This window comes from Phocoena sinus, chromosome 7 (genome assembly GCF_008692025.1).
Source record: "Phocoena sinus isolate mPhoSin1 chromosome 7, mPhoSin1.pri, whole genome shotgun sequence".
Classification (NCBI taxonomy): Eukaryota; Metazoa; Chordata; class Mammalia; order Artiodactyla; family Phocoenidae; genus Phocoena; species Phocoena sinus.
In genome coordinates this window covers 46976743-47265100 of record NC_045769.1, presented here as the reverse complement: position 1 = coordinate 47265100, position 288358 = coordinate 46976743, and the positions used below count along the sequence as shown (strand labels likewise).

Genomic DNA, 288358 nt, shown 5'->3' with positions numbered 1-288358 from the left:
ACCACAAATACAAGATCTAGCCCCACTGATCAGAACACAGGCCCCAGTCCCCTCCACCAGGAAGCCTACACAAGTCACTGAACCAACCTTACCCACTGGGGGCAGAAACAAAAAACAATGGGAACTACGAACCTGCAGCCTACAAAAAGGAGACCACAAACACAGTAAGTTAAACAAAATGAGAAGACAGAGAAATATGCAGCAGATGAAGGAGCAAGGTAAAAACCCACCAGACCTAACAAATGAAGAGGAAATAGACAGTCTACCTGAAAAGAATTCAGAGTAATGATAGTAAAGATGATCCAAAATCTTGGCAATAGAAAGGAGAAAATATAAGAAAGGTTTAACAAGGACCTAGAAGATCTAAAGAGCAAACAAACAATGATGAGCAACACAATAAATGAAATTAACATTTCTCTAGAAAGAATCAATAGCAGAATAACTGAGGCAAAAGACTGGATAAGTGACTTGGAAGATAAAATAGTGGAGGTAACTACAGCAGAGCAGAATAAAGAAAAAAGAATGAAAAGAATTGAGTACAGTCTCAGAGACCTCTGGGACAACATTAAATGCACCAACATTTGAATTATAGGTGTCCCAGAAGAAGAGGAGAAAATGAAAGAGTCTGAGAAAGTATTTGAAGAGATTACCATCAAAAACTTCCCTAACATGGGAGAGGAAATAATAAATCAAATCCAGGAAGCACAGAGAGTCCCATACAGGATAAATCCAGGGAGAAACACTCCAAGACATATATTAATCAAGCTATCAGAAATTAAATACAAAGAAAAAATACTAAAAGCTGCAAGGGAAAAGCAACAAATAACATACAAGGGAATCCCCATAAGGTTAACATCTGATCTTTCAGCAGAAACTCTGCAAGCCAGAAGGCAGTGGCAGGACATATTTAAAGTGATGAAAGGGAAAAACCTACAACCAAGATTACTCTACTTACCAAGTATCTCATTCAGATTTGATGGAGAAATTAAAGCCTTTACAGACAAGCAAAAACTAAGAGAATTCAGCACCACAAACCAGCTTTACAACAAATGCTAAAGAAACTTCTCTAGGCAAGGAACACAAGAAAGGGAAAAGACCTACAAAAACAGACTCAAACCAATTCAGAAAATGGTAATAGGAACATACATATTGATAATAACCTTAAATGTAAATGGATTAAATGCTCCAATCAAAAGATATAGACTGGCTGAATGGATACAAAAACAAGACCTGTATATATGCTGTCTACAAGAGACCCACTTCAGACCTAGGGACACATACAGAGTGAAAGTGAAGGGACGGAAAATGATATTCCATGCAAACGGAAATCAAAAGAAAGCTGGAGTAGCAAATCTCATAAAAGACAAAATAGACTTTAAAACAAAGACTATTAAAAGAGACAAGGACACCACTTAATGATCAAGGGATCAATCCAAGAAGAAGATATAACAACTGTAAATATTTATGCACCCAGCATAAGAGCACCTCAATACATAAGGCAAAGGCTAACAACCATAAAGGGGGAAAGTGGCAGTAACACAATAATAGTGGGGGACTTTAACACCCCACCTTCACCAATGGACAGATCATCCAAAATGAAAATAAATAAGGAAACACAAGCTTTGAAAAACACATTAAACCAGATGTAGTTAATTGATATTTATCGGACATTCCATCCAAAAACAACAGAGTACCTTTCTTCTCAAGTACACATGGAACATTCTCCAGGATAGATCATATCTTGGGTCACAAGTCAAGCCTTGGTAAACTTAAGAAAACTGAAATCATATCAAGCATCTTTTCCAACCACAATGCTATGAGAGTAGTTATCAGTTACAGGAAAAAAACTGTAAAAAATACAAACACATGGAAGCTAAACAATACACTACTAAATAACAAGAGATCACTGAGGAAATCAAAAAATACCTAGAAACAAATGATGATGAAAACACGACAACCCAAAACCTATGGGATGCAGCAAAAGCAGTTCTAAAAGGGAAGTTTATAGCAATACAATCCTACCTCAAGGAACAAGAAAAATCTGAAATAAACAATCTAACTGTACACATAAAGCAATTAAAGAAAGAAGAACAAAAAACCCAAAGTTAGCAGAAGAAATCATAAAGATCAGATCAGAAATAAATGAAAAAGAAATGAAGCAAACAATAGCAAATATCAAACTAAAAGCTCGTTCTTCAAGAAGATAAGTAAAAGTGATATACCATTAGACAGACTCATCAAGAAAGAAAGGGAGAAGACTCAAATCAATAGAATTAGAAATGAAAAAGGAGAAGCAACAACTGACGCTGCAGAAATACAAAGAATCATGAGAGATTACTACAAGCAACTATATGTCAATAAAATGGACAACCTGGAAGAAATGAATAAATCCTTAGGAAAGCACAGCTTTCCGAGACTGAACCAGGAAGAAATAGAAAATATAAACAGACCCATCACAAGCACTGAAATTGAAACTGTGATTAAAAATCTTCCATAAACAAAAGCCCAGGACCAGATGGCTTCACAGGCGAATTCTGTCAAACATTTAGAGGAGAGCTAACACCTATTCTTCTCAAACTCTTCCAAAATATAGCAGAGGGAGGAATGCACCCAAACTCATTCTACAAGGCGACCATCACCCTGATACCAAAACCAGACAAAGATGTCACAAAGAAAGAGAACTACAGACCAATATCACTGATGAGCATAGGTGCAAGAATCCTGAAGAAAATACTAGCAAACAGTATCCAATAGCACATTAAAAGGATCATACACCATGTTCAAGTGGAGTTAATCCCAGGAATGCAAGAATTCTTCAATACACACCATTCAATGTGACACACCATATTAGCAAACTGAAGGATAAAATCCATATGATAATCTCGGTAGATGCAGAAAAATCTTTTAACAAAATTCAACACCAATTTATTGATAAAGAACTCTCCAGAAAGTAAGCATAGAAGGAAATTACCTCACCCTAATAAAGGCCATATATGACAAACCCACAGCCAACCTTGTTCTCAATGGTGAAAAACTGAAACAGTTTCCCCTAAAATCAGGAACAAGACAAGGTTGTCCACTTTCACCATTATTATTCAACATAGTTTTGGAAGTTTTAGCCACAGAAATCAGAGAAGAAAACCAAATAAAAGGAATCCAAACTAGAAAAGAAGTAAAGCTGTCACTGCAGATGACATGATCTTATACATAGAGAATCCTAAAGATGCTACCAGAAAACTACCAGAGCTAATCAATGAATTTGGTGAAGTAGCAGGATACAATATTAATGTACAGAAATCCCTTGCATTCCTATACACAAATGATGAAAAATCTGAAAGAGAAATTAAAGAAACACTTCCATTTACCATTACAATAAAAAGCATAAAATACCTAGGAATATACCTACCTAAGGAGACAAAAGACCTGTATGCAGAAAACTATAAAACACTGATGAAAGAAATTAAAGTTGATACAAACAGCTATAGAGATATACCATGTTCTTGGATTGGAAGAATCAACATTGTGAAAATGACTATACTACCCAAAGCAATCTACAGAGTCAATGCAATCCCTATCAAACTACCAATGGCATTTTTCACAGAACTAGAACAAAAAATTTTGCAATTTGCGTGGAAACCCAAAAGACCCCAAATAGCCAAAGCAATCTTGAGAAAGAAAAACGGAGCTGGAGGGATCAGGCTCCCTGATTTCTGAGTATACTAGAAAGCTACAGTAGTCAAGACAGTATGGTACTGACACAAAAACAGAAGTGTAGATCAATGGAACAGGATAGAAAGCCCAGAGATAAACCCGCAAACATATGGTCACCTTATCTTTGATAAAAGAGGCAAGACTATACAATGGATAAAAGATAGCCTCTTCAATAAGTGGTGCTGGGAAAACTGGACAGCTACATATAAAAGAATGAAATTAGAACACTCCTTAACACCATACATAAAAATAAACTCAAAATGGATTAAAGACCTAAACATAAGTCCAGACACTATAAAACTCTTAGAAGAAAACATAGGCAGAACACTCTATGACATAAATCACAGCAAGATCCTTTTTGACCCACCTCCTAGAGAAATGGAAATAAAAACAAAAATAAACAAATGGGACCTAATGAAACTTCAAATCTTTTGCGCAGCAAAGGAAACCATAAACAAAACGAAAGGACAACCCTCAGAATGGGAGAAAATATTTACAAATGAAGCAACCTACAAAGGATTTATCTCCAAAATATACAAGCAGCTCATGCAGCTCAATATCAAAAAAACCCAAACAACCCATTCCAGAAATGGGCAGAATACCTAAATGGACATTTCTCCAAAGAAGATATACAGATTGCCAACAAACACATGAAAGGATGCTCAACATCACTAATCATTAGAGAAATGCATATCAAAACCACAATGAGGTATCACCTCACACCAGTCAGAATGGCCATCATCAAAACATCTATAAACAGTAAACGCTGGAGAGAGTGTGGAGAAAAGGGAAGGTTGCACTGTTGGTGGGAAGGTAAATTGATACAGCCACTATGGAAAACAGTGTGGAGGTTCCTTAAAAAACTAAAAATAGAACTGTCATATGACCCAGCAATCCCACTACTGGTCATATACCCTGAGAAAACCATAATTCAAAAAGAGCCATGTACCACAGTGTTCATTGCAGCACTGTTACAATAGCCAGGACATAGAAGCAACCTAAGTGTCCATCGACAAGATGAATGGATAAAGAAGATGTGGCACATGTATACAATGGAATATTACTCAGTCATAAAGAGAAACAAAATTGAGTTTTTTGTTTGTTTGTATGTTTGTTTTTGCAGTACGCGGGCCTCTCACTGTTGTGGCCTCTCCCGTTGCGGAGCACAGGCTCCGGACGCACAGGCTTAGCGGCCATGGCTCACGGCCCCAGCCACTCCGCAGCATGTGGGATCTTCTCGGACCGGGGCACGAACCCGTGTCCCCTGCGTCGGCAGGCGGACTCTCAACCACTGTGCCACCAGGGAAGCCCCCAAGTGCTTTTAATGGCTATACTGACTTAAATTTTCATGCCACATTTTTTGATAAAGACACTAAAATCAGATTCTGGCAAACTATTTTTGTTGTTATTAAGGGCCAAAAAGTAAATATTTTAGGCTTTTGTGGCACATGCAATCTTTTTCTTAAAAAAAAAAACAACACTTAAAAAATATAAAAACATGCTTAGCTCACAGGCTCTATAAAAATAAATCATTTGCCAGATATATCATGAACAACTTTTTATTGGAGGGAATAGACAAACTACCATCTCTCTCTCCTTTCTCTCTCTCTCTGTATGTGTGTGTGTATATATATATATATATATACACACACACACACACATACAGTTGAAATTTTAGAAAAATTAATTCATCATAGGAAAACACAAATAACCAAATTTAACCCTGGAAGAGAGAAATTCTAAATAGAACAATTGTTACTGAAGAAAAAATCTTTACAGAGTTACATTCCTAAAAGTCAGCAGGCTCAAATATTTCATGAGTTAGCCCTGTCAAAACTTCTAAAACAGATAATCTGGTGCTATTTAAGCTACTTCAGGAATAAGAAAAATAGATATATTTATTTTTGCTGATATTAAGAATCACCAAGATAAATTAAGTGTATAATAAAGATGTGTGACAGTGTTTACAGTATGCTCCCACTTGAGTTTCCAGAAAGCCATATTTATATACACTTGTAAGTACAAAAAATTTCTGGATTTTTACAAAAAATAATCTGTTCCTAGTGGTTGCTTTTGGGGAATGAACTTCAGAAGGAGACTTGCTTTACACTTCATACCCTTTCATTTTCATACGAGGCAGTGTGCATTTTTTATCATGACATGTTTAACTTTTTCAGTAACCACAGTGTTTTAAAATAAATGTTAGAATTCTGAAAAAACACAATGACAAGAAGTCAGCTGTCTTGGGAAATGCAATTCAAAATAAAAGAAACCAAAATACATGAAATAGCCAAGTAGAAAAGTGAACAATTCAATTCATCATTCAGATGTTTTCATAATGCTACATCTAGACATTTTGAAACCCTTGACATTTGCATACTTTGATATCATGCAGTCTTAAAATCAGTAATGTTTTTAAACATTAAAAATGTATTATGATATATTTAATATCCTCAAAATGATGAAAGAATAATATCATAAGCACAAGCTTTTATCAACACATCACAAAGTTTGAGTAGACCATCACCAATGTAACTGAAGTATCCTCAAATTTATCCACTTATCCTACCACTCTCCTCATCAGATCTAGCCTCCATCCTGGAATTCCCCCTTCCTTTTCTCCTTTTCTTTGTGATATATGTGTATGTATATAACACATATTTTTAAATAAATTATTGATTACTTACTTTGAAATGTACTAGAAGGTATTTGTTTTTATGTTACTTCAGCATTATTAACATTCAGTATTACTAGCTTGTGAGAGTCATTCATGGGAGTTGTTCAAGAGATACAAGTAGCGTTAATTAATTTGCTTTCACTGTCCAATAGTCCCTATTATACTCCTTTCCAAAACTGAATCATCTTTCTCTTGAAAATGGATATTTGTGTTATTTAAAGAGCTATTGCTATTAAAACAGTTCTGTTGTAAACATTTTTCAATATGCCTCTTCATTTGTGCAAGAATTTCTCTAGCCAAAGCAATTTACAGTTGGGTTGCTGAGATGTTTTATCTTTATATAGTATTTCATGAAGTCCAAGGTGCCATCTGTTGTAAGATATTATTTTATATACTAATATAAAAGGAAAAACACCAACTACTGTGTTTTATAAGATATATCCTGATTACAGAGATGATAAAATATGAAGAAGTGTGCACCTTTAAATTAAATTAATGAAATGTAATCGATAATGCCAGAGTGCTATATAAAGAAATAATATTTATGTGCATATTTGCAAGAAGTTTCTAAGAATGTCTGTTGCTCTACATCCACACCAATATTTGGTATTATCAGATTTTATAATTTTTCCTGTCTTGTGAATATAAAATGGTATTCTGATTATAGCTTGCATTTCTTAATAAGAAACTTATTTTACAACTTATACAAATTATGTATAATTTCTAATTTATTCCTGATATTTTCTTTATTGACCATCCCAGAGAGTCTATTATTCTTTTCACAAAAGGATTAATTTAGGAGAATTAAAATTTTTAAAAATTTTATGAGTTTAAAATTATGTTATTTTGTTATTGCATTCTAACCATGCATGTGGGCAGAGAACAAATTCTGTGTAAAAGCAATTCTCTGAATTTTGTTGAATCTTGTTTTATAGCTTATGCTTGATCAAATTTATATTACAAGTTTGAGTCAGATGGGTATTTTCTAGATGTTAGTATTCTATACATGCCTGTTGATCAAGCATGTTGTGTTATTCTAATCTTCTATAGTTTGAGAAATGTGAAAATATTTTCATACAATAATTGAAGGTTAGTTATCCTTCTTCAAGGTTAATTTGGTCAAACCACAAAATATTTTTGTAAATACAAAGTTTTTTGTAAATTCTTGCACAAATGAAGGAGGGATTGTAAGATTGGCTTTTAAATTTTTTATTATACAAGGTATAGTTAGTGTTTCCAAGTTTCATTGCTGTTGATATATTTTTGGAAAAGTCAATAATTGCATTACATTTTCAAAATTTATAAAATTTCAAAATTTCAAAATTTATAAAATGGCAAGATTGATCCTTTTTGGTGAAAAATATAGTTCATAGTTTATTTTTTCATGCGTTAGCTGTTTTATATAACATTTGTATTTAGTTTTAAATACTGGAGATTTATTGTTGTTTTAAATTGCAGTTATACTACTAAGGTTTTATCATGAACTGTTTTAATCATAGATTGAATGGCTCTTCCTGAGAATTACCCACACAATCTCTTAATGAGGTGAATAGTCAATTCAAACTTGAAAGGAGTCAAATTTGAGATATCTGCAATTTTATGTCACTGTTCTGCCCAGAGCCCCAGAACATTTTACAAAGGACAAATATAGATCAGCAGAAGATTACATGTAAAATTCAATAGTTTAACAATCTAAGAATTTTGAAGGATATAACATATATCAACTAAACACAATACATGTCATTATAGAACCAAGAAAGCAGGCTGTATCATTGGTGCTAATTATATCTTTTAAAATCAGCTTTCAAAATAAATGGGTTAAATAGTGATAAATTCCTTCATCAGTTTGATATGTTCTTAATTTTGAAAAATGATATAAGAAAAATTGTTAAACTATAATATCAGGAAATTACCTCATCTGAAAACAGCATCTAATGATAAAAAATGAGTAATATCGTGGACAGCCTGTATTGTGGTTTAAATGTGTGTTGTTACATAAATTATTTGTCACATATTTCCACTTTCTTGAACTCTTGGCCAGTCTATCTTCATTATTACATTGCAATGCTAAACAATCTATGAAATAAGTGTTCTATAATATATTATAAATATATTTATAGTGTTGATTAACTTTCATAGACTCCTAATTATTCTCCATGCCTTAACTGTTTTTTCTACTAGATAAAATTTCCATTTTAAAGTACCCTATATAAGATGAATATTCCTTTCATCCCCATTGCTTAAACAATTAAATCCAAACACTATTCTAGGATTAAAGATATACTAGAAATAACATGATAATACTTTCTGGTATGCCTGAGACATTCTAGGTTTATACCTCTTGTCCTGGCATAATTATTATTAGTGTCCCTTTCACTCTTGAAAGTGTCCTGTTTCAGAATATATAGCATCCTATTCAAACCATATTCCAAACAACTTTCCCAGTGTTACCTTACATTAGAGTGTTCTGTCATCTCATTCTCAACCCAAAGTAAATTGCTTAATGCTCCCTATGTATTTTTACTTCTCTTTTCTCTTCTTGTGCCTCTGTTTATACAGTTTTTTTGTGCTCTCTGATCTTCATCCTCAATTGTTTTTGTCTCTCCAAAATTTATCTTAGATATCACCTCTTTCATAGAAGCTTTCCTGATTCCCACTTGGAGGCAGTCTTTTCTTTCTCTAATTTGTATTTTATGTATATTTAATTAATGGGATGATTTCCATTTTTACTTGAGGTTATTTAGTAAACATCTGATCTCCACTACTTGATTTGATGTTCCTTCAAGGCAGAATTAGTGCATTCTTTTTTTGTTGTTGTTGTACGCGGGCCTCTCACTATTGTGGCCTCTCCCATCGCGGAGCACAGGCTCCGGACGCGCAGGCTCAGCAGCCGTGGCTCACGGGCCCAGCCGCTCCACGGCATGTGGGATCTCCCCGGACCGGAGCATGAACCCGTGTCCCCTGCATCGGCAGGCAGACTCTCAACCACTGCGCCACCAGGGAAGCCCTCAGTGCATTCTTGTTTTATCATTCATAGTGCCTTACATCTAGCACTGTTGGTGGGAATGTAACTTGATACAACCACTATGGAAAACAGTATGGAGGTTCCTTAAAAAACTAAAACTAGAACTACCATATGACCCAGCAATCCCACTACTGGGCATATACCCTGAGAAAACCATAATTCAAAAAGAGTCATGTACCAAAATGTTCATTGCAGTGCTATTTATAATAGCCAGGACATGGAACCAACCTAAATGTCCATCGACAGATGAATGGATAAAGAAGATGTGATAAACCATATTAACAAATTGAAGGAGAAAAACCATATGATCATCTCAATAGATGCAGAGAAAGCTTTCAACAAAATTCAACACCCATTTATGATAAAAACCCTCCAGAAAGTAGGCATAGAGGGAACTTTCCTAAACATAATAAAAGCCATATATGACAAGCCCACAGCAAACATCATCCTCAATGGTGAAAAACTGAAAGCATTTCCACTAAGATCAGGAACAAGACAAGGTTGCCCACTCTCACCACTCTTATTCAACATAGTTTTGGAAGTTTTAGCCACAGCAATCAGAGAAGAAAAGGAAATAAAAGGAATCCAAATCGGAAAAGAAGAAGTAAAGCTGTCACTGTTTGCAGATGACATGATACTATACATAGAGAATCCTAAAGATGCTACCAGAAAACTACTAGAGCTAATCAATGAATTTGGTAAAGTAGCAGGATACAAAATTAATGCACAGAAATCTCTGGCATTCCTATATACTAATGATGAAAAATCTGAAAGTGAAATCAAGAAAACACTCCCATTTACCATTGCAACAAAAAGAATAAAATATCTAGGAATAAACCTACCTAAGGAGACGAAAGACCTGTATGCAGAAAATTATAAGACACTGATGAAAGAAATTAAAGATGATACAAATAGATGGAGAGATATACCATGTTCTTGGATTGGAAGAATCAACATTGTGAAAATGACTCTACTACCCAAAGCAATCTACAGATTCAATGCAATCCCTATCAAACTACCACTGGCATTTTTCACAGAACTAGAACAAAAAATTTCGCAATTTGTATGGAAACACAAAAGACCCCGAATAGCCAAAGCAATCTTGAGAACGAAAAAAGGAGCTGGAGGAATAAGGCTCCCTGACTTCAGACTATATTACAAAGCAACAGTAATCAAGACAGTATGGTACTGGCACAAAAACAGAAAGATAGATCAGTGGAACAGGATAGAAAGCCCAGAGATAAACCCACGCACATATGGACACCTTATCTTTGATAAAGGAGGCAGGAATGTACAGTGGAGAAAGGACAGCCTCTTCAATAAATGGTGCTGGGAAAACTGGACAGGTACATGTAAAAGTATGAGATTAGATCACTCCCTAACACCATACACAAAAATAAGCTCAAAATGGATTAAAGACCTAAATGTAAGGCCAGAAACTATCAAACTCTTAGAAGAAAACATAGGAAGAACACTCTATGACATAAATCACAGCAAGATCCTTTCTGACCTACCTCCTAGAGTAATGGAAATAAAAACAAAAATAAACAAACGGGACCTAATGAAACTTCAAAGCTTTTGCACAGCAAAGGAAACCATAACCAAGACCAAAAGACAACCCTCAGAATGGGAGAAAACATTTGCAAATGAAGCAACTGACAAAGGATTAATCTCCAAAATTTACAAGCAGCTCATGCAGCTCAATAACAAAAAAACAAACAACCCCATCCAAAAATGGGCAGAAGACCTAAATAGACATTTCTCCAAAGAAGATATACAGAATGCCAACAAACACATGAAAGAATGCTCAACATCATTAATCATTAGAGAAATGCAAATCAAAACTACAATGAGATATCATCTCACACCAGTCAGAATGGCCATCATCAAAAAATCTAGAAACAATAAATGCTGGAGAGGGTGTGGAGAAAAGGGGACACTCTTGCACTGCTGGTGGGAATGTGAATTGGTTCAGCCACTGTGGAGAACAGTATGGAGGTTCCTTAAAAAACTACAAATAGAATTACCATATGACCCAGCAATCCCACTACTTGGCATATACCCTGAGAAAACCAAAATTCAAAAAGAGTCATGTACCAAAATGTTCATTGCAGCTCTATTTACCATAGCCAGGACATGGAAACAACCTAAGCGCCCATCATCGGATGAATGGATAAAGAAGATGTGGCACATATACACAATGGAATATTACTCAGCCTTAAAAAGAAATGAAATTGAGCTATTTGTAATGAGATGGATAGACCTAGAGTCTGTCATACAGAGTGAAGTAAGTCAGAAAGAAAAAGACAAATACCGTATGCTAACACATATATATGGAATTTAAGGGAAAAAAATGTCATGAAGAACCTAGGGGTAAGATAGGAATAAAGACGCAGACCTACTGGAGAACGGACTTGAGGGTATGGGGAGGGGGAGGGGTGAGTTTTGACAGGGCGAGAGAGAGTCATGGACATATACACACTAACAAACGTAGTAAGGTAGATAGCTGGGGGGAAGCAGCCGCAAGGCACAGGGATATTAGCTCGGTGCTTTGTGACAGCCTGGAAGGGTGGGATGGGGAGAGTGGGAGGGAGGGAGACGCAAGAGGGAAGACATATGGGAACATATGTATATGTATAGCTGATTCACTTTGTTATAAAGCAGAAACTAACACACCATTGTAAAGCAATTATACCCCAATAAAGATGTTTAAAAAAAAATAAAATAAAATAAAATGTACATTTAACACACACAAAAAAAAAAAAAAAAAAAAAAAAACACAATGAGAAAAAAAAAAAAAAAGAAGAAGATGTGGCACATATATACAATGGAATATTACTCAGCCATAAAAAAAATGAAATTGAGTTATTTGTAGTTAGGTGGTTGGAACTAGAGTCTGTCATACAGAGTGGAGTAACTCAGAAAGAGAAAGACAAATACTGTATGCTATCACATATATGGAATTAAAAAAAAAAGGGTACTGATGAACCCAGTTGCAGAGCAAGAATAAAGAGGTAGACATAGAGAATGGACTTGAGGACATGGGGTGGGAAGGTGAAGCTGGGGCAAAATGAGAGTAGCAGCGACATATATACATTACCAAATGTAAAATAGTTGGATGGTGGGAAGCAGCAGAATAGCACAGAGATATTGGCTTGGAGCTTTGCAGTGACCTAGAGGGGTGGGATAGGGAGGATGGGAGAAAGGCTCAAGAGGGAGGGGATATGGGGACATATATATGCATGTAGCTGATTGGCTTTGTTTTGCAACAGAAACTAACACAGTATTGTGAAGCAATTATACTCCAGTAAAGATATATTTTTTTAAAAAAGTGCATCCCAGTAAAGAGAGGATTGTAGTGGACGATTTTACAATATTTCTAAGGTTATAATGTTATGCATATAATGTTAGAGAAGAATTTACTGTTTTTTAGGTAAATGGAGCAAACCTTGCAATGAATTGCATTGTTTTTAAACATTTTATAAAATGTTGAAGACAATAATTATCTTAATATTACTTTGTGTTGTCATTTTCTTATTTGCTACTCATAGGATACTATAAATAAAAATCTTTTAAAAGGTTATTGATTCATATCTCAAACACAAAGGTAGATATTCCAATTTCTAAAATTATTATATTTTACATATTACTAGCATTAGAAAATGCTTCCAGAGCTACTGAGAGGAGCTTCAGCCCTCACTTTGAAACCTACAGTCTGAGGGAATTCCAGCCAAACCCAGCCCTTGTAAGCTTTGCTTTTAAAGCCAGGTTTCTTCAAGCCTTGTGCTTTAAAAACTGCTCAAGATAGAGCCTCCACTATAGACCTGGGAATGTAGGAGTAAATTCACTGATTCTTAAAGTCAATGAATACTAGAAAAGTAAGAAATCAGATCTTCTGTATTCTAATTTGTTGTTTTTGTTGTAGTTTTTCTACTTCCAAAGTCTTTCTCACACTACAGAGTCTGAGGAAAGTTATATATAAAGTCAGAGAGAAATTAGTATTTTGTATTTAACCAAGCAAGCCCCCCAAATCAAGTGATTTGATAATTAAAATCCCTTGGCACTAGATTAATGAATCAGTAGCTACTAAAAAGATGCATTGTGATAAGATCCATAATGAGATTCAGAGTGAAAAAAGATGCAGTTTATTCAAATAGTTCAGCTGTCCCATCAGGGACAGTAGATAAAAAGGAATTACAAACCTTGGTTCTTGGACTGACTGTCATTTTGCCAAGCCAATTAGACCTCTTGATCTCTTTAAGATTGGCTTCTCTGTACTTTCAGCAGACATGGACACAGGGAGAATATTAATGTGAATATTATTGTAACTAAAATGTGACCAAGTGATGATGTAGAAATATGGTTACTTTACAAGAAACTTTTAACATAGCTGAATAATATAGATCTAAGTATTTTACAGGTTAAAAAATCAGGGCCAGGGCTTCCCTGGTGGTGCAGTGGTTGAGAGTCTGCCTGCCAATGCAGGGGACACGGGTTCGTGCCCCGGTCTGGGAAGATCCCACATGCCACGGTGTGGCTGGGTCTGTGCGCCATGGCCGCTGAGCCTGCGTGTCAGGAGCTTGTGCTCTGCAACTGGAGAGGCCACAACAGTGAGAGGCCCGCGTATCACACACACAAAAAATCAGGGCCAGAGGTTTAAAAAGTTTCCATTTATTTTACATTTCTTATGCAATGAACTGATACTTTCTAAATCCTTTACAAATCACATTCTACATATATACTTTTTTATATATTCTAAACTCTTCTTATAACATGAAATTTCAATCCTGCATGTCCGTATAGGATTAGTGAAACAAAAGCTCTTGTCCAAAGACTTTGAGAGAAAGTATTAAATTTAACCAGTATTGTTCTGTTTTTAAAAACTGATTTTTAAAAAAATATTTGTTTAGGGGCTTCCCTGGCAGCGCAGTGGTTGAGAGTCCGCCTGCCGATGCTGGGGACACGGGTTCGTGCCCCGGTCCGGGAAGATCCCAAGTGCCGCAGAGCGGCTGGGCCCGTGAACCATGGCCGCTGAGCCTGTGCGTCCGGAGCCTGTGCTCCACAATGGGAGAGGCCACAACAGTGAGAGGCCCGCATACTGCAAAAAAACAAAACAAAACATTTTTTTAAAATAACAAAAATTAATTATGGGCAGCTCTTAAACGGTGTTATTTATCATTTCAGATATGGTAATATATAGTCTGTTTATAGGTGTCTATAAAGATTCTTAGTATTCTTTTTGATTCGTTAGTTTCCTTTCTGCTTGAATGATACTATGTGTTCCTTACACGGGCTGTTGATCTTTCCACTGTAAGCCACAGTGATTTCTTTTACTCTGTTTTTTTCCAGCTTCCTGTATAGCCTTCCTCTTCTCATCTACTTCTTCTCCTCAGTCTTGTCTTTTTCTTTTTCTATACAAAACCATTCAGCTATTTGAAGTCCAGATCAATTTCTGTTTATGGAGTCTTCACTGATGATTCAAAGTTAATTTAATTCAACAGTATGTGTTGTGCATAATATGTAATTTATTTCTTAATTATATTCAAATTAGAATTCCATTTTATACCATCTTGCACTGTGCTATAATTCTTCCTTGTACATGTATGTCTTCTCTTTCAAATAAGATTATAAGTAATTAGAAGTTTGGAATTAAATTAACAGCAAACCACATATAGATAGATTTTTATATGCTTTTAATATTTAACAAATGTGCTTGACATATTACAGAGGATTTGTTTTATGCCAGAGGTGGTTCTTTAAGACTCCATTCTGTACTTTGGATAAGTTTCTGAAATATACTTTTGTATATTTACTTAGCAGGTAACATCAGCAAAATGGTGGAGTAGGAGAGACCACCAGTTGTTCTCCCACACACACACACAAATAATTAGATGGCTATCCAGTAAGAAAGTAGTTCTGGGAGGATAGTTGAAAATCATTAAATTTAGTGACAAGTATTCTGAGGTCATGTTCTTTGGTGGAATTGCGAATTTTCTTTTTCTCAATTGAGACTTGTTCACAAAGACTCCATCTAACAACGACTTGTATTTCCTGTTAGTGACTGTGTAAGGTTAAGTCCTACAAGTTTAAAAGTCACTTTGTTATTGCAGAGCATTTGCCCACAATATATGCCATCCTTGAAAACGTATATGGCTAGGGAATGATCTAAATACTTGAACACTGTGACAAGCAACTAATATCAGTGAAATCACAACTTTGATATACTGGTCATATTTTTGAATATACATTAAATAAACACATAAATTAGCATAATAATGTTCATCTTTTTATCACCTATAATTATTTTACTCTTATCTGCATTATAATAGCCATGTATGTTTGGTAATTTTATTTCTCTGATAGTTGAAGAAATATGATTTGCTCATTGTATTCATTCAGTGTTTCACAGTGAGACATTCAAGCACTGTCCCAGTGATATGTAGGTTCAAAAGTTAAGTGAGATACAGAATCAACAATAACAAGTAGGGCTTACAGGCACCTTAACTGAGACAGAAGAAAACAATTTTGTACTCTGTATCCTCTATTCCCTTAATGTCTTAGTTATTCAAGCTTGTGAAATGGCCTGCTGTGCACTGTGGTTTGAGGGCTTTGAGGACCTATAAATCCCTAAATATTTGTTTTCTAGATCCATATAATGCAGCTGTTCCAACCTGCATGGCCTGATAACTTCAGTGTTAGAAAGAGCAGATAATGAAATACAAGAAAGTGCTTTGTATTATGGGGTGGGAGTGAACATGGAAAGAGAGTTTGGAGAAGTAGAGGACATTTTTAAAGCATGTAAAATCATGGAGAAGGATTCGCCTTGAAATATAGAATAGCTCGGAAACAAGATGAATACACCATTTACCCAGGTGTGGGGTGAGGAGACGAGAAGGGGAATTGGAAGAGCAGCTCAGATAAACTTTTCCTCAGGCTGGTTGCAAATACTGTACTAAGGAAACATTTCTTTCAGACATCTAGGATACTTACGGTATCTGGCTTAGTACCTTTAGGCTTAATGTTTTAGAAGGATTGACCAAACTAACAGTGACTGATTGAGGGCAGAACATCCTAAGCAGCACTGATGCAGTAGCTGGGACAAAGCATTGTACTGGTTATTTCTAGAAGGTAAAAACTTTGTCTCTCTTCTCTCCTTGGGCAGGAATAGCTTATGTTCTACACTGTATATACCTTGCATTTCAGTCAGGAGAAAAAGGGGGCATTGGTACTCTACTACTACAGAGAGTTCTCATGGGAAAAGAAAAACATTGGCCCAATGAATAAGAACAGCTAAATAAAATGATTAAAATCTATTGTATCACTCTCTGAGTCCACCCAGTTATGTCATGGGACAGGAAATACATATGTATACAATGGAATTAGTATTCAATATAAGAAACATTTTTTTTCTTGACTGTTTTGAGTATATAAACAGTAGAGGTTCATTTGTGGGTTTTTTTTTTTTTTTGCTAGGCATATCTGAATATATACACAGAGATTACTGGAAAAAAGATATACTCTGATGTAAGCTATACTAGGTCAAAGTGTCATTAGAAAGTTTGTTCCTTCCAAAATTATGTATGCAAACTTTTAGAAATTATATTGGCTATATTGTACTGGTCTTTAATATATTAGTACTTTAAAGAAAGATTTTCATGGTGAACAATGGTATTCATAGTATTTTTCTTTCCTGGCTATGTCAAGAGCTTTTGTTCTTTTCTATTAGGTGGAAAGAGCAAACAGACTATTTCTATTTCAGCTTATTTAGTTGTACGTGCAGACTTTCACATCATTTAGAAGAATTACATAATGGGAGTCAATTTATTTTGCTGTCATCTTTTTCAGTTGAATTTAAAAAAAAATTATGCTGAAAGAATACTATATAGTGATAATGGCGACAGTTTTTGTACAATATGGTTTATTTCCTAAGCATATATATTTGTTTCTTAGAAAGTTAATGTTTTCCCTATATTTTTATTGGCCACTCTGTGTTCTGATGCTGAAAATTCATAGAAAGTCATTTTAATTAAGCTTTTAAATTTTATTTATTTTTCGTTTCAAGAAATTGTCTCAATTTAGCAGATTATAGGTTTATTGGAAAGACATATCCATAGAGAATCCAGAAAAATCTGGACACAAAGTAGTTTGTTAAAGTTGAGCTACACATAGATTTTTGAACTAGTGGCATTTTTTTATAATAATTGAGAGACAGCTACACAGTTCTGTATTCCTATCTCTACCATTTGGCTTCTTCTTCTTTGTATATTTCCTCTACCTCATTAGTTTTGCTTACTTATAATTTTGATAGCCTTATAACTTCAGTTTATTAAGCCCTTTACAACCCACCCCTCACTCTGCATTCTATTCCTTAATGGCTAATCCTGCCTTTCATTCCATCACAAATAACTGTTCAATCTGAAGATTACCTCCTTTGTTGTATGTTAGTTTGCCATGGGTGCATGGGTTTATTTCTGAGTTCTCAGTTTTGTTCCATTGTTCTATGTGTTTGTTTTGGTGCCAGTACCATGCTGTTTTTTTGTTTTTTGTGGTACGCGGGCCTCTCACTGTTGTGGCCTCTCCCATTGCGGAGCACAGGCTCTGGACATGCAGGCTCAGTGGCCATGGCTCACGGGCCTAGCCGTTCCATGGCACGTGGGATCTTCCCAGACCAGGGCACGAACCCGTGTCCCCTGCATTGGCAGGCGGACTCTCAACCACTGCACCACCAGGGAAGCCCTACCATGCTGTTTTAATTACTGCAGCATTGTGGTATAGTCTGATGTCTGGGAGAGTGATACCTTCAGGTTTTTTCTTTTTTCTCAAGATTCCTTTGGCAATTTAGGGTCTTTTGTGGGTCCATATGAATTTTAAGATTATTTGCTCTAGTTCTATGAAAATGCCATGGGTATTTTGGTAGAGATTGCATTAAATCTGTAGATTGCTTTTGGCAGTATAGCCATTTTAACAATATTAATTTTCCAATTTAAGAGCACTAGATGCCTTTCCATTTCTTTGTATCATCTTCAGTTTCCTTCATCAATGTTTTCTAGTTTTCAGAGTGTAGGTCTTTCACCTCCTTGTTTAAGTTTATTCCTATGAATTTTATTCTTTTTGATATGATTTTAAATAGGACTTAAAAAAAACTTTATCTTTCTGATAGTTCATTATTAATATATAGAAACACAACCGATTTCTGTATATTAATATTATATCCTGCAACTTTGCTGAATTCATTTATTCTAATAGTTTTGGGGTGGAGACTTTAAGGTTTTCTATATAAAGTATCATGTCATCTGCAGATAGTGACAGTTTTACCTCTTCCCTTCCAATTTGGATGCCTTCTATTTCTTATTCTTATCTGATTGCTGTGGATAGTGTTTCCAATGCTATGTTAAATAGAAGTTACAAGAGTAGGGGTAGGCATCCTTGTCTTCTTCCTGAGTTTAGAGAAAAGACTTTCAGCTTTTCACTGTTGAGTATGATGTTGGCTGTGGGTTTGTCATAAATCGCCTTTATTATGTTGAGATATGTTTCCTCTGTACCCATGGTGATGAGAGTTTTTATCATGAATGGATGTTGAATTCTGTCAAATGCTTTTTCTGCATCTGTTGAGATGATCATGTGATTTTTTATCCTTCCTTTTGTTAATGTGGTATATTGCATTGATTGATTTGCAAATGTTGAACCATCCCTGTGACCCTGGAGTAAATCTGACTTGATCATGGTATATGATCCTTTTAATATATTGTTGGATTTGGTTTGCTAATGTTTTGTTGAGGACTTTTTCCATCTATATTCATCAAAGATATTGGCCTATAAGGGAGGCAAGAATATACATTGGAGAAAAGACTGTCTCTTCAATAAGTGGTACTGTGAAAACTGGACAGCTATTACATGTTAAAGAATGAGATTAGGACATTACCTCACACCATATACAAAAATAAACTCAAAATGGTTTAAAGACCTGAAACCATAAAACTATAAGAGAATATAGGTGAAACACTTTTTGACATAAATCATAGCAATATTTTTTTGGATCTGTCTCCTAAGACAAAAGAAATAAAAGTAAAAATAAATGAACCTAATTAACCTTAAGAGCTTTTGCACAACAAAGGAAACCATTGACAAACTGAAAAGACAACCTATGGAATGGGAGAATATATTTGCAAATGATATGACTGATAAAAGGTTAATATTCAAAATGTATAAACAGCTCATGCACCTCAACATCAAAAAAACAAACAACTCAATTACAAAATGGGCAGAAAAAATGTATGTGTGTACATACAATAGAATATTACTCAGCCATAAAATGAATGAAATTCCACCATTTGCATCAATGTAGATGGACCTAGAGAATATTATGCTTAGCAAAATAAGCCAGAGAAAGACAAAAACTGTATGATATCACTTATGTGGAACCTTAAAAATAATAAAATGAATGTATATGCAAAACAGAAGCAGACTCACAACTATAGCAAACAAACTAGTGATTACCAAAGGGGAGAGGGAAGGGGGGCACAAATTAGGGGTATGGTATTAACAAACTACTATGTGTAAAATAGGTAAGCAACAAACATAGATTGTATATCACAGGAAATTGTAACCATTATCTTGTAATAACTTTCAATGGATCATAATCTATAAAAATACTGAATCACTATGCTGTACACTGGAAACTAGTATAATATTGTAAATCAACTATAATTAAAAATCTGAAGATTGGCTGCCCTTGGATCGTATATTGATTTGTGGTCCAATCTGTGACAGGGGCTGTGTCATGTGAGTTTAAATATGGGTTAACATTTTGTTGGTGGGAAAGCTAAGGGTTTTTCCTTTAGGAGAAACTGTAGGCTTGGAAGGAACAATAATTGGTACATCTGAAATACAAGCTTCTGTTTTATCTAACACAAAGGAATTGTGCTCTAATATTATGCATCATCTTTTATGTACATTTTCTTATATGGCAATTCAATTTGTACATGATATACACAAACTATTAATTTAGGGTAGAATATATTGGGTTTTATACCTCTTCCTTATCCAAGAATAAGGATATTTTATGTGCGTGGTTTATCAAAGTAAGTTATCAGTGAGACTGACTGATGATATGGTCCCTGAAAGCCAGGTCATATGACCTTATATTCTATATTTTATAAGATGATCCCCCCCCAATCCCATCTATAATCATCAGGAACTTTGCCTGCTGTTAGGCATGTATTTCTTTAAGGATCATACTCCTTCGTATTTTGCATCCTGGGTATATCAGGATGCAAAGATATATACCTCCCACTTCTCTAAGTGCCTTGGTACCGTGGGAATTATGATTCCTTCTAGTCCAGGTTTTTCTTGGTATGTTTGGAAGTGACAGTACAGTTGATGTTAGTATCCCATTTTCTCATCATTGTTTTCATTTCAATATGTTCTTTATACTATTGCTGCACTGAGGGTTTTTTTGTAATAAATGGATGACAGTTTTTAATTGATCTTATTTATTTTTCATTAAAAAGAGAATAAGTCCTCTATGCATCATGCACTCTGATTTTAAGATTTAATGCCAAAGCATTAATATAAACATTATTAATACTATGATAGATTTACATAGCTATTATTAGCAATTGTGTGTGGCATTCTAATCTTTGATTGTATAAATTAGAAATACTACACAGCAGTACATGTGCTTTAAAATTAATTAATGTACAGTTTTACATTAAAACTGTAAACATTTAATCACATAATTCCACATTACCAAATTTTAATCTGAATTTATAATTATAATCTCAATTTGTAATTCATTCATTCACTGATCCCATAAATATTCTTTGAGGCCCTATTGTTTTGGGCCCTTATACTAGGTGTTGGAGATACAGATATAAAAATGAGTATTCCAGAGTTTTTAGAGGGATTCATAATTTGTTTAGTGCTTGGCAAGACAATAGAATAAGTGCTGTGAAAAGAGTATGTATGTGTCATATGGAAGTTCATATATGGCCATTTAGCCCAGGGAGAAAGGAGTTACTGAAGAGTTTCCATATGGAATCATTTTTAGTCAATTTATTGAGGTATAATTTACGTACAATAAAATGGATTAACTCTACAGTTGTCTGAGAAACATATACATCTGTGTAAACTCTACCCCAATTAAGATATAGACCTTTCAGTATTCAAGAAAATTCTCTTGACCTTTTTCACTCTTTCCTTGCAGACACTTCCCCATCAGCCTTCCTAGCATGGGTAATTTTTTAAATGAGTTTTTAAGATGCCCGTGAGTAGTTAAGTAACTATGTCAGAAGAAGGAGAAGGAAAAGCAACCGACTGAAATTAGGGCTTCTATCAGAGAGTGTAGAAAGATGAGGCTAGAGAAGTTAGTAGAATTAGATTCTAGAGACCCTGAAAGCCATTTTAAAGTTCTCAATTTCATCCTTCTGGTAATGGAGAGTCTTCAAATGGATTTAAGCTTCAGTCATAATAATAGTTGTAAAATTAAAAGTTAATAATAATAGTAAGAAGAATTTTGAGTGATTACCAAGGGGTAAGCCCTTATATGCATGACTTAATTTAACTCTGTAAGGAGGATACTTTTCTTATCCGTTAAAGATGTGAGAAGGGAGAACCTCAGAAATATTAAATGAATTGCAGACTCACGATTAGTAATAACTCCTGGGAAGATTTTACACAAAAGCCCATGTCAGTTCATCTTCAGTATCAAGTTTTTTAAAACATTAAATGAACAGATAAATCAAAATCAGTAGGACTGGTAGCAGAGGTATAATACAAATGAAAAATAATGAGGCCTGTACAGGGGAGGGAAGGAAATGTCCAATTGCAGAGATAATTAGGAGATAGAATCTACAGGGCTTAATAATAAATCGTTGGGGAAAGGATTTAGTGGAGAGAGTACTGAGGGTCATTCCCACCTTAGGTGATTAGATGGTGTAATTACCTAAAATAATGAGACTAGAAAGAGAAACAGGTGTGCAAATGACCAGGTCAGTGTTGGCCTTGCTGATTTTAGGTACCTATGTGACTTCCAAGTCTTAAGTCTGGCAGGAATTTGGAAATACAGGTCTGAACTTCTGAAAAGATTTCTGGACTATTGAGAAAGATATAATATCGTTAGTTTATAGATCTTGGTTAAAGCCGGAGAGAAAGTAAGTAATTAGCAGAAGAAAGCTAAGAATAGAATTGGGAAACATGAGTCTTTAAGTAATGCTGGGGAAAACAAAGACTATATCTAGCAGCAAAACAGGAAGACATATAATAGAGAACATCTCAGAGATCAAGGGTTGGTGGGTTTCATAATAGTTCAGTGGTACGACAAATAGCATGGAGAAGTGAAAGGAGAGAAGGGATTAAATGTATTAATTGCGTTTTGAATCCAGGTGGTCACTGACAATTTGAGTGAAGGTAAGTCCTTTGATAGGGGAAGAAAGACTGAAATGCAGAGACATGAGTGGGGAAAAAATATAGACAATGCATGTGAAAAACTCAAGATGCTTGACTGTGAGGGAAGGGAACAGATGGGAATATGGTTATAGGAAATCATGAAACTGAGGGAGCTTTTTTTTTTCCAATGGGAAATGGGTGATGGATTTTATACAAAGAGAATAGAGAAAGTAAACAAAAGAAAAAAAAGCTGGTGAAAAAGAAAAGATACATAATAGAGCAAAGTTCCTGAGGATATAGGAAGATATAGTATTTGAGCACAGGTGGAGGGGTAAGGTAATGAGGGCACTGCAGCTCAGTCATTGAATAGGTTGAATGTGGGTTGGAGAGCAGGCATTTGTAGTTGAAGCAATTTCCCCAACTCTGTGTTTAGGGAATGTCAGAGTGTAACTATCCTTTCGTGGTGGCAGGGTGGGGAGCTGCAATGAAAACTGTGCACTCTGAGGTTCACTTAAGGCAAGTGTTGTGGGCAGCACTTTCTAATGAGGTGTAGATTTAGAGGCAATATTTTTGATGAAATTAGTATCACAGAGCAGTGAAAACTTTTTGAGAGGGAGGAGTCTTACTCATAATGGATAATTCTGTTTTAAGTTTTACTCCATGAAGCATCATTTCCAAGTTCAGAACCCTAGGTGGCCTCTAATTGTTATTAATCACCTCTCAAGAGCCAGGCCTGCTTCCTCCTATTAAGTGTGTGTTTTTGCTTGTGCTATTCTGTTGCTTAGACTGTTTTCTGTGGTTCTTCCTATTGCTTTCTCATTGAATTTTCTTATCTTTTCTCACATTTGTTTCCTTGTGATAGAGCAGGGCTCAGTCCTCCTGGTTTATTACTGTTTTTAGTTCCCCATCTATGAAGTGGCACACATTAAGTCTGCTCTGAGCTTCTGCTAAATTCTATGCTGTAAAAAAAAAAACTTGTTTGCATGGACATTTTTCCTTGTTTGTTTTAAATGATTACGAGTCTGCAGTGTGATGGGTAAGAGACATCAGTAAGGAATAGTAAAAAAAATAAAAAAGAATATGTAAACAAATTCTAGCTTAAAAATTAAACTACTGCAGGCTTCCCTGGTGGTGCAGTGGTTGAGAGTCCGCCTGCTGAGGCAGGGGACACAGGTTCGTGCCCCAGTCCGGGAAGATCCCACATGCCGCGGAGCGTCTGGGCCCGTGAGCCATGGCCGCTGAGCCTGCGTGTCTGGAGCCTGTGCTCCGCAACGGGAGAGGCCACAGCAGTGAGAGGCCCGCATACCGAAAAAAAAAAAAAAAAAAAAAAAGATTGAACTACTGCAATTGGCCTCCTATTATGACTTTTCTTATTTAAGTTGCTAAATTATCTAAATTCAGGCTTGTAGAAATCTTCATGAAAGAATCCTATTTTATTATGCCCCTACATTTGTATTAGCTACATTAGGTATCTCTGTCAAGAACACTTTTTAGTACAAATTATATCAGAATTAAAATAGTTAAAATAGGTGAAAATAGGTAAAAGAAAAAAGATGATTAAGGACCTATGTCCCATCAACTGTTACTGTATTTAAAAATAGAGGGCCATAATTCAGAGTATCCTGTTTTTCCTTTATGCTTTGATGTTTTTGCTGGTAGTTGCCTTCTTTAAAGTATATAAGAATACTCAGATAAACTAGAATGAAATTAATGAGCTTAACAAGTTTTAGGTAATTAGCCTAGCTGGATTTGTTTTTCTAGGAATAGTCTGTGAAGATACTTTCACAAATAGTCTTAAAGTTTTAGCAGTTCAGTAGGAAAAAACAAACTTTACCATATTAAATTAAAAATAGAACCATTTGTAAATTAATTTTCAGATGATTTTTACTGATTTTAATGATGCACATATTGTCCCTAGTAATATACTTGGATAAACTATATCTTACATAAGCAAAGCTCAACATAGATTTTTTTGTATCATAATTAAACATTTAAATACAGAAATGTTTGGTAATCAAATTAGACTAGAAAGTTTAATTCCAAGTAGCAATTTTTTTCTGAAAATGTCTGATGGCTTTTTAAATCATACTTTCCACACAACTCCTTAATTTTTATATATTTTATTGACCAAACAGTCAGTATCATGTAATAAGTAATACTGTTCAGGTAATCATATCCCCTTGAATGCTATAAACACTATAGTTATTTCTACTTCTACGAACTTTGAGATTATTAATTTCTGAGACTATCAATTAGCCAAAAAGCATAATAATCATTCACATTGATTTGTTCCCATAGTATAAGATCTTAAGAACCGTTTCATGTATATATATACGTGGCATATATACATATGCCACATATATATGTCGCATATATATATGACATATATACTATATATGCCATGTATATATGCGACATATATATATAATATATATAGATATGACATTATTAAGGCAATTAAGCTTGGTACTTTTGGAATTTATTTTGTTACCTTTCAAAAAAATTTTTGAAGAATAACAGGGGATCAAAGGAACCTAATCTGTTTCCTTTTCTCATGTAAGTAATACAACCAAACAGGGGTTTAGGGGTATGGTTAGGCGGTGGATGGGATAAGGCACTTGTACCATCCTCATACATGTTGCATCTCCAGAAAACACACCATCTATCTATGCTACTTACATGAGAATGTATTACTATTCTTTGTGAAAGTTTCACAGAACAGAGCACTATGTCTCTTCTGTCATCCCAGGAAAAAATAGCAAATACAGTAAACAATATTTGGTATCAACCCTCATGAAAATGAGACAGGAAATTTTGACAATAAAAATAATCTCCTGTGTTTGTACTTCCAAATTAGGTTTGGGATGACAATAGGTGTAAGGATAATATAAAAAGTGTAAAAACGTCCTCTTTGATTTCTTCAGTGATCAGTTCATTATTAAGTAGTGTATTGTTTAGCCTCCATGTGTTTGTATTTTTTACAGATCTTTTCCTGTAATTGATATCTAGTCTCATAGCATTGTGGTCAGAAAAGATACTTGATACAACTTCAGTTTTCTTAAATTTACCAAGGCTTGATTTGTGACCCAAGATATGATCTATCCTGGAGAATGTTCCATGAGCACTAGAGAAAAATGTGTATTCTGTTGTTTTAGGATGGAATGTCCTATAAATATCAATTAAGTCCATCTCGTTTAATGTATCATTTAAAGCTTGTGTTTCCTTATTTATTTTCATTTTGGATGATCTGTCCATTGGTGAAAATGGGATGTTAAAGTCCCCTACTATGAATGTGTTACTGTCGATTTCCCCTTTTATGGCTGTTAGTATTTAAAAAATACCTAGAAACAAATGACAATGGAGACACGATGACCCAAAACCTATGGGATGCAGCAAAAGCAGTTCTAAGAGGGAACTTTATAGCAATACAATCCTACCTTAAGAAACATGAAACATCTCGAATAAACAACCTAACCTTGCACCTAAAGCAATTAGAGGAAGAAGAACAAAAAAACCCCAAAGTTAGCAGAAGGAAAGAAATCATAAAAATCGGATCAGAAATAAATGAAAAAGAAACGAAGGAGACGATAGCAAAGATCAATACAACTAAAAGCTGGTTCTTTGAGAAGATAAACATAATTGATAAACCACTAGCCAGACTCATCAAGAAAAAAAGGGAGAAGACTCAAATCAATAGAATTAGAAATGAAAAAGGAGAAGTAACAACTGACACTGCAGAAATAAAAAAGATCATGAGAGATTACTACAAGCAACTCTGTGCCAATAAAATGGACAATCTGGAAGAAATGGACAAATTCTTAGAAATGCACAACCTGGCCAGACTGAATCAGGAAGAAATAGAAAATATGAACAGACCAATCACAAGCACTGAAATTGAAACTGTGATTAAAAATCTTCCAACAAACAAAAGCCTAGGACCAGATGGCTTCACAGGAGAATTCTATCAAACATTTAGAGAAAAGCTAACATCTATTCTTCTCAAACTCTTCCAAAATATATCAGAGGGAGGAACACTCTCAAACTCATTCTACGAGGCCACCATCACCCTGATACCAAAACCAGACAAGGGTGTCACAAAGAAAGAAAACTACAGGCCAATATCACTGATGAACATAGACACAAAAATCCTCAACAAAATACTAGCAAACAGAATCCAACAGCACATTAAATGGATCATACACCATGATCAAGTGGGGTTTATTCCAGGAATGCAAGGATTCTTCAATATAGGCAAATCAATCAATGTGATACACCATATTAACAAACTGAAGGAGAAAAACCATATGATCATCTCAATAGATGCAAAGAAAGCTTTCAACAAAATTCAACACCCATTTATGATAAAAACCCTACAGAAAGTAGGCATAGAGGGAACTTTCCTCAACATCATAAAGGCCATATATGACAAACCCACAGGCAACATCGTCCTCAATGGTGAAAAACTGAAATCATTTCCACTAAGATCAGGAACAAGACAAGGTTGCCCACTCTCACCACTCTTATTCAACATAGTTTTGGAAGTTTTAGTCACAGCAATCAGAGAAGGAAAGGAAATTAAAGGAATCCAAATCGGAAAAGAAGAAGTAAAGCTGTCACTGTTTGCAGATGACATGATACTATACATACAGAATCCTAAAGATGCTACCAGAAAACTGCTAGAGCTAATCAATGAATTTGGTAAAGTAGCAGGATACAAAATTAATGCACAGAAATCTCTGGCATACCTGTATATTAATGATGAAAAATCTGAAAGTGAAATCAAGAAAACACTCCCATTTACCATTGCAACAAAAAGAATAAAATATCCAGGAATAAACCTACATAAGGAGACAAAAGACCTGTATGCAGAAAATTATAAGACACTGATGAAAGAAATTAAAGATGATACAAATAGATGGAGAGATATACCATGTTCTTGGATTGGAAGAATCAACATTGTGAAAATGACTCTACTACCTAAAGCAATCTACAGATTCAATGCAATCCCTATCAAACTACCACTGGCATTTTTCACAGAACTAAAGCAAAAAATTTCACAATTTGTATGGAAACACAAAAGACCCTGAATAGCCAAAGCAATCTTGAGAAAGAAAAACGGGGCTCGAGGAATTAGGCTCCCTGACTTCGCACTATACTACAAAGCTACAGTAATCAAGACAGTATGGTACTGGCACAAAAACAGAAAGATAGATCAATGGAACAGGATAGAAAGCCCAGAGATAAACCCACGCACATATGGTCACCTTATCTTTGATAAAGGAGGCAGGAATATACAGTGGAGAAAGGGCAGCCTCTTCAGCAAGTGGTGCTGGGTAAACTGGACAGGTACATGTAAAAGTATGAAATTAGATCACTCCCTAACACCATACACAAAAATAAGCTCAAAATGTTTTAAGGACCTAAATGTAAGGCCAGAAAATATCAAACTCTTAGAGGAAAACATAGGCAGGACACCCTATGACATAAATCACAGCAAGATCCTTTTTGACCCACCTCCTAGAGAAATGGTAATAAAAACAAAAATAAACTAATGCCACCTAAAGAAACTTCAAAGCTTTTGCACAGCAAAGGAAACCATAAGCAAGACCAAAGGACAACCCTCAGAATGGGAGAAAATCTTTGCAAATGAATCAACTGACAAAGGATTATTCTCCAAAATTTATAAGCAGCTCATGCAGCTTAATAACAAAAAAACAAACAACCCAGTCCAAAAATGGGCAGAAGACCTAAATAGACATTTCTCCAAAGAAGATATACAGACTGCCAACAAACACATGAAAGAATGCTCAACATCATTAATCATTAGAGAAATGCAAATCAAAACTACAATGAGATATCATCTCACACCAGTCAGAATGGCCATCATCAAAAAATCTAGAAACAATAAATGCTGGAGAGGGTGTGGAGAAAAGGGAACCCTCTTGCACTGTTGGTGGGAATGTAAATTGATACAGCCACTATGGAGAACAGTATGGAGGTTCCTTAAAAAACTACAAATAGAACTACCATATGACCCAGCAATCCCACTACTGGGCATATACCCTGAGAAAGCCATAATTCATAAAGAGTCATGTACCAAAATGTTCATTGCAGCTCTATTTACAATAGCCCGGAGATGGAAACAACCTAAGTGTCCATCATCGGATGAATGGATAAAGAAGGTGTGGCACATATATACAATGGAATATTACTCGGTCATAAAAAGAAATGAAATTGAACTATTTGTAATGAGGTGGATAGACCTAGAGTCTGTCATATGGAGTGAAGTAAGTCAGAAAGAGAGAGGCAAATACCATTTGGTAACATATATATATGGAATTTAAGAAAAAAAAAATGACATGAAGAACCTAGGGGTAAAACAGGAATAAAGACACAGACCTACTAGAGAATGGACTTGAGGATATGGGGAGGTGGAAGTGTAAGCTGTGACAAAGCGGGAGAGAGGCATGGACATATATACACTACCAAAAGTAAGGTAGATAGCTAGTGGGAAGCAGCTGCATAGCACAGGGAGATCAGCTCGGTGCTTTGTGATCGCCTGGAGGGGTGGGATAGGGAGGGTGGGAGGGAGGGAGATGCAAGAGGGAAGAGATATGGGAACATATGTGTATATATATAACTAATTCATTTTGTTGTAAAGCAGAAACACACCATTGTAAAGCAATTATACTCCAATAAAAATGTTTTAAAAAGTATAAAAACTTTGCAAAATAATATGATATTTAAAATGTTCAAGCCTAAAATTGTTGGTCACATTGTGATGTGAGCACCAAGAAAGAATAGAGCTCTAATACAGATGTTACTCCTTAATCAACCCTGCAATTAGTGTTCACATTTCCTTAAAAAAATTTTTTTAAAAGAAGAGAAACAGAGTGCATCTCACATGGAAAATCTAGAAATTGTATTAAAATATTTTGTTTCAGATAGATATATTTGATAGTAGATAGATAGCCTAGTTATAAAATTTATTTCTACACTGGGTAGTAGTTTCATAGTTTAAAAAGTTAGAAAAACTTCACTTGAGAATTTGTTTCATTTTCATACATAACCGTCAATTCAAGTGGAAAAATGTCTTATGCACCTCGTTAATATGTTTTGTTTATGTGAATTTTCAGATTTGCGTAGAAAAGGAGGTGACTAGTTGTGGAGATCCATCTGTTTTGAATCCTAGTTTTATCCCTAAGCATGGAATGTTATACTGAGGGGAAAGGAAAAAGGGACTTGAGAAAACCATCTTCAATAGTATAGAAGGGGTCTTCCGTGGTGGCACAGTGGTTGAGAGTCCGCCTGCCGATGCAGGGGACGCGGGTGTGTGCCCAGTCTGGGAGGATCCCACATGCCGAGGAGTGGCTGGGCCCGTGAGCCATGGCCGCTGAGCCTGCGCGTCTTGAGCCTCTGCTCCGCAAAGGGAGAGCCCACGGCAGTGGGAGGCCCGCGTACCGCAAAAAAAAAAAAAAAAAAAAAAAAAAAAAAAATATATATATATATATATTATAATATAGAAGGTAAGTTGCTCATTTTTCTTATAAGGTAAAATTTCCCTAAAAATTTAATTTACATAACAGTGAAAAGGTAAAGTTTTATAATACAACAAAAGGTAACAAAAATGAAGTGTTTTATAGAAATTGTTATCAGTGTTACTGTTGATTGAATAATGCATGAACTTAAAACTTCAGATTATTAGGTGTGGCACAAAAGAAGTCCACATAGCAAAACACGTTCTGCAAAAATTTGGCACTCCAAAAGATTACAGAGTACATAACATTTTAAAAATTATTCTAGAGGAAAGAAAGTACACCCCTAAAAAATTAATATTTTGAGTCTAATATTAGTGATAAAAGATTTACTAAAGATAAAATGCAATTTTCTTGTGAAAAGGAAAACTGTTTAGCAAAAATTTCCACTTTTCTTAGTTGCTAATATTTTCCCCTTACTAGGGAAGTGCATCTCACAGAAAGGGCTCACCTCATTGGAACTGTTACCTTGCAGGGGTCTTTTTTTTTTTTTAAGTTTAGTGTTGTCACCTAAACTTGAAGCAATTAACATATATACTTATTTTTAGAGAAAAGTGTGGTATGAGAGTTATTCCGTAGTGAGGTATGTCTTATGATTTTAGACTTTCAAGGCTTCCACTTCAAATAGTTTTACTCCCAGGAAGTATAGTCTTTCATACATACAGTACTGCTGCACTTACATTTACAATGTTAGTGGTAATGATATTGTTTCTCATATTTTTAAGCTATGAATTGGAATATTTCTAAGTGCTTTATAAGAGTAAATGTCTCTAGCATCAGTTCCCAGTTGAGTAGAGAGTTTTGGCTAACGGATTCAAATATCAAGTGCTGTTCTGGGGACATAAGGAAAAAAAAAAACAGAAAGAGATATTCACTTTCTTAGTCATTGTCAGAACTAGAAATTGTATCATGTTAGTACATTTCCTAACATTTTATGAGTAATTTCTATTGTTCTTTTCTCAAGCCTATAATAAGAAAAATATTTATTTATTCTGTACTCAAAATAAAAGCAATAAATTCCTCCTAAATGTTAACACTGGGTACAATGAAATTCTTTTCTTTCAAGATAAAATCATGACAATTATGTATGAAATTAAAGAACAGTATTCTATCTTCAAAAAGAAAAAAATGTGTTGATAAATTTAGATAGCACTTTATGATTTAAAACCAAGTAAATAATTATAGCTAAAATTAAAAATGATGCGAGGCAGAACATTATCATGTAAGATTTTAATCAAACCAGGAGACTAATTGGACCTATCCCTCAAATTTTAGTCAAAAGCTTCTGACTTCTGAAAGAGCAAACACAATTTTTAATGTTCTCCGTTGGAGGAAGAGGTATCCTTATTTAGTTTTATTATCACCATGGAAATTGGATCAGAGGTTGAAATTAGAGTACAGGATCAACTATTTTTCCTTGTCATGTGGTTACAAACATATATTGGGGAAGAATTAATGCTAAGCTTGGAATCACAAAATTACGTTCAAGCTCCTGCTCACACTTTATGAGGGGCATAATCGTAACACAAGTCACTTTTAATCTTTGAGTTCCAGTTTCGTCATCTGCAAACTGATGAGAATGGTGCCTATCTCATAATAATGCAAACAAGTTTGAATCTTTTATAATTAATAATACTATACAGAAATAAATTCTTATTCCATAAGACTCTGAGTTATTGTAAATGCATATTTTGCATTAAATAAATTAGCTTTTTGTAAATCATAATGAAATCATATTGCTTATACATGATGTGTAAAGAAAATAAATGTTGCACAAAGCTGTTTCAAAGCACAGAAAATTTGAAAAACATGACTGTTGAGAATGATGCAGTGTCTTTGTTTATACGATGAGAAGCTTGATTCTACACTCTTACCATCTTTAATCAATTTGTTTCTGTTATAGCAGGGGTTACTGGGATTTATTTAATCTGAAGAATAATGTGAAAACCCTGGCTTAAGATATCTTTTCCCTCTTTAACCTTTCCTCTGTAGGTACAGTGTCCAAGCAGAAGCTGTATTATGAGTTAATGCTTTGCTTCTCAAAACTTATCAGATCAAACAAAAAACAAACAAAAAAACTTATCAGATCAATAGAGATGACCCAAACCTTTCCCATCCACAAATTTCCTCTAATAAGGACAGAATAGATATGATAATTTATGAAGGAGATTTGATTCATAATACTTGGTCATATCAATACATCTACAAGTTAAACCTCTCTTACGCACTAAGCATATAATTCCCTGCTGAAGGAACTGCCTATTCTCCCCTTAAACATTCCCCTGTGTCTTTTTCCTTCATTTCTTTATCTGACTTAAAAAAATTGCTAATCTTTTGATTTTGATTAATCTTTTGGTTAATTTCTCCAATCCTACTTTCTTTTGAATTCATTAGGCCCGCTTTCTTCTTATCAGGGTCTTCAACTTCTCACTCTTCAGCTCTTCTAAGATTAAACATGTTTTTAAGAGTTCTCATCCTATAAAAACATTTTTTGTTTGGTCTGTAGTTTTAAAAAGTACTATTCTATGTGTAAACTTCTATTCTTAACTAAACTTCTTGAGAGTCTACAGTCACTTGTCTCTGCTTTCTCACAAATCATAAGCATCTTGAATTTGGCTTTTACTACCACTTCTCCATTGAAACCTATTCATGAAGGTTTAACATGCTTTCAACTGTCATCCTCTTTGAATTCTTAACAGCATCCATTATTATTAGTTATTTGATATGTCGGTGGTTTGATGGGACTTGATAATATTTGACTAGATCCCTGACATGCTTGAATCCTGCTTTGCCAATCACCTCTCTCTTGATATTTTCTAAACGAGGGAAGTCTAATGAATAATAGTGAATGGGAAACAAATTATTACATTATTTTTAGCTAAACCAGTGACAATGGTTTCCATTTCTAAGCACTTGTAGAAATAGATTATTATATGTCCCAACCCAACAACCTATAATCACCTCTTTTTACCACTCCAAATTCAATAGAAAAAAATAGAAAAGAATCCCAAATATCACACAGAGATATTAAAGCTCTCAAAAAGAAACTTCTCTTCTTTGGATAAAGTTCCAAAGTAACTAAATTCACTGTCTCTCCTCCTTATTGTCTTATTTTGTTCATCTAGGCAGATTTTTCACTCAGATGTCTGGGTGGTCTGAATTCCTTCTATGCTATGTGCAACGAGGGCCATTTTCACTGGAATGGGTGTGGCCATTTCAGTGCATCCAAATTTGATTTATTTAATCCCATTTCTTATGTGTTCCACTTTTCCAAGATTTCAAGAATAGCCAGGTTCACAAAAATATCCCTACACTCAAATTTAGAATGCAAGAAAGACAGTATAGAAATGCATTATCTAAACTCCAATTCTATTATATCAATGAAAAATAATGTACCCAGGGCCCAATGACCATTACATGCCCTTCTTGCTTTATTCAGTCATAGACCACAGCTAAGGCTCAGAGTTATTTGGAATGAGCAGGATACACAGAGCACATGTAAGACAACAATAACAGCAATAATCCAAACAAACAAACACTAAAATCTTCTTGGTTTTTGCTTCTTTGGGATGCTGGTCAGTTCATTCCAGTTTTCCAAAAGCCATAACGTGTGGACTTAAAATGCACTGGGTGAAGTCTCCTTTCAAAAAGCTGATTATCTTGTTATAGAAGTTTCTGGCTTTCTCAGCTTCGTAGTGACTTCCATAGAGATATTCCAAACCTAGAGACTCAGAGGAAATTCCAATGAGAAGTAGCATTACCTCCCCCCCAAATCTGTTTATCAGTTTTAATTGCCTGGGTCCTTATTAATTTTCAATATGACCATCGTTTTCCATCATTTTTTTCTCTTTTCCTTCAGTTGTAGAACCTCGTGGTCTAGCAGAGAAAAATATCATTCCTTTAGTCCTATCTAAATACTGAAGGAAGAAAGAAACCATCTAAAGCAAACCAGTTTTGGAGCATCCATTCTCATGTTTCTTATCAATTCACGTCACTGTAGAGATGCTAGTTGAAACCTCATGAACTAGGCTTCGGCTAAAGATTACTTTAGTCAGTGTGGACAGCAGCCATTGTTGAGAATGCATCCATATACTAAAGACAGGTGTATTTTAAGGTGATCATTACTTTCCTTAGCAAGGTCTTTACTTTTCCACAAAGGGCCACAAAGTTCTAAAGAAATGGAGCTTCCATTATTACCAGAATCCCGAGTCAACTAGCCTCCATCTTTTGCCACAAATACTAACTGAACTCACACCTAATGCTAGTTTTAACCCAGAGCTACTAAACACTTTTGAGGTGGATGGTGTTTCTTCTCTCTTGCGTACATCATTATCCATTTATACTCTTTTCTTTATCACTGGGTATGGAAGACAGAAAACTAATTTAACACTACCTAGTTCCCTGTTATTAGGGTTAGGGTTACACTAGTAGGTGGCACTGAAAGAAGATTGGAAGGAGGCAAGAAGAGCCATTTCCTTTCATTTGTTTATAAAATGCAAAGATCTTATGTTTTTCTAAGAAAAGCAGAGGAAATAACAGCTCTTTAGCAACTCAGCCTCAGACTTGATAAGGTTTTCTCCCTTTTGCTTTTCCAGTAACATTTATACCATGTGGTCTTTCAGCTACCAAAAGCTTTGTAACCAATTTTATGACTTAAATCATCACTGTCTGCTGGATTTGCAATTATTATTTTTCCCTTGACTGAACATTGACCAATAGAGTTCTTGATATTAGAAATGGAATCAAGAAACATATCCACCCACAAAGATAGGCACTCAGGAATTGTGATTTGATCTAATTGGATCTAAATGCAGTGATGACCTCATTGCTAGTGGAAAATTGGAGGAAATTGCTAGTCAAAATTATGCAGTGGAAAAATAGTAATTGAAATAACTTTCTGTGATTTTCTTGCATGAAGCTCCTAATGAAGAAAAACTTTTGGGAGACAAAGAGTCTGCTGCATTTGATCATAATTGAGTAAAGGATGACTAAATGGAGGGTTAAGGCAACTGCCTTTGACTTAACTTGAGAGACTATGGAAATAAAATATCACGCTGAGTATTTTAACCAGCTCAAGTCATTGTCAGACAACCAGAGAGCTTCTAATGTTGCCCTAAAATTATTTATTTTCTCTAATAGCTGCAAGGCTGCTGAGATAGAAATAAGACTCAAAATTTGATTCTATGGATAAAAGATAACAAAGTAACTTGAATTCAGAGTATTGTCAGTTTTTATTTGAAAGTGTAACCTAGGAAGATGTAGCTTTTACACAGTATAATGGCACTAATTTCTGCAATCAAAAAATGTCCAATTTTTATTTTGGCAGGAACTTGGAGAATATGTACGAGAATTTTTTCTAAGGCTATTAGACCAAAAAGAGTAAAACATAACATTTGAGTCAAATTCATCAATATTAGTATACTTACCAGAGATTCTTGGATTAATATGTTATCTTGAGCAGCAGCTCTAATATTTTGTTCAGTTGATTAACTGAAGCTGTAACCCATCTTCAGTGATGTTGCTGCCGGAATATTCTTTCTATATACCTCTTTAGTTTTTTTTTTTTACATCTTTATTGGAGTATAATTGCTTTACAATATTGTGTTCATTTCTGCTGTACAACAAAGTGAATCAGCTATATATATATATGCATATATCCCCACATACCCTCCCTCTTGAGCCTCCCTCCCACCTTCCCTATCCCACCCCTCTAGGTCATCACAAAGCATCGAGTTGATCTCCCTGTGCTATGTAGTAGCTTCTCACTAGCCATCCATTTTACATTTGGTAGTGTATATATGTCCATGCCACATGCCACTCTCTCACTTCGTCCCAGCTTACCCTTTCCCCTCCCTGTGTCCTCAAGTCCATTCTCTACATCTGCATCTTTATTCCTGTCCTGCCCCTAGGTTCTTCAGAATCATGTTTGTTTGTTTGTTTTTTAGATTCCATATATATGTGTTAGAATATGGTGTTTGTTTTTCTCTTTCTGACTTACTTCACTCTGTATGACAGACTCTAGGTCCATCCACCTCACTACAAATAACTCAGTTTCATTCCTTTTTATGGCTGAGTAATATTCCATTGTATACATGTGCCATATCTTCTTTATCCATTCATCTGTTGATGGACACTTAGGTTGCTTCCATATCCTGGTTATTGTAAATAGTGCTGCAGTGAACATTGTGGTACATGTATCTTTTTGAATTATGGTTTTCTCAGGGTATATACCTTTTTAAAATAACAAAAAAGAGAGTCTCCAAAGGCTTATGGTCATAGGAACATTAGAGTGAATTTGTCACATTTGACTTTCACTCCGATCCACCAGCAGGTTCAGAGGACATTCCCTTTAGCAATACATTAAAAAATCTTGAAAATCTTTTCATTGTTTGCTCTCTGAAATTTAAGGGTGATGATGCAAGGTCAAGTCAAAAAATGTACTTTGTGATATCAGTGGAAATGGTAGAAATGGCAAAGACTAAGTGCTGGCACTTAACTGACAAGAGTCAAGGTGGACATGGTCACTACAAAGGACAGAAGGGCTTGGATGGCTATCAGAATGTAAGAATGATTTTTCCTTTAGCCCTGGCTAATTGTTCAGTTTCTAGGACTGAAATAGATGGGCAGCCTTCTAAAATATTGTTAATCAAAATTTTAAAAAAATACAACCAACTCTAGACCTTACTTACATCATCAAAATTGGCATAGAACTTAGCCATTTTACATACATTTGCCAGAACAAAGACCCAGAATCTCTTGAATGAAGGTGAGCCTAGTCACCTTGAAAATGGCTGTGAGATAGCACAAGTATGTACTGTTAATTTTTCTCTGTGCTTTTCCCAAAGGGTCCAATGGCCATTTTTCAGAATTATTTTGCATTGGAAAATTGGAAATACTCAGACCTTTATAGGATTACTAGAAGCTTTGAATTGGCTTTAATCACTAGAGTTCTGAACCATCATTATGGTCCACTGATCAGAGAGGGGAACTATTGATGACAGGTAATAAATGTTGATTGGAACTAATTCCGTCACATAGTGCATCCAGTGGGTCTGTGGAGACAACATGTGCCTATTTTCCCTATCTGTAATGAGGTGTTGGAAGACACATTTAGCAACTGGCACAATGCCCACATGGCTTCCCAGTCTGTGGAGTAAGAACTATTACAAAAAGAAAGATCATGTAAAAAGCTTTGAAATGACCCTTCCTACATGAGTAATAATAATGATGCCTGCAGCATGACTCTTTTCTACTCCTGTGCTGTATTGAAGTGATGGGGACTGGGCTGTGTTGCAAATATATTATTTGTTAAAAAAAAATGCAACCCAAAACAGATGTAACCAAAAACAATACTCTCACCCCAGTGGAATTGCAGAAATCAGTGCCATCCTTGAAAACAAAAGATGCATGTATGATTACAATCACATTTCAATTTTGTTCAGTTATTTAGCATGCAAAATAATTACCTGCAAAATAAATACATGCAAAAGGTAAGTCTTCAAACATTACATTTAATTATCACAAAATTAACCAAATTGAAGATGCTATTCTAAATATGATCTCTTTACTAGACAAATCAACACTGTCTTGTTTGTATGTGCTATTTTTTCTTATTCCCATGATTCTATCTCCTGCATTCTTGAACAGCACTAGTAGCAGGACCTCGCTTTGCTAAGACATGTCTCTGGGTAGTCTATCTGAAGCTATTTCTTTTATTTCCCTCTCTCTCTCTTTTTGAGCTTAATTATTATAATATTGATTTCCTTGCATTTGTAAAATAGTTCACAATTTACGAATTATTCTCTCATATATTTACTTTGTCTTTAAACAATTTTATAGTAGATATTTTCATTTTCTCAATGAGTGAACTAGTGTTACATATATAAAATCTCCTTCATAATTTTCTTATAAGTATTTAATAATTTTCCCAAGAGCAAAAGTATAGCTAACTCAGAAGAGGAAACTTCAATTCAGATTTTCTTAAGTGAATCCCAGACTGTGTGTATTCACTGAGGAAAGAGCAAAGGGCAGGTGAGGGGTTCATAGATGCCTGCACACTGCCTTCAATAGAAATACACCTCTCTACGGAATTACAAATTAGGAAGAACCAGAAAGACTTCAAGGATCCAACCCACTCATTTTACAAACAAAGAAACCATTGTAAACAGTTTGAAAAGCATTATAAATAAACACCAAGGGGACAAAAATTTCTTTTCCTAATCTAGTATCTAAAACTCTGTAAGAAAACAAATGGTTCAGTTTTCAGTGATTCTGGTATATGACTCTTAATTACAATGATAGTATATTTTTAATAATATATCATCTCTGAAATATTTCTTAATCTTTAGATATTATTATTATTATTTTGGCTATTTCTAACCCTGTACAAGTAAGAGAATACAAGTGGCATTGAAGAGATCAAAATAAGCCAAATCCAACTAATTTTTGTACTTCAACATGTCAGGATGTCCATGAGGAATTCAGACCCCTTACCCTCCTGAGATAGTTGCAAGAAGCTAAGACAAACAAATAACAATTAAATGTTGTATGGAGTCAAGACAGCTGGTATTTGTTAACAGTATTCATGGGTCATATTAAAGTCAGTGGGAAGAAGCAATGGGTGGGGAAATTTCTTTTTCCAGATGGCTTCTGTAGCTTAGCCTGTCATAATTAAAGCCTGATGATGGGATATGAGTGTGTACATTGGGGCTTAAGCTTACCAAAGCTTTGAGTGGACAGGAAGATATTCCTAAATACCCTGGGCCCATTCTTTATATACTTTGTCCATTTTGGAGAGAACACAGAAATTAGCATTAAAGTACTTAGGTTCCAATCCCGTCTGTGTGGTCTTGGGCATGTACTTTCTACTTTAGGATAAGCATCTTAATCCATAAAAGGAAGGAAAAAATAAAATTAATAGAAATATTATATGCCCAAGATTAGACAGTGGTTGTGAAATTGTGAACTATTACTTATTCCTTAAATTTTAATTTAATAAATATTACATATACATATGTACATAATGGATAGAAATCAAGGATGAGTCTTTTCTAATTATTTCAAATCTATGATAACAACTTCTACTTCTAAAAATAATTAAAAAGCTGGTTAAAGTGGCTGCCCACCATAAATAATTTAAAAATTAGTGTTAATATATTAAATAATTGTTTTCAGATTTTGAACAAAAAATTACAAAACTGTAATAGCCAAGATAAAGGAAATGAATGAGATAAACTCCCAGAATAGTTGGTTTTCTGCCTGGAGGCAATTTCTAGATGTCAGTACAGAGATGGTGAGTCCAAATAAGAGCATGGCAGCCATGCTGAGCAGAGGAAACAGAGACTGGTCATTTTACAACTATTAAAGTGGCTAGAATTGGTCAGATACCAGAGTAAAGAAAATTTTGCAGAGAAACAACAGGAGAACTGAGAATAGGAAATAGTCTACCATTGATTCTGTAACCTGCTCCAAGTATTTAAGTCAATTACTTGCCATAGGGAAAAAAAATCTATTTGAACAATTTTTTAGTTAGGGGTCATTGAAATATTTCAGAATATCCAATCTTCTGACTCTTCCTGGATTTGGAACATCTAAATCTCATATTCTTCACTCTTACATTGACTTTTGAGAAAATCTCATACCATTGTTCTAAAAAGAGATGCACAGGGTGAAAAAAATACCCTGAGGCTCTGGGTCCAAAGGATGGCTGAATCAATATGTTAAACAATCAGAATTCAAATATTTCTTATGAAAGTACTCAAAGTCCTAGTTTTCATGTCTCTTAAAGATGTGCTTCTGTGAAACAATACCTAATTTGTGTCATGAGAATGAGTGTCATTACAAATGTCTGTTACTAATCTTCTATTCACAAATTATAACACAAATGCCAAAGCTTCTACATAAATATTAAAAAATGAATTTTTTCAGCTTAACTAACATTTATATTCTGATATTTCTGTTTTCTTATTCATTAAAAAATATGAACTACTTCAAGCACACAGAGAAGTAAAAAAGAAAACAAAATAAAACTAGTTATGTAATGCAGTGATTAAGAACAAGGCCTCAAGAGACAAAATGCATGGGTTCAAACCCAGTTCAACCTTTTATGTACTGTGCAATTTTGAGGCAACTTATTTAATTTCCCTGCCTCAGTCGGGAAGAATGGAAAGAATGGAAAATGGAAAGAACGTGGTACTTTTCTTACACATTGTTATGATAATAGATATAAAACACTTAATGGTATTAGTGAGACTTCAATAGATAAGAGCTATTTTAATACATAATATTCAGTTTTGTCAAATCTTTATATTTGGCTATATTTGTTTTAGATATGTCTCATTTTTAAGAATTAAAATATGATATGTAGTTCAAAGTCCCTCAAATTTTTCCCCCTTTTTTCTCACCATAGGTGGCAAATGAGTTTGGCTTTTATCATTCCCATGACTATTAATTTTTATATACTTATGGAACTGTAATTAATATATATTGTTTTATATACTAAATTTAAAATTCCACACCTAGTGCCCAGTTTTAATAAATGAGGATCCCGATTTTTCAAAATACGTGTTGTTTAAATCACCTTTAAAAAAGACAGTAGTGCAATTATATCTTCTATTGAACAAAAGTTCAGCTTTTTATAGCTTGGTGTACCAGATAAAAGATCAGATAAATAAATAGCCTTATATTATTTATCACAGGATATCTTATATATTTCATCTGTTAAAATATGTAGCACAGTTATAAAGTGATTAAACACAGGCTATCATAAATAACATTTTAGTGACTTAAAACTGGAAAGCATTTGTTTGTAAATAATCTTGGACTAATATAATTGATTCCTATCAAGCTGAAAGATGGTTTTGAGTTTTGAGGTGCACGTGAGGAACTGATAAGAAATTGGATATTGCTAACTGGAAAAAAATCAATAAAATACTATAATACTCTTAAGTAATAGCTGAGAGAGAGATGGAGAGGAAGAGGGAAGGTGGAAGGGGAGAGAAAGAGAGAAGGAAAGGAGAAACAGCTTCAGCTAGACTATCCAGAGACGTGTCTTAGCAAAATGAGCTTCTGTTACTAGTGCTGTTCAAGAATGCAGGAGATAGATATCATGGGAATAAGGAAAACAGTGCCTGAATGGTGCATCAGTTTGACTTGATGGACCCCTAGGGCTTTCTTGTTCTTGTATGAGAATGTGCTTCTGTTTTCATTCATCAAAGGTGGTGTCATAGCATTTCATCATAACAAAAACATGGTATTTTAAAATTGAGCTCTCATAGAACCTGTTATAAATGTTCTCCTCATAAGACACACATGGTTTTATGTTTCTGTTTCCAAGCTGATTGTCTTATGTAACTCACCTTGAATTTCATTTACTCTACTTAGCCACAGTCACATAATAAATGGGATTTTACATACCAGAAAATAGTTGCCTAATGAGGTCTTATGAATCAAAACAATGAAAGCTTCCAGCAGACATTTATTTTCATAATTTTCCCCATCATATTAAATGATTGTTCAGGAGTATTTTAAAGTTAAACAGTATTTTTTTTCCTTCTATCTCTTCTTTTGTCTTTTTCTCACACTATGAATATTTTCTAAAAACCTTTGGACAAAGACCTGTGTTAGGAAATTCAAGTGGTTAAAAGAAAAGCAAGTTATACAAACCATGTATTCAAGTATATTTTACTCTAAGGATAGAGGGTTCAAACACAAAAAGAACTGTATATACAACGTAAAGATGTTAAGAATTTTACCAGAGAATAAACAAGCTAATATGAGAACACTGAGAAGTGGTAAAGCATATGCGCTGAGAACACTATAGGATTAAGAAAGAAGTAAAATTTAGATAGTTCAGAAAAATTGATAGAAATTCAGTAATTGGAGATGGAAGAGAAGTAGGAACATACATAGTGATTTTGGGCAGGGGGGATGAAATCCACTTTGGCTGATGTAAGCGATGTGAGAAGGAGTAGAAGAAAGTAAAATGAAAGCAGATCATAGGGAATCCTGAACACCCAAAGTCTGAATTTCAGTAGGCGATAGGGAATATGTTAAGAATTTGAGTAGCTGACTATTGGATAGCGTTAAAAAAGCTTCCATTTTGAAATTTTTCTTTGTGTCTTCAAAATTTAGGAAATTGTATGTTTATATGTGGATATGGAATGTTTCCAAGAAGTCTGTATTCTGTTCATTATTTTCTTATTGATTTCTAGTTTATTGCATTGTGCAATATGCAATTCTGGTCTCTTCCCTTGTTTTGCATTCTTGACTGTTTCATTAGGACTTAATGTACCTTCTAGATGTGTCTCAATTATTCCGCCTTTTGTACCCCTAGTCTAATTGCCACTGTCATATCATCCCCCACTTTAGACTGTCAGCCAAGCAGTAGTTAGAGACTCAATTCTAAAATGCTGTTTTGATCATGTTACTTCTCTACTAACAATCATTTAATGATTACTCCTTGTTTAGTTGCTTACTAGTTTAAAATAAGGTCTTTTACCAAGAATTCACGTACCTTCATGATCTGACTCATGGCTTTCTTTCCAGCCTTATTTCTCGTGCCTCACAATGTTTTTTCCTATGTAATGGTCATGAAGAAATAATTTCTTGGGACTTCCCTGGTAGCTCAGTGACTAAGAATCCGCCTGCCTATGCAGGGAACACGGGTTCAATCCCTGGCCTGGGAAGATCCCACATGCCGCAGAGCAACTAAGCCTGTGCACCACAACTGAACCTGTGCTCTAGAGCCCACGAGCCACAACCATTGAGCCTGCGTGCTGCAACTACCGAAGCCCGGGTGCCTAGTGCCCGTGCTCCACAACAAGAGAAGCCACTGCAATGAGAAGCCCGCGCACCACAACGAAGAGTAGCCCCCGCTCGCTGCAACAATACGAAGCCTGCACGCAGCAACAAAGACCCAATGCAGCCAAAAAAAAATAATTTCTTTCAACGATGTTCATTTATGAATTTGAATTTGCTATTGTCTCTACCCAGAATGTTTCTGTCCTCTTTGTCTGTTATTATATCTTTCATCCTTCCTTGGTAATGCACTACAAGTATCCAGGAAGGATTTTTTTTTTTGACTTTTGTAGGCACAATTACTTAACCCTCCTCTATAATTTGTTCACTTAACTCTCTTATCATTTTCGTTTTTGAAATGCAACTACTTGAGGACCTATGTATCTGCTTCACTAGGCTGTAAGTTCTTTGAGTCAGTGCCTTCCTTACTACAGGATAGTAGCAGACATATAGCAAACATAAATTTTTGTTGATTGGATGGATGAATAAATGATCCATTCTACAGGATGGTAGTGGGTAACATAATAAAAATAAATATCTGTTGAGTGGACGAATGAATATATCCATGGCATATTAAGATTTTTGTAACCCCCCCAAATAAGAAACTTATATGTGCTTGTTATAATTAGTATATGCCTATTTATACTTATCTTGAATCCTCATTTAATTATGGATCATTTCTGAAATTTGTCACAGTTGAAATGATCATGGAGATAGGATAGCATTTTTGCTACCATAAATTTAGACATTACAGTGCTTTATCCCAGCAGTCCCCAGACTTTTTGGCACCAGGCACCAGTTCATGGAAGACAATTTTTCCACAGACCGGGGCAGGGAGAAAGATTTTGGGATGCTTCAAGTACATTATACTTATTGTGCATTTTATTTCTATTACTATTACATTGTAATATAGAATGAAATAATTATACAACTCACCATAATGCAGAATCAGTGGGAACCCTGAGCTTGTTTCCCTGCAACTTGATGGTCCTATCTGGAGGTGATAGGGGACAGTGACACCCGAAAAGTGTTGCTTATGTCGTCTACTCCGTAATCTTGTTCTGGTTACTGCCACTGCAGAAAACCCTGCTTCACAAAGATAGGATGTTGGTAATGGAAGCAGGCTTTTCAGTGCTTTTGTGGCAATCTCAAGATATTCCACCTTGACCTTAATACAGAATGTATGGAGATTTGAAGTTGTCTCATACATACTTTTAAGGCCACCGTCATTTGTGATCGCAAGCAATTGATCCTCTTCTAGCATGGAGAAAGTCAATTCACCAGGCTTATTTACAAATGGGTCACAGATCCATTCCTTCCCAGTTCGGGGATCTTTTGTGGTTGGGAAGTGATGCTCAAACTCTTTTGAAAGCTGAGATAGGTGATCATGCACCAGCTGGGAGAAAGAAGGCCCTGGCTCAGTCTCTTTCAAAATCGCTGCTAATGTTTGAAACATGTTAAACATCCCAATGTTCACTCATCGCCCCCATAATTCCAGTTTGGTTTTGAATGCAGCCACTTTATCTGCCGACTTGAACACAGCTGTGGTTCTCCCCTCAAGTGACAGACTGAGTTCATTGAGCAGGTTGAATATGTCCCACAAGTAAGCAAGTTTTTTGACCCATTCTGTGTCACTGAAATGTGCTGCCAGTGGTGACTTTTTCTAAAAGAAATCTCTGCAGCAGCTCTCATAACTCAAAAGCTCTGGCCAGTGATCTACCTTGAGAAAGCCATCTCACTTCTGTGTATGAGAGAAGACACGTGTGCTGTGCGTCCATCTCCTCACAGAGTTGCGCGAACAGACGTGAGTTAAGGGCATGTACTTTAACGTGGTTGATAACTTTAATCACATCCTGCAAAACATTGTTAAGTTCAGGTGACATTTTTTGGCTAGCCAGCATTTCTCTATGGATGACACAGTGTGTAGACTCACATTCAGTAGCGACCTCTTCGACCGGAGTAGTGAAACCAGAAAGCCGTCAAGTCATGGCAGCCGCTCCGTCCGTGCATATACTGACACAAAATGACCAATTCAGTTTCCCTGATATGTAATCATTTAAAGACTTGAATAGTTCTGCAGCTGTGGTGTTGGTTGGCAGCAAAGATGCACATAACATACCCTCACGCCATCCTCCCGAAAAGTATATAGCACAAAAACAAGCATTGTTGCCTTGTCAACATTGGTAGACTCGTCAACCTGGATTGCATACCACGGTGACTCATTAATCCTCTCTAACAGTTGCACCTCAATATCCTCTGCTGTTTCATCAATTTGTCTAGTTATGGTGCTAACTGAAAGAGGAACACATGCCACCTTTTGAACTGCAGCCTCTCCTAAAAGTTCACAACAAACGTCCTTAGCAGCAGGCAGGATCAACCCTTCACCAATAGTAAAGGGTTTCTTAGCTTTAGCAATGCAGTAAGCCACTAAGAATGATGCTCTCAGTGCAGACACATTTGATAAAGTTGTGGCCTTCATTAATTGCTTCTGTTCTTCGTGTTCACATTTTTTACTTTTGAAAAACTCCAAAGGCTTGGGCTTCTCTGGTGGCGCAGTGGTTGAGAGTCCACCTGCCAATGCAGGGGACGCGTTCCGGGAAGATCCCACATGCCGTGGAGCGGCTGGGCCAGTGAGCCATGGCCGCTGGGCCTGTGCATCCGGAGCCTGTGCTCCGCAATGCAAGAGGCCACAACAGTGAGAGGCCCACGTACCGCAAAAAAAACCCAAAACAAAACAAAACAAAAAAACCTCCAAAGGCTTGTCTTGTAATGGAGGGTGCTTGGTCTCCATGTGGCCAAGCAGTTTTGAAGGTTTCATGACTTCATTGGATAGCCAGTTGCCACATATTATATAAAGCGGGCTTGGAGAATGTGAATCACCTGTTACAATGAACCCCTAATTTAAGTAGGACTCTTGGTATTTTCTTTTAAATGCAGCTTTCTTTAGTTGGCAGTCTTAGAGCCTTCTGCTGTCTCATCATTGGGTCTTTCCGCCTTTTCAAAGAAGTTCTCCAGTGACGTTTAGTTTTTGTTCATTTTGGCTAGGGTTAGCTTGTGGGCTTACCAAAACTATGACTGAGACAAGTGTGCAGTGTGGGAAAGAGGCGTGGATGAAAGTGGTAAATAAAATAATGGGTGGGCCATGCATGGACTAAAATAAGTGTCGGATTCTGACTTAAAGCCTGACTCCAGATGCAGCTGTACAATTGAAGTACATCACCTCACTTGCTACTATAAAGCCTGCCACCAGATGAGGCTTAATTGTCACTTGCCACTCACTGATAGGGTTTTGATGTGAGTCTGCAAGCAATTGATTTATTACGGTCTCTGTGCAATCAGACCTCTCTGCTAATGATAATCTGTATTTGCAGCCGCTCCCCAGTGCTAGCAACACCCCTCAGCTCCACCTCAGATCATCAGGCATTAGATTCTCATAAGGAGCACGCAACCTAGATCCCCTACATGCACAGTTCACAGTTGGGTTCGTGCTCCTATGAGAATCTAATGCTGCCTGATCTGACAGGAGGTGGAGCTCAGGCAATAATGCAAGCGATGGGGAGTGGCTGTAAATACAGATGGAGCTTCACTCACTTGCCTGCCGCTCACCTCCTGCTGTGCAGCCCGGTTCCTAACAGGCCACGGACGGATACCAGTCCGTGGCCTGGGGGTTGGGGACCCCTGCTTTATCCTATAACTGTATATATTCAGCATGCTTCAGTACAATAGGAATAGCAATTATTACTATAGGCAAGGACATAAAAGTTGGCAATAGTAGAACCTGAAAAGAGTTAATTCTAGAGAGAGCCTAAAAATTGATTCCTTTCTGCCAGATCAAAACCATGAGTGTAGATCAGAAGAGGGCAGCAAAGTGCAGCCCAGGTCAGAAATCTAGCCTTGAGAAAATGGCCTGATATGAGATGGAGAATATGCCTGGAAGAACCCTGGAGGGTGAGTGCAACATTTATCAATGGAGAAATGTAGGAGACCCAAGAAACTAACCTGCTGTCTTTGTATCAGGGACAGTAGCTAATATACTAGATAAAATAAAAAGAATATAACAACAAGATTGCTTGTACCCTCATTACCACTTTTTAATCTTTGAAAAATTCTCTGTGGTATAGATAACTAGAGGGAAATAACACCCAAAGAGGGAACCACTAGGAAAGAAAAGAGCCAGGACGTCTCTCAGATAACCCAACTAAGACGAACATGAGGAAGTCCGATTGACAGAGGCAGAGCCAGTAAGGTTGCAACCTAGAAAGCAAAGGCCAAGAACAGGGTCCAAGTAGAAGAAGCAAAAGGAGAGCAGCAGGAGGCCATAATTAGGATACAGATGGAGAATCTCAATGCAAGATAGCTCTTGAGAGGGATGGTGGGGATGGAGTCTGAAATCTTGGATAACATTCCTCCTGGTTAAAGATGCTTCGTTATGCCCAGAATCAGTGTGAGATCTTACATGAACGCCAGATTTGTCTTGGAACTCAAATCTTTTGACATCTCTTCAATGCCCAAAGTTGTAGCATGGCATTAAAGTTGAGTATGATTTATTAATAACTTAGCTATCTCTAGTCCCACTGCCTTCTTCCTGTTTGATGTACCTACAACATTTTACATATATTTTTCTTGTGTAATTTTAAAAATGTTTTAAATTTTGGTTGAAACATCTCCTGTTTCTTATCTCCTCATCCCCTAACAAGTTTGAACTGCTCAAGGATGGGATAGGATAGTATAATAGGCTCTCAAGCAATTTTTGCTAGATGCATACTCTATTCATACTCACCTAATATATCAATAGATGAATTTTATTAGTGCTGTCATAGAGGATAAAATTTTGCAGTTTAATTGTAGTTTACTCTCTACTGTTAACTGAGGTGATCAATATAGCCAAAATTAACACAGTTCTTTTCCTGTTGCAATGGCAGAAGTATTCTCTAAACTGGGGCCTTATTCTTAGAGGAAGTAGGTGTTGAGAGGCTTCATCTACCCCATAAGCCTGTCAGAAAATTGCCACTGTAGAGAATTTCAAAAATTTCTGCCATCATAGTTTCAGTTGTACAAGGGCACAATCAGAAGGCCACTCTGAAAAATACACATTATGAGTACTTTCCTCCCCATCTTTCCTCCCCCTCCCCCGTATCTTTCCCACTCTCTCTTTCTTTAATTTTTTGGGGCCCTTTAGGCAAAAGTGAAAATTTCTCTTACCAAATGAAGTTGTCATCATTTCCCTTTTACTCATAAACATTTTTTCCTTGGACTAAATACAACGTAAATGTTTACTTTCTTAATTATCTGAGTCACACTTTGTGCTTTCTAATTACTGTTATATTTGTTCACATTTTTCTATCTTAAATTTAATCAATATATATTATACCCAGTAAAACAGCATATCTAAATCCTACTGGGAGATTGAAAACAATGTTGCTCAATTAGAAGAATTAATTACTGGAGACAAGCTTTATCCAATCTTTGTTCATTTAACTGACCTAACAGCAGGTTCATATACCAATATCATGGTTGAAAGGTTTATATGAAAAATATTATTTTAACTATTTCAGTACCCAAAACTAAACTCTGTGGCCATTGTCTAATTTCATATCTTTATTTTTAAAACATATCATAGGATAGTATGGATTCACCAGTTTCTCTAAGGCAATTTTGTTTTATTTTTAGCTACTGTAACATAAAGTTCTGAAATTACTAAAAAGTAATCATTTTAGTATAAAACAAAATTTGTTTCTAATGTTTTTACTTTAGCCAAGTCTGTAGTTCTTTTAGTAATTATCTGGACAATGGTCATGTAATTAAGATTTTCAAATGACAAAGCCAAAATCTGCATGTTTTTCAAAAACAAGAATTTTCAAATTCAATAACAAAACATTTATTTATAAATGTGTTTTAAGTATGGAATATTCAAGTGTAGTATCCCTACAATTGAGCTGGCAAATTGAGGATATATATATATATTCCTGAAATATTATAATTTCTACTTCCCATATCTAAACATTGGAAAAAATGTTTCCAACTAGAGCTAAAATATTTTATGCTTGATTCTGAAATTTTCTATTGAGAATCATGTAGTAAAATCATATTTTCTATTAATTTCAGAAATATATATTAACATGGAAATATAACTTTAAAGTAAAAAATTGACCTGAGGAAAGAAAAATAATTCTCCTTAAGTTTCTTTCCATTCACATCTTTTGTAGTAATTTTTAGTTTTTTTCTGTTAGTAGGAAAAAATGGGTAAATATTACAGATGTCATGTTGATATAGAAACAGATATCCATTCACTACAATGTGTATTATTTTTAGATCTTCAATTTGGCAAGACTTCTTTGCAGTTTTTTAAAAAGCAAAAATTATTTAGAGTATGCATGTGGACAACAACACCTCCATTTAGAGAAAACACAAACAAGTGACCCTCAAAGAGTGCTTTTCTGTGTGTACTAGCTTTGCATGGCAGAAGTTCAAAAGCAAAAAGCAGCAGGACTCTCCCATCTGTTTGCAAGCTGCCCTGGACAATTTGATTCACAGAAATTCCATTTTCTTTTGGGGAAGGGCACACTTCTCTAAGATTTGAAGAGAAATTCCAGTGGTGCTCAGAAGGAGAAATAGGCACTCAATAGTAAAACTAATAATCCTTTATTTGGTAATAATAATAATTTTACTTTTAAACAAAATACAACCACTAATAGAGTAATTGATTGAAGAACTCAGAATAAGCAAAAGAAAAAAAGAATAATTTGGGATCATTTGAAACCATAGTATTCATGGATAAAATGGATTACAAAATATATAGAGGATTCAGACAATCATTTACAGCTTTTTGGAGAGATGTATGCACATGCACACACACTGATACACACACACATTTCCTTTACACAGTGGAAATATTGCCCTTGTATTTAGTACCCAGTTTTATCCCATTGTTTTTGAAGACCAGGATGTGATTCATTCTAAAAATAGCCCTCTTCAGTATAAAGTGTCTGAATAAAAATAGTTTGTTGTTGTAGTATTCAGGAAAGTCTAAAGACCTTGTGTGTGTGTGTGTGTGTGTGTGTGTGTGTGTTAACACTAAGCAGCCTCATAACACTGCTAAAGAATCACCAGGTAGTAAGGTATACTATACATAGAAGAATCGTTTAACGGTTTGAGATGTTAAGGACTTGAAAGAGTATATTGGTTTTTAGATATAATGGTAATCTGATTTAAGTATCAGTCTTTTCTATTAACAAATAAACATAGTTTACTTCATTTTATATAATACCTTTTAATAACCTGGTCATATTTAACATAAACTTTTAAAGTATTACATTTTCCCCTTTTATTGTATTTTATAGGTTTTAGGTGAATCAGTATCCCACTAGAGAATATTTCCACATTTAATGTTTCTCATTAGTATTGTATATTGTATGATTGTGTAATGATTCTGTACTTTTAACAACTTTTAAATATAAAAGGAAAAAGACTGTATGGCAAAAAAGGCAAAATGAGAAATTGCTTGTCTGTGAGTACTTCTTTTTGTGTTGTTTTACTTGTTTACTTTGTTTTAACTGAGATTGTACTTCATTTTACATTACAGCAAAAGAGGGTTTTTTGAACTTTCTTTTCTGAATTCAACAATACTGTTAACCAAAAGCCTAAATTATGTTAACTGAAATACCCATGTAGTGGAAATTTTAAAAAAGCTTTCCACCTCACACCAGGAATCATAATTTATCTGAAAAAGACTCTATTCACCAAAGCAAATAAGAATTTTAATGTCATTAAGAACAGGGTGTTAACAATGAAACACATCTTATTTTCAGTAATTAAGAGTATACTATTCTAGCAGTCTTTTCTACTGAAGTCCCATATGACCATTTCTTTAGTCTACTTCAGAATTCATTAAAGTGATTTTAAAATGAATACATACTAATATTAATGCAATAAATTATATTCATGAGTAACAGCACAATTCTAAAGCAAACGGAATATTATTTGAAGCTAAAATTTTGTGAGATTAAACTTCTCAAATGATTTTTATAATCACCATTTCATACCCCTCCAATCATTTTTCTTCCTCCCCTTTGCAGTGGAGTTTTCTTTCATTAATTCCCTACTAGTGTAATTCAGTGTTCAAACACAGAAAGCAATCATTAGGAGCTAGCCAAATTGTCCTATATTAAGCAAACTGAGAGTTTTCCTTGTCATTCTATCTTTGCAAATTGGCGATGAATATTCATTAAGCTATGGAAAGATTTGCCAGCTGCAAATCTTTGTAGGGTGCCCTAATGCTCCAAGCCAAAAGGAAGACTAACATGATAAAGAGTCTATTTATTTGTATAATAAAGGATGAAGAAAATAATCTAACAAAAGTATTCTCAGGGAGGAAAATGTTCTACTACATATTTTAGAGGAATATGTACATTTTTTGTGTGAAACTGTGATTTTCAGGTTTTTTTCCAAGATCACCTTAAAATGACAAAATGGGAAGGATATCTTATAATTATACTAATCCTTAATTTTATTTCCTTTCTGCTATACTATGGGGATCTATAAAGAAACTAAGGTTTTTGTGTTTTTCTTAACAAATTGTGAGACTTTTCAAAGTAGCCAACACCTTATATTATATTTAGTCATTATGAATGAGGATGGAGCACTTCTGCCTTATGGGAACCATATTTTTCTTATAAAAATCTGTGCTAAATTCTTGGATATTAAAATATTTGTGTTAATTTTGTATCTTCTTGTGTTGAAATTACCAGATTTAAACTGAAAAGAATTATGCTCATGTGTTTGAAAAACATTACATGTATTTACTGAATCATAGTGTACTTTCAGATTTTATATTTCTTTAGCTAAGAATGCTCCGCATTTTAATGTATCAGCCCAAAATGCAAAATTTTAAAGTTTTAGCTTCACTTTTCTCTGTACTTCAGAGTGAGAGTTAATAATTCTTTAAAATCTATGTTAATTTGTATTAAATAAGCATTCATTTGTTCACTTTAAGTCATAATTAAGAATAATAAAGCTGTTATTTTGCTCTCAAAATATTTATTTCTTAATTAAAATTATTAAAAAGCTTTCCTCTTGGGCAGAGAACCAAAAAGAAGAGTTTCCCATAAGCCAACAGTAGCTTACTGATGGCTTGGAGCCATTTAGTTATACCATCTCAGGCCCCGGTCTTTTTTGGCAATTTGCATTAAGGTTTGCAAATTGTAATGTAAGGTTTGCAAATTTATGTAATACATAAAATAGGCAGTGTCTATTTTCCTAAATCATTATTGTCCAACTGGTTATTCTTGCTAAACTTTCTCCATTTAAAAAATTATTGTGGGCTTCCCTGGTGGTGCAGTGGTTGAGAGTCGGCCTGCCGATGCAGGGGACACGGGTTCGTGCCCTGGTCTGGGAAGATCCCACATGCCACGGAGCGGCTGGGCCCGTGAGCCATGGCCGCTGAGCCTGCGCATCTAGAGCCTGTGTTCCGCAGAAGGAGGGGCCACAGCAGTGAGAGGCCTGCGTACCGCAAGGAGGAAAAAAAAAAAAAAATTATTGTGATATAATTTACATAGAACATTGTGCAAATTTAAGGTATACACTGGTTGATATATTTATATATTACAATATGATTATCACCATACCATTAGCTGACATCTCTATCATGTCACACAATCATCATTTCTTTTCTTTATGGTGGGAACAATTAAGATATAGTCTCTTGGCAACTTTGAAGTCATAGTACAGTGTTGCTTTCTATCATTTTTATGCTGTATATTAGATCTCCAGGACTTATCTATTGGTGCAAGTTTGTACCCTTAAATAACATCTCCCAAATTCCCCCACCCTGACCACTGCCCCTGGTAACCACCATTCTATTCTCTGTTTTCACAGCTTTTGGCTTGATAAACTACTCAGTCTTAAAGAGGATTCTCTGACTTTCTATAATTTTGTGAGAATTGCAAGTGTCAATATCCTCCCTTCATAAAAATGAAAAATAAATCCATTTCTGAAAAGAGTGGAGACTTCCTGTTTATAAGAGTATGCTGTATGTTCTAAGGCGATACCATTAGATGATCCTTTGGCTATAAAATCACCATAGTATAATTAGGTTGAAAGGGCTCTTAACTCATACTTACAAACATTTTCAGTTTTATAGAATATTTGGAAGACACTACTGATAAATTGTTTTTATTCTCTATAATGTACTTGTATCTATGCATAAACATTTAGAGAAAGCATTTCTAATGTAGTATAGTATATATAAATAGGATTTCATATTTAACTAAATTTCCAAATCTGGGTCACTGGATTTGGAATAATCTCCCTGCTGCCTCTCACCTGCTTGTTTGGTTGCCTTAGAGCTCACTCTAACTGTGACTTCCTTAGGGAGGCCTCTCCTAGACTAGGTGAATATCACCTGTATTTCCTCTTTCATAGCACCCAATACAATATTTATTATTTGGGTGGTAGTTATATTACACCCTTCCCACAAATAAATGGTAATGATGGTACATACTCCATGTATTTCTGTTTTTTTTTTTTTCTTTGTGTGGTACGCGGGCCTCTCACTGTTGTGGCCTCTCCCGTTGCGGAGCACAGGCTCCGGATGCGCAGGCTCAGCAGCCATGGCTCAAGGGCCCAGCTGCTCCGCGGCATGTGGGATCCTCCCGGACCGGGACACGAACCCGTGTCCCCTGCATCGGCAGGCGGGCTCTCAACCACTGCGCCACCAGAGAAGCCCCTACTCTATGTATTTCTATCCATCCTACCCATACTGTATCCCCAGCACCTAGCAAGTTAACTGACTTGAAATACTCAGTAAACATTTGTTGAGTCAATGAATAAATACATTAAGTTTTTAATCTTACCATTGGAATAACTCGATCTGTTATATTGACTTTTAGTTTCATGCTCATATGCATGTTACCTGATTGGCATATCTTTACAAGTTGCCTCCAATAATTGGTGAAACTGAAAATAATAGGTAGATAATTATGGCCACATCAGCAAATTAGAATAACATCAGATAACTAAACAAATAAGCATTCCATATCATTATCACCAATCATTATTACGTGTATTCATCCATACATCTGTTCAAGTAATGTTTTTTTTTTTTTTTAAACATCTTTATTGGGGTATAATTGCTTTACAATGGTGTGTTAGTTTCTGCTTTATAACAAAGTGAATCAGCTATACATATACATATGTTCCCATATGTCTTCCCTCTTGCGTCTCCCTCCCTCCCACTCTCCCATCCCACCCTTCCAGGCTGTCACAAAGCACCGAGCTAATATCCCTGTGCCTTGCGGCTGCTTCCCCCCAGCTATCTACCTTACTACGTTTGTTAGTGTGTATATGTCCATGACTCTCTCTCGCCCTGTCAAACTCACCCCCCCTCCCCATACCCTCAAGTCCGTTCTCCAGTAGGTCTGCGTCTTTATTCCTATCTTACCCCTAGGTTCTTCATGACATTTTTTTCCCTTAAATTCCATATATATGTGTTTAGCATACGGTATTTGTCTTTTCTTTCTGACTTACTTCACTCTGTATGACAGACTCTAGGTCTATCCATCTCATTACAAATAGCTCAATTTCATTTCTTTTTAAGGCTGAGTAATATTCCATTGTGTATATGTGCCACATCTTCTTTATCCATTCATCCGATGATGGGCGCTTAGGTTGTTTCCATGTCCTGGCTATGGTAAATAGAGCTGCAATGAACATTTTGGTACATGACTCTTTTTGAATTTTGGTTTTCTCAGGGTATATGCCAAGTAGTGGGATTGCTGGGTCATATGGTAATTCTATTTGTAGTTTTTTAAGGAACCTCCATACTGTTCTCCACAGTGGCTGAACCAATTCACATTCCCACCAGAAGTGCAAGAGTGTCCCCTTTTCTCCACACCCTCTCCAGCATTTATTGTTTCTAGATTTTTTGATGATGGCCATTCTGACTGGTGTGAGATGATATCTCATTGTAGTTTTGATTTGCATTTCTCTAATGATTAATGATGTTGAGCATTCTTTCATGTGTTTGTTGGCATTCTGTATATCTTCTTTGGAGAAATGTCTATTTAGGTCTTCTGCCCATTTTTGGATGGGGTTGTTTGTTTTTTTGTTATTGAGCTGCATGAGCTGCTTGTAAATTTTGGAGATTAATCCTTTGTCAGTTGCTTCATTTGCAAATGTTTTCTCCCATTCTGAGGGTTGTCTTTTGGTCTTGGTTATGGTTTCCTTTGCTGTGCAAAAGCTTTGAAGTTTCATTAGGTCCCGTTTGTTTATTTTTGTTTTTATTTCCATTACTCTAGGAGGTAGGTCAGAAAGGATCTTGCTGTGATTTATGTCATAGAGTGTTCTTCCTATGTTTTCTTCTAAGAGTTTGATAGTTTCTGGCCTTACATTTAGGTCTTTAATCCATTTTGAGCTTATTTTTGTGTATCGTGTTAGGGAGTGATCTAATCTCATACTTTTACATGTACCTGTCCAGTTTTCCCAGCACCATTTATTGAAGAGGCTGTCCTTTCTCCACTGTACATTCCTGCCTCCTTTATCAAAGAAAAGGTGTCCATATGTGCGTGGGTTTATCTCTGGGCTTTCTATCCTGTTCCACTGATCTATCTTTCTATTTTTGTGCCGGTACCATACTGTCTTGATTACTGTTGCTTTGTAATATAGTCTGAAGTCAGGGAGCCTTATTCCTCCAGCTCCTTTTTTCGTTCTCAAGATTGCTTTGGCTATTCGGGGTCTTTTGTGTTTCCATACAAATTGCGAAATTTTTTGTTCTAGTTCTGTGAAAAATGCCAGTGGTAGTTTGACAGGGATTGCATTGAATCTGTAGATTGCTTTGGGTAGTAGAGTCATTTTCACAATGTTGATTCTTCCCATCCAAGAACATGGTATATCTCTCCATCTATTTGTATCATCTTTAATTTCTTTCATCAGTGTCTTATAATTTTCTGCATACAGGTCTTTCGTATCCTTAGGTAGGTTTATTCCTAGATATTTTATTCTTTTTGTTGCAATGGTAAATGGGAGTGTTTTCTTGATTTCACTTTCAGATTTTTCATCTTTAGTATATAGGAATGCCAGAGATTTCTGTGCATTAATTTTGTATCCTGCTACTTTACCAAATTCATTGATTAGCTCTAGTAGTTTTCTGGTAGCATCTTTAGGATTCTCTATGTATAGTATCATGTCATCTGCAAACAGTGACAGCTTTACTTCTTCTTTTCCGATTTGGATTCCTTTTATTTCCTTTTCTTCTCTGATTGCTGTGGCTAAAACTTCCAAAACTATGTTGAATAAGAGTGGTGAGAGTGGGCAACCTTGTCTTGTTCCTGATCTTAGTGGAAATGCTTTCAGTTTTTCACCATTGAGGACTTGTCATATATGGCTTTTATTATGTTTAGGAAAGTTCCCCCTATGCCTACTTTCTGGAGGGTTTTTATCATAAATGGGTGTTGAATTTTGTCGAAAGCTTTCTCTGCATCTATTGAGATGATCATATGGTTTTTCTCCTTCAATTTGTTAATATGGTTTATCACATTGATAGATTTGCATATATTGAAGAATCCTTGCATTCCTGGAATAAACCCCACTTGATCATGGTGTATGATCCTTTTAATGTGCTGTTGGATTCTGTTTGCTAGTATTTTGTTGAGGATTTTTGCATCTATGTTCATCAGTGATATTGGCCTGTAGTTTTCTTTCTTTGTGACATCCTTGTCTGGTTTTGGTATCAAGGTGATGGTGGCTTCGTAGAAGGAATTTGGGAGTGTTCCTCCCTCTGCTATATTTTGGAAGAGTTTGAGAAGGATAGGTGTTAGTTCTTCTCTAAACGTTTGATAGAATTCACCTGTGAAGCCATCTGGTCCTGGGCTTTTGTTTGTTGGAAGGTTTTTAATCACAGTTTCAATTTCAGTGCTTGTGATTGGTCTGTTCATATTTTCTATTTCTTCCTGATTCAGTCTTGGCAGGTTGTGCATTTCTAAGAATTTGTCCATTTCTTCCAGATTGTCCATTTTATTGGCATAGAGTTGCTTGTAGTAATCTCTCATGATTTTTTTTATTTCTGCAGTGTCAGTTGTTACTTCTCCTTTTTCATTTCTAATTCTATTGATTTGAGTCTTCTCCCTTTTTTTCTTGATGAGTCTGGCTAGTGGTTTATCTATTTTGTTTATCTTCTCAAAGAACCAGCTTTTAGTTTTATTGATCTTTGCTATTGTTTCCTTCATTTCTTTTTCATTTATTTCTGATCTGATTTTTATGATTTCTTTCCTTCTGCTAGCTTTGGGGTTTTTTTGTTCTTCTTTCTCTAATTGCTTGAGGTGCAAGGTTAGGTTGTTTATTCGAGATGTTTCCTGCTTCTTAAGGTGGGCTTGTATTGCTATAAACTTCCCCCTTAGAACTGCTTTTGCTGCATCCCATAGGTTTTGGGTCGTTGTGTCTCCATTGTCATTTGTTTCTAGGTATTTTTTGATTTCCTCTTTGATTTCTTCAGTGATCACTTCATTATTAAGTAGTGTATTGTTTAGCCTCCATGTGTTTGTATTTTTTAAAGATCTTTTCCTGTAATTGATATCTAGTCTCATGGCGTTGTGGTCGGAAAAGATACTTGATACAATTTCAGTTTTCTTAAATTTACCAAGGCTTGATTTGTGACCCAAGATATGATCTATCCTGGAGAATGTTCCATGAGCACTTGAGAAAAATGTGTATTCTGTTGTTTTTGGATGGAGTGTCCTATAAATATCAATTAAGTCCATCTTGTTGAATGTATCATTTAAAGCTTGTGTTTCCTTATTTATTTTCATTTTGGATGATCTGTCCATGGGTGAAAGTGGGGTGTTAAAGTCCCCTACTATGAATGTGTTACTGTTGATCTCCCCTTTTATGGTTGTTAGTATTTGCCTTATGTATTGAGGTGCTCCTATGTTGGGTGCATAAATATTTACAATTGTTATATCTTCTTCTTGGATCGATCCCTTGATCATTATGTAGTGTTCTTCTTTGTCCCTTTTAATAGTCCTTATTTTAAAGTCTATTTTGTCTGATATGAGAATTGCTACTCCAGCTTTCTTTTGGTTTCCATTTGCATGGAATATCTTTTTCCATCCCCTTACTTTCAGTCTGTATGTGTCTCTAGTTCTGCAGTGGGTCTCTTGTAGACAGCATATATAAGGGTCTTGTTTTTGTATCCATTCAGCCAATCTGTGTCTTTTGGTGGGAGCATTTAGTCCATTTACATTTAAGGTAATTATCGATATGTATGTTCCTATTTCCATTTTATATATTGTTTTGGGTTCGCTACTATAGGTCTTTTCCTTCTCTTGTGTTTCGTGTCTAGAGAAGTTCCTTTAGCATTTGTTGTAAAGCTGGTTTGGTGGTGCTGAACTCTCTCAGCTTTTGCTTGTCTGTAAAGGTTTTAATTTCTCCATCAAATGTGAATGAGATCCTTGCTGAGTAGAGTAGTCTTGGTTGCAGGCTATTCTCCTTCATCACTTTCAGTATGTCCTGCCACTCCCTTCTGGCTTGTAGGGTTTCTGCTGAGAGATCAGCTGTTAACCTTATGGGGATTCCCTTGTGTGTTATTTGTTGTTTTCCCCTTGCTGCTTTTAATATGCTTTCTTTGTATTTAATTTTTGACAGTTTGATTAATATGTGTCTTGGCGTGTTTCTCCTTGTATTTATCCTGTATGGGACCCTCTGTGCTTCCTGGACTTGATTAACTATTTCCTTTCCCATATTAGGGAAGTTTTCAACTATAATCTCTTCAAATATTTTCTCAGTCCCTTTCTTTCTTTCTTCTTCTTCTGGAACCCCTATAATTCGAATGTTGGTGCGTTTCATGTTGTCCCAGAGGTCTCTGAGACTGTCCTCAGTTCTTTTCATTCTTTTTTTCTTTATTCTGCTCTGCAGTAGTTATTTCCACTACTTTATCTTCCAGGTCACTTATCCGTTCTTCTGCCTCAGTTATTCTGCTATTGATCCTATCTAGATTGATTTTAATTTCATTTATTGCATTGTTCATCATTGCTTGTTTCATCTTTAGTTCTTGTAGGTCCTTGTTAACTGTTTCTTGCATTTTGTCCATTCTACTTCCAAGATTTCGGATCATCCTTACTATCATTATTCTGAATTCTTTTTCAGGTAGATTGCCTATTTCCTCTTCATTTGTTAGGTCTGGTGGGTTTTTATCTTGCTCCTTCATCTGCTGTGTGTTTTTCTGTCTTCTCATTTTGCTTATCTTACTGTGTTTGGGGTCTCCTTTTTGCAGGCTGCACTTTCGTAGTTCCCGTTGTTTTTGATGTCTGTCTCCAGTGGCTAAGGTTGTTTCAGTGGGTTGTGTAGGCTTCCTGGTGGAGGGGACTAGTGCCTGTGTTGTGCTGGATGAGGCTGGATCTTGTCTCTCTAGTGGGCAGGTTCACGTCTGGTGGTGTGTTTTGGGGTGTCTGTGGCCTTATTATGATTTTAGGCAGCCTCTCTGCTAATGGGTGGGGTTGTGTTCCTGTTTTGCTAGTTGTTTGGCATAGGTTGTCCAGCACTGTGGCTTGCTGGTCGTTGAGTGAAGCTGGGTGCTGGTGTTAAGATGGAGGTCTCTGGGAGATTTCCACCGTTTAATATTATGTGGAGCTGGGAGGTCTCTTGTTGACCAGTGTCCTGAAGTTGGCTCTCCTACCTCAGAGGCAGAGCCCTGACTCCTGGCTGGAGCACCAAGAGCCTTTCATCCACACAGCTCAGAATAAAAGGGAGAAAAAGTAGGGAGAATTAGTAGAAGTATGAGTAAAGAAAGAAGGAAAGGAGGAAAGGAAGGAAGGAAGAAAGAAGCAAAGAAGGAAAGAAAGGAGGGAGGGAGGGAGGGAGGGAGGAAGGAAGGAAGGAGGGAAAGAAGGAAAAAAGACAGAAAGAAAGATGATACAGTAAAAATAAAATAAAGTATAATATAGTTATTGAATTAAAAAATATTTAGAAAAAAAAAAGAAAAAGGGACGGATAAAACCTTAGGACAAATGTTGGAAGCAAAGCTATACAGAGAAAATCTTACACAGAAGCATACACATACACCTTCACAAAAAGAGGTAAAGGGGGAAGAATCATAAATCCTGCTCCCTGAGACCACCTCCTCAATTTGGGGTGATTCATTGTCTAAAGGAGGGAAGGAAGGAAGGAAAGAAAGAAAGAATGACGGTAAAGTATAATAAAGTTATTACAATTAAACTTAATTATTAAGAAAAAGAATTTTTAAAAAAAAGTCATGGACGGATAGAGCCCTAGGACAAATGGTGGAAGCAAGAGTATACAGACAAGATCTCACACAGAAGCATACACGTACACATTCACAAAAAGAGGAAAAGGGGAAAAAATCATAGATCTCGCTCCTAAAGTCCACCTCTTCAATTTGGGATCATTCCTTGTCTATTCAGGTATTCCACAGATGCAGGTATATCAAGTTGATTGTGGAGCTTTAATCCGCTGCTTCTGTGGCTGCTGGGAGAGATTTCCCTTTCTCTTCTTTGTTCTCACAGCTCACAGGAGCTCAGCTTTGGATTTGGCCCTGCCTCTGCGTGTAGGTCGCTGGAGGGCGTCTGTTTTTTCGCTCAGACAGGACGGGGTTAAAGGAGCCGCTGATTCGGGGCCTCCGGCTCACTCAGGCCGGGGGTTGGGGGATGGGGGTAGGAGGGGCACTACGTGCGGGGCGGGCCTGCGGCTGCAGAGGCAGCGTGACGTTGCGGCAGAGGCCGGCGTGATGTTGCACCAGTCTGAGACCCGCCGTGCGTACTCCCGGGGAAGTTGTCCCTGGATCCCGGGAACCTGGCAGTGGCGGGCTGCACAGGCTCCGCGGAAGAGGGGTGTGGAGAGTGACCTGTGCTCGCACACAGGCCCCTTGGTGGCGGCAGCAGCAGCCTTAGCGTCTCCCGCCCGTCTCTGGGGTCCGCGGTTTTAGCCGCGGCTCGCGCCCGTCTCTGGGGTTTGCGCTTTCAGCCGCGGCTCGCGCCCGTCTCGGGGGCTCGCGCCCTCAGCCGCGGCTCGCGCCCGTCTCTGGGGTTCACGCTTTTAGCCGCGGCTCGCGCCCGTCTCTGGAGTTCCTTTAAGCAGCAATCTTAAACCCCTCTCCTCGCGCACCAGGAAACAAAGAGGGAAGAAAAAGTCTCTTGCCTCTTCGGCCGGTGCAGGCTTTTCCCCGAACTCCCTCCCGGCTAGTCGTGGTGCACTAACCCCTTCAGGCTATGTTCAAGCCGCCAACCCCAGTCCTCTCCCTGAGCTCCGTCCAAAACCAAAACCCGAGCCTCAGCTCGCAGCCCCGCCCGCCCCGGCGGGTGAGCAGACAAGCCACTCGGGCTGGTGAGTGCCGGTCAGCACCGATCGTCTGTGCAGGAATCTCCCCGCTTTGCCCTCCGCACCCGTCGCTGTGCACTACTCCGCGGTCCCGAAACTCCCCCCTCTGCCTCCCGCAGTCTCCGCTCGCGGAGGGGCTTCCTAGTGTGTGGAAACTTTTCCTCCTTCACAGCTCCCTCCCACTGGTGCAGGTGCCGTCCTTATTCTTTTGTCTCTGTTTTTTCTTTTGCCCTACCCAGTTACGTGGGGAGTTTCTTGCCTTTTGGGAGGTCTGAGGTCTTCTGCCAGCCTTCAGTAGGAGTTCTGTAGGAGTTGTTCCACGTGTGGATGTATTTCTGGTGTATCCGTGGGGAGGAAGGCGATCTCCGCGTCTTACTCTTCCGCCATCTTCAAGGTCCCCCTAATGTTTTTTTTGTTTCACCTTTTTCTTTTGCAAAAGTTTCAAGCTTTTAGGAAAACTGCAGAATTAGAACAATAAATTCTCATATACCCTTCACTAAGATTCCCCAACTGCTACTACTTTGTCATATTTGCTTTATCTCTCTCCATACATAACTATATATGTATATATTGTTATTTTATTGATGAATCATTTGAGAGCAAGTTGCAGACATCACAACCATCTACTCAAAAGATAGATGCGAAAGTATTTAGGAGTAGACGGTTGTTCAAGCAGTGTTTATTGAGCATGTATCTCAAAGCACAAGGGAGATAGCAGTCAGAAAGGTAGAAAATATCCCTGACCTTATGGAATCTACATTTTAATGGAAGCAAACAAACCATTAATAGGTAAGCAAATAAATGAAAAGATAAAAATAATTGAAGAAAAAATAAATCAAACAGGCTAATAGGATGAAGAGTAATTAGATGGGGAAGAGGAGTGGGAGGACACTTTGGGAGACTGCTCTGAGGAAGTGATATTTGTGCTCATTCATGAGGAGTCGGTCAATAAGTTGGTTATATCCAAAAATTCTACTTTTTTCTAAGATCGTTAATAAAATGATTGCATGAAACACACCCAAAGAGCATACTTTAATCATTCATTCATGTAGTACACAAATTATGGTTTTTCAAAATAGAAACTTGAGAGTAATAAATTAGAATTTAAAGACTATGAATTAATTTGTAAATTAAATTAGGTGAAAAAGAATTTCATTATTTTCAGGATCTTAGCAGAAAATATGAGAGATCTTCTTGGCATTAGTTTCAAAATTTGATACTGATACAATGTAAGACCTATAAAAACCATAGTAGATTTTAGGAGATTGAGATAAAGCTAAAGATACAATTAAAAGCTTCTTGATGGATTTTTTTTTTTTAGTATTTCCTCGACAGCCATGTTATCATCCATAGGAAAATGTTTTTCCTTAAATACAGACAGTTGAGAATAATGATGTTAGCATTTATGGAATTTGCTTTGTGTAGTGGTCATGTGCAAAGGATAGGAGATGGAAAGATTATCTGGTCCGTTTAGTTACTGCTAAAAGTGGGAAAACTTTAACACGGAGTTAATGGAGTTAATGACATCAAAGGAACTACTCACAATGTCTAAACCACAGAAGCACTGAATGGTAATGTGTAGTATTGCTTTGTCTGATATTTGTTAGACCCTAAGTGTTAATTATGAATAAAAATCCAAATGTTAGCTAGCACGTTTCACTTCTGTCAGTCTATAATTAACAAAAACAGTTTTTATAAGAACCATGTCACTTTTTAATATTCTTAGTTATACCTACATAAACTTGTGACTCAAAATTTTTATATCATTATTGCAACACAAGGAAGAAGTACCAACTGATAAAGAAATATAAAGTTAAACATAAAACCACATCCCTTTGCCTTCAGAATGTGAGAAAAAAATTTTGGGAATGGTTTTATATGGCTATTTTTAGCTAGTATTAATTTCATTGATATTTGTATTTTCAAGAGTTATAATTCTTCAGACTGTATCAGGGAACAAAAGGGCATCTTCTCTTCCTCCGTTTGTCTGCATATTTAGGTACATTCACCCTTTGAATGTCTAAAATTAGACATTCTCACAGTCTTTCTTGGCATTTCAATGCTAGATATGAAAATATCAACAGTAGTTATCTGTGTTCTTAGTTTAACTGCTCTTTGATTTGATAGTTGCAAAATATTTTTCACCATCTTCTTAAAAAATCATAAAATATGAATATAAACGTATATAAGTTGTCTCTGTGTTTTGTTTTGTTTTGTTGGTAGGGACTGGTTTGCAAACAAAAACGTCTGCTCGTTATCCTGTTTTGATTTTCTGTTTCTTTAAATGGTGAACATTTTCTTTACTCCAGACCTCTGCAGGCTTCTAGAACCATTACGGGGGCACCAAATTTCCTTTATTAAGTTGTACAAAATCAGTACAATGTATGTACTTGTAGCACAGGCTCCAGAGTCAGAGGACCTCCATTCTAATCCTGGATCTTTGACTCTATATCTCTGGAAATTTCTGGAAACTACCTACTCTGTACCTTTCTTTACTCATTGATATAATGAGGATCATACTATTGCATTCGCTTCATTAAGCCACTGTGAGGACTGACTGAACTAATGTATGTAAAGTGCTTGGAAATACCGTGGTATATAGAAGCACTACACTAAATGTTACCTGCTGCTCTTATTCTCACTTCCCTCCATCTGAAGGAAGGGACATACATAGAGCATGTTATCCCACTTCTGTTGGTGAGCCCCTGGGTAATGCAATGACACATGAAGGAATGAAATTGTTTTAATATCAGAGAAATTGTAAAGATTATGTTGTAAAGTACTTAGGAGAGTACTTGATATGTAGAACATGTTCCCCTAACTTTATCTTTTCCTTAGTGCATAGAATTTATAGACTGTTTTTTATTGAAGGATAATTGACATATACCATAATTTTAGTTTCACGTGTGCAACGTATGATTCAATATTTGCATATATTGCAAAATGATCATCACAGTAAGTCTAGTTAATATCTTTCACCATAGTTACAAATTTTTTATAACTATGTTTAGATTATTTTTGATTCATTTACTTTTTAACCAAAATAGTCCAGTGCTGAATGGCGAATAAGAAGCCAAGAAATTTGATTTTTGTTATTATTTGAAAAAGGTCCCTCAGTGTTTATTGGCCTAGGATTTTTTTTAATATATTAAATGTTCTGGCCAGTCATGTCTGGGATGAATGCTAGCTCTGCTGTTTCCTAGTTATGTGATCTTTGGCAAGTTACAAAAGCTCTGTGAATCTCAGTTTTCCATCTGCAAAATGGAGACATAAGTATCTGAAAAATTTATTGTGAAGATTAAAAAAAAATAGATTTAGAAAACTTAACATCATGTCAAGCATATAGAGTAGCACTAAACAAATGGTATTAGCTCTTCTCTAATTTTTTCCTAACAGTCTAAATGACAATTCACTGTCTGGTTTACCTCAGCTTTTCTTCTTGCTCTTACATGGCCATTCCTCTTCCCTATCAAGTCAAATGAGGCAACATGCTCGTGAAAACATTGATGACACAAAATGCACTGTACACATGTAATTTTAAAATTAGCATTAATAACCTCTACTATGGCTATTATCATGTTTGACCTTAGACCATCTGTTTTCCTTTAAATGTTCTCTCACTATTCCTTCTCTTGCATGACTTCAATGATCATCTTTCCAGGCCCTTGGGCATAAAATTTCAGTGTTCCCCATCTCTTCCTTCTCTCTCTTTTCATAATCAAAATCTTACAAAATATTTCTCTGTATTCCTCTGAGAAACTTTTTATTTTATTTGTCCCCTTTTATCTATCCTAGTAGGATAATCTCTGGTGAAAGTTTTAGTCACATCATACAGTTTTCTTTCCAATCAATGCTCTTTTATTCTTGATAAAAATCTTCCACCTAACCCATTGATTCTCCTATCCTTAGACTTTCAAGTTCATTGCTGAGTACCTAAAGGTCCTCTACTTCCTCCTTATCTATGACTTTTCTCTTTCTACTTCCACACACACACACACACACACACACACACACACACACACCTCCTTTTTTCAATTTTTGTTAGAGAACTGAGTAATTTTAAGACTCACTGGGATTAGTGACCATTTTCTGTAGTCACCAATGATATAAATATTTTAATTTGTATTACTGAATTAATAATATTGTTTTGAAAATTGAGAAATATAAAGATCAACACTTTTTTATTTGTTCAAATCTAGTAAATTCTAATTCAAGGCATAATCATTGTAACATCAGTTAAACATCTTTCAGAAACTGTCATCTATAATAAATGTACATAAATATATTTATAATGATGTAATAACCACAGTTTTTAAGCAAAACTAAAGGACATGATTTTAATACACGTGAAAAGCCACATATACAAAAGGAAAGATGTTTTCTGGCTACATATGTGTTTGTTTAACTCACTGGACAGACAGTGGCTGGGAAAGTACAATTCAATCTGTGATACCTTTAAAACTGGGAGTGATTCCAATTTGATGAAACAAGAAAGGGGAGTGGGGGGATAGGAAATGTTTGAAAAATGTTTTTTCAGTGGCATTTGTCTTCTTTGCTAATCTTAATTTTTGCTACAACAGATTCATAAACTTTTGACATTATGAGTTGGATTGAATTCAGCTGTTTAGAGGAAAGTAATTACGACTATTGTCCTCAAGCCAAAATAACAACACACCAATTGTGACTAGCCAAGAAGCCTGGAATTCACAACCGCCTTATATTTATTTATTTCTTCGTGTTGGCTGTTTATCAGGAAGTGACTTCAGTAAAGAAGAGCTGAAATTCATTTATTAAATAAACTTTCAAACTTTCACATATGCTATATTGAAAAACTAGTCCTTCCAAATATGTAGATGTTATTGCATTTAATTTGATGAACACTTTTTAATCATTTGGAAAAATAGGTCATAGTGACATGAGTGAATGTGACTTTTAATCTCTTTGTTTCTGAAACACCTTATTGATCTGTGTACAATACTTAATTTACAATAGTAAATATAATGATGATATAGAATACAAATTCCAATTTCAGGCATCTTTAAGAGCAAAATTCAAAGTAAAGTTTACATGAATAAACTGAAAGCAAGTCTCGACTGAGTTGACTTTGATAATTGTAGATGTAAAAATACTTTCGCAAAAGTTGTTTGTAGCAAATGCTAAAACATCTAAATGACAGGAAGTTTTTTCTCTGTTTCAATTACCCCTTTTTCTCTATTCCAAATAGTAAACAAAATAGCAACATTTTTGAGAGCTAATTATTTTTTAAAATATCCTGTTTTATTTTAGAATACTGTAAACTTTAAAAAAATTTTGGGCTCGCAAAAGTACTCTTAATTATTGCCTTGGAATTATTTTATCTCTGATCTATTGCCCTCTCTCTCTCTTTCTCTTACTCCCCAGCTTTTTGGGCTCTTAAACTTCTGGGTAATTATAGGTTCCTTGGAGAATCTGATGAATGCTATTGACTTTCTCCATTAAAAAATACTGCAAATTATTTCATGTCCTAAAGCCCATTCATGGGGCCCACATTAAGAAACCTTGTTTTTCTATCTCACTCTTCTTTCTCATTTGTATACCTAAAAGCATATTAGCAGACAAAATAATATCTAACAACCCTTCAGTCTAATCACCATAGGGCATTATGATCACGTTTATTAGAATTGCCTTGAAAACTATGCTTTATCTTAAGAGCTTTTGTATTACAGTTCTGGGCTGTGTTTTACATGTATATTCACACCATCACGGACAACATATTATTTGGGGGCAAAGAATAAGAAAATGAATGTCCTTTTCCTTTTCTATATTTCTAATATGAGTTTATTGAATTTGTGAAAGTTGCTCTTTCTTTAAGATAGATTAGTGGTATAATCGCATAAATAATATTTCCCCAATCGCCTCCTCTATACCCTTTAAAACTTTCACATCCCACTTATTTAATAGCGATTTTAACTACTGAATTTCCTAACCTCTTTCTCTTTCATCATACATAGCGTGCTGATTTCTCTTTTTATCTAAAATTTTTGTTAATTATAGGAATTTTTAATGATGCGTTTTTAGTAATACAATGCTTTGCAGATCTCTTGCCCAATAGACCTAATAATAGAAGACTGTAAATGCTGTGAGGACAGGCACACTGTCTGTCTTTGCTCACCATTGATTGCATCTCTTGCACAGTACCTTGCACAGTATAGAAACTGAATAAACTTCTTTTTTTTTTTTTGCGGTTCGTGGGCCTCTCTCTGTTGTGGCCCCTCCCGTTGCGGAGCCCAGGCTCCGGACGCGCAGGCTCAGCGGCCATGGCTCACGGGGCCAGCTGCTCCGCGGCATGTGGGATCTTCCCGGACCAGGGCACGAACCCGTGTCCCCTGCATCAGCAGGCAGACTCTCAACCACTGTGCCACCAGGGAAGACCTGAATAAACATTTTTTAAATAAATGAATGAAGTAAAAATAACGTAATTACAAATCAGGCAGGATATTGCAACTGCCACTGAATAGAAGTTGGTTACTGTAGTTCCTAGTAAACATCAGTATTCCTAAATATAACTCATTACCCTTGCAAGGAAGTAGAACAGATCATTGAAATACCCACAATATCTTTCATAAAATCCCATCAGTAAAGCCATAGATTTTATTCTCTAAGAGAGGCCAATAGATTCTTCCTTGAGGGGTATTTGTTCTTTATAACACAATTATAACTTTCTTATAATATAAAAGCCAAATGAAATTTTTAAAATTATACATGAATAGGCTGTAATTTGTAGACTTAGCAATAGTAAGAGAAACCATGACTAATAGCCTATCACAATAAGGCCAGCACAATAAGAAGCAGATTTATGGTAAGAGATGGATTTCATATTGATGAATCTATGCATGCCTGAAAGGTGGCATGCGGATTATATTAGTGATCATCATTTTTAAAAATATAAAATATTTAAATAAATAATTTATTTTAAATAATTAAAATTACATTAGGGTTTACCAAAATTTTGAACTAGCTAAATCATTATTACACTGACCACTATAATATTAAGCTGAAAGGACAAATGAAATAATTTAAAAAGAATATTTGAAAGAAATGTTGGCATGCAGATATTCATATATGCATGCATAAATTCAAATTACTCTACAATTATTATATTAGGGATGGAGGCACGGATGAATAAAGCAGTACAGTGGAGAAGACAGATATCAGAACCAATTACTACCATAGCATGTAACCGCTGATATAATCACTGTGTGAGCATGACTCCTTTGGGAGAGGAAAACGGAACAACTACTTGCCTGAGGGAGTGAGGAAAGGCCACGGATGAGATGCATTTGAACTGGCGCTGAGTGACGAGCAGGAGTTTGCCAAGAGGAGGAGATGGAGTGGGGTATTCCAGGCACAACATTCTGAAAGCATATTGTGTGTTCAGGGAACAAGGAGGTCAGTGTGCTTGGCACAAAACCATAGAGAAGAGAGGAAAAGGTGGGTAGAGAAATAAGTTGTAGCCAGCTTACAAAAAACCTCCCTCCCTCCATCTATCTCTCCTTTCCTTCTTCTCTTCCTCCCTTTCTTTCTTTCTTTTCTTTCTTTTTCTTTCTTTCCTTCTCTCTCTTTCTTTCTTTTCTTTCCCTCCTCTCTCTCTTTCTTTCTTTCTTTTCTTCCTTCCTTCCTTTTTTCCTTCCTTCCTCCCTCCCTCCTCTTTCACACCCTCCTCCTTGTCTTTCTGTTTCTTCAATATAAATGTAATAGTTGAAGCCATAGCACTGATTGGGGTCGCTCAGAGAGAGTGAATATGATTGAAGAAGGTAATTAAGGGTGACCAGTAAAAACTTGCACTGTGAGATGGTTAGAAGAGGAACAGTCAGTAAAGGTGACAGAGAAAAACTGATTGCAAAACTAGATACAGAAACAAAAATCTCAATAACATCATAGAAGTTAAAGAGAGTTTAAAGAAGTCAATTTTCAAACAGCAAATTCTGCAGAGGTGGAGGAGTAAGAGGATATTAGTGCCCTTGGTAAGAGCAGTAAGTGTGAAAGATTTTAATTAATCCATTCATTTATTTATTTAATAAGCATTTCCCAAAAATCTTCTATGTGCTTGGGCTTGACACACAAATATCTGCAGTATATGTCACAATGTACATTGTAGTGAAAAAAGGGAATTTCTGCAGTATCAATAATTTTGTCAGCGAAATAATCCATTATGGGTAGGCCATTATGCTCATGTTCAGGCTTTACACTGCAACCCTCTCCCAAAAATGACATTTCTATTAAAGATGCATTTCATTATATGGCATCTATCACCATCTGGTCCATAATCTCTTTTTAATGAATCAAAACATGAACTAAATGGGATTTAGTTCTATAAGAATGTTTACCAAATAGCTGGTAACTTGAAATGACAGTTCTATAGAAAATTCTCCCAATTATCTCCACCACTCACCAATTATCAACAGCCACACACCATTATCTAAAATTCCCATATAAAATGGGATTTGCATAAGTGAATTTTTTAATTCATCAATTAGAAACACAAATGTTCCCTGCATATTTTAACTTAATTTTTAAAAACAAATGACACATCCAGTTGTAAGCTGTATGAAAGTCTGGTCCCAGATATAATCCTTCACTTTCTCACTTATGGCCACATGACTTTTAGACAAATGACTTAATTTCTCCACAGTTCCACAGTAGGTAAACTAAGAATTACAATACCTGCCTTGCAAAGTTATGAATTAAGAAGAAATGAACTAATATTAAAGAAATAGCTAAGAAAGAGTTTGGCACAATTTTGGTATAGTAATTATTGTAGTAATTATGAATAGTAATTATAAATAAAACATGAAGTGTCTAGCAAAATTCATAATACAATAGTAGCTATTTACCAAGACTAATCCTAAAACTGTGTTTTTTGAAATATCCTCCAGTTCTTAGCACCCCACTAGACATTATAAATACCTTAACTAATTTATTTCATACAAAGTCCTAAAAGTTGCTATTTTTGCCTTCTCACTGAGGAGCCAGAGAAACAAAAGTACAATTCAAGTTACTCAAACTGGCTAAGGTAGAAAATGATAGAATTAGCACAGTGGCCTTTCTAATTTAGAATCCTGTGCAGCTGAACACTGCATGATCCAGCATGCTTCTCCTTTAAGACTCCTCCTCACCATTTCCTCCATCTTTTTTTTTGTTTGTTTTTTGCGGTACGCAGGCCTCTCACTGTTGTGGCCTCTCCCCGTTGCAGAGCACACGCTCCGGACGCGCAGGCTCAGCGGCCATGGCTCATGGGCCCAGCCGTTCCGCGGCATGTGGGATCTTCCCGGACCGGGGCACGAACCCGTGTCCCCTGCGTCGGCAGGCGGACTCTCAACCACTGCACCACCAGGGAAGCGCTCCTCCATCATTTGATCTAATTTCTCTTCTTATATTTTTCATTTCCCATCAATTGTTAACAGGTATCCAGAGAAGCAATTGATTTTCTGAAACTCCTTTAGTATGTGCTTGCTCCCAAGATCAGTAACTTGGGAAGCCTCAGCTTACAGTTTCACATAGGGGTACTCTACTGTAAAATCCCTCTAGGGGTTGCAATGATTTTTATAAGATTTTACATATCAAATAGTTCAAAATATTTTCGGCAAGATTGAGATTTTTCCCCCTTTCTGACAGACACACTAAATATCTCTTTACGTCACTGAAAGCAATCCCTTTAAAAAGTGGATCCCATGGACAAGAAAGTGGGAAAACATGAAATGATAATTAACCCCAGCCATTAGTGATGCAAGTTTCAGAGCTACCTTATCTTTTCCTTACTTTTCACAGAACGAGAACGATATCAAATTAATCAAGTGATGGGCTATTATCATTTACTACTTAATAAGTATTCATCCTCCTTTGAACACTTGAAAAAATTAGAGGTGATAATGATTCTACTAATACTTTTCCCATATGCTTATTCTCTGAACTAGAATAGGTCTTGAAATGTCTTTGAGATCTTGGATGCTAATGAAAACTTTCATTTATTTTGATTAAAAAGGAAACTAATGTCATTTTCCTTTATAGTTTAGCATCTGTATTTCAGTCATTTTCCTTGTTGCTTCTTTTGTCAGTAAAAAATAATGTTTCACAGTGAAACGAGCCAGGCCTTATCCTTTGAGAAATCTCAGTGGTTTTCTACTTGGGATTCTCAAATTCTAAATGCCTGTGGTCAAATTTGGCAGGAATTATTTAAATTTACTAAACCTATTTGATTGCTGATTTTCCCACATATTTATCGATGTATCTTCACTCTGAGCTTTGGCAGCTGCCCACCGTCCTAGGAATATTGTTTGAGTATATACATTTCCTTTAACAAACACACATTAACGCTAGTCCCCTGTACATTTTCTCACTCTAGCTCCCTCTATGCTCAGTCAAATATTACCTTTTCTTTCACTATGTAAGCTAAGTTTGAATAGAATGGTTGTATAGGCAAAGAACTTGTGTACACTGGGTCCAGGAGAATGGAATGATGTTAGAATTACATCAATTTCTAGAATTTCTAGTGTGTAGAGAATACCACGTGTATTGATTCACAGTCACACCATCTTTTTTCCTTTCAACTCATCTGTGCATCTATCTCTTCCTTCTGCTAGGAAGAGTTGCTAAATGTATAATCTTATCCATTAACACTCACACGTATAACTCAGGAGCTGATGTTAATTAAAAATCTACAGTCACAAGGAGAAGAGGCTGTAAAACAAGAGTTTATCACCACACAACTTTTTAAAATACCTTTGCCTGAGATGAAAATTGACATGCTCAAGACTCCAGAGGCAGCTAATCTAATTTGGAGCACCTAGCTGAATTATAAACACAAAATCAACCTTCAGAATTTACATGAATTATAGATGTAAAGATTCCTTCACTGTTCACCAGTTTATATTAAGATATGCAATTGGATTTAAAAATTTCCTGTCTTGGACAGGTTTTTGCAAAGTGACCTGGGTAGGAATAAAAGGAATAGAATGAGTTCTCTATCATTACAATGGATCATTCATCACTTAGAAGGGAGACTTCACATGCATTGGTACATTTAAAGACACTGAGTTTTGAAGGAGATACATTTGAAAATACATCTTAACTTGCAGATTTCTTTCCTTAATCAAGGTAAAAACGTGTTTTGTATTTGATAATGGTGTTGATGTTTTCTATTGATTTATATTGTTATTGTTAGGAGAGGAAACCAGCTGTTTAAGATATAAATCTTCATACAGTGGATTTGCTGTGCTCTGATAGTAAGAAAATCATTTGAGCATTTCTTTTTAATGTGTGTGACCTTCAAGGTTTTCTGAACTCTTCCTTGCCAACATCCCTGTAGTATTTTTAAACAATTTTAGGCTTTGATTTTAAGAGCTGCCCATTCTTTCTTCCAAGCAATGCTGTTGCATTCATTTAAAAAGTTTAGTCGTTGCACCAATTGAATCAGCATCACCTGGGAACTTCTTTGAAATGCAAGTTTTCAGGTCCCCCCAGACTGGCTGGCTGATGAGAAAATCTTGGGATGGGGCTCAGTAATTGGTGTTCTAACAAGCTCTCTGGGGATTCTGATACACACTCAATTTTGAGAACTACTGCTCTTCTAAACTATGGCTTGTCACTATTTTGTATATTTTTGACCCCTTTTGCAGTATGGTAAAGCCCATGGATCTTTTGTCAGAATAATATTTTTAAATATCTGAAAGCCTATGGATCTTTTGTAAGAATAATATTTTTAAATATCTGAAATAAAATACATAGAGTACTAAAGAAATAGATTACATTGAAATTTATTTATCCAAATATAAAAAACAAATGTGTGATACCATCATACATGTGCTTCCTTATTAATAAATTTAACTAACAAGATCCAAGAGCAAGTCTAATAACTATCATAGTTTTAAAATATTGGTGATCAGAAAAAAATCATTTCCAGATATCTGCAACAATCACTATGTGATATGACTATATCTGTGATTTATATCAGTGACAAAGCCACAGATATTACTAATGCTGTTGTGGTTTATGCCTACATTTGTAATTGAAGGAGATATTGAATTTCAGCCAGCAGTTAATAAAAATAAACACAGTTTTCTGTGCATCTAAATTCATGTATCCCCTGAATTCTATCCACAAACCCCAGGGGAATAGAAGCCTTGAAAGATGGGTGATTTTTAGCCCATCCAAAATATGCTTCTCTTGTAATCTGATAAATATAATAATTGGGTTGGCCAAAAAGTTTGTTCGGTTAGAGAATATGTTGTTCAATAAAGTTCTTGGTGAAAATGAAAAATGTGTCTTTTATTTTTACTTAAAACCGAATGAACTTTTTGGCCACTCCCAATACATTGTAAAATAACATGGGAGACAGGATGTGAACCAAATGTGTTCTGGAAGCCATAGAATAAATTGTTCTCCCCTGGGGCACCTTGTGACCTAACACCTGTGACAGTTAAAGCATAGCTGATTTAATAGTTTACTGGAAGTTACCAACAGTGCTACATATTTTCCTGCTTAATCATACAAGACCTTCGTATTCATTATAGTTTAAAATTTCTTGCCCTGTGCTTTGCAGATCTTTACCTGTCACTTTATGTCTTAATTGACACCTTGATTCTTTAGAACTTCTTAGAAACAGTGAGTTTTCAACTTTTTGTATTGCCACGGCTAGCTGCATTTGAGGAAATGGATATTCAAAGATCACATAAACAAGTCAAGGTCATGGAGCACAGTTTACGGTCATGACCCCCACTGGGTTCCACATTTCTGGTTCTGTGTTCTGACCTTGCTGGGCATGGCTGCAAAGAGTCAGGCAGCCAATGAGACCTGGCCTGGCCACCGTTTGAGATAGCTGAGTGACCATATCAACTGAATGAAAAGAACAACAAATGATTCTTTCTCTTTCAGCCACTGGTGACTGACTACTCAAACAGGAAATAATCGTAGTATAAAAGGATGAATCTACTTTCATCATGAGATAGAAGAGACAACAGACTCAGGAAAAAAAAAAATTGTTCCTATTTTGTAGATGGGATTGTGCAAAGGAATTTTTGCCTATTCCTTATTTTGGAAGCCGTTATTTTAAAACCATGTCTTTGCCTTTCAGCTCATTTTCTTTGACAGATTCTTCCCCCAAACCCTTATTATCACATGACAGTAAAAGCTCTTCTGAGGGGCTTTCTTGTAAAGTATTTTATTCTATACTGTCTCTTTTTGGTATGAACAGTTTGATACTGTTTCTAGTATCAAATACAGACATCGATTTCTAGTCTTAACTTTATATTTTGGAAACAGTATGGCATTGACATAAGTTTGCGAAGCCTCGATTTTATTAATCAGCTGAGGATTACATTTGCCTTACTGATTCAAATATATTTTTTAATAGATGAGGGAAGAGAAACCATATTTACTGAGTGCCTACTATGTGCCAAGCTCTTAAAATATAGAGGAAGCCGTGTAAGATAGGACATAAGGTAACACATCCTATTGGGCAGGTAGGGTAGAGGGAAAAGAAAGTCTCTGCAGTTGTTACAGCTACTCAGGGAGCCAGAGACAGTGAAGAGGCACAAAACAAAGAGACTACAGTGCAGAAACAACCCATGAGCATCCTAGTGGGGTGTACGTGTCTGCAAAGGATCAAGAGTAGCAGGCAACCAACAAAGGATTTTGGTCATGCAGAGTGCTGAGTTTTCTCCTTTAGCTTTAGACAGGGGTATAGAAATGTCTGCAGACACCTGCAAAAGGAAAGTTTAAGAAAGATAAAAGGCAGGGTAAATCTTTCTCACATGGAACAGAACTGAGTGCATTTTTACAGCAGAAAGAGAAGGGAAAGCAGTGTTTTCTGTTAGTTTCTATTTATCATACATAATATCTACATTTGGAGGTTGAAAAAAAACAGAGAAGAGGACAACTTGCACAGTTTCTGTGCAGGAGAGAGTGGGAGGATCCTTTGAGGAAGAGGCTTCTTTGTGAGAACCAGTGTCTCTAGAGAAAGAACAACTGCCCCCCAAACTCTGATGTTTAAGTCAATGTTTAGGAATGCAGTAGATATTTATTATTATGTTAATGCCAGGAAATAAAGAACTTTCAAATGATATTTAGAACAGCAGTGAATCTGGGTTTAAAATGTATCAGTAGAAGAAACATGACTTTTGGAGGAATCCTATTGCAATTCCACTTAGCAAGTCGAAGACAGGGATTATTAGTTACCTTCAGAGGTGGCCTATGCTTCACAGGACCACGCAGGTATGATATTTGATCAATAGAGTTATTAGAATAACATGAGTAAAACTAGCTGTTTTCATGGTTATTGTGAAGAATTATTAGGTTATGACTGAATGAAAATAATGGGAAAATGTACGCTTTAGTGTGCATAATAAAAGCATGAAACACATCTGTGGGTAAAAAAGAAAAGGAAAAAACAAGAAAGGTTTAACCATTTAATATGTACTTCTCAAATGGGGTTAGGGGAGGTTTAGAGTAGCAGTGAATAAGGGAACATATAATTCATTATCCAAACTAAGAAATGTTTATTCTAAGAAAATTGCTCAGGCTTTTCCCTAGTATCTGGAGCCTGAGGCAAGGGTACGAATTAAAGCCTGTGTATGTGACATATTCCAAGTATATAAAGGAAGCCACAACACTATTTGGTAACTTTCTGTACCTATTTTTACACATAAATATTCAAAACACCCAAGAAGATAAATTTCAAATTTACGTTTCTCAGAATTCTTAGGATCCTCGGAGTTTCGTACAGGAATATGCTGGTATGGGATAAACTGGTGCCTGTTCCCCAAAAGGGCCTTTTTTTGTCCATCCCCAGTTCCTCCTTGCACTGATGGGGCCTCTCATGTGGATGTAAGTGTTCATTTCAGCTTACGCATCTGAGTTCTGTTCACTTCTCAGTGTAAACACCCAACCCATGGCTACTTCTTGAGACTAGGAATGGGCACAGAAGAGGCAAGGTCCATCATACGAAAGGAGAATCCAGCCAAAAGACCTGTGCAGGTCCTGGATATGAGCATAAGCCACTGGAGCTGGAAACTCTGGGGTCCCAGAGTTCTCAGGATATGGTTAGAAGGGCTAAGCTTTAGGTGGACATGTTTCCTTGGATCAGATAACTCCTTGTCACATGGAAAAGGATCAAGCTAGAATAAAGCCAGAATTAGAGTCTCTGAAGTGCCGGGAGAAGAACATAGCTCCTTTCTCATGGATCTGAGGCCAGTACTGCAAATGCTAAGCTGTAATTGATGCCAGGACAATAAGCAACAAACCTAGACTCAAGCAAACAAATGTATATGGTTACCCTAAATTTATGGAGCACACACTGGGGTGTAAATTGCAGTCTAGAAAATTGTCCTGGGTGTGTAGACCTGGATCAAATAGGTTTCTTTTCATAGAAAGAGCTCTTTGTATATCCTCAGAGATGAAGAACATTCTTATACAGACTTTGTATGACTAAGTAACAGTGAAAAATGATACAGCTGGGCGAGCTTCCTGGACACAGAATCCAAAAGAGAAAAATGACTGGCTGCATTTGTTACATGAACACAAAGAAATAAAAGTTTAAAATAACCAAAATGAACCTTAAAGGAGAGAGAATTTTGAAGTTTGTGAGGAAACTAGTTGTCCTATGAAGAAGATCAAGAAGATAGCCATCAGCAACAGTCTGGAAATAGACTTAAGCAATGACATAATTTTTGCAGAACTCATTTCAGAAAAGGGGGCACTATCTGATTTACAGGAGGAATGCAAATTTTAGTTTTTCGTTATGTTTTGTTTGCTTTATTATGAGGTAATAGGTTGTACACAGAGAACTTGTAATGAAATAATGACGTGTTATGCATTGAATGTTTGCATCCCTCTCAAATTCATATGTTGAAGCCCTAACCCCCAGTGTGGCTGTATTTGGAGATGGAGCTTCTAAGGAAGTAATTAAGGTTAAATGAGATCATAAAGGTGGGGCCCTGAAAAAATAAGATTAGTGTACCTATAAGAAGAGACACCAAGTAGCTTACTCTCTCCACATGCCCAAAGAAGAGGTCATATGAGCACACAGCCAGATGGCAGCTGCCTACAAGTTAAAAGAAGAGGACTCAAAATTAAACTTTAATCTTGGCACCTTGAACTTGGGCTTTCTCTCCAGTACTGTGAGAAATAACTTTCTGTTGATTAAACCACCCAGTCTATGGTATTTTTGTTTTGGAAACTGACCAGACTAAGACATGCAACAAACAGTAAGAGGCTAGGGTTTAAATATATAAATGAGTTTACAGAAAATTTATGACAATAATGGTTGGAATATAATATATACCCTGAGGTAAGATAAAGAGAAAAAGGTCAAAGGAAAGTTAAAATGTAAAGGACAAATTGAAATAGCAAAATTATTTAAGAAATACTTTAAAACAAAATTGTATGGTGAAAATATTTGAGCTTTCAGAAGGCCTGAGAAATGCCTTCTAGCTGGAGTCTGAGAGGAGAGATTGTAGTTGGAATTTAGAAACAAAAGAATAACTATTCAACTTTGCTGAAAATGTAGGCCAAAGGGATTTACTTAAGGTTTAAGTACTCCTAGGTCATCCACAGATGTAGTTCGGCATCCATGAATCTATGAAATCACTGAAATTATATGCTTATAACTGTAACTTGAACAAACAAACAACTGGCATCTCCACTTTTTTCCCAGGCAAAAATTAATGAGGAGGATGGCTTTTTCTACAGACTTTTATACTTAATGGGTAATAGTTTCAATGAGTTTGGCATTTTAAAGCCAAGGGAGAAACCACTACCGGTTATGCCCATTTCTTACATCTGGTATTCCAGAGTTGGCACATTTTTAAAGAAGAGAAAGTGGGAAAGGGCAAGAATTAATGATTCTCTGAGTGATAATGTCATTCCACTCCCCATTCTGATTACTGTTTTCTGCTCCAAAGAGTGGTCTGTATACACATTTCCCCTCCTCCTGTTCTCTCTGTTCTAATCATGTACCGTTACCACTGTTTTAATTGTGTTTCATAACATCTGTTAGGGCTTATCTCCTAACCACTGTTATTTAGAATCTTCATGACTATTTATTTTTATTACCCTACAGTCCACCCTCTGTATCCAAGGGTTCTGTATCTGCAGATTCAACCAACCTCAGCTGAAAAAAAATTCTAGAAAGTTCCAAAAAGCAAAACTTGGATTTGCCACCCACCCAGCAACTATTTATGTAGCATTTACATTGTATTTACTATTTATATAGTATTTACATTGTATTAGATATTATAAGTAATCTAGACACGTATACAGGATGTGCATAGGTTATATATAAATACTATGCTTTTTTATATAAGGGACTTGAGCCTCTGCAGATTTTGGTATTGGCAGGGAGGAGGAGTGCCCTGGAACTAATCCCCCAAGAATACCAAAGGATGACTGTATATGAAATTTAGAATCAGCACATCTGATTTCAAAATAACTACCTACTATTATTTTTATTTAGATCATAAATACTTTATAATTTATTTAGGGGCCAAATTACATCTTTATGATGATCTTCCTATTTAAGAACATGGTGTCTTTCCACGTAGTGATGTCCTCTGTTGTGACCATAGTAGTGTTTAAAATGTATTTCATTCATTTCTTGCTTATTTTTTTCCTATATGTTTTATTTCTCTTGATGCCATTACAAATAGCATTTGCTCCTTTTTTTCCCACTGCATCTTCTACCTGGTTGGTATTGATTTTTACACATTTACTTTGTATGTTCCTAAATTTCTGAATTCTCTTACTGCTTAGATTAACATTCCTGGTGTGTTCGTATCTATCATCAGAAAATCTTGATAGTTTTCTTCTCCTTTCCATATTTTTTACCTCTATTTTGCTTAATTTTATTTTGTTTTGCATTGTCAAATTACATTGGCTGGTTCTTTTAGCTGGATACTAAATAATGGTGGTTATATGTAAGCATTTACATCTTGATCCTGACTGTAGGGACAAAGCTTCCAGTATTTTTCTATTAATATGGTGATGATTTGGGGGCTGATGTATCTTTTGTCATGTAAATGAAGTGTATGTATATAAATTCCTTCTTTATTTTTATTTTTAAAAATTAAGTATAAATTGAATTTTGTCAAATGCTTCTCCACGCTCATTGAAGATGATTATTTGATATTTTTCTCCTTACTGCTATTACTATGGTGTATTAAGTTAATAGATTTCTAAATATTGATTCATCCTTGCATTCTTGAAATATATCTTGCTTGGTTGTGAAAGATCTTTTAATATGCATTGAATTCTGTTTGCCAATATTTTACTTTAGTATTTTATCTACCAATATTCGTATGGTATTAATTGTACTACTTTGGTGCAATATCATATTTTGAATTCGATGATATTCTCACTTTATAAAAGTAGTTTGAAAGGTTTACTTTTCTAAATATGTTAATTATGTCTTCTGGGTTTTTTTTCTGATATTTTTGTCTACTTTATCATTGTTGAGAGAGATAAAGTCTGCTACTACTTTTGTGTTTTTGTCTAGTTCTCCTTATGTCTCCTGTAATTTCTTCTATATATTCATAACTTCACAGGTATTCATATGTGTTATGCTTTCTTTGGGACTTGTACTCTTTAGCATTATAGAGTACATTTATTTTCCCCAAATGATGCCTTATTAAAAAACTTAAATTCCTTCCTGACTGATATTAAGATCAGGACCATTGCTTTCTCGTTTGTTTGTTTGATTTCCCTGATATCCTACCCTTGCTGATCCTTGTATTTTCAAGGTTTTTAGGTTTGTCTTTTGTCTACCTCAAAGATATGGTTTTGCTTGTGATCCAAGTTGAAAATCTGTTAATATGTAAGTTAAGCCCTAGATGCATTGGATTTGATTCTGCCATATTATTTTTACATCATGTTTTCTATTTTTTATTTTGTTCAAAACAGTATTTTATGATAATCCATTTCTCTGGAACCCACTGTAATCAAGATTTTGTCTCAAAAACTCCACTGAAACTACCTTTGCCAATGTCACTAATAATGCTTATGTTGCCAAAAAATTAATGAAATTCTCAGCTTTATTTTGGTTAAGGCCAAAATGTCAGTGCACCACAAACTTTCAGACCATACCAAGTGGAGCGAACCAGGATTTTGAGAACTTTTTAAATTGCACAAGAGACATCTTAGTGACATTGCTAATGTGAGATCCACCAGACCAAGAATTAATTTCACAGAATTGAAAGAACTGATAAGGAAAAATATTTTTATTTTTATTTGTATGGAATATTTTTAACATTTTGTTTTAGCATTCTATTTTCTAGATATTACCAGTAAACCATTTGTCTTTCATTTTCAGATATCTAACCCAAAATAATATTATAAATTTTGTTTTTAAACTGAAATAAAACATTTAAAAATAATAGATTCTGATTCCCAAGAATTTTAGGAAAAAAACTTAAGTATTCTAACTTTTTATGATAATATAGTTATTTGAATAGGTTCAGTAAGAATGAATTCTCCTTCCTACCAGTATGTAATAGGACAAATAGATTGTGTACTAAAGTCCTAAACCAGAAGTGTCATTTTTGAGAATGATGGTCATTAAATTATGGTCATTTGGGGAAGAAAGTGTGACTGTTCTTATGGAGCCATCTATTAAACCTTCCTAGGAAAACTGGCTTTGTGCTTGACTTACAGGTCTCACCCAGGCTTATAGGCGGTAAGGATGGTCAATTCCTAGCATGCTAGGAACTATATCACATTTGGGGGACCTTGAGAAAAATGGAATTCACCCAAATTTATAGACACAGCAGGTGAAATCTGGCATAGAGACTTTTTTTTTTTTTTGGTGTGATTTATTAGTCCCAAGATGGCAAGAAAAACCACAGGTTTTTAAAAATCCAGTTCAAGATTCCTTATAAAATTTCCAGCCAAAAATCAGTTTGTGACCTTAGTGATTGTTCAATACTGTATGGTTAACAAATTAGACAAAGTAGATGAGATGGACACAGTCCTAGAAAAATATCAACTACCAAAACTGACTCAAGGAGAAATAGGCAATCTGAATAGGACAATACCAAGTGAAGAAATTGAATCAGTAATCAAAAAACTGCCCTTATCTGGTCCAAGTCCAGATGGCTCTACCACTGAATTTCACCAAACATTCAGAGAAGATTTAATACAAATGCTTCAAGGAATTCTTCTTCACAAACTCTTCTATAAACAGAAGAGGAGGGATCACAATCCAAATCATTCTATGAAGATGATACTATTGTGATACCAAAACCAGACAAAAACATCACAAAAAAGGAAAACTACAGACCAATATCTCTTATGAATATGGATGCAAAGTTCCTCAACAAAGTACTAGCAAACTGAATTTACCAACATATAAAAAGAATTAAACATTAAAATGACCAATAGAGGTGATCCCAGGGATGCAAGATTGTTTTAAAATCTGAAAATTAAATAATGTAATACATCATATCAATAAAATATAAAACAAAAATCACATGATCATCTCAATAGATGCAGAAAAAGCATTTAACAAAATCCAACACCTTCTCATGGTAAAATTAATTAACAAAGTAGGAATAGAAGGGAACTTCCTCAACTTTGTAAAGGGCATCTACAAAAAACACACAATTAACATACTTAAGGAGGAAAGACTGGGTGCTTTTCCCTAAGATCAAGAACAAGACAATGACGTGTGCTCTTGTTGCTTCCATTCAACATTTTACTGAATGTTCTAGCCATGACATTTAGACATGAAAGAAATAAAAGGCATTCATATTCAAAAGGAAGAAGTAAAACTGTCTCTATTTGCAGATGGCATGATCTTTTATGTAGAAAGTTATGAGGAATCCACTAAAATATGTTATAACTAATAAATGAGTTCAGCAAGGTTGAAGGATATACGATCAATACACAAAAGTTAATTTTATTTCTATACACTTGCAATAAGCAATCCAAACATAAAACAATTCCATTCATGATAGCATCAGAAAGAATAAAATGCTTAGGAATAAATTTAACAAATGAAATGCAAAACTTATACTCTGAAAACTAGGAAAATTATTGAAAGCAATTAAAGATTTAAGTAAATGTAAAGTCATCTGATGTTCATGAATCAGAAAGATTTAAACATTAAGATGGCAATACTCTCCCAATTATCGACAGATTCAATGTAATCCCTATCAGAATTCCAACAGGCTTCTTTGTACAAATTGACAAGCTCAGTCTAAAATGCATATGGAGGGACTTTCCTGGTGGTGCAGTGGTTAAGAATTGGCCTGCCAATACAGTGGGCACGGGTTTGAGCCCTGGTCCGGGAAGACCCCACAAGCCACGGAGCAACTAAGCCCATGCACCACAACTACTGAGCCTGCACCCTAGAGCCCGTGAGCCACAACTACTGAGCCCACATGCCACAACTACTGAAACCTGCGTGCCTAGAACCCATGCTCCACAACAAGAGAAGCCACTGCAATGAGTCGCCCATGCACCACAACGAAGAGTAGCCTCCGCTCGCCACAGCTAGAAAAAGCCCGTGTGCAGCAACAAAGACCCAACACGGCCAAAAATAAATAAATTAATTTAAAAAAATTAAAAATATAAAATGCATATGGAGTTCCAAGAGACCCAGTATGGCCCAAACAACTGTGAAAAATAAGAATAAAACAGAACAACGCACACTACCTGATTTCAAGACTTACTACAAAGGAAAGTAATCAAGATATGTGGTTTGGACACAAAGAGAGACCAATAGAATTGTTCAGAAATAAAACCATAAATCTAAGGTCAATTGATTTTGATCAGGATACCAAGACAAGGATATTCTTCAATGCAGAAAATATTTTTTTTCAACAAGTATTACTGGGACAAATGGAGAGCCACATGCAAAAGAATGGATTTGGCCCCTTATCTCACACCGTATACAAAAATTAACTCAAAATGGACCAAAGATCTAAATGTAAGAGCAAAAACTATAAATTCCTTAGAAGAAACTGTAGGAGTAGGTCTTCATGACCTTCAGTTTGGCAAAGGATTTTTAGATAAGACACCAAAAGCCTAAGAAACAAAAGAAAAACATAGGTAAATTGGTATTTCTTCAGGTTATAGACTGTTGTGCTATGAAGGACACCATCAAGAAAGTGACAAGACAACCCACAGAATGGAAGAAACTGTGTGCAAATTTTATATATGTTAAGGGACCTGTACCTGGAATACATGGAGAGCTCTTTCAACTCAATAATAAAATACAAGCAATCCAATTAAAAATGAACAAAGGATTTGAATAGACATTTCTCCAAAGATATACAAATGGCCGATAAAAACGTGAAAAGGTGCTCAACGTCACTAGCCACCAAAGAAATACAAATTAAAACCACAAGAAACCACTTCACACCCACTAGGATGGCTAAAGTACAAAAGACACATAATAACAAGTGTTGGGAAGCATGTGGAGAAATCAGAACCCTCAAACACTGCTAGTGGGAATGTGAAATGGTCCAGCTGTTTTGCAAAACAGTCTAGCAGTCCTCAGATGTATTTAACATATGATCCAACATTTCCACTTCTAGGTATATAACCAAGTGAAATTAAAATATATGTTAAAAAAATTACCTTGTACACAAATGTTCATAGCAGCATTATTCATAATAGCCAAAAGATGGAAACAACACAGATGTCCATCAACAGACAGATGGGTAAACAAAATGTGGTAAATCCATACAATGGAATAATTTAGTCATAAAAAGGAATGAAATTGGAACAGGTTATGAACTTGTGAAAACATTATAGGTAAAAGAAGTCAGTCAGAAAAGATCATATTCCATATGATTCCATTCATATGAAAGTCCAGAATAGGGATGTCTATTGAGACAGAAAGTAAGTTAGTGCTGCTTAGGGCTTGGGTGGGAGCAGGGATGGGAGGATAGAAGAGTGATAGCTAAGGATACATGGTTTCCTCCTGAGGTCATAAAAATGTAATAAAATTGACTGTGGAGATGGTTACACGTCTTTGAGTATATGTAAATATATGATACCAATATAATACACTAAAATCAACTTTAAATGAGAAAATTATATTTTTAAATAGTTCTTTTCCTTCTGTTTCTTTCTGCTATTCAACACAAAACTATACAGTAGAATATAATGGAGAAAGGAGACAAATCTTTGTGCATTTTCCTATTTCTGGGAATCTTTTTCTTTCATTCAGCCTAGGAAGGAATTTACGTACACTGTACTTTATTTGGAATGTTCTAGTTTACAAGATGAATTCATAATTTTAACAAACAGGTTTATGGAATGATTTACAGGTTTATGGAAGACCTCAAAGAGGGTAATGGTGATATAGTCATCGATTTTAAGTATTACACTGATTGCTGTAAAGAATTATATTTGTAATTTAGATTATTCAGTACTCCAGTAAACATGAGTGAAAATCAACTTTAGCTCATAACTTTAATATTTTCGTACAATCAAAATATAGAGATATACACTAAGTAAGCATAACATGAGTTATTTTAATTGATCAGAATATCTTGGGTATGTTTTAGAAATAAAAGAAATGGTTTTTATTAGCATATTAAAACCAGGAGAAAATTAGATAAGTTCACATTTTAAAAAAATTATCAAGCAATAAATACAGCACTATAGCTACCACTACTTCTATGTACATTGGATTACATTTGAACAAACACTAAATTCCAGAATGAATATTTTATGAATAAATGCACGAAATAACTTTAGAAATTTTAAAAAATGACAGACTAGAATTGTTTAAAAATTAAAATGACTTTCACAAATACTTTCAGAAAAGTAGCAGATTTGCATTTTAAAAGTTAGAAATTCCCCAAATAAGTTTTTGGATACCAAGGAAGTTTGCTTTTAAACAGTATTGATTTTACTTTTTTATATGAGTAAGATACAAAGGAGATCTTAATTATTAGTACTTCAATTTTAGAGAAGGCTAATATTTAAAAATATTACTTCTAAAAAAAAATGGGTTCAAAATTAACACTGATTAATCATGGACTGTCTTCACCTAAAGATGGTACAATAGATAAATCCTGGCCACAAAGGAAATCTGATCTAAACTTAATATGATAAAAGCACAATAAAAAGCCTTGAAAGTTACACTGTATTTTGAATATAATGCTCGTTGATAATTTGACATTTTCTACTGTCATTTATGGTTGAGACTTGATAGCTTGTCTGGAAGAATGCTGAAATATATGAACAGTGCCAGTGAAGGATTTGAATCTGTGTCTTTGAATAATAAATAGCTAAAATATGAGATTATTTAAAGGAATTATTGTATAATTTAGGCATTAGAAAGTTCAGAACAGTCTGAGTTCCTTTTTATAAAAACTTGTTTTGAAATCCTTAAATCTGAAACTAACAATACAGCTTTTACATGTGTATAGATAAATCATAAATCTACTGACCAGGCCTTTTAATAAGTGAATTCTTACTAATTTAGATAATTTACTTGGACAATTTCAGATGACTTCTGAACTTACCGTCTATTGACAGCTTAAGAAACAACCTATGATGACTAAGTCATTAGTTTAATCCATTTTAAGCAGATTGACACACCACAGAAACAACAAAAAAAACATATAGATGTAATGAATTCTCCTGCCAAAACTGACTTACTAATTGAAGGCATTTTGTTTTTCAGAAATCAGTGGAAAATGACATTAGGAAAAATGAATCCCATTTAAATGTCACTTTAATTCATTAGCGAGCATTTCTTCCATCTTAATTTAATTATTCCATAAATGTTCTGACAACAATTCTTCCTTACTGATACATTCAGGTCTTTTACTATATTGCATCATCATATATAGTATCTCTATTAAAATATAAAAACATTGTATATGATATATATTGTGTTCCTCTAATTTTAAAAAATAGCCTTGCAGCTTTTCCAAAGCTATATATCTTCATATAGTAAGTCAGAAAAGTAATGTTTTTAATGGGATAAAAACCATAAGAATAGCAGATTGGCATTTATTATAGGAGTCATTTAAATTTTCTGGATTAGAATGAAAGTTCATCATCAAAATAAAAAAGGAAATATGTCAAACATATCTATTATTAAGGTATGAATCACCAAAGCTAATATATTCAATAAAACAATGGCCTTGAGGATTTTTTAAATAAATATTTTATATCTTATCATAGATATTTCTCAAACTTAGTTCTCAAACTTCTGATGCTGGCATCTGGTTGTCTTTAAAATAGTTACCAAATAAAGAATTCCAGATTCTATTTTATTATAAAATCAGCCCAGACACAGTATCAGATATTAACATGCACACATTGTTACATTAAGTATTTGTTTTTTAAAAAATTACCTAGATTGTATATATTTGAGACTATAAAATAGAATAACAGAGTATTTACAAGCTTACTTTTCACAATTTTTTTACAAACTTTTAAGAAAATAAGAAATCCTTCATTGATTTCCTTCATGTAAAATAATTGCTAATTTGTCCACATAGTAGAAATGGAAGGGGCAAAGTTTCTATTTACAGGTATATGGACACGAATTCCTTCCCACTTGTGTAGTAAGATGGGAAAGTAGTCAACTACATGTTTTGTAGTATCAACCAAGATTTCTCCCTAATGTTACCAAAGTAGGATTGTGTATCATACAAACTATTCATCAGCCTCAAAAATGGATATGACAAGGGGTATAACTGTGATGAATCAGCAAATGAGTAGCCAACAGCAATTCTGCTCATTTATTTTTTGGGGGGAGAACAGGGTAAGCAAACAGGAATAATTAATTCTTTATCTGGTCCATTTGAAAAAATAAAAACAAAAAGGGCTAGAATACTTTCTGGGCAAAAAATCAACTTCACCAAGGAATATGGGATAAAGATTTTAAAAACAAATGAAAAGCTCATTTTCTTTCCAAGTCTATAGGCCTTAGCTAGGTCTCTTTAGGCAACAGGAGTGGAATTGTGCCCATTGTGTCTATGAACTTTTATGGTCTGTTTATTTGTGGATTCATGCAGTGGTGTGCTAGAGCTGGCTCACACCAACCTACAACTGACTGTGCTCATTTTTACCCAAGTCCACATTCACTGATGTCAAGTTGGTAACTTGAAGTCAGCCATGGTGGGAGTACTTACACCATAAAAACTGGCAAAAATTACAAATCAGGACTGTTTTCCCCCATGGAGCTAGTGTGAAACATTTATCAATACACTACTGAATTCATGTGAGGGTTTTCTTTGTCACCTTCAAATAATTCATTTAATACTGAAGTCTTCTGGTTGTAAAGTCATGGATCCAAGTCCTTGAGTTAGGAGTGGAACAAAATAGTTCAGCAATACACACTCTATTATCAGTCGTATAACTTTTCCGGTTTTATGACAATGTTTTCAATATCGTGGATGCTTTTTCCATTTAAGTGTTCAGTTGGACAGTCAGGACTGTAACCTGCACCATCACTGATTGTTGACACTGTGTAAGATGCACTACGGAGAGCATCTGAGTGGGAAAAGCTGTTTCCAAATTGGATTTTATATTGATTCCAGTTTCTTCTCAGAATTGCTTGAACCTATAAAACAAAAAGAAACAGAAAGGGTAAGAGCAATTCATAAATGAAATGAAGATAATGTATTTAATAATACAATAAAATAAGTTATGTACAAAAGCTTTTTTAAAAAAAGCGTTGATATTGAGTGAATAATATTACTTTATTTTCTTAATTAAAAAATGAAATTGAGTAAACTATCTTTATATTAGGAGATCTTTGCAATTACTCTATACTTTAGTACAGACTACAGAAAACTTCATATTTCTCTTTCTATGCCTTCTCTTTGAAGCTCTAAAAATGCACATGAATGTCTTGCTGTCAGATAGTTAATCTACACCCTCACAAGTTGGCATGTGCAACATTTAGTTTTGTATCAATATTTTTATTAAAAGAATGACATAATTAGTGAAATATAAAAGAAGAGAGAAAAAAGATTTTAAAACAGGGATACAGGGAATATAAATAATTATCACCATCATCATCAACAGCAGCATCAACAACATTTTACTGTGATTAGCATATGCCAGGTATTGAGCTACATTCTGGAAAAAAAAGATCAGGGTTTTTGTCCTCATGGAGCTTACCCCCAGAGGGAAGAAAGTGTTGAACAGATAATTACAGCACTGAACATATAATGGGATGAGTATTGTGGGGAAAAAAAGTTTAGGAATGTCACCACTCCACTTTTTTGTATTTAGATACCCCCCTGTCTGGACAAATTTGAAGTTTAATGACTCTTCTATCTTTTCTGCTTGGGGATAGAGATGAGAACTAGGTAGGTCATATACAATGATTTTGGTTTTAACTGAACATAAGACACAGATGATTTTCTTCATATTGAGTCAGTGAGCATAAATGAGAATATCAAATGCATCTCCAACTCGATCACCTGTACATTTCCTGTCTGCTTCTAGGTTAAGAATGTATTAGCCACATGCTGTGACCTGATCTGTGTCTTTGCAAAGCATGTATAGCTTTGAATTGTCTTCCCCAAATCTCTACTGCTCTTTGACCCTTTGATTGTTTCCCCAAAGGGAATCTGAGCATCCAAAAACAACTTTCTAGTAGTTCATGTCCTACAAACATACTAATACAATATTGTTTAACTTTCTACGAATTACATAAATTCCTCAACTTTTTACTCGTTACATTCATGTGTACATATCAATATTAAACTTTAAAATAGGGCTGCTTATTTAAGTCTTTTCATTTTCTTATCTCTTCTCCAAATTACAAACAATCTATAGCGAATAGGTATTCCCAGGATGTCTGCAGCTCTGTGGGATACTTTAAGGTCCTGTTAGTCTCCTCTAATCTGTCGCTTAAAATGAACACAAAGTTTTACTGTCTCATTTCATATTTTAACATGTAGAAAAACAAAACAAACAAATAAAAGGTCAATCAGTTTCTTTAGTAAGAATTCAGAATGAGTTATTAGAAATTCCAGGAGGGGCTTCCCTGGTGGCGCAGTGGTTGAGAGTCCGCCTGCCGATGCAGGGGACACGGATTCGTGCCCCGTTCCGGGAAGATCCCACATGCCACGGAGCGGCTAGGCCCGTTAGTCATGGCCGCTGAGCCTGCGCGTCCAGAGCCTGTGCTCCGCAGCGGGAGAGGCCACAGCAGGGAGAGGCCCGCGTACCGCAAAAAAAAAAAAGAAATTCCAGGAGGCGTCTCCCTACTCTATAATTCAAAAATTATGTAGTTAGGCATGTAATACATTGTTTTATTAATATGAAATTCAGAACTTCAGGAATTTCAAGCTTACTTCTTTACATATGGCAACTATATCTGAAGGAAATAATTTTTATTCATATAAATTTTCTTTGAAATAACAGCATTTATAGGAAAATGGATACATTTATCTTATAAAAATTATACTTTATTCCTCTCATGGTTTAGTGCTGTATTTCTAAGTTCTCCAAATAACATATTTAAATTAAGGTAATTAAAAAATACCATCTGCGTATGTAATATCTTCCAGAATATAAGCAAATGACAAATGGAATGGCTTTTAGAGTATGACTTTTAAATAAATATTCAGAGATTTAAAATAAAAATGACATTTGGCCAATTATCTAGGTATTTCTAATGGGAGTTGTTTTTGATCCTGATTTTTATGCTTAATTAACTTCTCACTTTGTTACTAAAAGCTGGACTGATTGAATCCATGTGCTATATAGTTTCTGTTTGAAAGGAGGTGGAATGTAGCTTTGTACAAAAGATTCTACGTAAATGTTGGGAAGAAGTTGACATGAAGAAATATTTTAGCTATGAGAGTAGTACTTATAGTCTTAACAAGGAAAGCTTAAATTCAATTCTAAAAGCCAAAATGGCTTTGAAATATATGACTGTTTGCTCTTGAAATATCTACTTTGATTAAGATCATCACCCTATTTCTTCCTTGCAGCTAAATCGTCAGAAAAACCATGGAAAGCCAATTTCCTGACTTATTTACTGAAGCTAAATATAAAGGTAATTAAAGACCCATAGGCCTTGTAGACATCTGTTTGTTTATGGTACTCTCTATAAGGATGTTATTTTTTTTCATCTGCTTTCTCTAACACAACATCACACCTGTTTAACAGAACATTAAAGTGGCCACTCTCAGTAAACTTACAATGAGAAGAATGTAATGGGGAAAGATAAAAAGGGAAATTGCCATTGGATGGCAAGAGAGCCTGCCTGATGTTATTAAAGATATGAAAATGTTTTCATTAATTTACGCATAAGTGTTATATAAATAGTAAGGCCAACTTTTTAGAATATAACATTGCAATATATAATTTTGTATAATATAAAGAATATGGGTTTATATGACCATTAGTACCTGATAAGAAACCAACTCTACACTGCTTAACCTAAATCAATTAAAAGGTGTTTAATAGAGCTGTATATAAAAATTCTACCTACTTCTCATTACAGGATGTGAGTTTAGTTATTCTCAACAAATCTTTTTGTTCACGTTGTAAAACTATCTACTCTCAGGTGTTGTTAAAGATACCCGTGAGACTAGGGAGGGCCCTTCTGATGTCTAGAGTCCCTAATGTTATGCTAACAGTGCACATTTTTTTGATTGAGAGGACTAGAGATGAAATGAAAGTGACCTGAGTACTTGTCAAGCCACGGTTATTTAACTAGTGAGAAATGCAACTAGGAATATTTTGGCTAAGAAATAAAAATAAAATGTGAGAATAAAAAATAAATAGAGATGTTAAGATAAAGGCAAGCTATTTGACCTGACGTGGAAAGCAAGAAGGAAACTAAGCCTGAGCAAATGATTTCAAGAAGTACATGACATAGTTGGAACCACACAAAATGGATTTGGCAGCTGTGTCTTCATGTTATGAGAGTGGGAAAAACTAGAGGCAAAGAGACAAAAAAAGGAAGCATTATAGTATTTCTTAAGATGAGAAATGAATCATACACAAACAGGGATTGTATCTAGAGATGAAGACAAGGGGACAGATATTGGAGATGTTGTGAGATGCTGAAGGATTTGGTAACAAGTTGGCTCAAAGATTTTTTATTGTAATTTTCCAGTGCCAAAGTTTTCTCAATTTTAGAACATGGCAAAAGATCAAGGCCTGTGTCTCTTTTGCTTACACAGGTAGAGTGCAATAAGAGTGTTAGGCATTCATTTAGATATTCCCTGGGCACTTTTTCTAAATATAAGTGCCAATTTGAGATTTGATTCCGATATGATTAATGTTCCCATTTGTACATATATTTTTGTAAGTGAGCGATTTGACAAATCTAAAAAGGAATCTATAATGTACTGAGTATCTACTGTGGGTGGGGCATGGTGCTAAAAACTTTATATTCCTAGTTTATGTTAATCCCTGTGAGATTTGTGTAAAGAACTTGCTTTTATTTCCCTTTAATAAAAGTACACCCTGAGACTTTTGGAAGTTCAGAATATTTCCCAAGATGTTACAGGCAGGAACAAAAAGGTATCTTTGGGTTTAAATGCATTACTGTGTCAGCGCCTTTATTCTACACTGCCTTCCATCACAAAATATTTTACTAGTGGTTATAATTTGTACATTTAAAAAATACCCTTTATAAAAATCAAATCTGTTTCTGCAGATGCAAACCTGTATCTTACTTATTTCATACATGCTTTATGGCATATTGTCTGTAGCTTTCTCATCTATATTTAACTGTAAAGTCCTATGTAGGCAGAAATTGGATTGTCTAATTCAGTTTATACAATAATTTATAGAGTTATATAATAAATGCTAATTGAATTTTATTATCAAAACAGATGATGTATCTATTCTTCCTAATTGCATTCTCTGTCCCTACTTCTCACTGACTTCAGAAAAAGTCAGTGACTCTTGTCCTCAATACAGCAGAAGAATCATGGAGACACCACTCAAAGATATGAAATATAGTCTACTATGTTTGATAGTTCTATATGCCATTATAAATAAATATATATATAAAATAAATATCTATATTTTAAAATTGATTAAGAAATCAAATATGAAATTTTATTGTATGCTAAGAGAAAGAATTAAAATATTACGTAAAAAGGGAAAACAATATTTTATAGTTTTTCATGACATGTACGTGATTTCCAACATTGATTAGTTGTATAGAAATGGTTCTTATAAAGTTATGACGACTGGTTCCATGTGTTGCCCATCTGAAGCTTTGTGATAAGCTTCACCATTACCAAATATATGTTTCATTAGTTGCTGTCTGAATTTCTAAACTTTATTGAATTTTGCCAAAATCCTCCAACAGGTTAAATTTTGTCAAGTAGATTAAAATCATATAAAGAACTAAATCAATATAGCTCAAACCACTGAGTTATAGCCCTATTGATATGCATAAGAAATATGGTACCAGTTTCTAAGATGCCTGAAACTTCCCAATTAGAAAAAAATATATTGGATAAAAATCTTGAAATATCCAAAAGCACATTTCCATGTTACAAATCAGAGGGCTCTTCTGTTTCCTAACCCACTGCAGCTCTTCCCAGGAGAAAAAAAAAAAACCAGAGAAAGGGGGAAAATAAAAATGACCCAATTTTATTTCCTGTTAGAGTGTATGTTCTATGAGGATAACGATTGCCTAACATTGTACCTAAGACAAAGTCCAGAATTAGTAGGATTAGTTCAAGAGGTAGGTCGAAAGACTAGATGAATAAAAGTCATTGATGGAATATTTTAAAGTGAGGCTGAATTTGCCCCAGCCTTGAACTCCAATATGACCTGAGCTTTTGGGAAGGAGAGTTACATCTAGTAAAAGAGATTCCATGGTTCTTTTTCCTGACAGAAATGGAATTTGAAATACTTGTTCTTAGGGAATTTATAATTCTGTCTCATTTTTTAAAGTAAAAAAGTATTGCAAATACAAAATGATAAGAGGAATAAAATCAATCACCATACCTCTCCATTAAAGAAGCAGAAAATTGTAGATACCAAAAGACCCTGTAAAAGAAAAATAGAATTATCTGATTCCAAATGGAAAAGATACATTATTTGTAACCAACTTGATGCACATATAGTTAAAAATAAAACCAAAGCTATATGTAAATTTAAAACCAAATCTCACAAGGCACCTTCCTGATGCAAGAACACCATACCTGATAGTGCATGAGGATGTGCATGATGTAATCATACACCTCCTCTGCAATCCTTCCTTCAGGTCGCCATGGAAACAGTACAAATTCAATGCCAAGTAATGGCACCAGGATAAGCGTAGCTCTCACAGCTTTCATGTAGAGATTGGATTCTGCTTGGTGAGTAACTTTTAACTTGGTGATAAGAACACGTACAATATTTAATAGGAAAAAAAGATTCACCTAAAAGAAAATAAAATGGCATATGGAAATTATTTCACATTTAATATTAAGAATCATTATTGAAGGATCTTTGATTTTATGAATCTTAGAATATTTTCAGTACACAAGAATATGTTCTATTGATGAGAATATTTGCCTAAATATTAATTTGTATTTCTGCTACTGAATTTTTTCATATTTTTCCCAGTTTTACTGAGATATAAGTGACACTATATAAGTTTAGGTTGCATAGCATGATTTAACTTACATATATTGTGAAATGATCATCACAATAAATTTAGCTAACATCGATCATCTCATAGAAATACCAAAGATTGTATATATATATTTTACCTTATGATGAGAACTCTTAGAATTTACTCTCAGCAACTTTCATGTATATCATAGAGCAGTGTTAACTATAATCATCATGTTGTACATCACATCCCTCACGCTCATTTATCTTAAACGTGGAAGTTTCTGTCTTTTAACCACCTTCCTACAATTCCTCCTCCTCCACGCCCTGCCTCTGGTAACCACAAATATGTTCTCTTCTTTCTATGAGTTTGTTTGTTTATTTGTTTAGATTCCACATATAAGTGAGATCATACAATATTTGTCTTTCCCTGTCTGACTTATTTCACTTAGCATAATGCCCATCCAAGTTGTCTCAAGTGGCAGGATTTCCTTATTTTTTATGGCTAAATAGTATTCCATTGTGTGGTGTGTGTGTGTGTGTGTGTGTGTGTGTGTGTGTGTGTGTGTGTATAAATACCATAACTTCTTAAGTTGTTTCCATGTCTTAGCTATTGTGGATAATGCTGCTATGAACATGGGGTGCAGATATCTCTTTAACATAGTGTTCTTGTTTCCTTTGGATATGGAATTGTGATTTGTTAATTTAAAAAGTACATCAATCTTAATAGGCTTAGATTTTAAAAAATAAATTTATGGTGGAATTATTGTGGACCACCTTCAGCTAAGTAATATCTGATTGTTTTGCTTAGTTCATTTTCTTATGCAAAATTTTAAAATTTTGCTATGATTAAAAAAAACCAAAGCTTCTGAACATTTTCAGCTCAAAGAAAGGAAATAATTGTTTGTAGCAAAGGCTAATTATTTTAAGTGTCTACTCTGTATTAGTGTTCATACTAGGTACTTACCAAATGTGTATTATACCATAATAACCATTTTCATCTTTTTGGTTTATCCTTCCTGCATTATTTGTATGTGTATGTGTGTAACAACAATCCTCACAACTCCCCATGATAGTAATATAATCCTCTTTATCCTTATGAGGAGGCCGAATCACATATTGGAACCAGTTGATATTTAACCTAGATCATCCTAGAGTTAAAAAAATTTGGCACCCAACAAGGCCTTCTGTCAATTACTTTCTGTAATTATAAACTTACTATGAGTTTACAACTTTCCCCAAAACAAAGCATTCTCTTTGAAAGGGAGACATGAAACTTTAAAAATATAGTGTTCAGGGATAGAAAGTCCAGAGATGAACCAATGCACATATGGTCACCTTATCTTTGACAAAGAAGGCAAGAATATACGGTGGAGTAAAGATAGCCTCTTCAATAAATGGTGCTGGGAAAACTGGACAGCTACATGTAAAAGAATGAAATTAGAACACTTCCTAACACCATACACAAAAATAAGCTCAAAATAGATTAAAGACCTAAATGTGGGCTTCCCTGGTGGTGCAGTGGTTGAGAGTCCGCCTGCCGATGCAGGGGACACGGGTTTGTGCCCCAGTCCGGGAAGATCCCACATGCCGTGGAGCGACTGGGCCGGTGAGCCATGGCCGCTGAGCCTGCGCGTCCAGAGCCTGTGCTCCGCAACGGGAGAGGCCACAACAGTGAGAGGCATGCGTACCGCAAAAAAACAAACAAACAAACAAACAAAAGACCTAAATGTAAGGCCAGACACTATCAAACTCTTAGAGGAAAACATAGGCAGAACACTCTATGACATAAATCACAGCACGATCCTTTTTGACCCACCTCCTAGAGAAATGGAAATAAAAACAAAAATAAACAAATGGGACCAAATGAAACTTAAAATCTTTTGCACAGCAGAGGAAACCATAAACAAGATGAAAAGATAACCCTCAGAATGGGAGAAAATATTTGCAAATGAAGCAACTGACAAAGCATTAATCTCCAAAATATACAAGCAGCTCATACAGCTCAATATCAAAAAAACAAACAACCCAATCCAAAAATGGGTGGAAGACCTAAATAAAGCTTTCACCAAAGAAGACATACAGATTGCCAACAAACACATGAAAAGATGCTCCACATCACTAATCATTAGAGAAATGCAAATCAAAACCACAATGAGGTATCCCCTCACACCGGTCAGAATGGCCATCATCAAAAAATCTAGAAACAGTAAATCCTGGAGAGGGTGTGGAGAAAAAGGAACACTCCTGCACTGTTTGCAGGAACGTAGATTGATACAGCCACTATGGAGAACAGTATGGAGCTTCCTTAATAAACTAAAAATAGAATTACCATATGACCCAGCAATCCCACTACTGGGCATATACCCTGAGAAAACCATAATTCAAAAAGACACATGTACCACAATGTCCGTTGCCGCACTATTTACAATAGCAGGACATGGAAGCAACCTAAATGTCTATGGATAGATGAATGGATAAAGAAGATGTGACACACATATGCAATGGAATATTACTCAGCCATAAAAAGAAATGCAATTGAGTTATTTGTAGTGAGGTAGATGGACTTAGAGTCTGTCATACAGAGTGAAGTAAGTCAGGAAGAGAAAAACAAATACCTTATGCTAATGCATATATATGGAATCTAAAAAAACAGCACTGGTGAACTTAGTGGCAGGGAGGGAATAAAGACGCAGATGTAGAGAATGGACTTGAGGACACAGGGGCAAGGGGAAACAGGGACGAAGTGAGAGAGTAGCATTGACATATATACACTACCAAATGTAAAATGGATGGCTAGTGAGAAGCTACTGCATAGCACAGGGAGATCAACTGGATGCTTTGTGACGACCTAGAGGGGTAGGATAGGGAGGGTGGGAGGGAGGCTCAAGAGGGAGGGGATGTGGGGATATATGTATATATATAGCTGATTCACTTTGTTGTACAGCAGAAACTAATACAGCATTGTAAAGCAATTATACTCCAATAAAGATGTGAAAATATATATATAGTGTTCAAGAAATGAACAGAGTTCTATTGAAATACATTTCTCTCTCTCTTCCTGAATACTACGTTCTCTCTTTCTTATCTTTATCCATGTCAGTATCTGTTACTTTTGTCTATATCCTCTATGCCTATTCCTTACGCCTTCCATAGAATTAGGGACAATAGCCCCAGAAAAGTCCCTTCGGGCTCTTATTCTCCTATGCTGTTCTCTTTCTCACCCTGACTTCTAGCATCTGCGTTTTGTTTAATAATGTAAAAAATTCAAACTGTGTACTATTATGCAATTTATATCCACATACTTTAATCAGAAAAATAATGGTAGCATCTCATTTAATGTAGAAAGCAATGAAAAAATAACATACATTTGCTGATTTAAGGCATGTGTTATGAAAATAACTGGGCATAAAAATATTCTATCCTTTTAGAGAATTCAATGGAACATATGCTTCAAAAATAAACAGCTAACTATAATCCTGATGGAAACACATCTATGAAAAGTAACATGGTTACAGACACAGGACTGTCTGCTAAAGACAAAAGCAGAATAAGCTATTGCAACAGGTGTAAGAATGAAACATGATGAATCAACACATCAGCTGTTATTCCACCCATCCTACTGTATTCCCTTCCCAAGCATTCATTACTGTTTTAAAAGTTTTGTCTAAGTGGAAATTACTACCAGCCCATTGAATAAAAAGTAATAATGCCATTTTATCTGCTTATAAATTTAGAATTTAGAATATTTTATAATCCTAATATGCAAAAATCATAAATTATAAAAATCACTCTAAATGTTGCAATTTAAATGCCCATTATATAAAAATTTCTAAATGCAAACTGCTTCTCCAAATGGCAAGTCTGATTTAAAATGTGAACCTAGAAACTAGAAAGTCATCCTACTTTATTTTCTGCAAATACTTCCATTTATTTTAAATACAAATAGAACAAGAATAGTGAATTTCAGATGAATTACATCTGAATCTCATCTATATTAGAGAAAAACTAGGTAAGGAAAAGAGGAGAAACTTGTTTTTACTCCAATACCCATAAAGTTCACATAGATGGTCGTAGGTACAACAGGACATTTTCACATCATGATACCACCTAGGGTCATGGCAGGAAGCCCTGTGAATCAACCCAGTGGCAGCAGGATTCCTGGAAGCCATTCCTCTACTAGATTAGCCAGCAATCACTTAACTACTCACTGAAGTGACCTAAACATCTCTCACTAAACACAACTTAACCGTATCCCCTCTCAACTTCTCCTTAGCAAGATCTCAAAAGTGCTGTAGACACTCCAATACCACCCTGCTCGAGGGAATATGGGACAGAGGAAGTCTGAGTGGAAAGAAACTGATTGTGGTTGAAATCTCTTCATTTATAAAAATTGTACAAAAATATGTGACCATATAAAAAATTGCTAGAGCCCCTCCCAAGACCTTGGAATTGGCCAGGACCAGTGAGGAGCCCTAGAGCTTAAACAAGGACAGATCATATTACCCTGTTAGAAAAATAGGCTCCTAATCTTTTGTTAGGCCAGAAAAATGGAAAAGCTTTCTGCAAATAATGTGGATTTTCACTTCCTTTCTTACTGAGCAGCTTGATGGGCTATATTCCTATGTGATATTTTATCCTAACTGCACCATCCACTCTTCCCTCCCAAAGTTGTTGTGGACAGGCTCTTCTAAGGATTGTGTTAATTGCTGTTATATTTTTCATTTGTTAGGTGCTTTTACTTATTTCCTGAACCTCTCTGATTTAGTACTCTGAATCACATACCCCTCTCTAGAGCCAGATCTCTTATAATAAAATTTTGCCTTGTATTTGTTCTGTAAGCTTCTGGATGGCCCAAAAATAGAATCTTAATTTCTTTGTATTTTCCTCAAAACAGAATCATGGTATCATGTAGAAATTACAAGTGAAGAATCTTTTAAAAGCATTTTTTTGAGAGTTTATTATATTCTAGGCACTGTGTTAATTGCTTAACAGGATACATCTCAATCCTTACAACACCCTATGAGGTATTTATTCTTATTACTGCATAGTCATAGATGAGAAAACAAAGGCATAGAGAGGCTCAAAACAAAACAAAACAGAACTTGCCCTGAGAAACTCAACCAACAATGGTAGAGCTAGGTTTCAATGCTGGTTCTTTCCAAGAATACAAAGCTAGGACTTCTCAGGATACAGCTTAAACAATGTGCTATACATGTTCCGAGTATGTGCAATTAGCAAGGGAAGGAAATGCTTCTGCCTCTGAAATTTTCATAGAGTCTGCACTAAGGTACATTAAAATTTCCATGAGATATAATAATAAATTCCATGTGTTGATTTTTTGAACTGGCTGTCTTGTGTAGCCAAGCACAAACCAGAAATTTGACACTTGTTCCATGATTTATACATGCCAGGCTAAGCACTCTTTATGTATTAACTCATTTAATTTCTTGTTAAAAAAAATTAAAAGTATCTGTAATTACATTCTCTGTTTTGCAAATAAGGGACTTGAGGCCCAGAGTGATTAGTTTAATTGCATAAGGTCACATAGCAAGTAAGAGGTAGAAGAATTCAAACCCAGGCAATCATCTTCTAAAATTTGCCTCTTAATTATGGCAAACTTTTGAAAATAACAGTGATACGCTTGAGAATGGCTTGAACAGTGTTCTAACATAACCACATACTAAATTGCAGCTAGAAAATGTAGTAAAATAATAGAATATTTCTCTAAAAAAAAAGGTTCTGAAAAGAAGGGTTAGGAAGCTTTGAATTTTGGCTGAGAAACGTGTCCCCTTCATCTTTTTATATATAATTAAATATCAGCTGTAATTACAGTCTTAAAGACTGTAATTGCAATCTGGTCTCTAATGCTCTATGAGAGAAAGCATGTTAATTTAGATTATTTCCCCATTGAAACAATGTAATAAAAGCACTGAATTTGACTTCTGTTTTCCTGCAACCACACTTAAAAATGTCCAATTCGTGCACTTGGATTAAGTGCTGATCATTATGATAAAACAACAGTTTAAGCAATACTTTCTTTTTCCAAATTAAAGTCTTTTCTTTATGGGGATATTAGTCTTATTACCATCACAGGTGTGTGGTTTTTCCTGTTTGCCATCCCCACTCACTAGATCCATCCTCTGCCCTTCTCTGCTCTGCGCCCCAGCAGGCTCTGAGGCAGGTCTGAGGACTGCATCATCACAAGGCTTTTTTACCCTTGGCATTTGCTGCATTTGGCCAATGGGAGGATCCAAGAGATCAGAGCATGGGAAAAGAGAGAAGTTTGAGTATTTCTTTCTCCTTTTTCCCTGTCAGGCTCTGGTTTTGACAGTAGCTGTGTTCCTGTACCCAAGGCCAGACCTCTTGTTGGGCTACCCCTACTAGCACTCACCCAACCCCCTCTTAAAGTCTATCCATGATAACAGCTTCCCACTGTTGGTGCCTGGTGCCTCACCATCCCTTATGAATTAGTTCCTTTCCTCTTCCTGCCAACACTTCAAATATAACACCTTCCTTTAACCCTCTTCAATCAAACACTGTGAGTATGCCGTCTATGTCAACTGAGATCCTGAAGGATACCATAGGCCAGATGTTTCAGGAAATAAAGTTGAACTATGAACAATGATGAAAAAAGGAGCATTTTAATTACGTACCAATAAAGCAGCACAAATTGGGCCATGGATAATGTAGAGGAGATGGGTATCAGAACTGATCCAGCAGCTAAGGGAAAAAGCAGGGAAATTATGTTGAAGATTTTCATTGTAATTATTTCCAGTTGAAATCAAAAAGAGAGATTATCTTACTTGTCATTGTAATATAAGCTTCTGGCAACAGCATGTATACAAGCAGGAATCAGTGGAAATCCTGTAAATATCAAACAAAAAGAAAATAAATAGGCATCTTTCTTTGTAGATGGAATTCCTAAAATATGTCATGAAATATGAAACTCAGAGATACTCTAGGAGCAAAAATAGCTGGTCACTGTATGCTTCTGACGTAAATATTATCTGTCTACTCATACAGTAAATGTGATGAAGTATTAGGTGTCTGTCTTCAGGCCTGTGTGTGTGTGTACAGTTTCTTCTAATCTGAGCCATTTTGTATCAGTGGACTCCAGACCTAAGTTCATAAATGTGCTGCCTGGGCTCAAAAGCTTAGAAGAAATTCAGCATCCACATATCTTCCGTAAGATGGAACTGGCCAATCAGATGTGGGAATAAGTTGAGACTGACTATGTGAAGAAGAAGAGAAGGAAGAGAGAGATGGCTTACATATCAGAATGTTTGCATGTTCTTAGCATTCTAAATCAGATCTTTCAAATGTAAAATGAAGGTATATTTTATAAAGGTAACCTGAGTGTACTAATAGCCTCAACACATACATACATATAATTGAGCAAAGATTGGACTCACTTGGCAAATATATATATGACACTTTTATTATCAATAATATCAAACAACCAATAGGAACAACATTTATTTCAGTAAAAAAATATATAGTGTGTGTATACATACCTCTATATATCTATTATCTGACTGGATTAATAGGTAGATAGATGGATAGATAGATAGATAAGTATCATTTCAGTTATGTTTCTGGAAACTAGTCCTTTTGAATTCATGTACAATGAATTCATTTTCAGCATTTTATGTTTTGCATTATTCCAGTTATTTTTTAAAAATATGCTAGAAGTGTATTATTTTTTGCTTTGTGAATAATATCATGTCAGGAGATTGTGTGGAAAAAGCAGATTTTTTTGGCTGTCTTTATTCAGTTACTGTTCCTTCTACTCTTAAAGTAAAATAACAATTTTTTTTAAACAATCATTTTTAGAATGGAACTTCAAAGCTGGTTAAGCCCAATGCCCTCATTTGGCACATGAGGAAAAAGGAGATTCAGAATAGCTCCCTAATTTATGATTCTAGTTCTATTGTTTTAGTCACTACATATTTGGCCAAAATATACACTGGAATATTAAATAGAAAAAAATTGTATTATTAATTGACCTGTGGTTACCGAAAACAGTGAGTCAGTGGTACTTTATTTTAATTTACAGCAATGAGCAAAGGTTAATCACTTGATATTGTTTAAAAAATGATTAGTAATAAGAATATTTTTATTACAAAGGAACTCTGCATCCTCCAAAAGCTTTCTTAAAAGATGAGTCAGTAGATATGCATGATGGCACTTACCCCAGCCAAGAAAATAATACCACATCAAGTGCTGCTTCTCCGCAAACACAGCCACCACAATAAGTGTGTGTAGGTAAATGCCTTCACAAAGCATCCAAAAGTAGTTACAGCCCATCAGGTAAAGATGTATGAATTGGAACACTTTACAGCTAACCTATGAGGAAAAAAGATATATAGATTAGATAGATATAGATATATAGATATATGTATGTATATATGTGTGTGTATATATATATATGTTTTGGCTGTGCCATGTGGCTTGGGGGATCTTAGGTCCCCGACCAGGGATTGAACCTGGGCCCTGGCAGTGGAAGCACGGAGTCCTAACCACTGGACCCCCAGGGAATTCCCAGAAAGCAATCAATATTTAGTTGTTTATAAATGTACGTGTAAAGCAATATTCTAGTTTAGCTTAGTTATACAGAAACACAGAATTTTCTCTCCTCTACACAAAATCTTTCCCACTAATGATTCAGATTTATAAAAGCCAGTCTTCATCCCCATCTAATGGTGCCTCTAAAGTATTTAGCCACTGACTTCAGAGATTTAAAATGATACACCTCCCAGGAAATGTGTGAATGCCAAATTTACTACATTTAGTGGATGTGTATTTTCTTAATATTGTTTTAGTTATTGTGTAATTACAAGTATCAAAGTTTTGCACATGAATGAATTTACATCTATTTTAACCATGTCATCATGAACTCCTCGATTGTTGCATTCTGCTGGAAAAATCTTAATAATTATCTTAATAATTTTAAAAGCAGTTCATGAAAAGTGCCAAATACTTAGGAAGTCTTGCATATCGTGTGCTACCAGCGCAGATACTTATTAAATAATAATCTAATGAGCCCATTCTTTGTTTTATTTAAATACGGGGTTTGAGGGTTTCACGTAGGTAAAAAGAAAAAAAAGTTATGGTTTTCCTTCCTCTTTTCCTGAGGTCTCACTTTCTCAAAGAGACAGGAAGAGAGAGGTTTAAATATTGGGTAAAGAAAATACAAAGGAGTAAAAGAGATATTTACCCCTTAACAAGGGGAATAAATTTAAAGCTCTCCAATTAACTCCCATCAGCTCCAGTTTCCAGACTGGAACTCAAATATTTACTGGCAATTATCACTGTTTTTGAAATAAATATCTTTTTCACTAAAAGGAAAACTGGAAATTAAATGCACTAGAAAATAAATATTGTATTATCATAGAATAGTAGTAATAACATTGGCATATAAGTTAGCTTAAAAATATTTTAATATGTATTGTTTTATGTAATCCCTGAGATAATTCTGTGAGGCATGATTTATCACTAGCCACATACTTTATAGATAAAAAAACTGAGTACTGGAGAAGTTAAATGATTTGCTAATTCATACAACATCAATCAAAGCTACATCCTGAACAAAATTTTGTTTTCTCGACCATACATAATGCCTTCTGACTGAGAATATTTATAAAACTATTCTTTTATTAAATACATCTGCAGAATGCATGATATTAAATTTTAAATATTGTACATTGATGTCAAACATTATATTAAAAAGTTCTCTCAAAAATAAAGCTGAGTTATTTAACTATGTTATATAGAAATGATAGGCTTCAGCTTCAAAATTTTATCTGTATAGTTTTTAGATACATATATCTAATTGGGCTTCCAACTCCTGATTTCATTAAAAATTTAATCTATAAATTATTATGATAAAAAGAACTTAAAGCATGCTTTAGAAAAATATTTTTATGATGGCATTGGCAATATAAACAGACAATAAATTTTCCAAGAATACATTAAAAGTAACTATACTACATTTTGCAATTTATGTGATAAACAGAATGCCCTAGTATATAGATGTAAGATTTAGAGTCTCTTTCTCTGAAGCTTCATGACAAAACTCCGACTTTCCTTGCTCTAGAGAAATGCACTCTAAAATGGCAGGATATTCGCCAATTTTTTATATTGCTAATTATATCCCAGTGTTTCCTCACCCAGTGACTTTAGAGTGGAACATATACAAGATTAAGCATCCGGATGCACATGTGCAAACAACGCAGGGAATTTTAGAATTTTGGAAATTACCCTAAAAACACACATAAAACACATATGAGAGTATCGTTTATTGAACAATTAAGTGAAAATTCCTTCCCTTCCCTGATTTCAGTAACCAGAACTTAATCTTTTATAATCTTAACCTTAATCTTTTATATAAATCTATTTTATATATCATATATACACACCCTTCCCAAATCTACATCCAAAACTGTAGTATAGATACTACAAATATAAAAGCAGGCAATTAAAAAGTCTCAAATATATGCTTGCTATTTATGCAGATATTTTAATTTAAATATAGCTTACATATGCAGATAACTTGCATAAAATATATAAAATTGTATTGTAAATGTCAGGTTATATTTTTAAAATATAGCTTTTGTATTGTGATAGTCTCTGTGCTTATTTTTGTGTATCTTTTTATATTTATCCTAAAACCTGTGCTTCCAAAGGGATTGTAAGGGAACAATTTACAAATGTTTGCTGAGACAGTTAGGATTTGGTAGAGCACTTGAAAAATTTTATGTTGATAAAGTTCAATATTATATAGGCATAATTCATTTTCCCTAGTTTTATTAACTCTTTAAAGTCAGCCTGATACCAAACATATAATTTAAATTAAGTTTTCCATTTTCATGTGCTGCCTTTCTCTAACTGCACAGTTAGTTGCTTTGCTTGATTTTTTAAAAATTTGATTGAGGAAATGTTATGTCCCACCAGCAGTAAGACTCTAACCATAAATGAGGTGAAGACATTTAACATATGTAGGTAACTGAAACAAAGAAATTATTCTTCCTTTTGTTATTCAATATTTATAACTTGGGGAATATTGAGATATATTTACCTTTCTAAATTGGAATATAGCTACATATACATACTCTTTATATGTCAGACATAAAATGTACATATATTAGTACTTAATTACACACATATACATGTATCTACCCCTGCCCCCCACCTCTCGTATTTCTTCCCCACTAACCCCTTGAACCTAAACTTCATTTTACTTACAGGATTTGTGGCCACTAAGGGCTGGTTGTTGGCCACTGCAGTGAGATGAATGATTATTACAATAGAGTTACAAACGAAAGAGAAGAACAAATTTTTGTGCAAGGTAATTCTTTGGCAACTTAGGCTCCTGAAAGGCAAGAGAAACCAAAGTGTGCTGACATCATAAAATGTTTCCACATTTTGTATTAATAATCATTCAAATAAGATACATTCACAATTCATAGCAGCTGCTCCAAATTTGGAAGAATTATTTTTTCTCCCCAAGATTCACTCATGATAAAATTTTAATTGGGGAAAATCTATAATTCCTTAAAGCATAGAGACACATGAGTTGCTTCCATACAGGTAAACATATATAAGGAAGGGAAATTTGTCTGTACAAGGCCTCTGCATAAATTTCTTCCCTTAATCTCTCATCATGATTAATATTCTAATTCATTCTGAAGATGTAGAAACTGAAATTCAGTGAAAATAGATAATTGATCAAAAAATCATGCAGCTAATTAATTTGAAAACTTTGGATTTGTCATCAGATTCTCACATAGATAATGATCTTTTCATTATACCACATAGGCTGTTCTATTTATATAGCCTGTTTATGGTTATTTATGGTTGTTCTATTTATATAGCTCCTATGTGGTAGTGGTAATTATGTAGGCCAATCATGAGAAAAATAACATTGTATTTAGAAGAAATAAGTTGATAAAAATATAGATTTAGCAACCAATGAGGTTTGCTCAGCTTCACTGAATTTTTTTCCAATTGGCCCAGCCATGCATAAGATATAAAAATATTACCTCCTTTTACTGAAGGTCCTCATGTGTAAAACAAAATTTTAAAACTGCTTAAATGGAGTTCATATAGAAATAGATTTCAGGAGCAGATGTCATTCGTGACAAGTAATGCTGGTCTTCAGATTGAATCCACATCTGCTCTACAAGACTGTATATGACTGCCTTACCCATGATCAAAGACCAACTCAAGTACTACCTCTTCTAGGAAGCATTAGTCAATGGCTTATTATGGGTAAAGTTTTAAAATAATATAAAGGAATCCATTTGAAACTGAATACTTAATATCAAAACAAAACATATATGTAGGAAGACATGAGGAATCATTTCATTACAAAGAATTAAAAGCTCATTTTGGGTTTTACACAGTTATACAATTAATATGGTCAACCTAGATAATCTGCCCTATATAACTCAAACCAATAACTTCTACTTTGGAAACTTTGAGATTTTAACCTAGTTTTATCACTATATCACCTTATTCTAAATAGACTATGTGCCCAGGATATTATAGTTAGGCTGGGATGCCAAGGTTTTCTATATTTAAAATGCAAAGTTTGGGCTATATTGTCTCTGAAATTTCTTGCAACTAAAGGTCTGTGATCCTGTATATGATCCTGTATTTTAAAGGATATGAAAGTGAATCCAATCCAAATCAAAATTTATGGAATTTCAATACATGCCTTTCACAGAAGTAGATGCTATCAGGGAAACTTCTTTGAAAGGCTTCATGAACAAGACAGCCCTCAGATCAATCATTGTGTGTGAGACAGTCATATACCAACAATTGTGAAGTCCAGATGGAGTCCATCAAAATAGAAACAGCTGAGAGTTGCTAGTATTTTCATATTAGAGAGTCTTTAACGTGATTTAACTTTGCAGTGCATGACAGTAGTGAGAAGCAGGCAGGGATCAAGGAACAGTATAAAAATGATACTCTATAGAGAAGAAAAATCTTTGAAAGTTTTTGAATTAAGGAGTATCATGAGTTCTGCTCTTCAACTGAAGTCAACATTGAGGCAAAGATGGCTCTATTTTTGATAAAATGCCACAGCAGTGACATGAGTGCTTGTGTTTACTGAGAGTGAAGAGAATTAATGAATATGAGAGGTCTAATAAAAAATACTCTTTTCAAATCACTTATACATATTATGTGTAGTTTATTTCTTGTAATTTATCACTCTTCTGTGTTGAAAATTATGAACACATAAAATTTGTCAACATGGTCTTATTTTAAAATGCCTGTCTTGGGCTTACCCTTGGGCCAACTATTGTTTAGGGAAAAACTGCTTATCCATGCAATTATAAAGCACCCATGCCCTTTTTTAGTAACAGAATTTAGATAACTCAGCTACTATCACGGGAAAAAAAAATAAAATGTTTTCCTTAACTGGGTTGTTTTGCCCTTTTCTGCTGAACACACTTATATCCAGGTCCATTGGTTAAGACATATATACATAAACAAAATTTCAATTTTTCAAATTATGACCAAAAGACTAGGAGGGTTTGCTTACAGAGCAAGTCAGAAATATTTGTAAATTGTAATGCAGGAAAACAAACATTGAAGAAGGCTTTCAAAAATAGCAATTCATTATAGAAGTAAGAGCTGAAAGATATGATCTGAGGAACATAAAACAAACAGCATTTATATAATAACCGTTGATATTTATAATATTCACATGTGAAAAGATTGAAAATACCTAAAATAAAATGCCAACTAGTTAGTTGAAAAACCAGTTTAATTTTCCTTGTGTTCATTTAAACTTCCTTCTCTTCTCTATGATAGTCTGTATTTCTGTTCCTCTGAGAATTCCCTCTTTTCTAATGACTGTGCTCCCACCTCAATCTGGCTTGAAAGTTAAAGACTTAAAAATGAGCTGCTGGATGTAGAGAATGGACTTGAGGACACGGGGAGGGGGAAGGGTAAGCTGGGACGAAGTGAGAGAGTAGCATTGACATATATACACTACCAAATGTAAAATAGATAGCATATATGTACACGTATAGCTGATTCACTTTATATAGCAGAAACTAACACACCATTGTAAAGCAATTATACTCCAATAAAGATGTTAAAAAAAGAAAATGAGCCGCTGGTATCTGTTCTCTTCTAAAGATGTAATTATTGTGACTACAGTCACCAAAACAATGGTTTCTTATTCTCTTACTATGTGATAAAAGAATATACCATATTTCCCTCTTTTAGACCCAAACAATGCCATATTATGGGCAAAATTTTGAAATGATAGAGTGAAATTCTATGGTAAATGAATTTTTGAATACCAAGACCAAACAAATACTTAAGAGGACACAATAAATCATTTCAATAGACACATGAAGCTTATTTTGAGTGTTATACAAAATTATCCAAGTAGTATGGTCAACATAGATAATCTACCATATATGACTCAAACCATATACTTCTGCACTAGGAACCCTGATATCCTGTTTAGCTGTCTATATCGTTGTAACATACTGAACCATTGCCAAATCATTTCAGTTTGTGTTGTGTAAAATAAGTCCTACTCTCTACAATACTAGACTATAGTTTTGGTTTCTTCGATTTTTTTTCCTCCAGGTTCTGTGTAACTTAAATGTAGACAAATGCCATCTGACATGTTTTTTCTCAATGTCTAGTGGTAAAAATGGTTCATATTTTTCTAGTGATGAGTATTGTTTTCTTTTAAACATATTCATTAATACGTATAAGTACATTAAGCCAAATAAAATCAACTTGAAAATGAAAACCAAAATATGTACTTGGTAAACACACTGGTTTGCTTAAATGAAATACTAAAATATTTTGCTATTTTTTCTAATGTTAATCTGCAACCAATTTAACCTATCCTAAATTCTTTAATGTGATTATTTATTCAAAATATTTAAAAAATTGTTTTATAGGCTTATAGAATGTTTTACAAAAATCTCTGTCTGCTTTCTTTAAATGTTATCCTAGCATAACCATAGATTAGAAAATGTGGTTTGTGGGTCTGGATTGTTTCCATTTCATATTCTCTACATATAATTTAGAACACTATTTCAATATGCAATTTTGACAAGCAGAGTAATAGAGGCAGTTGGCATAAGTGTGGCAGCAAAATCATTACATTCCATGTGTAATGTAACCATGCCTTTCAATTCTCTTTTTGTGCCACCTACTGAAAGTGTGATTTTGGACAAGTTATTTAAAAACTCTAATCCTCAGTTTCAGTTTCCTTTTCTGTAATATAGGGATAGCAATAGTACTTCATAGGATTGGCTGGAAGGTTAAATGAGTTAAATCATGTCTAGTGCTAAGCGTAATATCTAACCTATAGTGAACATTCCAAGTTAACTATTATTTTTAATATAGTTTTCATGCGGCTAATTTTAATGAAATTCTCTAACGGTTTTCTCTCACAAATAATAAAATAGTATCAAGGTTCATGTCAGTAATATAAAACTGCCCATGTTTTAAGTAATGCAATGATACATTGTCATCTTTTTGTTACAAAACACAAGAATTCAGCATCAGAAAGATAATTTCCATGTGATGAAGGGCAATAGATCAAGCAACCTAAATTATCTTCCCAAGGAGTTGTCTGCAAATTTCCACTTTCCTTATCATGCTGATGCCAGGTATTATGCTGCTCCATATTCAAAATTCTGCCACAGTATAGACAAAATACTTGCCTTTGATTCCCATTTGGTTTTGACATGAGGTCGAAATTTCCAAATTACTTTCCTCAGTACTAATCCTGAGCAAAACTAGTCATGGAAGGAGGAAATACAAGCAATAAAAGAATAGCCCACTCTACAGTGTACTACTTCCTTATGCTAGTTTATCTAATTTAATTTCCAAATGCTCAGCTTTTTCCACAAGAAAACACAAATCATGTATCCGAAAGGAAAGCCTGTGCCAATAGGAACACTGCCAAAAACAACAGGCAGAAAGCAATAAATGTATTAAAAGAATAAGCAGTATGGCTATCTTTTGTCTACTGGCAATGGAACTTTGAGTTGATGGAATCACCTGGTTATGTGACACAAAGTAGACATAACCTCTAGCATTAGCTCTCTTTTGGAGGCTGCTGGTGATCCATTCAGCCAGATTAGAAAGAGTCCAAGAGTGTTTCAACCAAGGTGCTCAGTCAAGTCCTGCTAGAGAGGAAATGGTTGCCCTTCCTCTATCATGCTCTCTCCTCCACTGCCCATGCCTTTCAAAGTTGCTCATTTAATATTACATATAAATACAGGCTGCATAAGGAAGAGACCTGCTCATTTTATGTGGCCAAATGGTTTGCTCTCATGTGTGAATTGCCCCAGTGCAAGTGTGCTTCTTGGTCTCCTAATGGGCAGAAAACTAGAGAAGAATAGTCTGGCTTTCTGAATGCCTGTGATTCACCGAAAAACAACCCTTTTAGAGATAAAATTCATAATAATAGCATACACCATGATATTGAGGCTTTACAATATCCCAGGTGCAGAGATAAGTACTCCACATTCATTATCTCATTTAACAACCCCTTGAAATATCATTATCCTTTAATAAAATTGAGGTAAGCTGCTCCAGGTCACAATCCTATTAAGTGATCTTTTGAATTTGAATGTTTAAGTTTTTAATAAAGTATCAATAATAAGGCTTTTGTCTCCTTTAATATTCATTTAGTCACTTATAACTATTTTTGATGCATAATAATATATTGTTCACTGTTTCTAGATACTGGGGAAACAGTTGTGAACAACACAGAGCAAGATCCTGATCTCATGTTACTCATGAGACAGTGGAGGGTAAATAGACACATATATTACATAAAGTAATTCTACATAGTGTTATATGCTTTTTAGAAGTTAAAATAGAATTAGGAGATAGGCAAAGACTGTGGCAAGAGTGAGGGGAATACTCCAGATAGAACTGAAACAGGAGAAGATAGGGAAGGAAAGCATTTCAAGCAGAGACAGCATCCTGTGTCGAACATTTTTTTTAAAAGTTAAAGCTTAAGGTTTTTGAGGGGCAAGAAGGACAGACAATGTGAATAAAGCATAAGGCAAAACTCTACACTGTTTTTTTTTTCCATACCTAATGAGGAAAATTAAATTCAAAGAACATAACTGACTAAATGACTTTTTGATTCTGCAGCTCTTACTCTTATGTTACATCTTAATGTTCCATCAGCAAATGTTAGCAATGTAATATCCAGTTATTCTTGGGTTTCGTTTTTCCTAACTACTAAAAAGATGCTACAGTTGGGAGGGTTTACTTTGCTTTGCTTTCTCCTCATATATAGTCATATCAGTGGGTATGGTCTAGGAAAATATACTATGTCTGCAAGAGTAGGAAACCAGGTTGCAAAACATATTATGATTTGGGGAAGAAAGATGTTATATTATTTGTGTTATCTATTTCAAATTACAAAATTTTAATCCATTCTAATAACTGTATAGTTTTTACACCAAGCAGCGGATCATTAGCATTCTTAAAATAATTTGTCATTTTGTTCCCATGAAAATTCAGTTATGCTTAAATAGTACTTACTTAAATATACGTTATAAATACACTTATAAAGAAGTTGCATATTTATTAGAAAAATCAACATAAATATGTAATCTTTAACATTTAGTTATAGTTTAAATAATAAATTTACTCTTTAAAATAAGTCCAAATTCTTTAATTCAGTTATATTTCCATACTTGGGACTCTTCTCCATAAACCGGTACTAGCAATTACATTATAGAGGAACTGGATTTTCTTAGAGTAAACCCATTACTTCTTGTACCAGTTTGTCCTGATTTAAATCTGATACTCTAATGTGGAAATGCAATGCTTTTATTATATAATTACAGTGGACATATTTAAAAAGCTTTCCAACCAAGACTCACATTCCTGAATAGGTATGCTTTCAGCTCTCATCACGTTCATTTGAGAGGAAAGGATGTTTCAGTACATTGATTAAATTCATTAATTTGGAAGTAGACTCAGTGAGTATGCTCTAATAAAACATTATATGAAAAACTATAACTAACAATATCCAGTGTTAAGCTGAACGAAGTCTAGAATACATACAATAGAATAGAATGTATCTCAGAACTGTAGTGCACAACAGACTTACAATGAATACACTCTTACAAGAGTGGAGAAAGCAAAGGTGGTCCTGGGTAGGCACTCAGAGGTATGTTATTCAAGGATCGCTACATGACTATTTCTGAACTCAGCCATTGTCAGACTTCTGACAGTGCAGATTTGCCAGGTTTTAAACAACTTATTTAAGTGATAGCTCTGATTTGCAAATACAGGGACATCAGAACATGATTTGTAGATAAGACTCTCTATTCTCTGTTTCAATGTAGGATTTCTTTAAATAGTTAGCTTTATTTGAAACCAATTTAAAGATTGACTCATGAACAGTTTTCAGGAGAATAGTTATAGCTTAAAGAAGAAAGCCATACTTGTTCTAATTCAAGAGATATATGAAGAAACTGGAAATGAGAGAAAGGTTCACAATATTGATTGAATATTTTCAAATATGATTTTAAAAAAAGAAAGGTGAGAATTTGTGTCACTTGTCCTGAAAAGCAGAAATATAAGCATTAAAGGATCATTTTATTAAGTTGAGAAATAGATTTTTTGCTGAATTTTATTCAGGACTACCGAGAAATATCATCTTCTATATAGTTGTAAATATGCAACTTGGCTTTAAAATTATTTAGAATCACTGTCTGAAATGTCAGCAAAATTAAGATGGTTTAAAAAAAAAGAACTACCTTCTTCCCCATGCAAGTTACGTGTGCTCTTTTATGTGCAAGAATATGGAGCCTTTTGTCTGGGTTGAAAGTAAGAGCAAGATTTGCTATGCTCTCAGATTTTAAACAGTAATTAAAATATAATTTATAATTAATTCTGGTAAAGCTTATTTATTTTTTTTATCTAAAGGGTTCTGCTTTGTTTTTCCAAGAATCATTATGAGTAAGAGTCATTGCCTCTTAGGGCTTGGCAAATCCCAAATTTCTGTCTCTCTCTCTTCCCCTCCCTTTCTGTTCCCTTTCTTTTTATCTCCCACTCTCTTTCCTTAATTGGCTCTAATATAAAACAGAAGTAGATCTGGTAAGTAGTGTTTCGTGTTCTCTTCTTCTAATTTAAAGCATGGATGAGTAGTAGACTTTTCTTTTCTCTCTCTAAATAAAAAATAACAAACAGGGCTTCCCTGGTGGCGCAGTGGTTGAGGGTCTGCCTGCCGATGCAGGGGACACAGGTTCGTGCCCCGGTCCGGGAAGATCCCACATGCCGCGGAGCGGCTGGGCCCGTGAGCCATGGCCGCTGAGCCTGCACGTCCGGAGCCTGTGCTCCGCAACGGGAGAGGCCACAGCAGTGAGAGAGGCCCGCATACCGCAAAAAAAAAAAAAAAAAAATAACAAACAGTACCCTAAATCAACTTTTTGTATGCTCTTGGTTTTTATTAGGATGGATCAGTGACCCTCACTCAATTAACATATGAAAAAAAATAGTTGCCTCTACCCTAGACTAAGCAAGAATGACTGCAGTATGAGAAACTGGGTTCAGAAGCAGAAAGGAGATATTGATAGATTTTTGTACACACAATGATTTTATGTGAAACATCAGCTGTCCTAGGAATTGATTCCAGGTTAGTTGGAAGAAAGCTAAGATTTCTATTGCTCCTGACTATACGAACGTGCTTCATTAACCATTCAGTTAAGCATTTTCTGAGATGGCCTTGGTCTTCTTCGGATCTAGCTGCAGGGTATCCTATGTTATTTTACACAGTTGCTTCTACTGGTTAGAATTGTAAAGAGTCTTACTCTAATGTCTTTCTTTGTTGATGGAGACAGCCAAGGCCAGACAAACTCAAGGGACTTGTCCAAGGTCACAGATAAGTCATGGGAAAGTCTGTCCTAGAAATAAGTTTCCAAGTCAGTTCATGTCTTCATTCCTTAAAAATGTATTAAGTGCCTACTATGCACAAGGTTATGTGCTAAGCCCTGGAATGTGTAAAGAAACAAAGCAGTGATGATTCCTGCTCTCATGGAGCTAAATTTGTGCTGTTCTTTCCATTATTTCCTGTTTTAGCGGATAGTTGTTTTGGGTTGATAGTGGCTTTTCCTATTTTAGTAGATAGTTCTGGGAGTATATATTAAAAGTGCCTTAAAATCAAAGACTACAAATTCAAGTACTGAGTAAGCTATGTGGTATCTTGTGGGCATTAAAAAAGTTTTATTATCTTTGACTAATTTACTTAACCTCAATTTTTTCCTGATATAATTATACTACTACTTTGGTTTATAAAATTTTTCATTCATTGTATACTTATTTTTCTTATAATGTGAACGTTATAACAATTTCTTTAAAAATGTGGTACACATAAAACTAGAAACTGTGTTCTTTAATTATGTTTTAAAAGAGCCCACTGTTAATTATGTTTTAAAAGAGCCCACTGTTAAAATATGCCAGTCAGGGCTAAATATTTATATAAAATCTTTTAATGGGCTAGTAAGAAAGAGCAAGAGTGACAACTATGCCAATAATAGTGTTTTCCAAACGAGACTCTCCACTTAACAATGCATATATATCATCTCAGCTATGATATAGATACTAATAGAATCTGCATTTTAAAGATGTGAAATTGAGGATTAGAGAATGAAAGAAGCTGCTCGATACTATGCAGCAAGTAGCTGACGAAGGTGGAATCTAAGAGATGTGCCTGTTTAGAGAACATACTCTTAACTACTCACCTGTAGTGAAGGCTGTCTAACACATAAAAAAGTGTTTAGAATAGTATACCTGGGCCTAACTTGACCCAGGTTTCTCGTAAAGCCTGAGAATGTATAATAAAAAAGAAAAATTAATTTGAAGCTTTGCTTCTTTCTGGTCAAATTCTCCATTTTTAAAAGATAACTAAAGTCAAATAAAATTACTAAGCCAAACAGAAAGTACATAGATGGAGAGGAACCCTAGATAACTTAGTTAACTACTTAGAATATAAGTAAAATTAGGTGTTGAACTAGATAATCTCTTCAGTTTTCATGGCTTACAGTTTCTATCTGTTGAAATTCTACCCTCTTTATTCAACACTCATTTCAGTGAGATTATCACCTCAAGAATCTTCCAATTCTATGAATCAAAATGAGTCTTTCTTTCCTCTGTCTTCCCATAGCTCTTTGTAGCTCCACAGCAATTTTGGGGGCTTTTGTTGTTGTTATTGCTTATTTTGTATTACTATTTTTTTTTTTTTTTTACGGTTCGCGGGCCTCTCACTGTTGTGGCCTCTCCCGTTGTGGAGCACAGGCTTCGGATGCGCAGGCCCAGCGGCCATGGCTCACCGGCCCAGCTGCTCCGCGGCATGTGGGATCTTCCCGGACCGGGGCACGAACCCGTGTCCCCTGCATTGGCAGGCGGACTCTCAACCACTGCGCCACCAGGGAAGCCCTGTATTACTATTTATATAGGGATAATGTTAGATGACTAAGTAAGTGTAGTCTATGTGCCTACATGATTGATATTGTCTGAAGACAAAATTAGTACCTTTTACTGTATATTGAAAGTTTGCTGCATGCCAGGTACTGTGTGTGTCTTCTCTGCCCAGTATTTTAAACGTTAGGACTCATTATAAAGAAACAGGCTAACTGAAAAACAGAAATCAGGATAAGTCCATACTATTAGTAAGTGGTGATGGCAAGACTTGCATATATCCCATGTTTTTAATTACTGTATTACACTATCCATTAAAATTAACTTGTGCCTGAAATCAAGTGTATATCTATCATGCTAACTCACCATTAAAGCTTTTTTATAGTTCACTATAGAAAATGAATAGTTAATTGTAGTTTCAGAATAAACTCTAAAAATAAACAATGCAACTAGTTAAAAACCTTAATTTTTCTTTTATGTAGAGGCCAAGAACCAATTTCCATATATTGGCAAGATATTTATTTGTTTTAATGAGGTTTTGCCTATGTAGCAAGTCAGAAATCTTTTTTCTGAAGCATTGAAATTTTTAGTAATTAATATATATATATATACATTTTATATATATATTGCATATAGTATTCTTGATTTAAAAAAAATAAAACCTGTTTTTCTGAAAAAAAAAGGTCTATCAATATGTTGAACATGAAGACGATGTTTGGGGCAACATGAAATTTTTAGCGTCTCTTTTTAAAATGAGAAATGGGTCTGCAGATTATATCTTTAAAGCTAAAGTACTTAGCATGTATATACACAATTTCAGTTTTTTGAAAAGTGTTTTTCTACAGAGAAAATAAATTAATTCTGAAGTTTAAAATTTTAACCCTTCAGTTTAAAATTACTTGTACTGGTTGAATAGCATTTGCTCTTTAAAATATAATATATGTAAATGCAGATATAAAAATATTGAACCAGATTTTCTTTCAATTCCTAATCAATAATAAACGTAGTTTACCTGTGTAGATTGCTTTCAGCCTGCAAAATACTTTCACAAATGCTAACTTTGCTGATATTGAAATTATATATTTTGTTTTAAAAAAATTAACTCTTTCATTCTAATCTTCTTTCCTAAATTATAGACTTGGGCTTGAAAGTAGCATTACAGATTATTAGGTGCAGCTATGAACCCAGTATAGAAATCACCTATTTCAAAATTCCTGCTAGGTTGACACCTAATATCTGAAAATCTTGGGTGACAGAAAGGTCAGTTGGTCAACAGATGGTTCAGTCTATTTTGTTTGCCTGTTAGCGTTTTTTATTGTTTTTAACTGAGCCAACTATTTTTTCTCTCTGTGTTATTATACAAACTCTATTCCCATTTTAGTCTTTCAGATTATTGAAGTCATCTGCTGTTCCCTGTTTATTTTGTTGTTTGGCTTAACATTTTTGGTACCTTCACTCCCTGATCAGCAGATATTATTTTCTTTAATTTCTTCATTGTCCTGATAAGTCAGTTCTATGACATCCTCTTTTCCTCTTACAAAGTCAGTCCATAGTAGACAGAGTAAATGACTGGTCTAATTAGAGCTTTGAAACTGGATACTTTGCATTTATGTATAGTCTGGCTTGCAATATTGTTTTCCCTTGGCAGTCCCACTATTGCCTCATTAGTACACAGCAAGCATTTGCTCGGTTAAATCATGGCTTTTTCATAAAGAAACTGTTAATTTTACATTTGGTTTTATGGAGTTAGTTTAGAACTTTATTTATATCCTTAAATTTCAAACTTGATTGGGGCCATAGGACTTGGAATTCTAGGACACCCTTTGTCGTCTTTTTAAATACTGATTTTGGCATGCAATATAATTGCTATATTTAACTTTGTGTTCTTCAGAAATTTAATGTGTCTAAATATTTTGGCTTATTACATGCAAAATAAAAATAGATCATTTAATCTGAAGGGTCTCAGCTGTATTAGTATTAAATCTGAAGAGATGGTGGGCTCCTAAATGGTAATTAAAAATTTATTCCACATTCAGCACAAACTAGTTGCAGTTTCAGAAATACTACAATAAAAAAATCACAGAGATTTCACTGAGGAAATGATGCTAAGGTTTAGATCTGAAAGATGACTACATTTAACTAGACTAGAGGAGCAGGGAAGAGACTATACAGAATATTCAATTATAGGATACATTAATGACTTTGATTTTATATAAATTATAATAGGAAGTCTAAAATTTTTAAAGTAAGGGATGACAAAATCAGATCTATATTTAATATAAATCTTTGAAAATATTCTGGCTGCGATGTTTAGCATTGAATGAAGATGGTGAAAGTGGACTTACTGAGGCTAGATAAGACTAGGTTGGTGGTGGTGGCAGGAGAGATGAAACAAAATGGATAGATTGGAGGGCTGTTAGGAGGTTTTATCCACAGAGTATGAGGAGAGAATGATAGGAAAACTGAGATGGTATCAAAGATTGCTCCTAAGTCTATGGCTTATGCAACTAGATTGCTGGTGGTGTTATTTGTAAAGATGGGTCACTCTGGAAGAAAAACTACTTTGGGTTAAGAGAAGGTAGATAGTATGAATTTGTTTTGAACATGTTGATTTTGAAATACTTCTGAGATGATATATCTCCAGAGCCATAAAAAGATAAATACCCTTTCACCAAGAAATCACAAGTCTGGGAATGTAGCCTAAAAATATAGTGTAAAATATGGGGAGAGTTATGGCTGAAAATGTCTATTGCAGTGTATTTTATTAATAGGAAAAGCTGGAAGCAATGTTAATTTTCAAAAATAGAAGAATGATTTAGTAAGCTTTTGTCAACTAACTAAATGCAATATTAGTTAGCCAATTAAATAGCCAATTAGCCAATTAAATGGTTGTTTTAAAAACTTAGTGACAGGGAAAGAATTATATAATGCTGAGTTGTAAAAATAGTTAAAATAATTTGTACATTACAAATAAAACTGAGTAAATACAAATGAGTATGAAATAAAACTGGAAAAATAAATGAAATTGCCCAATAGTGTATTAGAATTATAGGTGTATATATTTCTTTATTTAAAAATTTATTTTAAAAAATTAAATTGTTCTCAATTTTTAAAAATATTGCAAATTTAAGTGCAGTTCTCAAGACTAGTTTGTTTTTAATTAATGGTTGCATTCTTTTTACTGAGGTTAGAAATATTAAAACATAACCTTTTCTCCAAGAAGCTTTTTAAGATGGTCTTAAATAACTCTTATGATTTCTATTGTATGCCTTTAGGGTAGAGGCTGATCTACTTTATACTTAGTCATGGTCATAAAAGTCTCCATGTTAGAAAAAGAATCTTAGCTGATATTAGTTACATTTAAATTAATCTTCTCTGTGTTTGTATGTGTGGTAAAATGTAATTTTAATGAACTCAGAATCTGAGTTCTAGAGTACTGCATAGATTTTAGGGAATTACTTGTATCATTTAGTTCTAAGATCCAAGAGAGTCATTTTTTCAAATTTAGATACGTTCATTTTTAAATTGTAAAGATTTTGTTTTCAGCAATAAAGAAGAAAAAAGAACTATATCTTTCTTAAATTTATACTAAGTGAGATTTTGAAATTTTAATTTTATTTTGTGTTTTTAAATGTACTAAATAAAATATTAACTGAGTTTTAGTGCCATATTTTACCAATAAGCTTGTTATCATCAGTAACATTATTTCACTGTCAATTAGCATAAATAATTTATCACTGTAGACCCGAGGACTTTATTTAAAAATTGTCACTTTGGGAAATGGTTTATTTTCCAGTTTTCGATCTATTAGACAGTCATAATGAAGTTTTTCGTACTCCAAAATATTCATTTCAAAAATCTTACATAACCTAAGAGTATATTGAAGAGTAAAGACACGAAGTTTTATTAAACTGTATATAAGCAACTGATATTACGTAACTAATTATAAAGGCAGTGACTGAGAATTGACAGTTTGTTTTGAGCAAGAACATTTTGGCAATTTGTTACAAAATATAGTATAGTAAATTTTATTCTTTAAGAAGTATTTTCCATATTTTAGGATAAAAAGTCTCTTCAACTTATTTTGATGCATGTTTTAACACAATTTAGTAAAAAAAAAAGTCACATTTTAAAATGTACTCAAATGTTGAATTAGCTTTATTCAGAGTGGAATATTTTTAGTCGGTTTCTAATGGTCCCTCGATAATGTTATAAATCAAAAGTGCCATTTAAATTCCCCAAAGTAATAGTTAGGGAGTATGGGACCTACATGTACAGATTGCTATATTTAAAATGGATAACCAACAAGGACCTACTGTATAGCACAGGGAACTCTGCTCAATGTTATGTGGCAGCCTGAACGGGAGGGGAGTTTGGGGGAGAATGGATACATGTATATGCATGGCTGAGTTGCTTTGCTGTGCATCTGAAATTATCACAACATTGTTAAGTGACTGTATCCAATATAAAACAAAAAGGTTTTTAAAAATTCCCCAAAGTAACTGGTATTGAAGATTCTTAAGAAAGTGCAAGTTTCCAAAAACAGCAATTACGATGCAATCTCTAGATCACATGATTTTGATCCCATGAAAAATAATCATTGGTTTGTTCATATATTATTTCATGTACTTTGAATATTTGATGAACTGTGGGCTAAAAGCTGGTGCTCCAGTTACAAATGAGCCTAACATCTAGGTGTCTAATAATTTCTGGATTTGGATTATTTTGATGTGCAGCTACTACTTTAGTTGGTTCTGAAGCTGCTAATGTTCCAAGATAATTGTTGAAGAAGGAGAAGGAGGAGGGGCAGGGGGAGAGGGAGGAGGAGGGAAGAGGGAAGAAGAAGAGGAGGAAGGAGAGGAAGAGAGAGACAATGGCAGTGACACTGGTGATGAAGATACAATAAAATATAGCTACTTTCTCTTTACACTGAATTCTTTAATTACTGGTGGTGATCAAAATCATGAAGACCATGTTAATGCATAAGACAATTATGCAGTTTTAGAATTTAGTTTCCTGTCAATTAAAAAAAATCACAGTTGATAGGTTGAATCAAGAAATTGGAGGAAGGCAGATAAATTGGGAATTTGGGATTAACAGATAACACTATTATATATATGAAATAGACAAACAGCAAGGTCCTACTGTATAGCACAGGGAACTGTATTCAATATTTCATAATAACCTATAATGGACAAGAATCTGAAAAAGAATATATATATGTGTATATATATATATATATATATATACACACATAACTGAATCACTTTGCTTTATACCTAAAACACGGTAAATCAACTATATTTCAATTAAAAAAAAAGAAATTGGAGCTGACTCTCCCGCCACCCTAAAAAAGAATAAACTTCAAGTAAATTTCAAAATATAATTTAAAAACTATTTTAAAAATGACCCCCCCAAACCAGAAAAATTAACCTAACCATAATATATTGAAATTATTATTTTTAATAATATATATGAAATGTCATTGCTATTTTTTGCACAAAATTCCAGTTCTTATAATGTACCATGTATACTGATACTAAAATTGACCAAGAAGTTGAAAATTTAATTAGGAAGGCCTATAATATTTGGCAGTTTCCAAAGCAAATAAGGATAGGTTTACATATTCATTATGGCTCCCTTTTTACTGCATGACTTCATTCTTATATGCATACTCATTTTGTAAAGTTAGGCTTCAGATATTTTATCAATCTCCTGATTCTCTACATTTTATAAAGTCAAGATAAAGTCAACATACTTCTAATTATTTTAAACATTCAATTTATTTTAAACATTATAAATCATCTATATTTCATAAATTTTATCAGCACATGAATAAACATGCACATGATACTGCATTCACCAAAGATAATCAGTAAGTTAAAAAAAAAAATTTTACATGTACTTACTTGAAATAAAAGAATATACCAAGTGAGATAAGCAGTGATGCAATAGATAATCCATGTCCAATTATAGTCAGATAAAACAAATTCAGTGCAGTCTGTAATTTGTATGGATAAAAAAAAAATTAAGGCTCATATCAATACTATAATTCTACATGTGTATAAGCTCAAAATCAATAAAATAACTTATATTTTTAAAAACATGTGATCTGATAGCCTTACCATTTAGTTTTCAAGCCAATGAGTATTAGAATACATCTGGAATGAAGAATATCTATGAAAATTTATCAGGTGATATCAAAATTTATAAATTGCTCTTTTTATTTAAGAAATTAGGAGTCACATATTAAACATATGAAGAAATAAATTTCTTGATTTATGTTGTATAATATATGAAAACCAACATTTATCATTTTGGAGGGCATTGACAATTTTCACTCTATCAGTTTGTGCACCTTAAATCAATGATTTTTGTTTGTTTCTTTAGGCTTAAATGCCAGATAAGGCTTTCTTTCCTAACTGCGTTTTTTTTTTTCGTTTGACAAATTTGAGCCTCCAAAACAAGTCTCAGAACAGTAATTTACAGGCGCCTCTGATCTGTACAAATAAACTTTTTATCTTGGCTTTGACTTTTTCTCTGATTTTTGTCTTTATTCTATTGTAACTTACCATTTTATTGTGTATTTTTATAATTCTCTTCAAACCCTTCTTTGAGTAAGCAAAGAATACATGATTTATAATTACGATAGCTGGCAGTTATCAAATGCTTACTATAGGCTTGTTAGTTTTCTAAATATTTTCCTTGTATTAAGTCAATTCTTATGAAAACCTTGTGGATGGGTTTAGTATCCTCACTTTACACAGGAGGGGACTGAGGCAGAGAGAGGTTACAGCTTGCCCAAGGTCACAGCTGGTAAGGAGCAGAAACAGGAAGTCAGAAATCAGAACTCAGCTTTAATCACTGTGACAAACTGCTTCAATATACACACACGTGCAAATATATGCAGGCACTTTGTATCGAAGCTTTATTGTTGAGACAAACTGTGACTAACCTTGACTTTAATGTATGATGTTAAAAGTGGGAATGCCAGTGAGGGTGACCTAATAGCCAGTCAGAATGAAAGCCTTCTGCTGAGGGAACGGTGTAAACCCCGCTGGGCTTATTTTGTTTACTTGAGCACAATTCCTGACCGTAATTCTAGGAATTCCACCACAGTTGAAAATTTTCTTTTTTCTTACATTTTTAAAGTATGTTTAATTTGGAAAATTCTGAACTTCAATACTGAGACACTGAATTACCTAGCAGGATTGCTTCCTCGGTGTAATGACCAAATCAATAATTATTTCTACGAAGATATTTTTGTTCATTGTTTTTATGATGAAAAGGCTTTACAATGGAATGAACACTAGCTAAATTTTCTCCAATATTGTATCAGCAACTAACTTTTAAAATAGTGTAAATTAAATCTGAATTTATAATTATTACTTACCTTCACTTTCTCATGGGTGTTAACATTACATTGGGTATAATTTGTCCATGTTCTGTTGCTTGCTGGATGTCTAAACCAGTTTCCATCTTGATCACAGATTTTTGTAACTTTTTCTTTAAAATTAAAAAGGAAACAGTAATTTAGTTAACCTAGGGTTTATTAAATAGATGTCAAGGATATTTGTATATGAATTTCTGCTTTTACCTGAAGGATCAAAGTCCTGAAAGTAATCTGGGCAGTGCTGCATTGATTCTGTTCCGGCAGCAACATCATTCCAGCACAGCCATCCATCCCAGGTTCTGTTGCAATAAATGCCTTAAGGGGAGAGTAGAAATTAGGGCTTACTAACTCTCTCTAGTTATATAGAAAGACATAAATAATGGTAGACTCACACTGACATGGAATAAAGACTGTCTACTGAAAATGAAGACATCATATAAAATCTTTATAACAATTACTTGGATTATTCACAAAGTAATGATTAGAATAACTGTTAAATTAAATTTAGAAATTTCTAAAAAATTATGAGGTTTAGCTTTAATTCTAATTCTCAAATGTAGCTATTTATTTAATAAATCACATGGTCTTTGCTGGTTTTCTTAACCATAAAGTAGTGGTTAATTAGTGTCCCTATGCTTGAAATTCAAAAGCTATGGGAAATTGAAAATATGTTTTATTTTAGAAACTGTATTCTTAGGGCAAGTTATAGTATTTTCTGAAGTGAACAGACGAACATTCCAATATTTCCTGTTTCACGACATTAACCCTGACACATACTTATTTAGGTCCCTCCACCAAATTCTAGCTCTTACTTTCCTTCCTTTTCTTTTCAAATGAAGTAGAGCGTTTAATCTCTCATTCTTTTCTTACCAACATTAAGACAAAGAACCTCTTACATGAAAAAGTGTAAAGTTTTTTAAAGACATAGAGAAATAAAATGACCAAAATGTTCCAAAGTTATAAGTCTGTAATCAAAGAGAGTAATTTTCTGCCTTGTTAGGTAAGCACACATAGATAGAAACTTGAATGTTGCATGAGATGTTTATTATTATTAACAGATTTGTACAGCAATCTCAGAATCAATCTAGGCTTCACGGAAGTAGAAAAAGTTCTAGTGGCCTGAAAATCTAAATAATTCTAGTTAAAAAAAAAAAAGCCTCAGATAGTCTGTTTTCCCTCCTGAGATTTTCAAACTCATATAAATAGCTTGCATCCACATATTACTAAATAAAGTGCATTTTGTGGCCTATCAGAGAAAAATTTCCTGATACCATTTTAGAAAGCCTCACAAACAAGTCCTTATACTGCTCCAAAAGATTCCGCAACACTGGCTGCATGATAGATTGCCAGGTCTAGAATTTTTCCAACTGTGTTGTATGGCATTTGAGTGAGACATGAGTAGGTATTCCATTAAAAAATTATGTAATCAAATAGATTTGGAGAACACAAAGTTAAAATAAACATTTCTTTATAACAAGATTTTCTAGAGTATTTAAAATTACAAAGTGTATTATGACTCTCCAAGAGGAAGATTATTATGCAGTGATCTTTTTTTTTTTTTTTTTTATTAAATTTATTTATTTTTGGCAGTGTTGGGTCTTCGTTGCTGCATGCAGGCGTTCTCTACTTGCGGCGAGCAGGGGCTACTCTTCGTTGCGGTGCGTGGGCTGCTTGTTGCGCTGGCTTCTCTTGTTGCGGAGCACGGGCCCTAGGCGCACGGGCTTCAGTAGCTGTGGCACATGGGCTCAGTAGTTGTGGCTCACGAGCTCTAGAGTGCAGGCTCAGTAGCGGTGGCGCACGGGCTTAGTTGCTCCGCGGCATGTGGGATCTTCCCGGACCAGGGCTCGAACCTGTGTCCCCTGCATTGGCACGCGGATTCTTAACCACTGCACCACCAGGGAAGTCCTGCAGTGATCTTGAACTTATTTTATCACAAAATTATTTTATTATAAAACCCTCATAAATGTATTCCTATTGTTAAACAATTAGATTTGAAGCTAGCTTTCACACATATCTAGATGATTTGGAAGGTGTTAATTCAATAATTTTAAACCAATAACACTTAGTTTTTTGGGGGGTTTTTTGCGGTACGCGGGCCTCTCACTGTTGTGGCCTCTCCTGTTGCGGAGCACAGGCTCCAGACGCGCAGGCCCAGCGAGCATGGCTCACAGACCTAGCCGCTCCGCGGCCTGTGGGATCTTCCTGGACCGGGGCACGAACCCGTGTCCCCTGCATCGGCAGGCGGACTCTCAACCACTGCGCCACCAGAGAAGCCCAACACTTAGATTTTAATGGAATAAAGTGAGAAGCCAGATCAGTTAACAAAGAATTTGTATACAAATTTTAATTACTTGATAATTCAATCCCTATTGAGCTAATATCAGATAGTTTGTCATTGTCTGGCATATTTTAAAGACATGTTTTAACTGGATATATATTGTAATAAAAATATTTGGGCAGATATATCTAACTACTTCTCCGAAGATGAACAAATTGTATTGTTCAGTTAGATTAAGGTTTCAAGAGTTGACCAATGTGGAAAAATTGCTTTTTTTCTCTTTCTCACAAGCAAGTTCATTTTGACAGTTACAAATACTAATAATAACCTACTTTTAACATTTCATGTATATAACAAACATTGTATTTTATACTATCAAATATTTTCCCCCAAAGTTAAATTCTTTGTTTCCACTGATGGTTTAAAGATTTAAAAATATCTAAAATCTTCACATTTTGCTTTGTTTCACTATGAGTGTTGCATTTTACGTTTTGAACATAACTCTGCCTTTAGGGTTGCCAGGTAAAATACAGGACTTGTTTTTGCTTTTGCTAAATTTGGCAACTCTACTTGTCCTTCTCAGAATTGAAGCATATATACGGCAATTAGTAGGCCCTCAATAAATGTTTCAAAAATACCTTAAAAATATCTTAATGGAAACAGAAGCTCTTGGATTTCATTAGCTTTGCTACCAAATGTATCACACAAAGTATGTTATGTGCAAAAAAAAAAATTAGTTGTCATTTTATTAAGCTATTATCAAGGAGCTTTTGCAAAAAAAGACGTACAAATCACATAAACTGAAGATCAACTGTCACTGATTTAATCCAAGACACATACTTATTTGATATTTTAAATACCTTTATACCATAAAAAATGTTACTAAAAATATCCCTGTCACATTTTTATTAGAATTTTTTAAAAGAGGCAAGATAATTGCATCGTGAAATGTTCTTCATAAGTAAATAATTAAAACTGCACATATACCAGAAAAACTAGCAATTAACCCATTTTTAAGAATGGACCTAAGGGACCCGTAATAATGTAATGAGGTAGTTTTCTTTCAAAAATATTTTAAATGCATTTAAAATTAGTCATGTTTACCTTCTGTTTGTTGAACAGGGTCTTGCATAATTTTTTGGTAACATTCATATTGAGCCGTCATGATTTTATTTCTAGTAACACCCAACTGAATTAAGTCACCAGGGTTCTCTTCTGATTCTGCTATGACAAGAATCTAAGGGATTAAAGAAAATAAAACTTCAGAATTGTGAGAATGTCTGTGAGAAGCAGTCTGTCACATTGAAAAACAGTAAGTGCAGTGATGTACTGCAGGGTCATCAGGCTCTGGGGGGAAATTCCTGATTTGTAGTGTTTACCAGTTTCCGTGGTGTAAATATCCCTACTATGTCCAATTTCAAACCACCACCAAGAGTTGCCAATGGCCCCAGTGAGCAGCATAGTCCACAGTTCCCTCTCAGAAGACTGTGGGAGCCAGCTCCAGGCCATGTATCTGGAATGCAGACAGCTGTATTCAAAATTCACCTCTATTTTTTGACCTGGGAGTGTAGACAAGATATTTAACCACCCCCTCTACCACTACCAAAACTTCTGCTTTCTTATTGTAAAATGGGATAAAATAGTATCAAGATAACAGAGGGGAAGTATCTGGCACATGGTAAATGCTTAAAATTGTTGCCATTTTTATAATTACATTTTGATAATCAAAATAATGACAAGTTCATTTATGATGTTGGTAAACAGAATTTTTATTGTATGCACATCAATAAAGGTTTTAGGCAAGGTATATATTCTTCCACTTTAGTAGCTTTATTTTAAGCTTCACTTATACTTTAATTTCTACATGACTTTTTTTCCTGTTTTGTAGCATGAAGCCTGTATAAACCTCTCTTCAACCTTATTTCTTCTTTGCTTTTGCATAATTCCTATTAATTATTTTCCATAAACAGTTATCTTTCTATTCCTATTTTGTTTCCTTATTTTTGATTTTCTATTCTCTAGCAGGAAGTTGAATTTAATTTAAATTTAAAATAAATAGTAAAAGTCCCTCAGTATGTGGCACCACCACTCAAGTTTCACCATCACCTCACCACCATTTAATATTAACTTTTTTATTCTTTGATTGGTTTTAATCTCTTAATAAAGATTTATGCAGCTGTTGTGCTGCACAAGTAATAAATGGAAATTTATAACATCAAGAAAAAATTCTTTCCTCCTGTTCTCAGTTTATAGAATTGCATAAAATCAATATCATTTTTATTCTTACTTAAAAACTCAAGTTTGCACATTGTCTGAATGAATTCAAGAGAAACGGTCACAATTCCTTAAATTACAATAATCAGATTGGTAATCTGTTACAGAACTACCTACAGGGAACCAACTTTGGCCTGTGCAGCTCATTGGCATGCTCAATGGAGGGTGGGAGCTGAAGAAACAGGAATCCTGTTTCTTGAATTTCAGTCTGTTTACTTAAGATAACATCTAAGAAGTGCAGAATTTGGACTGCTCCTAGACTTGAGAATGTTTTTAAATACAAAGGATGACAGGAGAGTAGTTGTGCTTTTTTCCCATTTAGGTTTTCTATATTTTTCTTGAGTTTCTTTGTTTGAATCTTTGTGGGGTTTACTTGGAAACACTACAAGAAAATTATTTGCTGGCACAGAATTAGGTGAGATTATGTCTCTGAGTTTCTCAACATATAATAAGAGTATAGTCACTGTTTTAATGTGAAACAGGGAAAAATAGGAACAAAAATTTCTGTAAATAAAAATAAAATTAAATGTCTATGACCTATGACCCCTCGAGTACAGCAATTGCTTTTTAGTCATCCTTAGTCTACCCTCCACCTCCAGCCCCACGTCCCCTGCATATACATGCAGAGGCATGCAGGAGTGCACATACTCACATACACATCTGCCTCAAACTTAGCATCCATGCCTGTCAGAAAATGGGCACTTAATACTTATTTGAGTGAATAGGTAAGGAAATTAATTTAAAACATAGTGCATGATTCCAAAGTGCTTTTCAATCAGTACAGGTCAATCAGTTGGCAGAATGGGAGAAAAATCAACAGGTTGGAATTGCTTTTTTAACAGATCTAACTCAGAATCAGAGGTCTGATTGAAAATATTTCATCTATTACGTACGACTGTACTATAGAGCCATTCCATTTTTCTTTCAAACTCTGGTAATGGCTTTTCTCTGGCGTCCGCACATTTGTGTTCATCATCCCTCCACCCACACTGCACTATCATACTGTTGTGCCTGCTACAGGACTAAAAGCCTAAAAAGGTACACTGAAGGGAAACAAATGATTGCTGTGTTGATTAGATATAAAAATGTACTTAATTTATGCATCCAATAACTACATGTATTTTTGTGTTATTAGCCTTTATCAATTATGGGTATGTTGGAAGTTAAAACAAATAATCATAGATAGGGAGATACATTAGAGAAATTTATGCTTACCATAAGAAAAGGCAAGAGAAACAGAAAATACAGGACACCCTTTTTCTCCATCATTAAAGCCAAGATGAAATATGTTATATAATATAAATCAAACTGCAATAGAAAATAAAAGAAATATAATTTAGCAATATTTATGAAATAAACATAGATGGCTCTCAATGGAAAAAATGTTAAAACTGCACAATAGTTTTGCTTTAAGGATTGGATTAATAGTCTTACATATTACAAATGTTAAGAGCATCATGGCTTAAAGTACTAAAGAGCTTAATTAAATACATTTTAATTTAACTTAATTAGCCTTACAAGCAGGAAAGCCTCTTACAGATATATTTTTAAGTAATTAGAAAACATCTCACTTTCTTTACCTTTACCAAAGTTGGGATAAAAAGTACAAAGTAAAGAGTTTCACGAGAACATAAAAGCACAAATTTTGATAGCATATTTTACTATAAAGCTTACCTTTATTTCCGATAAGTATTAATATTATTTTTAATTTTATGACTCTTCAACAGTTTAAGGGAAAAATTTGTATTTGGGCCAATTTCTTGAGAGTTAACATCCGTAAGTCATAAAAATGGCCTTATGATTTAATAGAAATTATTCTTCACTTCAGCATTCAATTTTTTAATCAAAAATAAAAGATTCCCTAAGTCATCTATATTATTAAAATAAGTTTACAGGAGATGGGAAATACCAAATAAAAGTATTTCTGTTGAGTATTTCTAATGATAGATACAGTTCTCTGCTAACTTCTTAATTCTAAGAGACAAACATTGCAGGAGTAACGTGTATAATGCTTACTCCCTCTAAGTTCCATGATCAACATACTCTGGCAGTATTTTTATGAAATATAAATGACCATGGTTTAGTCATAAAATATAGTATTTATTTAACTGAATGAGTAAAAAATATTTTTCAAAGGAGATAAAAATCTAATCAATAGATATTTGCCAGTGGACTATGAACTTAGATTTGATTTTGTTAGGAAACATGTCATGATTTTTTTTATAGGGCAAATGTTAGAATAAGAATTATAAAAAACTTTTCTTCATTTTACTTAGCATTTGCATTATCACATGCAATGAGAGCATGCCATTAACTAGCACACAGAATCTATGCCATTGCTTGCCCTCATCAATGACTTACCTAGAAGAAACTTTTCTTTTTATTGTAGCAATCTTCCAAATAATGTTTTCTCTTCAATCAGCTACACTGGGCTTTTATTATTAGCTGATCTTTAAAAACTACAACCCCCAAAAAAAAACATAGGAAGAATTCCATTAATTTTAGATGTAAAAAAATCATGTTGTAATAGAGAGAAAACAATGAATCAAAGTTTTTGCAATTCAAAAATTAATGAGTTGATATTTTAGTTTTTATTGCATGGAACAATGAGAAAAATCTAATTTTCCAATACTTACATTCACAATTGTCTCCAGACTCAAATCACATTTTCTCTTGGATTATACTCAAAACTGTCTTGAAAAATTTCTTAAATCCAGGGTCATGACCTGAAATATTGATATAATGATTTAATATTATTTCAATGAGCCAAAATCATTTCCATAATAAATTTAAAATTTCAAAGAAAATGCCACTAGAAAAATGATATTTTTATTAAGCTATTCCAATTTTTAAAAATCTGTTTTGCTTACAATATATTTGAGTTTTGTCACAAATATTTGTTGTTTTCCATTATATGGAAAAACTTAATGTCAATTTTCATTTATCCAGGATGGTCAAAACACTAGCAATCAACTGAATCTTTTACTTAAGTAAATTTCAAAGAACTAGAGTATGATAAAAGGACTTTTAAATTAAACTGTATTTTAAACTTCCTTTGAATAATTTTATCTAATATTTATTGGAATGTGTTAATCTTAGTTACTTATATCTATTTCCCTAGCTTGTGTGGTGTCTCACAGGCAGAAACCATATCTGATTGATCTTTGTATCCTTTGTCTCTGGCAGTTAATTTACATTTGCTGTATAAATCAATGAATAAATAAATAAACAAATGAAACAATAAAGTACTTTAGGATTTTAAGCTTACAATCAGGAATACTAATCATAACTATTAGTGAACTGTCATTTCTTCTATTAGAAGACTTTAAGTAGTGTTTGAATCTATACTGACACTGAAAATTGGGGAAAAAAGTTCTTATATCAGCATGTTTACTTTCCTACAGAATAAAGTCCTTTATTCAGGTTTTGAGTCCTGTGGTCGTTTGGATATTGAATAAGCAGTAGTTTACTGTACTGTCTTTGGAACTCATAAAGCTTAAGCCAAATTTAAAACATTAGTCGTCCACATTTTTCTGTATTAAATACATATAAAACACACAGATTTATGAACAGGAATGTAAAGAAATATTGATATTGTTTTATTTGGAAATCAGATAGGTTTTTATGAAGCAATGCTTTGATGATTTACATGAGTCAAGACTAAATTACCTTCCATGTGTACATGGGCTCAAAAATTGAAGGAAAAAGTGCCTTAAAAAACATGTTTGAAGTTTTCCTATACCCAACATATTTGAAAAACAGTTCATGTAACAATAGCAGTTATTTTTGTTGCTTATCTAATGGGTTTCAAAGTCAGAATTCCAAAAAGTATCTAGTGAAATATCTCTTAGCATGCAATAGATCATCCTGGCACCAATAATTAAGAGGACTTTATTCAACTCACAAAATATTGATCAGTGCAAGTAATTCCACTTTTACAGCTTTCTCTCTTTACCCTATTCCCTAGTGATCTGGAAAATGGGCTACTAGGGACAAGATTGTATTCTGCACTGTGTAAACTTGTAGCACTCCTAACCAAGGGGGCAGGTTCATGATCTCTGATTTTATCAAGGATGCAGCAGCAAGTTTGGGTGGCAGTCTTTCAAAAACGTGGTGGACACCTGTACTCTTCATTAGATCTAGCAATGTCCATTTCATGTGGTGATCCAATTCGCTTGAGGCATCTACTCTACAAAGGACTCATTAAATTTCCCTACCAGCAGACACATATGGCGAGTGGTAGTTGTGGAAGAATCACCTCTTTCACCAAGAGCTCCCTAGGCCAATAATGGAGGGATCATGACTGGGCATATAGATAATGCCATTGCAGATATGTATGAAGGTCAGTTTAGATTGAGCCTCATATTGAGGTATAATGGCATGATTATTACCAGGAGAAGTATGTTTACTTGTACTCCTAGGTTTAGCTTATTGGTTCTTTGTATACAGCCTCTCATATGTTCATTCAGCAAGTGGTTCTCTCTTCTATGTTTAGCTTATTCCAAATTTATCTTTGCTGAAGTTCACTTGATATCAATTGACCTAAGCTGTTAAGTAAATCATTGTAAATTTCTCAGATCTAGTTAAACCATTTACTGACAACTGAGTTGCATGTTGCCTGGTGAAATACATAGTAGCTCCCATTCAATTTGGAGGAGAGATCAAGTACATAATTAAAGGAGGTCAAGTTAAATGACTAAATCTGGTAGTGGATATTTCCAAGTGAGCTTAGGTTTGTTTCATGGGAAAAGCACTTCTTCAAAACTGAGAAAGCTCTAATTTAAACTCTTAAGTGAATCTGTAATCACAGTGGTACTAGTAGTAGTTACTGGCATTTTCTCTTTCTTCTAGCCTCATGGATCCTATAAATACCATTTCATTATCACACCTCAAAATTAAAGTGGAAGATTTGGTTCTACTACTAGAAACAAAATAACTTTCTTTACAAGCTTCTTGACCAAAGAATCACCAAAATAAAATTAAAATGATTGATTTCATCACAGAAAGAACTTTGACTTGAGACCTCAAATAACTTTTGAAATATAGCTTCCTAGCCACTCAAGGCTTTATGTAGCATCATTCTGGGTTCATTTCTTAAAATTTCAGTAGATCTGCAGCCCAAGACAGTTCTACATTTTTTTAAACAGTTCTACATTTCCAAGTCCACAAAGTATAACCAATCTTCTTGGCTTACTTCAGTGTAAAAACATGTTTTATTCTACATAAACATAATAGATTAGTGTGACTTAATCAATACTAATTTACCAGAACATAAAAGCATAAATCCAGTGCCTTTCAAACCCGCTTCTTATTTTCTCAGATTTTTATTATACATATACACACTTTCCATTAATTTATTTTTCTTAATAATAATTCTTATTTTTAGTTGAGTGACCTAACCCTAATATTAAAAGTGTATGTTCACTCCAAGATTAAGAAAAAAAACCCAACTTTTGTTTTCCACTCCTTCATTTCCAAAATATCTTGGATTTTCAGAGGCCTTAAGCCATATTCTCTCCTCCTTTTATTTATCCAGTCACTATAAAGCTGGCTAACAGAAACATTTCCCACACGTATCTAATTTGCCGTTAAGTACCCTGAACCTTTGTGTGAGCAAAGTGAGGCTGTTTCCTATCTAGGTACATGCCTTCCTTTATGGCATATTAAACAAGCTACATTTCTCCTGAGTCAAAACAAGGAAAAAGCACTTTTCAATCCCAATATTCTACATGTCTATGACAAATGGAAACTTCTTTCTGTCATTTTATACTATGTGGAACAGATTGTGCCACTAAAACAAGTATCCAAGTACAAGACCTGGTTACCTGTTATTCTCTCCTCACTGCTTATTTTTTGGCAAAACATAAGTCTTTGTGCTAGAATGACTCTTGCAAATTACTGTCTTTACTTCCACTAGAGTCTTTGAGAAAGAAATTCCAGTATAAAGTTTTAATTCCCCACCCCCATCCTGACCTGGAATGTTCCTAACACTTTCAATCCATGAAGCAGTAAGAAAATTAAAATATAAATAGACTTCTCTTTCCTGAAGATCTGTTACTGATGTAAGAAAATCAAACTGTAAGTCCTTTTTTATAATATGGCTTGGGGTTTTCATTATTTAATGAACAGTTACTAAATTACTGTTGTAACATAAAACAGAATTCCACAGAGTGTGGGTTAATGGATCACCTGTATCAGAATCACCACCAGAACTTGCTGAACACGTGAGAATGTCTAGGGCCCACAAGAGAACCTCTGCATCAGATCCTTCAGAACTTTGGAATCTGCACTTTTTGCAAGCACCTGAGGAAATTCATGGCCTGTTAAATTTTGAGAAGCACAATATAAATACATCATCATCATTTGGCCATGTTGAAACCTGGACACACTTATATTCCTCTGTCCCTAGGTACTAGCCAGACTATTTTAAAAGTACTATTAAGTATAAATCAAGTAAAATATTCTTCAGTGTTCTCAGGCATAATTAATATCTGAGAACTTCCAGAGCAAGTTATTCAAATACCCTATTTTAAAACATTTCATGTACTGTTGTAATTATTCCTTTGTACCATTTGTGCCTCTAGATTGTGAGCACAGGAAGAATAGGACATCCATCATATTAATCTCTGTGACTCCAAACCCTAGCAAAGTGGGGGCATAAAGAGGGTATATAAAGTATGTTTTGAGTAGGTTACTTACAAAATGAATTTAGTCAAGTTGAAGAAAGCTTGTATTCTGGGATGTTCTCAACCCTCTCAAACATATTAAAATTTTCTGATACCTTAAAAAAGTTATTGCCTGGATTGTAGTCCAAGAAATTTAGATTCAATTCATCTTGACTGTGGCCCAGGTATAAGCATTTTATCAAATTTGAGAACCAGTGGGATAGACAGAAGAATACTGTGGTAGGCAGAATAATGAGCCTCCAAAGATTTCCATACCTAATCCCCAGAATCTGCAATTTTAAGGTTATGGACTTTAAAATAGGAAGATTATCCTAGATTATCATGAATTATCCTGGTAGGCCTAAACCCAGCCCTTCAAAGTAGAAGAGGAAGGTCAGAGTGATGCAGCAGAAGAAAGGAAGCAGAAGAGATATGGCAACATAAGGAGTTGATGCACCATTACTGGCTGTGCCATGCAGGAGCTCATGTACAAGGACCAGAAATAGTCCTCTAGGAGATAAAGGTGGCCCTCAAGCTAACAGCCAGCAAGCAAATGGGGACTCAACTGTACATCCTCAAGGAACTGAATTTTGCCAACAATCTGAATGAGTCCAAAAGCAGATTCTCTCCAGGATCTTCAGAAGAAAACACAGCTCTGCCAACACCTTGACTTTGGCCTTGTGAGACTTGGAATAGAGAAACCAGCCAAGCCCATAGGACTTCTGACCTATAGAACTGTGAGATAATAACGGTGTGTTGTTTTAAGCCACTAAATCTGTGGCAATTTTTTACAGCTGTGAGAAAAAACTAGGTACAAATACTTACCTGATCAAAAATTAATTTTCCCATCAAAACTAAGTGGTAATTTTCTTCTTCCCAACTGGTCAGTCATTCCTCCTAACTCTAGAATACAGATCTTTTTCAATTTATGATAGGGTTTTCTCCTGATAAATCATAAATTGAAATATCATAAGTCAAAAATGCATTTAATATACCTAACCTACTGAACACCATAGCTTAACCTAACCTACTTTAAACATACTCAGATCACTTACATTAGCCTACAGTTGGGCAAAATCACCTAACACAAATACTATTTTATAATAAAGTGTTGAATATTTTATGTAACATATTGAATACTATACTGAAAGTGAAAAACAGAAGGTTTTATGAGTACAGAATGGTTAAGTGTATCAGTTTTTTACCTTCATGATCTTGTGGCTGACTGGGAGCTGCAGCTGCTGCCACTGCCCAGCATCACAAGAGAATGTCATACCACATATTGCTTGCCTGGGAAAAGATCAAAATTCAAAGTAGGGTTTCTACTGAATGTGTATTGCTTTCACGTTATCATAAAGTCAAACCATTGTAAGTTGGGGACTGTCTATGTATTCATTGTACTGCAAGGCAATCACGTTAGCTAGCAGAATTTCTTTCTAGCTGCTCCTAAATTGCTGTGTGATTTTGAGAAAATTGATTCAACTTTTTTTCTGCATGGTTTACCCAACTAGGAAATGGGTACTCAACTTGATCTTTAGCTTCTTGTTTGCTACTGCATCCTTGTTAGAAGAGGTATGCTGGAGTCAGAGAGCCATATTTTCAAACTTAAGCTCTTGCAACACTTAAACTCACTAAATCTATTTCCTGACCTGAAAGTGGGTGTACAAATAGTGGCTGAATCAATGTTGCCTAGAATTTTTATCATAACTCATCTTGTCAGTGTGTTAAATTGGGTAATAGATATAAAGAATTTGTCTAATAATAAATACACAATAAGCATTAGCTCTTGCTATTATCATTATTACTATATTATTTCAATCAGTTGTCACAATGCTAATCTCAACTGAATGAACCAGCATACATATTTTAGTGATTTGGCCAAGGTCACATAGAAGCTTAGGGCTGACACAAAGCTAAGAACTCAGATTCTCTGACCCTAAATCTGGGCCCCTTTGTCCTACACCATCCTGACTCAGAGGACTGAGTCATTTATTTGGATAATTAAGGTTTAAAAAGTGCAGAATACATTTCTATTTTGCTTATTCAGTTGTTTTATTTAACTGGCCATTCATTCATTGCATTGCATTTTATTTTTATTCATAAGACACATTTATAATTTTTTTCTGGCACAATTTCTTCTTTTAATTCCTTTCCTTAGAAATGTTGTGACATTTGATTTTTTTTTTTTTAACTTATATTAGTAAATGGCTTGACAACTCAGACTTGCCATTCTGCTAAGGTACCAAAATCAAAAGCACATGTATTGTCTCACTTGCAAGCACTTTAAAATGAAGTTTAGATTAAGAAGTACTTCTAGAAATTCAATTAGTCATCTTACCCTATTTCTTGAGCAACTACTTTCACTTAGTTGTGCACGGAGACAGAAGTGAACACAAATTAAGATTTCTGCTCTCAATGAAAATATTTATCAAGTTAGATAGTGGTAATCTTACACTGATTTTAGAGGATTCGTTCAATACTTTTAAACACAGTCCATAAGAGTCATTCATGAGGTTCTAAAAAAGTATGATTTCACAACATTTAAGACAGGAAGCTAGTGCTGGGCCTCAGTCAGTACACTTTCACTGAGCTTGAGCAGGTTACATACCTTCTCAGGTGTCTCATTTGTAAAACAAAAGAGTAGGATAAGATAAATTTAAATATTGAATAAAGGTTCAAAATTTATATAAAAAGAAAAAAATGGTTAGTATAGGAACAGTTTTGTTGAAAGTAACCCAAATCCCAAGTATCCTTGAAACCAAGTCTTTCCTGAAACTTTTTTCTGGCTCAGGAAGACTTTCTCTAGGTCTCCTACTACCAATTAAAAGGAGTTTGAGTTTGAATCTAAGACAGTGGAAAGTGGACCATTTGGCTAGATGCTCTTTCTTTTGTTACATGGGAATTCAGGGAAAATGTATCTAGGCCAAAAAAAAAATCGCATCTTGATTTCACCTCTTCATATACTGCCTCTTTTTAAGAGCCATTCTTACTTTTGAAAGGCCATTTGTAAAAAAAAAAAAAAAAGGGCTAGTTCTCTCTTCTGCACTGCAGAAAATTGAAATTAGAAAAGCAAACATACTTCCTCATAAGCCCCCTTGCCAGACTTCTCAGAATGGAATCTGATCAGTTCATCTAGGCCAAGCTAAACTTATTACCATCATCATTGGAATAGCCTTAATGCTCCTAATACTGGAAACCAACAATTTCTGAAATTTAGCTACATTGGTTTTTATCTCTTTTTCATTTAACAGAAAATGACTTAGGTAAAAATTTAAAAATCATACAGTGCCAAAAATTACAGGACATGTTAAGAAATGATGCAACAATATACCCAACAAGTTAATTAATGAAAGAGTAAGAAAGATTATTACATTTAATTTATCAAAATCCTATGAGTGACTTAGTATAAAAACACATCTAATATTTAAAAAGGCAATAAAAACCCTCATAAAAACCTCCAGAAAGTATTTTATTTTTGAAATGACACCTTAGTTTAATAATAACCATTAAATTCCAAATGCTAAGAAAACATATATTGTAAATATTGTCCCATTGCTAATGATACAGTTTTCCTTTTTCCAAATTTATTGAAATAAAGTAACATCCAACTGATATTTATAATTAGCATAATTGAGGGACAATGTGTGAGGTCAGTTACAAGTAGAGGCAGTAGTTGTACTGATTACTAATATGAGTAAGATTTCCTGATTTTAAAACCCAACTCAGCCTGTTTAACTTTAAGTTGAAGTTAAACAACTTCAGTAAGAATAGTTTTCTCATTTGCAAAATAGTTTGTAAACCAAAAGGCTATTGTGAAAATAAAATGAGATAATGTACCTAAACATTTTAGAACACAGTAAATGTTAGTTATTATTATTATATCACATTAAAATTTTTAATAATATAAGTAAGTTCATACATGTTTTAAGTTATTTGTTACAATTTCAATAGCATTATAGGTGAAAATTAATCCTGTATTTCAAGGTGATCATCATAAGCATCTTGACTTTTTATCTTCTGTAGAAATAGTATGATTGTTTCTATTGTCATTTAAATCAGTTATGAAAATATTGAGTTAAGTGAATGATAACAAGTATCTTCCAAATATAATGTCCATCTAGTTAATAAATAACTGCATATTTCCTAATACTGAGCTTATATAAACTAAAACTCTAGCAAATTGTACACATTGTAATCAGTCACACTGTAAAGAATATAACGTGCTAATCCAATTAAAAACAAGATATAAAACCTCTCAAATTTGACTTTAATTTTAGGTTGACTGTAACAGCCTTTACTAACATTGTATTGGAACCAAAAAGAAAAACATTGACTCTATGCTTACTTGCTTATCTAATGAACATTCCAGGGTGAATAGTTGAATAACCATTAAAGAGAGATAATATTGTGATTAAATTTAGGACTTCATTTTACACTCTGAAGTACTTACTCATGGGAATAATTTTCCCATTGTGGACATAATTAGCCATTTCCGGTGATTTTGGTCACCTTCTTTTTATTTGAAAGAGGCAAGTGGCCAAATATCAGCCTAATTAGTAAAAGGTAGGTGGGAACCTGAAAAAAATTGCTTTGTACTTGATGGAACAATCTCCCTCCAGGAGATCTAATATGGAAAGAATTGCTTGCCCAAGAGCATAGAAACAAAATACATCTTTCCAGCTCTTTGGACTACGAGCTTTATACCTATTTCCCTTCCACAAAGTCAGGAATCAAGTTCTATGCGAAAACATGTTTTCTTCCTCAGACAATAAAATCAGAAAGTATATAATTCTGCTGGAGTTTTAATTTGAATTAACATAATAGTCCATCATAAAAGTTATGGTATTTTTGTTATTTGTTTTCAATCTTTCTCAAAAAAAATTTTTTTAAACACCACCTACTAGCATATCTCAGCATTTCGGAACCACGGGAACTCTGTTGATACTGTTGGTCTGGCACACTTTCTTTTTTTCCCTGAAAAAATGAACCTCTCTTTCCACTGGAAAATCTATTCCCTCTGGTTCAAGTGAGGCTGCTCTACTGAGGTAGGGAGTGACTGAAAACTGGTCAGATTAGCACGATCCTCTGATTTAGGTTGATTTAGGCATGAAAATGTGATCCAATCTGTACCGTCAAAATTCTCCCTGGGACATTTCTTTTAATGTTATCAGGGAAAAACCATCAGGTTACATTTTATGCCTAAACAGGATTGATTTGGAGTTTTGTCTCTTGCAACCAACACGTTTCTAACTAACAATTTGAGAAATGCTAGTGTAGTGGAAAGATTACTAAGAAGGTTCCATTTTGCATTCTGCCTAGCTTTACCGAGCCTAAGATAGTTACACTGCCAGCGCCCAGTTTCCTGACCTGTAAAATAAGATGACTTCAATCTCTCTTACACCTTGTAATCTAAATATCTCCAAATTATTTTCTTTTTCACCAAGGCAGGACATCATTATTCATTTCCAAAGCATATTCCAAGCCCAGCCAATATGAGTTCATAAACTAACTTTTTCCACCCAATATATCTATGATGTGATTGTTTTTTTCTAAATTTGAAATAGCCTTAGCCATATATGCCCTTGGATAATCCACAGCTAATATGTGCCTGCAATAAGATATTTATAGCTAATTCAAAAAGTAAATGCAACTCTTACATGAAAACAAGTGAATAAATTTTTGTGACCTTGGGTTAGGCAATATTTTTTGACATGATACCAAAAGCACAAGTGACCAAAAAAAAAAGATAAATTGGACTACAACAAAATTAGAAACTTTCGTGTTACACATGATACCATCAAGAAAATGATGAGGCAACTCACAGAATGGGAGAAAATATTTGCAAATTACGTATTCGATAAAGGACTTGTATTCAGAATATACAAAGAACTATTACTACTATTAGATAATAAAAAGACAATCCAATTAAAAATGGGCAAAATATCTGAACAGACATTTCTCCACAGAGATATATGAATAACTAATAAGCATATGAAAAAAATGTTCAACATCACTAGTCATAGGGAAATGCAATTCAAAACCACAATAAGTTATGAGTTCATACCCACCAGGATAGCTGTAGTGAAAAAGAAAGACAATAACAAGTAGGAAAGGATGTGAAGAAATTGTAACCTTTATACATTGCTGGTGGGAATGTAAAATGGTACAGCTGCTTTGGAAAGTGGTTTAACAGTTTTTCAAAATATTAAACATAGAGTTACCATATAACTCAGCAATTCTACTCTAGATATTTACCTAAGAGAAATGAAAACATATATCCAAAAAACCATTTGTACTTGAATGTTCATGGCAGTATTATTTTTAATAGCCAAAAAGTGGAAACAACTCAAATGTCTATCAACTGATGAATGGATAAACAAAATGTGATATATTCCCCAAATGATACATTTTTTGTCAATAAAAAGAAAGGAATACTTATACATACTACAACATGGATAAACCTTGTCAACAGTAAGCTAAGTAAAAGAACCCAGCCACAAAAGACACATATTATGTGATTCCTTTTATATGAAATGTCCAGAACAGGTAAACCTATAAAAACAGAGACCGTATTAGTGGTTGCTTTGGGCTGGGGGAGAGTGGTAAAGGGGAGTAATTGCTAATGGGTACGGAGATCCTTTTTAGGGTGATGAAATGTTCCAAAATTAGATTGTGGTGATAGTTGCACAACCCTGTGAATATGCTAAAGCCATTGAATTATACACTTTAAATTGATGGACTATATATGATTTATATCTTAAAAAGTAAATGCAAAATAAGGTGTGTATATCTAAGGGAAGATTTACACTAGATTTAGGAGAACATCTAGTCTCATTTCTCTCTTCTTTGTCAAGGGACAAATAATTTTCATGTTGTAAAACAAAATACATTGACCAAAACACCTGCCTAGTTTACATGGATGTATACTGAGTTGTCCCTTCAATTTGATGCATTACCTCATGTTCAACAACACCCAATCAACTCTATTTTACATGCTTAGTACTGTTTTAATTTGTAAGGAAAAGTACATTTGCATTGAAATTTGCTTTCACCTCATACAAAAAAATTTTACATTTCCCTTGAAGAATAAATATGTTTACTTAAAATAACCATTATACACAATTGAGCAAAAAGTATAATGATATCTAAGAAAATTTCCCTAAATTAAATAGGATTTGTAGTTGTTTATCTCTTTTCTCTTGACAGTAATTTCTTTTCTCTACATTTCTATAGCATTGTTTCATTTTCTGATAGGAGTAGAAACTGACAATTTGTATACAAAAATGCAGATATTTTTATCTCATTTGCGGCATATTTTAATTGTGTGATTACAAACCATAACAATAAAGAAATAGCACACAGGAGTATTAGCAAGAAAGAGAAGAGAAATTATTGAACTTTGGTTCATTCTTGGAAATAAACCCTGGTTAAAAATCCTATATCCCAGGACTTCCCTGATGGTCCAGTGGTTAAGAATCTGCCTTCCAATGCAGGAAATGCGGGTTCCATTACTGGTCGGGGAACTAAGATCCCACATGCTATGGGGCAACTAAGCCCCCATGCCACAACTAGAGAAGCCCACGTGCTGCAACAAAAACCTAGCACAACGAAAAAAAAATTTTATATCCCAAATATTTCCCTTTTATGACGTTATTAATAGGTAAAAGAACAGTGAAAGAAGAATAGAGAGAAAGGAAAGAAGGAAGGAAAGAAGAAAGAGGGCAGGAATGTGTGTCTCAAGTAAATGTACACTTTATTTAAAATTAACTCTATTTTTCATTATTTTTATAAAGAATCAAACAGAATGTTGATAATACTAAAATTTGTTCCTTTACAGATTTCTTTTTCTCACAACCAATAAACATAATTCCACCTTAATATTTTTTAGTATATTCATTTGAATATAAAATTTATTTGTTTGAAATATATAGTATATATCAAAAGCTATGTTAAATACTGGGGATCCAGAAATGCTATAATTTTTTACCTTAGAGTTAGTAAAAAATCTTGTAGGGGAAAAAGATGTACAAATGTAGATAATAAAGTATTATAGATAGTCAATAAATATTTGTAGTGTCTGATCAGATAGAATGATGCATTTTAGATAGGAGAAGTGTGTGTGTGCACGCTCATGCATGTAGAGAGAAACATATAGAATATGACACTTATGTGGAGTTTCAAAAAATCAGTAATTTGGAAGTGTCAGGTGCTAAAAAGATGCAAGTACTTATGAGATAAGGCTTTCTTGAAAGACAGGGATGCAAATTAAAGATGGTATTTTCTGTCATATTGAAGAGTTTTGATTTAATGCTCTAGGCTATAGATTTTCATCTCTATGCCTACTCTGATTTGCTGTTGATGGCAGGCAGTATTGCTGCACTGAGCAGTGATGAGGTTGAGTCTAGGCTCAGTGAGCATCACTGATGCATCAGTGATGTCTGCCATGGGCATCATCCTAAGAAGGAATGACAAGTATTCAAAATATTTGCTAACCCAGCTGCAGAAAAAAAAAATAATAATAATTGTAGGAGAATTAAGTAGTAGAACAGTACGTCAAGATTTTCATTTTACAAAGTATGAGGGTTAATTCAGAGATGGTGACAAGGGCAGTTGTACAGAGATGAATTAGAATACTGCAGTGACTTCTAAGTAAGTGAGGCAAGAAAATACTGTAATCATGGAGGCTGGAACTAAGATTAATAATGATGGGGATGGAAAGCAATATTTAAAAGTCAGAGATATTAAAAAGGTTAAACTGTGAAGATATTAGAATTCAGTTGAGTGTAATTAACCTAAATGAATTCCCCCAATTCTAATATGAGTATCTGGCTTCCAGTCAGTAATATAGGGTCTACAACAGAGGAAAACAAGTGTGGGAAAATATCTGAGTACAGATGAGATATTATGAAGAAGAAAATGCCTGAGAGTGTTTGTCTAGATAGTTCTGGAAATTAGTAAGGAAGGGCCTTGAAATAAAATGTTCACACTCATCATAATATAATAGAAGAGTAAAAGGTGCCATTTTTTCCAGAAACACTGTCTATAATGGGAAAGGATTAGACAGTGTACTCTAAGAGATGTACATGGAATTGAATTGGAGCACATTTCAAAAACACTGGTGGAATTTAAGGAATTCTTTCCTTCAAAAGGAAGACTGTGTGTTGATAGAGGATAAAGGTAGAGCTTTCTAGAGACTAGGAACTAGAAACACGAAGGCATAGGTTCATGAAAGAGCAAGGCTTGTGTGAGTAAGGGTAAAGGTGCAGGCTTGAAGGAACTTGAGAATCTTTAGGAAATCAATGCGGGGAAACCTGGATATGTGACTTGAAACATTTCCCAGGCACCCAGTCCCATGATGTACTCTACAACTGCTGTAATTTTGCACATACCAAACACAGCTTATTTTTAATTACTTAGTCCTGTGACTAAATCTGGGTTGTAATTTAAAAATAGATATTCCATTGCAAAAGAAGTTACACAGGAAGAAGCTCCTTGCTGAATTAAGCCATGCTTAAGTGAGAACTGCTGCTTAAGAACAACACGTTCCCTGTGAAAAAAAGATGGCAAGTCCCTTTCAGCGAGTCTAACCTTTATGGAGTGCTATTATCAACTCAATTTTATGTTTTTTCCTGTTTCACAAACATGTTCCCAAAAGACTTTTAAAATAGCTTTCTTTCCTGCTAAATTGTTGTGCAAGCACTTTTTCTGAATCTCAGCCTTAACTGGACCAGGATGTGTTAAAGAAAAAAAATGCCCTGTCACTCTTGACATGGTATAATAGGCCTTAACAACAACAGTAAAACATTTTCCTAACCTGACTGCCCCTCCTCTCACTGAATCTTAAGACAGTGCATTTTCATGAAAATGCAAAATACCCTGAAGAAACAACAGAACAGGCAATTTACCCAAAAAAGTCACCATTTTAAATCAAGTGAAAAATCTGTCCACCGAAGTAGGATTTTTCTCCAAATAAAGAGAAAAAAATTACTACAGAAAATAAATGTTTTGTAAGAGTTAAAATAACCTAAAAGAAAATAAATTAGTCATATGAAATGGTCCCCTAGGTACCCAGTAAGTTGATCTTTCTTTTTTTTTTCTTCTTTTGGAGGAAAAGAAAAGAATCACAACATCCTGAAATCTGTCTTGGTCACTTCAAAACAAACCCCAAGTATTTTGGGGGCAAGTTTATCAAACTGCAACTCAGGCTGTAGTGTTATGCATGTCTGTCTTTGCAGAGAGAAGTGTTTCTCCATCAAAAGTCTTTCTAAACAGCAATCAAAATAGCAATCTCAGAAAAGAAAAAAAAAAAAAAGGAAGAGAAGGAGGAGAAGGAGGGAGAGGAGGGGGAAGAAGAGGAAAGTAAATAAAAGATAAACACAGCCTCATGGCCACTTTGATGGGGGCTATGGCTAGAAAACTCACATGTGGCTTTCTGGGACAGGAGTCAGTGCATTTATCTGAACAGTATGCTGCTTTTGGCAACGGATAACGACAACTTTTTAAAAATAACAGTAGGGGACTTGTATTGGGGAAAAAAAAGACAGGAAAACGGTAGAAAGCAAGATGCAGGGCAAAGAGCACAGGTTTTTGCGTCAATGGGCTCTGGTTTTGGATACCAGCTGTAGTATTTACAAACTGGGAATGTAGGCAGAAACCTAACCTGCAACATTTACCTGGGTTTCTGTAGTTCTCAGATGGGCATTGCACTTCTATCTTAAATATACCTATGGGGGTTAAATGTAATAACCCACATAATCACCTGTTGCTATCTGGGAAGTGATAAGTGCTCAGAAAGTAGTGGTCTCTATTCTCCCCTGCAGCGGACGAGAATGCCATGGTTTGCTTTAATCGGTCTCAGTGACAAGACTTGCAATTTTGGTTAAAATTATATGTGAATATTTAACAATGCCAACCTTCTCAGCTTTCTGTAAAAGAGGAGATTATTGGCCATCAAAGGCCTGGGATTTACCATGTTCAAAGGGGAGTGACAATGGACTCTAAATCCAAAATTGCTTGTTTTCTTATGAACACTACTTCGCTCAATACATAGCACTGCTAACCCTTGCTCTGTTAGGAGGTACCATTTCACATATATACATATACATATATATATATATACACACACACACACACATATACACACATACATGACATCAGGCCTTTTTACTAAGAAGGTAATAAATACCAGTGTTCCAGTCTCTTCTTTAGATCCCCAGGACAATATTATTAAGGAGGTGAAATCTTTTATGCTTTGTCACAAACACATACCCTATGAAGATTTCTACATCTGCATTATCAATTGTTTTTGATTTTCTTAATCCCTGGATGAAAAAAACCCAGTAAAACTGAAGGCATCAGATATATTATCTGGAAACAGGGAGTTTTTAGCTGGAGGCAGAATAGTGCAAAGATATAAAACGTAAAGAGTTGAAGGAGAAAGAAAGAAAAAACTTGCAGCAGTTCTTAGGTAAGCTTATTTTGTTGTCCAAAACAATTAAAATTAATACAGACATATATATAACACTAATTAGATTAATAATTTATTATTTCTTAATTAAATAGTACTCTTTGTGTTTTAAGATATAATGTTGCCTTTTAATATAAAATAGTGTGAATGTGGGGCTGTAAGTAGCTGGGCTTTATCCCTTCATTCTTATGGTTAAAACTGAATTCTGGCCCACATCACCACCATCCCCAGCCAAAGTAAGAAAAAGAAAAGAGGGAAAAAGATATGTTTGTTCGTGGCGAAGAAACAATAAAAACAATACCTTATCTCAAAAAAAGATTTTGAAGCTCAAAAATAATTTCTTGTTCTGTAAAATTGCATATATTTTGATTTAGCTCATTGTTTTATGAAAATTATTTGTAACTATTTGATTTAGCTCTTACCTTTTATGAAAATTATTTGTTAGCTCTTACCATTTTATGAAAATTATATGTACTTAAAAAATTGGAAATAAATTCATTAACTAATGAAGATGTTTAGAATACTCCATTCACAATTCAATGTAAGTTTTCTGTTAAATATCTTTATTGTGAAGAAAATCTTAGGAGGATTCTACCTCTGCATAATGGTGGGTACAATTGATAAGAAAAAGGAGGAAAAAAAGAGGACGTATTGGGGAACCTAACATTATAAGTCTGTTTGTTTGGGTATATCTATGGTCTCTTAAAGTAATCATTGCTTAAAACACTGTGGTTGGTACTTAAAATAAGCAACTAATAAGTTTTGAAAAAGATGTGGTTTGGTCCTTTTGTGTGTGTGTGTGTGTGTGTGTGTGTGTGTGTGTGTGTGTGTGTGTTTTCTTACATAAGAGAGGGAGAGAGAGAGAGGGAGAGAGAGAGAGCTAAAACTGGAAGACAGAAGGACAGGGTTTCCCATTTTATTTCCTACATAGGGAAGGAGTGATGGAATCCACATCATTAAATACACACATTAACTACTTAACTGGAAAATCTTTTAGTCAGATATAAGAAGAGCAGAATTCTCAAAAAAAATAGAACTGTTTGTCCTATAAGGCTAATGATGCTTTATGAAGGATCTAATTACTGTCTTTTCAGGACTTATCTTTGGCTCTCTCATCCTCAGGAAACCCTCTCTGAACTCCTTAAGTCCCTAATGTTCCCACCACAGAAAGACTGCACCCTCTTACAGCACATTATCACACTAGACTTAGTTCAGTCTGATTTTTTACTTTCTCCCACCAAATGTGAGTGCTATTTGAGGGCGTTTGAGGGTACTGCCTTACTAACCTTTGGGTCCCCAGGACATTGCCTGGTGTGTAGTAACGTTTACCAGTTTTTTTAATGAACAAATGAAATAAATATTCATCACAAAATATGTCTATAGTTATAATAATTAAAATCGTTTTAATGATTTACAAAGACTGATCACAGCAAAATTCATGTGTATTTAGGAAGAGTGTATGACTAGTTAAAAATGGTTTGTCTCATCCATTTGTCAAATAAAGAAATACACTTAAACTAGTCCAAAAAATGTTTTCTCTCTGATGGCTGAAGAAAATTTTTACAAATTAGTGGGTGATAATATCATGGCGATTAAAATTGGCAAGTTGTGAACATTTTCAAATGAACTGCTTCTTTTAATTCTAAAATGGTGCATATTCAAAACTTCAGTGGTATATTTTTGCTGTTAATCCTGGAAATTTGTGCTATTATATTCTAAGAGAAAAAAAACAAATTTAGAAATAAAAGAATGAGAAATATTTTGGCATGAGGTAAGGGCTGAGATACAGTGAGATATAAATATATGCTGCTTGATATTAAAGTTTTCTTTAACGTTAAGCATATATTTAGGTAAAATGTTGCTATTCTAAAAAATTCGAATAGCTTCAGGTTGAGTGTGAATAAAACCAGCGTTCTAATTTTAGCCAAACCTGGGGATCACAGCGGAAAAGGAGTGAAGGCCGGCTCTAGTGTAACCTAAAGCTTCTTGTGCATAGTGCGGTAAGATTACTAGTATTTCCACCTCTATATGTTGTCTTCTGTCACTAAACAAGCTCTATATAATTTGAACAAAACCATTTACCTTTGGTAGTCTCAGTTTTGTTTTGTTTTGTTTTTAAATCTGTAAAATAAGGGTATTGGACTAGATTCTTAAGGTCCTTTTTTGTTCTTTAATTCTACTGTTCTGAGGGGAAATATCATTGTTATTTTATCTAAGACATATATTAATGTAAATCCATTAAGTATTGAAAGCTAAACTAAAGAAAATTTTCCTCACTAATTTGTTTCAGATCTACATGCAACAAATATTACAGTTTGCAAAATAATGCTATTTTGATATCTATTTAAATATTTAGAAAACATTTTAGGATTTCATTTTTTAGCTTTAGTGAGTTTTTTTCTTTTTTTTTCCTCCTCCCAATGCCTTAATAAATGAGTAAGGCAACACTTTTAAGAAGCATGACAGTATATTTTAAAGTTTATTTAAAACATTATTAAGAAATAGGCAATCTGTTGATACAAATAAAACTCAAAGATGCCTAACGTGATATTCATAAAATTATATTACATGCTATATATCTTTCTTTTAAAAAGGTAGGATGATATGGAAGCCCAAACACCTATAAATGAAATATATGAATGAATCCAATATAACCTTTCCCTGGAGTCTCTGTTCTGTACAAATGAAAATTTAAAAACTCCCTTCTGTAGCTGGCTTTTTTTTTTTTTTTTTTGCCCTTGTGATAATCCAGAATGGATCTTGAATTTTATTGTAATTCGCCTACAAATCCTCCCATCTCAGAAATGCTACCAAGGAAATTTTAGTAAAAGAAATTAAGTAATTTAGTCACTGTATAGTTGATTGAAATAATTATACTCCAGTGATAGCTAAAGAATAGCTCAACCAAGAAGAAAAAGGTTTATAAATGCAGTTTTTTCTTTAACATTTTTTTCTTTATTTTTTTTTCTTTAACATTTTTATTCTATTCTCTTCCTCCATGCTCTATATAGTTTGTAATTAAAACAACATTTTATGGAAATATAGAACTTGCTTTTTCCTAAAAATTATGTAGCAATTACATTTTCAAGAAAGCACAAATAAATTATTCCAGCACACGTAAAATGTTTACAATTACTCTTGGTTAAAAGTCTGAAGCCTTTTTCTTTCTTCCCTTTTTGTCGCCTTCTCCCCAGTTTTCTCCCTTGACTGCAGCAGTCACTGTGAGCCCTTTGTAAAGGAATGTTTTACATGTGAATGCCTTTAATTGACTCTGTTTACCAAATAATGATGGATAATAGCCTTGAAATCCCTGGGAAAATGTTTACAACACTAAAGTCTGTTTTGTTTCCTTCCCCTCCATTGGATCAGCTTTTCAAACTTATTTGTTTTGATTTAGGAGATAACTTTAATATTGTCAGGATTGTTCTCTGGACCAATAAAGGAGATATTATTGTGATCTAATCATCTGTCAGAGAGGATGAGAAAGAGAGAATATTCCAAATGGGGGAAGGACCAAGTGCAAAAAAATCTTTTTTAAAGACATGGAGAAAAGCATGAATATCAAAAAGACACAGTATTTATCTCTCAGAATTTTGAAGTTTAAAGAGATTCAAACATTCATTCTGTTTTCCCTGACATTGTATATGTGATTATTGTCAGCTGTTATATTTTAAACCTTTTAAGGTAATTGCTATCTATCTGATGGCTGCCCTACCATAATTGTTATATCATATTTTTATCAGTTAATTAAATTTTATCTCCCCCCCATATGAGGAAAGCAAGAGAATGTTATAGAACTATATTACTTAAGACTTTGTTATTCATATACCAAAAGGACAAAAGTAGGTTTGGGGCAGTAAAATTTTCAGCAAAATAATGGAAATTATTCTTCTCTTCAACAATTCTGGTAGAAAAACTCCCTGAAGTAATTGTTATTGGCCTGACCTTAAAATAATCTCTATTCAAGCTAAAATTTGTATGTTGACAGCACCAGGGCTGACGCAAAAACTGTGATTTATGTCTCAATAGATATAAAATACCAGAGAAGGCAACCCAGAGTTGCTTTGCTTACATTTTCATCTTGGGAGAAGTGAGAAAGACTATTTTTATAGAGTTAGTCACTGATTGAGTCAGTATTTCGTTGAGTGTTGATATAAACTGTCACTATGTATCTAAATAACCTAGGCAAATCATTTTATCCCTCTAATTTTGATATCTACATAAAATGTGAATAATTGTAGTATATCCTATTTAGGGTTTATGTGTTAGTATGTAGTGAGCTAACATTTTCTGACACATTAGTAAGCACTCAATGTGAATTATTATTATGATACAATTTTAATATTGGTTATCATTAATTTTCACACAGCAGGAGGAATGGGAAGTACAATATCTAAATAGGGACATCAGCATAGCAAATATTTTATTTATGCAAAAATTTCATTTATGGGAAGAAAGTTCTCTTTTCTACCATGTTTTATTAGGGTGCAAGTATGGAAAGTTGTATAAGTGTAGTTGCCTAAGAGGTCAATTAGCATATTCTTAGCCAAAGAGGTGTTTGAATTCCTCAATATTAGTCAATAGTATTTCATTCCTAAATATAAAAGTAACTTTACATAGTAAAGTTATAAATAGATGACCACGTTTTAAACTCACTGCTCACATATTAATGTAGGCAGCAGCATGCCATAATGAACTCATTTAAAATCTACTTTGCTCTGAGAGGTCATAATTATTAGCAGCTAGATCTGTAGGATGTTGAAAACACAATCTTTCCTTCATCATAATAGAATAAATAATGTCTACACATGTGAATCTTGGCTAAAAATAGGATCTAAATGGCAACCTATGCACCGTATTCCATCTACTATCTTTATACCAGCTACACACTGAATACCCAGAGGTTGAAGAAAAACACATAGAAACATGGACATTTAAGACAGATTTTCCCAGGACCGTGGAGGCATTCCAATTAATGTAGAGGTGGACTCAGAAACAGCCAGTGCCTACCCAACAGACAAAAAATTGACACACACTCCATCCCAAATTTAACCTCTTATCTGAAGCTCAGAGGATTGTGAGCTGTACTCACCAAGAAATTAGTAAATGTAGGTGTTTTTGGTTTTAAAACAAAACAAGGCCAGAGATGTGTGTCTATTCTTTTTGTACATTTCCCCCCCCATTCATCAGGAATTTTATTTCCCAGAAAACAAGAAATACATTGTTTTTGTTGATTGATTAATTGATTTGGTTAGGAGTAGACACTGGTGCTGTCTCAATAATCTCTATGGTTAAGGGTTAATCCCATAAGTCAAGCCCTATGGGGAAGGAAGAAGTAGCAAGGGCCCTGGTGAAGAGGTTTTAATGCATTCTATTGGTCAAACCGTGAGAGTTCCAGATGATAGGATATAGGATATGAGAAAATTCCACTCTAGAAAAATCTAGATAAATGCTTTGTAAATGTTGGGACTTTGGCTAAAATTATGCTTATCTGCTTGCCTTTAAACTTCTGACATGAAAAGGGGTTTTGATGAAAGCCTAGAGAACAGTGAGCATAACCAAGGGAAATTCTCAAGATGTCTGTCGGCGAGCAGGTCTATCTTCAGGCCACGATCAGCAACCAAAATAAAATAAGTTTTTTTAAAAAGGGGCATACTTGAAAAATATTGAATCACAAAAGAAAGAGAAATCCTTCTGAAGAATCTGAGGAAGAGTATACATTTGAAAAGTATACTTACTAACAGAGAAACATTTTTATAAGCCATTGTGTCATCTAATAGTGTCTATAACAGGAAACTAACAGTGTTTCTGACACCAGTTTGATATCCAGCCATGAAAGGGTTTATCATTATGAATGGTTTATAAAATGTTTGGCTAAAAGTTCTTACTGAAGGGATGATATGTAAGAAGCTCTTACATAACAATTTAAATTGGGAAGTTATTGGCATATAGAAGATATCAATTGTAAAAATTAATAAACAGACATCTCAATTCAAATAGAGCCAGGAGGCCAGAAAGGGGAGCTCTCATGCCCTACAATGATAGTAGAGCCCAACAGGAAGAAGACTTCATCTTCTTTCTTGGCAAGAGCTCAGCCAACAAGAGACTATCACAACTCAGCCAATGGAAAGCCATAGACTCTGTTTACTATAGTCCTCCCAACTTCCTTTCCTTCTCTGTAAAAGAGGTCTCCTTTCCATTTTTATGGGGAACTTGCACAAAACCAAGCACCAACTGCAAGGTTTTTTCAGGCTAGTTGGTTATCGCCGTAATTGGATTCCAAATTTCTCTGTTATGACAAAACCTCTGTATGTTTCATTCAACAACAACAGCCCTGACCCAATTTTGTGGGCAAAACTGGACAATACAGTCTCTAAGGCCTTAAAGGAGAGTCTGATGAACCCACCTGCTCTTGGGCATCTCAATTATCAGACTCCCTTTTTTTCTTTTTGTATATGAAAAGGAAGCAAATGTCCTTGGGGTAGTCACCCAAAAACATGGGGACCACCATTGACCCATAGGATATTATAGCCAGCAACTGGACCCAGGGACATTGGGATACACCTCTTGCCTTTGAGCTATTACTGCCACTGCCTTTTTGGTTAAGATTACTGAGAAAATTGTTGTGGGATTTCTCCCTAACCATTTTTGTACCTCATGCTATAGAGGCTTTCCTGAATTCCCATCACACTTAACATTTCTCAATCAGCCACCTCACCTCCTATGAAGTCCTTTTTTAAAACCACTCCTCATATAACTCTTTCAAGTTGTAGTAATCTTAACCTTGCTACTCTTCTCCTCTCTCTCACTGACAAAGTTCCTCACAACTGCTTAATGCGGACAGTTCACCTCCTGACTCTTCAGGATGATCTGCTGGAAATTCCTTTGGGAAACACTGACTTCTCATGGTTCACTGTTGGTTCTTATTTAAAAGGTGACAATGGCAAATATTGTGCTGGCTATGCTACTGCAACACATTTTGATACTGTTGAGGCAGCATTTCACCTATGTCTACTTCAGCCTAACAGGCTGAATTATATGTTCTTACATGGGCTTGTACTTTAGCCAAGGGCAAAACTGTCAATATTTATACTGATAGTAGATATGCTTTCAGAGTAGCTCATGATTTTGGAATGTTGTGGAAGCAGTGTGACTTCTTTACTTCCAGAAAAAATAAAACAAAAAATGACCCTTATGTTCAGGAATTACTAAATGCAATTATTGCCACTTTAGCTATTACTAGGATTCCAGGGAATTCTAAACTTGACTGTCTGGAAGCTAGGGGAAATCATTTCCTTAAAGGAACCAACAGCAGCCAAACCTCTGTCATGGTCAAAAGGGATATTTCCCCAAATGATAAGTTATAAAAACTGGCTAGAGAAGCCCAACAATTGGCCTCAGAAAAGGAGGAACCAGATTGGAAATTCAATAATTGTTGGTTTGACAAAAAGAGAAGGCTCTGGTTTGGACCAAAAAACAACCCAGTCCTACTGCAGACTCTCAGATTCTCACTCCTCACTGTTGTACATGCATTAAACCATTGGTTTACTGACAAAATGATAGCATTCATGAATCAATATGGGTGGGGAAACATTAACAAGGCTACAAAAAGTGCTTATGTCATTTGCCCCACTTGTCCAAAATACAACCCAGGGAAGCCTGTTTGTATTGCTCCTGAACATTTTTAACTTCCTAATGGATCCTTTGAGGTCTGTCAAATGGATTTCATAAAATGTCCTCTGTCTCATGAATATAAATAAGTTTTAGTCAGGGTCTGCATGCTTTTACACTGGACTGAAGCCTTTCCTTGCAGACAGACTACTGTAGCAAAGTCCTTTTGGAAAAGATTATCCCTACCTGGGGGACTACTCTCAAATTTCATAATGATCCAAGAACTCATTTTACTGCTCAGGTACTTCAACAAGTCTGTGTTATTTGGCCAGTTTTACGCTTTCACTGCACTTACCACACTCGATCTTCTGGTTTAGTTGAATGCACTAATAGCAGTATTAAGACTCAATTGGCAAAGTTTGTGAGGCCCTCCAAATACCTTGGCCAAAAGCATTGCTGTTGGTCTTTCTAAAGATTAGATCCACTCTTTTGGAACTCATAGGACTTTCACACTTTGAGATAATCACAGGACACCCAATGCATTTGGCTCCTGCCTCTTTTGACCCACAACTTATAAAAGGAGAGCTACTCCAATGTTACAGAGGTCTAACTGCTTCTATTAAAAATAATCATGTTTTGGTAGCGCAGTCTTTTCACAGTGTGTTTCAGGAGATGAAGACCTTAAGCATAACACCTCGCAAACTGGAGATTACATCTATTGGAAAAGATACCTACAGAAGGCTCTCTTCAACCTCACTGGAAAGAGCCCTATCAGGTGCTGCTAACCAACCTTTGTCCTGCCAAATTCTAAGGAACAGACTCTTGGATTCACATGACACACCTAAAGAAAGCACCAAACCCTGACTTACAGGCATATCATCTGGTGACCTGAAAGTAAAGATTTCCAAGAATTGAAGGAAACAACATCTGATGAGATAGCTTTCCCAAGATATCCAGACCAGGCCTTTTGCAAGTTCATCTGCCAAACCTTTGATTATGACATAACACTTCAGATGACTGTGATCCTGATAGCATATGGACCTTAAATAAAAATTACCTGAGAGCTCTCCTTCCTACCGCTCATTTTTACTTGAATATGACCTCAGTAGGTTTCCAATTTGTGCATTTTCCCTTTAACAAGGGACACTATACCCAGGAAATGTTCTTCCTGACAAAAAGCCACTGAAACTGGAAAAACTGACTCTTGACCACAACGATTTTAGAGAAAGATCGTGCTCAAAAATGGGAAATGTAGAAATCAATAAAGAGAAACCTCAATTAAAATAGAGTCAGGAGGACAGAAGCAGAAGTTCTCACACCCTACAACTATAGCAAAACCCAACAGGAAGAAGAAAGACTTCCTCTTTTTTCCTTGCAAGAGTTCAGCCAATGAGAGACTGCCATAACTCAGCCAGTGAAAAGCCATGGACTCTGTTTACTATAGCCTTCCCAAATTCCTTTTCCCCTCTATAAAAGAGGTCTCCTCTCCATTTATTGTGGGTGACTTGCATATGGCTTGCCAGGATTGTAGACCCTGAATTGCAGTCCTCTGCTGATCCTGAATAAACCCTTTTTTTTTTTTGCTGTAGAAATAACTGGCAGTCTATTCGTTTTATGTCAACAGGATGCTTAGTTTTTTACTTAGGGAATAAACCCAGTTATTACTTGGGATTAATTAAAAAGTTTCCAATAACTCTTACCGATTTCAACTCCATTTTCTTTGAAAAATTTCTTAGAAATTCTTGCCATTATGGAGAAAATTTCCCCCCCCCTCCAAACTTATTTTGTTGAAGATATAACCCCCAATGTGACTGTATTTGGAGATGGGGCCTTTAAGGAGGTTATTAAGGTTAAATGAGGTCCTAAGTGTGGCTCCCTAATCTGATAGGACTGGTGTCCTTATGAAAAGAGAAAGAGACACCACGGATGCTCACATGCAGAGAAAAGGTCATATGTGGACATAATGAGAAGGTGGACATCTGCAAGCCAATAAGAGAGTCTCAAGAGAAACCAAACATGTCAACACCAAGGTATTGAACTTCCAACATCCAGAACTGTGAGAAAATTAATTTCTCTTTCTCAAGGCTCCCAGTCTGTGATTTTTTTAGGGTAGCCCTAACAGACTAATACAGTTGGGTTGAGTTAGTTCTCAGAGCTAGAGTCTAAATAAAACCTGAAGAAAGATTTCCCAGAATTTCATAAAGGTATTTTAAAAATTATCTAATTTTAAACACTTCCTTGTTGATAAATATACCATTTCATATATTCAAAATTAAAACAAAGAAATATATTTTCCTTTGCTAAAGAGCTATTATTTAAAGAAAATATTTACTGTATGTGAGGTTAAATTAAAATGCATTAAAAAGGCCTTCCTTAGATTATTTTAACTAGAGGTATAAATCTACCACTAAAGGATCTATGCTATCTGCCTGAAAGCATTATGAAGATAAATAGCATAATATTAAGCCATTAAACATAGCAGTTTAAAAAAATGCTATGATTTATAACTATTAGTTCAGGAGCCACAAGCTAATCTTTATGGAAGCAGAGACTGGCTCATATGCCAACTTAACCTCTGTTTGCCCTAATAATCGATGAACCTTCAGTTGCCACTCTCACACTGAACTATATACATTCCTAACAGAAATTACTCTAAAAGCTATAAAATGAAATAGATACTAACATTTCTAAAAGAGCCTTCATAGTAAGAGCATTAAAAATCATTTTCATATAGTGCTTGAAGTTAATTAAATCTGCTGATATTTCATGTGTTTAAAAGATTGTATCTTTGCCAGATGAATTTGAGAGAAAAGTTTCTGTCTTTTGTGTCAAGAACCAGTCTGATTAAAAGAATCATTTAATGAACTAATTCTGGAAGAGATGAAATTTCTTTCATGAATTTATAATGCATTTTACTGTTCGTAATGCGTATCTTGGAAAAATCTGTTCTTTAATGAACCACTGTTTTTTCAAAGTATAAAAATGACATCGCAATGAAACTGGTTGAAGGTACAGCTCAAATAGGCTAATGGTCATAATTATATTTCTTCTTTTGAAATTTTTTAAAAGGAAAGAATTGGACCAGTAGGGAGAGGCAGCTGTCCCTATGGTGAAGATCATTGTAGAGCATGATTCTTTGCCAAGTTTCACCTATTTGCCTACAGCCACAAATAAAACTCAGGGCAGGCTAAAAAATAAGTTTAAATCTATTAAAAGGATACATTGAAAGCAGATACGAATTCTTGTCAAATACTGGCTAGAGGAAACCAAATCATTAAGGGCCTCAGGCAACTTAATTTGGAATCTGAACTTGGCAGGAGATAATGTGAGTTTACATTTCAGGAGTACATATGTTTGAGTGGTATCTTGAGTAAAAAGAAAGAAGCATTTTGAAATATACGTATAAGTGATACAAGAGAGTGGAGGTGTGGGGAAAGGCTAGTGTTCAGAAAGGAAAATGAAAGAAAGACAATCTCTAGTATCCACTCTCAGATTAGTTACACATAAATACAGTAACAATACATGTCTAGAAGTTTATTTTAAGTATACTTAAGATATCAGGATATTGAATGCTTTGCATGGGTTTTGAGAAAGGATTAAGGGTTTTAAAGCCATTTGAGAATTTCCTCTGAACACATTAGAGGGAGGGTATCTGTGAATGCTGACTTACAAGAATTTACATGTTACCTTTCTTAGGTAGAACTATCTAAACCATGAATAGATTAATCCTTAGGGTTACATAGATCAGTAGCAGGACCTCCCATGTGGAAGTAGCTATATTCATTTTTTCCCATCTGAAAATAACTTTGCTAGGAAATATCACATACCTCCTTATTGCCAGGTGACTCATGTAAAAGCCCAAGGTACCTTAAATCAGCTGGGTAATCCCATAGTTCACTTACAATTTTCATAAATTCAGACACTTTGAAATCTACTCTTGGCTCCATACTAGTTAAATATTTATCTTAATTTATATCTAAATAAACTTTTCCATAATTATTCTTGTGACTGGAATCTTGTTTGACTGCAGAAGCCTCTGGATACCAAGTCGTATCATCAATAACCCCCAAATTTCTAATTTTGTCTGCGCCTTAGAACATGTGACCTCCAGCACCCTGCAAAGTCCCACATAACTCTTGAAATCTCTAAGGAAGTGCTTCATAGGCCAGTCTCTTTCGTAGGGCCAACACACACCCTACTTTGTCTAGAACTCTGACCTCTTTATTCTATGCCCTCTGTCCTTAGAAATCACTGGAAGTGACTTTACTCTTGATATTTCTTACTGCTTCATCCTGAAAATGATAGCACAAAGGCCCTATCTCCTGATGCTCTCAAAGCCTTCAACTCTTGGGGCCAGAGACCTGTTGTGTTCTGTGCAGAACTGGTAGAAAATGGTCTTTAATATTACCGTCTGCTGTGTTGACACCTGGGATCTATCCAGAGTTTTACTAATACTCTCATGAAAACGTTTCCTTCATCTTTAGTTCCCTAGCAGCTCCACCCAATTCATGCCCAGTAAAGCATAGGTGCCATGCCACCCTCTGAGTTTTACGTCCTCATCATCGTAGGTTAGGTCCCATAAAACAGAACAAAACAACACCCTCTTTCTTTCTTCAGCAACATTCAAAGTTCCCTGCATATTATTTCAAGCATATAGATGCTGGTAGGGGAAAAGGAGGAAGTGGGGAAAAGGAGGGGTATTTGGACTAAGCATCACATCCTAGTTCCACTAACTAATAAAGGGAGAGCAGAAATTGTTAGAAATTCCTTGAGGTAACATTCAGAAATCTATTAGCAAAAGATCAAAAGTAGATAGTAGGAAATAAATCATTATAAATCAAGTCTTAATTTGTTGTTATTTGCAACAATTGAAATCAGAATTACAGGATAATTTAAATAGTAATAGCTACCATTTACTGAGTGTTTACTGTGTGATAAGCACTGTCCAAGCCACTGTAAGCATGCTACCATATTTAATTCTAAGAGTAACAAATTATTACACTCTCTCTTTTATTTTTCCAGACAAGGAAACTCAAAGTCATCTCACTAATGCAGTGAACAGCTAGGATTCCAGACTGTGACTCTGACTTCTAAACATATACTCTTAACCAGAACTTTCTCTGGACCCTGATGTATTTCACTCCCTCAAATAGTCACTGGCTATGCAGATATTTATCAGCAGTATTTTAAAGTTTATGTGAAGCACATGTTCTCCCACAGAGCAAAATTATCACTGAAAGACCAATGTTTATGGAATAATCCCTTACTAGGTGCCCACCATCATGCTAGATCCGAGAGGAAGGATATTAAAATGAATGAACCTCACCATTCTTTTACATTCAATTTTGTTTCTCTGCTTATATTAAGAGCATTAAAGTATACTTCAGGGAAAAATGGACCATATTAAATAATGTTATGTAATTTCTACCTAGAAATTGCTCATTCTATAAGCAATCACATAAGACTTGAGATCTTTCTGACTCCAGAAGGGATCTCTTTTTCAGAATTAGAAAAACAGTATACAACATGACTTTTGGAAGTATATGCATTGCATGTTTATTATTTAGTGTATGCATTGCATGATTAAATATCACTTTTTCACAATATAAATAAAATCAATTTGGTACAAAAATTTACTTTATAGATGAGGACAAAATACCAAAGAAGTGAAGTGTCGTGATCACATTCACGCAACAGGTCTGAGGCAAAGGAGAGACTAGAAACATGTCTCCTAACTCAAATCCCTTTGGGTACTCTATGCTGTCTCTGAGAACTTATCCCAGGTATGCAAAATCCTGTGAAATGAGCTAATAACATCCTCAATATAAAGTGTGAACACCTAACTATACCCACAAGTGATCAAGTGATCTTTATTACTGAGATTTCACTTGAAAATTAGTATTTTTAGACTAATGTATTTACATATGGGTTCAGGCAGATTTAAAAACCAATGACTCAAAAGAGTTACATTTAGTGAACAGTGTGTGCTTTATCTTTGTTTTTGTCTACTTCACCAGTGTTTGAAGTCAGCTTGATGCTCCTGCTATCAAGTCCAGCTTTATCTTGTGTAATATAATATGTATTTTTTCAACATAAATACTAATTGCATAATAATTTCTTAAGGCCCTGGGGCTAAATAGGTCCAACTTGCTACATAAAGAGAGAAAAATAAAATAAAATGGCAGTTGAGAGACCTCATATAGACAGTGGTTACAAAGTCTCTAAGCACATGTGAATGCCCTCTGTTAACTGAGTGGTACCCTCATCATGTCAGGATATGGAGAGCAATTTCAGAAAGTTATTTGATAGGGCCAAATTTTTAAAAATAGTAATATCAGTCACGCTGCTTATTTGATCAGGGTTTGAACTGAAACTGCATGAGAGATTCTGTGGCAACAACTACCTGAAATTTAAGATACATCAGCATATTATGTGATCCCAGTTAGAAAATAACTTGACAATTCAATGGACAATGGATAGGACATGAATCCAAAAATGGGGTAGTTTTTTGAAGTCCAGATTTAACCGTATGTGACAATTTGTTTTAGGGCATCATGAAAGAGGACTTATCAAATCTGTCAATAATAGTGATGATCTTAGAGTCAATATCAGAGAATGCTTTGTTAAGTTCCAAGGGAAACATATAAGAAAATGTCCAGAAGAATACGGGGGGAAATTAAATTTGTGTGAAGAGTGGAGTGTTGCTTATAGATAACTTTTAAGGGACATGATTAGGTAGTTTGTGGGCATTTTATAGAATAGTCGGTATAAGTGTACTGAAGTAAAGTGGATACTAATTCTGTTGGTGACAACAGATTACTATTTTGTTTCTTTTAATCAGTCTTTTTATTTACCTGATTCTCAGTTTTTCATTTCAAAAATGTGGGGTTGTCTCAAAAAACTGTAAGGATCCATCTAGTCCTACAAAGCTATGAAGCTAATGTATTAGAAGATTGAATATAGGGCTTTTTAAAGCTCTGTACCTGGAAATGGCACCAAAGACTTCCAAGCAATAGAGCTGTAATAGAGAGAATAGAAATTACAGTTTACAAAACAGTATTTAGGTGGGACTTGTAAGAGAAAAAATAACTCCTCCCTGTTCACTACTAAAAATTTTTAAAGACGCAGTTAACCTTCAAAGACAATAATAGAAACTAACAGACATTAAGAATAGAGTATAATAGAAGAATTGTTCTGGCTACAAAGATATAACTTTCCAAACCAGCCACTACAAAGTGTGAACCAAAAATATCGCCTTATTCTTTTTAATTTAGTATGTCTTTGTAAACAAACACACCTCTTTCTCTTTATTTTCATTGCATGTATTTTTTTCTCAGAATGCATCTGAATTTCCGCTAATGTGTTTCAAGTTACACGTATGTATGTATGTATGTTTGTGTGTATTCATGTATAATTTCCACCAAATAGTCTATGAAATACCAAGTAGAATCTGAGAATTTATAAAAGCATTCAATGTCTTTTTCCCACAGTAAAGAAAACACAGAAACTATCTTAATAGGATATTGTTGAGGTATATGTTTATGACTTGGCTGAAAGATGAATTCTAAGGTCTGCTATGATTCAGAAAACTTACTCTTATGATAGTAAAATTCATTCTAAAGTATTTTCTGATTTTATGTGTATGCATGCATTAATGTTTCCAGTAATATGGCAATCTTTGTGTCACAGCACTGTTTTCTGGATCCCTTATTAAATGTCCAAAAGCTTTGGAAAAAATTGAGAATAAATACACAATAATAAATTTTTCAGGAAATATGTAACTAAGATTAGTACACTCTAAAAATGGAATCCCAAATGATTTGAAGTTAGAGTTTGTTACTAATTTTATAGTAAATGTGAAAAACAAGTTTACTCTATGTGTGAGAAAATAAATAATAAGTTCAGCATGGCCATAATTTTTTCTCTCTAGATAGGAGGTCTCTTGCTTAAAGCCTAATTAACAATAGCCAAATTTTATTTAAAAGATGTGGATATGCCCAATGAGGTAATTTTTACCATTGGCAGTTGACAGTTACCGGTTACTCAAATTTCTCTCACTTAAGGTGATATTTGGTGTCATACAGACAAAACATTTGACAGAGAAGTGTTGGACTTTCATCTGGAGGTTTTGATTTCTCTAAAACAACCTAAAACAGTAATAGTGCATCTGTCTTGTGTTATTGTTGCCAGGTATATTTGCCAGGCTCATTGAATCATAGCATTCGTTTCCTTTAAATCCAGGATCTGTTTCTCATTGGTAGAAATGCTTCACATTCAGCATATTAAAAGCTATAATTATCTGTGTTGCGTTTCTCTTTGTCTTATATCTACAGCAGTCTGAGAGAGCAAAGAACTTTTAGTCACAGCAGGAACTTCCTGTAAAATACAGTAAATGACTGTGGTTTCCTCATATGCCACACCCTTTATTCTTCCTAGGTCCTAGGCATTTCTCCACTACTTTAGGTAGAAATGTGGTCACTTAAACAGGAGTCAATAAATGTAAATGTGTTTTCATTTATTTTCAATAACTAGTAGATGTATAAATATCATTAAATTTATTAGCAAGACTCTATACATTAATGGAATAAGCCAAAAAGTGGAAAGGCTTGCCCATCTGGCCATTTATAAGTATATTGTGACTGATGGATTAACACAGACAGAAAGTTAGATAATCTAGGAACGTTATAAATATGGGCAGTTTAGGAAGAACTGTCTCAAAGTTAAAAACTAGCAAAATTATGACCCTGACATGTATAAGTGAATTGTGGCATAGGCTGATTGATAATTTCACTTTGTTGTGTTCATGTTCGGTTCTGCATAATTGGGGAAGAGGGAAAATTTTGTCAAAATTGATCTATTCCATAGAAAGGTAAATAGTTTGCTTTGAAAGGAAGCTTAAGGAAGGCCTGGGAGATAGGGTGAAAGACAAATGAAAAAATAATAAAATATCTAAGTGAAACAGACAAGGTTTTCTGTGGGGGGAGAGAGGTGCTTTTTTTTTTTAATGCACGGTTTTCCTACAGAGGGTAAATCCACACCCTAATGACTGTTAGAATTAATCTGGAGTCTAATGGACTCTGGCTGAGATTTGGCTGAAGGGTCTGATTCTTAATCATAAGTATGGGTCTATCCCATTAAACAAGCTTTTCAAATATGATAAAAAACCCTTTCAATATAAGTACTCTTTGTTCAACTGATTGCTTTTTTTTTTTTTTTTTTGGCGGTACGCGGGCCTCTCACTGTTGTGGCCTCTCCCGTTGTGGAGCACAGGCTCCGGACGTGCAGGCTCAGCGGCCATGGCTCACGGGCCCAGCCGCTCCGCGGCATGTGGGATCTTCCCGGACCGGGGCATGAACCCGTGTCCCCTGCATCGGCAGGCGGACTCTCAGCCACTGTGCCACCAGGGAAGCCCGTGATTGCTTTTTATATGGGTCAATGCATCTTGGAAAAAAACTGTGGAGTTTTCCCACATCTAATGACAACCTCTTATGTTTTTGCAAATTATAATGTTCTTCATTATCAAAAATAAAACTCCATTATCAAAAAATAAAAGTAAGTTATTTGTTAATCATAAGTTACAAATATAAATTATTACACATAGAGCTATAAGCTCCAGTTGCAAAGGACCTTTCTTAACCTCCTTATAATTTATTATCCTTAACAACAAAAGAGAAGCCCTTATGGTATCTTCCAACCCACTGCTTGCAAAGCCTTATATTTATTTTCTTACTAATAACAGCAGCAAGAGCTCATTTCCATGTGATATGTGTAGTACCTAGTCACCTTATCCCAGATCCAATACATCCTCCTGTAATTAAGTCAAGAACATAAAGTTAGTTGTTTTGGTTACAGATCCATGGTACAATGAAAGGTATGATATTATAACTCATCCTATTTTCATGATAAAAATGCTATGTTCATATTTATTAATAAACTTATTTTAAGTGTACTTTCCATGGAAGAGGGAATGCAAAGATGAATTAAACATGCCAATCTAGTGCAGTGTTCTAACTTTTCTGTTGACACTATTTATAAAGTAATTTTTTAAACTTTTTTTTTTTTTTTTTTTTTTGCGGTACGCGGGCCTCTCACTGTTGTGGCTGTGGCCTCTCCCGTTGCAGAGCACAGGCTCCAGACGCGCAGGCTCAGCGGCCATGGCTCACGGGCCCAGCCGCTCCGCGGCATGTGGGATCTTCCCGGACTGGGGCACGAACCTGCGTCCCCTGCATCGGCAGGCGGACTCTCAACCACTGCGCCACCAGGGAAGCCCCTATAAAGTAATTTTTTTAAAAACTTCACTCATTTAAGTTACTAGATCATTTGCAAAACATAATTTTGGGCACATTTTAAATGATGACATTTTAAACTATGACTGTTATAGTATTCTTTTTCAAAGAAATGTAAATGCAACAACAATTTAATACCTACGCAATCATTTGTAGAGAAATGAATGCTCTCTTCTTGACAGTTGGAAATTTTACTTCATTTCTTAATCTCATTGACATCATATTCTACTCCACTATCCATCTTTCCCTGATAGAATTTTATTCTACTGAACTATATTTTTATTTTTCAAATTCTTTTAAATAACCACATTGAAAGAGAGCAGGAAAAAGCATAATACAGAAATAGAAGGAGTAAAGACAGAGAGGAGCAGGAAAGATGGAGGGATGTAGAAATAGATCACTGAGTGAGCAGGTGACATTTAAAAACTATAATGTTGCAATATCTTCCTTTTCCTTTGAAGTGTTTGCATGGCTACTATGCAAACCTCTCCTAAATCTTTTCCTAGCAAAATTTTCAATGAAGTCTTCTCTGCTCAAAATCTTTTATACAACAAAATATGTATACCTAGGTTGAAATTTCATTAAAAAAAAAATCCTATCTGAATGAATGTTTTAAAAATCCTTCCCAATTGCATTACCATTACAATTTTTATTAGAAATAATAATACTAATAACAATGATGATAACAGTAGCTAAAACTTTTGGAAGGCTTACTCAATTTCAAGCCATGACCTAAGCACTATATACTTCTGCCTCTACTTCCATCAGTTCATGTACAGAGTGGCCACCAAGTCTGGAAACACCAATGATACATAATAGATGATATGCTACTTTATATTATAATACATGAAAAAATAATATTTACCTTTTCAGACTATATGATCACATTATTAAAACATATAAAGTAGGTACTGTTTATCCCAGGTTTACCTTTGAGGAAATTGAGGCACAAGTACGTTTATTAACTTCTCCAGATAATTAAAAAAATTGTTTGATTCAGGATTTGAACCAGTTTGGCTCTAGAGTTTATACTCTAGATGAAAACATAATAAATTTATTATAAATTTTGATACATAATTTTTAAACACATAAAGTAAAATTTTATTAGAAATACATCATTAATGAGATGAAGAAAGTGGGAAAGTCATGTGTCCTTTTAAAGAAGGCTTGGCAAACATCAGTGTATCCATCATCCCTGTCCCCTCATTTATGCCCTAGGAGATTGTTACATCCTGCAGAAATGCTTTGTAGTAAGGCTCAGAAGGGTGAAATAGTGTATGTGTGTATGTGTGTGTGTGTGTGTAAAGAAGTAAAAGGAGCACTGTGAAAGAAAAAGTGAGAAGTGGCCTGAAGCTTAGACCTTAGTAATTTTCTGTGGCAGATCAGTTCTAGGATGGAGTTCAAATGAAGGTTAAGAATCTGGAAATTGGTTTCTGTAAAACAAGCTGTTTCTGCCTACTCCTTAGGGGTATGCATACCCCAGTTTGTAGATCACTGGTTTAAAGTGTAAGACATATTAAATGAAGAAATTCAATTCTACCAAAAATAAAAATGCATTGCATTTGAGAACTATTATGCTGGGCACTGTAGTGAGAAAAATGAATCAGACAAATTGTAACTTAATGTAAAGCAAATGTGAAAAGGACAAATGATAAGTAAATAAATGTATGAAAGTTTATAGTGTCTATGCTACATATAACATGGTTCCCGTTAAACTTCAATGACAACTTATTTTTACTTATTAAATTAAATATTAAATAATTGTCATTATTAACAAATTGTTACCATAACTTATTAAATAATGATCATTAACATTGACACCAGAATTCTTCTTATAGAAGGAATTATATTTTTTTTGTAAAATACATCAAAAGTAACATGGGATAGAACAGCTACATGGCCATAAATGTTAGTAGTTGCTCAAATATAAGAAGCAGAAATCTCCTCTTCATGCTTCAAGATTAGAAAATGTATTATTTTCAGTCCTAAAAGGGAAGAAGGAAAATGAGTGATAAAGAAGAAGAGCGTGGATCCAGAGAGATGGAAAGAGGCTGGCAATAGATAAAATATTGGAAGAACCAAGTGACCTTTTTATTTTTTTAACATCTGTATTGGAGTACAATTGCTTTATAATGGTGTGTTAGTTTCTCCTGTATAACAAAGTGAATCAGCTATACATAACCTATATCCCCATATCTCCTCCCTCTTGCGTCTCCCTCCCACCCTCCCTATCCATCCCCTCTAGATGGACACAAAGCGCTGAGCTGATCTCCCTGTGCTATGCGGCTGCTTCCCACTAGCTATCTATTTTACATTTGGTAGTTTATATATGTCCATACCACTCTCCAAGTGACCTTTTTAAATGGTGATGTCTACCACTTGATTTGAAATTGTTTGCATTGCTAATCTGTGAATCTCTCCTGAATCTTTCATATGAAAATCTGCAGTGAAGTCTACTATGCTCAAAAACAATTTAGTGTATGGAATTTTTTATAGATGTCAAAGAAAGGACTATTTCAGGGATCAATGCAAAGTAGAACAACTTTATGCACTAAAAGGCAGTCTGATTAAAAGTAAGTTAGCAGGGCTTCCCTGGTGGCGCAGTGGTTGAGAGTCCGCCTGCCGATGCAGGGGACACGGGTTCATGCCCCGGTCTGGGAAGATTCCACATGCCGCGGATCAGCTGGGCCCGTGGCCCATGGTCGCTGAGCCTGCGTGTCCGGAACCTGTGCTTCGCAACGGGAGAGGCCACAACAGTGAGAGGCCCGCGTACTGAAAGTAAGTTAGCAAGGTGGTTTCAGAGAAGTGTATTTGTAAAGAATACCACCATTTATAGGATGCATAATAATACGGAAATCTCTTAGAGATTCAAAAGAATATTAGTAGACATTTTTGGCACTGAAAATGAGAACCCCAAGTCACTGGATCAGTAATAATACTGAATTATTGAGGTGGTGTGTTATACTTAGGTTCATGCTTTATTTTGCATGTGAGATATGTAAGTTAACATGAATGACAGGTATATATAGCAAATGTTCCTCATCAGTTGTGCTAAACTCATTTTGTTGAATCCATAATTTTTTTGAATGATTTTTATTGGAAACATGGCTCATTACACAGAAAGATGAGAATAGGTATTTTTTGGACATTCTAGCTGTTAGAATATTGCATCTTTTGACTCTTTAAAGAATTATGTTTAAAAATATGTGTAAATGGAGTGTAACCTTTAAAATCGTTTAAAAATAATTTTTTTAAATATTCAAAAGGATTCCAGTTTTTAAAAAATATATATATGTTATATATTTTTATACCTACTTTTTGTAACAGGTCATTAATTATGCCTTCTAGAATACTGATATCTCTTAGTTTACCTGTTTTTACTCTGAGCAATAAGATAGTGTGCTATAAATTTTTCAAGGGACAGTAAGACAATCATGCATGAAGTTGATCTATAAACATAGTTTAAACAGTAAAGGTATAATTTCCAGGGAGCATTTTAATATAATTTGTAAACGTACTTATTGAGTTTACAGGCATTAAAAGATGTACTACAAAGAGGTTTAAAATAGCTCTTTACAGATGCCTCTGTATTGTAGCTCGGGGACAAGAAAGACAGACATGTCAAATTAAAGGACAAAAGACAGAATGTAAAATGTACCCTTTGGAGATAGAGATAAAACCATGAGCCACAGTGCCTGGGAAGAGTTAGAATTAAGGAGGATCTTAGAGTTTCTTTAGAGCAACTTTCTGGTTTTTTTTTTCTTTTTCTCAGATTTAGTTTAATCTCCTATTTTACGGATGGGACAGCCAAACTCCAGTCTATTTATGTGACATGCATAAGTCAAAAGCTTAGCTAGAAGGAGAGATTTGCTACACACCAGACCAGCCCTCAGTGGCCAGTATCTCATATTACACACCCGTGGCCCCCTTGCTCCTTGGGTACCCTTACTGCCTTACCAGATGAGATGTAGGAACCAAAGCACTGACAACTTGGGGACTTATATGCTATGGTCTTGGATTGAAGAAAACTAACACGAAATCCCCAAATAATGTGTAAATGTAATGCAATCAAGATAATAAATAATTTTAAAGGTCAGCTAAACAAATAACAAACAACCATTAGACAAATGTACTCTAGAATCCAAAATAATTTTGTTAATATAATTTAGTAAATAGAACAATTTAGTTATGTTTCAAATCAGTAATAAGAAGGATGAGTTGTTTAATAAAACATGTTGCTACAACTGTCCATCAATTTTGGGAAAAAGTTTATATCTGAGATTCAGTTTCAGTTGGTTTAAGATTTAAATGTAAAAATGGACCTTTAAATTATTATAAATTTAAAAGTTAATAGTTTTACTATATTGGAGTCAAAGAGAATTTTCAATAAGAATATAATATGTTAGTGATAAATAGAAATGGATCCTTCTATTGCCAAAATTCAGTCTAGCCAGAGATATTCTCTTTGTTTTTTCCTCTTTATCATCTCTTACCCATTTGTCAAATTTCAGAGTCTACTGAATGATTATGTAAATAAAGCAAAGCAAAAATATTCGAAGTTAGAGGAATTGAGCTATTACAAATCAAGTATTTGTTACAAAAAACTTCAGCTGATATTTTATTTCCAGCTCCTGTCTTTAATTCAGAGTAGTTACAGTTAGAGGATCCAGAATCTCAGAGCTGGAATAGACCTGAAGGTCTCACAGTATAACCTGCTTATTTTACAGATTTGGAAGGTGGGAGTTCAGGAGAGTTTAGTGATGTGCCTCATATCCCACAGTAGAGGTAGATGAGCTAAGGTAAGACTAGGAGTTCTCTTTCCTAAGTCTCATTTCTGTGCTTCTTTTTTAGGTTAAAATTAAACCACATGTGAGTCAAACTAATATGATAGCAAACCACAGTCCTGTTTCTCAGTTATATTTTTTAATCTCCCCAGAGATCATTTTTTCAACCTCTTTCTTGCTAGAATTTAAATATATATCCACCTTAAACTCTACTTGTTAGAAATAAAATTTTAAAAATTACCATTAGGCCTATTAGTGTCTCACAAAAAATCTTACCAATACTCTGCAAGTCAGAAATCAATTTAACGAAGAGAATGCAGCTTAAATTTGGACCTTTCATTTTCAAGCCACTTCCAATTTATCTCCTTCAAACTATCCAATATATGTTAGAATTTATAAGGTGGAAAGACACTTAGAAAAAAAAAAGGGTAATCCTCTTAATTTCCATATGAAGATGACTGGTACTAACAGACACTGGAAGTCAAAATCAGTTTTTGCCTAGTAAGTGACTCTTTTTCCATTTTCTGCTCTTTCTTATATGTCTTCAATAAGCAAAATTGGGGCTTTAACAATTGATCTGGCACCACTTCACATAAAAAGGTTCAGGAAGAAAAATCCAGCTGTCAGATATAAGTAGGCATTTTGAGCATTCAAACCATGCTCTAAGGAACAGTGAGTCATATGAGATGCAATGTGCAAAGGAAGCTGACACATAAAAAGGATAGAACAACAATGATGAGTTCCCAAAGACATGCTGTGGGACAAAGAATAATTATAGAGGGTCTATTTTTGGGTCCAGCAGAATGACTTGGGAATTTAAAATCAGAAGAAGGAATTATGTCACTCAGCTTTGAATTTAAAGTAAAGTAATTCAGTAGCCTTTATTTTTCATTAATGCTATTATAGTTTATTGGGACGATGCGTGACTGAATTGTTAAATACTTCACAGTCTAAAAATAAGTAAGGACAGGAAAGCTACTTTAATTTTGTCAGGAAGGAGGATGTGAGGTGTAATAATAATCACATAATATCTTATCTGATATGGAACTATAATACTAAATATAAATAAGACACATCTGTCTGCAACAGTAATCTTTTTGGAGGCACCAATGCCCCTGAAGCTTGAAATTAATGCCCAGGATTGAAATTGAAACTGCTTTGCCAGGGAGTTCTAAAAATAGTATCTAGAGCAACTTAAATCTTTAATTCAGCTAACCCCCCATTTTCCTGTTCCCTTATTTATAAATGATATCTTTTTACATTCCAATTATGGGAAAGGTTTACAGACATTTTTAAGAATATAATAGTGACTATGTGGATCAGAAAACAAAGAACTCTACAGAGGAAAGGAATTTAGTTCAAAAGAGCAACCTAGCCCTATTATTTTATACAGGAAACATAATTTGTTTTTTACATATGTATATATAGAAACATAGTTATAGTTAAAATAAGATTAGCCATAGACACTATATACGTGTGTGTGTTTGTGTTTGTGTGATGTTTGTGGCTAATACTACCAAATTGTTAATATTAATAAATCTTTAAGAACTGTTCGTATTAATTTAACATTCCTAGTCCTCTGGCCAAGGGAAAAAATACATGGGTGATAAGTTCATACCCAAAGGTCCCAAGGAAATGACTTTGTAAGTCTGACAGATGTCCCTAAGCCTGTATTTTGTTAGATTGCCTTTCAAAGTTTTCCTTGATTCAGAAGTTATTTGGAGTTATGTATCATTCTGTGAAATCTTTCTTATGATTGTTAACATGTTCATATTATCCTCAATTTCATTGGAATTTCAACATGTTACTTTCATCAAGTCATGAATGTTCTTTTGTAATATATTCATACTCAATACCTGAAGGTAGGGCCATCCATAGTTTTGACAGGTGGTAGCACAAGTGGCTGGTGTATCATCATAGGACCCTGGATAACAAGAGAACATTCCTGTGAATTTGGTATTATTAGTGGATAGTGGGATTTTACATAACTTAAAGTTATATACTAGTGTGGGTTTTTTTGTTTGTTTTGTTTTTTGCGGTACGCGGGCCTCTCAATGCTGTGGCCTCTCCCGTTGCGGAGCTCCGGACGCGCAGGCTCAGCGGCCATGGCTCACGGGCCCAGCCGCTCCGCGGCATGTGGGATCCTCCCGGACCGGGGCACGAACCCGCGTCCCCTGCATCGGCAGACACTCAACCACTGTGCCAACAGGGAAGCCCTAGTGTTTTTTTTAAAATCACAAACATATGTATTTTAAATGTCTCATTTTAATGGGAAGTTGGGAGGCATTGTTTCAGGCACATTTAGGTTGCCACCATGCTGACCTGAAAGTAATCAGGAACTTTGTTCTTGGACCTTATTTCTTAAGAATGAGTATTTTAAGGAGCACAAACATGGAGGATGGTCCCTGTTGTTCAAGATCTTAGCACTAGGGAGACGTGAATGCCCTGAAATGTTCAGGTGAAAGGTTGTTCCCAGAAGAAATGGTGGCTTGGTCAATGGTTCTGAGAAGGAAATGACATGGCTAGTTCAAAGTACATAAAGAGAGCCAACATGATCAAACTGGAGTGAATGAGGGGGAAAGAGTGACACAGGTCTTGTCAAAGAGGAAGCCAGAGGCTAGACCATGTCAGTAATGAGATTTAACTCTCCTTAAACATAGGGTATCACTAACAGGTGAGATTCATCCACTGCTAAACTGAGTTAATGTATATAAATGTGGTTTACATCATTTTTTCAGCCTCAAAATAAGGTCGAAGGCAAGATATAGCTATAATCTTGTTTACCTTGCTTTGCATTTACACAGTATTATTTGGACTTTAGAACTTCAAAAATATCAAATTTGCATTTGCAAATTTTTTATCTCCATTAATTTATACTGTGATTTGAGAGGCTTTTATTAAACTTGTTCTTATAGATCATGAATTTGCTACTTCCCAAAATAATTTCTGAATGATTGTCAAGGATTTCCATGAAGGCACTAGGGATCCTTACATGAAAACCCAAAAGTATTAAGAAAGCTTATGTTAAAAGCAATCTCTGTAATCAAATTTTTTTATATAAATCAAAAAGTTTTAATTACTTTGTAAAATTATTTTGTAAATTTTCACACCTTCATATATTTTAATAATTTATTATATATTATAAATTGTCTAGTATATGTTGTAATTAGGATCATGATCTGGTCATCTTAAAGACTTGTGTATTTTTACACCAATAGACACTCCACGTATATTTAGAATCTGAATTTTCTACAAGCTATTTTGGAAAAAATAAAAACTCCTGTCAGTCTCAGCCTTTACTGGCATTCATATGGAATTCACAATGTTCAAAGTTGAAGTTTATTTTGAGTATTTTCCCAACTTGCTAGAAAATGCCACTAGAAATAGACATGACCATGGAGTGTTTTCTTTTTCTGCATGGGTCTAGAAATTTCATTTTTCATCCGAGCTGAAAATGCTGTGAAAGAATATTTGCACCTTTTTGGTGATAGGGAATAAGTAAAAAACAAATATGTCAACGATTACTTCTGACTATCAGCAAATTTATTGATGAGTTAACTTTGGTTAGTAAATGCATTGCACATATTAATAAAATATAATGTATATGTCAGCATGGTCTTACTTCCACTTTCCTCTGAAAATATCAGTATTTGTAGTACCAAAAAATAGATTAATATCCAAGAAGAGAGGATACAAAGAAAATATTATAAAGCCTTAATGAAAATGATAGCGATACCTAGAGAAAACTCAAAAGAAAGCTAATTTTGTGGAAGTAGCACCACTGACTGAAGTAGACAATGAAATCAAAATCAACTAAGCCTTAGAAATACAGAAAATAAATATATTAGGTAAGAATACTGGATAAACTTTCTTGATATTTGCCGTGGTGAAGCAAAACAATCAAGCTGGAAAAAAAAATGCAAACCTAAGTGTATTTATTAAGAGGAAATCAGAATCTTGAAGAAATATATTAGTTAAATTCAGCTACTGGATATAAGGGAAATCAAGTGGTTTCCAAAATGTAGAATTACATGAAAGACACAGACTCCAATGCTTTCTATGATATTTTTATGTATAAGAAATAATTTTTACAACAGTAGAAAGAGAGACATTATCTCTTTCAGGAGACTTGTAAGCTCCATGAATGATTTAAAATAGTCAAAATATTATAAAAACACATAATACTTGTCATGATACATTTGTCCTAACTCATAGAATGTACAACATCAATGGTGAATCCTACTGTATTTTCAGTGGGCATGATGTGTCAATATAGGTTCATTGGTTGTAACAAATTTATAACTTTCGTGGGAGATGTTAGTAATAGAGGAGGGTTGGGAGAGGGGTTATATGGAAAATCTTTCACCTTGTACTCAACTTTGATATGAATCTAAAACAACTCTAAAAAATAAAGTTTATATTTTAAAAAAGCACACATGCATCTGAATGGAAGTATTCACTTTCTTCCTCTCTATTTTTTTTTTTTTACTATATATTTTTATTTATTTATTTTTGGCTGCGTTGGGTCTTTGTTGCTGTGCGCGGGCTTTCTCTAGTTGCAGCGAGCGGGGGCTACTCTTCGTTGCGGTGCATGGGCTTCTCATTGCGGTGACTTCTCTTGTTGCCAAGCACGAGCTCTAGAGCGCAGGCTCAGAAGTTGTGGCACACGGGCTTAGTTGCTCCGTGGCATGTGGGATCTTCCCGGACCAGGGCTCGAACCTGTGTCCCTTGCAATGGCAGGTAGATTCTTAACAACTGCACCACCAGAGAAGTCCCTTCCTCTCTGTTTTTAAAGAAGATATGTATTTATGGGGTTTTTGAATAAAAGGAAATGGAAAATTTGGAGTATGATTCTAGGTATTATCAGTCTATGTTCTTGATCATGATGAGAAATGCCATTCACACATACCCAGTTTTTAAAGCAATAAAACAATCTTTTCTTTCCCTGGACCACCTAACAAAAAATAGTCCTTTTCTTAACTAATTATAAGCAAAAAATAATTCTACAACATCAAGTCACTGCTACCCAATTAGAAACAAATATTTCAGAGGAAAATTTTAACTTGTTTTACATGTAGATTTGCTGTTACTCATAATTAGGGCAATACAAATTAGAACCACAGTGAGACTATGTTATATCCACCAGGCTGGCAAAAATTTTAAAGTTTGACAGTAATACAAAGTATTGGAAAGGATGTGGTGTCATGGGAACCTCATACACTGTTGGTGGGACTATAAATTGGTACAAGAATTGCTAGGATCCTGAAATCCCACTCATAAATTTATTCCCTAAAGAAACTCAACCATGTGTACCTGGAAATATGTTAAAAAAATGTTCATTGCTTCATTGTTTATAATAGCAAAATGGTAGAAGCAATCCAAATGTCCCTCAGCAGGAGAAAAGATAAATACATTGTGCATTCATACAGTGGAACACTGCAACAGTGAAAAGAACAAACCCAAAATTACACACATTAACACTGATGCATCTTTGGAACATAATGCTGAATGAAAGAAGAAAGTCTCCAAAGACTATATTCAGAAGTATTCCACTTTCATAAAAGTAAAACTAAAAACATAACACTAAATAATACATTGCTTAGAAATACATATATAGGTAGTCAAGCCATAAAGTAAAGCAAGGGAATGACTAGTACAAGTTTAGGCTAATGGTTTACTTCTGGGGACATACATGTGACTTAATCAGGGAGGAACATGATGGAAAAGATGGGTTCTAGGTATACAGGCGTTTATTTATTTAAGCATTGTATTTTTTTTTATAAATTTATTTTTGGCTGCGTTGGGTCTTCATTGCTGCACGCGGGGTTTCTCTAGTTGTGGTGAGTGGGGGCTACTCTTTGTTGCGGTGCATAGGCTTCTTATTGCAGTGGCTTCTCTTGTTGTAGAGCACAGGCTCTAGGCACGCGGGCTTCAGTAGTTGTGGCACGCCAGCTCAGTAGTTGTGGCCCGAGGGCTCTAGAGCGCAGGCTCAGTAGTTGTGGCGCACGGGCTTAGTTGCTCCACGGCATGAGGGATCTTCCCAGACCAGGGCTTGAACCCGTATCCCCTGCATTGGCAGACGGATTCTTAACCACTGAGCCACCAGGGAAGCCCAAGCAGTGTATTTTAATAATCTTTCGTATGCATGAAATTTTTAAAGTTTAGAAAGCTTTTGTAGGACAATGTGCAGAGTGTGATTCCTTACTTTGGAATCATGTACTTGTTATGGATCTATGGATCAAAATACATAAAAACACAATGTAATTCAGATAGGTCTGGGGTGTTGGGTGGGAGATGGAGATGCCTCACACAACACACATTCAATTTTAAAGTTTATTTCCGTTTGTCAGAATATTGTTAAGATTAGACCCTTTTTAAGATTTCACAGTTAAATCATAGTATATGTATGATTTAAACACTTTGTGAATTTTACAAGTATGATTTAGGTGTGTGAATTCTGTTTGACTTTAGGTTAGTTTCTTAGCTACATGGAGGGAATTTTGGAACACCAATGATGACCAACCTGTGAATCAATGTATATGTGTGAGTATTTGTGTGTGTGTGTGTGTGTGTGTGTGTGTGTGTGTGTGCGTGTGTGTGTGTACTTACCCCCGAGTCCGGTGAAAAAGGAAAGGGTCAGTAAAGTTGTATTTTGGATTATTACCAAGTTTCTAAGACTATTAAGTTATAATGATTCAGACATGGAAAATATGCACCTCAAATCACAAAACTAATAATTCTCAAAGCCAGAATTAGAAGGGAAAGCAATATATATTTTGTTATTTATGTGTAGTTCAGTGTGAATTTATACTTATTATTTCATTATTTAGAAAGTTAATTGATTTAAACATGTGCCTTGTTCACTCTTATTTTGTTACTGTAAATTTGAACCTAATCAGGTTATCATCTCTTATCTCACAATATGCAGTGTAAAGTAAAGGGAAAGTGGTTTTCAGAGCACATGGGACTCAAGTACTTAAGTATCACCTCCCTCTGTATGCTGAGCCACCCCAGATTGATTTGGTAGGTTTGGAATGAGCCAAGAGATTTGCAGTTAACCAAATAAGCTCTGCTGTTTTAAATGTGGTATGATTAATGTAGCCCAATTTCTGGGCTACCTTTAGAGAAACTATCCTAGACAGACTAAGATTTCCCAGTGGGTCAGTCTCTATGAACCCTCCCCTTTTAAAAGTAGAGTCATTATCTTGACTAATTGGGTCCAAGTCTTAGAACATGATTACCATCCAGGTAATCATGGAAGTGGTACCACCTGGTACCAGGAGGTGGTATTTGCTTCTCACAACTTCTTCATAAACACTCCTCACCTCTTATCAGAAGGAATAACGCTTAGGCTTAACACTCAACCCCATTCTTCAAACAAAAGAGCAGGTAAATTCTTCATATCCAAAATGTTATACCAAGCAGCTGGAGAGTATTTGTATACTAACTTTTTGTTCATGACCGTGTATCCAAAGTATCTCCACATCTTAACTGATGCAGTTCAGTGCTGGATTTTTATTTCCTAACCTTTCTGGCAAATACTATGTCTTATTGAACCAATTTATCTTCTCTTATAGCTTCTCCTTTTAACTTCTCCCTCTTTTCCTCTCTTTATTCTATTCACTCCCTTTTATTTTTCTGGTTTATTTTACTTACAATCCCATCCCTCACTGTGGCTTTATATCAGTTTTTTGACTCAGTAAACAATAATTACTAAGTTAATTACATTATTACAGTCATATATATGTGGTCTCTGAATGAGAATTTTTCTGAATCTTTCCTGTTCTCTGTTCTCCTGATTAGTCTCTAACTCCCTAATCTTGTTCCTTTCATTTCCAGTTTCATCAACTTCTGGTTGAATCTCTAAACCTTTCACCTTGACAGACACTGTCACCGGACCTGACATGGTTTTACTTCAAGGCAGAAAAGTTTAGGATTTGTATAGTTTTTAAATTATATGTTTAAAAATATGCAATTAAAAAATAAGATCCATGTAAACAAGGAAAGCACATCCACTCCTTTAGAAACAAATGAGGTGAGGACCTAGTAAGTAAGAGGAACTAGTTAAAATAGAACTAATCAGAGAATTGCTAGTAACGTTTGTGGACAACATCATGGATTACAAAATTGATTTATGGTTATATTCCATGCTATAGGCTAGCAAGCTATTCCTCTAGAATAGAGACACTTGAACAGAGTCAAGGAGATCCAGTATATAAGAGCTGAAGAACTACTAAAATTGATAATGAATTTTGTTCTATACCCTTAAATCCAATGTGCAATGAAGAGTCAATTATAATAATTAGTGAAACTTTTTTGACAGCAATTTTTTTAGACTTAATTTAGTATTAGACAATTATTCAGTCTTCAAAAGAGCTTTTTCATCCTGCAAGTAACACTCTATTAGAAAAGGCTCTCAAGAATACATGGTACCTCTGCTGAATCTAGATGAGAGTAAACAAATGTTTTGGCATTGCCGTTTTCTGAACAGGACTACTGGGAGCACCCATTTTTCATTGTAGGGACTGATTCTAGCTTGAGAAAGTGTGAAGTGTCTCTGCTTACTGTGAGAAATTAGTTATTTTTGTGCTCCAATTTCTTGAACTGAAAATTCATTATTATTCTATTAATATGTAAAACGTATTTTAAGTGCCCTTTCCACCATTTCATCAAGCCCTTCTAGATTAGAAATTGTCACATTTTGGTCTTTTAAGTTATTGTTGATTTCAGCTTTATTTTATTAGTATTGTTTTTAAGCTACTTGGGACAAAGAAAATGTAGGTTATTGGATTGTCATGTTATATATAAACATACCAGAAATTAATTGAATGTAGAATAATTCTTAAAACGAATACAATTTTTTTAGGGTATTATCATTTATGTTTTGTAATAGTAACTTTATTATAAGTTTACCATTCAATAATACCACACTAAAGTCAGAAAGTTCAAGAAGACTTAAAGAAGAAGCTATTTCACAGCTTGCTTTTATGTTTTGAACAATACTTCATTGAGGACAGAGCATTGTTTAATCCAAACTAGTTTGTGCTTGTGGTTTAAAATCCAGTCATCTTAGATAATATACTGAAGGACAGTAAAGTTACAACCTTGACACATTTTATACACATATTTTTTTCTGAATACTATGGACATATGTTGAGAATCAGTCTTTTTCTCAAAGGAATATTATTATTTCCCTGAATGATATACATTCTAGACTCAGAAGAAAAAAAAACTCAACAGTGATAGTTCTAGGTGAATGAATGACTAACACCTGTTTTAAAAGAAAATAAAGTTAGCTCTATGTGTCTCAGACACATGGAGAACTTAATTAGAAAAGTATTGTTATAACTTATGAGTTGTGTCAATTAAAAGATACATTTTGTGAAAATTCATCATTAGGCTTTCAAGCAAATCATGATTTTATTTAATGACAAGTATGTATTTTAATTTATAAAATAGTCCTTTGGCTTTAAGTTTAGAAAACTTTCAAAGCTATACAATGATGAAAGGGCATTGACAGTTGGCACACTTTAAAATTATCTTTAAATATTTATAAATCAACACTTAAAAGCTTGATAAATTATAGATTTACAAATATGTAACTCTTCACTTATCAACAGAAGTATAATTTTTTGTCAATTAAACAGGAGTTGTATTCTACCCTATATGCTTTATTAAAAGACTGATTTACTTTCTTTCAATTTCACTGCTAAGGGTTTTTTTTCTCCTTCTATAGACTTTTTAGTGCTATTGTCCAAAAAGGCAACAAGTAATGGAGGACGACTTTTGTTGGGAGGGAACAGTGGGCAAGTCTGCCAGTTTCAACAAGAAATTCTGCCAATTTCAGCCATTGTTTGGCCATTTGGGGAAATGCTTCAACACTTTGTGTTAAAACACTGACCAGCCTTCTCATTTACCCCAGTTTGAAAGGTCATGCTTTGGAATTCAGTGAAACCTGAACACTAAATACATTACGGAAAGCATCTTTGTTAATTTTTTTTCCTTTACAAAGACAGTGAAGGGGTAAATATTAGGTTGACCTAAGAATAATGAAATGCTAATTAGCTTCTGAATATTTTCTCTTTGGCAATGTATAGTGATTCTAACACCTTCAAAATTTCAGCTCTGACATCTACTGTGTACTGCATACAAAATCACAGAGTTACTAGTTTTCTGTGGAGACTGGTAGAAAGAAACATATTCATTCATTTAATCATTTATTAAGCAATCTTTAGCACCTACTAGTGCAGGCACTTATTTAGGTGCTTAGGATATATTAGTGAAAAAAAGAAATAGAAGTGCTTGTACTTGTAGAGCTTACATGTTAGTTGCATGGACAGAAAATAAATAAAAACAGAAAATATGTAAATTATAGTGGATGGTTTGTTGCAAGGTGATTGGTGTTATAGGAAAAAGCAAGAACATGCTAAAATAGCTAAAGATGAGCAATAGGGTTGTGGTGGTATAGGTGTAGGTTTATCTTAAATAGTGATTAGTTTAGGCCCCATAGAAAAGTTTTTACTTGAGCAAAGACTACAGGGAGGAGAGGGACCTAGACATATGGATATCTGGGAGAAAAGCATTCTATGCTCATTAAAAGAGACTCAGATAAGTTTTAATCCCTTCTTAGATAATGTGTTGGCCTTCCCTTAAATTTATGCCAATTGATATCAGAAGTACTAGCAAGAAGTAAACTTGTCTGGAGGTGAAGGACTCAACAAAAGAAAGAAGAGCTACTAAAATCCGGAATCCAGGAACTACACGCCCACAAATAAGAACGATTAGCATTTTTTTCATATTCAGGTGCTATAATGATGCATATGTGATTAAGAGTAAAGAAGACATAATAAACTTAGAAAGTTACTCAATTCATTCAAGTAAGTATTCCTTCACTTACTTCTATTATAATTTTGTATTAGTAAAGTAATATGATACACAATGATCTTTCTTTTATTTATATATTTATCATTTATTGGCCACCCCATGCAATTTTGCAGGATCTTAGTTCCCTGACCAGGGATTGAATCTGGGCCCACGGCAGTGAAAGCGCGAGTCCTAACCACTGGACCGCCAGGGAATTCCCTGATCTTTGTTTACTACAAATTTAATTCCAAGGAGTTAGTCAAATTGGAATTGATATACTGTGATAGCTCTCCAGATAGAAAAGCTTACACGTTGTATTTACAGACTGCTTCCTTTTTGTGATAATAAAATTATGCAGTTATGTGTGGAAGAAAAACATAGACCAAGATGTAGGACAATCCTTGAAGTCTTAATGATTTTGAGTAATTAGGAGCAGAGTGTTGTCTCAGTGTAAAAATCTAACTTTTTTTTTAGAGCACACGCTATGTCAAGACCTACATCATAGTTACACTTAACGAAACCCTCTGAAGACACACTGAGCTGGAGTCTCCTATTTCTAAGTTAGGATCCCATTGACTAGATTTATTTAGCTTATTCTAGCTTCTAGCTTCAGAAACTACATGTAACATTAAAAGTTTTTAACATGTAGTCTTTTATGGTATGTATGGTACTATAACTGAGAAAGTTGAGAATATGTAGCCTTAAATATGTAGTGTCTTATGGTACTAGAGTTGTGACAGTTACGAACTCAGTGAACTGTGAGCTTTCAGAGTTAATCTGAAACACATAATTAGTGGATTTTTGAAGGATTTTTTTCTTTTTTAAAGATTCCTTCTTTTTTTTTTTAAATGGTACAGTTACTTTTGTATTTTTTTAATTTATTTATTTAATTTTGGCTGTGTTGGGTCTTCGTTTCTGTGCGAGGGCTTTCTCTAGTTGTGGCAAGCGGGGGCCACTATTCATCGCGGTGCGCAGGCCTCTCACTATCGTGGCGTCTCTTGTTGCAGAGCACAGGCTTCAGACACGCAGGCTCAGTAGTTGTGGCTCACGGGCCTAGTTGCTCCGCGGCATGTGGGATCTTCCCAGACCAGGGCTCGAACCCGTGTTCCCTGCGTTAGCAGGCAGATTCTCAACCACTGCGCCACCAGAGTAGCCCTGAAAGATGTTTGAGTTATACAAAAACTCTAACATAAACTCTTTGGTTTTGGTATATTTATTTTGAAGGAAGTAGGCTGGAATCTGGTTCATTAAATATGGACATATATTAATTTTATGATCAAAAGACTTGGTAAGTCTTCTAATAATTTTTGAACTGATAACATGGAGCACAGTACAGGAAATCCTTTTGGAAAGTGTATAATTAAGTAAGTTAATTCATGTGAAGAATTCAATTAATTAAAATATTAAACAATATTTAGGAAAATCATTTATGGATTACATCCCTCTCAGTTTGCTCTAGACCTTAAAACTTGCTCATATCTCATTTGAAGACCTTCCTGTTCAAATTAATGAAACCAAACATTCTTCAAACTTTATTCTTAATGATATCACTTTCTTTAACCACATTCTTTTTGTCTAAAAAATGAACAATTTCTGCTACATGACCATGGCATTTGTGGTGGATTTAGATGCAAGGAAATCTTTCTGTTAAAATTTAAAATGTCAAAGTTATATCAGAAGCAGTTGAAAAGAAATTTCAGAATATCGAAGCACATACAATTGTGAGCTAAGTAGAATCCATTATATTGTTCTTTATTTCAGTTTTTTTTTCTACTTTTAATCTATAATCCAAGGTTTCTTAAATATAATAAATATATGCAGAAAGTATCTGATTTATCAGGTTTTGTCATTTTAGAAACACCCTAGTTAAGGCATTCAGTCCTGATCTTGCAACAAAATGAAAAATAGAGTGGCAGCCAGCAGTATAGCTTAAGAGTTAATCAGCACTGTCTTACACTGCACTGAGGTGGAGCTGATGTTGTCCAGACCCGGGGTCTTACCTTTAACATCTTACATAGAGGCTGGCACATTGTGAGTGCTTTCTAAACTGAAGATCAGGCTGTTTAACCCTAGCACCCCTAAGATCAATGATGACATAGTCACTGGGTTAAACTACAACTGTTCTCTGACAAGATTAAATTCTGGTGTGAACAGAAATTTCCCCATATAAAATATATTGCAGTGAGAACATATTTTAACTTGATAAGAGGAAGAGCGAATCTGGAAGATCCTGTGTGTATGTTATCTTTTTTTAAAAAAGTGGAAACCTTATATCATTTCTCTTTACCCTCCCCCATTTATAATGTATTTTTATATTATAACATATATTATATTTCTTTTAAATATACCTTTAACATACATTTAAGCCCATATCAGACTGCCCTACCAACCCCCTAAAAAATGTCCTGAGTAACTAGAGAATATGAACCATGCTCGTGGTTGGATGACAACATTAAGGTCTCAGTTCTTGTCAGTTTAACTGGTGAATTCACTACAGTTCCAGTTATCATTCCAGAAGGAATTTTTGAAGAATTTCCCAAATCTAAAAATCTAAATAATTTTGGAGAAAAAAGAGTAAATATGGATGAATTCCCCTAACTAGTTATGATGGTTAATTTATGTTCTAACTTGGCTAGGCTATGGTGCCCAGTTGTTTGATCAAACAGTAGTCTAGATGCTGCTGTGAAGGTATTTTGTAGATGTGACTGACATCTACCATCAGACACTTTAAATAAAGGAGATGACCCTTGATAATGTGTGTGGGCCTCTTCCAATCGGTGGAAAGCTTTAAGATTAAACACTGAGGTTTCCCAATAAAGAAAGAATTTTTCTTCAAGATTTTTTCCCATGCTACTCTTGACTATCTGAGGCCAGAACGAAGCTGCTGAGTATTTGGTTTGGAGGAGAGTCCAAAGGTGTAGGTGTAGGTATAGAAACATCGTGAACGGAGAAGGGTACAGAGAGGAGATAGAAAATTACCAATTGCGGATTCTACCTACTGTGTAGTTTTTTCCTAGAGCCCTGCAGTATTGCCCTCTGGTTGATGGAGATAATCTTAAAAGCCATTTGTTTCTGATGTTCATGTCTAGTTTTTGAGTTCATTGGTACTTATAAAGGTATCTGAAGTAACTGAAAAATATATACGTGTAATTTACTTCATTCAGAAGAAAAATTGTCATTTGAATTAATTAGCAAGTTTCATAAATGAGATCCAAAAACTCTTAATGGATCCATCAAAAAGGGAGATCCCGTGAAACTCATGCAACTGTATGCAAAATGTGAGTCCCTATGAATGTAGATTAGTTGGTTTTGTTCTGGAGAAAGAGTTTGTAGTTTTCATTATATTCTCAATATGGACCGTAATTCATAAAATATTCAAAAACAGATTTTTAGAATAAATTAGCTTAAACCAAAACTTAAATGAATGTTCACTATCCTATTGCACAAGTACTCTTTCATCCTATTTCTGAAATATAATACATAAGAAAATATAAGTGTCTACCATTAGGCAGTAGTAAGAAGGCCCTGTAATAAAGACATTTTTACAAAAAGAAAATAACCACCAAAAATTTGGAGCCCTACAATTGAAGTTTAATTTGATCATTCTAAATGTTCTTTAAATCTTGAGTTTCTACAGCTGTTATAAGTAGTCAAAACTAAAATTTCTTGACAAACATCTAAATTTATCTCTAATGTAACATATTCCACAAAATCCACATAACATAAATAAACTTACTTTTATTATCTTATGTTAGAAGAAATTGAGTTTAAATCTGGTGGATCATTATGCTTATTCAACTTTGTGCAACGTTAGTAATAAGAGATCTAATAATAGATAATATATAATAGTGCAACAAAATAGTTAGGATTCAGAGTCATGGTAGATGTACGTTAAAATCAGAGCTTTATCAATGATATCATTTGGCTTTGGGAACGCCATGTACTTCATTGGGCATCATGTGTAAAAGAAAGAAAGAAACAATAATTTCTGTACAATATACCTTTACAATTCTTAGCATGAAGATACTTTTTAGGTGCTCAAGCTCTGTAGAAATGGTGATTAACAATGTCAGTTTTATTAGGTCTGGCACATATTATATGATGATGGCAAAGTGTGATCAGTCTAAAAACTGATTACAAATCACACTTGTTCACTCTCCTTGTCCTGTGAAGAAGTTGTATTCTAATTGTCTGTATGTTTATTGTTTGGAATGAGCTTTTGCATAGAGACAAGTTATGTCTTCAGTCTTGTTCACAAAAGATTTATGAGGAGCACTAAAATGTGTTGAATACCTACTACGTGCCAAGTGCTGTGCTAAACATTTTCAATGTATTGTTTCTTGGATTCCTCACAAAACCTTATAAAGCAATGTGATTAATCACTTCCATTTTACAGAAGAGAAAGGGGAACTAAGAAGTGGTGAAGTTTGGGTTCATATGTGAATGACCTGAAGCCAAAGTCCATTAAGCTTCACTTCTCATATTTCATATGCACAGCTCATATTTCAGCTGTGGTATTGTAATTTTTTTCTTTTCATTTTTTTTTGCAATTGATAAGAAAGCAGTGGGAAATAAAAACCTACTTAAAAATTAAACTTATGGACTAACCAGGAAACCCAAGATTATTTACTCTATCACTGTTTCAAAAGAATTTTAGTTCACTCTATATTTAACTTAAGGTTCCAGGAACAGCATCCCTTTGCAATAGGAATGATGAGATACCAGCCACCAATTGGAAAGGGAAGAAGAGTGGTTCAGAGCATGAGTCAGAATTTAAGTTCTGGTTTTGCCACTTGATAACCATATGACCTTTGGCACATTACTTAGGAGTTCTGTGCCTTGGTTTTGGAGTTTCTTACCTGCAAACAAAGATAATAATATTTGCTAGGGCTTTGGGGAAGATTAAATGGGTTTATACATGAGTAATTAATAATGTCCATAGCACAGGGCAAACCCTAAGAAATTAGCTAAATCAGGAGCAGCAAGCCACCCTTTAAAAGGGGGTTCTCTTGTATGAGTGCAGTGTGGACAAATTCACCCATGCTGACTTCTGGTGGGAATGCTGCAGCAGGGAAGGCAGACTCTACTGTTTGAGGCAGAAAAAAAAAAAAAAGTTTCTGTCCCTCAGGGATATTAAGATAGATGCATCCAATAATGCATCCTTCATCCAATAATTCATCCTTATCTAATAATGTCAAGGACCAAAAAGCAAAGCTGACAATAAATATATTTACCCAAGTAAACCTGACAATTCCAAGGTATTTTAGTTAGTTAACTGGGAGTTTAACGAAATTGTGTTTAACACATTTAAAATGTAGCAATATCCTTACTAAATGTGATATGATTGATGTCTAAAATTCCATTCCAGGGAATTGCTTCAAACAACAACTATATCTAAATTTCTAAAACACGAATCCATAAGTTATATTTTTTGCCTTAGCTAATAAAGTATATTGGCATGTCCTAAAAGAAAAGATTTAAAACCAAAAAAATTTCATTGAAAATAGATTTTTAAAGAAGGCATATGTTAATTGATTAATAAAATATTTAAGCATGTTACCCTGATATTAGATCTGCATTATTTAAGGAAAAACAAGTCTCCTATTTTGCCTCACATTTGAAAATAACAGAATTACGAAAAAAAATCAACAGTTTTGTATTGATGACATTCTTTTCCCATAGTTTTAATCCTCCTTATTTTCTGCTATAACATTACTTATTCTTCTCTAGTACTTACTGAAGTTCCAATTTTCCCTTCAAGTTATCCTTGGAAGGGAAGCAAAATCGAGGTTCATGCACAAATATCTGCATAATAATTGGTGTCAGGTTAACTAATGGTCATGGGTTCAAAATAATGCTCGTTTGTAAAATGTATGAAATCAGTGCTTGGATATAAGACAAATTTATCTTACTTTTGATTGATAAAACCAAGCTTATGTGTTCATGAATATGCTAATGACCCCCCAGCTGACTAAGCTGGAAGGAGAGGGGCACCTTGTAAACCAGCTAGCCGCTATTTCACTATATCACTGCTATTTAATATACCAAATGACATGCTCACAAGTCACTATGGTTTTATGAGAAGCACAATTGAGTTCAGGTTAACCTAAACCTAAATAGAGAAATAATGACAGATTTATACAAAAGTTTATGCCATATTAACATTTTTTTATCTAAAAAATATGTTCCATGTTAAAAGGAATAAGATTTCACTAAAAATTGGGCTCCATCCAACAACTTCAAGTATAAAGCAATAGCCTCAATACCACAGGGTTGGTTTGGTTAATTGTTTATTTAGATTTATATTGGGTTGAGCTGAGTTTTTGTCCCTTTAATTGGTAGTAAGGTAGGAAACATATGATGCATTTAATTAAACCAGGAAGGAAGAAAAAGATTAAAACTTGTTTTATGTTTAAAAGTACATACACTCTTTTGACCATTTTTGCAAATGACAATATATTGTGTTTGTTTTGTATAATACTGTTTCTTTTAAGTAAACTAATTTAAAGGAAAAAGAGGAAGAAACATGTTCTAGGAAAGTATTTGCAACTTATCATCTGATAATAATTCTGGTAACCTAATAAACATAGACTCTAACTCAGTTCACAGCCAGTGATTCCATTTTATTTTTTAACATTAAGAAGACTTTTATTGGATCTTTAAAATCCATTTCTTCATTTTTTTGTAAATAACATTAAATTGAAAAAGTAACTTGATTTTAAGTTTACTCAAATATGGAAAAATACAGATTATTTGATCTAATCTGATTTAATGAACAATATTATAATCCAAATTAGACATGAGAAAATAATAATCTGGATTTATTGAGGACAAAAAGTTTAAATTATTTAAATGGGAATGGCAATAGGATGTATAAAATATATTTCCTATTATTTAAATGGGTTTTGGTGATTTAATTATCATACATCTAATCATATGCTCTTTTTTCTTAAATCACACTAGTTCAATATTTATATTCCAAAGTTTACAATTAAATGTATTCTATATTATTTTTTCAATTTTACACTAATTAAGGCTGTATACCTTCAAAATTATAAACCAACTTATAAGTAGATAAACTAAAATTAAGGTGTGAAAACTATCCAGTTACTTTGAGTTGCATAACTACTATTGATGAAAGAATTTGGGCAGGTATGATCGTCCATGTGAATAAATGGGAAAATGATCAAGATATCTGGTTAGCATATAGACCTTGTGTTTCTGGTTAAGTATTTGTTTTCCACCTAATAGCATCAGAACATTTTCTGATATTAAATGAGAGAATTTCTTAAATTTAATAGTGCAGCATGGTAATAGTACTTTGGTAGAAAAAGAGAGATTTCCTAAGAAATTATAAACATTTATATAGTGCATCCATGAACTTCAAAACCAGACACAGACAAATCTTTTAAATAGGTGTGTACTGATTTTCCATCTTACGTATATTCTCTGATAGTCTAAGTCAAGAACCAAGAGATACTACAAGTCAAGAACTAAGAGATACTACACTCTTTGAGTGTCGTCTTTAACACTGTTGCAATGATGTATCTTATGTTTATGGTTTAAAAGCTTCTCTGAATCCTAAATAAAGATAAGGAATAAAGCCAAAGACTCAAATAATGTCCTTTAAATATATTTGTTTTCTGAAATGTTGACACCATTATCATGGTATCTCTAAAAACAATTATTTTTTCAAGCTGTGTTCAAAGTCATACATAGAGTATGACATAAGTTTTGTTTAGTGAATGCATATTCAGATCTTTAAAAAGTTTATTTTAATTGTTCTATAGCAGTCTCTAAGGCAATTCTTAAAAATTAAGTAACTATCAATTTTTAACCATGGAACTAAAGGTTGAAAACAAAATAGTGTTATAATGGTTACAAATATCTAAATTAGAAATATGTAATAATACTATAAACTGAATTCTGATTAGTTTTTTTGTGTTTATCAAAGAATTTTTCCACATTAACATAAAGCTTATAAGGTAAACTTTTGTCTTAATATTATTTTGAATTTTTTACTGAAGTAAATATCTGTTATGCATAAAATAATGATAAAATATGTACAGGTTAATGTGACGGTTCTCACAGTATACTAGGGTGTTGACTCCATTTAAACTTCAGTATGTCCTAGGCATCACCAATGAGTAAAGTACATATACCTTGGCCATTCATTTAACATAGTTTTTAAAATTACAGACCCAGTTCTAATTTCTATTTAATTTTTTGTTATTCTCTTTTTTCAAAGTGAATGAATACTCTTATATATTCTAAAAATTTACATATTTTAACTAACAAAATAATATTTTGGCATATGCCAAGATATACCGGGGAAAAAAGAACTTTTAGCAATAACCAAAAGCATATTCTTAAAGATATCTAAATATTGCAGGTAAACATAGTTTTGCTCACATTACCCATGTGATTTCTCAATTCTGTATTTTTATCTTACATATTTAGAACTGTAATTAGATTCTGTGCATTGATTTTATGATCCTACAGGGTAATATCATCCAGAAAAGTAAATTAATTCTTAATGGCTGAAAGCATGCATTGATGCTCTGATACTCTCTTACCATTAAAGAAAGCAAACTGTAGAATTTAATAATATGAATTCTTATTTCAAACTTTCAATTATTTTCTCAAATAATAAACCTTTGCCAAATGACCCTCAATATTCGTTGCCTAGTGTTTTTCCACAGTATTTTTTGAAAATAAAGATTATAAACCATACTATAAGGATAGTTACAAAAAATAAATTAAATTATTTTAATAATTTAAAGAAAATTATGGGGTTTTGGCTAGCAATTAAATAAAGATTAGAGAATTTGAGGGAGTTCCTTATTATAAAATACAATATTAATGTAATACCTCCTTGTAAGAAAATCATCTAAATTAAAAACAGTGTTATTTTAATTTTTGTTACTAACCCATGGCATTGGGTTAGGCATTTAATGTGTTCTTTCCATTTCTTCCCCTAATTATCTAATGGCTATTTACAAAGTCACATTCTAAAAGCACTATCCATTTCCACAAATGTGTCAGGGAACTCAGTACAATTAATGAATGACAGGAGATAGGAAACCAGCCATAATATTTTTAAAGAATCACAAAAATAAGACTTAATTGAACTTTCCATTATTTGGAGAAATTTGTGGGAAAACTGAGTAGAAAATTATGAAGGAATTACTCAGAATGTGTTGGTAGTCCACCGTTAATGTGCCAGATTATGGGTGATTAAGTACAGGATTTCTCCACTGAAGGATATTTTGCAGATTATAATTTCACTTAGGTAAGAAAATATGTCAAAATTATGTCAATTAATATAATTTGAACCCAAATCTGACATCTAATTTTTCTTAGCAACAAATTTGTCATGTCTCTATACCAACAACTTATTAAGTAGATACTAGTTTCTTAAATTGTCCAGGACGGTCTGTACTGTTGAAAGAAGCATTAACAGATGATTCATCTCAACATTTCAGTAAGTTTTATCCTGGAAATTCTTTTTTTAATACACACTTTAATTTCCCTGTTTAATTATCTGATATATCTATTTGGGAAGTATTTTGTTACTTTTCTTTACCCACGGTTATCTCAGTATCACACCCTCCCCGAAAAAGTTTGCAGAGGGATACCAGACAAATGGAAGTAACACATTCTATTAGCTTAAGAGCTTTGAAATTAGAGTTAATATAGAAATATCAACATTTTCTCAACCCTAGTTGTTTTTTTCCTTTGTTGCCCACCCCATGATCCAATACAGCGGAAACAGTTCAGAGTTAGTAAAAGAGAGACTTAGACACATCTGGCAACAGCGAACAATGAAAATTCCATTAGTTCAATAGTTAGAGATGTATGTGTAAATAGGCGTGAGTGGCAAATAGAAGACAAATATAATAAATCCAAAGTGATTCCTTTTCTTTTAATTCTCCATCGTGTTCAACTACAGAGTGAGACTCCGAGACCCCCATAAGTAGTTATTCTTTCACCCCCTTTTTAGAATACTGATTATATGGAAAGTTTAAAGACTCTTCCTGGGGGAAAAATGTTTTCCAGCTGTCAAAATTTAAGCTTAGCTAATAGTAGAGCTAATTTTAAAAAGCATTGTTCCCTGATTAAGATATTTGTTCAAAAGTATGCCTTTTAATCCATTTAGATGTTTTATTACTTCCTAAATTTATTTTTCTAGGATATCACTGTACATAATATTATCTAGTAGTAATAGGTATTGTGTACATCTTGGGGAGATATACTCTCATTTTTCTAACATGTGAAATAAATGAGAATTGTTTCAACATAATTCCAATGTCACTAACTAAATTCTATAGTAGAAACATTGTCAAACTACATGAGAATACGACTCCGAATAAATATATTTATTTTGAATAATGCACTTACCCAGCACAGCTCCTAAGGAAATTCTTGGTGAAATATTCTTAGAATGGAATTTGATTTTCTGAGATTCCGCAGAAGAAATGTACCCCCAGACAAGGTGCGGAAGGGTGAAAGCTTTGCAGTGTAACCCTGCAGGCAGGGTGAGGTCCAGTTAGCAGAGCTTGATGATCTAAAGCAGGAGGTGACACTCTCTGCTGGAGAGAGAGGGTTGTTCTGAGTAGATTGGAAGGGTTGTCACATTGTATGTGCTCAGCAGCAGAAGGGAAACATCAGAGCTTCCTGTTACATCACTCTGACCCCGCCTGCAGTTAGTGTTAGGTTACTTTCTTTCTCAAATGGCATACCCCAGGAAAGCAGCACTCCTTTTTTTATTCTGAGACAAGAGCAAGAAGCAGCCTGAACAGACAGAGATCATATGCTTTATGAATACATTGTTAGCAGCAAAAGCTGGCTGGATTTCACCTTGACTGAGTTCTGTTAGAACTTGTCAAACAGAGATGCCTATGATTTGAAGGAAATCTGAACATAGTATTCTGCTCAAAGAATTAAAGGAATTAAGAAGTGTGTGCGTGTGTGTGTGTGTGTGTGTGTGTTGAATTATACTTTACAAAGCATCAAGGGAATTTTTTAATCTAACATGTCTTTCTTCATAAAGGAACACAGAAAAGTAATAACTATTTTTCCCTCATAATTAGTTCTGTGATCTAACTCTTGTTAATTTGGATCTCTGATAATCGGAGCTATTCCCTGATCAGTTTTCCACAATTAAATGATGAAACTCTATCCTGTAGGTTTTGAACATTTTTTTTATTTTGTTCATGACATAGATATGTGTGTATGTGTCATAACCAAACCCATTGTGTGTGTATGTGTTGTGTGTGTATACATATACATACATAATTATTTTTCATTATATATAAATATATATCTTAGAGAAAATAACCTTTTGAGAATGTGTTTATATATTTAAAATAATTGCACATATTTAAAAATATTTGACTTGTTATCACCTATGAAATAAAAGAGTAATTAATACCACTACACTTATACCTCAAAATAGCCTTAACAAAAATGCCAATAATTTGTAGACTTAAATTATGAAACAAGGTAAAATATGAAACATACTTTAATGTTTTCGAAAAAGTTTTGCCTCAAAACATAAGTTTATTCTAAATGTGTTTAATAAATCATTGGAAGTTATCAGGGGAGAAAGTTTTAAATTTGAAATGAACTTTTTTTTTGACAATATGGTGTATGTGTGAGATACAACAACAATAATAATTTCTGAAATCTAAACAGCACTAAAAGTCACTTATCTGGGCATCAATTTTCTATCTGTAAACTAGAAGAGATGTATCAAAGAATATCTAAAATCCATATATTTTTAACACTTTCAGTCAACAAATTAGGTAACATTTAGAAATACATATGATATGATGATGATTACTCAATTCTTAGTAAATCTGAAATCAGAGGCAATGAGATATTGGTGTGTTACTGCAATTCCAGAACAAAATGAGATTCTCATATTCCTTGTAGAATAACAAAGGAGGACCAGGCAACATAAATTAAAGAGAATTCACATATTTTAAACGGTATGTTCCTGCTGACACTTTTATTACTTGGAAGAAACTTATTATAGAATTGTTGATCTTAAGATCAAGAGGATCAAGGTTGATAAAAATAAATACATATAAAAATTGGATACATACTAATCTCTATCAAATTATAGTTTTAAAGCTTGTAAGAAACTAACTTATACCTATTTGGTTATTGAGAAATAGAAAATAACCATAGGTTGCAAGTTTACAGAATATTGTCATTTCCAGTTAGGACTAGGTTTTGCTTTGCTTTGGGAGGCTGCTGAGATGTATTTCATTTGGAGTTATTTCTTTCAGCCCATGAGAAGAAAAGTCAATGTTGCAGATTATGACCAACTCCACAAACAGTGGTTCTTTAATCAGAATACTGACATGGATATTGCCAGGTGAAAGCTTTACTGAATTCTGCTGTGGAGTGAATACACTAAGGGAACCACTAAGAAGAAATACAAAGCACTGGGATTGGACCAAGAGACATGAGATTCCAGTACTGGTTCTGATACTTTCTAGTGTGACCTTTGACAAAACATTTTACATGTTGCTGTTCCCATCTTAAAATTCAAAGCAGAATCAAATACTAGAATTTAATATGTGCCTGAATGATTACTGTCCATGTCTTCTGATCTCTCATGCTTGGTATATCATCTGACTCCTAGTAAGAGGTCAAAATATAGCTTTTGAATTTAAGTTATAAAAAACTAAAACTTTTGCCAATAAGTTTGCAAAAGTACTAATATTTTTTCTTCAAGAGTCATTGATTTCATTTGCCCAACACTAGTAAAGTCTAGGGAATAAAAAAATCTGTGCTTTGGACTTATGTCCTAAGAATCTGAAACCAATCCTGTTTCTCCTCTACTATACATCCTCTTTCTCCTTTACTAATACTACACTAAATGGGAAGGCTAATAGAGGCAATAGTATTTATATTTAAATTAATGTTCAGGCACATGGTTATACTCCATGAAGTCCCTTGGATAATTTTTATTACTTATCATTTAAAAGCCTTATTTAGAAATAACAGGCAAACTGCATCCCACTAATCAGATTCTAAATTGCCATTTTATAAACTCCAGATGAAATAAATGGCATGAGGACTTTCAGGGAGCCACTCTGGATATGAAGGGACAGGTGAAAAGATGGATCTCAACACTGAAACATGACAACAGATATTTGGAAAAAATGCAGTAGAACAAAGTGAAAGCATTTCAATAATCATTGAGGTGATTCTTAACCAGTGAGGCATTAATCAATATATTAATTTAGCCTTATGTATTTTATTTATAAAATAATTTTTTTCCAGAACAGATGATTAAAGACACTTACACTCATTTAATAAGTGATCAAACCTATATTTTGAGCTAGATACTGTACTAGCTGTGTTGGGGAATTAAGAAAAGAATAGGATGTATTCTGTTATCTAGTTGTTTATAGCATAGATTGACTAGCACATGAGGAATCAAGTGCCAAATTCTCTGCAATTAACAACTAATGTTGCAAACGCAGAGTCTAGATGTAACCATGCAGGACACTGTCAATAAGGTTTTCTATAGAACTCAGGAATGATGTACAATGCAGAATGATAATAATGATAATATGATAATATTGTAATATGATAATATGATAATAATTAGTCATGCTTGCCCATTTCAGAATCCTAGACACAGATTTGTGCCTACATTTGTGGTCCCATGTAAGGCACATGAGAGCCGTAGTCCACCAGTAATGAGCACCAATTACCATGTGAAATGCACTTTGACTAACACTCAGGAGGAGGCTATCTCAAAATATCTGGATTACTGTTTATATTATTTGACTAACTTAGTCAAATTAGACCATAAATGTGGTTTGGGTTGAACTGACCACTTATTTTGAATTCGTGTGGCTACTGCCTTGGAGCATAGTTCTACCACAAACAAAACAAAACAAAACAAAACAAAACACTTTTAAATGAAACATATTATGAACAGACTGTCCTTGGTGAGAGTGCAAGAAAGAACTTTAAAAATTATTTCTATGAAGTTTTTCAGGTATTATGTTGTGAATTAATAATTCCTCTGTGTTCTCAACTGTCGGAAAGTCATTACTTATACTCAGAAAATGTATGCATCAACAAAATTATGTATACCATGCATTGTTTAAAATGAACCAATAATTTGGGGAGAAACACACAATTTTTATAATCTTTAAATCAAAAAAATCCTAGTAAGGAAGTCGACCTGACCTTCTATTATTTTACTTAAATTGCTTAGCATATTTAAAGTTATTTTATTACTAAATGAATTGCATTTAGTAGAAGGACCCAGATCTGATGGCTGAGCCATTGAAAGTGAATATGCTGTTTTCCATTATTAAAACCAAAGGGCTGATTTCACTCTAATTATACACATAATTTATCATTTCAAGGAGATCTTGATGTTGTTTTTAAAATATTTACTATAAATACAAATTTGAAAAGAACAGAAAACTTTAAATTTGAAGTGAGTACCATGACATCAGGTCCCTATATGGATAAATAAAATTATTTTACTAGTTTATATAGAGTATTTCTTTCAGTATTTTATAATGTGTTTCCCCAAGAAAGTCAAACAACATATCAGTAACAATTGGCTACAAACCTGCCTGTTCTTTTCATTGATTCTTATGAAGTTCTGATGGATTTGGATCTTCTAAGGAACTCAGTATTTTCTTATAGATATTAGTGAGTGTTTGAGCCTCTCCTCCTCCAAAAGGGCTAACTGTTGCTAGAATTAAAAGCTAAGACTGGCAAATGAGATATGCCATGGGCTAATTAAAAATTAATTTTAAAATACAATAAAATTATAAATGCTCACAAAATGAACTTCCTGAGGATGAAGTCCCCTAAGCAGGGTGATCATGTGCCCCAGTTTGCTAGGGCAGTTCCAGTTTATATATTTATATTCAAAAGTGTCCTGGTTTGGATGAAAAATTATATATGGTCACCCTAGCTATACTTATCCATATTGCACTGACAAGTGGTACATAAATACTGAGAGTGAGTAATTCATCTGGGAAACTAGAATCGCTTTTCCCAGAAGAGTTTAAAATAGTTCTTATTTCTAGGATAGTATTAGTTGGCATTGAAAAAAATGCCCTTTTCGTCGCTGGATATGTATTGTGAACTTATTCTGAAATGCTTCTTATTTGCTGAATATCCATCTTCATTGTGAAAATAAATGGTTTATTTAATTTTGTGTTTATGCATGTTGACCTAAGCAACATTTGATTAAGTGACCACATCTTACATTTTGCTTAAAAAATTAATTATTAAGTTCTAAGAATGCCAAATAGTATGAATGTTTTCCCAGTACAGACTATTTTATTCAGCTATTGTCATATTTATATAACTTGTAAAATTATTAGCAATTTATATTTTCTTTTCAATAATTTATTTGTGTTTAACATCACTCTATCATACACAGTGAAAGCTTTTAAATATAAAGCAGTGTGGAACTATATATAATGCATATATTAAAGAATAATGCAATGTATTTGCCTAAGAATTCTTAACACCTTTGAGAAAGTATTTTTTTTTAATACTTAGCTTTGAGGAGTTGCGTATCTACAGTCTCATCCTGCCATCTAGTGTTAAACATTCTCAAATTGCCAAAGTTGCTCTCTTAAGTGAAATAATAATGGAATTCTGTCCTTTTTTCTTTAAATAAAAATCCCAATAGCTAGGGAAGATTTCTAAGAAAACAATCTGATGCACATGATGACTAGAGTTATAGTGGGCATGTACTTATTGTAGCTATACAATTAAAATATCCTTTTATATACAGCAAAAAGAATATGTACTTCATACAGTATTTAGATGCAAAGGCAAACAATCATTAAATATGAAAACATGAGTGAAACATTACAAATTAAAATGACATACCACCTTTTTTCTTCCAATGAATGTACATATCACATATATGTAACATACATACATTTAAATATTTGAAATGATCTAAAGCAGGACAACTCTGAAGCCTATGGCTACGTTAAAGTGGATTAACTCCTACATATCTGATCAGGAATACAAATCAGATTTTCAAAAGCTCACAACAGAGTGAAAAGTGTCTTTCACATCTGACAAACAAGGACCTCACTGTATTCAAGCATGAAAAATATTTGTTTTACCACTATGTGTTAGGAAAAAAATATCAATGATTAATTGGTTATAATCCTGCCAGTCTGGCTTAATACAGCTGATATTTGAGAGACAATATTTGGGGGCATATTAATTCCCCCTGAAATCTACCTTTCTAAATAGTTGTATCATCAGAAAGCAAGGTTTCTGAACTAGAGCCATCCATTGGATGTTAACTGATCATCATATTAATTGATCATCTGCCATGTACCAAGCATTTGGATAGATACTGGGAGTACAAAGTTGGATAATAGGGACATGGTCCCTGCTCTCAAGGAATTTAGCTTCTATCCTCAGGTAGACATTTAGGGAAATACACTTACTTTTACTCATATTGCTCAAATATTCCAATTGCTTAAAAGCAATATGTTCAATGACTGAAACACATCAGGACTGAGTGGATAGGAAGGTAGGATGGAGGGAGGACATACTTCTTGCAGAAGAGCATTTTCTCTGAAGGGAATAATTACTCTGGAACCTAAAAGTCAAGAAATATGAGGTATTCCATGCATTAGAAAGGAGTCTGTTCTCCATAGGGCCCAGAAGCAGAGATTGAGAGTAGGATTTAGGTTCCCACAGTTTACTGAAGGAGTGCTCTTTAGACTTTAGGAGAAAGCATTAAGGGAGGGAATGAAGCAGGACTGGAAGAAGAATGAGGTGAGCAAGCATGCGGTCTCAGGTAAAATCTGGATTTGGCCTAATGCATAAGGCTAGGGCTCTGGAGTATAAATTGCCTGTCAGATTTGTCCTCCCCTGCTGCACAGGAGTCTGTCTTTTCATAGCTTCTTCTTAGTCAGTCCTTGTGTGAAGCGCTCTGGGAGAGGGAAACAACTTCTAGGGAAAGTAACTACTATCAGCTGAGGACAATTGGCAGAAGGACGCAGCTGGGAACTATTAGCAGCCAGTTCTCCCAGCAACAGGGAGGTGAGTGCACCAGCTCAGTACGGGTGGTAAACCAAAACAAAGCTGACTCGGAATACTACTGCAAGTAAGCAAAACCTGTTCAAGCGCTGCACCTCCATTGTTCCTAGAGTCTGGAGATCAGTGAGCAAGAAGAGAGTTCCAGGTGAGTATATCAGAACATAGTAAGTAGGGCCATGTAGGTTGTGATAAGGAATTTGTGTTTTAATCTATTTGCAATGGTCATGCACTCCAAATCAAGTTTTATGCTTTATTCTGTGAGGCTGGGTGGGACTGGGGTGGTGGGGGTGGCGTGAGTAGGCAAGTACAAAACCTTTCCCTGGGAAATGTTTCTATGTCTTTCTGCAGAGTTATTAGGGAGTTAATGTCTGCAATGTCAACCATGGTCCCTTATATATGGTATCCTTAAAATGCATTTCTCATGGTATTTGTGACTATTCAGAAAAAAAAATACTATGGTTGGAGGACCCTCTTTTTTTGGATTAGTTGTAAGGAAGCATAAAAAATAGATTCAAATTTTAGTTGTATTAATTAGTGTATCTTTAAGTACTTAATATCTAGCAGTGCTTCTGTGGTCTCTGCTCTGTTTTAGGGGAAGTTGAGGAAGAAGAGTAGCATTGTTGATGACTGGCGTTTTTCCAGAAATATGCTGTATGCTTTAGACATTTTCTTTAACTCTGAATAAGATTTTATTTTCACTTTTCAGGTGAGGAAATAGAATCTTAGTAAGTTTACACAACTGGATAAATTGGTAGAACTGGAACTTGAAGCTTAAGTTGTTTAGTTTTCAAACCAGTCCTCCTTCTTCATGACATTATGAGTAAAGTATTTAATCTGGCAAAGTACTTCAGATATTTTTGGGATAAAACTATGGAATATAATTCAAGTGATATTAGCTACTGGAGTTTCAGTTACATGATTCTGCACTGAGAAAAAGAAAATAATGAGTAGTAGCAATATAGGAAAACACAGAACAGCGTTCAGAAAGTTTGCATTAAAGCATCACCAGACGCAGATGTAGAGAATGGACTTGAGGACACGGGGAGGGGGAAGGGTAAGCTGGGACGAAGTGAGAGAGTGGCATGGGCATATATACACTACCAAATATAAAATAGCTAGCTAGCGGGAAGCAGCTGCATAGCACAGGGATATCAGCTCGGTGCTTTGTGACCACCTAGAGGGGTGGGATAAGGAGGATGAGAGGAAAATGCAAGAGGGAGGAGATATGGGGATGTATGTATACGTATAGCTGATTCACTTTGTGATACAGCAGAAACTAACACACCATTGTAAAGTAATTATACTCCAATAAAGATGTTTTAAAAAAAAAAAAGCATCACCACTAGCTTGGCTATTTTTCTATTCAAATATATTTATAATCTGGTTTCTATCCAAAGCACACATTTCCAATATTACTCATATATGAATAATAGTATAAGTTTCTGAATATTTGGAAGGATGACACAAGGAATAATGGTGATCATTTTTTAAACTTAAAATTTCTTAGAAACATAAGATATAGTTAAATACTTTAATATGAGTTTTACATAGGTTCATTATAAAAATAAAAACATTCACTGCTTTTTACCCCTTTTACCCATGTTCCATATTAAAAATTTTATAGCACCTCTTAGGCAATTATCTCAAAAACAAATTATTAAAATTTTCTAAAATTCTAAATATAAAATTTTTCTTCATTAATCTTGTTAACAGTAAAACTACTTAATCTCATTTCTCATTTTATGAAATTGTTACTTTAGCAAACAAAATTTACCTAAAATTTCCTACTCTAACTTTTAATTGCCTAATTTATTTGAATAATTCTTACAGATCAAACTATATTTTAAAACTTTGGGAAATAATAAATATTCAACACATTTTAATATCAATAGCTATCATCTTATGGATACTTACAATGCAGCAAACACTGTGCTAAATACTTTCCATGTGTGCTCTCATTTACCCTCATAATCATTTCACAGGCAAAGAAGAGAGAGTCAGGCTTATTGAGTACAAATCCAAATTGGTTTGAATCCAAATCCTATGCTGTTTATTATTGCATTTGATTTGGTGTTTTATGTTTTTCTTCTACAATACTTAAAATATTCTTCATTTGTGTCTGACAGTTTACTGGCAGCCAGTAGATAAAGAGAAACTGTGAGATTTACTGGATTTTAAAGATTTTCTTCCCAATTAAATGATGGTATGTATGTGTGTGTAGCTTGTGAAGGAGAAAAATAAAGAGAATATGCAAAAGGTTGAATAAAATTTTTCCTAACGTATACTTAGCTTTATAATTCCACAAACTTTCTCATTGAACAGTGGCAGATATTTTGAGAAAAAAAATGCTAATTGTTTATTTCTTCATCTCTGGAGTAGAAACTTCTTGGCAAGATGGATCATTTAGGTAGCTCACAGCTGTTTGCATTTTGAAACTCTCTGGAAATCTCCCTAGAGTGATTTACAAATTTTGTAGAACATTCTGTTGAGAATAGGGAATACGTTAAAAAAAAATTGACTTTTGAAGGTCAAAATTCTTGCTTTCTGATTCCAAAAATTGACTTAAGAAGGAAATATTGAAAGTTTCCTCTGACTTCTAACTTGAGAGCACCTGCAGCTTAAGAAAGAGAGGTCAGTAAATTGGAATTACACTCTTTATGAAAATACAGATTAAATATGGATTAAAACCCCAAAGACACTCAGGTTCATAACTGACTTAGCTGATATTATCTCATGATAAATGAAGAAGAGCAAATTATCAGTAGTGTTGACAGAAATGGCTTAATTTTGGTTCAATTGAATTTGCTTAAAACTTACTAGTTAGAATAAATTGTAGATTGAAATAAAATATTTTGGTACTTGAAATAATTTACGCTTCACTAAATTTTGCTAGCTCTTTCAAGAATTATTACAAAAAGAGATTACATACTTTATCATAAGCAAAAGCCAAATGTTAAGGCATTCAGAATCTTCCAAAGTGAGTGGGCCCCCTGTAAAGTAGTAACTTGGAAGCTTGTCATAAAAAACTTCTGTTGTTTATGGACTAATCAGGCACTGAAAAAGAAAATCTGTTGCAGGTGTAGTCAGTTTACATAAGGCAAGCTGCATCCACATAGGCTAGTTTTGGAGGAATATAGCAGACCACTGAAAATGACTTCCTTAATCTACGTGGAATGTGGTTATTACCAACAGAAGAGCCTGGCCAGTGTTGACTTTTGTTTTTTAGTCACAGAACATCTTCACATTTGTTTTGGCTTACCATGTATCGGTGTTGGGGGCTTTAAAATAGAGAACATTTTTATAAAATTCTAAAATGCCAAACTGGAAGAATTTTTATAAGCAGTCAAGTCCAAAACACTATTTCTAAATATGAGTAAATGTGGGGTAAACAAAATTAGATGACAAACAAATTCATCCACCAGGTAGTGTCAGTATTTGTATAATAAACAATATCTCTTAGTTCACACTTCAGAACTTTTCCCCTAGCCTCTGATGGAAAGTGAAAGCCTTAAACAACTTTACATTTATTTTAGTTAACATCTTTTTTGCAGCTAAGCGCTCCAGGTACATAATTGAAAGATCAATTAGTACTAAATGTGTATAACAAGTAAAGAGCTATTCCTCATCCCTCAGACTTTCACATCCAACTTTTTTCTGGCTTCCTTCAATTCTTGCCGTTGAGAGGCACAATTCATTTTTTTATTTCTGCTTCTCTGTATGTGACCTATTCCTCCATATTTTCCCCTGTTCTTTAGAATTTTCTCTTCATCTGTAGTGTTTGAAATTTCATGTGTGTGTGTGTGTGTGTGTGTGTGTAGGGAGTGTGCTGGGTAGGTTTCCCTTTGTTGAATACAATATCCCATTTCAGTAAAGGAAACATGTTATTAGTTCTGTAAAATTTCCCTCCCCTCAATTTTATCTCTTCTATTTTTGTAGAACTTCTATTACAACAAGTTTGGGCTCTTGAATTGAATTCCGAATTTTCTTACTCTTTTTTTCCTCTCCCATTTTCCTTTTCTATGGCTTTTTCCTTCTATAGCTTAGATATTTTCATCACTTTTCTCTCCAATTTCTTAATTTTAAAAATGTTTATTGTATTTTAGTTCTTTTTCTTCATAATCTAGTGTTCTTATTCTGTTCTTTCTCTGCAAATACTAATTATAAGGGTTACAATAAATGGAAAGGTATTTAGCTTTTTTTACATCCCTCAGTAACACAATGAATTTTTCTGTGGGGTTTTTCTGTAAAAGTCATTTACACATCTTTTGTGGGATTTACTGTTAAGTAGATTAGGGTTTTTGTTCTATTGTCACTAGTATGTATCTTCTGTTTTTCTTTTTTTTAATTTATTTTTAATTTTATTGCTATTTTCCTATTTAGCCTACAGAAATACTATCGATTTCATATGTTAAAATTGCATAAAGTAATCTTGCTGAACTCCAGTGTTCTGTTGTTTTAGATTCTCTTGGATTTTCAATTATGACAAGCATATTATATGCAAATAACTAATATCATGGTAATATTTATACCTAATTTCTGTTTCTTGTCTTTTTGCTTTGACTGTAAAACTAAGACAGCCTGGATATGTTAATAGCAATGGTAATAGAGAGCATCTTGCTCCTGTTCCTGAGTTTAATGAGTATGTTTCTAAAATTTTACCCCGAAGTATTATATAATTTTTGGTAGATATCCTTTACCAGATTAAGGAAGGAAGGTCTCTTCTTAATTTGCTAAATTTTTAACTCATAAAACAAGTATCAAATTTAATCAAATGATTTTTCTTTATCTATTGAAAATGATAATTTGGCTTATACTTTGTGTTAATATTTTTTCATTACATTAAACAACAATCGCATTTGAACCATCTTTATATTTCTTGTAAATCATCAGTATTATTGGTTTTTCCTTTTGCCTCAAATAACAATATGGCTCAGTTACTGACCCTGTCTTTAAAAAAAATTTATATTTTCATCATGGATATTTGCTTTATTTTTGATTTATAAAAATACTACATTACAGTATATTTATCTTGGTTACTGAGTTTATGTCCCTTCAAATTTTGTGCCTGAGGCAAGTGTCTCACTTGTCTCACTCTACTCCCAGCCCTGCCAGTCAGATCACATATTTCAGATAGTGCTGATACCAACCAGATATTTGGGAGTAAATTTGTGAATCAAACCTGGTCAGTCAGAAAGTTACATTTCTCTAAACATGGCATTTGGCTCAAGGCTGGCCATAAGACATTTGGGTCAAAGAGAGGGAGACCAGGATTTATTTTTGTTTTTAAGTTAAGATTTTATTATTATTATTACTGCTACTACTACTATTATTATTATTAAAGCAGTTTTAGATTCACAGCAAAATTGAAGGAAAGGTACAGAGTTTTCCCATATCTCCTCTACCATAACACATGCATAGCCTCTCCCATTATCATTATCCCTGACCAGAATGTTACATTAGTTACAGTTGATGAACCTACATTGACACATGATCACCCAAGGTCCATAGTTTACATTATGGTTCACTCTTGCTGTTGTACATTCTATGTTTGGACAATATATAATGACATGTATCCATCATTATGGTATCATACAGAATATTTTCACTGCCCCCCAAATCCTGTGCTCTGTCTATTCATCTCTTCCTCCCCCATGCCCCCAACCCCTGGTAACCACTGATATTTTTACTGTCTCCATAGTTTTGCCTGTTCTAGGCAAATGCCATATATTTGGAATCATACAATATGTAGCTTTTTCAGATTGGCTTTTTTCACTTAGTAATATGCATTAAGGTTCCTCCATGTCTTTCCATGGCTTAGTAGTTCATTTCTTTTTCGTGCTGAATAATATCACATTGTCTAGCTGTAACAGAGTTTATCCATTCATCTACTGAAGCACATCTTAGTTGCTGCCAAGTTTTGGCAATCATGAATAAAATCGCTATAGGTATCTGTATGCAAGTTCTTACGTGAACATACATTTTCAACTCCTTTGGGAACACCAAGGAGCATGATTACTGGATGGTATAGTAAGAGTATGTTTAGTTTTGTAAGAAATTGCCATACTGTCTTTCAAAGTAGTTATACTGTTTTGCATTCCTACCAGCAATGAATGAGTTGCTCTTGCTTTACCACATCTTTTCCAGCTGTTGGTGGTGTCAGTGTACCTTATTCAACCATCCTAATACGTGTGTAGCTCACTGTTGTTTTAATTTGCATTTCCATGGTGACATATGATGTAGAGCATCTTTTCATAAGCTTGTTTGCTGTCTGTATATCTTCTTTGAGGTGTCCGTTAAGGTCTTTGACCCATTTTTAATAGGGTTATTTGTTTCCTTATTGTTGAGATTTAAGAGTTCTTTGTATATTTTGGATGACAGTCCTTTATCCAATGTATGTTTTGCAAATATTTTCTCCCAGTCTGTAGCTTGCCTTCTAAGCTCTTGATATTTTGCAGAGCAGAAGCTTTTAATTTTAATGAAATCTAGTTTATCAATTATTTCTTTCATGGATCATGCCTGAGGTCGGGACTTTATTTCAATTCTTTGAGGTAAGAGAGTACAAACTTTTCTAGAAAACTTTACTCTGAGAGGATGTGGGACTTAAATTCTGGAAGTCATCTTGAAATCCTGTGAGATTAGAAAATAAAGGCAAAAAATGTTGGGCAGCAGAATCAGAGGTGAAGATAGATTGAATTCTGATGACAATATGAGACCCTGAATCCAACCATAATGCAGTCAGATACCTTTGACTTTTTCAATTTTTGTGATAAAAAATATCCCTGTTTTGTTTCAGACTGTGTGGGCCAGATTTTTTCTCATTTGTAAGCAAATTGATGAGGAGATCATACCTGTTGTCCTAAAGCTCTATTTTATTTATTGTTACGTTATATGATTAAATGCCTGTGCACCTCTCTCTCTTTGGTAAGATGAATTATCATGTATTATTACTCCCTTTAAAAGTGGTCTGAATAATCCTAGCCAAGACTTCAGCTATGTGGTTAGAATAGTTCAGAGGTTGGGCCTGAGCGGCTGACAAGATCAAGGTTTCCTGTTCTGCAAAGCAGAATGCAGGGAAGGCAACTAAGATGTGTCCATGTTCAAGTCCTTGAGAAAGAACTAAAAGTCAAAAATTGGAGAAAGTAAATACAAATGCTAATTTCATAAAAACGAGACAAGAGCAGGAAGAGCTGGTGAAAAAATCAGAAAGTCCCCTAAATAGTTGGTTACTTTAATGTCATATTCTTCCTTCTTCTGGTATAAAAATTGGACAGGCCTCCTTCAATAGTCAGGATCGGAAGTCATTTATATAATATATTGTCATATGATATATATTTAAATATATTTGTACAACTATATGAGATGATTGGTAGAAATATATATGGAATAAATTAAACGTAGACTATATGGATTATAAGGCATAGCACACTAATTTGCTGAGTAAGAAATCATAACACATGGATGCCCATTTATAACCGAAAAGGTTATTAGCAAATTCCAATTAAAGGAGGTAAGTAGAGTGGAGCTTGTGGAATAATTTTTTTCTTTGTCTTAGAACTCTTTATCTTTGGAATAACTGAAGAGCATTAATTTTTATTTTTTGAAGCATAAAAAACTCATGAGTATAACAGTCACACATTACTATTCAGGATAATATATTTTATTTATTATACTGTAAAAAATAAAATCATTTGAGCAATTTTCAGCATACATGGTTAATTTTGAACAGAGAATAAACAAAGTCGGTAAATAAGCATTATATGCCGTATAATGTAATTCTATATAAAATTCACAGTTAGATGCATTTGATTATGCAAAATAAGGGAAAACAATACCACCAGCGACAATCTTATTTAAAAACACAGTAAACATAATATTCATATGCATTAAACATTGCAAACCATCTCTCAGTGTGTGTCTTTCTTGACTAAGTAATGAAGCCATGAATAGTTGTTGGCGAAAATAGTCAACTCCCCAATGTGCTGTTTATATGTCCTTGGTAGCAACTTGCAACTTGACCTAGGGAGACTTTACCCTTTATTTAAAACTATTGCTATCCATGTATAAAAGACAACAGGAATATTTCACAAGAGATTTTGATTTCCAAAAGCTCCAAATTCCAGAGCAGAGACTCAGTTTAAGGCAGTTACTTATGTATGAATATTTGAAATCAAGATATAGAAATTTTCTTAAGTGAACAAATTGACACTATTTTTCAATGATATAATTTTTATGCCATAGGGTGTATATTAGAACTTTTCAAGTTATGCCTCAAAATACAGTGATTTTATAGTTCACATCAGCTGTACCCTGACTTCACATGAATGGTCTGGGGGGGATCATATTTTTAAATAAAAAATCAGCATGAATAAACTAAGTAATTAAACATATATTCAGTGATCAGTGAATACCACTTTAAATTGAAATAGTCATGAAAGAGTAGTGTAGGTAAGTGCAAAAATATATATAAATATATCAAAATTGGGGGATGGGGTGGGGTTAAGTACCAATTACTGAGTCATCGAAGGATTTTGAGTGGTGGAGAAACATATGAATTAATTCTTAAGTGGTTGCCAAGGTTTGGGGAAGGAAAAGGAGTGAATAGGTAGAGCAAAGAGGATTTTGAGGACAGTGAAAATACTTCGTTTGATACTATAAATGGTGGAATCATGTCATTACACATTTGTCCAAACCCATAGAATGTACACCAAGAGTGAACTATAATGTAAACTGTGGACTTAGAATGATTATGTTTTGTCAGTGTAGTTTCATCAGTTGTAATAAATGTCCCACTCTGTTGCAGGATGTTGATAATGGTGGAGGCCATGCATGTGTAGGGTCAAGAGTTATTTGGGAAATCTTGAAATGTCCTCTCAATTTTGCTGTGAACCTAAAAGTGCTCTAAAAAAATAAAGCTTAAGGAAAAATTTAAAAAAGAAAAGAATTAAATTAATAATGATATGAAGAATGAAGTAGATGTAAAAAGCCTGGGAGTTAGATGAACTTTATGAAAAAGGAAGCATTAGTGTTTAGAAACTGATTGGAAGTAGTGTATGAGGGAAAATAAGAAATCAAAATGGGTTCAAACTTTCAAGCCTGAGGAGCAGGCAGAATTATTATACTATTGCTAGAGAGAAGTAATTAAGCTAAACTAAATGGATAAAGTGGTTAGTTGTTTCTAGATGACAAGTTCAAATTTTAATGTGAAATTTGAAGTGAACATCATAGAATCTGAAATATCTAGAAGGCTGTTGAGATGTCAGACTGTACATGACTCAGCAGAGAAGGAAAGGTATAGATCTGGATAAAGTGAATTAACTCCAGAGAAATATTAGTTAAAAGCGTGAGAGTGAATAACACATATGTTTTCTAGTAGAATCTTCCTTGCTGATAATTTTCTCTTCCTTTTCTACAGAAATAACATGACTTTGTTTTAAAAGCATGAATTACTGGTTGCTTTGTGTGCAAAGCCTAATTATAAATGAATAGGTTTCAGGAGTTTTAAATATACTTGCTATTTTTGGTAAGAGAAAAGTTTGTCAAGCATAAAATTAGGAAGTACATAAACAATTTCCTTTTGATTGCCACTAAGAAATTCCCTTTCCCACCAAGTCTTTTCTTATCATGATCTGTATTTAACACACAGCTATTCAGCCATCTTTACTGATATGATGAGCCATAAGCAAATAAAAGTTACATCAATCAAAATCAGGCAGGCACATGACGTAGAGTTGACTTTCTTTGTTCAGATATGGTTTGGCTCAAGATTGTTCGAGGTACTGGTTAATGCAAAAGGAGAAAAAGTATGTCTAGGGAGGGAATCACATGACAGAATTCTTTTATTACCAGCTCTTTCCAAATGAATGATCTTTCCAAATTGAGTGATCTTTATCAGAAGAAGATGCTTGCCACTATTTTAGATGTGAAACCCCAAAACCACTTGATCTTTAATAGTTGTATTTCTTAATCTGGACATAGGCTGTGAAAAATATAATTGTATACATGATCAAAACAAATAAGTGACAACATATTCTCAAATAGGATGATCACCAAATGGTAAAATGGACTGATTCGATGTCAGTTGTATGATAAATTGTAGTTAAATGGCAGATAGTTAGAAAGGGATTGAGAGAATAATAAGTTCATAGTAGACAGTTAATAAGTTATAGCCATAGAATAAGCAATTTGACCAGATAAGTAAAGGAACTCTAATGCAAATGCATTAATAGCAAGTAATATATGCATAGAAAATTCATGAAAAATTCATTAAAAAGATTTCAGGAGAGAAAAGTTTTATCCAAAATATTTAGTAGAAATAATGTTGTAATGTAACAAATTTATATCTTTTTAACAAAAATTTCTTCATATACTATTTTCACTGGCTGCTTCTTTCTTTTTCTTTTGGTTTTAATTAATCCCCCTTTTGATATTCTTTGGATGAAACCTAAAAAGGAAGATAAATAAATTTATGCATGATAAAGTAACAACATAATAAAACATTTAATCTAAAATTTCTTCAAATTATCTTTTAATGTTTAAAACCAAAAAACATGTAATTGGTTTAAAAGTCTTTAATTTGTCTATATCTTTGTGTAAACAACCTCTTTCTAAGGATGTCACTTTGCATAAATGGGTAATCATTATTGATTTTTATTATTCACCTTGAGCTACAAAATAATACTCATTTTATTAAAGTGGACATGTGGCTATGTGGAGTTATAGATGATTTTTATTTACATATTAATACTCTATAAATATGCAACATTTTTATTGTCAGAAGAAAGTAAATACATTAAAGTTTTGTGCATTAGAAAGCTTAAAGATATTTTGGTATAATCCTTTAAAATGAAAGCTTAGTATGTAAATATTAAAAGAATAAAATATTTTGTTTAAAATTGATTTTTTTCTATGAAGACACATTAAAAGGAATTACAGTTAACATATCTGGCAATATTATCAAAATGTAGTTGAAAAGGGGACACTTACTTAAATCATAATACTGTTTCTTATCATAAATAGAACTCATTTCATACTTTCATAGATTAAAATTCATTCATAATTTCAATATAATTATTATCTTAAACACTAGTGAATTAATAGGAAGAATGTCCTCTATACCTTTTTTACAAGTCTTAAGACATGCTTTTTTAGAGGTAAAATTGTTTTCATTCCCTCCACATCCACTGTACTTAAAAGGGCGGCATTTCCCAATGATTGAATTGTAGTAGAATCTACTCTCATTGGCTTGACATAATCCTCTGTCTGCTGGGCTCAGACACCAGGAGGGGCCATAAAATTCTAAAAACATCAAGAAAACATGGTAAGCCATATATGACAGTTAATCTGAAACTTTCATATTTATTGTTTATAGATTAGTCTTCTGGCATGTTTATGTAAAACAGTAATCTGAATGAATTAAAGTAACAAAATTCATGTATTTCAATTCCAGGAAAATGTTTAACCAATCTCCAAGTGTCCACTATACTGACACCTTTCTCCAATAAATGTAAAAGTAGGTACATTTGTTAAAGGAAAGGAAAAGAAGTTGTACACTTCTTTTCAAATGCTACTCTTTATGTGACAAAACTAGTTGTACATAATACAAACAACAACTGTTCAACAATTTAATTTGTGAAAATTTATTAACCATATCAATTTTTAAAAAAATTATCATTGTTTACATATCATTTGTTCATGAGTATTCAACTTTGCAAAAAAAGTCCTGATGAGCAAAATCCTTACTCATTGTATGACACAAACTGAAGCCGAGAAAGAGTTCTTTCCCTGACTAAAGTTCTGAATGATATAACATATCACAATTTAAAGCGCAGGGAATCAGGTATAGCAAATTCTAACCTTAAGCTTTGGAAAAGGAGCTCAGAAGAGATGATCTGGCTTAGTAATAAAGTTTTCTTGTGAATTGAACCATCAGTTCTAGATGAGTTAGATATTTTTGCAAAGGAAGGAATATTGCTAAAGGCAGGAAAGATCAAACATTTACAGGTTTAAACCAGACAGACAGGCTGGTCTGTCAATGGGACCAACCACTTTCAAAAACAGAAGGAAAAAAACCGTGCAATTAGAGTAATGAAAGGATAACTCATTTCCTTAAGGCGAAGCAGAAAAATGGTTTCAGCCCAATGATAATTTTTAGCTCCTTCTGGAATTCCTGTCAGTGAGGGGAAGCTGGTACTCTTCAGTAGCGGAGCTAAACTGCTTGATATTATTGGTAAATCAGTACTGCAGGTAAATTGGTGGATGGTCAGGAATCAATAAAAGAGAGCTTTGGTGGCTTTGCCAAATAGTGAGATGTGGTACAGCAAATGCAGATGAAGGGGATTTGCTAAATGTATATCACTGGCAGAAAATAGAACTTTGAGGAATCCAGTAGCAATGAAGGCAAATAGGTTGTGCAAAAAAGCAAGAAGTGGTTTGATGGCAAGTGAACCCCAGGTGAATAGACTAAAAGAGAAATAAAACAATTTGAGAAAAAAATGAAAAAGATCTTAAATTGATAAACACAATTTTATAACCTCCTGCCTTCTATGTATTTAAATATTAGAGTGTCTTGATATAACGTCTCATGTAAAGAGAAATTCTGGAACATATAAGAGAAGCAGTGGGAATACTATGGGAATAATTTATGATAAAACATTGTAGAAAGGTGACATTTTCTGTCAATTCAAGAACTGAAATCACATTAAAAATTTTTGTATTATTTAGTCTTTGACTAGGTGTGTAGACACTGATTTTTTTTTTTTTTTTTTTTTGCGGTACGTGGGCCTTTCACTGTTGTGGCCTCTCCTGTTGTGGAGCACAGGCTCCGGACGCGCAGGCTCAGCGGCCATGGCTCACGGGCCCAGCCGCTCTGCAGAATGTGGGATCTTCCCGGACCGGGGCACGAACCCGTGTCCCCTGCATTGGCAGGCAGACTCTCAACCACTGTGCCACCAGGGAAGCCCTAGACACTGATTTTAAAAGAAACTCCTAGGATCTATAAAACATCATTCAAAATCATGTAGTCTAATTTATGTTTGGCCTCACCCCATTTGGGGGTTACAGTGCATGATTATTGCCATCATAAATCAAATTTAAAATGTACTTGGTGAGAATGTGTGCTTAATTTTTTAGAAAATGTCAAGGTCTTTTTGCCCCAACAATGGCTCAAGTAAGAGGAAATTTCTAACAACCTAGGAGAGATATGTTCTAATTGAGTCCAATATTGTGCAAGCTTTTCCAATAGGTATGTTGTGGATTCTCATTAATCCACAGCCAAGAATATGAGATGATGAGATGGTTATCAGTTGCCACCACTTCTAATTCCATGAGTCATCCAAAGTCACCACCTATGTTCAGAAACAAATGAAATACCCCACAAGCAATTAGCCTGATTTGAGAAACAGAGGAAATTGCTATTCTTTGAAAAATTATCCTCAGAAAGCACCCACAGATGCTTCATAGTATATGTGTAAGTATTATGATATGATTTATACATCAATTTCACTTTAGCATTTTGTACACAAGATGTCATTAGCCCTCAGTAAGTTGAAAATAATAATATGGATGTACTTGTAAGTTGTACACTTCTTTTCAAATGCTAGTTATTATGTCTTAATAGCAATGCCCTACCTAAAGTTCCTTATTCCGGGACAGAGAGAGTTTTCTGATGACAGGGAGCAAAATCGTCCTTCTTTTTGCTTACAATCTAGAGTAAAACTGGCCCCATAACAAAATCAATGCCATTTCAACTTGAGCAAAAGTTGGCTTGGATGTCTGGGGCTACAGTCCCTAGATTAAAGGTAACAAGGGATGTGTCTCTGTTATCACAGGCCAGGAGCCTCAAACATCTTGTGAAAGCTAGAACCAAAATGATCTCTCCAGTGGGATCTGAAACCATGAAGCATACACCACAGTTTTGGTGGAGAGATGTACTGGAGCGTCTGTATTCCTTTGACGACCCAGTCTTCCAACAGTTTGCCACTGACCAAATCTACTCAGAAGCCAAAGAAAGAGCATGAAGAAGGCAGGGGATTAGTTTGAAAGCAAACAGACAGTTGACAGCACAGATCCATCAAAAAGAGTTTTTCTACCTGTTAAATTGTCCCAGGCATCAGATTGCCTCTACCCGAAGCTCTTTGTGACTTCTGAATCAGAGGATGTGTGGAATGCTGCTTTCTGACAGCCTGGCATCTGGTGTGCAGACTTGAATTGTCCCTCTTACCAGATAGCAGCTCCTACTCATAAAGTGTCTGTCCATGACTGACCCGATGACAGCTGTTTGTCTATCTCATTTATTTGTCCTGTTTTAACCACTACCTACACAGATCATCAAACACAACTCACATTTGACCCAGGTCAATATAGAGAAGTAAGAATATTTTGATTAGGGGGTTAAAGCTTGAAATTAATCACTAAGAATGTTGTATTTTAAATTTTAAAAATTATGTATTTAATAATGCAATAAATTATCATCAGTTGGGGAGTCTTCACAATGTCATTACTCTTCAGAAACATGAATTATACCCACTACATAAACTAATCTGTTTCTCCTAAAATCATTTAAACTCTAAGCAGTTAAGACTATCATTGGATTATTTTAGCATAAACAACAGAATTAAAATAATGAAGCAGATGGTTTCTCAAGGACATTTTAGCTCCAAGGATTTTTTGGGTTCTTGATTATCATCTGATTCAATCTCCAAAGGTGAGGAAATAGAAATATTTTTGCCCCCTGTGAGGAGATAAGCTTGACTGTTTTCAATTAACGTATTTATTCTAGATAAACACAGGCACTCACCTATTCAAAATCCAGACTTTGATATCTACAGTGAAAGAAAATATAAAGATTTTGAAGTAGTTGCACAATGTGATATTTTGGTCTAGATTATAATTATTCACAGAAGTTTAAGATCGAATAAAAAGACTCTAACCTGACTTCTGTTCTTTTCCAAAGTAATTTAATAACCAAATGCATTCTGTCTTGATCTCGCCATTAATAACAATTTGGATAGCTTCCATTTAGAGGGTCTATGATAGATTTCAGAATTCAGGATCCACTTATATTCTGCCAGGAGCTGCCATGATGTAGTATGACTGGTAAACTATAAGGTGATGCTCCAGAGCCAGTTTTATATGTAAAGTGCCTTATGCAATTGCTTTGAAACTTATACACTAAACTTTGAATTTCGTACTCACTTGAATCTTTACTATGGTGTCTCTCTTACTGTCCCATTTTACATGCCTATATTTAGGCTTTTATTTTACCAACGAACTTAGGTTTTAGGAACTACCTCATCACTTGTTGAATAAATTATTTTTTGTCTTCTGAGATTGTTTTAGGGAATTGAATAACAAATCTTTCCTTTGAACAACAAATTCTTTTTTCCCATAATTTTATTGTGAAGAAAAAGATTTTTATTTTCTAATTATACTTTATCATTGTAAAATGTTGAAATAATATAAAAGTATGACAAATATAAAACAAAAGTTCTCCATAATTTGACCCTTGCCCTTTAAACCACCACCAGTGGTTTGGGAATATCTTCCCCCAAATCGTTTGCATATGCAAACATATTAGTATACTGTTCTGTCTCATTATTATATTTGATAATATTTTCTGGCTTGCTTCCACATTTCTTCATCTGTACACATCATTCTTTTTTTTTTTTTTTTTGTGGTACGGGGGCCTCTCACTGTTGTGGCCTCTCCCTTTGCGGAGCACAGGCTCCGGACGCGCAGGCTCAGCGGCCATGGCTTACGGGCCCAGCCGCTCCGCGGCATGTGGGATCTTCCCGGACCGGGGCACGAACCCGTGTCCTCTGCATCGGCAGGCGGACTCTCAACAACTGGGCCACCAGGGAAGCCCTACTACCTCATTCTTTTTAATGTATGCACAGTATTTAATTTTTTGAATTGACTACAGTATATTTAATCCATTATTGTGTATACATAGATTACTTCCGTTTATTTTTTTCAGTTCCAGACAGTGGCTCATGAACATCCTTATATACTGGTTCAGATATTTCTAGGAGATATTTCTAAAATTAGAATTGTGCAAAAGCTATATTCAATTTATAATTTGGTAGATGCTGTTGCCTTTTCCACTAAAAGTTTATATAAATTTATACCTTTACAATAGTGTTTAAAAGTGCCTAAACAATTTAACAAAAAGAAAAGTGCCTAAAAATTTTAACAAACTTGGACCTTACTGCATTGTGTTTATTTACCATTTGTTGCTTTTATTTTCTCTTCATACCCACAAAAGTGAAAGTAATTGCTCATTACTCAAATGTTCTGCAAATTTACAGAACCTAAGGTGCCATTGATTTTAAGATGCACCATTATTTTATGCACTGCTTATAAAGAAAAAAAAATACAATTACACTGTTACATACCATAAGTTACAAGTTTCATCATGATCTGAACCATGTTAAAACATGGAAAAATATGTACCTCACAATCAATAAAATATGATAGTTTATCTTTTTGTGTCAACACCCCAAAATTAAGCACATACATATACATATATAAACACACACAAAAAGCTGAGAGGGTATGTAATCAGTGGGAAAGGTGATCACTGTAGAGATGTTTTTATGAGGTAGGGAGCTTAGAGTTTACAACTCTGCAAAATAGATTCTTTTGTGCTAAGCCTATTCTATACTGCTGGGGATCCTCCAGAAGCTACTTTTACAGTATTTTATTTACTTCATGATGAGTTGGAAACAAAAATAGCAAAGAAATAGTAAAAGGAAATATGTTAGAATATTAATGGTGAGTGTCTCCACGTAATGCAAATATGGCTAATTTTTTCTTCTACTTTTGTATTTTTTGCAAGTTGTCTTCAATTATAATGCTCAAATTATGTAATAATAAAATATATAATAAATATTAGAGATATTATATAATAAAAATATTTTTAGGGGGATACCAGTGTTATGGGGTCATAAAGAAAGGCTAGAGATTAGAATCTATTTCAGATTAGGAATGAAGAATAAACCTGTCACTTGTAAATTTACTATTTACAGATAGTAACTTTGTACTATAGGGAAAGCATGTATCTCCATTCACTAGGTAGAACTGGTGTTAAATGGGTAGAAACTGACATGCCATATAGAAAAGAGGGCAGGGAATGGGAAAACAAGCACTATGGAACTTTCTTTTTTCTGTGTGTACTGGGCCACTTAGCTGAGGTTGAAATGTAAAAGGTAAGCTGCCAGAGCACTTGAAACTGAAAGGTCATGGGGAAATAGACTGTCAGAAACCTTGCCCAGACAATGAAGCCCCACAGATTAAACAGGAGGAAGGGAAATTAGGTTGATATTTATTCGGTTGGATTCCCTTGCCTAGATATTGCCTAATCCAGGGACAAAGTTCACAAAACTATTTTCATCCAGGGATTTCTCTAAATAAAGCCACAAAGGAAGAAAGCCATAGTAAAATCACAAATTATGAGACTCTTATGAGTAAACTTATACTAAGATAATTATACCTTATAATACATTAGAAAAACTTTTCTTCATATCTGCAACATTGAAAACCCTATAAAATTTTAGTAAAAGGTGAAAAGTAATGCTTATTTAGTCCCTTGATCAGCTTTCAAGAAATTTTAATAAGCAAAGGAGGTAGAGGGAATATAGGTGAAGGAAAGCACAGGTCCGAATATTCTTGGTTTGTTGAAGTACTTCACAAACTCCAAGCTATCTGAAGAGCAGAGTGCATGGAGAGTATAGTGGGACACAAGGCTGGAAAAGCAGATTTAGACAAAATTAAGAAGGTCCTTGAATACTAATATATTTGGTTTTTATGATGTAGACATTAATAAATGACTGAACATATAAAAGGATGAAAGAGACCAATTCTGATCTATCTTTATGCGTGAAACAAACACAACCAGGCATATGTCAGCTGCATCCAGTAGGGGACTGGATAGAGGAGTCCCCTACTGGGGGACTCAATAGAGGAGAATATAAGATAACCCTAACTAAAGCAGTTACAGTGGGAATGGCTAAAATTAAGCACCAGAGTGAATGTGGGTAGTGAGACAGCTAGAGAGAAGGTAATTCTAATATTTCTAGACTGGTTGACTTAGAAGATGGAATATTTCTAATGTATTATGAAATATAATTAGAGTATAAAATATAGTCAGTAGTTTCAAAATTTGTCATTTTATCATGGCTTTCTTTCAATGTGGCTTTACTTAGAAAATTCCCTGAATGAAGACGGAATTGTGAACTATGCCTATGGATCAGCCAGCACCTAGGCAAACAAGTCCAAGATGTTAGATAGAAGATGGAACTCAGGTTTTGAGAAGACAGAAAATTTTAATTTTGACAATCCTTCAGTGCAAGTACAACATCATGACTATGTCCTCCCTTCATCTATGCATGCCCCTATTTCTAAGGCATGCCTGTAAAAGACAAAACCACCCTCTTATTTATTATTATTAAACTCCCAGTCTGCATGACAAATCCTGTCATATAGAAGGCACTCAATTATTATTGAACTGAATGGAAATTTAGAAACATAACAGATCTTTACCTAAAGTCATAAGATAAAGTTGGAAACACAGGTTTGCAAGTCCTCTGATTAGAAATAAGACCCAAAGACACGAGATAGGTATTGGCATTTTATAATTATGTTTGAATTTTACAAGTGCTTTATGTTATTTCAGGTAATCATAGTATTAAGTATATTAAATACAGATACTTCAAATCGAGCTTACATACTTTAGTTGTATTAAAAATTATTACTAATAAAGTGCATACAAATGATACCCCTGATTATTTTATTTTTTCCTGCTTTAAACCTCTGTTGATACTGGATAATCATTGATACCACCATCATGGAAAATTCAAATATTAATACCTTTGAGCTCTTATTTGTGCTAAACACTGGGTTAAGATAAGTCATTACAATCTTCCCCGAAATTTTATGAGCTATCACTCTTCACGTATAACAAATGAGGCACCTGAGGCTGAAAGTTGTGTAATTTTTTTCAAGGCCACAGAGAGAGTCTGCAATAGCAGAACTGGAATTTAAACCACATCTTTCTGCCCATAAAGCCAATGTTCTTAACCACTATGATATGTCTTCTGAAAACTAACTAGAAAATAAAAATAACTGAGCAAATATATTTTAATAATTATTAGGTAAAATGAAAGTTGCCACAACTTATCCTTTATGTTTCATCCTCAAAGTCTCTCTTCTTTGAAGCTCAGATTCAGTATGTCTTAGAAGCTTCTCACCCTCAGTTATGTGAGTGGAGTTGGAATTTATCAAGTTTGTACAGGAGAAATATACCTAATCAAAACAGGTCATCAAACAAGGAGGCTGAAGACAAGTTTTGGGAGTAACAGTGCTGAACCAAACTGTATTCAGAGAGCTCAAACATTTGAAGGCAAGAATTATTGAGTTGGCATGTTCAGCCTGGGCAGATTCTGGAAATAGACCAAAGTTCCAGGATTTTATGCCCTCTCTGATCATATTTGCACTGGCCAGTCGGATCCATTTAATAGCATTAAGATGTGATAGGAAACTAGAAACTTCATTCTGCTGTGTCCCTAGGAAAGATAAAGTTGGAATTTTCCTAAAATATACATTTTATATCAATGCTTCTCAAATTCATCCCAGCAAAGATTGTCCAGCATTCAAATAGAAAAAGGGCAAAGGCTTACACGCAACACAGAGCACCACAGGGTTTTCTAACCTATTCCTATCTCATTCCTAACATGTCCTATAGCAGTCCATACCAAAATCATAATATAGGGATTTTTTCCTTTTTAGCCAAAAACATGTGCCATCAAATAAATCAATGAATTAGTATTATTAATTTATTAGTTTGTAGTTTGTATTGTATTCATTTTTGAATAAGTTTTGATTTATAGTTGTATAATGGTCACATGCCAAAGAAGTTTATTCCTACCATTTTACTTGTTCATATAAAATTAATGGCATTTAAAATAATTTGGTTTTCAAAATGGAGGTCTGTGAATTTTCTCTTTTAAAGGTATCCATATATTTAGAAACACTTCTCTGGAGGAATCTTATGACTGGGGCAAAAAATTTATCCTTGTTAAAACCAGAGATGGTTCAGGAAGAAAAGGATTAGCAAAAGTAGTCAGTGGTCACCTAGAGTGACTATAGTCAGATGGCAGCACTCTTGGCAGAGATGAAGTGCTACATTTTTGTTTCTCACCAGATCTCCTGCCAAGAAATAGTAGGTCTGATGAATCCTTACCACAAGTTGTTATCAATTTTTGTAAAGCCAGCTTGAAGGCACCTGATTCACCACGCAGGAATATTTAGATTATGAGGGAAGTTTCTGTGCTTCTTGGTTTGAGAACACAGTATGAAAAACAGGATACTTCTTTGGGACTATGGAAGCGGGTTGTTGATGAGTGGGGTTTTCCAGAATTGTTGACACTGCTTAGTGATTGCGGTATACAGCTAAGTGTGTAACTCTTCAGTTGATGGAGGTCATTTTCTTTCCAAAAAATTTCCATGGTTGTAATAGTCTCCTTTATGTAACCACATCTTCAACAAGAGGCCAAATAGGTGACAACATTCTCTTGCAAATCTGTAAATTGACCATATCAGTAATGGTGTTTGGTGTCAATCAGGCAATTTCCGAGCATAACACCTCTTCCAGAAGGCTGATAACCAACATTTTAAAAAAGATATGTGTGTGTGTGTGTGTGTGTGTGTGTGTGTGTGTGTGTGTGTGTGTGTGTGTCTTTTCTACCCATTTTTTTCACATATATATGGAATCTGGCCACTAGGTCATACAATGAATACAGTCAGGAGAGACATAGAGTTCCAAGTACCCAAATGGTCTTCAGAATACCATCCAATCATTCTCCCTTGACCTGGAGGCTTCCAGGAAGCAACATGGGACTAGGTCAGGTTTATAGATGTTCATTTTCTTAAATAGCAAGTACCAGACTGGGTTGGCAATAGACTTTTGAAGTCTACTCAAAGTTTTTCTTTCCGAAATATCATATAGCTGGTGTAGTTCCAAGACAGCTATTAAGAGTTGATATACAGGGGCTTCCCTGGTGGCACAGTGGTTGAGAGTCTGCCTGCCGATGCAGGGGACATGTGTTCGTGCCCCGGTCCGGGAGGATCCCACATGCCACAGAGCGGCTGGGCCCGTGAGCTATGGCCGCTGAGCCTGCGCGTCTGGAGCCCGTGCTCCGCAACGGGAGAGGCCGCAGCAGTGAGAGGCCCGCGTAGAAAAAAAAAAAAAAAAAAACAGTTGATATACAGAAGCAAAGGAAGCTATGAGCAGCAGAAGGATAATCCACTTTTTTCATGAATGAGTCAAGGTCACTCAAAAGGCCCAGTACTAATATGAACACTTGAAAACATTAGTTGTTTTTCTTTGCTAGTTAGATGTTTATCAAAGAGATATATTGAGAGGAATATATTAACTCTATGCATATAAATATTAAAACTTTATTAATAGTATCCTATGAAAGGCATCACATATACCATATAAATATTAAAGAAATACCAAAAAACAATTATTAACATATGCATAAAATGCTATGTAATCTTAAAATGAATATGGATGCATGAATGCAGATGTTCAGAAAGACTTGGTAAGTGTGATCAGCATTCTTCCAACCGTCATTTGTTCTTTCTGTTGTAACTGTGGATTACAAAATTAATAAATAAAAAAAATATTAGTCTTCTATCCTGTGCCTAACAGTGGGATAAACACTAGGGGAGGGAAGTCTACAAAATATATAATCCATGGTCTCTTCCTTCAAAAAACTTGTAATCTAGTCAGTGAGGCAGAGCTGACACATCAAGCAATATAAATATTAAATGAATCAAAATAAAAAGCCAGGGGAAAGAGAGAGGAAGAAGTCTTCCTTATGGTGGTAAAAAAGCAGCTTAGATACGATGAGAAAGGCCAGTGAGTTTTAGGTGGGAGAAAGCAGTGGATAACTTGTGTTTAATAATAATGAAGAGAGTGGATAATTTGTGTTTAATGACTATATCTATTCTGAATGGACAAAAAACTTTTTTATTTACAGGATAGTGAGACAAAATCTGGAATAGGTAGACAGATAACAGACAAATTTAAGCCAAGTGGATGAGGCTAAATTAACATGGGGAAAAAATGTATCCATTTAGTTAAAAAGCTTTTCTAAAAAAAAATAAAAATAAAAAATAAAAAGCTTTTCTATAAAGCAAGAGAAATATGTAAATTTGCTTGACTCTAATATAATGAATGTATCTAAGTAGGCCAGTCATGTCAAAAAAGGTCATATCTTATACATGTTATATATAGCTCTGATTCTCCATCTCCGTCTTTTATGTCTACACATATACACACATATACATAAAATGTTTTACTTGACTTATGCCTGGTATATGACTATATTAATAATATATGTAGTATATCGGAGTTATAGCTAAACTCTGTGATATCTATTTATCCTCCTTATCTACCTATCTAATGTCTATAACATCTGGTTTGCCAGAGCTAGTATTAGTTCATGCTTATTTTTTGGTATATCATGTTCCAACATATTGTGCTTTTTAAAAATTGAAATGTTTTAAAATAAAACTATAATATTTATCCACCAAAATGACAAACCCAATTTTCTGTCTATATGTATATATTTTAAATAAATAAAATTTTTTTTAGCATTCTCCTTTCATTTCTATTAGCATCCCAGTTTGGTTGACATATGATTGTTGTAATCTAAACATGAAGGATTGATAGTCTGAAGGAAACAGGTTAGACTGAAAATGTACAAGATGAGAATGGACATTTCATCAGAAAAAGCAATAGAATTTAATGACTGACTAGAACAGAAGTGATCAAAAGAGATTACCAAATGCTCAAGCTGAAATAAATGGAAAACTGGTGGCAGAATTCTGAAAATTTGGAAAGCTGGAAATAATGAAAACTATAAAGAAAAATCTTACAAATAAAATTCTTTTGGTTTCAAAGCCCCATGATACTTCTGCATGCCAATATTCTCAGTTTGTTTCTAGGAAACACATTTGAACTGTTTAAGTTCCCACATATGTATTTAGTTCTATTGTGAATTCTCTTTTAAAGGTTAATTGTAATTTTTTTTACTGTATATGTACTGAAGCACTTATTTAAATAATTAGAGATTTTATAAGTGGCTGAAATACCACCTTTTCCTGCAAATGGGAATTTACAAAGAGTTGTTTTACAGATGAGAAACTAAGACCTGGGAACTAAGGCTTGTATTGCTCTGAATTACGTGGGTAATAATGATAAATCATACTTATGTAGCACTCAATAGGTTATCAGGTACTGTCCTAAGCAAGTTATATATATTGACTGATTTCACCTCACAATAAAACCTATGAGGTAAGTACTATATTATTAACATCCTCATTTTGCAGTGGGAAAAAATAAGGTTCTGAGAGGTTAAGAATTATCTTAAGGTTGCACAGCTAGTAAGTGAAAGAAATGGGATCTGAGACCAAGTCTTCAGGCTCAGAGTCATTTCTCTTATCCACTATATTTTAGTGCCAATCCCAGCAGGAAAGTCAAGAAGAACCAGTTGCGACAGTCTTTCATTTTGAAGATCTTACACAGAACTGCATACATTTAGAGATACTGTGTTAGAATTATTTCTCTCCCACATGTACCGAGCACATATTTATTGTAACTATGCAGAGATCCTCACAATTCAGGACAAAAAATCAAAATCAAATAATTTGCTCTCACTTTTGCACAGGGCCATGCTTACAAAACATTTATAAAAAATCTCTTTAGGGCTTCCCTGGTGGCACAGTGGTTGAGAGTCCGCCTGCCGATGCAGGGGACACGGGTTCGTGCTCCGGTCCGGGAGGATCCCACGTGCCGCGGAGCGGCTGGGCCCATGAGCCATGGCTGCTGGGCCTGCGTGTCCAGAGCCTGTGCTCCACAACGGGAGAGGCCACAACAGTGAGAGGCCCGCGTACCGCAAAAACAAAACAAAACAAAACAAAAACCTCTTTAAGCAAGAGCAAGTTTCAATATTTGAGGTCACCTATGTAGCCTATTAATATTGAAATATGGAAATGAAAGGAGAAGATTAAACCTCAGTTATGCTTAATAAGCATTCAAATATCTTGAGTCAAGAGGGTTCACTGGAAAATATATATTCTCATGCTAATTTGCAATATTATGGTTGAGAATAAATAGCAATTTAAAAAAATTACCAAACCATTTTCCAGTAACATTGAACAAAATTTCTAAAATGTTTTTCTATTATCATCAGAAAGAGAAACATTAAAATTATATTTATAAATATTTCACTTAATAACAATAACACAATCTAGCTATATTTTTGGAATATTCAAATACCTGAGGATTGTTTTTAATGAAAAGAATTTTAAATGAATGCTATTCTATTTGTATTGCGGAGCATATTCTTATTCCTGTACACTGAATCAAAACCTTAAAGGGTTTACGTCTTTTCAAAAGAACCTAATATCCACGGAGAACCTTACACATTTGCTAAAACGTTGAACAAGTTTTTACATAAACATAGAACTGTATTTTCTTAATTTATTATAAAATGTATTTATATAATTGCAAGCAGTGACAGATGTAATACTTCACTGCTCTAATTATAAAATCTAAAGACCTGAAGGCATTTTGAATATACTAACTCCCTCTGAAATTTTGCATGCCCTTTATGACAATGCAAGTACTATTGGAACACTATTTGAATGCCTGCAACTTGGGGAATTTAGTCACTGAAGCACTCATTCATTTTTGAAGACCTCACATTAAAAATAAACACTTTACAGAAAGAAATTTGTACTTTAGATTTCATTCATTAATTCTGATTCTTAGGCTGGGTTGAGGGAGATAAGGAACCGGGGGGATATGGACAGGGAAGACTGAAATGGAGAAGATTGAGTGAGGCATGTACAGAATTTAATTTTCCTTTCACATGACAGTGTTTCAAGTACTGAGAGTATATATAATGTTCTCTCTTAGATCTCACATCTCCTTACACTTTCCAGTCCTAAGTCTCAGTCCAGTGACTTCTAAGGTATGGCATTCAGGGCTGAAGCAAGTCCACAGACATCATCAGGTCAATGTAGGACTATATTTCTCATTCTAGATAAATCACAGACAACATTTGCAGTCCTTTAAATCCATCTGGGCAGAAGTTTTGCTTGCTTGTTTGTTTTTTGTAAAAAAAGATGCTCAAAGACATTCTGGTTCTGAACCTCATCCGATTCTGACACATGGCTGGGGTAGAGAACCTGTGCCCCAGACACTATGTCTCTTTTTACCCTAAGGCTGAAATTTTAATAGCCGCAGAACTCTCAACATATGCCACCTTTACGTTTAACACTTATACGGACTGCTTCTAAGCAAAATCTCCAATTTCTGAATAAGCACTTGTGACTTTTTAAATTTAGAAAGAATTACATTCATCCCATTAACTTTCAACTTTTTAGGTTGTTTCTGTCTAGATATTTGTGGTGTCTGGTTATGTTTTCCAGTATTTCCATTATTTTCCCAGATCTGCATTTTTGTGAGCATATTTCCTGTATGTTTCTTTAAATTTGACAAATATGTTGACAGGACAGAGTCCAGAAAAGTGTTCTGCATACATCCAAAAGAAAATTCTCTCAGAGTGATATAGCCTCACGGATGGTTAGTCACCGAATTCCTAATCTGTCCTGTGACTAACACCAGAGAACTTCTCCGATGCTATGCTCAATTTAAGAACACTTTAGGATGCTTTTGACACACTGCTGCCATTACAATGATGAAGTTGATAATTCCTAGCATTATTTTATAAGATAAATTTGGTGCAGAGTTAAATATCATGTAAAAGTTTTCATGGGATATGTAATCAAAAGCCTACTACAAAGCATACTTTAAAATAGATTAGGAAAATTATCACTTTTCTGGGACAAAAGGTCTTAAGCAATTTTGAATCTCAGTATTATTCAACACACCTATTATTCAACACACCTATTATTCAATAAAAAAAGAAGTATAATTTTCTAATAAGCATAGTTCTCATATACATTCTATTTCTATTGTTACCATGATAATATTTTTCTGGCAGCAATTAAAAGAGAGTCTTACCGAAGAAGCTGGGTACCTTGGTAGGCTGGGGAGTCAAGGAGTCATTATTCACAGCATCAAGCTGGGTTCTATAATCATCCACCTGGAAATCATTCACTGGAAAAAAATACAGCCAATTAAAATAGAAGACATTTTCACAAGCTCATAATTGTTCGCATAAAGCAAAGCACAGAAGTTGTGTTAAGAAAAGTAGATGTCTAGAAATTTTATTCACATTGGTATGTTAAATTAGTGAATCTTTATACATCTTTATATCTCATATATATAAGATATATATATCTTTATATCTTTACATATGTATCTTATACTATAATATTTCCGCGAGTAACTTTGTGGTTCTTTGTCAAAACAAAAAAGGTAACAATTAATGTTTAAGTCACTCCTTTAATTAATTTTAGGCTCAGATAAAACTGACTGATTTTAGGTGGTAGTTTCTAAAGAACCATGCGCTCCCAAATTTTTATAAGCCTAAGGGATTTCAGCAGTCCTACTCTTGTGCCTAAATTGTACTACAGTATTCTCAGAACGGAAAATTAAATAATGTAACCTAAAAACAATTTCTATGGAAATAATTTCCACTATAAATTTCTTAATTATCTGTTTCTTAAATAAACTAACATGGTGACTAATTTCTATCAGATTAAGAGTGACTACAGTGGATCTTCATTTGCATGGCTGCAACAAAATCTGGGTAAGCCTGAACATCCTCTAGGACGCCTTATTTTAAAAAGAATGCCTATAAAATGAAGTAAAAAGAGATGAGAAATGAACGTACATGTGTCCTCACAGGAGTCCTTGCATTCTTCCAGTGATTCAAAGTTGTTGAGATTGCCAAGGCACCCACCATACTTGAAGCGTTCACACTGCTTTGATTGATTGTTATAAAAATACCTAGTAATATAACCTCGACAGATTCCAGCATCTTCTTCCAAAAAGCAGAAATCTGGCTTTTCTAGAAATTATAAAAATGTCAGAAAGCAATATTCCTTTTTGTTAATAATTTAATTATGTTAATTAAAAATATAAATGGTTAAGTTGAAATTATTTAAGGAGCAAATATGAAAAGATAAAGATAAAAGGTAAAATATAACTTTATCCACAACTATATCTACTGTGACATTTAGAATAAGGGAGTTACAACTATTGTCATACATTGTGTCTATTGGAATTTCAAATTCTAAATTTCTCATAGTAAATTAGTAGGGCATTAACTATCAGCTCTTTCATGAACTGAGAGAATAAAAGATATTGGGTCTTTTTACCCTTGGTTTGGAAGTCCAAAATATTATGGCAAAAATTTGGTTTAATTATTTTTTTTTTTTTTTTTTTGCGGTACGCGGGCCTCTCACAGCTGTGGCCTCTCCCTTGCGGAGCACAGGCCCCGGACGGGCAGGCCCAGCGGCCATGGCTCACGGGCCCAGCCGCTCCGCGGCATGTGGGATCCTCCGGGACCGGGGCACGAGCCCGCGTCCCCTGCATCGGCAGGCGGACTCTCAACCACTGCGCCACCAGGGAAGCCCGGTTTAATTATTTTTATTAAGCTTATGTGCATCAACATTTAGGAAAGATCTATAAATATTTCTTATTTTTCAGGTGTGCAGTCTCATTTAAGTATACTTTGTTGCTTCATTAGAATGGTTTCAATTTTTAAAAAAGGGAGAAGCTTTGAGGGGTATGGAAGTTTTCATGGCTATACTTAGAATTTCCTGAATTCTTATGCTGAAATTAATATCTGTATTAGGTATGACATCCTCCTCTACTGTGTCTCTTATTTTTCTTCCAGGCATTGGAATGACTCCAATAGTGCAGAGGCAGACAGGAAATACATGTTCAGGGATTGGAGAGGCTTTTGAAAAAGTCTAATACCCATTCTTTGATAGTGCTCCAAACCAGGCTAAACATAGCTGTCACAAAATTGTACCACTGTGATCTACATTACAAGCCTTGTTTACATGCATACTCTGGAAAGAAAAGCAATAAATTATTTTCAAAATTATGATGATTGCAAGATATATTGGGCTTGAATTTTTTTAGGGCAAAGTTCCAATATCCCCATTTCTTTCCCCCTGCAACTGTATATTACCATAGCTGCAAAAATGAACAGTAGCATCTTTTCACATCTTAAAGCATCCTGCATTTATCTCAGGGAAGCAATATTCACGAGTGCTTTATTATAAAAACAGTATGTATTTAATAATGTTAATGATTTCTGCAACAGTAGAAAAACCAATCCCCTATGAAAAAAATTGTTTTATTAATTAAAACACCCTATTTTAATATAGAGTAAAATATCTATTTTCTATGACTTCTCAAAGTACAAATTTGAAAGTTATTTTGTTCATTGTTTACTGCCTCTTGTTTCTTAAGGTGAATGTAACTATTCTTCCCATGGTTAAGTTTAATATATGGGACAAGGAAAAATCCTACTTCTTTAAATTTTTATAATACACCTTATCTTTGATAAAGGAGGCAAGAATATACAATGGAGAAAAGACAGCCTCTTCAATAAGTGGTGCAGGGAAAACTGGACAGCTACATGTAAAAGAATGAAATTAGAACACTCCCTAACACCATACACAAACTCAAAATGGACTAAAGACCTAAATGTAAGGCCAGACACTATAAGACTCTTAGAGGAAAACATAGGCAGAACACTCTATGACATAAATCACAGCAAGATCCTTTTTGACCCACCTCCTAGAGAAGTGGAAATAAAACCAAAAATAAACAAATGGGACCTAATGAAACTTCAAAGCTTTTGCACAGCAAAGGAAACCATAAATGAGACAAAAAGACAACCCTCAGAATGGGAGAAAATATTTGCAAATGAAGCAACTGACAAAGGATTAATCTCCAAAATATACCATCAGCTCATGCAGCTCAATATCAAAAAACAAACAACCCAATCCAAAAATGGGCAGAAGACCTAAATAGACATTTCTCCAAAAAAGATATACAGATTGCCAACAAACACAGGAAAGGAAGCTCAACATCACTAATCATTAGAGAAATGCAAATCAAAGCTACAATGAGGTATCACTTCACACTGGTCAGAATGGCCATCATCAAAAAATCTACAAACAATAAATGCTGGAGAGGGTGTGGAGAGAAGGGAACCCTCTTGCACTGTTGGTGAGAATGTAAATTGATACAGCCACTATGGAGAACAGTATGGAGCTTCCTTAAAAAACTAAGAATAGAATTACCATATGACCAGCAATCCCACTACTGGACGTATACCCTGAGAAACCATAATTCAAAAAGAGTCATGTACAGCAATGTTCACTGCAGCACTATTTACAATAGGCAGGATATGGAAGCCACCTAAGTGTCCATCAACAGATGAATGGATAAAGAAGATGTGGCACATATATACAATGGAATATTACTCAGCCATAGAAAGGAAAGAGATTGAGTTATTTGTAGTGAGGTGGATGGACCTATAGTCTGTCATACAGAGTGAAGTAAGTCAGAAAGAGAAAAACAAATACTGTATGCTAACACATATATATGGAATCTATTTTAAAAAATGGTTCTGAAGAACCTAGGGGCAGGACAAGAATAAAGACACAATCATAGAGAATGGACTTGAGGACACAGGGAGGGGGAAGGGTAAGCTGGGACAAAGTGAGAGAGTGGCGTGGACCTATATACACTACCAAATGTAAAACAGATAGCTAGTGGGAAGCAGCCGCATACCACAGGGAGATCAGCTCGGTGCTTTGTGACCACCTAGAGGGGTGGAATAAGGAGGGTGAGAGGAAAATGCAAGAGGGAGGAGATATGGGGATGTATGTATACGTATGGCTCATTCACTTTGTGATACAGCAGAAACTAACACAACATTGTAAAGCAATTATACTCCAATAAAGATGTTAAAAATGTTCAGGTGCACCCTGCCCCCCCCCCACCCCCCGGGCTTCTGACCAACAAGGCTGTAAATCTGAGGTTCCACACCCCCCTCTTTGGGTTTGATTAATTTGGCTCACGGAACTCCAGAAAAGTTTTCTTACTAGATCACCAGTTTATTACAAAAGGATATAATTCAGGAACAGCAAGGTGGAGGAGATGCACAGGGCAAGGTATGTGGGAAGGGGCGGAGCTTCCCTCTCCAGGCATCCACTCTTCCCGAATCTCCCCAAGTTCAACAACCCGGAAGTTCCCTGACCTCCGTCCTTTTGTGTTTTTATGGAGGCTTCATTACACAGGCATGAATAATTAAATCATTGGCCATTGGTGATTGAACTCAACCTCCAGCCCCTCTCCCCTCTCCGGAGGTGGTGGAGGGGGGATGGGATTGAAAGTTTCAACCCTCTAATCAAGGGGTTGGCTCCCCTGGCAACCAGCAGTCCCCCCAGCTGAGGAGACGTCCGGGAAGTCACATCATTAACATAACAAAAGATACATTTAAGGCTCAAGTCAGGAAATTCCAAGGGTTTTTTGAGCTCTGGGCCAGGGACAACAGGAGGAAGACCGACTATATCTTTATTATAAATCACAATATCACAAATAAGAAACATTCAAACAACCCAACAGTAAAATAAGCAATGGATTTAAACAGGTAATTCATGAAGATGTTCAACTTCACTCAGAATTCTAAAAGGAATGCCTATTAGAACCACACCGAGGCCTAGGTGTCTAGGCCAAGAGGAATGAAATCACATGTGCACACAAAAACTTGAACCCTAATGTACCTAGCAACATTATTCCCAAATGCCAAAAGGTGGAAACAACCCAAATGTCTATCATCTGATAAATGGATAAACAAAATGTGGTCTATCCATATAATGGAATATTATCCTGTCATAATAAGGAATGAAGTACTGAGATCTGCTACGACATGGATGAACCTTGACAACATTATGCTGAGTGAAATGAGTCAGACACAGAAATCCATATATTATCCATATATATCTATATATCCATATATTATATGATTTCATTTTTATGAAACATCCAGAATAGGCCAATCTATAGATGCAGAAAGTGGATTAATGGTTGCCTGGGGCTGGGGGAGCCGGAAGAAATGGGGCAGTGTCTGTTAGTGATTACAGAGGGTTTTTTTTGGGGGGGTGTGATTAAAATGTTCTAAAATTGATTATGCTGATGGTTGCACAATACTAAATATACTAAAATTATTAAATTGTGCACTTTAAATGGCTGAATTGTTTAGCATGTGAATTATATCTCAATAAAGCTGTTTAAAAAAGTTTTATAATATACTGTATTACAAGAGAAAGAAAAATACATTTGATCACTAATTTGATTTGTTTAGGTCTTAGTATGTATTTATGAAATTTTAAATCATATTAACAAATAATACAAGAATTCTATGTTTAACAAAAGGGAGTAGGTAAAAAATATTGCATACAAAGAAGAGAAAACAGTAAAAAATTATTCTGAAAATATGATTAAGGAATTATACAACTGAAAGTTGCCATATTTATATGAGGCCCCATTCTAGGACATACATTTATTTTAGGAGTTGAAATTGCATACTTGTAAAATAATTCTGCTTAGGCCTAGAGTTTAATATATCTACGGTCACAAATTAAGAAATTCATTCCCAATATTCCTCAAATAAATAAAGTTCTAACGTTTGTATTGAATCTGCATACACAATCCTTGCTCTAAATTGATGCTCAGTTAAAACCCAGAAGGCAGGCTTTAAGATATATGCCAACTTCCACAAACCACATTATTTTCACTACTAACTTTTGTTTGAGGCTGCATACTTGGCAATTGTCTTAAAAAAAACTTTCTCCCAAAAGGGTTGTAAAGAATCCCCATTGTCTTTATAACTGTTCTGATGTGATGTTAGGAAGCATATCACAAAGTTGACTTCAAATCAATATGCTTAAAGGTCTTCATCATGGATTGGTTTTAGCATCTGAACATTTTTTACACATGTGAATAGTATCCATAGCTTTACTCTCTAACTTTCATATATAATATCAAATAAGAATGTTTCAATTCTGAATCATTAAATATAAATTAAGTAGCATAATTTTCCAGTAAATTTCCCCTGCATATAATTTTTTCCTAAATCTACATTTTTTTTTTGCGGTACGCGGGCCTCACTGTTGTGGCCTCTCCCGTTGCGGAGCACAGGCTCCGGACGCACAGGCTCAGCGGCCATGGCTCACGGGCCTAGCCACTCCATGGCATGTGGGATCTTCCCAGACCGGGGCACGAACCCGTGTCCCCTGCATCGGCAGGCGGACGCTCAACCACTGCGCCACCAGGGAAGCCCCTAAATCTACATTTTTGAAAAAAAATATACTAATGTTTAAATGTTGAAGATATCATCTTTTACTTGATAGACAAAAAAACCCTATTTATAAATATGCTGTATTCTTTGATATTACAGATAAGAAGAATTTCATTTAATTGAAGTATTGAACACTTGTAAAAATTAATTCAATATTTATAGAAAGTTATTTTAAAACTTATAAATAAATACATTTATTATGTTGTTTGTACAAACTTTGCTGAATTTATTTTATAACTTTTGATTGAAATTCTGGACAGTAGTTTGTCTTAAGCTTATCAGTGAGTTATAGAATTTTTCAGCTCTTTCCCACATAATTAAATCAAAGTTAGTAAAACTAAAATTCACTTTGAATTATGTAGCTTTTTCATGTCCTGAATTAAATAATTTGATCTTTTTGTTCAATATTTTCTCATTTAAATGTAAATGCTGTGAATGGTAATTGAGCAAAGTCAGCTTCTAGACCTTTATTAAAAGGAGCATGTCTTTCTTCATCTCTTGTAACATTTTTCTTGTACTGATATATTATATTCACCAAAAAGTAATTCTTTTTAGTTAAAAACTATAAATAATTTAAATCACAAAATCAAAAATATGCAAATGCTAAATAATGTTGACAAAAGCAATTATTTATTGTTAAATATCTCCACTTATTTTTGCATACAGGCTGTTGACAACTCAAAGGCATATATATATTCAGGGTAATACTGGATGAAACTTGCTAAAGCCACACAATGCTGAGATTATGAAAGGATTAGAGATCTGAGAAATACAGTAAGAACAGCAACATCTAAATCACTATTTTGGGGATGTTAAAATAGCATGTGCATGGCTCTGGATTGTTACTGATCTAATACCAGATATCACACTGAATTAGAATGAGTAAACACAGTGTTTGAAGTCTTCCCTTACCAAATATCATGTATGTTATTTCTACGTTTTCATTATATGCACTGAAACAAAACACCATTTCAAAGATCACATGGATTTATGATGAATCTCATAGCAGAGAAAGCTAAGAATTGAATTGCTAAGTGCCTTATGTAAATGTTACTAATGAGCATACAAATGAATATTCACCTTTTTGCAATGTTGTCTTTGTCCTTCTAGTTTTCTTTGGATAATCTGCAAGTAAAACAGTATATATGTATCAATTACTACAATTTATAATATAATGTTATGACTTTCAATTTAACAAACTAGGCTGATATGTTTATTACTATTAAAATTATTCTTATACAGAATGTCAATAAATAAATTTCTTATTTGCTCTAAAGATTAAATTATTACAGTATAACCATGAAGTCACCTACATTTTAATATAATAATGTCTCAAAAACTATTTTAAAACTTTCTAACACATTTACAAAAATAATAATTCATGGTGAACTAAGTTTGCTATTCAAAATATCTATGATTAAAATAGTTATTTATTAAAATAATGTGAAATGTGAAAGTAATTCAAACAGCCTATTTTGCCTATAAAAACAGATCATTTCTATAGAGGAATGGAAGTAGGGGTGAAAGGAACCAGAATTACCTCCTTTCCCGATTCCTTCTTCTGCTTTATTATCTTAATCCAATTACAAGCTTCATTATTATTTCCAATTACAGAGGAGAAATGAAGCAAATGGTATTTGTGATGTATTTTTTAGTTTAATCTCATAGAATTATTGGAATTACTCCACTTGAGAACTAGAATGCTACTTGTCTTTGACCCATTGTATTTCAAGTATGGATTCTAAATTCTAATTTAAAGGATAATGAAATTCAAATTGATATATTATGTAAAATTTTGATTTGTTCACATAAACATTAGGAAAACTAAGTGATATTTGATTTATTGTATAATCAGTTGTTTTACAGAGAAAAGCTTTGTTCAAGGCAGCTTATTATTAGTTGTATGGCCAGAGAGACATAAAGGGAGGGAGAGAGAGGCAAGAGAGAGAGAATATGAGTATGAGTTGGCTTAAATGCCCCTTTCAGCCAGTGATCAAGCAGGTTATTCTTTGGAGAGTAAAATGTCTACGAATGATAAGGTGATGTGGTTCATCTCCCCTTTGAGCTTTACTATGTTTTATTCAACAGTCTTAAAAAAGATGTGTGTGTGTGTGTGTGTGTGTGTGTGTGTGTGTGTGTGTAATTCTAATTGTATTTTAAATGTTAAGAAAACCTGATTTTTTTTTATTGTAAATAACCAACCCCCAATTAATGTTTTTAGATGGTGGATTGTCATAATAAGCTTACATTAAAATATTTTAATGTACAATTATTGTTACATTTTTAATTTATGAAGGCAGGGAAAGAATATATACATATAAACAGTATATAAGACTAGAGAGCTGAGTAATCATTTTTGCTCTGTTTTACCTACTGACAATAGCCACGGAACAGGAACATAGAGATGCTTGATTTCAATATTCATGCAATATTAAAAGAGAGAACTTGTTCCTTTCTGGTAACAACCATGGATACCCTATTTAATTTATTTTTATGCCAGTTACAGTCTGAAAAGATAGATAAGGTTTACAGCAAATTATCCAAGTTATCATATTTTCCTAGATTTATGCAGAACATAACATTTATTAATGATGTCTGAAGGAATAATGAGAGCATGTTTTACTAATTCTTATTTTAGTAATTCCTTGAACTCCAATGTATATGAATTCACATTTTAATATTTCATCATGAATATTAATATCAAAATTAATTCATAATTACCTGATACATTTAAACAATTGTAAAAAAAAATTTCTTTTGCCCTATTCTTTCTTCATCTTTTTGTTTTCTGTTGGGAAAGGGGAGGGTAAAATCTGAATGCTAACTTTTATATTTCATATTTGTTGAAGTCAGCCTAGAAAATTTTCCAAGTAGATGGGAAAAGACTCTATGGACAGAATATTCTTGTTACTGGGTAAGTCTTCACTATTCCAAACAAATAAAACACAAAATAAACTTAAAAATAAAGAGAATGGAAAAAGTATTTACATGCTCTTTAATTCCTGTGGAGAAAATTCCCATGTAAATCCCCATGAAAAGCCGCAAGTCACAGTTAGCTCAACTAATAAAATAGTAATTAATATAAACAGCATACCTATTGGAACCTTTAAAAGTTGCTGTAGAGGCTGACTAGCTAAAAAGCTAAGTGGGAATTTGATCTCTTTCATCTAATTCTTTAATTCCCACACTACATACACCTATTTTTCAAAAAATAATAATCAAATAAAATGTTGTTCTTGTATAGGCTATGGGAAAAAAGCAACTAAACCAAAAGACAAACATTTTGAAAGCCATGTGTTTAGAAACCATTTTACAAACTATATTTTAATTTTTTCTACCTTATTAACTTTGTTACCATGTCTCTATTATTACATAGGTAAATACATCATGCAAGATTATATATATTTGGAAACAACTGATAAAACAGCTTTACATGCAAAAGGACAGCTGAGCATACATATCAAACTAAACACATCCTTAGTTCCTATTCTCTGAAATATTTGTCTTGACTTTATTCTCAGGCATGGTAATTTACAAGCATTAGTTCTCGAAGGTCTCCAAAATAAAACAAAAATTCAGCTTCCAAGTCTTAATATATAAGATATACATCATATTTCTCCTTTCACTTCTGTCAGTTTTTTCTCTGAAAATTTTCCAGTTCTGTAATTGAGGCATACACATAGACACTGAGGATTTTTATGGTGTTTTGATTAATTGGCCCTCATTCCTATAATGTGTCTTCCCTTTCTCCTGCCAATATTCCTTGTCCTATAGTCTACTTTTACTAATCATTCTTCTGATCTGTGCTTGCATGGTATATCTTTTTTCATCTTTTCACTTTTAACCTCTCTGTGTCTGTATTTTTAAAACGTCTTTCCTGCAGACAACACGTACTTAGTTCGTGATTTTTTTTATATTGTCTACTATATACCTTTTAACTGGAGTGATTATACCATTAAACTTTAATGTAATTTTAATATGCATCTTTAATTCATGACAATTTGGCTTCAAGTAATTAATACCACTTTCATTTGTAGTATCAGAACCTTACAACAGTAATCTCATATGTTCCCCCTCCTTTCCTGTGTGCTTTAGTTTTAAATCTTTTACTATTACTCACAGTGCAAGTCTGCTAGCAATAAATTTTCTCAGACATTGTTAATCTGAAAAAGTGTTTATCTCCATTATAAGAGTATTTTTTTTTTTTTTAAAGAAATTTATTTTATTTATTTATTTTTGGCTGCTTTGTGTCTCCGTTGCTGTGCGCGGGCTTTCTCTAGTTGCGGAGAGCGGGGGGCCACTCTTCACTGCGGTGCGCAGGCTTCTCTTTGCGGTGGCTTCTCTCGTTGCGGAGTACGGGCTCTAGAGTGCAGGTTCGGTAGTCGTGGCGCACGGGCTTAGTTGCTCCGCGGCATGTGGGATCTTCCCAGACCAGGGCTCGAACCCGTGTCCCCTGCACTGGCAGACGGATTCTTAACCACTGTGCCACCAGGGAAGCCCTATAAGAGTATTTTTAATAGATCTAGATGACTAATTGGCAGTTTATTTTTTCCTTTAGCTCTTCAAAGAAGATGTTCCATTTTCTTCTCTTGTGAATTGTTTCTTGATGGGAACTTGGGGATTCTTTCGATCTTCATTCCCTCATGTATCATTTTTCTCATTTTTTTATGATTTATTTGTATCCACAATTTTCAGCAATTTGATTATTATATTCATTTGTGTAGACTTTTCTTTATTCTTTTTTTTTTGTGATTTTGTCAGTGTTCTTGGTTCTACAAGTTACAGTTTTCATCAAATGTGGATAATTCTTTGCCATTTTTTTGTTCACATATCTCCTGCCCCAACTGCCAGGACTCCAATTACACATTTTGATAGACTTCTTGATTTCCTGTCATGGGTTATTGGGCTATATTCTTTTTTGTTCGCTTGTTTAGCCTTTTTTTTTATCCTCACTGTCCTTCATCTTGAACAGTTACTATTGCTCTGTCTTTAAGTTTACTGACCTTTTCTTCTGTAATGTCTAATCTGCTTTAAGTACATCTGGAAAATTTCTTATTTTATATACTGAATTTTTCAGGTTTAGAATTTCCATTTAGTTCTCTTTTATATATTCCATTTTCTCCTTATTATGTTCATGTTTTCTTTAAATCCTTTACCATATTTATAATAGCTATTTTAAAGTCCTTGTCTACTAATTTTGTCACCTCTGTCATTTCTCTGTTTGAATTGAGCACTTTTTTCCTAATTATGGATCACAGTTTGCTTATTCTTCAAATGTTTAGTATTCTGGGCAGGGGGGATTATAGATATTTTTGAATATTATGCTGTTGGCTGCTGGATTTTATTGTCTTCCGTTAAAGAATGTTTTACCATCTTCCATTAAAGAAGTGCCTTCTGGCAAGTAGTTAAGTTACTTGTGGATCACCTGGAACTTTTAAGGCTTGGTTTAAGCTTCACTATGACAAGGTTAAAGTAGCTTTTACTCTAGGTCTAATTTAGTCCTAGTACTAAATTAAATGTAAAATTTCTCCTAGTCATGTGGGAGCTCTGGGAATTGTTCCACTTACAAATCCCTGTAATTACTTTCTCAAACTCATGGAATTTCACCAAGTGCATGCAGTTTTATTATTCAGTAACAAACTCAAAGGGACCCTTATCCAGATTTTTTAGCTTTTTCTCTACATATGTCCATTCTCTCTCACATATTGTCCCTCAAAACCCAGCCACATCAGTCTACCAGTCTCCAATCCCCACATCCTCCACCATGGAGACCACCATGCTGTGCTGGTATTTCCCTCCTTTAACTGTGGTCTGAAGTGCCTTCATGCAGATTGCTGGGGAGACCAGAGGGTTCACCTCATGTGTTTCCCATCTCTCAGAGATCACAATCCTGCACTGCCTTTTGATCAATGTCTGTAAACAGCTGATTCATATATTTTGCCCAGTTTTCTAGTTATTTACATTAGGAGAGAAAGTTCAGCTCCAGTTACTCCATCACAGCTGAAGATGGAATTTTCTCCTTAGGTGATTTTTTAAAAGCTTAGTAACTCTTCTATGTCATCTATATCCTTAACAGTAGCTTACTATATAAAACACTCAGATATTCAAACAGTAATATCAATGACTTTTGAAGAGATAATGAGGAGATGGGGGCAAAAGACATATAGTTATGGTAGGTAGTAATGATGTTTGAGAAAACATTATAGCAGGGCATTCACTGAAGAACAAAATCATATTTGATTAATTTCTAAAGAAAAGAGTAACTTCTCACAAAATGGTGAAATAAAAGATTTGTAAATTATAAAAACTAAATAGGTATGTATTTCAGGAAAGAGGCCAGTTGATGAAATTAAGTAGGCTGCTACATGAAAAAGTGAGGATTACAAAGAATGAGGCAACCAGGCCTCTAGCCAAGGTGCTGAACCTGAGTGATACTCAGTACAAAAGGATACTTGGCACAGTATGGAATAGAACAGGGTATAGAAATCTGTGATGAAGGGAAAATGACCAGGCAATCACAAAAACCAAAGGTACTACAGAGAACCACTGAACTGCCTAATCTGTGTTAGTAACATTTCTAGCACATCTATGGAGAGGAAAGAGGGAAATAAGTGCTCTGAGATAAAGAAATTCATTCACATCAATTCTTTTCTGCCAGCTCTGGAGCATACAACAGTCACAGAGGAGAAAAGCTCTCTGTTTTTACCACACTGAGATTTTCCCATAGGCCGAGAGCATCATGATGCCAAGGCTGTTTTGTAAAAGCTGTTCAGGAAAGCATTATCAGAGTGAAAATGCAGACCTGCCTGCTTTGCAAAAAACAAGACACCAGTGTTAACTAAAGATACCATCGCTATAGCCCTACAGTTTAATTCAACTGGCTCTAAGAACATGCAGTGGGGAAATTTGGGACTAGAAACTGCAGAAATAAAGACAACTCAGGATTTTCTAGCTCTCAAGTAGCTCTCAATTCAGAAGAATAAAACTGAGATAAAAACATTCAAAATTTTTACCAGTAATTGTTTGGAATTTATCTCAGTCTAAAGAGAGAAAACCACATGAAACATTGTAATTTGTAGAATTTGAAAAAAAAAAGTTGTTTTAACATGATTAAAAGAATAAGTGTTCAATAAAGTTTAATAGTAGAATGTGATATGCTTTTAAACCTTATAACTTAGTAAAACTATGAAAAGTTGGGTTCAGTAAGGTCTTCATAGGTCATCAGGGATGATATTTTCTACATTATTCCAAGGCTCCAAAGAGAAGGATTTTACTTTCATATATATATTTCTATAATTTTCTAATTAGTAGCTGTTGAGAACCTCAAATTGGATTAATTCATTATCTTGACAGGGAAACAACTATGAGATCATTGTATTGGTAAAGGAAAGTCTAAGTCACTGTGAATAACAGGTTATTTCCTGTGAACTCATAGCTACCCAAGGAGGCTGAATTACACTTAATTTGCTGCAGATATAAAATCTGTTCTGCAAACTTAAGGGTTTTCTTCCCTCTTTATTATGGGGAAGAGTATAGGACAATAAGCTTACTATATTTTATAATGACTGATACAAAAAAATGAAAAACAGTAGTTGAACATTAAAGCCAAAAAAGTGAAAAAGATTCCTTGGAATGTTAAAATAGTTTTAACGTTTTTTCTAAAATGATCAAATCTATGATTAGATCTAATAACTCTAAAGGTTTCTGGGTAATAAGTGTCTCCAGAAACCTACCTCTTGTACATTTTTCTTTGCACTCTTCCAGACTTTCAAATCGATTCTGATTTCCTTCACATCCCCCATATATAAATTCTTCACATTGCTGAGTGTGAATATTGAAAAAAAATCTCTTTATCATTGCTTTGCATGGGCCATCATCTGCTTTCAATGCACAGAATGAATGTACAAGTTTCAACGGTGGCAACTCAGCATCTACAAGGTAAAAATAAAAGAATAACATTCCTTTTCATTCATTTTTAATACATCTTAATTTTAAGGAGAAGTGCAACAGTGATAAAATAGGCTGATATAAGAAACTGAAAAGTTATCAAAAAGTTAGATAAAATGTATAAACTCATCAAATGAGACAGGTCTTACCAACTTTATTAAACTTTAATTGTTGATTATTAACCAACTTTTAAGGAAAAATATCAAATATTTTTTCTAGACTCTTGTTATAGATGTTGCTTAAACTTGTACCAGTTGACCAATATGGAATTGAGTAGTAGTTATAAGGTAACTGATGTGTTGACATTACAGATAAGTAGAGATGTCTCCCTAATCCACAGCTGTGTCATTTTTTACATACAAAACAACTCTTTAAAAGCAACAATATCAGGGCTGGTACATGACTTCAATCCTCATGAAAGAAAAAGCAACAGAATATTTATATTCATACATGTATGTATATATCATACTACACTGAACCATTCCCTAGTTATGAAAATTTAGGTGTTAAATATTATAAATTACAAATAATTAATTTTCTTAAATTATACACACAAGTACTTCTTTTCTCTAGAAATTAATAATATATAATAACATTTTAGAGTATTGTATATATCTGTATATAAACAATAATGACATAAAAAATATATTTTCCCTTCATCACTGAAGTTACAACTGTCAATTTGAATTAAAAAATAAGCGAAAGCATTTTCTGAGTAGTACATTTATGCATGATTGTGAATGCTATTTATATTCCTTTCTTTACTTAAAGATTGATAATTCTATACATGGCATTCTGAGTTGTTAAAAAGTTGTGAGAAGTTAGAAAGCTTCAAGGACCCTAAGTGGTGCATCTGACTGAGAGATGACCCATAATGTGTCACTGAATTAGCACTTTATGTTTTATCTGCTCTATATACATTTTTGTAGGGCTGACAAAAATTTGACCTATCAGTTCTATAAATATCCTCTCTTAGGAGCAGATCTTAGAATCTCAGAAGTCACATAAATAATTTTGAGAAATGAGCTAGAATAAAAACTGTCTGACATTTTCATAACTTATGGCTATACACCATTATTTCAGAAATTCCTATAGCACTTCTCATACAATATGATGGCCTTGATTCCCAAGTTAATGTTACTTTAGAACTCTACAGACACCAAATCATTGAAGCAGTGCTTCAGACAGGCACCTTTAATATAGGCCACTTGTAGAACACAGCTTTACCTGAGTTGCCAAATACTGTCTACTTAGGGAAACTATGTCTTATAAATCAATAATTTATATCAAATTATTTCTCATTGATTATTCCCGTATTTTTGACTTTTCATATATTTGATATTCCTTATCATCATGCCAAATCTTTTATTTTACATTTTCTGTATTAAGGATATACCATCTTATTTTCAACCTGCTATTTAGTAATAGTGCCACCAGGTGGTGGCAGCGCACCACAAACAAAGGATATTACACCATAGTTGTAGCAGTCGTCCTGGTAGTAACAGCTAACGTTTACTGAGTAATTACTGTGCTCCAGACATTTTGCAATTATATTATTTAACGATCACAACAACCTTCTGAATTAGGCATTATTATCTCCACTTTACAGATTATAAAAGAGCACTGCAAAAATTAATTGTTCAGTTCACACCATAAGTGATGGCTTCAGAATTGACCCTCAGATAGTTTTATACCAGATACTGCTCACCTTCTTAATAACTGAGTGATATTATCACAGATCTGTGTGACTGAGATTCCTTAATTGGCATTTAAGTCAAGCACATAGATTTAATTTTACAATTTCCACTCAATAAATTTTTCTAAACTTCACTTTATAAAAATTAAAAATGGTTTCAGTGATGAAAGCAGGTAATGATTTTATAGCAATTTCCTAAAGAAAACACTAAGAATTAACTTTGAGTAATGTATTTTACTAATTATTATCTAGTCACTCATTTTTACCATTCATATTTTATTGTATTTCTTACGCGAATCCTATATTAGAATATTCTTTTGTGCAGTGACCTTGCAACCTCGCACTTGGGCACAGCATTCCTGATTTGGGGGAGTGATCAGGTGGCCCCTTTGGACACACAGCCTTGCCGTGCCACTAAAAAGGGACGAAAGTTTGTCTTGTTTAGATTTTTTAATTTAGATAAACCTTTTCAAAAGTTAACAATCATGTGTTGGTCATGTGTCAGGCACTGTGCTGTCATGGCAGATATGATAATAAATTAGGTGGCAGTGACCACCCCCACCCCTTCATGGAGCATGCGGGCACTAAAGACTTAGTTATATAAATATTCAAGAAGTTCAGGATGCTGTGTAAGTGTATAATAAGATACTTAAGCTTTTCTGAGGGGATCAGGGGTAACTTTCCTGAGACTTGAAGAAAGCGTTGACTGTGACAAGGATCTACCTAAGGCCATAAAACTGGAAAAAACATACAAGACAATGTAACAGGACTTTAATCTGATGTAGTAAGATAAACAGAATTATGGTTTATATGTAATTATTTTCATAATTAATTTCTTATATTGGGTTGGCCAAAAAGTTAGGGGTTTTCCATCATATCTTATGGAACTTTCTGGCCAACCCAATATTTTATGTCTCACAGTCTGAGAATTAAAATCTCAGTCTTCCCTCCCCCTGTCCTGGGATGTTGAATGGAAGGCTCATGAAATATTTGGGGATGTGTCATATCCTTGACTATTAGAATCCTCATTCTCCTGGAATTTGTTTGGGAACCTAGAGCTTCATGGTTAACCTACTATCTATATATATGCTACTTGACTCTCTAACTAAAATATTTGATTTCTCTGGAAAGGAAGAACACAGACGTGTACTCTCCCTCCTCTGTGCTAGGAAATATGCCAGATGCTTTTATGCAGTTTATATAACAACCATTTAAATCTAGTTATTTAGATCACTTACTTATAGATTAGGATACTGGGAGTCAGAGAGTTTACATAAACTCATCTAATTTTGCAAAGCTGCTATGTGACAAACTACACATGCATACTTAGGTCTGTCTGATTCTAAATGTTATGAAACATACTTGCCTTTCTCTAAGTGCTCCTTGCTAATCTTGTCTCTACCAGTCTAAAGGAATTAAAAAAAAAAAAAAACCTTATCACCACTATTTTTTAATCATTTTTATCTTATCAAAAAGTTTCTCTATTTCATCCTCCCTGCTGGTTGAACTAATTTTAAAAAGTCTACTATTGACTTGTGAGAGAAGCCGTAAAACCTTGTAATGTTTTTCAATAAAATGCTAGTACAGTATTTCAATGAAATGGCATACATCTATAAAATGATGGCATGACCTTGGCATAATGTGATAGATGGTATCTCCAAAACTGAATCGATACAGACACAGGATCATGCTATCACAAGATTAATTAAAAACAAAACAAAAGAAAACCAAAACTGCATAAGACTGTGCAGCCAGTCAGCTAAGTGGTCTTCAAGTCTAGCTTTAAGATCAAAATATTTCCTTATCCAGGTGGGTTTGGTCTGGATTTACCCAGAGATTTTAAACTTGGGTTTAATTACTGATGGGTTAATTCTGGTTTCTTGGCTGACTGTGGCAGTAGCAACAGTTTCAGGAACATCCTGGTTAACTGGCATGCATTTTCTCAGCCTAATTGAGGGAGCTTGGAGGAGGTGAATATTAGGAACACTTGGACTCTTTCTCCTCCCACTTTCTAAGACGGAATTGCCTGCTTTGCCCTGTTGGGACTTACTGTAACCTCTGCATTCCTTCTCTACCCAACCTCCAGAATATTAGAACTTTAGCCATCCCTTTTGAAAAATGAGTGGAATGAAGAATTAGAGTCCATCTCATAGTGCCCACATTCCTACTCTCATAAGGCACATAATGGTTTTTACTTTATCAAATAATGTTCCATCTTTAGGAAATTTTCCCAATAATATATATGTATTTTTTGGTGGCATATAATAATAAGCCTTTATTTTTCATTCATGGGTAGGATGTGAATGGCCCTTCTGATCCCAGCTGGGTTTGCTTCTTATCGACCGGTCAGCTGGGGGCTGATGTAGGCTGGGCCTGCCTGGGCAGATGGACTTCAAGCTGTAGGTCCAGTTGGTCTAGACCTTCAGATCTGCTCCCAGTGTCTCATTTTTGGGTGCAGGCTGAAGTGATGTAGCATGTACCATTTGGCCACTTCCCTGTGCCAAGCTCTCAGATAGCCAAGCTTAGATGAGTCCCCCTTTTCTTTGTATCAACAGCAGCACCCTTATGCATGCCTCTTATTTCACTTACCACATTACACTGAAATAATCTGTCTACATTAAAGTCTCCCTTGTGAAACCATGAAATTTCGGAGAACCTGGTCTCAGTCATCACTTCTTCCCTAGCACCTACCAGAGTCTCAGGCACATAAGATATATTTATTCAATCTTTATCAAAGGTTAGTACAAGGAACAAAATCACATTAAAGAGCTGTTGGAGATATGAAATCAAAATGTATTTATGGAAATCTTTTGTACATCATAAACATATATACAAATGAATAGAAGCTATCACTTTGTTCAGTCTCTCATTATTAACAATGATGAGATTTTTATCACTAATTTACTAATTTGCCACAAAATATTACTTTTAAGAAAGAAATAAATCTATAATAACGATCACTACACAGTCTCCTCCTTGTTCTATTGTTTTATTGTTAAAACAGTTGATGCTTGAACAACACAGGTTTGAGATGCATGGGTTCACTTATACAAAATGTTTTTTCAGTAATAAATACTATAGTACTACATGATCTGTGGTTGGCTGAATCTGCATGCAGAATGCAGGACCTAGAGGAATCATGGATACAGAGGGCTGACTATAAGTTATATGTGGACTTCACTGATGGTTGGTACCCCGACCCCTGCATTGCTCAAGGGTCAACTGTATTTTATTTTTAGACACAGATCTTTATGGGATTAGAACTATCTTCTATTACCCAGATCTTCTGGTATCCTGCTTGACTAGATTCTTACTTTGGACTCATCTGAGAAGTTTTTATTTGAGGAATAAAGGCAAGAAGGAGAGAATGACTGAAACCTCAGATGTTTGTACTTTCCTTTTCCTTCTCATACTTTTCCCAGACAAAGGGTGACATCTAGGTTCATAGAGAGTTGTATCTATATCATTTTGCTCCTTGCAATTTTTCAGAGGTACTTCAGTATTTAATATATAGTCTGAGAAAAAAGAGATCTTCCTTGCTAAAGTGACTTTTTTTTTGGACTAAGATTTTGGAAAAATGTCACTTCAATAAAAACTGATTTTTCTATAAGATGGAGAAAAATGTATTAAATTTTTGGATTAAAATTGAGAGCGTTGACTAGCTTAAAAGGATGAATGCTTTTAACATTTTACCTGTAATGTTTGTATGTTCTTCACCTTCCTCAGGAACAGCATTAAGAGGGGCAGAGGCACAACTAAGCAGCAGACATACAGAAACCCAAAAAATCTGTTCTTTCTTCATTGCGTCAATCATCTCTGAAATACAGAACACAGATATATCTAATAAATAAAATGTTAATGTGGATTTATATATAGACTAGTAGGAACTTTATGCATACCTCCACATGTAAATTTCTATGACATTTAATGTGTATTCTCATACATTTCTGTCCACAAATTCCATGAGACATATTTAAAACGTGTATTAGCATTCAATATTGTAGATACACATACTTTCAGTGCATATAGCTAATAATATTCAAGTACAGAGGTCATATTTCAATCTTGAAAATATACATTAAAATGGCAATAACTGAGAGACATGGGTAATCCTGATCAACATGACTAAGTATGTATTAAGAACCATTTTCATTTGCAATTCTATTTGCCACATCTTTCTCATAACTTTCTTTTTTGAGTCAGAACTAATTTTACTTTAATTTTTCTTGCATTTTTCTATTATTTCTTTAACGCAACTTTCAATTTCTGATTCCTCTTCCCTTTACTCCCATTTCAAAAAAGAAACACATTTCCAAATTTTCATCTTTGTTTCCTTTAAAGTATGTTTCTGTTTTTATAACCAATTTCCTAACCACGTTTTCTATGAGATTGCAAACAAAACTGTTGAAAAAAGAAATTGTCTAACATTCTAGCCAGTCCTTTGTCCCAGTTCTTCTCCCTCAACTTAGGGAGTTATCTGATTCAAAAGAGTTTCATAGAAAAGTGACTTTAAGTGATAAATCAACACATTTACTCTCTATAGGAAACAGATTTCAGCAGGAGAGTGAGACTTCCTGTTTCAAAATTATTTAAAGATCAATAGCAAAAAATAATGGAAAAGCACATATAAATTTTTTTCTTTAAGGCTATTTTTCCTTTGGATTCAAAAGTGGAAGGAAATGTGTAATGTTTACACAGTACGGGAAGAGAAAAAGAAGAGAATGCATGCACGTGTTCAGCCACTGATGCGATCGGAATCAGGAAGGAAAGAGCAATGTTATCAGTAAACATTCAGAAATGCAGGAACAGATATTCCATCAAAAACAATTTAGAGAATATTCTGTTTATGTCTATAGTGGATCACAGCTGCAATATACATCATTAAAGTGTAGTCATAATAAATAATAAAGTAATAAATGGCATTTGCTTTAAACTTCATTAAAATCACTAGTGAAATGTATAACCTATTTTCTCACACTTTGGAAATGATAACACATTTTTGAATTTTAGTCAGTAGCAGTATTACAAAACTTCTAAATCATATCATAAAGTATTTGAATTCACAAATATATATGTATTTAAATGTATGTACAAATATACATATACACTGTTGACCTTTGACCAGCATGGATTTGAACTGCATGGGTACACTTATACATGGATTTTTTTCAATAGTAAATGCTATAGTACTACACGATCCACGGTTGCTTGAATCCTTGGATGTGGAACCGCTGATATAGAGGAATTGTGGATATGAAGGAATTGTTCATATAGAAGGCCTAATCAGAATAGTGTGACTACTTTTCTTCATGGACTAGATTCACATAGCTTCAGTATAGCGTTGATAGTTTTAGTTTGGAAGTGTCCCACCACTGAACCAATATGTTTGAGGTGGAGAGCTACAGGAGACTAGCACAGATTTGGTGGACCCTAAAAAAAGTCAGGGGTCAGGGAATAGGAAAATGTCAAAACACTGCAAATCTTAATGTAAGTATATGAGTTTAAGGGTGGAGTGGACAGGTGTAGCTCCCAGGAGGAGTAGATTATTGCTTCCAGAAGAAATCAAGGGTGTTGGACAGAAAACACTATGAGTATGCTCTATAGAAAGCCATAGCTAATTAATGACTGACACAGAACTTGAATTCAAGTGAGCAGATTGCTAGTTCAGTACTTTTTCTTCTCCACAATGTCGCCTCTGAAAAGTGACCAAAACCACTAAATATTTCCATTTCTAAGAGCAGTGTAGAAGACTGATTTGGGTGTGCGTGCCACTGAAAAAATAGTACAACTTGTTATAACATTCATAAAACTGTAATTTGTGGAGATCAACTAGAGTGAACTGATGTAATTATATATTATTGTAATGAACTTATTTTTAAATTTCAAAACGCATAATTACATTGTAAAATGACAAACAAGATAACAAACCTAACCTGAAGCTATCCAGTGATTAACACACTTCTTACACATCCTTGTACCTTTCTGTACTCTATTGTCTTAAATAGCTGGCCCCATTAAAAATATGTATTACCCAACCTGGTATCATACACAAAAATTGATTCAAGAGAATTCAACCATCTAAATGTGAAAGATAAAACATTAAATTTTAGGAGAAAAAACATATGAGAATATATTCATGATGAGGTTGGCGAGCATTTTTGAATCAAGATATAGACAGCACCAATTAAAAATAAAATACTGATAATTGGATTTCATTAAAATCAAGAACTGTTCAACAAAGGAAGCACCCTTAAGATACTGAAAAGGCAAGTTGTGAGGAAGTATTTGAAATTCATATATCTTAAGATTATATATTGAAAATGTATAAAGAACTACAAATAAATATGCAATTAAAAATGAATCAGGGCTTCCCTGGTGGCGCAGTGGTTGGGGGTCCGCCTGCCGATGCAGGGGACACGGGTTTGTGCCCCGTTCCGGGAAGATCCCACATGCCGCTGAGCGGCTGGGCCCATGAGCCATGGCCGCTGAGCCTGCGCGTCCGGAGCCTGTGCTCCGCAAAGGGAGAGGCCAGAACAGTGAGAGGCCCGCGTACCGCAAAAAAAAAAAAAAAAAAAAAAGGATTAAAGATTGTACAGGCAGTTTTCAATAGATTATATATATACAGCCAATAAGCATATTAAAAGATGCTCAACATCATTACTCATCAAAAAATACAAATCAGCACTGTTATGAGATACCACAACTAAAATTAGTAAAAACTGACAATACAAAATGTTGGTGAGGATGTGGACCTTTAACACTGTTGGTGGGATTATGCTATGGTCTGAATGTTTGTGTTCTCCCAAGTCCTTATATAGAATTCTAACTCCCAAAGGTGATGGTATTAGGAAGCAGGACCTTTCAGAAGGGATTAGATCATGAGGGATGGGATGTGTTCTTATAAAAGAGATCCCACAGAGGTCCCTTGTACCTTCCATCATGTAAGGACACAGCGAGAAGGCACCAGCTATGAACCAGGAAGAGGGCTTCACTCTTGCTAAATCCTCTTTAATTTATGATCTGTCATCAGAAGTTATTTAAGCAAGAATATATTACATGAATGTGTTGAGTTAGTGACTAGTTGTGCATAATAATATGTTAGTCACAAAGGGAGATTTAAAAATTTGGAGAAAGCCTTGACCCTTAAGGAATTTATGCTCAACCAATTGAATTAAATACAAATGCAATGTTAAGTGCCAAGATGAATTGTGAGAATATCTTTGCATATACCAGGCACATAGTAGTGGACAATAAATATATGTTAAATTATTTACCTTGAATAAAAATAGTATTTATACATTAGGGCAATAAACTAGAAATTCTAAGCTCAGCTCTGCCAGCAACCTAAGTAACCTTCGGAAATTTATGTTTCTGAACCTGATTCATAAAATGCTTGACTTGGGCTAGATTGTCCTTAAATTACATTTCAGTTCTAAAAATTTATGCATTTGAACTAACACATTTTCCTCACTTTGCAGAATAACATAGTTATGTCGTATAACTTACATTTTATAGTCACTTTAATGATAATTTGCAGCATCAGTTTTAACCTTTTTAGTCAAGGTATGTTCCTAGAATACCAGTTCAGCAAGATGTTATTAGTTATTATATTTAAAAAGTGTTCATAGATTAATATATATTTATATCTAAGTGTAAAATTTTATATAGGTTTCTTAACTCTAGGACTTTTAAAGAATGCTTAATGTGGTAATGTGCAATAGTATCTTCTATGGGAGATATAGTAACTGCATTTCCAAATTTATATGTCAAGGGACTATTTTCCCATAAAATATTTTTGGAAAATATCTGAGAGATAATATTACAGATAAGAAAAAGTCAAGAAAAAGTCAGTAGGTTTTCTGAGCTAGAAAAATATTAAAAAGTATGATATGCTTTGTGCATTAATAAAATCCAGCATGTATGGAAAGATGTTGAGAGGGAAAAATTATAAGTGGAATTAACAGCTAGAATGTTGCAGATCAGATTGAAATTATGAAAAGGGAGTTATCAGTGGAACTACAGAGAAAGGGGCAGGTATTTTGAGTTAGTATTGATAAAACTGAGTCATTGAATAGATACAGAATATGAAGGTCAGAGGATTCAAGTATATCCTGAGTGAACTGTTGTGTGCTAGTCCTACAACTTGGTAAATTAATGTAAATATTGGTTGGTGTACATATTAGGGACAAATTCGGTCAGGACAGATTACACTTGAGGTTATGTTTTCTAAGTGGAACAGTATAAGGGCAGTTAAAGACACAAGGCAGGAGATAGGAAATATTTTGCTGTAGCCCCATCATCATCATCATCATTAGGGAGGATCATTTTGACAAGGGAAAAGGTGTCCAATATGTCATTCCCAGCTCGCCTTTCAACTTTATTTCCTGTCGGTCTTTTCTGTAATTACTCAGCTTTATGGATACTGCCTACTAATCCCTTGGCTCCACTGAAGCTGTTGATTCTTGAACATAGCATATTCATTCTAGGTTTAGTACTTTAAATTTGTTATTTCCTGTCTTGGGGGCACTCTTCTACAAGATCCTGGAATGACAGACTCCCTTCTTTTAGTTAGGACACTTGTCAGGTATTCTCTCTCCAAAAGACTTTCTTTGAGCACCATATTTAAAAAGTAACAACCACCAGTTCCTCTATTACTCTCTCTCTCAATAACTTGAGGGTTTTTTTTTAAAGATTTTTTTGTCTTCATTATTGAATTGTAGGAGCTCTTTATATATTATGGATATGAGTTCTTTGCCAAATATATATAAATATTCTATCTTGGTCTATCTTATCTCTTCAATTTTATTGATCAATTTTCTTTTGATAAGCACAAACTTTTAATTTTGATAATTTCAATTTAAAAAAATGTTTTAATAGCTATAACTATATCCACAGAGTTGTATAAACATCACCACAATCAATTTTAGAATATTTTCATTACCCTATAAGGAAATTCCCCACCCTTTAGCCATCACCCCCAGCAATTTTCCCATCCTCACGTTCCTTGGAAACCATTAATATAATTTGTTTCTATATATCACCTAATTCTAGACATTTCATATAAACGGCTTTGAATCTGGCTTCTTTCGTTTAGCATAGTGTTTACAAGGTTAACCCATACTGTAGCTTATATCAGTACTTAATTTCTTTTTTTAAAACTTTATTTACTTTATTTGTTTTTGGCTGTGTTGGGTCTTCGTTGCTGTGTGCAGGCTTTCTCTAGTTGCAGTGAGTGGCGGTTACTCTTTGTTGTGATGCACGGGCTTATTGTGGTGGCTTCTCTTGTTGCTGAGCACGGGCTCTAGGCATGTGGGCTTCAATAATTGCAGCACACGGGCTCATTAGTTGTGGCTTGTGGGCTCTAGAGTGCAGGCTCAGTAGTTGTGGCACACGGGCTTAGTTGCTCAGCGGCATGTGGAATCTTCCCAAACCAGGGCTCGAACCCGTGTCCCCTGCATTGGCAGGCAGATTCTTAATCACTGTGCCACCAGGGAAGTCCCAGTACTTGATTTCTTTTTATTGCTAAAAGTAGTCTATAAATATACCACAATTTATTTATCCATTCATCATTTAATGAACATTTGTGCTGTTACTACTTTTTGGATATTATGAATAATGCTGCTATTAACATCTGTGCACGAGTATTTGTGAGGATATATATTTTTATTCCTTTTAGGTATATACCTAGGAATGAAATTACTGGATCATATGATAGTTCTGTTTAGTCATTTGAGGAACTGCCAAACTGTTTTCCAAAGCAGCTGCACCATTTTACATTCCTAAAAGTAATGACTTGCTTTGTTTTTGGAATAGCACTTATCACCACTTACATATTTATTTGCATACATAGTCACTGTCTCTCCATCACTAAAGCATTTTCCATTCTTAGCATAACATTCACAATTCTATGTTCGATACCCAAAATGATGACTGACATAAGGATAAATAAATGAATTAATATGGATAAACTTTGTGAATTAAAATTAGGCTACAATATGGATCATTGGATATATCCATACAGTTTTATTTATTTCTACCAATCCCACCAAAAAATAAAGACATTAGAATCAATGTGATGGAATGTCCATTTATCCACATTTATTTTTCTAATTGTGTCTTTTGTATTGCTTATTCCACTTTTCTGGAAGTGTAAAATATTTTAATTGAAAACTTTGTTTAAAAAGAAAATTTTCAAAGAAAATGTAAAATGAATAGAGTAAATTTCTATTTGTAAAATTTTGCTTAAGTGATAGGTAATTTGCAACTCAAAGAAAGAAGACAGGGTGATTACTTAAATCCAATCAAAAGAGATGGTGAGTGTGTAGGAGAGATGACTAAAGAAAGGTGTGCTTAGAAAAGAGGTAATTAGGTGAAAGAAATGTATTATTTATTACTTCACTATTTATTTATGATATTAATATTCTTGAGAGGGTATGTGAAAGAAAGGCAAGTGGTCTGTGTGAATCTAGTAAGTGAGAGCAAAAATGGAAAGGAAAAATGAAGAACTTTGAGGTTTTCACTTGTTGAGGATATGAGCTCATCTATGAACTTCATATCAACTATAATACTCTTAAAAATCCTATCCTGTATGAAATATTACACCCATGTTAAGAAAACTGAAGCTCAGAAAGGGAATATAATTTTTCCAAGTAGAATGAAACTGAGCTAATATTTGCACCTATATCTGTGTAACTTCAGAGCTCAAGGTCACATCACCATACCAAGCTGCTGTCCCAAGAATTGGTCAATCTGTCTCAGCATTGTCTAGAAAGCACCCTATCTCCAGCTGCCTTCAAGGTTATTCTGGTTTGCTTGACAAGTATATTACTGTGGTAGAGGTGGCTATATCCCATATGGAAACAAAGAGCCATCAAATCAATCCAAGTAATGCCCTAAGTAACATCTCTCTCCCTCCCTCCCTTCCTCGCCCTTTCCTCCCTTCCTTTTCTCCTCCATCCCTCCCTTCCTCTTGCATGTTTAGTGGTTAAGAGGAGGGATCTGGATTAACACTGTGATATGAGCTGAACTGTGTCCTCTCCAAATTCATATGTTAACGTCTTAACCCCCAGTACATCGGAATGTGACTGTTTTTGGAGATAAGGCCTTAGAATAGATAATTAAGGATAAATGAAATCATTGGGGTGGGTCTTATGACTGGTGTCTTTATTAAAAAAAAAGAGAAAGCAGACACAGAGAAAGACTGACTACCTATAAACCCAGGAGAGAGGCCTTAGAAGAAATAAATCCTGTTGACACCTTGATCTCAAACTCTAGCCTCCAGAACTGTAAGGAAATACATTTCTGTTGTTTAAGCTACCCAGTCTGTCATACTTTGCTTATGGCAGTTCTAGTAAACTAGTACAGACTGTAAAACTTCAAATACCAGTTCTGTACCTTACTACTTATGTGAATTTGACAATATATTTATCCTCTCTCTGCCTCTATTTACTCATTTATAGACTGGGTATTTTACTAAAACCTATTTCAGAGAGTGTGAGGATTAAATGGAAAGGTCATTAGATTGATGACTAATACAATAAATTTTAGCTATTATAATCATTTTAAGTAATCCTTGACATCACTTAGGGTTTACTGTAAAAACGGAAGCAAAATATTTTGCTTATTCTTTGTTGAGCTATATTGAGCTTATTCTTTGTTGAGAATGTCATCTCAGACTCTTTGAAAATCTAAACAATTGAAAATATAGCACTGATCTGTAAAGACCTTAGGCCCAAACTGAGAGACATTTTTGTGATAATTTGGTTAGGTATGGGAGGTTTCTTGGGCTACAAGTTGTAAGATGAGGCAGTACAGATCTTAATGTAAAATGAATGTTTTTCTAAGAATCCAAGTCCATTGGAACTAGAAATATGTTGGCAATTTGGCTTTGGTGAGAACAACTCAAAGGAAATGGCAATGGATGTTGATGTGGATAAGAACTTGTGGCAGGATTCAGAGCAAAAAGCTCACAGGTAATGGAAGAGACCAATAGTAGGCTGGAAGGATAGCATTAAATTTCTTTCTTTTTTTTTTTTTTTTTAAATTTTGGCTGTGTTGGGTCTTCGTTGCTGCGTGCAGGCTTTCTCTAGTTGCTGCGAGCGGGGGCTACTCTTCGTTGCAGTGCGCAGGCTTTCTCATTGAGGCAGCTTCTCTTGTTGCGGAGCACGGGCTCTAGGCGTGCAGGCTTCAGTAATTGCAGCACATGGGCTCAGTAGTTGTGGCATGTGGGCCCTAGAGCGCATGGGCTTTAGTAGTTGTGGCTCATGGGCACTAGAGTGCAGGCTCAGTAGTTGTGGAGCATGGGCTTAGTTGCTCCGCTGCACGTGGGATCTTCCTGGACCAGGGATCAAACCCATGTCCCCTGCATTGGCAGGCAGATTCTTAAGCACTGCACCACCAGGGAAGTCCCCAGCATTAAATTTCTAATACATCATTTGGGAAAGGCATATAACAACATGTAGGCAGTTATTACTCTATTTTATCATTAGTTTTGGGGTACACACTTGTTATTTTATCATCTTATAAATTTATCTGGAAAAATCACATGTTGTGTTTACGTGTATATTATCATCATGGTGCTTATATAATTTAAACTTCCTAGTTCAGATTTTCCTTATCACATATCATTGAAGTTTTTCTTTTTTAAAATTTTACTATTAATCTCTAAGTTCAATGAGTACTTCGCCATGTCTAAAAGAAATTTCATGTTGGCTGCTTATTTATTTGCAGTGTAGCAATGAAAGACAGGAGAGACAAAACCTGACAACCAGAAAAAAAGGAAAAATATAACTTGAAAAATAATTCCAATTTTCTGCTCAGCAGTGGCAATGTTGTTATCCTCTTGGTGTTTAATACTTCCCTCCACTCAATTTGGCTGAACCCTGGGGGGGCTGCCCACTAAAACCTAGTGCCTGTTTTTATCTCTAACCTTTGTGCTTTCTTGGCTTTTTCTCATTTTGGGTGAGTTTGCAGTGCCCTAACACCAAGGATAATGAATGAAGAAAGGTAACATGAGAATAAATCTACAGTAAGGGGAGGAAGACAAAAAGCCCTATCGGTATTCTTTCAGTTTTCTTTTTTTTTTTTAATGTTTTAAAGTTCATTTTTTAATAAGTAGTATTTTCAACTGAAAATTCCCAAATATTCACAACAATTAGAGTCTGGAAATGGATTTTTGTTAAATATATTTCTCAGTAGACTTCCAACACTTGTTCCTGAATAGAGTTACTGAAATTGCATAATCTCAGGGAGAGATTTGAGAGCCAGATTCTTCTCAGGAAAAGAGTATTTTTCTAAATAAATACATTGTGGAAATACAAATGTTTGGGCAGTTTCCCAAGAGAGATCTCAGGCTGTGTAACTGCACGTTTGCCATATAGCAAATTCTAACAAGTCAATACAAAGCCTTATCTCTTTATTAACTCCCCCCTGGATCTCACATTACTGAGGCATTGAGTCATCACTACAAGCATTATTTTGGTATCAGGATTATTTAATCTACGACCTACAATTAAAATTAAGATCAAATTTCCTGAGGCTCTGGCTGTATGGTATATTCACCACATTTATTTTAAGAATGATAATAGAAGTACAAAGATATATTATTATAAAACATTTGTATTTTGTAATGATTTATTATTTTTTGAAGTGGTTTCTTACCTATTAGGTTACTGTATCTTTTAATTTATTTAAATTTTTGGCTGTGTTGGGTCTTTGTTGCTGGGTGTGGGCTTTCTCAAGTTGCGGTGAGAGGGGGCTGCTCTTCGTTGCGGTGCACAGGCTTCTCATTGTGGTGGGTTCTCTTGTTGCAGAGCACGGGCTCTAGGTACGTGGGCTTCAGTAGTTGTGGCACACGGGCTCAGTAATTGTGGCTCGCGGGCTCTAGAGCGCAGGCTCAGTAGTTGTGGCGCATGGTCTTATTTGCTCCGCAGCATGTGGGATCTTCCCGGTCCAGGGGCTCGAAACCGTGACCCCTGCATTGGCAGGCTGATTCTTAACCACTGCGCCACCAGAGAAGCCCCAGGTTACTGAATCTTGATAATAATGCTGTGTAGCCAGTGGGGCAGGTATACTGAATTTATATTAGAGATACATGGTTTGTTTTCCAACCTCATATGCCCAGGTGGCTCGTAAGTGACAGAGGCAGGATAGGATATCAAAGCACCGTTAAAATAAACAAGATTTGTGGAATAGAGACCAAATCCAATGCAGGAAACTATAATTAAATGTATTAATCACTTAGTCTCTCTCTGTTTATTTCTTTTTGCGATATACCTTTATTGTGACTTGAAGACGATGATTAGGCAATATCACCGTGGGAACTATGGGATAAAAATTGATTTCTCAAAATAATTGATTTCTCTGGTTTGCTAATCCTACAAGTACAATTAACTGACCAATATAAGTTTTTACTGTGATCATTACTGTAATTTTTGATTCAGTAAGTTGCCGAAATGTTTTCTATTCCTAGCTTTAGCTCTACACTTCATTAGTAATTATATTTATTACTGTGTAAATATTTCCACATCACTCTATCCATATATATGGGTAGCTGGTTTCTGGCCCAAGCCTTAGCGAACCATATTAGAGAAGGGAATAGGTCATAAACCTTAGAAAACTTAGGTGTTTGCCTCTCATACCTGGGAAGAGGAAACAGAAGTTCACCCATCAGTCAAAGCCTGAATGAACAGATTAGAAGAAATCTACACAAGGGAACATCTAAAAGAGGTACTTGAAAAATCTGTTAAGTAACATATTTTCTCTTTTTTTCCCAAACTTTAGAAGAAATAGAAACCACATATACACACATTTTAAAAAATCTTGGCTAAAGACTAGAGTTGAAAAGAGCAAATTCCTATTTTATTTAAGCCCCATTTCAAACATGTAATTATAGTCAGCTCTTGAAATATCTGGGATTAATTTTCATATTGTAGATTAAGTCTTTGTTTAGATGTTCTCTCCAGATGCCTGCTTTTAAGCCACCTTATTTTTTGTTTTTACCATGGGGTGGTGAAATTATAGTTTGTCACTTTAATGATAATAAATCATAATGTGAAAAGCAGTTTCCAATAATGAGCCTTAATTATTATTTCTTTCTCATTTATATTTCACACTCTGTCTAAGATAATGTTGTTAACTTATCCTCATTTGATAGAGAAAACAAATAGTGGTTCAAAATGATAAAATAACTTTTCTAAGAAAACAGCTTGCAAGTGGTTGTGCAGATGTACTAATTCTAAAGCAAATGCCTTAGTTATTGCTTTATACTGTCAAATTAAAAAAAAGTTTTGGGGGCTTTCCTGGTGGCGCAGTGGTTGAGAATCCGCCTGCCAATGCAGGGGACATGGGTTCGTGCCCCGGTCCGGGAAGATCCCACGTGCTGCGGAGTGGCTGGGCCCGTGAGCCATGGCCGCTAAGCCTGCGCGTCCAGAGCCTGTGCTCCGCAACAGGAGAGGCCCGCGTACCGCAAAAAAAAAAAAAAAAAAAGTTTTGGTAAAAGAAAATTTAAATATTATTAAAAATTATATTTACACATTCCTCTGTGGATTGATTAGTGTGATTTGTTGTAATAAAAACGGTTAAGTCAAAATTTGAAAAAGACACTACAGATTTGATTAAGGCAGTCATCATCTTAGAATGGAACCATGCTCCAAAGCATGTTGGCAGCGTAAGTTTTTTGGAACTCTGAGCATGCAATATTATAAAGGAAGTTTATGTTGATAGGCCAGCTGGTAAAAATTGAGTGAAAGAGCCTCAATGCTTAAGGTAGGCAATCATCAATGACCTAGTCCAGATTTGAGGTCTGGCAAGAATGCTGAATTAGACCTTGTTCAAGGTAGTTTTTCTTTCCTATCACTTCCAACCAGCCAACACAGCTTGAAATGGATCTTTGTCAGGTAAGGATACAAGTGATTTTGTGGATAAAGCTCACAGGAGCTATCTTAGTCTACTATGGCTGCCATAAGATGATACCATGAACTAGATGGCTTAAACAACAGAAACAAATTTCTCACAGTTCTGGAGGGAAGTCCAAGACCAAGGCATTGGCAGAATCAGGCTCCTGGAGAGAGCTTTCTTCTTGGCTTGCAGAAACCACCTTCTCTCTATGTCCTCAAGTGGCCTTTCTTCTGTGTGTGCATATATAGAGAGAAGGATCTCTCTCCCTCTTCTATAAGGTCACCAATCCTGTCAGATTAGGACACCACTCTTATGACCTCATTTTAACATTAATTATCTCCTAAAAGTCTTATGTCTGAATACAATCATATGGGGGATTATGGTTTCAACATATGAATTTGGGGTGGGAGGGACACAATTCAGTTCATCATAGCAGGAGCCCTCCTAGTTTCTTAAGAAAGTATCTCTAAACTAGGTTAGTAGATTTGTTTCAGAAGCAAGGGTCACTTCCCTTTTGTCATTAGGCTGTGGGAAGAGATACATCAGCCCTAGAGTTTGCTTTTTAATGTGTAAGCCAATTCTTTTCTTTCTGCACAGACTACCATGTTCTATTTCTTGTTGCTTAAAAATTAAGCCTGAGGCAGGACTGGCCATGGCCTGCCACATTCCTATAGGAAATGTAGAATCACCTATACTATAAGGATGCTTAGTATCCAGTTCTCTCAATTTATGTGCTTTTGTTGGGTTTTTGTTGTTATTTACTAAGAGGGGACGTGTTCTGAGAAAATTGTTCTGTATAATTTCTTCTAGGAAGGTGTCTTTTAAAGTTGACAAGAAGGAAAGACTTGGCAGGTAAAACAGACCCTCACTGCCTAATCCCTTCTCTGCTTCATTCCTCAACTGTAATCACAAATCATATGTTCCAGAGCAGAAAGCACTGCCCTGTATGTCAGTCCTTATAACTTGAAATTAGAGAATAATTTTTACTCAGCCAGTTAGTTTTCTGGGCTATGAAATTACTGAGAAGTTTTATTTTAAGATTGGATTTTTTCATAATTTTGCATAATAAAGTTTATTAAATTTTCCTAAGGGCCTGAAAACTAAGTATGTACCATTTGCTGCAAGATATTAGGAAAATGAGAAGTTATGATTACTCTTATGGAAAAGGATGTAGAGACACTCCCAACTGCAGCAGAGAGGAAATTCTGTGGTAAATCCCTACTCACAGGGTCTTCCTTACCTCTCCACCTCTGGAATCATGCTCTGATTCAGTCTCATAAATGCTATGGATATATTGGTTCTGTATCAAATCTCTGCACAAATGGAGTCTTTTCAGAATCCTGCCTTGAACACTGAGACAAAATAGCTCCATTATTATGTTCCATTCCCTTTCATTTTTTTTTTAAAATCACTGCACTTATCCCTATGTAACACGTTTGCTTATTATCTGTTTTCTCTGTCCTTAAATGCAGCAATTATATCTGTTCTTCCTAGTATCTAATAGGAGCTCAATAAATGTTTATAGAACAAATCGATGAATTAAGAGTTCTGCAAAAAAGAAAGTAAAAAGTCACTGGAGAAATTTAAAACAAATGTATAAACTAAAATTATTTAAAACTAAAAAAAAAATTATTTAAAACTGTATGAATGAGAGGGGACATAATGGACTTCAATTATAACTTAATCCTCTACTAGAGATGACAATAAGTATTCAACTAATTATTTCTTCCTTTTCTCCACCCTTACTTCTAAGAAAACCTGCCCATATTCTCTATTCATAAAGTCAGCTCTCCAAACTCCTATTGAATGGATAATAATGAAGTCACATTAGCATCTGGCCACTACTGACTTGCCAAGCGGTAGACATATATACAGAGTCAGATGATTTGCTGGTCTATAGAGAGAGGTGTGGTGTAGACTTCCAGAGAGGGCCAAATAACAAGAGCTCACTAGAGAGGCTGCGATGGTGATCTTAGTTGTTCTTTTTTTTTAAATTTTTATTTATTTATTTTTTATACAGCAGGTTCTTATTAGTTATCTATTTTATACATATTAGTGTATACATGTCAATCCCAATCTCCCAATTCATCCCACCACCAACAGCCCCCCACAACCCGGTGATCTTAGTTGTTTACATTCTAGTCTCTGCCTTAGCTCATGACTGTATATTCTCTATAATACTCCATAGTCTATCAAGGAATTCCAATTGTGCCCTTGAGGTCTTATTATATGTGTTGTTTATTTCATCTAAATGAATCTTGTTTTATGATACATAATTAAAATGTGATATATTTTATTATCACCATAATTGACATAATGGTCAATGTCTTTATTTTAAAAAGTCAATAACAGAAAAGTAAATGTATTTAAGGAATTTTTTCTATGTGTATTTTGCAACAATTTAGTTATAATTTTATGATACAAATTTAATTTTTTCATTCAAAAATATCTATAGTATATTCTTTTAATATAACTTTAAGACTATAATAAGCTTATAAGTTCTAGGTACCTAGAAATTTTATTTTTCCCATCTTTACAATGAGAAAAATACAAAAAATGTTAACAATAAAACCATCCAGAAATTGTCTATTTAATTTGTGTTTGATGCCATTTTGAAAAAAATGTAGTTTGTTTTTCATCTAAGTGATATATCTGTATAAATCCAAAGTAAGCATTCTAAGGTGGTTACTAGAGCCTGAGGGATGGGGAAATTGGGGAGATGTTGTTTAAGGGCACAAACTTATAGCCAGTAGATAAATAAGTCGTGGAGATCTAATGCACAGCATAGTGATTATAGACAACAGTACTGTATTATAAACATCAAAGTTGCTAGGAGACTAGATCTTAATTGTTCCCACCACAAAAAAGAAATGATAATTATGTGATGTGATAAAGGTATTAGCCAATGCTATGGTGATAATCATATTGTTATGTATAAATATATCAAATCTACACATCATGCACTTTAAATTCACACAATGTTATATGTCAAATATATCTCAATAAAAAAGTAAGCATTCTATTTGGTATTATTGAGATAGTATGAATCATAGGTAAAATTTTATTATGACTATGTATTACTAACTATAATAGATTTAAATAAATATTTTCATCCAAAGCAGGAGAGTTTTAAGTATTTGTAAGATACTCATTGGAGCCATGAAATGAGAAGCTCAATATGTAGACATGGAGCTCAGGGTAGACATCTCTGTAGAGACAGAAATGTGAGAATCAAGATAAAAATGAAAATTACTCTGTGGAGTGCTGAGGTTGATTTGATTAACAAGTACTTAGGTAGCATGTGGTATGAAGCAGGTGTTCTTCTGAATGATTGTGCAAATACTAATTCACATAATCCTGACAGTGACTCTATAAGGTGAGTGTGAAGATGGGGAAGGAACACCCTATAAGTGAACTGTGGAGAACAAGGATAAGGGAAATAGGTCTAAGAAGAAGATTAAGAAATAGACAGGGAAACAAAAGGAAACCTGGGAGGCTGTAGTGACATAGATGCTAAGGAAATGAATACTTCATTACATTGGCACAAGTTGACAATGTCTAGAGCACAGAGGGTTCAAGTACAAGAGTTAAAAAACATGCATGGGGTTTAGTGACAGTGGCATTGTCAGTACCCTTGCACACTGCAAAATAAAATTTGGTACAGTGGTGGGGGGCAGCAACTGGTGACCTGAGGAAGGAATTGGAACGAAGGCTGTGAAAACAGCAATTGAGGATATCATTTTATAAATCTATGCTGGAAAGTAAGAGAGGGTGTTTGAGGGAAACTTTTGTGGAGGGCTTAGTTTAATATGATTCTGCCACTAGAGAGGAAGAGACAAAAGCTAAAAATAAAATAAATAGAGACTGAGATCCTGGACACAAGTAAAGAGGGTCTAACCTTGGCCTGAAGAAAAGAGTAACTTCCATTGAAATGAGGTTTTCTCTGTGGGGAGAGAAATAGGACACATTTTTCAGGTGTGTGTGTGTATGTGTGTGTGTGTGTGTGTGTATGTGCGTGTCTTATGATGGAGCTGTTGAAGAGTAGACAGAAAGTTGATTTTCGGACTTCCCTGGTGGTGCAGTGGTTAAGAATCTGCCTGCCAATGCAGAGGACATGGGTTCGAGCCCTGGTCCAGGAAGATCCCACATACCATGGAGCAACTAAGCCCGTGTGCCGCAACTACTGAGCCCACATGCTGCAACTATGGAAGCCCACACACCTAGAGCCCGTGCTGTGTGATAAGAGAAGCCACCGTAATGAGAAGCTCATGCCCCGCAATGAAGAGTAGCCCCTGCTTGCCACAACTAGAGAAAGCCTGTGCGCAGCAATGAAGATCCAATGCAGTCATAAATAAATAAATAAATAAATAAAAGAAAATTGAAGATTTTCTTGCTGTGATTCAATTTTCTATGTGAAGAAGAGGCTGAGATTTTCTGTTCAAAATGTCAAGAAATAATGGACTTTTAAAAAAGTGACGGTATGACATTTTCTCTAGGTAAAATAAAATGGCATATCGAAAATCTTAAAGGATTATGGGCTGCTGGAATCCCAAACTATAAATTCATAGTAATTTGTGCCTTCAAAATTCAGTGCTCTTTCCCTCCAGAATAAGGAATTAAACTTTTGAAGGATTCAGAGTTGGATTTTATCAATTGGACAGAGATAAAGGACAAAAAAGGCAGGACTTTGAGTAGTGTTGGCAAGGGGAAGTATATAAGTGGCTTATTATTTAATCGTCGACTAAAAATTTTTCCTAAATGTGTACTTTCTTTGTTAAAAAACGTAGATGAGACTTTAAGGTACTGATATGACACTTGGGAATTTAAAAATATGAAAATGACTAAATGCACAATCTTTTTAAGGATAGAAATAGTACATTTTTAAACAATGTACGTATGCAACATCGACAATTATTAGATATGGCAGTACATCCATCCACCAGATGTAATATTATACAAAGTTAAATTGGTAATGATAATGACTAGAAGATTAAGAGGGGATTAATCATGGTAATATGAATTTTAAAAGCTGTATACAAAAATATATGTACACTTTAAGATAAACTAAGCAAAAATTGGTGTTTATACAGAAAAATATGCTTTAATAAGGGAAATTAGGTCAGTGAGATTATGGATATATTTTTGTCTTTTTTTTTTTTAAACTTTGCAAGGTGTTGTTTCAGTCATCTCATTTGCTTATGCAACAACAATTCTGTCACTTTTCATTGAGAGATAAACTGAATATGTTCATATGTCCAGTTCTCAGGGAAGGATAGCCTATGCCCACCTAAGGAATAAATTCATAAATAATAAACTCTTCATTAATCTACATTAATCATGGTGATTCCATTTCCCTTACAGACATTGGTTTAGATATTTCTATTTCATAAATCTCTGACCAATGATATGAGAAAGGAAGTATGCTATCTTCCAGGGCTGGGGAACTTTTGAAAAAGGTCCTTATTCTAAATGGAGCCACATGGGAGGGCACATAATATTTCCTTCCACTTGTTTTGTCTGTATGTGATGCCTATGACTGAAGCAACCATCTTGTAATGTTGAGAACTATCCCTAGATAAGGATGACCTGCTGTTAGTGATGGAAATAAAAAGATGGAAAGCACTTAGATCTGTGTTGAATTAACAAATCTTGAAGCATCCTCTGTACTTTGTATAATGTGAACTAGTAAATGGCCTCATATTTAAGCTACTCATGCTACGGATTTTGCCTTGTAGAAGCCAAATGTAACCTTACAGTTATTCTGCTGTTTTTATTTCACAAACTGGCTATTAACCAACTTTTTCAGCATTTTTGATTGGAGAATGCTTGGAGGATGGGAAAATAATATCATTACTATAAAGCTCAGGTCAGAATCCCCTTTTCTTTTTTTTTTTTAATTAATTAATTTTTAACATCTTTATTGGGGTACAATTGCTTTACAATGGTGTGTTAATTTCTGCTCTATAACAAAGTGAATCAGTTATATATATACATATGTTCCCATATGTCCTCCCTCTTGCGTCTCCCTCCTTCCCACTCTCCCTATCCCAGCCCTCCAGGCTGTCACAAAGCATCGAGCTAATATCCCTGTGCCATGCGGCTGCTTCCCATTAGCTATCTACCTTACTACGTTTGTTAGTGTGTGTATGTCCATGACTCTCTCTCGCCCTGTCAAAGCTCACCCTTCCCCCTCCCCATATCCTCAAGTCCATTCTCCAGTAGGTCTGCGTCTCTATTCCCGTCCCACCCCTAGGTTCTTCATGACATCCTTTTTTTTCTTAAATTCCATATATGTGTTAGCATACGGTATTTGTCTTTTTCTTGCTGACTTACTTCACTCTGTATGACTGACTCTAGGTCTATCCATCTCATTACAAATAACTCAATTTCGTTTCTTTTTAAGGCTGAGTAATATTCCATTGTATATATGTGCCACATCTTCTTTATCCATTCATCCGATGATGGGCACGTAGGTTGTTTCCATCTCTGGGCTATTGTAAATAGAGCTGCAATGAACATTTTGGTACATGACTCTTTTTGAATTTTGGTTTTCTCAGGGTATATGCCCAGTAGTGGGATTGCTGGGTCATATGGTAATTCTATTTGTAGTTTTTTAAGCAAACTCCATACTGTTCTCCATAGTGGCTGAACCAATTCACATTCCCACCAGCAATGCAAGAGTGTTCCCTTTTCTCCACACCCTCTCCAGCATTTATTGTTTCTAGATTTTTTGATGATGGCCGTTCTGACTGGTGTGAGATGATATCTCATGGTAGTTTTGATTTGCATTTCTCTAATGATTAATGAGGTTGAGCATTCTTTCATGTGTTTGTTGGCATTCTGTATATCTTCTTTGGAGAAATGTCTATTTAGGTCTTCTGCCCATTTTTGGATTGGGTTGTTTGTTTTTTGTTATTGAGCTACATGAGCTGCTTGTAAATTTTGGAGATTAATCCTTTGTCAGTTGCTTCATTTGCAAATATTTTCTCCCATTCTGAGGGTAGTCTTTTGGTCTTGATTATGGTTTCCTTTGCTGTGCAAAAGCTTTGAAGTTTCATTAGGTCCCATTTGTTTATTTTTGTTTTTATTTCCATTACTCTAGGAGGTGGGTCAGAAAGGATCTTGCTGTGATTTATGTCATAGAGTGTTCTGCCTATGTTTTCCTCTAAGAGTTTGACAGTTTCTGGCCTTACATTTAGGTCTTTAATCAATTTTGAGCTTATTTTTGTGTATGGTGTTAGGGAGTGATCTAATCTCATACTTTTACATGTACCTGTGCAGTTTTCCCAGCACCATTTATTGAAGAGGCTGTCCTTTCTCCACTGTACATTCCTGCCACCTTTATCAAAGATAAGTTGTCCATATGTGCGTGGGTTTATCTCTGGGTTTTCTATCCTGTTCCATTGATCTATCTTTCTATTTTTGTGCCAGTACCATACTGTCTTGATTACTGTAGCTTTGTAGTATAGTCTGAAGTCAGGGAGCCTGATTCCTCCAGCTCCTTTTTTCGTTCTCAAGATTGCTTTGGCTATTCAGGGTCTTTTGTGTTTCCATACAAATGGCAAAATTTTTTGTTCTAGTTCTGTGAAAAATACCAGTGGTAGTTTGATAGGGATTGCATTGAATCTGTAGATTGCTTTGGGTAGTAGAGTCAGTTTCACAATGTTGATTCTTCCAATCCAAGAACATGGAATATCTCTCCATCTATTTGTATCATCTTTAATTTCTTTCATCAGTGTCTTATAATTTTCTGCATACAGGTCTTTTGTCTCCTTAGGTAGGTTTATTCCTAGATATCTTATTCTTTTTGTTGCAGTGGTAAATGGAAGTGTTTTCTTGATTTTACTTTCAGATTTTTCATCATTAGTATATAGGAATGCCAGAGATTTCTGTGCATTAATTTTGTATCCTGCTACTTTACCAAATTCATTGATTAGCTCTAGTAGTTTTCTGGTAGCATCTTTAGGATTCTCTATGTATAGTATCATGTCATCTGCAAACAGTGACAGCTTTACTTCTTCTTTTCTGATTTGGATTCCTTTTATTTCCTTTTCTTCTCTGATTGCTGTGGCTAAAACTTCCAAAACTATGTTGAATAAGAGTGGTGAGAGTGGGCAACCTTGTCTTGTTCCTGATCTTAGTAGAAATGCTTTCAGTTTTTCACCATTGAGGATGATGTGTGCTGTGGGCTTGTCATATATGGCCTTTATTATGTTGAGGAAAGTTCCCTCTATGCCTACTTTCTGCAGGGTTTTTATCATAAATGGGTGTTGAATTCTGTCGAAAGCTTTCTCTGCATCTATTGAGATGATCATATGGTTTTTCTCCTTCAATTTGTTAATATGGTTTATCACATTGATAGATTTGCGTATATTGAAGAATCCTTGCATTCCTGGAATAAACCCCACTTGATCATGGTGTATGATCCTTTTAATGTGCTGTTGGATTCTGTTTGCTAGTATTTTGTTGAGGATTTTTGCATCTATGTTCATCAGTGATATTGGCCTGTAGTTTTCTTTCTTTGTGACATCCTTGTCTGGTTTTGGTATCAAGGTGATGGTGGCCTCGTAGAAGGAATTTGGGAGTGTTCCTCCCTCTGCTATATTTTGGAAGAGTTTGAGAAGAACAGGTGTTAGCTCTTCTCTAAACGTTTGATAGAATTCACCTGTGAAGCTATCTGGTCCTGGGCTTTTGTTTGTTGGAAGATTTTTAATCACAGTTTCAATTTCAGTGCTTGTGATTGGTCTGTTCATATTTTCTATTTCTTCCTGATTCAGTCTTGGAAGGTTGTGCATTTCTAAGAATTTGTCCATTTCTTCCAGATTGTCCATTTTATTGGCACAGAGTTGCTTGTAGTAATCGCTCATGATTTTTTTTATTTCTGCAGTGTCAGTTGTTACTTCTCCTTTTTCATTTCTAATTCTATTGATTTGAGTCTTCTCCCTTTTTTTCTTGATGAGTCTGGCTAGTGGTTTATCTATTTTGTTTATCTTCTCAAAGAACCAGCTTTTAGTTTTATTGATCTTTGCTATTGTTTCTTTCATTGCTTTTTCATTTATTTCTGATCTGATTTTTATGATTTCTTTCCTTCTGCTAGCTTTGGGGTTTTTTTGTTCTTCTTTCTCTAATTGCTTGAGGTGCAAGGTTAGGTTGTTTATTCGAGATGTTTCCTGCTTCTTAAGGTGGGCTTATATTGCTATAAACTTCCCCCTTAGAACTGCTTTTGATGCATCCCATAGGTTTTGGGTCGTTGTGTCTCCACTATCATTTGTTTCTAGGTATTTTTTATTTCCTCTTTGATTTCTTCAGTGATCACTTCATTATTAAGTAGTGTATTGTTTAGCCTCCATGTGTTTGTATTTTTTACAGATCTTTTCCTGTAATTGATACCTAGTCTCATGGCATTGTGGTCAGAAAAGATACTTGATACAATTTCAATTTACTTAAATTTACCAAGGCTTGATTTGTGACCCAAGATATGATCCATCCTGGAGAATGTTCCATGAGCACTTGAGAAAAATGTGTATTCTGTTGTTTTTGGATGGAGTGTCCTATAAATATCAATTAAGTCCATCTTGTTTAATGTATCATTTAAAGCTTGTGTTTCCTTATTTATTTCATTTTGGATGATCTGTCCATAGGTGAAAGTGGGGTGTTAAAGTCCCCTACTATGATTGTGTTACTGTCGATTTCCCCTTTTATGGCTGTTAGTATTTGCCTTATGTATTGAGGTGCTCCTATGTTGGGTGCATAAATATTTACAATTGTTATATCTTCTTGTTGGATCGATCCCTTGATCATTATGTAGTGTCCTTCTTTGTCTCTTTTAATAGTCCTTATTTTAAAGTCTATTTTGTCTGATATGAGAATTGCTACTCCAGCTTTCTTTTGGTTTCCATTTGCATGGAATATCTTTTTCCATCCCCTTACTTTCAGTCTGTATGTGTCTCTAGGTCTGAAGTGGGTCTCTTGTAGACAGCATATATAAGGGTCTTGTTTTTGTATCCATTCAGCCAATCTGTGTCTTTTGGTGGGAGCATTTAGTCCATTTACATTTAAGGTAATTATCAATATGTATGTTCCTATTCCCATTTTCTAAATTGTTTTGGGTTCATTATTATAGGTCTTTCCCTTCTGTTGTGTTTCTTGTCTAGAGAAGTTCCTTTAGCATTTGTTGTAAAGCTGGTTTGGTGGTGCTGAACTCTCTCAGCTTTTGCTTGTCTGTAAAGGTTTTAATTTCTCCATCAAATCTGAATGAGATCCTTGCTGGGTAGAGTAGTCTTGGTTGCAGGTTTTTCTCCTTCATCACTTTCAGTATGTCCTGCCACTCCCTTCTGGCTTGTAGGGTTTCTGCTGAGAGATCAGCTGTTAACCTTATGGGGATTCCCTTGTGTGTTATTTGTTGTTTTTCCCTTGCTGCTTTTAATATACAGTTTGATTAATATGTGTCTTGGCATATTTCTCCTTGTATTTATCCTGTATGGGACTCTCTGTGCTTCCTGGACTTGATTAACTATTTCCTTTCCCATATTAGGGAAGTTTTCAACTATAATCTCTTCAAATATTTTCTCAGTCCCTTTCTTTTTCTCTTCTTCTTCTGGAACCCCTATAATTCGAATGTTGGTGCATTTAATATTGTCCCAGAGGTCTCTGAGACTGTCCTCTGTTCTTTGCATTCTTTTTTCTTTATTCTGCTCTGCAGTAGTTATTTCCACTACTTTATCTTCCAGGTCACTTATCCGTTCTTCTGCCTCAGTTATTCTGCTATTGATCACTTCTAGAGTATTTTTAATTTCATTTATTGTGTTGTTCATCATTGCTTGTTTCATCTTTATTTCTTCTAGGTCCTTCTTAACTGTTTCTTGCATTTTGTCCATTCTATTTCCAAGATTTCGGATCATCCTTACTATCATTATTCTGAATTCTTTTTCAGGTAGATTGCCTATTTCCTCTTCATTTGTTAGGTCTGGTGCATTTTTATCTTGCTCCTTCATCTGCTGTGTGTTTTTCTGTCTTCTCATTTTGCTTATCTTACTGTGTTTGGAGTCTCCTTTTTGCAGGCTGCAGGTTTGTAGTTCCCGCTGTTTTTGATGTCTGTCTCCAGTGGCTAAGGTTGTTTCAGTCGGTTGTGTAGGCTTCCTGGTGGAGGGGACTAGTGCCTGTGTTGTGGTGGATGAGGCTGGATCTTGTCTCTCTAGTGGGCAAGTTCACGTCTGGTGGTGTGTTTTGGGGTGTCTGTGGCCTTATTATGATTTTAGGCCGCCTCTCTGCTAATGGGTGGGGCTGTGTTCCTGTTTTGCTCCTTGTTTGGCATAGGTTGTCCAGCACTGTGGCTTGCTGGTCGTTGAGTGAAGCTGGGTGCTGGTGTTAAGATGGAGGTCTCTGGGAGATTTCCGCCGTTTAATATTATGTGGAGCTGGGAGGTCTCTTGTTGACCAGTGTCCTGAAGTTGGCTCTCCTACCTCAGAGGCAGAGCCCTGACCCCTGGCTGGAGCACCAAGAGCCTTTCATCCACACGGCTCAGAATAAAAGGGAGGAAAAAGTAGAGAGAATTAGTAGAAGTATGAGGAAAGAAAGAAGGAAAGGAGGAAAGGAAGGAAGGAAGAAAGAAGCAAAGAAGGAAATAAAGGAGGGAGGGAGGGAGGAAGGAAGGAAGGAGGGAAATAAGGAAAAAAGACAGAAAGAAAGAAGATACAGTAAAAATAAAATGAAGTATAATATAGTTATTGAATTAAAAAATATTTAGAAAAATAAAGGGACGGATAGAACCTTAGGACAAATGTTGGAAGCAAAGCTATACAGAGAAAATCTTACATAGAAGCATACACATACACCCTCACAAAAAGAGGTAAAGGGGGAAAAATCATAAATCTTGCTCTCAGAGACCACCTCCTCAATTTGGGGTGATTCTTTGTCTAAAGGAGGGAAGGAAGGAAGGAAAGAAAGAAAGAAAGAACAAAGGTAAAGTATAATAAAGTTATTACATTAAAATTAATTATTAAGAAAAAAATTTTTTTAAAAAAACCATGGACAGATAGAGCCCTAGGACAAATGGTGGAAGCAAGACTATACAGACAAGATCTCACACAGAAGCATACACGTACACATTCACAAAAAGAGGAAAAGGGAAAAAAATCATAGATCTCGCTCCTAAAGTCCACCTCTTCAATTTGGGATCATTCCTTGTCTATTCAGGTATTCCAGAGATGCAGGGTACATCAAGTTGATTGTGGAGATTTAATCTGCTGCTTCTGAGGCTGCTGGGAGAGATTTCCCTTTCCCTTCTTTGTTCTCACAGCTCACAGGAGCTCAGCTTTGGATTTGGCCCTGCCTCTGCGTGTAGGTCGCTGGAGGGCGTCTGTTTTTTGCTCAGACAGGATGGGGTTAAAGGAGCCGCTGATTCGGGGGCTCCGGCTCACTCAGGCGGGGGGCGGGGGGGGGGGGGAGGGCGGGGCACTGTGTGCAGGGCGGGCCTGCGGCGGCAGAGGCCGGCATGACGTTACTCCAGCCTGAGACCCGCCGTGCGTTCTCCCGGGAAGTTGTCCCTGGATCCCGGGAACCTGGCAGTGGCGGGCTGCACAGGCTCCGCGGAAGAGGGGTGTGGAAAGTGACCTGTGGTCGCACACAGGCCCCTTGGTGGCGGCAGCAGCAGCCTTAGCGTCTCCCGCCCGTCTCTGGGGTTTGTGCTTTTAGCTGCGGCTCGCGCCCGTCTCTGGGGTTCGCGCTTTTAGCCGCGGCTCGCGCCCGTCTCTGGAGTTCCTTTAAGCAGCGCTCTTAAACCCCTCTCCTCGCGCACCAGGAAACAAAGAGGAAAGAAAAAGTCTCTTGCCCCTTCGGCAGGTGCAGACTTTTCCCCAGACTTCCTCCCGGCTAGCCGTGGTGCACTAATCCCTTCAGGCTATGTTCAAGCAGCCAACCCCAGTCCTCTCCCTGCGCTCAGTCCGAAACCGAAACCCGAGCCTCAGCTCGCAGCCCCGCCCGCCCCGGCAGGTGAGCAGACAAGCCTCTCGGGCTGGTGAGTGCCCGTCGGCACCGATCCTCTGTGCGGGAATCTCCCCGCTTTGCCCTCCGCACCCATCGCTGTGCACTCCTCCGCGGTCCCGAAGCTCCCCCCTCCGCCTCCCGCAGTCTCCGCCCGCGAAGGGGCTTCCTAGTGTGTAGAAACTTTCCCTCCTTCACAGCTCCCTCCCACTGGTGCAGGTGCCGTCCTTATTCTTTTGTCTGTTTTTTCTTTTTTTCTTTTGCCCTACCCAGGTACGTGGGGAGTTTCTTGCCTTTTGGGAGGTCTGAGATCTTCTGCCAGCCTTCAACAGGTGTTCTGTAGGAGTTGTTCCACGTGTAGATGTATTTCTGGTGTATCTGTGGGGAGGAAGGTGATCTCCGCGTCTTACTCTTCCGCCATCTTCAAGCCGTCCTCCCAGAATCCCCTTTTCTTATCATTAAAATTATTTTGGGACTTCCCTGGTACCACAGTGGATAAGTCTCCACGCTCCCAGTGCAGGGGGCCTGGATTCGAACGCTGGTCAGGGAACTAAATCCCACATGCATGCTGCAATTAGGAGTTCACATGCCACAACTAAGGAGCCTGGGAGCTACAACTAAGGAGCCTGCCTGCCGCAACTAAGGAGCCTTCCTGCCGCAACTAAGGAGCCCGGCTGCCGCAACTAAGACCCGGTGCAACCAAATAAATAAACAAATAAATATCAAAAAAAAATTATTTTGCCCTTAAAGTAATGCCTGATGTTTTGCTTTATAAAAGTCAGATTTTCAGATTATATTCTAAAACTACACCCAGACTAATGATAAAATATGGGAAACAATGAAGCAAAACATTCTGAACCTGGTAAGTAAATTAATATTGGAACACAGTAAAATAAAACCAAAACAACAACAAAAACAAGCCTCCCCAAATAGTTGCAGACTATTCACTCTAATCATGTTTACTAAAAGATTGGCCAGTCCTTCAGGAAACATCTATTGGATTTGGCTCTTGTTACAGGAAGTCATATTTCTGGACAACTGCTTAATGTGGAATTCTTTAATGTTAGCAAATATGTCAAATCACAACATTTATCTGTATTTTAGATTGTGACAATTGCACTGATAAAAAAGTTTGTTACTCTCTCTCTCTTTTGGATATGAAGTGGTTGTTAGGTATGATTTTATAAAGCAGGGAAGTTTCCTCTAGGAATGAAATGTTAAAAGCTGTTTACTGTGTAGGTCTAATTTCTTGTCATTTGTAATACTATGAGAAAGAAAACTTAAAAAAAAAAAATCCCAGAGAAAAGAAATAGCTATGCCAGGAGAAAAAAGCGAATATCTTCATGTTACACCAAATAGCATACAACATATGTAAACTAAGTTTATTTAAAAAATTTTAAAAAGCTGAAGTGAAGGGCAATGTCATAGAATTATATACTGCTAGAGATATAAAAGACTACAGGGAGGGCTTCCCTGGTGGCGCAGTGGTTGAGAGTCCGCCTGCCGATGCTAGGGGACACGGGTTCGTGTCCCGGTCTGGGAAGATCCCACATGCTGCGGAGCGGCTGGGCCCGTGAGCCATGGCCACTGAGCCTGCGCGTCCGGAGCCTGTGCTCCACAACAGGAGAGGCCACAACAGTGAGAGACCCGCGTACCGCAAAAAAAAAAAAAAACAAAAAGAAAAACCCCAAAAAACTACAGGGATAAGTATCTAGAATATCCTGCGTTTTTTAATGAGGACACTGACGCCCTGGATCTAATTTTTTCTCTCCAAAGTCTTACATTTGCATATTGACAGAGCTTCAACTCAAACACAGGAATTGTGACCATACCAAAAAAGGGCAACTGCAAGCTTAAGAAAGACCCACTCTTTTCATAAATATCTTCTACTTTCTTTTTTCTCCTAAAGTGAATTTCAGATTATTTACATCCTCTAGAAATTAGCAATTCATCAAAACATAAGTAGGGGATTTTTATTCTCTGTTTTGGACTAAAGTTCTATAAGTAAAGTAAGTCAAGAAACTCACCAATTATTTTTTTAAACTTTTGTGTTTATATTTTTAAGAGGAAAAATAATCTCCCTCTAAATAATAATAGGGAATATTAATTCTTATTATTAGCTAAGAGAGAAGAGTGAGAGAACTGGATGTGGAGAAGGAAAATTGAGAAGCAATAAGAGAGAGCGGGAAAGTCAAAAGATAATTATAAAGTTTAGTGGAAATGTAGGGAGTTCCCTGGTGGCATAGTGATTAAGAATCTGCCTGCCAATGCAGGGGACACAGGTTCAAGCCCTGGTCCGGGAAGATCTCCCATGCCATGTAGCAACTAAGCCTGTGCGCCACAACTACTGAGCCTGCACTCTAGAGCCTGTGTGCCACAACTACTGAAGCCCACATGCCCTAGAGCCCACGTGCCACAACTACTGAGCCCATGTGCTGCAACTGCTGAAGCCCACACACTCTAGGGCCCATATGCCACAACTACTGAGCCCACGTGCTGCAACTACTGAAGCTCACATGCCTAGAGCCCATGCTCCACAACAAGAGAAGCCACTGCAGTGAGAAGCCCGTGCACCACAATGAAGAGTAGCCCCTGCTTGCTGCAACTAGAGAAAGCCCACATGCAGCAATGAAGACCCAATGCAGCCAAAATAAATAAATAAATTAATTTTAAAAAGAATAGTGGAAATGTAAATATGTAAAAATATCTCTGAAATTTGTAAGAAAGGTCCAAAGAGAGTGTATATATTTTACTAAGAAAAATACAATGAACAAAGCAAAACAAGATAGAAATACATAATAAAAGAAATAATACCAAAGATTCTTCCTTATATCGTTGCCCATAGCTAACAAAACTCTTAGGAAAAAGCTGGGGAATTATTTTGTCTAGATATTACAGTTAAATTTGTAAGACATTTTGTCAAAAGAAGGTGGCATTCATTTCTTTGAATGAGTTCACCTTTCCTCATCACAGGGACTCTTCTTAATCTAATACAGTTTAACAGCAAAGATCTTCATAGTATGCTGTTTTCATTTCTTTCCTTTAAGCAGGAAAATAAATAAATAGATAAATAAATAAATAAAACTTGGTATTATATATCTAAACCAAAATGGAGATTTCTGAGGATATAATTCTGGTCAACTACTAATGCCAGTAGCCCCAAATGGAAGGAAATAAAAAAGAAAAACAAAGGAATACAATGAATTTTGGTGTGAGAAAAGAACTGAATATATTAACTATGTCTTTATTATCATTACTGTCCATATTAGAAAGAAAATTACATAGAAAGACCTACGGCTGCTTCTATTTTTTCTCCTGTTTGTATCTGCTCTTCTAGGCATCCATTATTTAGTAAGATAAGAAAATGGTATTTCAGGACCGTTGCTTCTCTGATTATGTCTATCAATCAATCTCCTGATTACATAATTTATTAATTCTAATTAATCTATTAATTAGTATTGAGTATGACATCTTAGGAGGTATATGTATTTTGGAAAGACAGTTGAGACCTTCCTAACGGGTTTCTAATTAGAACCTTGATTTATAGCTTATGTAATTCAGGTTATTTTACCTTTTTTAATTTTAAAGATCAATAGATAAAGTCAAGTCTGCTTCCTCATTTTCCCTCAAAGTCTGTTGCCATCTTAGATTTTGTCTCTGCTTAGACAAATATATTGGAAACTTCTCAACTTCCTGCTTTTGATAGTATCTGTTGTAGTATGAGAAAAGGAGAGCAAAATGTTAGTCCATGTATGGGAAGTTCACACAAAATATTCCTATACTGTCATTTCCTTGAGGGAAAGAGAAGCAAAATTTATACTCGATATACCTGAGGCTAGATATTTATAACATTCTGGTGTCAGATAAATAATCAGGTAACTTTGTTTCTGACTATGAAAGTGTTATGATTCCAAATATTAGCTAAAGTTTTTATACTTAAGTACAATAAACATGTTGAACCAGTAATGATCAATTTTCTCCCTCCTCAGTGAGAGTAATTCTGCGGGTAAAGTAAGTCCGAAAGTAAAAAACCCAGGAATTTCTGATTGTGCTCTAATGAAAAGCAACTGAGCTTAGTTCAAGATTGGAACCGCAGCTGTTAGTGACTACACCCATGACATCCTGAGTTCAACTTTCTGAGTCATCATTGTAAAGGAACAGGGGCCCCAGGCAGCTAAGTCATGGTCCTCCAGGAACCATTAACATGTTAATCTTCGGCCACTTCCATTCAGACTGTAAAATGTCAGACCCATGAAACAATGAACTATGGACTCAGAGAATGAAAGGAAACTAGTGCTACTTCCTTTTTTACTCATAGCATCCAATAAATAGTTCTTTTTTCTCTTGGTTCCTCACATTGAATGCTCATTATTTTACATTTTTATAAATATCTGCTAGTTTCTCTAAATTGCCATTCCTTTTTCTCCTATCCATATTCTACCTAACACATAATCTCAGGAATCAGATAGCATGTTCCTGTTAAATGCCCTACTTAATTCCCCTGATTGTAATTTTTTGAGAATGAAGACCAGAGATTTTATTTGTGTTAAGTTACTTCAAATCCTAATAGGTTAATTTATAAATGATTAAAATGTATCATATTGGGCTTCCCTGGTGGTGCAGTGGTTGGGAATCTGCCTGCCAACGCGGGGAACACGGGTTCGAGTCCTGGTCTGGGAAGATCCCACATGCCATGGAGCAACTAAGCCCGTGTGCCACAACTACTGAGCCTGCACACCACAACTACTGAAGGCCACACGCCTAGAGCCTGTGCTCCACAACAGGAGAAGCCACCGCAATAAGAAGCCCGCGCACCGCAATGAAGAGTAGCCCCGCTTGCTGCAACTAGAGAAAGCCCACGTGCAGCAACGAAGACCCAACATAGCCAAAAATAAATAAAAAAATAAAAAATAAATTTATAAAAAAATTATCACATTGTACACTTTTTGTACCCTGCATAAGTTCTAATATATAAAAAGCACATAGTTAATGCTCAGCTTCAAAGATATTAAAATTTGAATCTGCTTATTCAAGTGTAACGATTGAACTGAAGATCTTAAAATAATTTAATCTCTTCCAAGCCTTCTCAGAAAAGATCTTTTCTCCAAGATTTCTTGTACATAGGATAACTTATCCATCTCTACCCCACCCTTATCCCTCCTATGTCGAGTTTATCTGCCTTTGAAATCCTTATCTTGCCTTCTTCAAGATATATTATTACTTGACACTCATTTTTGATCCCAATGTTATATATTGTTTTCCTTGGATATTTAATCATGTCTCAGATATATTTTCATGGTGATATGTAAGCTCCTGAGAGATCTGAGGAAAACTATATATTCCCTTATAAAGAGCAAATACATGGCTCAGATATTTTTTCACACATGTTTTTGAGGACCATCCATGAATGCCCATTTACTCATATCCTTTCGGAAGAGGCTTCCAGTACCTATTAGGAAGGATAGATGGTCATTTGTATCTCTTTGGCCTCTGAATAAGGAGATGGTAATATAGAATGCAGGTGGTGGTTGGGAGAGCAATGTTGACATAGTAGTGATAAGGCAAACACTGTTACCTAAGGAACCTTTTCCTTTCTTTAGGGATATAACTAATAAATGCAAATGGCTTTAAAGGAGTTTCATCCAGAGTTCACCACAAATAGAAAAACAAAAAAGACCAATAACCCTCTTTTGCCATGTTAATTGAGGCTAATCTAAATTCTCCCTAAACACTTTTCTTCCCCTGGAACATTCTCCAGCAATTCCTTAAGAGAAAAACATACAAAAAGAGGTTAATCCTGGGAAATCTGAAACTTGAAAAAAATTATTGGCACTGAAAGGAGGGCCTGAGTGTTTCTAAGGTAAATTGCTTATTTCATAATTTTTTTTATAAACATGCATTAGTGCCAGGATGTAGATGCCATAATGATTTCTTTACTGTGTACCTGTTTTCCTTTCCTCATAGACTGAATAACTATGGTAAAGGAGACTAAAACCACAGAACTCAAATAAGATGCATAGAAACTTCAATAATGTACACACTCTTACATAATTATAAAAACAAATTCTAATGCTAAATATAATTTTTGTTTACAATATTTGTCATTTGGGATTATCTGTTTATATCAATTGGTATATATAAGCAGGAAACACCTGAAACATCTTTCATAAAAAGAGAAAGTTTTAATTCGTGCTGTCAATGAACTTTCACAGCTTCCAACATGTAGAAGTATCCAGGAATCAGGGGAGGAAAAATAATTATGAGAAATTGTGATAGGAAACTATCAGTAAAGGCAATCTTTAATTCATTGCAAAACTCTGGAGGCTTTAGGTAAATAACACTCAGCACTCAGAGTTTTGGAAATGCCTGTTGAACAAGTGACAACTTGATTGGTTTTAAGCTTGTAGAATGAATTTGTCATCTAAAATAGAAGAGAGTAAAATATTAGCCACCCAAACAACTACCGTTATCAGAAAATCATAATGAAACAAACTGCTTATCTAAAATGAAATAATTATTTTTTAGAAATAGTGAATTTAAGTTTTTCATTGTACAATCATGTAAATATATTTACTCATGAAACATAGTTTCTGAGATATAGCAGGCAAAAAATGTATTTATCTTACCCAGGCCAATGAACAAATTACAGTTTATATGCCCTTAAAATTTCTCATTCTATTTATGTTTATTTTGTTTTTTAAGATATCATTAAAATATGATTTTAAAAAGTAGCCCTTCCACTGCACAGCAAAGGAAACCATAAACAAAACAAAAAGATAACCCACAGAATGGGAGAAAATATTTGCAAACGATATGACTGAGAAGGGATTAATCTCCAAAATATACAAACAGCTCATACAGCTCAATATCAAAAAAACACAAATAACCCAATCAAAAAATGGGCAGAAAATCTAAATAGACATTTCTCCAAAGAAGACATGCAGATGGCCAAAAAGCACATGAAAAAATGCTCAACATTGCTAATTATTACAGAAATAAAAATCAAAGCTACAGTGAGGTATCACCTCACACCAGTCAGAATGGCCATCAAAAAAATCTACAAACAATAAATGCTGGAGGGGGTGTGGAGAAAAGGAAACCTACACTGTTGGTGGGAATGTAAATTGGTACAGCCACTATGGAGAACAGTATGGAGGTTCCTTAGAAAAGTAAAAATAGAGCTACCACATGATCCAGCAGTCCCACTCCTGGGCATATATTCAGAGAAAACCATAATTCGAAAAGATGCATGCACCCTAATGATCATTGCAGTACTATTTACAATAGCCAAGACATGGAAGCAACCTAAATGTCCATTGACAGATGAATGGATAAAGAAGATGTGGTACACATACATAATGGAATATTACTCAGCATTAAAAAAAGAATGAAATAATGCCATTTGCAGCAACATGGATGGGCCTAGAGATTAACATACCAAGTGAAGTAAGTCAGACAAAGAAAGACAAATATCATATGATATCACTTATATGTGGAATCTAAAAAAGAGATACAAATGAACTTATTTACAAAACAGAAACAGACTTACAGGTTTAGAAAACAAATTTATGGTTACCGAACGGGAAAGGTTGTAGGGAGGGATAAATTAGGAGTTTGGGATTACATATACACATTACTCTATATAAAATAGATAATTAACAAGGACCTATTGTATAGCACAAGGAACTCTACTCAGTCCTCTGTAATAACTATATGAGAAAAGAAACTGAAAAAGAATAGATATATGTATATGTGTAACTGATTCACTTTGCTGTACACCTGATACTAACACAACACTGTAAATCAACTATACGCCAATACAAAATAAAAATTTAAAGAAAAATAGCCCTTCTACTTCCAGCCACAATGGATTAACATTGGATTTATCCTCCCACCTGAAACAACTTAAAAAAATAAAATAGTCAAAATGTATTAAATGATGGTTTTCCGCTAACTAAATACTGGTCAGTGAAGAGCAGTGATCCCATAAGGATGGGAAACAAGAGTTCAGCCCTACATTCTGATTTGCTCCAGCACACTGACTGAAGGGAGTTTCTACATTCAAATTCAGGAAGAGGAGGTTCTGGAATTGCCCAGTGGTCTCCCTGAGTTGAAGAGAAAGCACATTGTCTGCAGAGGCCAGGGTAGCTAGAGTATGCACGGTTAAGTAACAGAGTAGAGAGCTATAGAGAAAGAGAGATCCAGAAATCTTCAGATGGCCCTCAAGTCTTCAGCCTAATACTGATCAGTACATATACAAGAGAAAAGTACCCAAGTTTGGGTAAAGAACCACCTTAAAGGGCTAGAGGGGAATAACACTTAGAACACATGTAAAGCTGTGAATATTTTCTTGTCCCTAAATTGCAAAAACCTCCATTCATGGTGCATTAAGCAGAGTAGTCAGAAAGTTTTTTTCTCAGTACTGGGAAAAAAATTAACCATAGAATAAACATTTCTCTGATTCTGTCTAACAAAGCTTGACAGTGAGATAACAAAATACAAAATTGTTTCCAAGTAATTAAACTGCAACTCAGAAGAGAGCTCAATATTATTTACAGGAATACAACATATTCAGCACTTAAGAAGGTAAGATTCATAATATCAGGCATTCAGATAAAAATTATACGGTCTGCAAAAAACAGTAAAATATAACATAATGAGAAGAATCCAAATGACACAGAAATGACAAAGAAAATAGAATTAACAAACTAAACTAAAATTTTAACTGCATTCATAAACTAAAATTTTAAATTAAAATTTAACTAAATTTTAAACTAAAATTTAAACTAAAGTTTAAACTGCACTCATATGTTCAAGAATCTAGAGAAAATATTGAGTGTGTTAAATAGAGAAAGAAGATAGAGACTCAAACTGAGTTTCTAGAGATGAAAACAACATTATTTGAGATGAAAAATACACTAGATGGGATTATAAACACATTGGACATAGAAGGAAAGATAAGTAAATTTGAAGATATAATGATAGAAACTACATAAATTGAAACAGAAAAAAACTAAAAATATTAATATTTTTCTTTTACTATTTTTGATTGTGGTAAAATAGATATACCATGAAATTTGCAATTTTAACTATTTTTAAGTGTACAGCTCAGTGGCATTAATTACATTTATATTTTTATGCAATCATCACCACCATCTATTTCCAAAATTTTTCATTACCTCAAACAGAAACTTTGTATCCATTAAGCAATAACTCACCATTCATCCCTTCTCCAGACCCTGGTAACCTCTATTCTACTTTCTTTTTCTATGAATTTGCCTATTGTAGATATCCCATGTAAGTGAAATTATATACTATTTGTTTTTGTGTGTGTGTCTGGCTTATTTCACTTAGAATAATGTTTCCAAAATCATTCATGTAGCATGAATCAGAAGTTCATTCATTTTATTGTCACGTATATTTGAAATTGCTTGCACATAGAAGAGTGAGTAGGCGTTTGATATTTTGATATAATCATTTTGATTCATTTCCTGGGATACTTTAAAGTTTATTCCTAAAAGAACTTTAAGAATATTACCAATATTTTGCAACAAACACTACTATTCTGGAGACTCACCCAATTTATGAGATTTACTCCATTTCTAAGCCTTGTGAAGTAAGGAATGAGGTGATGTTTAGATTACAGGATTATTACAGGATTCAAGGATGGGACAGATGTTGGTAAGAAACATGAATTGGAGAGACAGAATGAGGTTGGCAGCAGGGTGGTGGTGGCATTGAGGGTGTGGTATAGTTGAAGGGGGTCAATGGTACTCTATGCTTGGTAATAAAAACACCACAGTATATCAGTGCTGTATTGATGGATACTTTTACATTCCTGATGTTGAAATAGCCTAATCAACAACATGTAATATTTATTCAGTCTAGAGAGAATGCTACCATCACATTTTGATTGAGGAATTTCTTGCAGTAAGTCTGTGTCTCCCCAGGCACCCGTGGTCTATCAGGTGGAGCAAGTGAGACAGAAATATTGCAGCACTAGGACTCCTAGTATGGATCATGGACCTCTTGTTTTTAAAATAATTAAAAAATATGGTTGTTCCAACTAAGAAAGAGCATAGAATCACAAAGGAAGGCCTGAAGAGAGATGAACATAGCAGATTTGACATGCATCCAGTGCTTTTTGTTATTGCTTTTGAAAAGAAGTGGAAATGACTAAGGTGCCCTCATCCTTTGGTAGCTGAATCCTAGGCTCTGGTTCTACACAGCACCTGCCACTTGAAGTGAAGACAGGGAGAGACGGGTAATGGGAAGACTGGGCTCCTAGAGATAATACATCACACCAAGAAAGCAGTCACTGAGGATCTCAGAGACCCAAGAGAGGAGGTCTAGCATAAAGAGAACTCTCTGGAATAACATGCATCCTTTCTTCATTTTGGTGAGATTTAATATCCAGAAACAAGGACTTCAATAGTCACTCCATGTCTTGAATTCAGATTTCTCCAAATGCAGATGGTAACAATCAAATAATTATAGTATTGGCATATTTCTATTAAAAAATAATGCATTTAAAAGTATTTTTGTTTTGGGACTTCCCTGGTGGTAACACTCTGTGCTCCCAATGCAGGGGGCCCGGGTTCGATCCCTGGTCAGAGAACTAGATCCTGCATGCTGCAACTAAGGATCCTGCATGGCACAACGAAGATCCTGCGTGCCACAACTAAGACCTGGTGCAGCCAAATAAATAAATACTTTTTTTTTAAGTATTTTTGTTTTAAAAAGGACAGCTCTGCAAATTAAGTTTCCTGAGTTACATGTTTTAGATGGTAAACAAGGGTGGCTAAAGACAGCCTTTACTGAGAATAGATGAGTTGGACTGTAATACAATTTTTAGATCATGTCTACATATCAAAAATAAATTTATATAATTAACTAATTTTAATCAATATTATTCTACTTATTTAATTTATACCAATAAACAAGATTTTTTTTGAAAACCCTATTCTGAGTACTTCCCTTTCCTTTTCATATTGTCTCTCCTGTCCCACCCCCCCTTTTTTTGGGCAAGGATGTTTTACTTTTTTTTCTTCTATTAAGTAGAGATGTTTGATTCAGTTGAAATCTGTATTAAAAGTTTGTGACAGTGAATTTAGTAAGCCAACAATTCCTAAAGAATCTATAGCATATCTACTATTTGGTTAGATTGCTAGGTGTTCTGGGAATAAATAAAACCTTTTCAGCTTGGCTTTTTTCCTCTAGTAGTTTGTCATCTGTCCAATTATCATTATCATTGAATGGTTTTTTTTTTTCTTATAACTTTATTTATCTATTCTTGGCTCCGTTGGGTTTTTGTTGCTGTGCGCGGGCCCTCTCCAGTTGCAGCGAGCGTGGGGCTACTCTTCGTTGTGGTACGCAGGCTTCTCATTGTGGTGGCTTCTCTTGTTGTGGAGTACCAGCTCTAGGCATGTGGGCTCAGTAGTTGTGGCACTCAGACTCAGTAGTTGTGGCTCGCAGGCTCTAGAGCGCAGGCTCAGTAGTTGTGGTGCACAGGCTTAGTTGCACCACGGCATGTGGGATTTTCCCAGACCAGTGCTGGAACCCATGTCCTTTGCATTGGCAGGCAGATTCTTAACCACTGTACCAACTGGGAAGTCCCTCAATTATGTTTTGAATTTGAATGATGTAGATAACTAAGATCAGGAAATTAATTCTTAGGAAGGAATGTTAGTGTTATGAAAACTATAGTTTAACACAAAAACAATTTTCTATTTCATAGATTATTATTTTTAAATTTAGCAATACTGTTTATAGTAGAAGATTCTAGGCAAAATAGTTGTACAATCAATAAGCAAATGAAGCCTAGAGTTATGGACAACCAATCAGACCAGCAAGCACTACCTGATGGCATAACCCATTTGAACAGGACCACATTTCCCAAAGAGGTTTTGATCTAGTCATTGGAGATAAAAGAAATGCTTAAAGATATCAGACTGTACCTTTAAAAACAGAAAACAAAACTTGTACAAGTCAGCATACCTAATAGAGAACGGAACCAAATAGTAGTATATATGCCATTAAAGCTCTCTAATAAGATTGTATAGTTACCTGAAGAAGACAAATTTGGCTTCCCAATATAACCATTCAAATTGTTAAAAGTAAATATTTTAAAGTTTTACATCTGTAATGTTAATTATCTGTATTTACATTAATAGTTTTCCAACTCTGTTGATCCCTAAGGATATTTTATACCATTTTATTAACCCATAGGCCCCAAATTAAAATTTCATACTCCAATACATTTTCAGAGATTATTCACCCTTCAGTTTAAGTATTAGATAAAATATAGATTATATGTCTTGAAATAATCATGCACTAGAATGATGAGTATAAAATAGTCCTAAAAATGTTTTATGAAAGGTTAAAAAACTTTGCAATATCTCAAAACTGACACAATTTTTCACCTCTGATGTAAATACTATGCTTTTACACACAATAAAATATGACTCTCTGGGCTATATATTTCCTGCTTGGGTTCTGCTCTTTGTATTTAATGTTATCACAATTATACAAAGTCATTTTGTGACTAATTTCCAGAGCACTGAGTCACAGTGTGGCTGTTACTTATCTTTTCTTTTTTTTTTTGCACAGCACTGCTCTTGACCCTCATTTTTCCATTAATACTCATACAAACGAGTGCTTTCCATAATTAATTTTTTTTGTTTCATTATTGTTCTGTGGTTGTGTACTTCTGTACTATGTGCTTTCTTTACTACCAGAAGCTAAATTTAATATCGTTTTATAAGCAACAAGAATATGACAGTACATCATATAGGTATGTAATCTATTGCTTTAATTTATGTAATTGTACTATATATAGTGCAATCCTATCTATTCTTATTTTAGTATATTTAGAATATGAGCTTTTGTTTTTGGAGACTTGTAAAATATTTTCTTAGAGAGATTAGTTAATGCTGGCAAGAAATATTTAGACTACAAGGATTCTAATGTTTATACCTTATTTTAAATATCACCAATTAATGGCAATGAAAGAAGTTTCTTTAAACATAAGGCTGCCAGACAGTGTCTTTATTATATTTCTTTATATGTTACTAAATAATGTTTAAAGGTTAAAAAAAAACTTCAGAAAACTCCAATTAAAGACACAATTAGTAAAGAACTGCCACTACAAGCTGAAAATTATAAACAAGGCTACATCTCACCAACTTTTTATGTTCATGGTCTTAAAAGCATAATCCTATACTGCATATATATTTGCTTAAAACTAAATGGAAAATGCTGAGAATTTAGTTTAGCATTGCAATGAGTTTGTTTACAGAGAAGGGTCGATTTTCATTGTAGGGTTACAGACAATGGTCCTCCCCTACAAGTCTTTGCCTCTCAGCACCCTGGTTCCCCCCGCCCCCAGCCAAGGAAAAGAAATAAAAGTTACTTCTCATGGGCTAGAAAGTATATTGCCAAGTACTCACGAGTAAAATCTCTGAAGAAAGTTCTTGGAAAGATTTTTTCAAAGCGGAGTTGAGGTCATTTTGTTTTCCTTTCCAGGCATTGAAGAGAGGATTTATCTTTTCTACTTCTTCTTTTAAACAGATCAGGAAACTGGGGAGTGAAGAATAATAAAAGAAATGCAATCTGATCCTGCCAGCAGTGAAAGGGCGAGGTAAGAATTTGACTTTTATCCAGCTCAATGTCGCTCCCGTCTGTTGGAGCAAAGAGGAGCCTCAGAGCTGGTCTCAGAGATCACCCACAGCTGGGAATAGCCAGGCTTCCTGTTTAGGTCACTCCAACTCTTTTTAGGCTAATTTCGCCAAATTATTCAAAAGCCTTTTCAATTATGAAGGAAACAGACAAAGGAATCAGCTTACACTAAGATTTCAGAATTACTATTTTTGCATAACGATTTCTTTTACTTTCCAGGATTCTTTGTAATCAGTTAAAAAAAAACACTTTTTTCCCCCAGATCTATATATTTTTAAAATATATCTGTCATCGTGTAGTTACTTAATAAAGTGAACCTTTTTGTTTTTTGCAGTTTATTTCTTCTTCAAATTATTTCATCCATGTTGTCAATATATTTGTGAAAAACACCTGAGGGCTATTGAAATTCCTTTGATTAGAGAGGCAATGCAATGTATTATTGCCTGTTGCTGAATGTCAGGGTGTAAACCCTGCCTCAGTTACGTACTAGCTTTGCAATTTTGGTCAATTATTTAAACTCTCTGTGCCCCAGTTTCTTTTTCCCTAAAATAATGATAAAAGTTCCTAAGTTTGATATAAGTAGTAAATGGATTAATACATATAATATATACACATATAAATAGACATAAATAGACATATAAAGCACTTAGTCCTCCACACATAACAAACCTTCAATAAATGTTAACTATCATGTTTATTGCTGTTGTTTATATAATTATTATTTTACATGATATGTAAATATTTAAAGGCATCACTCACTTTGCTCTGCTCTAGGTCACTATCCCTTGAAGTTAACCCTTAGTATTTCAGTAATGGAATTATGGCCATATCAGGCTAAGATCACTAGAGATTTCGTAAGATGGCGGAATCTTCTTTGCCATGACGGCTGAAGTCATTTGATCAGAAAATCCATCAGTTTCTTGTTTTTTCTATCTCTGATTGTCTTCATGTCTTCAACTTTTCTTGCGTCCTTCCTTTGACCTCTGGGTAAGGGGTTGTTACCGAGTCCAGGCTCATACTGCTCGCCTCAGGACAGGCCAATAAATCAAGAGATGGGCTGTTGGGGCAAGGAATAGCGACTTTATTCAGAAAGCTGGCAGGCCGAGAATATGGTGGACTCCGGTACCAATGAACCATCTTGCCTGAGTTAGAATTCAGGCTTCTTTTATACTAAAGGGGAGGGAGAAAAGTCAAACCTTTCCTGGTTCCCATCAGCCTCTGGAGAGCCTGTGTTAATTTCTTCCTCTCTGCAGTCATTCACAGGTGGGCCTAGTCAGGATGTTTTCTTGTGAGCTAAACAAAAGTATTTTAGTTTAATGCTCATTACCTGGGAGGCAGGGTTCCCAGAGATGGGCCATTATGTATAATTTAAGCTTATAGGCAACATCCCTTTAGTGATTACCTTGTAACAGAATACAAAGGTCCTTCCCTATTACAGGGTAACTTTCCCTCTTGTGTGTTTTTACTATTTATTGAATAATTCTTAGGTGTCTGGCACATAAATTACCTCATTTAATTCTCACAGCCAGCTTGTGAAGAAAGCCCTCTCTGCATGACCATTTCACCATTTCATGGATTTAAGAAGGTTAGGTATAGTTTGTGGAGCTCTGATTCAAATCATGTAGTCTGACTTCAGAGCACAGATACTTAAATACTCTTCCATGTTTCTTTCTCACCCATGTTCTGGATTTCATACCACAACACAACTTTGCTGTGTGTTGAAACTTCATTTTTAACAAAGTTAAAAGCAGTCCTTCCCCAGGCCTAGTTCAAGAACTTTGCTGCATAATTATTACCCCCTATTACCTGTTGCAACTCAAGCACATTCAATGTTCCCTTCTTGCTCAGATTGTTGAGGAAAGTTACCTGTTCTTGGACTGGAGTGGACACTGACTCATTTTTTGGCCAATCTGCAGGCTCTACTAAGGTAGCGGTAAGCTCAGCAAATCAGATTTCCTTTTTGGAAACTTGTACTGAGAGCTATAGATAAAAGTATACAGTGCCAGGCTCTTAACTAAAAAGCCAAGATAGAGGAAGTGCTGACATCCAAAATGGTGTGCACCAGATGATTATGTGGAAAAAGCTAGTTGAGAGTGAATGGTGAAAGGGATGAATGAAAGAGGGCGTGTAACCTCTGAGAGAGAAACAGGGAAAGAATGAAAGCAAGAGCAAGACTGAGAGATGAGATGAGTGATGAGAAAGTGATGCCTGAGCTCTACAGTAACAGTCCTTCCCAGGCCTAGTTCAAGTTTTTCTAAGTACTCAAGAATATATACCCTTGTAATAAACCCTTTTTTTCTCCTAAGGTCATTTAAGAAATCTCTTTTTCTTACTATGTAAAGAACCTTATTTGAAAGAGCCACAACTGAGCTGAAATTATTTTCTCAAAGATCATTGATTTCATATAAGTTGCACTTGACATCAGTGAAGACTTTTTACCGTTTTATTTCCAGGTAATTTACACACACTTGGGTATTCTTGTGCTGAAGAGAATGTGGGAAATTGACGTAAACTATTGTTAAGGTAAGACAACCTGATGCTGTCACTTAAGGGCTCTGTGGACTCAGGTTTTCTCTCCCTGAGGCTTGCGTGAGCTCCTTTTTGAGGTTTTATTACTAGTTTGCCTATCTATTGTGTACAACTCTAAGTCTAAATTATTTGGATAAAAAGATTTTCTCACCAACAACTTGACTATGTGCCATCGTATCTTAAAGTTCTTTGCATCTAATCATTATCTGGATGTTCCAAGTACCCACCTAATACTAAACACTCTCCTTTTCATTTCTCACCATACTCTTAATTTTGTCTTTCCAACTCTCACACAATTCAAATAACGTTTCAGATTTTTATGAGCTTTATGAGAAGTTCATGAGTTTTATGATTCTATATTTTTCATTTTCCTGCCAGATGATGTGCATGTCCCACATAAAGGTTACTCTTTAAAACTGGATCACAATAAAGATGACCCACAAAGGGGACTGAAAATAAATCCTTTCTTCATAAAAACCCTGTAGATTTTGGGATAGTTTGTTATCAAGCATAATCTAGGAAGAGATAAATAATATACTCCCTACCCCCTTACCTTCTTCCCTTAAAGATGTGTTATATTGACCACATATATATTATTATGTTATGTAACCCTGGACCCCATACCTTCAGTCCCCCTGGTGTCCTGTGTTCCTTTTCACCCTTGGTTGCGTGAACACAAACAAAGAGAGAAGAGGCCATGGAAAGGAGAAGCAAAAATGCTGTGAATAAATTCACAGTCCTGTTCCTGAGGGAGATTAACCACTGCTGAGCTCACCTGAGTTTCAGTAAATACTCTTTCTCTAGGAAATCTGCCTGGAGACTCCCTTCAAAGAAAGTCCAATCTCAGACAACAATGGAAGGGAGTAATCTTAATTTCTATAGTTTCTACCTGCTTGCTTCTGCATTTGAATGTCAAGACTTGAAGTTTATACTTTCAACAACTTTGTGTTTTATCCTTTAATCTAGACTTTAATTGCTTTGCTTTATTTATTTTCTAGATTTAAAACTGGTTTTAGGCTTTTAGTTTTCCGGTCCTTTTAATTATTTTGTAATACTATTATTCTTAATCATTCTTCTGATTTATATTACTAGTACTATTAATCCCATCTACAATATTTTAACTAGTTTTATTACTTTTAGTGTTATTTTAATTCTCATTTTTATGGAAGTGTCTATCTTAAGTATTACTATTGGTACTATATTGATGAAGATATAATGTATGATGCCCATGTGTGTCAATATAGCACGGTGTAAACCAGGAAAGTTGGGTCTTTATTTCCTTCAAGTTGATATAGCAGCAAGCCCTCAATTCCCTAGGATAGACTATCCTTCCTTAACCAAAGTAGGACTCAGTGACTCTAAGATTACCGCATTGAATAATTTGATAGGCCCACAGAAGAAAATTATTTCCAACCACTGGCTTACCTATACTGCCAGGACAGACACTGGCAATTGCATGAAAAGTCTATCTTCTCACAGCACATATTTTCATTCTGAACCTCCCAGAAAGATTGCTTGTATGGATAGGTAAGTTTTATTCCAGTCTCTACTACCAACATACATATATTAATTTACTACCTTTTATTCACTGTGTTTGAGGGGTAGTTACTTATACCGTAAATCACCTCCCTTACTGATTAGGAATGCTAAGGAAAGTTTGCCTCAGAGAGGATTATCCTTATATCCCCATTCCTATTGTTTTAGATTTAGGGAGTTAATCCCTTGATAGATTCTGCCCTCAGAAATCCTTGCTGATTAGATAATGTGATCCTGCCCAGAATTTCAAAGTATAGGACACCAGCTACCATCTCATTTTCTCCTTTATTGTAATGTCAGCTGGGTTTTTGGATAATAATTTTCCATTCAAAATATTTTATTTTTATATCTCTGTTAAATATACATTTGTATTTTTACTATTCTTTTCTAAGAGGACTCAGAAAAACAATATTATACAGTGCCATTTGGAATTCTGAAAAAAAAGGAAAAAAGGCACACTATGATGGTGGTTTTATGATTATCTGTCTCCCTTTGTCTAATGATAATAAGACCCAACTACAAAAGCAAGAATGGTTGGTAGGCAGAGTTGAGTAGAGTTTTGGTAAGAAGCATAAAAATACTGTTAACAGATAAATTTTGTTTTAGAAATTTAAAACTTGTTTCTCATAAGTTTATACATTTTTATTGAATATTTTTACTTTACAAATTTCTTAGGGAAAACTTCAAAGTGTAAAATAAGATAGCATATAAATATACCACACAGACGTATTTATTAAGCACCAACCATATGACAAACACTGTTCTAGGATTTAAGGAGACCGCAAAGAACATGACAGATACAACTCTGTCTTCTTGGAACTTTAATTTTAGTGCCATAAACTGAATGCTACTAATGATAACAATTCTTACTTAGTGAATTAGGATTACAGCAAACAAAAGAATGTCTCACCTTTTAAAATATCTCCTTTTAAAGCTGCTTAGAAAGAAGTTATTCCAGGAGCTGCATGTGAGAGTTTATTTCTTCTTTCTAGTTTATAAAAAAATGTGTTAGTTTATCTTGTGGAGGTTTTCATCGATTATTCATTATCTGAAATTTAAAGACAAACTATTTATTACCATCTTGATTAATTTCTTAAAATTTTTAGAATAAAATTTCACGGTTAAAAATTATACTTTTAGGGGCTTCCCTGGTGGCGCAGTGGTTGAGAATCCGCATGCCGATGCAGGGAACAAGGGTTCGTGCCCCAGTCCGGGAAGATCCCACATGCCGCGGAGTGGCTAGGCCCGTGAGCCATGGCCGCGGAGCCTGCGCGTCCGGAGCCTGTTCTCCGCAACGGGAGAGGCCGCAACAGTGAGAGGCCCGCGTACCACAAAAAAAAAAAAAAAAATTATACTTTTATATCAGTTTCTAGCCACTTGAACTTCACAGTCTGATAGTACCCATAGACCAACGCCCTCAACAATACTTTTCTAAAAATTAACTTATTTATTTATTTATTTTTGACTGCGTTGGGTCTTTGTTGCTGCGTGTGGGCTTTCTCTAGTTGGCGAGCAGAGGCTACTCTTCGTTGTGGTGCGCGGGCTTCTCATTGCGGTGGCTTCTCTTGTTGTGGAGCACGGGCTCTAGAAATTGGAATGCGATCCAAATTTTCAGGAACAGCGAGGAAAACGGTGGTACTCTGGTTACTATTTTCCTTTAAATTGTATGAAAATGATTCATTTCTTGCTCAGAAAAACTCTTCGGAACTATTTGTGATAAATTACTGCCCTCTGTTGGCAGAATGTTATATAAGTCTTAATTTATATTTTAAGAGTATTTAAAGTTAAAGTTACAACAAATCTCATCAACAAGATGAATAATTAAATCCCAGAGAATGGAAGTGCCTTGCCCAAACAGCCATAGCTTTTAAATGACAAGGGCAGGATGAGACCCTGGGTGTCATGATCTACCATATCTTTTTTTTTTTTTTTTTTTGGCTGCTTGGGTCTTAGTAGTGGCATAGCGGGATCCTTTCCGTTGCGGTGCGTGGGCTCTTCATTGTGGTATGCAGGCTTCTCTCTAGTTGTGGTGCGTGGGTTCCAGAGCGCGGGGGCTTTGTATTTTGCGGCACGTGGGCTCTCTAGAGGCACGCAGCTCAGTAGTAGCACGCGGGTTTAGTTGCCCAGCAGCATGTGGGATCTTAGTTCCGCGATCAGGGATTGAACCCACATCCCCTGCATTAGAAGGTGAATTCTTTACCACTGGCCCACCAGGGAAGTTCCCTACCACCATTCTTGTGTTGACTAAGTTAAAAACAGTAAATTTTTCCCATTTTTTGAGTCAAAAACAAAGTTTACAATAGTCAAAGGAATTAAAGAAATTATTTTATTTTAAAAATTGAAATAAGATGTTTGTTCAGGTTAAAAATATACCATGCAAAAAATAAAAGTGAAAGAGAAAAATAAACATCTTTCTCTCACTCTCCATCTAGATTCCACTCCAAGAGGTTGCCACTATTAACTGTTTCTTTGTCATTCTGGAAATTATATGTGTGTGTGTGTGTGTGTGTGTGTGTGTGTTTCAAAATTGAAGTACTGTTCTCCGACTTTTTACAAATGTAAAACATATTTTAGAGTTTATTCCATATTACTTTGCAGAGATACAACTCATTTTTAATTATGACTTCCTTTTATTGACACTTTTGAGGATTACAGACAAATTTAGAATGTCCTTATTTAGGATTACCTGACATTTCTTGTAATTAATTTAGATTGTGAATCTCTTCTTGGACTTTTACACTAGTGAAGCTGTTTTGTTCTCATTTCATCAGGGGACACTTGATTTGGGTTTGTCTCATTACTGATGACAGATGTTAACTTTGATCACTTCATCAAGGTGTTGTCTGCAGGCTTCTCCATTGTAAGCTACCTAGTTTTTCTGCTTCTGTGCACAGATAGGATTGAGTGGCAGAAATGCTCAACAAAATCAAAATAATTAACTTGTCACATCCTTTCTCTCAGGTAGCAAGAAGAGTAGATCTTAGATGCTAAGTGTTATTTTCCCAAGAGTGCTGAGTGTCCATTTCCTGGCTTCTTGTTTAATTTTAATTCCTCTTTCTGGAAGAAAGTAGTAGTTACTCTGTAGTAGTTACTCTTGGAATGTGGAATGGTTTGGTATATTAAACAATTCATGTAACTCTGAACTTTTTCATGTGTAAGTGTATATATAACATGTAGAGTAAAATAATAATTCTTTTCATTGGCAGTTAGATGAACACTGAACAGCAGAACTGCTGACAGTTTTTTCTTAAAACATGTAATAATACAATCATATTTTCAAACATTACATTAAAATTTCAGCCATGTAAATTTTTACTTTAAATTTTGATATTAGTTAAAACTTTTCATGTTGCATTTGTATTTTAATAAATAATTTTGATTGCTTTAGAAGAAAAAACTTTTAAAATAAAAGAAAATTTTTAATATTTAATTTACATTTTGGACAAATTATTTCAAATTGCAGTAGAGGAAAATTATGTGATAATATTGATTATCACATAATTATTAATTGTGCTGAAATGAAGGCAAGAAAGATCAATGGTATGGAATAAATATACAAATACTCATAAATTATGTATGTATTTAGTTTATTATTCATCCAAGCAGCACTCACCAATT

The 288358-nt window shown here is 34.8% G+C and overlaps 2 protein-coding genes across 15 annotated transcripts; both read right to left on the bottom strand.

Moving 5' to 3' along the window:
* Nucleotides 1-84879: 84879 nt before the first annotated feature.
* On the bottom strand, nucleotides 84880-189651 carry CALCRL (calcitonin receptor like receptor). 8 transcript variants are annotated; one of them, XM_032638383.1, is made up of 18 exons: nucleotides 189440-189632; nucleotides 170032-170099; nucleotides 135233-135317; nucleotides 133552-133682; nucleotides 129999-130088; nucleotides 129724-129821; nucleotides 128578-128670; nucleotides 126193-126325; nucleotides 123015-123125; nucleotides 122811-122923; nucleotides 121327-121418; nucleotides 105227-105353; nucleotides 102175-102328; nucleotides 100786-100846; nucleotides 100636-100702; nucleotides 93586-93804; nucleotides 93389-93430; nucleotides 84880-88013 (listed from the first exon to the last, which is right to left on the bottom strand). In XM_032638383.1, the coding sequence occupies exons 7-18, from the start codon at nucleotides 128629-128631 to the stop codon at nucleotides 87798-87800; spliced, it is 1389 nt and encodes a 462-aa protein (XP_032494274.1). In that variant the 5' UTR covers nucleotides 128632-128670; nucleotides 129724-129821; nucleotides 129999-130088; nucleotides 133552-133682; nucleotides 135233-135317; nucleotides 170032-170099; nucleotides 189440-189632; the 3' UTR covers nucleotides 84880-87797. The 8 variants fall into 8 exon arrangements, with proteins under 8 accessions (XP_032494274.1, XP_032494281.1, XP_032494275.1 ...); XM_032638390.1 differs by lacking the exon at nucleotides 135233-135317 and having other exon boundaries at nucleotides 189440-189651; XM_032638384.1 differs by lacking the exon at nucleotides 135233-135317 and having other exon boundaries at nucleotides 133552-133665.
* A 14095-nt stretch (nucleotides 189652-203746) lies between these two features.
* On the bottom strand, nucleotides 203747-280805 carry TFPI (tissue factor pathway inhibitor). 7 transcript variants are annotated; one of them, XM_032637570.1, is made up of 9 exons: nucleotides 280447-280705; nucleotides 270570-270707; nucleotides 241814-241936; nucleotides 236211-236408; nucleotides 229558-229602; nucleotides 222982-223158; nucleotides 222207-222302; nucleotides 207227-207406; nucleotides 203747-206552 (listed from the first exon to the last, which is right to left on the bottom strand). In XM_032637570.1, the coding sequence occupies exons 3-9, from the start codon at nucleotides 241932-241934 to the stop codon at nucleotides 206446-206448; spliced, it is 924 nt and encodes a 307-aa protein (XP_032493461.1). In that variant the 5' UTR covers nucleotides 241935-241936; nucleotides 270570-270707; nucleotides 280447-280705; the 3' UTR covers nucleotides 203747-206445. The 7 variants fall into 7 exon arrangements, with proteins under 7 accessions (XP_032493461.1, XP_032493457.1, XP_032493458.1 ...); XM_032637566.1 differs by lacking the exon at nucleotides 270570-270707 and adding an exon at nucleotides 267268-267376 and having other exon boundaries at nucleotides 280447-280693; XM_032637567.1 differs by lacking the exon at nucleotides 270570-270707 and adding an exon at nucleotides 267292-267376 and having other exon boundaries at nucleotides 280447-280693.
* Between the last annotated feature and the right edge of the window lie 7553 nt (nucleotides 280806-288358).

Bases quoted from the DNA above. Each gene is read 5' to 3' on its own strand.
- CALCRL (XM_032638390.1), bottom strand. From the start codon at position 128,631: ATGATGGAGAAAAAGGGTGTCCTGTATTTTCTGTTTCTCTTGCCTTTT. The intron at 121,419-122,810 runs GTAAGTAATAAT...TACAAATTACAG, and splicing joins ACACCCATGAGAAAGTGAAG to ACTGCACTGAATTTGTTTTA. The intron at 102,329-105,226 runs GTAAGTAAAATG...TTTTCCTCATAG, and splicing joins CCTTAGTGGCCACAAATCCT to GTTAGCTGTAAAGTGTTCCA.
- TFPI (XM_032637568.1), bottom strand. From the start codon at position 241,934: ATGATTGACGCAATGAAGAAAGAACAGATTTTTTGGGTTTCTGTATGT. The intron at 236,409-241,813 runs GTAAAATGTTAA...TTTACCTTGTAG, and splicing joins AGAACATACAAACATTACAG to ATGCTGAGTTGCCACCGTTG. The intron at 229,603-236,210 runs GTAGGTTTCTGG...TTTTACTTGCAG, and splicing joins CAAAGAAAAATGTACAAGAG to ATTATCCAAAGAAAACTAGA.